This window comes from Cryptomeria japonica, chromosome 4 (genome assembly GCF_030272615.1).
Source record: "Cryptomeria japonica chromosome 4, Sugi_1.0, whole genome shotgun sequence".
NCBI classification, from domain to species: Eukaryota; Viridiplantae; Streptophyta; class Pinopsida; order Cupressales; family Cupressaceae; genus Cryptomeria; species Cryptomeria japonica.
The window spans coordinates 750711473-750999830 of record NC_081408.1 but is presented as its reverse complement, the minus strand read 5'-3'; positions in this window follow the sequence as shown (position 1 = coordinate 750999830).

Sequence of the window (288358 nt, the reverse complement as noted above, 5' to 3'; positions counted from 1 at the left end):
TCCGGATATTCCAGTACCGAGGAGACAGGAGGACTTCCCACTCACAGGAGAGGAGGGAGATGATGAGGACGAGGAGGATGACGAGGATGATGAGGATGAGGGTGATGGAGATGAGGAGGATGGAGATGAGGACGGAGTTGATGGAGGTGATGAGGAGGATGAGGGAGATGATGGTGGGGAGGATGATGAGGAACCAGATGCAGCGGATCAGGAGACTTTGCAGGATATTCCCATAGAGCCAGAGACAGCTAGGACAGAGGAGATAGACATGTACAGGGCTACCATAGCGAGCCAGCAGGATTATATTGCGATATTGGAGAGACAGCATGAGCAGTTCAGAGCGGAGATAGCCAGACTCACAGAGGCTCGGGATACAGCCATAGCTCAGGCACAGCGAGAGGGACAGAGAGTCGCTGAGTTCATTGGGTCGATTAGGGATGCCAGTGCACGGGAGATGGCACAGATGCTAGTAGAGAATGGCGAGGAGAGACTGTACTGGAGGACACTATATGAGGGTGCAGTTCCACCGGAGCGGAGAGAACCTTCATATCGGGCACGATCGAGGACAGAGAGCAGGTCACGCTCTCAGAGGACATTGAGCAGCATAGGAGTGAGTGGATCGATGAGACCACCACAGCCAGGACCAGGACCAGGTACATCATCTGCGAGACATGGTAGGGATGAGGAGGACAGAGGGAGCACCCAATGACAGAGGCACATGCTCCATATGACAGACAGTGGACATCATGTAGTTTGCCATTATGTAGTCAGCCTGCGGGCCATACTTAGGACAGACAGTCCGATTTTGTACTCTGACATATATGTGATATGAAATGCATCGATATGATGGAATGCAATATGTTATGACTTATGTTTTTTTCCATGTATGGATGACTTATGCACTTTGTATGAACATGTATGAATGCATTTTTATGTTTTTTTTTTTTTTTTGACGTATTTATGAAATGAAAAATGCTTGATGTAATATGTGATGGAATGCAAATGTACTAACCAAATGGATGCAGGATGCAGCATATGTGCTTGGATATCGGAGCACTAGACCGAACTGACTATCCGACCGGACGAAAGAAGTGTTAGTAAGAAGAAATAAGACAGAGGACAATTAGAGATGATGAAAATTTGCTTTCAGTAATGCACTTTGTAGGTGAGAACCTTTATTTTTATTTAGCAAAATGGATGCGTAGCATCATGGCATTGAAGGCCAGAGCTGAAATGCAACCCGATTTGCAAAAGACAGACACATCATAGACAAACGACAATCACAATCAAAAAAGAAAAGGATCATGAGCCATCCCGGTCACTCTAAATCACTCGGTGACATCATCGAGCAACATAGGAACATGATCGAAGCCAAAGATAAATCAATAAAAAGATAAGACTCACAAATTCAAGCAAATCAAACAAACATCTTGATCTTCATTGTCAAAAGTTGAACACGCTAATAGGACGATCATGTTGTCTGGTTTCAGGAAATGAGGTACCCCGTCTAAGACAGGACACAGTCTGGTTTCGAGTATACCACACCCTGTATAAGACCCATGATAATAGGAACAAGGACAAATGATATTGATGGTAACGTTCGATTGATATGACAATTTTTGATCAGTTTGAATGTTTGATTTGATTGAAAGAGTTCATCTATTAACGCATGATTTCATTAAAGCACAGTGTGTGATTGCAAATTGTTGGATGTATACTCAGTGATTTGTCGATGCATAAAGGGAATACTTTATTGCAAAATGCGTGTTATTGTGAGTTTTACAAAAAAAAATTTGTTGTTCATTTTTTTCAGGACTTTATATGATTTTTATGGATTTTTTTCAGGACATTTTTGAAATTTTTAGGATTTTTTCAGGACTTTTTTAAATTTTTATGATTTTTTTCAAGACTTTTTTTCAATTTTTATGACTTTTTTCAGGACTTGTTTCAATTTTTATGACTTTTTTCAGGACTTGTTTCGATTTTTATGACTTTTTTTAGGACTTGTTTCGATTTTTATGACTTTTTTTCAAATTTTGCCCCCAGTGTCTAGCAAGGCAAGGAATATGACAAACGGATAAATAGGCTTGCTGAAATGATGGTGGATAGAGGGAAGACAAAGGCCTTTTATGATGGAGACAATATGGATGCAATTTTCAAGGGCTATTGCGTGATGAGACAAGAAACTAGATATGACGATGTAAAGCAGGAACATGGCATGAGGGACATGTCAAGAGGTTTTTAAAACCATGTTTAAATTTTGTGTCCTTATGTCAGATCAAGATCAAGGAATGAAAAAGAGTGTATGGATAGTGATAAGATATGGATAGGATAAGCAAGACCAAGAATGGATAAGGGACATGGACTGAAGGTCAGGATAGGCTAAGGGATAGTGGCAGAAAGTTGCAATAAGATAGGGAATATGGATGAAAGGTTGTAATAAGCAAATGGATAAATGACCAAAAGCTATGATAGACTGAAAGCTGCAAACAAGATGCATGATGCTCATAACGATCCTCAGCCTTGTCAAGATCAAAAGTGGAAAGGGAAATGGAAATGAGGGATAATAGGATATGAAGGGTAATGACATGGTATGATAGGATAATGATGGGCAATAGGATATGAAGGAGGAAACCTACCCCCAAGTGTGGTGTGCAAGAAGTTCATAGATTATGCATGACGCCTGTTTGCCAGGTTTTCATCACGGTACTTGCCCAAGGCGCCTGTTTGCCAGGTTTTCATCACGGTACTTGCCCAAGGCGCCTGTTTGCCAGGTTTTCACCAGTGGACGAATTATTTTTCTTTACTTTTTTCTTTTGTCTTTTTCTTTTCTTTTTGTATTTTGACTTTTTTCAATAGAAGACGGACACATGATAGGGGATGGAAGAAGGACTCAAGCGTCTTTTTATTTGGATAGTAGCCTGGGAAAGAAATGGACCATGACCTTTAAAAGTATGCTCAAATATGTTGGTAGGATAAGGACATGGAAAATGAGATGAAATTAAGGCAAGGATTTATGTAAAGGATGGGATCAAAGGGATCCAAGGATGGAAAATATGCATTGGATAATGGGTAGGGTATTGGAAGAAGTGGGCTTGAGTGGATGGAAATGAAGGCAAGATCGACATTGGCACACACCTTGAGGGGTGATGGACTGATGGAGGAAAAATGTATTTTGGATATTGAGATTTTGATAGAGGAAAGGCTTGGGATTTTGGGACATAAGGGCCCAAAATGGATGAAGGTGATGGAGAAATAGACTTGAGAGGGTTGGATGGAGGAATAGCAACTTTGGATGCCAAGTTGGATTTTTCTTTTTGTGCTTCAAGAAGCTGCTTAGGGATCCACATGGTTTTTGATTTTTCATTCTTTTGTGGTTCCTTGGAGTGCATTGCTTGCACAAGGGATTTAGGAACCCATATATATTTTGACTTTGCTTTATTTTGCTCAGTGGGCCTTTGTGGCCTTTTGGATATTTCCTTTTCTTTATAGATCATATTGCTCTTTGCTTTGACATGTCGATTATATTGGACATGTTGATCCTTGAATACATGTGGATTTCTAGACTTATGACTTTTATGCTTGTACTTGGCATCCAAATTGCTTGGAAGAGGGAATGAATATTGGTGTGGATGGGAATGATATGGAGGCCTATGGGATTGATGGAAGGTTCTCCAAGATGTGTGCCTTTGTTGATGTTGCATAGGAGATGGAGGGATATAGGGACCTAGAATGGATGGAAGCGATGATGGAGAAGGTGGACATTTGGATTTTGACTTTGAAGGGATACCAACACCTTGAGTGTGAGCTTTGTAGCCATGACCATTAAGATCTTCTTTAACATGAAGGGATTCTTGCTTATGGAGATCTACTCCTTTGCCTTTATCAATATTTTGACTAATAGGATACTCTTTTCTTTGGGAAGAAGACGAGAGTCCATTATGAGGTGGATATGAGATGAGAGAAATACGGAGATCTTGAAGTGGATCGGATTGCACCAAAGTGGAAGAACCCATTATGCATGTCAAGGGTTCATGAACATCTTGCACTGACATGTTAGCATCATGAGGGGTGTCAGGATCATGAGAGGGACTAGGATTGTGTAGTAGACATGGTTCAATGATAGGCTCTTCAAGAGATGGAATGGAAGGAATAATGGGATCACCAAAAGAAATGCACTCTTGGAGTGGATATGCTGGATTAGGACGTGGAGATGGAGGAACAAGTGGATCTTGTGGAGGATCTGAAGGAATGATTTGATCTTGACAAGGAAGAAGATCATTGGAATCTTCTTTAAAGGTGCTTTGCTCTTGGCTTTCAATGGGATCATCGGAAAGGATGGAAGGGACATCTTGATCTTTCTGAGGAAGTGGAATGTCAATGGGATCTGAAAGGACATTTTTCTCATTAAATGGAATGGGATCCTTTGGGATTGGATGGACTAGGATATCTTGATCTTTCTCGAAGAATGGAGTGTCAATAGGACTTTGGATAAGATGGACAAGAATAGGGGAATCATCGTGAGTGTTTGGGAAGATGGAATCTTGGTCAACAATTGGATGGGATGATAAGGTTTCGGGATCTTGATCTTGATCTATTTTAACATGTGTTTCTTTATGCTCTAAACTATCCTCTTGACATGGAGTTGGACTTTGGATATGCATGGAAGATTCTGACAAGGGATCAATGTTTTGGCATGAAGGGGATGCACTTTGAACATTTGTGATGGATTCTGACAAGGAATTAATGCTTGAACATGAGGAAGAGGGACTTTGAAGGGGGTCCTCTAAAACAGGTAATGGCAATAGAGTGCATGGTGGCATTGAGTCTTGTATTTCTGAAACATGACAAGGATGTGCATCATGAATTGGATTATCTTGGCAATCAATTATGGATAGCTCTTGGGTAATTGCATCCATGGGTGTATTGTTTGATGAAGACAATATGGAAGGTCCTTGCGGAACTTCTGGAGGTGTAGGGATAGATGCCACTGGAGAGTCAATTTGCTTGCAAGGGGATGAGGCATTGCTAGACATAATTGTATTATCTTTATCTTCCTCAATAAACTCACTTGGTAGTCTCCTTAAGAGCCTTGCAATAAAGCCACCTTTCTTTTTAGGCTTTGACATAGTTGTATATGGAATTTGAACTTGTTTGGAAAGAAGTTGGTTCTGATCTAATGTCATGTTTTGATTTTGGACTTGGTTCAATTGTTTTGACATGTTTGAAACTTGGGTTGGTGTGTGTTGCAACCTTTGTTTTTGAATGTTTGGTTGCGGTTGTTGACATTGATATGTTGATTGAACTTGTTGATATTCCACCATTGGTTGAACCATTTGTTGACATCGTATAGTTGGTTGGATATATTGTTGAAATTGGACCATTGGTTGTGTCTGTTGAATATGTTGGACCATTGGTTGTGATGGTTGAAAATCTGATTGATAGAAAACACCTTGTTCTCGTTGTGGAGGCACATAATGTTGAAATTGATGTTGTCTCTTTTCTTGTAATTGTTTCATCATCTCTATTTGCGAGAGGAGAGCTGGTATGTCTGATCGTTCAAGAAGAGATCTTACATTAATTGGCTCAAAATTTTGACCTGGAAATTTTCGAAACATTTTGGACATTTGAGATCTTATCTTCTCACTGTTTATCACTTTTTGCTCCAATATCTCCTTTTCTTGAGCTAGTTTCTCCTCTAGTTTTTGTATTTGGAGACTTGTTTCATCATAAAAAGTTTGATCAATATTGCCTTGTTGTTGGGTTGGATATAATTGTGATTGCCTTGGATTAAAATTTGATTGCATTGTCGGTTGATATGTCAAACTTTGTTGCATCATTGGTGCTTGGAACCTTGTTTCAATAGACATGTCACTATGCAAATGCAATATTTTTGGAATTTTTCAAGTATAATGTATGATATGCAATTAAATGCAACCTAAATAAATGAAAATGCAATCTATGTTTTTGGTGTTTTTGAAGATTTTGACAAACTTTTGGAATGCAAATCTAAGAGAGACCCTTAGGAAATTGAAATGATATCTAGACCTCAAAGGACAAAAGGACTTAATTAACAAAGGACAGGATGACAATGTCTCCCCTATATGCTTGGATACTAAGCTAGGTTTGACGAAATGATATTGATGACAAAGGGACAAAAGATTTGATAAGGTCTAGACTTCTTAACAATGACTTAGGGTTTACCAAAGATTTGGATTACTCAAGTATGACAAAACCTAGTTTTGACACTATATGCAAAGGGACAATTGCTATGATATGATAATGACTTAAGCTTAATGAAGAGACTTGGGATATGCAATGTATGACAATGGTATGACCTTAATGCAAGAGGACATGTGCAAGATGGATGACCCTTATTGATATGCAAAAGAAGTATGACTTAGGTGAAACCTGACCTTGATACTTGATAATGACTTTGAAAAATGCAACCTAGGATGAACCTAAATGTAAGTGACATAAGAGTTGAGACAAGTTTTTGACCAATGTTGGATAACCATGCTTGAAGGATGATCTTTAAATCTTGTTGAATGTTTGTTGGATGAATGTCTCTTGTGCTTAACTTTTATGTTATATCAATGTGTTTTGCTTTTGGAATGGGATAACATTCAACTTTTGACAATCAAAGAATACAAGATGTTACAACTTAGACTCAAGACAAATCACGCTCATTTCCACATTTCTTATGGTAGGCAAAGACATTAGGTACTTGAGAGGTAGACTCATTATGAGATTCAAGGAGAATACATAGATGCTTGACCCCACGGGCTCCCCTCCATGGCACTCACTTCTCAGGGCAGCCAAGCATCAGTTCCCATGGAATCTCCCCATGGTGAACTTAGTATCTCTTCCAAGTATCCGAATTTGTCCTTCTCAAGCAACTAGAAGGGTTTTTTGGCCTCTAAAAACAAGGTTTGTAGTAAGGATTTCTGTTAAGCATTACTCCTTGATGTCATGCAAGCATGATTGAGACATTAAGCCCATCAAGATACCAAACAAATGTAGTCGCGCAAGCACGATTTAGACCAAGAGGCCCTACTTAGATGTTGATATGAGAAAGAGTTCAAGGGGCATCACTTCCCAAGTAACTGCAATTCCCACGTAACACTTCCTTCAAAGCTTTCGCTCATCAGGTATTTTTTTATAGTGAGTTAGAATGCCAAGGAATTCTAGCCGTACTCACTTTGGGTCGTTCCCTTCTCACGATTATCACTCGCTTGCTAAAGCAAAGTGGTCGGGAAGGCAGGCCCTCTAATGGAGACAAACAATCAACCACACAAGCATGGTATCGAAGATCTGGATTTCTGATCACCCTATGAAGGATGAGAGCATACTCTCCTACTCCAATGTCATACTTAACAAACAAAGCAAACAAGGGTTCATTTCCTCCTATTTAAAAATCACTAAGTGCCTAATTAGAAAACTCAAACACACAATTTGGTTGTTTCTCCAAGGCAACCTGCAAAACACATGTCAGAAGTTTGATTTGTAGTCTTTGACCATCGAATCTGCATAACAAACGTTAGTAATTTGATTTTTAGTCTTTTTCATGCGTAAGCCAAGATCCTGCACAAATAATCAGTACCAAAATCCAAAACACAGAAAACAGAATGCAAAAACATCAAAAATTTCAAAGAAACTGCATTTTTTTACCCTCTGATCTGGACTTTACACAGGCGCAGAAGTCATGACACAGGCGCAAGTTGTCAAACACAAGTGCAGAATGTCTTGACACAGGAACAAGACTCTTCAACACAGGAGAAAGATGCTTAACACAGGCGCATAAGTGTCCAGAATACCCTGCACGGCCCTGTTTTTGAGTTTTTGACCTGCAAATCAGCTTAGAAGGACTCCAAAACACAGTAAGATGGTTAGAAGGTTAGTATTCACGTCGGGTTCACCAGTTAATGTGGCATAAAAATTAGGGATCATCAAAACATAAGTATATCAATCAAAATGTTAAACATGATAGCTCCATCAAAGAAATACTCATTGCAATGAACCTAATCACAATGCACATTCAATGAAGGTATGAAAATGAAGCATTCAAAAGTAAAATTGTGCAAACCAGATTCAAGATTGAATACTCCTTCCATGCGGCTCCATTGTTGTTCTTTCCTCTTCAATAGTTTTGTGGATCTCACCTACAAGTGCTCACACAATTGAAAGCAAAAAGCTCAAGAGTACTAGAACTAAAATTTGATAGTTTGACAGCAATTCGGATTTCAAGAAGCAATTGAAGGAGATGATTGAAGAAAAATTATCCAATTTATAGAGAAATTGGAGAAGTCACAAAATTGGCATGATGCAATTCAAATGGAAATTGCAAATCAATATGACAAATTATGACAAATTATGCACTTTCCATGCACAATTTGATTGATTGACAATTTGATGACAAATTATGACACATTCTATGTCAAAATTGATTGATTATCAATTATGACAATTTCATGACAAATTGACATGCCATTCCCATGGAATTAGGAGATGAAATAGGAGGGAAAAGAAATTAGAAATTTGAAAAATTAGGAAATTGAAATTGATGACAAATTAGAAAATTGGAAATTGATGGAAATTAGAATTAAGATTTAGTGAATCAATTAATAATTTTTCATTTATTAATAAATTCACAAAGAGGAATAATTAGCCAATTAAATAAAGATTTAATTGTAATGAGAAGACTTAGGATTAAATAAATAAATTATTTAATCCTAAAGGAAGAAATGACAAATTAGGTTAAATGATTGAAGATAATTAATGTCATGATTTGATTTTGGATTGATAAATGACCAGTGTGACAAAATGATTTGATTGAGAAAATGCGCCAATTGCCGAGGAACAATGACAAATTGATCCAAATTGACATAATTGAGACAGACAACGATCGATGACAAATCGGTCGCAAAATGACAAAATTGACAAGTGGACAAGGATCGACAACAAAATGGATTGCAAGATGACAAGATTGATAACGACCACGATCAATGACAAATTGATCACAAGATGACAAGATTGAACATGACAACGATCGATGACAAATCGATCGTTAAAATGACAAGATTGAAGGATTGATGATAAATCGACAAGATTGAAAAGAGGACAAAACCCTAATTAGGATTGACGATGTCCAAAATGATAAGATTGATAAGAGGACAAAACCCTAATTAGGATTGATGATGTCCAAAATGATGACAAATAAGCATGCTCATTGATGCAATAAGATAAAATCGATCAAAATCATGACTGGATAATGTTGTTGACAAGACCAAATTCGAGGACGAGATGATTGAAGAATGTAGAAGAATGACTCGATGTTCACAAATGATAAAGACCAAATGCGTGACATAGGAGAAATGTTAATGCGACGCAAAAACCTAAAATGAGGCAATGCGCAAATGTTAAAGTATGACCTCGCAAGCGTTGACCATTTTTGGGTGTCTACAGATAGCAACCAAGAGGATATTCAGATATTTGAAAGGTACTATTGACTATGGATTATGGTATCCATATGCAGGTAACATTGATTTGAAGGTTTATATAGATGCAGATTGGGCAGGTAATGTTGATGATAGGAAGAGCACAATCGGTGGTGCATTCTCTCTTGGAGGAAGACTTATTTCATGGATCAACAAGAAGTAGAGTTGTATATCATAGTCCACTAATGAAGCTGAATATGTGACAACGTATATGAATTGTACCTAGTCTATTTGGATGAAACACATTTTGGAAGGATTCAAGTTGAAGATTACAAAACTGATAAAGATTTTATGTGATAACACCAGTGCAATAAATATTGTAAAGATCTCGGTTTTGCATGCTAGAACCAAGCATATTGAGCTGAAATATCATTTTTTGAGAGAAAAAAGTGCAAAGTAAAGATCTTTTATTGGAGAATGTATCTACCAAGGAGCAGCTAGTGGATATCTTTACTAAACCTTTTCCTAAGACTACTTTTGAGTATCTTATAGGTCAGCTAGGGATTGTGCCCCTACATGACGTCAATTGAGCATGATGTGAAATACATCAGTCCCGGAGCTAATTAAAGAATCTTGAAGTAGGATTGGTGTAGAGTGGAGTTATTCCATAGGGGGAGCATCAAGTTGCAAGTTGATGTTGTAGAATAGTGGAGTATGTCATTACATGTTTTACTTTCACTTTGACATTATTGTCAAAGGAGGAGAAGAAATATATGATTAGGGATAAGAATTGTATGATTGATAGAGAGAAGATCTATAGCAAGTTACCAGCTAAAGACATAGAGACTCAATTGAAGGAGAATACATGTTAAAATGTAAACCAAGATTCCTATTCACAATCATGTATACTAGGATTCCTATTCACAATCATAGAAATCAAGGGTATTGATACTTGTATTGACATCAATGCCAAAGGGGGAGATTGTTGGGATTTGCATGAAGATTGCATTGATGAACTTTTATGTTGTCATTGATGTGAATTATAACCAGTAATGATGTTGTAATAATGTTGTTTTATAACAAGTAGAAAGAGCTAGTGAAGGGAATTGTAACCGGTAAGTGAGCTTGTGAAGGAAACCGGTATTACTAGAGAAGGAGTGAGATCAATCGGTAAACCCTACTTGTTGATATGCTATCCCTAATCGATGGAGTTTGGTGAATCTATTGTATTGGTTTATGATCAAATGATGAGCGGTAATGATTATGCCACGTATGCATGTGTTATGAGAAGAGTTTCAACTGGTTTTTGGCGCGTAGAGATAACAATTTTTGTCTTGGGAATGAGCAAGTTCATTGCATGTAATGGAAACCATGTGATGAATTACAGATTTTGATGAAGTGGTGATCAAGGAGCGGTCGAGGTTGTCTTGAATGATGTGCAATGATTACTATGTAATCCAACAATCATACTTGAACCAATTTGTTTGTAATCTCTATGAGATCTTAGGTTTGTGATGTGTTACTGACCTATTGTTTTGTTTATAATGTCGATGAGTTGTTTTATTGTAGTGTTGGCAATTTTGGTTGAATGTAAGAGTGATTGGTTGCCAAACCAGATGATGTATCTACGACATGTGTAAGAAAATAGGAGCATGAAAAGGATTTAAACAAGAAAGTGTAGTGATATTCAAATAGATCAACAAACCCCTATTGTTCTCTATCAATTAAAACTATCAAATCCCTTAACTAGGTAAGCTCTAACAAGCTTAGTGTTAGCTAAATCCTATAACTAGGTGATCTATTATCTTGTATTTCAAATCCTCTACTGAGGTTACTCCTAATAGGGTATTGCTTCTATTAGGACATTATAGTCAATCACTGAACCAGGTGGTTCCTAATAGGATTTGTTCTTAACAGGACATATTGTAAAGCTTTAACAAGCTTGTCTCCTAACAGGGTAAACTTCAGAAGAGTTCAGAATACTTGTGGGTATTCATCCCCACTGTGGTTTTTCCAATTTGGGTTTCCACATCAAAATCATTGTGTCAAGTGGTGAATGTTTTCTTTGTGGTTATATTTGATATGGTTAATTTTTGTAACTGCTAAATCCACTTAGTTATGATATGATGATCAGTAGCAATTTGAAATGAGCTTTTACTCTTGTCAGTAAAGTATTTGGATATTTTAGTTAAAAGGTTTTGAGAGTTTCATAATTTTTTTACTATTATTTTTTTATGACAGTCAATCGATTTACTTGACAATGATATTGCAATTTGTCAGTTATGAGTTTGTCTTGAGAGGTTGCTTTTGTTTGGTGCAAAGTTTATGTAAGTTTTCTATCTACTCATTCACCCCCCCTCTCAGTAGTTAACCAGATCCTTATTGGTTCATCATACCATCATCTTATATATCTTCACTAGAAAAATTGATCTCCCACAAGTCAGCTTCACAAAATGTCAAAATATGAAACATGTAGCTTCAAGTTGGCTCAGATCTTCACAAAAACTATTATGGACCCAAAATACATGTTTACATGCTTCCTATATGTCTCACTAATTATCTTAAATATATCACCAATTACCGAAATATATCAAAGAAATCTAGACCACACGTTACACCAATAATAATGAAGATAACACTGTTTTATTGCTCTACTAGATATCAGATGTTCAAAAAGGCTTAGAATGCAATACCAAAGGTGGATTTGCATGATAATATTCTTATGATACTCGACCAACTAACCCTAATCACTGAAACCAAAATTTGCTTCACTAGAAATCGGAAATGCCCACAAAACTGTACATTTAGCTTCATCGGGCAGACTTGATACTGGAAAACTTACTCTAGACATCCGATTAACCAAAACTCCATACTAGATAAGATCAGAAAGTTGCATTGCCATCAATGACAACTCCCAAAAATCTACATGCATTAGATATCATCAATCTTCATTGGAGCATCACCGAAATAGCATCAAATACCTCCAATTTTGTCATTTGCAACCATCTTCTTTAGATTTTGAAACCTTCTTGCATAGAAATCATTGTGGAGCTTCTATTCAATAGATTTCTCAAATGATTGAAAGTGACTATCCACAAAATTAATTAGGCTTTTCAGTTGATCAGATGGGGTGTTTGATAATTCCTTTTGAAATGAGGGCATGAGTTTTTCAAAGACACTGGATGCCAAAGTAATCAACTCACTATTCTCTGCATATGACTTTACTAGATATTCACTTGCTTTTGCTTGAGTGAATGTGGCCTAAGTGCCTGAATAGGGGACAAAGAAGCAAGGTTGATGGGGCCTTGAGTAAATACCTGATCCTCTACATAGATCTACTTCCCCTTAACTGGATCCTCAGTGTCTCTTGCCTTATATGCAACCTTAACTTCTATCTTCTCCTGGTCAACATCCTTCTCAGTATCATTCACATCAGTTTTGTCCTTACCTCTAGCAACTCCGACTGCTTCTAGAGCCGGTTTGGTTGGTTGTCCTTCCAGAATAGAAGGTTCCTTAGTTTTAGATTCATCTCCTAGGGATGGCATACCTAGGACTTCCAGAATAGACTTAACATATTCTTGAGATTTTTTAGGTATCACCTCATACTAGCTATCCAATATAATTGCTCTAAAAATTCATTCAGTTTCCTTCCCAACCTCGTCACTTTTATCGATCATAATTTTGTTTAAACTTTTCTTGCTTCTAAATTTTTCTTTATTTTCTTCAAGAATCCTGTCAACTTTTGTCTTTGATATTATAGGACAGAGTTGGACCAATAAATATTCACTTATCCTTTCTTCTTCTATCCTGGTATTTTCTCTCCTCATGTCTAGAATGTCATACAAGCTCTGAGGAATCTTTGACATTATTTCAACTAAAGCTCTATTATATTTATTTAGATATTCAATAGTAGCTTCTTCTAAGGTTCTCTTACTAGCATCATTTAACAACTCATAATATTTAGAAATAGGTTTAAGGTTACCTTCCTTAATGATGGTTTCCTTAACCTTCCTTATAGTGATAAAAAAGTCATCTGATTGGGTATTCTTATTGGGATGCTTCTCACCAGATGATTTGTCTTTCACAACTCTGGAAATTTAATCACTTTGATTTATTTCCTTGACAACATCATCTGAATCTATTTCTTCTTCATCATGAGGGATGAGTACTCTGGATTGACCTCTCTTTCATTTACCTTCACCGGATGGTTTGAATTGAGGTTTAGGTGAACCAACAGGTTTCTAACCACCGGATGAAGGTGCAAAACCCTTTGGCTGCTTAGGCTTAGGAGCAGGAGCTTCTGGTTTAGCCTTCTTTGGCTTAACCATATCTTCTTCTCTCAAAATTTTTCTCTCCCTATCTCTCTAGACCACCTCTTTGGCGATTCCCATATTTTTCACCACCTGCTCAACTTCCTTTCTAACTTTTCTCTAAATCTAAGGCTTTTTGAACTTAGAGTGTAAGTTCAAGCTCTTCTCTTTGTAAGTTACATACCTTTCCTCATATGCAAGAAACAGTTTTATTAATAGATGTTGAGCATGTGCATCAAGAATTTGTGCTTCAACCTCATACCCCATGGGCATGATCCATGAAGTTATAGGTTGTACAACTTCCATAAGGCATTGGTCAATATCAACCATAACGCATATTGTGTCTTCATATTTCTCCACAATCTCCTTAGGGATTCTCTCACAACTCTGGATCATGTTTTGAAATGTTTTAAAGTATCCCCAAAGAATGTCATTCTTGACTGTAGCATCTCCAAGACCATAAAGTTTTTCTTTGATTTGCACTGCTACCGGCTTGTCATAGGCCCACTATAGCTTTCCAACTCCGTGAATCTCATTCATAAAGTAGAAATATAAACATATAATCAAGGTTCCAAATTTGAATACATTCTTCTTATCTTGTTTAATTTTTTTCAAATTACTCAATAGTTCTCTCCAATGCACTTCACACAAATCGTACTTTGTATCTTCTTTCAATATCTAATAAGATGCATAGATAGTTGTACCGGGTATTGAATTGTCTCAGTTGGACTAATATGATTTGTAAGCTATCACCATAGATGCAAGTCTAACATCATATTCAGCAATATTATTGATTGTCATCGACCTGCTGTCAAATTGGGAACTGTTTGCCTCAGTTACTATATGATTCTTAACATTCCTTAAAGTAGGCACCTCACCGATTGAGCTTAAACAATTTATTGCCTTAATTGCATTCTAGGTTATCTTGTAAGGTTTGTCAAGACAAATTAATTCATCATGTATCTTTCTCAGAATGTATTAAACCCACTCTAGCTCATTGAACACCAAAATATTAACAAACTGCATGAAACCTTTCTCCTCAATTGATTTTAATTCAAGTTTTAGGTTGTGCATTCCATGAATCATGTGCTTTGTGTATAAATTCAACATTTGGTCACTTCCGAGCTCTTCAATGTTACAGTAGAAGTAAACCCTAATATCTTCCACATGCAATACTCCATATGGAACAAATGAAAACACACCATTCAGATCATCTTTCATAGACTTATGAGGATGCTTTTTGAAGTTAGGTATAGTTATTTCAGTAACATCTACCATGAATGGGGTCGCAATACTAGAGGATGCCTCATTTGAAAATACAAGATTCAAACTAAAAAAGGATTCAAGTGATAAATACCTCTCAAATGGATGCAAGATCAGATGATGAATCTTCTATTCGCTCTGAATCTCTCAAAATTCTACTCTTTTTCTCTTTGTTTCTTTCTCACTTTGAATGCAAAGTGAGAAATGAAAGTTTAATTTTATTTTTATTCATGACATAACTGACTTTTAGGTATAATAAATGCTCTTAACCATAACCCTTTTGGATACCCTACATACTGACAGATATTCAAGAAGTCTTCTGTGGATCATAAAATGCTTCTGGAAAATCTTCCACTGAATCTGCAATTAAAAATAGTCATGTTAGACAACTCAGATAACCGGAGGACCACTGAGAGGGGGGGGGGGGTGAATCAGTTGCCAATAGATTACAGAACTTTAAGCATTCATAACTTTACTACCGGAACACAAAATCTCAATACCAGAATGCATTAACCAGATACGAGAATAGCAGATATAACAATTAAGCATAAATACAAATCAGAAAATAGTTACCATCCATCCATAACACATGACACCAAATTTTGTATGTGGAAAACCCGGTAAAGGGAATAACCATGGTTGGAAGCCTGCTCACAGTCAGATAATACTTCTGCAGTACGTATGTGATTACAAAATGAGGGGCCTGCATATGAAGGAAGGTCAACAACCTAAAGCACACTGCTCATCACAAAAGAAGCCTCACTCATGACTACAAAATAGATCCAAACTACAATCCAAAAAGAGGAGTGAACTCTAATAATAGTATCTCCTATGCCTAAGTACAGTTCTGGTTAAGAACAGTACTAGAGGTCTTAAACCTCTCTTCCAAACCCAATTCGATCACCTATGATCGACCAAAATCTCTACATATGATCACAACATTATTCACATAGATAATCGCATAATCCTATAACCCATGATCTACAAAGAGATCTTACATTATATTTATACCAATCCCAGGACCTAAATAATTAGGTCAGCCACCTAAAAGATGATACAATAAGTTCATAACATAAACCCCCAATCTAATGATCAAGCACATCGGCTTATGTCAAAAGCAATGTAAACCAATCATTAAATCCCATCGGTAACGCATCAGGATCATCCACCAACATGTTACATAATCCAGTCCAAAACCTAGATAACACCAGACCCAAAATAGGTCATCATAAACCAAATCCAATGACACTGATCAATAGGAACTTGAACAAGATAACCAAAGGCATCCCAAAATCCATCTATAAGCTGCATCAACACCACTTATCAAATGCATCAAAAGATATTCAACAAGGCTCTCCCGGTAAAAACCTTATTGGTGACAGAAAGGCTTACTAGAACAAATGATAGCATCCAAGTCATTAAATACTGAACCAACTAATCGTGATACGCACCAGGAACCCATGAATAACCAATCCAAGTGAGTTCCACAAACCAAAGCATACCGGATCATGATCCAACCATGCAACCAGAATCTATTGGAAACCAACCAGACTATTGGAACTAGTCAGGTATCGGTAAACAACCAAAATAGTTGGTGTTTCCATCAATGACAAAACACTAATGTAACATATAATCAATTCCTCCAAATTTCCAAGAAGTCATCTATAGCCTATCAAAACCAGGTATAGATCTTCAATAGGGGGTTTGTAAGCTTTTCATGAAAATCTCCCCCTAAGGCTGGATGCCTTAGCTTAGTTACTAGATGAGGTTCCAACACTGGAATCAGGTATGGACCCACTTCATTCCTTTGAATCAATCTTCTTAACCCATGTCTTCTTCATCTAATCTTTGATCTCTTCAACTTTAGCTTTACCCTTCTCATTTGGCTTCTCATTTTTGTTCTTATCTTTCAGACCTCTCTTATTCACATTTCTGCTTCTGCAATACTTCACAATGTGATCGGATTTGGTGCAAGCATAGAAAACAACATTTCCTTGCATAGGAATGAAATTCATCTGATTTCTTCTTGTTTTGCACTGATTAGCAATATGTCAAAACATTCCACATGCATAGCATTTGATATTTTTTCTATTTTGAAAATTATTCATCATAGTTCTACATACATTTGCCTTATGACCATATTTATTGCATTTGAAACATTGACTAGTAAAAGATGAAGCATTATTGATCATCCTATTTGTGTATTGACTAGCCATATGACCAAATTTATTGCAAAAAAAGAAGTTACATTGATTTTATGAGCATTAGGTTACCTTACCGAAGGATTTCTTGAGTTGTTCTTCTGTTGAGATGATTTGGAGCTTTCACCTTTCTCAAAACTGAGTTCTTGAGTATCATTAGGATTCTTCTGGCTTGCAAGCATTTCATCTAGTCTGGTTGAACTAATTTGGAACTTCTCCTTGTATCCATTTCTAGCATCAAGATCAAATTTGAGAAGTGGGTCCTACTTACCAAGATCTTCCTCATGTTATCTAGCATCTTGTAGATCGTTCTTCAATTGTCCAATTTCATCTTGAAGTCTACAACATTCTTCAGATTTATCTTTTAGCGAGTGAGCAAGCTTTCCTTCATTCTTCTTCCTTTCTTCAATCTCCTTTGTCAATTTCATCATAATAGCTTCCATCTCATTTTTCTAAAATGCATTAGCTCTAGCAAGTTTCTCACATTATTTAGTCTTCTCCCTTAGATCTTGATCATCCATGGTTTCATTTTGTTTCTCCTTTAGCTTATCAACAAGTTCCTTTCTCTTATCCCTTGAATTGTTCAGCTAATATTTCAATGATTCAATGAAGTTCTCAACATCTTTAAATTTGATTTCAATTCTTAGACCTTAGCTTTTGACTGATCAAGATCATCAAGTGCAACAAGAATTTATTGTATCATATTATCAGAATCCATTGATTCACTTTCCCAGATCTACTTCAATTTGTTAGGCATCTATCGAGGAACTAGGCTCTGATACCAACTATTGGAATCAATGAACACTGAGAGGGGGGGTGAATCAATGTTTTGCAATACTAAACATTCATTAACTTATTCTTAATCAACTTGAAGTAACTAAATGAAAGATAGATGCAAAACATAAAGCAAGCAATCACCAATACCATAACACCAGGATTTTTATGTGGAAACATGGTTAAGGGAAAAAAAAATAGGGGGATTCTCAGCCACAGTATTAATATACTCTGATAAAAACATAGAAATATTACATAAGGGAAATGTACATGCATTTAGGCACACTGCCTAGAACTCACTGCTCAATTTACAAATGAGGGTTGCAAACCTGGAAAGCTCACTACCTTACAAAATGTTTGTAAGAGATTACAATGAGGTTTTAACTATGAATTAGCATAAAAAAATACCTGTATATAGTTTTGGTTAAGAACAAAATATTGTATCTCACACAACTCTGCAATAATGCTCTGTTCAGATATACCGCTTCAATCTAGAGCACAATTCTAACACTTGTGCATTTGAAACTACACACATTCAGTCATACCCATCTCTCATATCATCATCATTATCATCATACCTTAAAATAATCAAATAAAACTTTTTTTTATATTTGCATCACAATTTAGGAACCCTTCATGTTGGCTTCAAGAATAATACACAAAAGATGAAACATGTAAATAAGTCGGCTCAAATCCATCTCCAATGCATATGCGGACCAAAAAAAAATGTCCACAAGATTTCCACATGACATCTCATCAACCTCAAACACATAAACGCTCACCAAAATCAATTCAAAAAATCCACAAAATGAATTAACACACATTACAACTGATATGCATTGTTCTTATCAATAATTGGTCTATCAAATCTTCAAACTTACATCAAACTCATCACCAGAGGCCACAATCCTAAAATAAGGTAAATTATGATGTTCTCAAATCTTCCCCAAAATCCGCAAAGCAAAATACTTAACCAAAATAATCCATCAATTAAAACATTGATCATTCTATCGGATGTCCTGTTTTCTTACCAGACCTCACTGGACTCAATCAATCTTCAATCAATCTTCCAAAATAATCATATCATGAACTGCAGATACCAAATTTGATATGAGTTGCCATCAATGCCAACATCCAATCATACATGCAGCGTCTCTTGCCAACATCAACATATTTTGCCTTTTCAATAGAATGAACAATAATATTGTAATATTGATCAATTTTTTAAGGGACAAAATCAAATCCTTTATTTCTATAGATTAGATCTAGTTGAATATTTTATGATTTTTTAAGACATTAAATAAGAGAAGTATTGTTTAATGTTGCAAAACACATTTTGCATATAATTTTAAGACTTTATATTTTTATTTTCTATTCATATTGAAGCTAATATGAAAAACACTTTATGTGTGTTCTTTGCAATTGTTCCTTGAATGCATCCATTTTATTTTAAGTAAATAAATTAAGGGTTTCTAAGCTAATCTATATATATTTGGTGTATCTTTTTTGTTTCTTCTTTCCAAGTAATTGATTAAAGATGCTTTACATAAATATGGGTGAATATGTGTTCTATTAAGGCATCATTCAATAAAGGTTGCAGGTTATACCCTTTATTTGATATATCATTATAAGGGGGTGATATCATAAATCCTTTAATTATGAATTATTTATTGTCAAAAGAAGGTAGTTGCATGTGATAGTTTGACTTTGTAGACTTGGATGGGGACCAATATATAAATATCCCTAATCCAAAACGTAGATTCTCAACCCTTGAAATACAAAGACAACATTTAATTTCTTTTAACGTGTTTAAGTTGTTATAGGTTCTCAATGCTTTGAAATGAAGAAATTATTAAGGATCTATCTAATCAAACATAAAATTATTTAAACCTCAATAAGAGTTGTGAGAACCTATTTTCATTGATCAACATCTTACAATATAAGGGCTAATATTTTAGATATTGTAATAAAGGCTATCTTGTAGGTCTACTAGAACCTAAAGTGAAAAGTAGAACAAAGTTTTATCTCCTATTTATTGGCCACTAATTTGAGAGTATATGTAATGTTGGGAATTAGGGTTCACAAGTTTATTCATGCAAACTAGGAAATGGACACATTTCCACAATGGTTAAATGTGAGGAGGGTGAATCCACTTGGCTCAATCACAAATTTGATTGAAAAAGGATAAGAACAAGGTGGATTTGGGTCTCCTTAATTAAGTTGAAAATAAGCTAGACAAGATGTAAATTGAATGGAAGATCTAGGGCTAAAGGCACAAAATTGACAAAAATCAAATGCACAATAAGTTTGAAATTTGATATGCAAACATAAGTATAGATATGGAATTAGGAAGATAAGAGGAACCTACCCCTAAAATATATATCTAAAAGTGTGGGACAATGGTGCTTGGGTAAACCTTGTCTTTAAAGTTAAATTGAATTCAAGAAACATGTATCTTTTTAAGATAAGAATGTAGTACTAAGTGTTTCCCTAAAGTTTCACTAGAAAGTTGTCAAATATAAGTGAGTGGAACAACCTCGTCCTCCACTTTTTTCCTCTGTAAAATATGAATCTAAGTATCTCTATCTACTTTTCCTAAATTCACAACTGTGTATTTTGAATTTGTTAAATGCATGTAGTGGAAGGAAAATTGTGTTGTTGATAAGGGTTTGCCTAGGGTTTGGACATAAGATTGTAGAATGCTAAGTGAGGAGAAATAATTTTGGTCCAAACTACAATATTTTTTTAATAAGTGTAGTAACCTATGGAATAAATAATTTTTTATAGGAGTGGTCCTATGAAACCACTAGTTTAAAGAAATAAAATGGAGGATACTTTGAATAGGAAAAATAAGAAATTTATAAAAGTTTGGAGGAAGAAACAAGGGTGGGACAAAGAGAAAAAAAAATGGCACTATGTGCATGGTGCACAAAACCTCACAATGAATTGAGTTAGAGAATTTAATTAGGGGGAGTTACCATTTGCAAGATCCTTTAGCCCCATGATCAACATAAAATACTAAATTTTGTAACTTACAAGTTGATTTATGACAAACCATTTAAGATGCATGCTTGGTAAGTTAGAATAATTGTTTAGCCCAATGTTGCAGAATAAAATATTAATTTGTAGAGGATTGCAGTAGACATTTGGTTCTATTGAAGAAACATGCATATCCAATAGTAAATTATCTAACAAGGACTAAGGAATTTATGACAAAAGGTTAGGGAAAATGCATAGGTATTTGTGCTTTATTTGATCAATCTAATATAATCTGAAAGAAAACAATTGAGTGTAGAGATGGGAATAGAAGGCATCTAAGGATATTGAGTGCGAAAGGTGAAACCCTAGTAGTAGTTTGCAAAGGTATTCTACAATCATCTTGAAACACTAGTTTCTAAATGTTAGAATAATTTATCATGGCAACTCCCCAAGTACTTGATGCTACAGAGAGACCCCAACAAAAGTATAATAAATTTTATGTTTAATGATATAGAAAATAAAAAGGATGGAGCATTCTTCTTCATTCCTACATTTATGGTTTACACAGAAGATGTGAGGGCCTATATTCACTCTGTCCTTAATGAATTTGATCATACCAAGTTTAAAGTAGTCTAACATGAACTCCTTGATGAACTATAAAATCATTTAAACCTTAAAAAAATTTGTGAGAGCTTATTTTGATTGATCAACATCTTAGAATATAAGGGCTAATATTTTAGATATTGTAATAAGGGTTATCTTGTAGGTCTAGTAAAACCTAAAGTGAAGAGTAGAATAAAGTTTTATCTCCTCTTTATTGGCCACTAATTTGAAAGTATTTGTAATGTTGGGAATTAGGGTTCACAAGTTTATGCATGCAAACTAGGAAATGGACACATTTCCACAATGGTTAAATTTGAGGGTGAATCCACTTGGTTCAATCACAAATCTGATTGAAAAAGACTAAGCACAAGGTGGATTTGGGTCTCCTTAATTAAGTTAAAAATAAGCTATCACAAGATGTAAATTAAATGCAATCTAGGGCTAAAGGTGAAAAATTGACAAAAACCATAATGTACAATAAGTTTCAAATTTGGCATGCAAACATAAGTATAGATATGGAATTAGGAAGGTAAGAGGAACTTATCTCTAAATATGGATCTAAAAGTGTGGGAAAGTGGTGCTTGGGTAAACCTTGTCCTCATAGTTTTGAATTCAAGAAACAAGTATATTTTCAAGATTAGAATGTAGTCCTAAATGTTTCTTTGAAGTTTCACCAAAAAGTTGTCAGATATAGGTGTGTGGAGCAACCTCATCCTCCAATTATTTCCTCTGCAAAATTTAAATCTGAGTGTTTCTATATGCTTTTCTAGAATCTACAACTATGTTTTGAATTTTGTACAACACATAGTGGAAGGAAAATTGTGGTGTTGATAAGGGTTTGTTTAGGGTTTGGACATAAGACTATAGATTGCAGAACTAAAGTGAGAAGAAATAATTTTGGACCAAATTATAATATTGTTTGCTACAAGTGTGGTAACCTTTGAAATAAGGAAATTTTTATAGGTGTGGTTCTAAGAAACCACTAGTTCAAAACAAGAAATGAGGGATACTTTGAATAAGAAAAAGAAGAAAGTTATAAAAGTTTGGAGGAAGAAACAAGGGTAGGACAAAGAGGAAAATAATGACACTAAATGCATGGTGCACAAGACCTCATAATGAACTAAAAAGAGCATTGAATTAGGGGGAGTTACCATCTACAAGATCCTTTAACCCTATAATTAACATAAAATACTGAAGCTTGCAACTTACAAGTTGATTTTTGACAAACCATTTGAGCTACATGGTTGGTAACTCAGAGTAAGTGTTTAGCCCAATGTTGTAAAATAATATCTTAATGTGTAGATAATTGCGATAGACATTTGGTTCTATTGAAGACACATGTCTATCTGATAGTAGACTACCTAACAAGGACTAACACATTTATGACAAAAAGGTTAGGGAAAATGCAAAGGTATTTGTAATTCATTTCATTGATCTAATCTCATCTAAAATAAAACATTTGAGTGTAGATATGAGGAAAAAAGGAATCTAAGGATCTTGAGTTCGAAAGGTGAAACCCTAGCAATAGTCTACAAATGTATTCTACAATCATCTTGAAACCCTAGTTTCTTAAGTTTAGAATAATTTATTATGGCAACTCCACAAGTAGTTGATGCTACAAAGAGACCCCAACAAAAACAATTCATTTTTGTTTAAAGCTACAAAAAATAGAAAGGATGGAGCATTCTCCTTCATTCCTATGTTTGTGGTTTACACAAAAGATGTGAGAGCCTATATTCACTCCACCCTCAATAAAATTAATAATACAAAGTTTGAAGTAAACTTACATGAACTCCTTGATGACCTATAAAATCATTTAGACCTTAATAAAATTTGTGAGAACCTATTTTATTTGATCAACATCTTAGAATATAAGGGCTAATATTTTAGATATTGTAATTGTTGGAAGTGGATTCACTCTGAGAGAGGGGGTGAATCAGAGTCACGTATTTTTAAAACTTTTGGCTTGAATGCACAATTAGAAATACAACTGTCGACACCTAAAAATGTCTCATTGACTGTATACTAATTATTCATCTATTTAATTAAGCTAATTTACTAATTCAAATCATCACATTCTACATTACTAATTATCCAGTTTCCATTCTTTAATAATTTCATCATTCAAACCCATCTCAAATATTAATTAGATATTAATTATTTAATTAATTGCAATTTATTCCTTAGTTAAGTAGTCTTTATTATTTAATTAAGCTCATTTCTAATGTTTAAATTATTTCATTTAAATTATTTAAATTAATTAGTTATTCCTCCAATTCTTGAAATTCTAATTCCAATTAATTTCATCTAATTTCATTTCATCTTTTCTCAAATTCAAATTTCACCTAATCTCAATTAATTTCATTTCATCAAATTAACATTTCACCAAATGTGAATTTTAGTTAATCTCATGTGCATTTCAGCCTTTGAAAACCCAAATTCAAATGCAAATCAAAATGAAATTGAATTTCAAGTGAATCTCCTATAGCACATGTTGAAAATCGTAATTGGTTGATCAAATTAGTTAACCAATCAGTTAACTCAGTTAATTCTTCAATCTCCTTCAATAGCCTATTTCTAACTAAGCAGTTATCTCTCAATCAATTCAGTCATCTCTTAATCAACTCAATCAAATTGCTAATCTATTTAGTTCACTAGCCAATCTATTTAGTTGACTCCCCAATCAAAATGAGTTAATAGATCAATCTATTGAGTTCACTGATCAATCAATTTTAGTTATCTATCAATTTGTTGGCATATGCACACTCCAATGAGACATTGAAGGTGACTGAAGGTTTTATCATTGATGGTAACCTTACAATCCTATGACACCGGCAAGGCATTACACCAGCATTAGCAGATCAAACATTACACTGGCACTCAGAACACCGACACCGGCATAGAGAAAGGAAGCATACCGGCACAGAGGCTGACAGGATTTTTGATATAATATATTTTGTTATTATTGTAAAAACTTTGTAAAGCCGACTTGATATCATTGTAAAATGACTTATATATATAAGAAGCCATTGTAGGACATTTTTGTAAGAAGGTAGAAAAATAGTAAGGTAGACCTATTTTGTGAAATATAGGTTAAAGGGTATATGTAAAGAACAGAGAAGAAACCGATACTGAATCAGGCATTGAAGATGCTATTGTAAAGCAGTACAAGTTATTGGATTTATAAAATCCACATTGTAAGTCAGTGAGACTTCCCATTTGAGCAGTGAGCTCTAGGCAAGTGGCCTTCCTGCATGTGTAGGCCCCTATTGTAAGTAATATTCTCTTATTGGCAAGTAAGTGGATATTGTGAGTCACAAATCCCACCGAGGTTTTTCCCACACTGGGTTTCCTTGTTAAATCATTGTGTTATGGTGTGATTTTCATGTGGTTGATTTCATTTCTATTTATTACATTATTTCTTGCATACCGGTACACTGTTACAATATGTTCTGCATGTTTTAAGTTAAGAAATTCTAATTACCGGTTAGATACTGATTCACCCCCCCCCCCCTCTCAGTATCTATGGGAATCCTAACACAATCAACACTTGAGTTCAAATTCTCACCCCCTCTATTGAAAATCTATAAATTCAACCTCATTTCTCATTTCAAGCTGGAATCACAGTCTTCGAAATAGTTGATAATCTATGCAGGAAATCAATGCAAAACCTGAGAGCCAATTCAACAACAACTAAGGAGAAGAGCAATAGAAGCCTTGCTAAATCAATTGAGGGAGTCTTTAATTAGATTTCAATTCATTTCATAATTAAATCAATATTAGCATTATTTCATTGTAATTTAGGAGTAATTTGATTAGATTAGAGTTGGTGATTCGCTTAAATAATCTAATTATGTTATTTACGCTTAATCTACCCCTAGAAACAATGGTGAACCCAATGTGAAGCAACAAATTTAAGCTTCATTTTCTAATTTATTTGATTTTGCAGGTTCGTATAAGCCAAAAAATTGTAGGTTCGCAATTGACAGTGCAGAAATTTGCACTTGCTAATATCAATTCACAATTGATGTTATAATGTCTCACAATTTCCTTCAAACTGCTCCACAATTGCCAGAAAGGGTCAAAATTCAGTTTTTGTTTGTCGTTTTGTAATTAATTGGTCTTGCGCACCTAACCCAAGTGTTTTATAATTCTAGAAAATTGATCTTTTTTGCATAAAATGTGTCTAATTTGATGGTAGGTAAGGTGAATTTCAAAATTTTAGGTGCCGGAGGGAAAGACAACATAAAAGACAACAAAGAGAATACCAAAGGCTTCTAGAGGTAGAAAGAGAACTTCATGAAATTGAAGAGGGAGAGGCAATTGCTTAATACCACAAAAACATTCATCGATTCCTTGCCAAATTTAATTTTTACAATGATATTGAAGTGATGGCTTGCGTAATCTAGAGTGACATCATCATAGAATAAAATTTTCTCCCCTATCTTATATTTATTTCTAAATTAAATTCCAAATTCTTAGAGATCAATTCGCATGTGATGGCACAATAATTCACACTTGATGGTAGAGTAATTCGTACTTGATCAATAAGTAGCTCACAATTGATTAGTAGTTAATTTGCAATTGCCATTTGAAATTTTCCTCACTTTGTCTTTCATGTTTGCTGATTTTTTTCAGAATTACTCTCTGATTGTAAAAAGATAGAGCTCTGTAACTGAGGGAAAGATAGGCTAGATAGCCCACCATGTGTCCACTAATGCCATTTTCATCTGTAGGGTTAGAGTAGAAAACTTTATTTTGGTGCTTTTAAAAAGAACAAAACAAACTTTTTTCTTTACTTCACAAATTCCTATGAGGGTTGAAAATGAATACCATGTCTATGTGGAGCAACATCTCCACTTAGAGTAGAGAATCATTGCAATGGGAAGATAAAAAGAATTATGTTTCACGTGTCTTTGAAGTGATGGGTATTATGCTCTCCCCTTCAATGGGTGATCATAAAACTAGACTCTCTTCTTTTATGCTTTCATTTAATTTATGTACTTACATCCTTTAGAGGGCCTGCCTTCCCAAGTTGCCTTGAGGGGGCTGGTGAGAAGGGAACAACCCTAGTGGTAACAACTAAAGCCAAGTATTTGAAACCACTACAAAATAAATGTGTTTGCAATGAAAATTGTAAGCAACACGTGATACATGTTGTTATAATGGCGTTATGCCTCCATCAATGTCTTTGGCACGTAAAAACCTAAAGAGTGTAACCTCTTAAGACTGGGAGACCTCCTTAATAGAGCATAACACGTTACTAATTATGATCACCTAAACATAAGCTTGATTAAAAAAATTAAGATTTAGAGGCCAAACTCAGTCAGTAACCATACACTTGAATTATCATAGTGCAAGGGTCGGAAAGAATCCCCCCCCAAGACACTCATCATATATCTCCTAGGATAATGGGCCAATTGAGGAGAAATCTTCTTTGGTTCAATTTCTGGAAAAGGGCAAAAAAATGGGCACACCCTAGGGTGTGATAGGGTTGTTTGAGCTAATAGAGTATCAAGCTATGGGTTGTGATAATACTTGTGACCTTTTGACCTTAGGAGAATCTGCTTGATGTGCTATCGAATTGCCAAAATACTATAAAAAATAAAATAGGGTCTTGAAAAAGATCTCAACATTCATGAGGATTTGAAAAATTCCTTTAAACAAGTGCTCTATTTGTTTAGTTTAGATTGTTTCTTTGCTTGCTACTGTGTCTTTGCAACATCAACATCAACAAGATCAAATCCCTCAACAAAGTCAAGTTTCAACATCAACAAGTGTTGGTCTAAATAATTATTCATCTTGGATATTATTACACCTTACTTAAGTTTACTTAGGTACATGCATTTCATAGTAGTTTGGGTATGAGACACTTGGGTGTTTGTGCCACATTGGGATAGTGTGTGTAGGAGAATGTCCACCTGTTAGGTCCAATATAGAAAGCTAATGTACTGAGAGGGGAGGGGTGAATCAGCACTCCAAAACTTTTCTCTGATAATAACCTTACTATTATGCATAAACAGAATAGTGCAGTAACATAAAATAAAACTAAAATCAACAAATAACAATCATACATGATTCACTCCATAACACATATATTTTGGTCATGTAGAAACTCTTGGTTAGAGAGAAAAACTATGGTGGGGATGGCACCCACAACTTCACTACTACAATAATAAAGAATGCTTGGTTAGAGATACATTTAGCTATTTTTGATAGCTTACCCTATTAGGAGTATCAAGATCAGTTAGATCTACCTCACTAAAAGGTTTTTACAACACTATATAAGTGTAGCACCTGGTTAAAGGATTTACAAATTTATAGACTTGGTTAGAGTCTTTTACCTTGTTAAAGGTTTCTCTTACAACTTCAAAATATTACAATAAAATCATTACAAATATTTGTAGCTTTACATTTGAAATGCTAAAGCAGATTATATGTGCTCTGAATAAGATTACCTAGCTTGTAGAATACCTCGATAACCCATAATGAAACTCGATAAACCCTTCTATTTACTCTGTTCTTCGACTGTTCACTAATAACCTTCTCGGTGACCTCTCTGTGTCTCTGTAACAGTCTTCCTTCATGCATACACACTATTATCTCATATCTCTTGTTGCATATCTATTTTCTAACCCTAGAATCATGTTGTATAAACAGATCTCTTACAGCGGTGATCTAATTCATTGTTTCAATCTTACAAAAAGATTCTTCGAATGAATGACTAAACAAAATGTCTCATTGGTTAGATTGACCTTGTAATCATACACAATCTCCTAATGCAATTTCCAATGCAAAAATGGTCAGATGTGCCTCGATCTTGTAACACATTTTCATGTGCATGTCCAGGGTCAATGTATCTGGTAAAACGTTTCACTCGGTGAATATCAACTCAATGAGTTAACTTTACCACTTGGTAGCCATGAAAATTTACTCGGTAAACAGCTCGGTGAATACTGTGTTCTATGACTGCTTTCTTCTGTAACTGACTAAACTATTCATACTGACTTCTCTGTGTGTACCAACTACATGATTCAGTAATACTAACCAACTAGAATATATAGTATGACTTTAGATATGAAACTAATGGCAATTTGATAAGTAGTAACAATCTCGCCTTTTGACATTAGTTGAGATGTTTGACAAAAACTACTTACAAAGTCATAACTCAAAAACCATATACTTGTAAAATGACTATACTTGACAATATGTACAATAGTCAATAAAATAGTATATGCAGATATACTCCCCTTATCATTATTCTGTACATAACTCTGAATTTTGCATGTTCGGTTCTGTTCTGTACTTGTGTGCTCTGATTTCTCTATATATTCTGCTCGATATACTCCCCTTGTATACAATACTCAAAATTGTGCTATCAAAACTGTAGAATTACTCTCCAAGTGTAGAACTACTCCCCCTTTGTTGGGATTTCCTCTTTGTAGTATCATAATATTACTCCCCCTTTTTGACAAACATTAAAAACTTAATTTCCATCAGGAGACGGTAACTGATAAAAAATAGTTTTATACTTGGTCCGGGCATTGGTGAGGGTGATTGAGAGTGAGTCCTTGAGACTTTCTATTAATGAGTTTTATGCTCAAATATCAGATAAGAGTGATATCAAGCCATCAAGAGTGCTTCCCTCTTGTGTAGTGGATAGGCTTGTAGCTCGATTGAGTTGTTCCTGGACTAATGAGAGATGAGGAAGGAATAATGTTTGAAGGGTCATTATATCCATCCTAATTTTATGCTCTTCATTCCTCAGTTCTAACTGTTGAGCCATGAGCTATTGTAGCTTTTTGTAAAAATTCTGAACTGAATTAGGCTCAGTGGTCAACTTAGATGAGAGATCGATGATCTCTTTCTCAATGGCATCAGTTTTATTTTTGATATCTTTAATAAATAAAGAAAATGTACACAATTTCTAGAATAAATAAAGAATGTGCTTGAGTTGAAGGGACAACTCAGCAATGAATTTGACAAGTTTTACCTTGCCAACAGCAATTGATTTTTGTACTTCCTCTATCATTTTTGCTGTAAGCTCTTTATCCTTGAGCTTGCTTAAGTACTCGGATGCATCAACTCTAGATGTTTCAATCTGATTGAGGAGTTCATCCAACTGGATATGGATGGCTGCATCAGTTGACACTATTGCTGATGGTAGCATTTCTGTGAGTAGTGTCCTAATGCTTTGCATAGTTCACCAAATTTAGTGAGTGCTTGCCCTTTCAGTTTGGAAATGTCTACATTGGGCAACACGATCAATTTAAATAAGTCAAATTTAAAACCATGCTTTCTCACCTTCTTCTCTTTGCCTTTGGTCTATGGCACTAAGACAAGTGCTTGTGAGGCTTGCTGACCCTCGATAGGTTGCTCGGTAGATGCAACACTTTGGTTTGTTCCTATAGCAGTTGCAGTGATTTTGGGTGGCTCAATGCTAGGGGTCTCAGTTTTAATATGTGTAGTGCTTGTCTATGCTTGAGATGTCTGATCTTTGGTTGTGTCACCTGCAGCTTCAGATTTGTTACCTATATCTCCTATAGTTTCAGTTTTGTTGCCTTCGGTAGCTTGTTCGGTGTCCTTGGGAGCTTCAGTTGAGACTGGTGGCTTCACCGACAGATAAGGCTAAACTTGTTCTAAGATAGATTCACTAGAGACAAGTTTTGCATAAGTGGTGCGTTCAATCATTTCCTGCTCCGATGCTACTTCATCCATTACATCTTCATCAATTTGTATAGTGTCAACCGAGTCTGGACCTTGCTCGGTGACATTTGGATCTTGCTTGGTGACATCAACAATTTCAATTTGAGATTGTTCACCAACATCCTTTTGTTTGAAGATCTCCTGCCACTTGGCTTTAGTCTCATTTTCCACATCAATATATAGCCCATTCATCAATTTTAAGGCTCTCTATTTCACAAGAAATTTTGAATTGTATGTGGACAAATACTCCTTGATTTTAGCTACGGGCATGTCAGGAAATAGATGGACTAGAATTCTTTCTCTTATTTGTCTCTCTAAATCCATTGCATATTTCCATTTGTTATCAATATGTGAGTAGAGTTCACTCGGAAGTGACTTTGCTAGTTCTAATGGTGCTAACCAAAACTTCAGAAGTGTACATATGATAGCTTCTTCAATCTATCGTTTCTCATCATTATTCCTATTCTCATACTTAACATATCTGAATCCTGCAAATCCACCGTATTCTTTGAGATTGGCACAAAAGTTTTCAACACTGTGAATATTTGCCTTTTTGCTTTTCACAATTTGGAATTTATTTGCATCATTAGACTCTGTATCACTCGACTCTTTTGCCAAAATGAGTCTCTGAGTAGATTTCTTGTAAGTCTTGGTCACCTTTGGAATGGCAACAGTCTTTTGTTTCTTACTCGGTGATGCAGCTAGTGCTCTGGTGTTGGGTCTCTTTGTTGGTGGAGTTGGTAGGGCCTTTGTGATGTCCTGTTTCTTTCTTTTTAGAAATTTTCCCTTTGGCAAATCTATGCTCAATGTTATTGTAGCCTCTTGAGCTTCTGTCTCCTCTTCGGTAATGGCAAGATTGCCTTTGACAAGTGTAGAGGAGGATTCTTCTCCAAATTTCTTAGATAAAGCCTTTATCATCTTAGTAGCTTTTCTTGTAGCCTTAGGAACTACAATGCTCATTTTTACTTTCTCCTTCACCTCTTCATAGGTTCCATACCTTAGTTCAATTGCATGCCTTGGCAATAATAGATAGGCATCAATTTGTTGTTGTGTGATATCATAATCAATCTCATAGCCCATTGGTTGCAACAACTGAGTCCTTGGTTCAACAACATTTACATAGCAATAATCAGTGTCGACTTCAAAACATATATTGTCCTTGTATTTTTCGACCAGCTGTGGTGGGATCTTGTACCTGTTGTGCATTTTCTCTTAGAATTTGCTGAAGTAATCATCCATGGTATCATTAAAGTTATCTCCTAACTTCTTGATGTAGTCATTGATCTGATGGGTGATGGGTCGGTGTAGCTCCCATACTACTTTACTGACTAAGGGAAAGAACTTCTCAAAATAGAAAAACATATATACAAGTAATGAACCAAACTTTAGTGTGTTTGCCAAGTTGTTCTTCTTCGGCTTCCTTATTGTGTTCAGGTTCTCAAACAATTTCTTTAGTAGCACTTCACATAAGTCTACTTTCATTCCCTTCTTCACTATTTTGTAGGTCAGGTCCACTGCAGCACATGGTACACTATTTTCCCTTGCAGATTGGAAGAAACAGTAACCAATAACTCTGATTGCAAATTTTAGTTTAGCATCAGTGACATTATTCAATTTCAGTCCTTGGTAATCGGATTCTACTCCAGTTAGACTGATTAGCTCCTTTTGTGATATCATTTTATGTGCTCGAGCATGATCATAGATGGGATATCCGGTGATCAGGTGAATGACTTCCTTCGTGATCTTGAACGGTTGCTCTTGTAGCCACATGAAATTATCATGTACTCTGCTCAATACAAACTTAACCCACTGGGGTTTGAATACACGAGGATAGACTAGGGCTTTGGTTAATCCCTTGATTTTAATGTGCTCAAACTTACTATCTAGTTTGCCATCAGTGCACAGTTCATCATATGTGTCACTAATCTCTACATGACCGAGTTCCTCAACATGACATTTGGTAAAGAATCTGACATCTTCTACCAACAAAACTCAATCCGGGATGAGTGAAAATGCAGTTTTATCATCCAGTTCTGAGGCAACTTTAGGAGTTAGGGAATATTTCAGCGAGGGCTTCTCCACATTTTGGACAACTACAGGGTCTTGGATCTTGGGCACCATGGTAGATTTCAGGTAAGATTTGACAAGTTATCCTTAGGGTTTACAAGTGACTAACTCTTCACACTTGGTAGACAATAGCAATTTGACTAGATTGGAAACCAACTAAACAGTGTGAATAGATTGATGTAAATACCTCGAAATTCACTCTGAATGAAGTTTGATCACTTTGATTCACTCTGCTCTGCTTCTCAAAAACTTGGGTGAATGAAAATGACTGCGAAAACACTTTTAAGTACTCAAAAATACCTTATCGGGCTCCATTCAAGTTAGGTCAAGATATTAAATGCACTTGGTTCACCTTTTACCGATTTACTCCATTTTTTGTTTTCACCGAGTACCCAACTTTGCTTCATTAACCGACTTGACAAGTTTCCTGTATAGTATATAAATTGACTAATTGCATCTTAACTATGCAGATTTTGTATTTTGTACATAATAGAATAGGAATTTTTATGATTTAACTTTTAAAGAATGTAGTCCCTTCATACCTTTCCTTGACTAATTTGAAATAGGTGCACCTAACTCGGTAGGTAAGGTGCTTTCTTCATCAGACATAATTTCTTTCTTTTTCTAAATCATCTTAAATTTTTCTTTTATCTCTTCAGTGTCTCTTCTCGATTGATCTCTACAATCCCCAGCTAAATGTCCAACATTGTGACAATGAAAACATGCCATACCGGGATTTCTCCATGATCTCCGGTTGTTCATTCCAAATCTTATAAAATAGTTGGCACTTATATGTCCATATCTTCCACAACATTCACACCATATCCTTGTATTGTAATCCCATGGTACTGCTACATATTGTCAGTAAGGATCTGTGTGAATTCGGTAACCTCCAATGTTTGCTCGGTGTGGATACTTCATGTAGTTCTTTTTCTTAAACTAGCACTTCTCGGTACTATGTCCATATCTATTGCAGTTTTTACAAAACCCTTTGAATTTTGCCTTCTGATGGTTGTTAACAAACTTTCTCCTACATTGATTAGGTGTGTGACCATATTTATTGCAATTATAACAATATCCATTGGACTTAGAGATATTCGATTGCTTACCTTTTCTGATCTGGCATATGTTGGCAGTATGACCTTGATTTCCACAATAGTCACAAATAGGCTTCTTCCTTTTGATGTTATTCCTTTTTCCAGCTTGTTTTGATGATTCTCCTCTCTCGGTAGTATGAATTCCTTTCTCAATAGAGTCTTTTCCTTTGTAACCGAGTCCTCCATCTTTGTAGAGTCTTCTTGTATTTAGTTTCTCATCCAACATCTTTGATGCTTCATAACTTTTCTCTAATGATTCTTTGGATTTCTTCTTAGTTTCAAGTTCACTAGTCAACCTTGCTACTTCAAGTTTCAATGATTGATTTTCATCATTCTTTAGAATTGCTTCATGATGTGCATAACTTAGTTGATCTATCATATTTTGTTGAATACTAGTTAACCTTATCATTTCATCATCCTTATCAGATACTAGAGCTTCAAGTTGTTGTTTCTCTCTTTGTAGATCTCTTGCTTTATCCTTAGCTATCCTTAATGCATCTAGGTTTTCAGTCATTTGTGTACTAAAATGTTCATGTTCTCTTTTCATTGCCTTTAGTTGATCAACCAATGCTTTGTTCTTTTCTTTCAACATTCCAATCATTTCTTCAATCTCTTCAGATATACTGTTCTCAGATGATGTCTCGATTTGTTCCACTACCTCTTGAGAATCCTGCAAGTCATTAGATAATCTTCTCCTTACTTTCAGAGATTTTTGCATTTACCTCTGCATGTCTGCAATCACTTGATTTGCATTATCCAGCTCTTCTTGAAGATGCACAATCCTCCAAGATTGTTTGTAGCCTTCCATTGCTAAGATCTTTCTCTTTAGGTAGTTAAACCCTTTTCCAAGATTCAAGCTCTGATACCAATTGTTAGGCCCAATATAGAAAGCTAATGTACTAAGAGGGGAGGGGTGAATCAGTACTCCAAAACTTTTCTCTGACAATAACCTTACTATTATGCATAAACAGAATAGTGCAGTAACATAAAATAAAACTAAAATCAACAAAATAACAATCATACATGATTCACTCCATAACACATATATTTTGGTCACGCAGAAACTCTTGGTTAGAGAGAAAAACTGGGGTGGGGATGGCACCCACAACTTCACTACTGCAATAATAAAGAATGCTTCATTTGAGCTACATTTAGCTATTTCTGATAGCTTACCCTGTTAGGAGTATCAAGATTAGTTAGTTCTACCTTACTAAAGGATTTTTACAACACTATATAAGTGTAGCACCTGGTTAAAGGATTTACAATTTATAGACTTGGTTAGAGTCTTTTACCCTGTTAAAGGTTTCTCTTACAACTTCAAAATATTACAATAAAATCATTACCAATATTTGCAGCTTTACATCTGAAATGCTAAAGCAGATTCTATGTGCTCTGAATAAGATTACCTAGCTTGTAGCATACCTCGGTAACCCATAATGAAACTTGGTAAACCCTTTTGTTTACTCTATTCTTTGACTATTCACTGATAACCTTCTCGGTGACCTCTCTGTGTCTCTGTAACAGTCTTCCTTCATGCATACACATTGTTATCTCATATCTCTTGTTGCATATCTATTTTCTAACCCTAGAATCATGTCGTATAAATAGATCTCTTACAGTGGTGATCTAATTCATTGTTTCAATCTTACAAAAAGATTCTTCGAATGAATGACTAAACAAAATATCTCATTGGTTAGATTGAACTTGTAATCATACACAATCTCCTAATGCAATTTCCAATGCAAAAATGGTTATATGTGCCTCGATCTTGTAACACGTTTTCATGTGCATGTCCAGGTTCAATGTATCTAGTAAAACATTTCACTCGATGAATATCAACTCGGTGAGTTAACTTTACCACTCAGTAGCCATGAAACTTTACTTGGTAAACAGCTTGGTGAATACTGTGTTCTGTGACTGCTTTCTTCTATAACCGACTGCATGATTCGGTAATACTAACCGACTAGAATATATATATGACTTTGGATATGAAACTAATGGCAATTTGATAAGTAGTAACACCACCTTTTATGGTGTGATCTTGTTACTACTCTATCATATCCACTTATCATGGAGTGATAAATCCACCTTTGGTGGGTGATCCACCTCATGTGGAATATTTTATTTTTCTCCTACCTACCACACCTATTTCCTACCTATCCTTGTTTCTTATTGAACCTCATGTCATGTTTGTGTGCTCACATATCCATATAGTCTCGCCTACATAAGAAGGCCCATATTCTTTTTATGTAACAACAATTGATCATTTATCTATTGATGAGAATATAGTTTATTCTTGTCTTATATTTTGTCTCTCTATTTTTTACTTTTCATTGAGCTCTTGATCTTTGTAAAATCTCACATGGTATCAGAGCCATTAGAGTGTCATTGATTTGTCTTGGAGAGATTTTATTGTAGAATCAAGAGGTGGATCTAAGGAGAAGCATCTTTTGGAGGCATCCTAGACCAGATCCGACCTCACCATTGCATATGGGTGGCTGTTTCAATGAATTTTGACTACAAATTTGCCTCATTCAGGTAAAATTGTTTTTGTAGAAAAAAAAATTTAGTTAGAGGGCCATTAGGACCCCTCCCCAGCAACAACGTGCAGATTTTGTTCTTCTATTCTATTTCAATTTCTGCACAATTTCATTAGATCTAGACTATTTATTTGATCTGAGATAAATTTTATATAGTTGGGGCATCTTTTATTGCTTGGTGCATTTGGTGTGGCCAACGACTTCTCTTGCTAGATCTCGACATCATTTTATTTGTGCAGGCTCGTGACATCACTATTCTGGCTTTTGTGATTTGCAGTCAGCTTCCATCTATCCACAGGGTGCATTAAGCTCTGGCAGGCATGATTTCATTGTTCGTAGGAACTTTTTTCTCTACTTGTAGTGTTATTAGATCAGGCCTATTGGTAGATATCAAACACAATAGCATTGATATTTTTTTGCAACGAGCAGATCCATTTGATCGATCTTGCAGCCCACACTTACAATGCCCTTGATCGGAGATCTATCTGCATAGGCTCATAATTACATACCATCATTCACTATTTGGTTATATTTCAAACCATTGGGAGACGCATCATTTTATGGATTGCATTAGGCTCGTGGATTGTCCATTGCCTACACGAAGCTTTTGACCTTTTTTTTGTGATCAGGCTTATATGTGATGGATAGCTTCGTTCTTGCTTGGAGATAGTCAAAATTTATTATTAAGGCTGAATTTTCTTATTCTTCTTTTCCACATATGAAGTTTTCAGAATTTTATGGAGTATGGTGTGGGTGGGTCAAGCCCCAAGTGGCCCCCACATTCTTTTTTAATTTATTTTCTCAAAAAGTTTTTTTTTAATGAAACTTTAGAAGATAAAAAGATTTCTTTTATTCCCACAAGGAATATGCTAGAAGTTATGGAATATTCCTAGGTTATGTATTTCTGATTTCATCATATGCAATGGAGTTTTTCAGCCCTCTCTCCATTTACATTTTCAGTTTACTAGGCGAACTTCAAATGGTGATATCTTGGGCATATGACATCATTTTTCAATGCAATTTTTTTTTATTTGGGGTAGAATTTTGCACTCTTTGTAGTAGTGTAGGTTGTTTTCCATTTTGATGCACAATTTTTTCATAAAATGTAGATCTTCATCACTATAGTTGAGTAATCCATGTTTCTGCAACTTCCAGGACTCCATTTGAGCTCATACAAACTCCTTTTCAGGTGCCATTTTTTTAAAGTTCATAATTTTTCCTCTAATTACATAATATGCTATCAGTTTGAAGAGATTTTGGATAGAAATTGTACTTTTAGCATATGGTCTTTTTTGGCCAATTTGACACTTGTATTGCATAGATCTATCTTTCTAGTCTTTTGCATTGTAGTTATTAGCCTATTGGGGCAGTTGTAAAATAAAATTAGAAGTCCACCTTGCCATTGTTTGCAAGTGGCCTATTGTACAAGCACTACATATAAAGTGCCAAAATCATCATTTTTACGAGGGTGTCTCTTATAATTTTTTTCTCTTGTGTTCTTTCCTTTTGCTTCTATGGGTTCTCCTAAGTTTCCTCTCTTAACTCCTCATAATTATGCTACTTGAAAAATTGATGCATGGAGTGAACTTATGGAAAAATGACTAACTCATTACATTGATGGAACTATTGTTGTTCCTATTGATCCTAAGGTTGATCCCAGTGGTCAGTTGGATTGGATCATTAAAAATATATGGAAATTGGTACCTTAAGAAAGTATGTATCAAAGGATCTCATCTTTCATATTGAAAAATGTACCTTAATTAAGGATGCTTGGTAAAAGTTTCAAGACTTGTATGGTCAAGTTGATGAGATTAGGGGATATCAGATTGATAGTGATCTCACCATGTTAGATCCCAAGAACTTTGATACTATACAAGATTATGTCACTAAGGCAAAAGAGTTGAGGGCACAACTAAAGTATTGTGGCATTGATAAGAATGATACTTAATTGATCTTCAATTTGATGGGAAAGCTTCCACAAGAATATGCAGCATTTATTTCTAGTTTCCAAACCCATTGGATGACAATGGGTTCAAGCTACACAATGCCTACATTTGATACTTTCACCTAAATGTTGATGATGGAACAAACTAAGTTGATAAGCATGGGAATTCTTAAGACTTATAAGTCTCAAGCATCAGTGGAAAATCAAGGGAACAAAGGAAATCAAGGAACATCTTCACAATCTATGTTTTCTACATTTGATCCTTGCACCATGCCTCAAGTTCTAATGGGCAGTCATACATACATGGATTTCATTGGGAAAGGATCTATTGCCATTGGGGATAACTCCTTTAATGATGTGTTGTGTGTACCCCATTTGACAAAAACTCTCCTTTCCATCTATCAAATCACACATGGCACAACTAAGAGAATTGTGGAGTTCACACCTGAGTCAGTTTTCATTAGAGACTTGGAGACTAGAGTTACATTGTGACTGGGGTGGTTGATCATGCATCTCAGTTATACTCCTTTTCAAATTTTGTTGATGATGATGATTTCACATATGATGATTCTACACATGATGATCACACTTCTTGTGATGGTTCAGATTTTGAGGAGAACTTTGGGTACTTGAACATGGGGATTCTCACATGTGACCCCATTCTTAAGCCTTGTGTTTCATCTCCTCCTATTGATATCACATCACCTATTGCACCTGATGATGTAGATAGTGCAACAATTTTTCCTTCATGTGATTTAGTGCATCAGGATATTCATTGTCTTCCAACTTCAGGTTCATGGGATGACTACTTGACAAACATTACAAGTTTGTTTGTGGAGTCCTACATTGTAGATTCGGGAGACATCAATGATGATATTCATCTTCTCTTTGATGAAGATGATCATTCTTCGATTGTTGTGAGGGCACACTCTGACCCTCTTGTTCATTCTCTACATGATCATTCTTTTGAGGTTGACATGATTGTGGATTCTTATGTATAGCAATTGGAGGAGGTCTCTTTATCCTTTGAGGAGACATGTGAGTCTTTGGGACATGTTCTACATTCATCTCCACTAGATCTTGGAGTGCCTTTTTTAGCAATGTGGAGCAATTCACCACCTTTTGAGAGGGTATCTTTTAGCATCGACATGGGGACACTTGAGTAGTTTTTAGAGATTCCATTCATCGTTATTTCTTTTCCTAAATCTTCCCTTCATGATTGGGGAGACTTCATGGATACACCTTTGGTTTTGTTTGTTCCTAAGGGGAGGAATGTTGTTTGACATTTATGGAGCATTTTATTCATACATCATCGAGCTTTTATCATTGGTGCAGATTCTACTTTGAGGGGGGGCTACCTAGCTTCTCTTCTTCTCTCATATGGGGGACTTTTTCCTCACATGAGATTTTGTTCCTCACATACTTCTATGAGAGTTCTCTTGTATATTTTTCATCTCTCTTTTGGGTGAGGTTTTTTTCCCATTGGATTTTTCTCTCTTTCCCCGCTTTGTGAGAGATTTCATTGCATTGGTTTGCATGCATTTGCATTTGTACATGGGTACCTAACATGGCCACATATTCGAGACCCATCTTGCATTTCTTAGTTGCATTGCAGACTTAAGTCCCCTAAGTTGCACTTAAGGAGGGGTGTTGGTGTAAATAATTATTCATGTTTGATATTATTACACCTTACTTAAGTTTACTATGAGGCCCCACCCCAACTCAGTCTGACATTTCAGTGGTTTTTATGTTGAGACTATTATGGATGCTTTATTTTTATGCATTATGGATATAGAACTTATATGATTCCATGATTTGGATAACATTTCTATATGTTGATGCTTTATTTATATGCTTTATGATATAAAACTCTACATGATTTTTGAATAGGAAGAATTTGCGATGATATATGTTGTTATTGGATTAGCAGGACTTTACTATGATGATAGAAATAGGATGTATGTTTTATGTGTGGATCAAAATTATGAGAATTAGGATAATTGCTTATGTGAAATTACTTGGATATAAGATGTATTAAATTGTTCTAATGTAAATTGTATGCAAGTGTTTGATGTGTATTATTAGTCTTGTGTTTTATATTATATGAGGTTATTTGAAGTTACTAATGTGTAATTGAGATGCGCAGGAAGTTATCCATGTGACCATGGAAATATTACAAAGAATCAAACCTAGACCTATGTATGTTCGTAAGCCAGGGTTTGTCTATTTGGAGAGACAGCACCCCGTTTGTGCCATATTTTATTTGTAATAGTAAATGATGCATGTGTGTTAATTGTTATTCAATTTGTTTATGTAAATCCCACAAGAGACATGATTTCTTGTATAAATTTGTAAAAGTATTTTCTTTGTGTCACTTGACACATGTGGATTTATGTTTGAATTTTTAAATTTGTCTCTTGGTGGGAATTGTTTAACTATATCTTTTTCAATTAATGTAATGTGATGCCATAAATGCCTTGGGTAAAGAATCTTTGGGATGGTCAACATAGGTTTGACCCGAAAATAAACTTCAGTGGGGTTAAAAAAGGGTTAAATGGACACCTAGGGGTAGTTTAATAGGGTTTCCTAAAGCCCATAAGGTATACCTAAGGGTTAGGGGTAATTTTAGGCAAGTTTCTACTCCCGTGTGAACTTTTAGACACCCTAAAAAGTGACTTTTCTAAGTTGTGCGAAAATTGAAATTAGAAGACTTGAACTAACTTGTAAACCTTCCTTTTCAAATGAGAGTTCCCTTTCCCATTCTACCTTACCTTCCTTTTTAGTTTTTAGAAACTTGTGAGAACTCTCACAATGGGCTTCTTAAGCAAGAATTAGAAAATTAGTGGGTAATCACCCACTCTCCATTTTTGGAGACAAGAGAATTTTGAAAAAAAAAAAGATAGTTTTTGGATTGAGAATTTGGCTAAGGGTAGAAAGAGAAGAACTATGGAATTGGGCTACTCATCCTCAACAAAACTAGCATACCTTTGGGCAGTTTAAGGTTGGTTCTATTTTTCTTATAATGTTTTCTTATTGCATGTTGTTTTGAAAGAAATGTTTTGTAAAAGACTAGTTTTCGTGCATGTATTTCTTGGAAATTTATTTGGTGCTTTGTGCTTATGCAATGTATGTGTTTTGGGAGTAATCAAGACCTCCTACTCTTGAGAGAGAGGAGGATCTTGTGGGTGGTAGAAGTGACAGCCCTCAAGTGAGAGGCTCTCGTTATGAGAGTGATCACAAGGGATTTTATGTGACCCTTGTTGCATGGCGTGTTTATGCATTGGGGGTCATAAGGAGGGAAATAAGGCATGAATACCTTGGGGGGCATAAGGAATATGGGGTTGTTATACTTGATGTATTTGGTTTGCCATGAGGTGGCTATATGTTTTTCCATACTTGCAGTCTCCTCAGGGTACTTGGTCCACTACCACGCTTGAAAAGACATCACAAATGTGTGGTGCAATTTAGCCTAGGTTGGGATTGTGTTTGAGTTGTATATTTTCTGTCTTTTGTGTCTGCTTGTGTGTTACCTATTTAGGGCTTGGTTCTCCGAGCTCGGGGGTGGCTACCAGTTAGCCTAGGCTGGGAGGTGAGCTCTCCATGGTCATAGTTTTTTACTTAATGCAGGTTGTTGAAAGGAGAGAAAAAGGGCAAGTAGAAGTGGCTGGTTATAATCGGTTGCAGAAAAAGATTGAGATATACAGTATTGATATTTTAAGTTGCAAAATTGTAAAGGAAAAACTATATGTTGTGTTATTTGGAAAAACATGTATTTAATTTTGGTTTAAAGTCCCCATATAATAGAAATGAGGGACTAGTTAGGGTATTTCACCCATTTTGTAATATTAGCTATATTGTATGCCAAATTTGTTAAGATAAATGCATTATCTCAGTTAATTTGATTTTGCATAAATGTCAATTTGATTATTGCATAAATGAAAAGATTTTGTTGGATATCAGTTGCATTGTTCTTATAATGTTATTGCTTGCATGCGAGTTTATTTTGGAAATAAGAGCTCTGCTATTATCCTTATGCATATCACCAAGTTTTAAATCAATTGGATCTAGTATAATATTGTTGTTGTTGTAATTGTTTAATTCTGTCATTTTCTTATTGCAGAAAATAAAAATCAGAATTTTATTATAGTCTTTTCTAAAGTTTGATTTTAATAAAATCTAGTTTCATCTAGTTGTTGTTAAATTTGTTTAATGTTTTGTCCTTACTATAGTTGCTGTTAGCATTATTAAATACTACCATTTGCTATGTATAGAAAATAAAATCTATAGAAATAGATTAAATGAAATAAATAAGATCCTTGAGTTGTTGTTTTTAAGTGATTTAATTCTGCCTTTTACATCATTTTTGCTAAAAGAAAATCAATAACTAAATAACCTATCTATTTCTTTTTAGCAACTAAGATTTTGATAAAAAGGGAAAAAAAAAACACAATGATTTAAATCCCAATATAGCATCAAAATTGTTAAATAAGTTGTAGATTTAAAGCACCTAAATATTTATTGTATAGAAAATTTATACCCTAGTTACAACATGTATTTATTTTGAAAATAAATATATATATATATATATATACAATTATATATATATATATAACAAATTTGCATGCCTATGTCTATGAGTAAAGGAAATCATTCTTAGAAATAAACAAAATATATATATATATATATATATATATATATATATATATATATATATATATATATATATATATATATATATATTATATTTTTAAATAAAATAATAATAATATTAAACAAACTTTAAAAAAAAAAATTATTTTATGCAATTTCGGGGGAGGGGGGGGGGGTCAGCTGGGGCTGAGCCCACTGTGCTTTGCACAGTGGCCAACAGGGGCAAGCCCACTGTGCAATGCACAGTGGACGGCGAGGGTCAAAACCACTGTGCATTGCACAGTGGGTGCCATGCCATCCCCCAACCTTCGCCCCCTCCCTTGCCATGGCCACCACTTCTAGGGTCTGGTTTGGCCCTGAAAACCAAATTTTCAAGCAAGAAGAAAAAAAAGGAAACCCTAGCTCGGGTAGGGCTAGGGTAAAAATGTGTTGATAATAATAAGTTTTAAAAAAATAATAATAGGAGAGCCTATTTTTATAATGAAAAAAAAAGGGTTAGGGTTGCATGGGCAATACCCTAGGAAATATATATATATTATTATATGGTCGTAAATAGATATATATATATATATATATATATATATATATATATATATATATATATATATATATATATATATATATATATATATATATATATATATATATATATATATATATATAATTATAAAGGTGGAGATGTTATGAAATAAATATTAAATGGGGATTAATATTTATTCTTTTTTTTTAATTTATTTGAGAATATTGAGATGTCATAAAATAAATATTAACGAGGTTAATATTTACTTTATTGAGATATTATGAAATTAAATTTTAATGCAGTTAATATTTAATTGTGAATCAAAATGGGGTGAAATATTTATAAATTGAAATCTGTGGATTATTATAGATTTCTAATTAAATAAATTTAGAAGTTTGAAAATTAAACCACTAGGGAATTTAAAATTCTAAATGTAACTTAATGGGCTAAAGGGTAAATTTTTAACTCTCCTAGACATAGATACATGTGAATAAACGCTATAGGAAAATATGCATTTGCAATTATGCTCGACCCTTTAGTTTACCTAGTTTAATTTATTATTTAAATATTGACAAGAAGATCGAAGGTACTCTTAAATCTAATCATTAGAGCTCCAGATTTATTTTAATAATTCTGATTACTCAAACTAGTTAACTCAAAATGTAGTAAAGATGAAACATGTTGTAACATTTTATATTTGTCGATTTAATGCTTTGAAAAGTTAAGTTTTAAAAAAAAAAATTTCCATTCTTGCCCTAAATTTTGGGCATGACATTTACTTAGGTACATGCATTTCATAGTAGTTTGGGTATGAGACACTTGGATGTTTGTGCCACATTGGGATAGTGTGTGTAGGATAATTTTCACCTTTTATGGTGTGATCTTGTTACTACTCTATCATATCCACTTATCATGGAGTGATAAATTCACCTTCGGTGGGTGATCCACCTCATGTGGAATATTTTATTGTTTCTCCTACCTACCACACCTATTTCCTACCTACCCTTGTTTCTTATTGAACCACATGTCATATTTGTGTGCTCACATATCAATATATTCTTGCCTATATAAGCAAGCTCATATTCTTTGCATGTAACAATAATTGATCATTTATCTATTGATGAGAATATAGTTTATTCTTGTCCTATATTTTGTCTCTCTATTTTGTACTTTTTATTGACCTCTTGATCTTGGCAAAATATCACAACAAGATCAAATACCTCAACAAAATCAAGTTTCAACATCAACAAGATCAAACCCCTCAACAAAGTGAAGTTTCAATATCAACAAGATCAAAACCCCACAACAAACAAGCTTGTCAAGATCAACAAATCAATCAAACATTGCAACATTCTTGAAATGGAGAAAACATCTTACATGTTGTGATCCTAGGTCCAAAACAATCAAGAAAACATCATGGATTGGCATTATACATTTAGTAGGGAAGGTGGAGAATGCATCCCTTCCATTTCTATTCCATCGCCATCCATAGAAACCTTAGCTCAACAAATCAAGACTTTGCAACAATAAATGATAGACATGACTATTCCTAACAACCATAGGGGTTGGTTAGAAAAAATGATGAGAGAAGTGATAACCACAAGGGAATCAATATCAGGCCAACCTTCTTCTTCTTGTGAGACCATTCAAACATGCCAACCTTCATTCTTCAACAAAATCATTCCTACCTTAGTTTAACCAACATTAGAGTCCTTTCAACCTTCTTTCAAACCAGCATATCAAAAATACTAATAACATCAACCCAACATTCAACCTTCTTTCAACCAAACATATCAAACATACCAATCACATCAACCCAACATTCAAACTCCTTTCAACCAAAACCTAACTCTTTCAACCCAAACCAAACCTTTTTCAACCAAAATCAAACCTCTTTCAACCCAAATAAAAACCCTTTCAACCAAAATCCAAATTAATCATATCTATCCACCAATTCATCATCCCTTGAAGTTACATGAGAAATCCACACCATCTCTATCCAATAACATAATCTCCCAAGGGGTATCCATAACACAAATTCAATCTAATGCAGGTCATGATTCAGAGAGTCTCATTCAAAATTATTTCTCTGTAAAGCGGAAAAATCACGAGCGAACCCTAAGTGTTCCCTACACCACTCCCAAGGGGAAAGGGGGGTCACTTAGGATTGTCGGTTTTCACTTAGGGGAGACTTTACATTCAAAAGAGGGGTTGAAACCCACAAGATCCAATCCCACGCAATGCAAGATTGGATTCTAGATGAGTTTCAAGGGTTAAGACAGCAAGGCTACCCTCTTTTGTAAAGAATGTGGATAGAATGATTAAGCTAGGAATGCATAGAAAGTGAGAAAGATTCACTTATAAATAGAGATAGGGATATAGGATGAAGTTGCAGACTTGGAATTAGTAGTAAAATGTCGAGACGGTGCTGTCCTGCAAATTTGAGCAAAAGTTGATGGGACGATGGCACCCGGCGTGCACACGATCCTCTGAAAAATCCGCGAAATGAAGGGGGATCTGTTCGTCTCTGCACAAGGATTCCAGATCTTCAATTTCAGCCGCGTACCTACAACCTACACACAGAAAAGAAAAGACAATTGGGGGGTTAGGGATTAGGGTTTTGCCCTTAGGTCAAACCCTGGTTTTGGAATTAACCAAGAAATGAGAAATGTTGTAAATGTAAATGACTGTAATGTAAAACAAGTACTAGTACCTTGTTGTAAGAATGTTTGTATTCTTACATGCGAAGGTGTAATTGTTGTTGTATGTTGTATGTTGTATGTGATATGTGATCTCCTCTTCAATGGTTGAATCCTTGTCTTGAATACAACACCTAGCCTTGAATGGAGACTTAGAATGATCAATTGCTTGAAGGAATGCTTGAATGCTTGAATGCTTGAATGTTTGAGTATCGCTTCCGCCTTTTTTCCATCTTCTCAAAATGGGAGAGGAAATGTAGTTTATATAATTGTCAATTAGGGTTAAAAGACTGATTTTTTTGACCTTAGGCCGACCTAGGAAGGTTATTTTCCAAATTGCAAACATAAAGACCCGAAGCCCCAAAAGAGACCGGGCCCAAAATAGGGCCAGGGACCAGGGTACTAGGCGCCCTAGTCCTGAAGGACCAGGGTGCTGGGCGCTCTGGCCCCACCTCCTAGGATAGCAAGGTGCAAGGAGGATCAAGCCAAGGTGCAAGAAAATGCAGTTTTTGATGTCATGGACAAGTTTCAGGGTCTCCATTCAGGTTTTGTGTTGCATCACCATCGTGAAGACCCAAATGCGGTCGAAATTGCAAGTGTCACAATTTTAGGATGCTACATTTAGCCTCCACTTTAGCAGGAGTATAAGCGTACGCCCATACTTCCGGTAAAGTACAAGGAAACAACATTGAAAGACTTTCACCACGTCAAGGAGGCAAGACACACCAAGCCCCCAGTGGACTAAGGATCTTACGACTTCGATTGACAAAGTAAAAGGGAAGATCACGAGGGAGAACCATGACTTTCAGTAGTAAGGTTCCCTCACTATGAGTCATGCAAGAGAAATACCAAAAATTTCACCAAGAAATTTTCAAGTATCCTGAAGGGATAGACGGGGTGTATGCCCCCCTACGTTAAAGCGATCACACACGCCTCAACGGGGGTGATTGCTTTAAGGTAGTGATACACATAAGAAATGAGAAGGGAAAGGAGCACGTTATCATAAAGATTTAGCCCCAAGTGTGAGATAAACCCAAGGATAATAGACACAAACCACAAAGCACAAGGTGACTTCGCTTTCCTCGGGGTCAGTATGCTGTATGATAATTCATGTATATCATATGTATGTATGCATAATTGTTCTTCATTCCCCAATAAAGGAAGGTCACCTAGAAGAAGGGAACACATGTGTCTTTTGAGTCAACATGAGAGAGACCAAAAGAGATCCCAATGCTTTGCATCGTCCTCAAGTAGACAACACTAAGGACAACAAATAGAAGAATGAGAATAACACATAGAAGAAGTAACAAAAGAGAGGAGGAGAGAATCTGCTATGCTAATGAAACTAGTCTAGCATGTCATCTACCCCCTGATCTTGCTGATCAATGTTTCAGGAAGGCAGGGAACATGCTAGAGGAGGAACATTCAACACAGCAGATGGAGCTATCACAAGATCCAAACAAGGGCTATGTTCATGTTCCAAGCCACATTGTTCTTGTCTAGGAGCTAGGATAAGTGCTTTAGAAAATTCGTTAGATAAATGGTTATCAATATCAACAAGTTCATATTCACTATCAGAAGCAAGAGAAGTAACATTTTCATCATGAATAACATTTTCATCTATATCATCATCAAGATTTATAAAAATAGGGTCTTTAACTCACACAGGATCAAGACCATCATGCATCTTATGTTTTGGAGATTTTGGAGAGAATGGAATAATGCTTGTTGAAGGTGTTTTTGGAGATTGCGAAGTTTGAGAAGCAGTTGCCTGAGCTCTAAGATGACACTTTCATCAGCGTTCACGTGCAGAATGATTTCGTCTAGTCTTAGTAGGGAGTTGAGAAGATTGAGGATGAGGAATGTTCTCATCCTTATCACTTGGGTGTTTAGGTTGTGGTCTCTTAGGCTGGATAATAGGAGAAGAGGAAGGTCTCTTCTCTCTATAGAAGGAAGGAGGAGGAACCACTCCATATAAAGGAGGAATATTTGGTTTAGGAAGGAAACCCAGTCCATCATGATGAGGAGGTATAGGTCTGCTTTTAGAAAGTTTATCAGACATAGACATAGTCACATCCATAGGGATGGGTTGGGAATATTCTTGAGGAAAGACATTAGTTTTATCTTTCAAAGGAAGAACTTCCTTCTCAAGAATGATAGGAATATCAAGTTTGGGTGTTCTAGGTTCACTTAGAGATAGGATCATATCTGTTTTCCACTTTTGATAAGATTTGAAAAGATGATCACTTCGCGGAGGAAGAGATTGGAATTGTTTAGGCCAAAAATAATCAATAGGAACGCTAGAAATTCTTTCAGCTGGTTTAAAGAGGCTATGATTGACAGTAACAACTTCACCATTATGGGGCAATTTCAAACACTTATGAATAGGAGAAGCAATAGCTTTCATGGAAGATAGCCAAGGATAGCCTAGCTTCACACAAAATTGTTCGGATGAAGGAATAATAGCAAAGTTTACATCAAGGGATTTGTTACGGACCTCAATAGGTAATGTAATAGAACCAATTGCAGGAGAAGAAAATGCATCAAATAATTTCACAACCACATCTGTTTTGTCATAGATCACTTGATTCAATTGCAAAGTAAAAAGAAATTCTTCAGTAATAACATTAACCATGCACGAAGGATCAATAAGCACTCCACGGCAAGGTTTATTCTTGACTTTTGCAACTATGTATAAAGGACCATCGGGTGCCCTGATAGTTTCACTAGAATCAAATGTGATGGAAGGTTCTTTAGGGTTTTCTTGCTGCTCTACAAAGTTAATCACATTCGGAGTCATAGACACAAGACCATTAGATGAGAAAGAAGAATCATTAGCCTCAATTGTATTAGAGGTATGAGAAGGTAATGGATCAGTAAAAATCTGAAGATTTTGGTTAGGAGGAGCTATAGATGTGTTGCCTTTATCAATCAAATCTTGAATTTTACCCTTTAAAGCAAAACATTTTTCAGTATCATGCCCAAGTTGACGATGAAATTGACAAAAAGATTTGTTATCAAAATAGGGTGAATTAATCTTTGTAGGATCTATTTTCCTTATAGGAGGGAGAGTAAGCACATTTTGTTCCAATAACTTATTCATAATACTATGCAATGATTCATTCAAAGGAGTAAACTTTCTTTCTTTCTTGAAAAACTTAGAAATAGGAGGCACACCTGATGCTGTATTCACATTGTTGTTGATGATGTTTTCATTGAATTTATTGGACTCTCTGTTCGGTTTAAACTTCCCAAATGGTTTTTGACTACTATCACCCTTATCACTCAGAGCCATAGGATGTGATTATTCCATTTGACTCACAGTCAGTTGATAATTGTGAATAGTTGCACACAACTGTTGGAAAGAAGTAAACTCAGAAAACAGAAGTTTTTCTCTGATATCTTTTTGTAAATTAGAAATAAAGATTCTTTGAATATCATTGTCAGGCACTGGAAAAGAGATTTGAGCATACAAATGCTTATATCTACCAATGAAATCAGTCACTTTTTCTTTAACACCTTGTTTACAATGCATTAAATCAATCAAAGTAACTTTAGGACTTATATTGTTTTGAAATTGTTGAATAAAAGCATTTGCAAGTTGTTCGAAAGAGGTAATAGAATAAGAAGGCAACGAGCAATACCATTGTAGGGCTTTGTCTCTTAATGTTCTAGTAAATAGTTTTGCAAGCAACCTTTGGTCATAAGCAAAATCGGTACAGATTGTTTGAAAAGTCTTAACATGTGTTAGAGGATCACCTTTACCATTATAAAGCTCCAAATGCGGGATTTCAACATGTTTAGGAGGGATAGCTCGAACAATGTCAAGAGAAAGTGGACTTGCAACATCAAATGTGGGCACACTAAACTTAGATTGATTCATAGAGGCAATTTGTTGCTGTAAAGAAGAAACAGTTTGTGCAAGATTGTTAATGGTCGCTTCAGTCAAAGAATTCATATTAGATGTGTTAGATTGAGATGGAGGTGTTATGTTATTGAAAGAAGGTATTGATTGAGAGTAAGGTGGTGGGACACTATGATAGTTAGTCATAGGAGATGATTGGAAAGGAGGAACACTACAAGGAGGAATGGAATGGTTAAATGAATTGCCCCCTTGCGTCATGTTCATTTGTGGAGATGTAATAGGAACACTCATTAAAGGAATGAATGAAGAAGTTGGATTAAATGAAGGAAGAGGGTTAATTGAAGAGGAAGGATTGCCCCCATGACTGGTGATCATAGGCAGAATGTCTTGTATAGAAGTAGTCATTATGTTTGATGTAAAAGTAGGTATGCTAGCAATAGAAGTTGTCAATGAAATAGAATGATTGACTTGAGTAGGAGGTTGTGTATAACCTAAAGTTTCTGCACAACCCTTCATAGGCATCACATTCAAATCCACAATGTGTGCAATACCACGCAAAATATCAATTCCATTCTTATCACTTTGAACCATACATTTTAGACCCTCAATTAATGAAAGAGCTTGACTATCGGGATACTCATGAGACATGCATTGCTGAAAATCATCAAGTTGGTTATCCAATTTCGAAAGTTGTTCTACAGAAACCTCATGGAGAGCTTCTTCATCATTAGGAGGATTAGAGGAATTACCTGTGTCCTCATTAAAAAGGCTATTCAAATTAGGTTCCATCTCCTCGGTAATTAAAGCTTGGAAAGACTTAATTCTAAGGCTTCGTCTAACAAGAATAGTGTAAGTAGGGCTTATTGTTGTAAAACTCATGCACTAGAGAAGGAGAGAAGATTTTGAATTTAGAGGTAGCAAATTTTAGTAAAATCAGCCAATCTCCTAGATTTAAGCTGTTAAATGCAATCACGACAATCTCCCAAAATTTCAGAAAAAATGTCAGGGACCGTGGCGCTCGGAGTGCACATGGTCCTCGCAACTTTTTTTGAAATTTGTAGGGATGAAAGGTATGATTATTTTAAAGCTAATCTGAAAAAATTGAGTGATTTTACGATCTGTAGATAGGCCAAATTAAAGTTGCAATCTCAAAATTGAACCCTACCAAGATTGTTGAAAAATGCAAAATTTGAATTTTGAAAAAGAGAGGGAAACTGAAATTTTGAATTTTATGATTTTAGAGGGAATGTTAAGAGAAATGCAAGTTTTGAATTTTAAAAGTTGACTCAATTTCACGCAAAATTTGATTTTGAAAGCGGAAATCGAAGTTGGTGTAATTAAACACTTAATTTCAAAAAGTCACAAATTGCAAGAATTTGAATAAAGCACTGAAATTTCGAATGAATGCCAACACACTTTTCAGATTTAGGACAGTAAGAACACAATTTTGACACAAAATTTCAATTTCAACAATTTTTGAATGATTAGAAGCCTTAATCCAAGCAATCACAAGACCAACTTTGACCTTAATTTTGAAAGTGTTAGAATTGATAAAATCAGCCAAAATTCTGGATTTTAGCAGAAAAATACAGTAAGATCTAGCTCCCGAAATTTCGAAAAAAATGTCGGGGACGATGGCGCTCGGGGTGCACACGGTCCTCGCAACTTTTTTCCAAATTTTTAGGGATGAAAGATTTTATGATTTTGTTGCGGAATCCAAAGTTACAGCCGATTTGGAGATGTTTTGATCAGTGAAATTATCAATCAAAGGTTGAATCAAGAGGGCTTTAAAAATTAGGGTTTTGACACTTAACCACTTAATTTTCAGAATTAAAGCACAAATATGAATTGATAATTTTTAATAGAAGGGTAGATCTGAAACAAGCATTAACAATTAAACATTTCACAAGCTCAATTACTAAAAAGAAATTTTAGGGTTTTTATGCAATTAACCTCTAAAATTTGCACAAGATCAAACATGGAAATGTAATCAAGGCATCCAATTTTTCAGATCTAACCATGAATAATCAGAAAGGATGTTCACGTCGGGTTCACCAAAATGTAAAGCAGAAAAATCATGAGCGAACCCTAAGTGTTCCCTCCACCACTCCCAAGGGGAAAGGGGGGTCACTTAGGATTGTTGGTTTTCACTTAGGGGAGACTTTACATTAAAAAGAGGGGTTGAAACCCACAAGATCCAATCCCACTCAATGCAAGATTGGATTCTAGATGAGTTTCAAGGGTTAAGACAGCAAGGCTACCCTCTTTTGTAAAGAATGTGGATAGAGTGATTAAGCTAGGAATGCATAGAAAGTGAGAAAGATTCACTTATAAATAGAGATAGGGATATAGGATGAAGTTGCGGACCTGGAATTAGTAGTAAAATGTCGAGACGGTGTTGTCCTACAAATTTGAGCAAAAGTTGACGGGACGATGGCGCCCGGCGTGCACACGGTCCTCCGAAAAATCCGCGAAACAAAGGGGGATCTGTTTGTCTCTGCACAAGGATTCCAAATCTTCAATTTCAGTCGCGTACCTGCAACCTACACACAGAAAAGCGAAGATGATTGGGGGGTTAGGGATTAGGGGTTTGCCCTTAGGTCAAACCCCAGTTTTGGAATTAACCAAGAAATGAGAAATGTTGTAAATGTAAATGACTGTAATGTAAAACAAGTACTAGTACCTTGTTGTAAGAATGTTTGTATTCTTACATGTGAAGGTGTAATTGTTGTTGTATGTTGTATGTTGTATGTGATATGTGATCTCCTCTTCAATGGTTGAATCCTTGTCTTGAATGCAACACCTAGCCTTGAATGGAGACTTAGAATGATCAATTGCTTGAAGGAATGCTTGAATGCTTGAATGCTTGAATGTTTGAGTATCGCTTCCGCCTTTTTTCCATCTTCTCAAAATGGGAGAGGAAATGTAGTTTATATACTTGTCAATTAGGGTTAAAAGATTGATTTTTCTGACCTTAGGCCGACCTAGGAAGGTTATTTTCCAAATTGCAAACATAAAGACCCGAAGCCCCAAAAGAGACCGGGCCCAAAATAGGGCCAGGGACCAGGGCACTGGGCGCCTTGGTCCTGGGGGACCAAGGCACTGGGCGCTCTGGTCCCACCTCCCGGGATAGCAGGGTGCAAGGAGGATCAGGCCAAGGTGCAAGAAAATGCAGTTTTTGATGTCATGGACAAGTTTGAGGGTCTCCATTCAGGTTTCGTGTTGCGTTGCCATCGTGAAGACCCAAATGCGGTCAAAATTGCAAGTGTCGCAATTTTAGGATGCTACATTCTCATCAAGTCAAAATATTGAAACCTTCCAAGAATATCCCATGAAAATCCAAACTCCTTCCCCATGTCAAGAGGATAATCCAAAATCAAAAGAAATAAGTCCTGAAACAAATCAAGATCAAGAACAAGCCCTTTCATCCTACCCAATTTTTGATCAAGAGACAACCTAACAAGAATCCTATGATGATCCCCTCATTCTCTTCTATTCCTCTCACAATGATACCCTTTTATCTTAAGAACAAAATGTCTTTCCAAGTCCCCTTCAACATCCACCTCCCAAGCAAGATCATAATGATTCAATTCAAAATCAAGAGAAAAGTGTGAATTCCAATGATCCAATTCAAAATAAAGAGCAAGTCACAAACACCCATGCTCCTATTCTAAGTCAAGATCATGGATTCCCTTCACCTCCATGTCATATTCCTCCTAATCCCCCTTAAAATCTCATCATTCCTTCTTATCCCTCTCATGGTCCTAATCTTCCACTAGATCTTGTTGCATCTATCCAAGTTGTTCATGATCTTGATCTGGTCCACTTCATGATCCTGTCATTTCTTCCTTACCTTCTTCTCAATCCCAAATTCCTTCTTCTAAATCCCAACATAACTATCCCCCTTCACTCTTCAAATCCATTTTGGGTCCTTTTATCCCAAAACCAAAGGCTTCCTCTCTTCCATCCATATTAGGACCCTACATCTCTCCATCTACTATTCATATGATCCCTAGCTCACAATCCAACCAGGACCATCAAAAGAACACATCTTTGATCACCTTCCAACCATCTACCTACATCGACTCATCGAAACTACCTCTATATCAATCCTATCTACCCATGAATCCTATTCTCTCTGAAAGTGCGTCTGATGCCAAGCATAAAAACAAGTCCAAGAATCCACATACCTCCAAAGATAAACATGTCTCATCTAAAAGACATCAAATTAAAGACAAACCTAATTCAAAAGAAAAAGGCAATATCCAAAAGGCTACAAAGGCCCATTATGAGAAAAGAAAAATCCAAGGCTATGTGGATTCCTAAGTCACCCATACAAGCAATGTGTTCCAAAGAATAAAAAACAAAAGAGAAATCAAAATCGATGTGGATTCCCATAAAAATGTTGCAATCCAAATAAAAATCAAAACTGGCATCCAAACTTTCTATTCCAAATGTGCCCCTCAATTGTCTATCTTCATATCTCGCAATTTTCAAATCTATTCTTCCATCATCTCCTTCAATCATTTTGGGTTCTTATGTCTTGAATTCCACTTGTCCCTCAAAATCTCAACATCCAAAATCATCTTGTCTTCCTTTACTTCACCACCTCGTAAGGTGGGTATCAAAGTTCATCTTGAAAACATTTTTATCTATCCTTACATAAATTTTCCAATATCCTTTCTATTATCCAACACCTGTTTTCCATCCTTTCATCCTTCCCCAATAACAAAATCCACCTTAAAAGATATTACATCTAGGGGTTGGGTTCATTTAAATTTTCATTACTGCATTTGCATATTTCTTTACTGCATTGCATTGCATATATCCATTTTAGAATGTATCATAGTTGCTTGCATATCATTATTGATTTTGTTAGCATTATACACTCTAATGAGAATTGATGGTGTTGTCATTGATGGCAACCTTGTGGAAACCTTCAAGCAACCTTGTGGCATTCATCTGGTAAACCACCGATAGGCACTCCACCGGCAGTGGCAACAATGCATACTGGCACCCCAGCCGATAGGAATAAACTTTTGTTTATTGTATTTAATTGTAATTATCTTTTGTAAAGCCGACATGGTATATTGTAATAGACTCATATATGTATGAGATCTTGTAAATCATTTTGTAAGAAGGATGATGATGGAATAGGAATGAGCGAATAATAAGGAAAATATATGCAAATGCATAAGGAAGATTTTGTATAAGGTTTATGGTTATAGTATGAGCTTAAACCGGTACTGAACCTAGCATAGTTGATGCTGATTTGAAACAGTATATTGTATTGGATTCTCATAATCCATTTTGTAAGTCAGTGAGACTTCTATTTTGTAGATTGAGCAATGAGCTCTAGGCAGTTGGCCTTCCTACATGTGTAGGCCCCTCATTGTAAGTAATATTTATTCATTGGCCAGTGAGTGAATATTGTGGGTCACAAATCCCACCGAGGTTTTTCCCACACTAGGTTTCCTCGTTAAACATCTTGTGTTATGGTGTGTTTTCTATGATGTCTTTATTGTTCCTGTTTACTGCACTAACTCTTATTTACTGGTACACTATTTTGGAATACAAATACTTAATAAGGTTAAATATTATGCAAACCGGTTAGATACTAATTCACCCCCCCTCTCAATATCTTTGGGACTGTCATTAATCCTAACAAATTTCTCATGTAGTTGCATCAATAAAATAAGGTGATTGTCTGAGTCATTCACTTGTCTGCACTGAGAAGAGTAAAAGGTTGTCTCATTTCCTAGATACTTGTTCATAAAGTCTTTAGGAGGTATTTAGTCATTCACCTTCAACATCAAATTGCAATTGGGCTTTATCCATGATTGTGTAGAGGTTTCACTATTGAGTCTTGTTACCCAAAATCTATCAATCACTATATCTCACACATTAATCAATGATCTAAGTAATTTTATATCCCTAGTTGGTCATGTGGCTAGTGAAAAATCCAAAATTCTACTTCAGCGCCATTGTGATTGTCATACTCAAGTAGGTTAAGGCAAGAAAATAAAAGAAAAAAATTCTATGACAATATCCATCTCAAGGAAAAATAAGCAATGATATATTATTGAAATATCATGCATATAAGTGTTACAATAAAATCTTGACTATGGGAACATGCGAGTAACTCTATCAGGGCTATGGAAGCCTACTAGCAATGGAGCAATATTCAAGAGATTATGGTGTATAACCTCGTTAGAGCCCTAAAAGATTGCTCGTAGTGAGGCTCTATCCAGGTTGCTTTTGAAATTAGAATAACACACGTAGCTAGCCACATAGGATTCCAAGGGTCTTTGATGTCTATAAGAGTTGGAATAAATTCAATTGCACACACAAGGGCAAAAGAAGATCAAATTTTCAAGAATTGATCAAGAAGTTTTTAGCGCCTCCATTCATAGATCTTGGTTACATAGTGTGTTAGGTTGGATGGTCTAAACTCTTTTGAGAACAAATTGAACATCTATCTCTGAAATGTTTCACACCTTCAATTCAATTAGTGCATTTCAGAATGAAGGAAACACACAATCATCCTTGTTTGAATAGGAATTGCATCTTCATCTTGCATACTGCATTAGCTTATTTCATTTCAAAAATTCATTGTCACCATGTGCATTACCTAGATCTTCATGTCATATAGGTCTACATACTGGGGGCATAGGTGAAAAAATCATAAACATCAAAAAATCTTTCAAAAAATCCAAAACATCGTAAAATGTCTTGAAAAAATAAAAAAACACAAAATGTCTTGAAAAATGCCCTAAAATAAAAAATAAAAAAACAAAATTGAAAATCAAAAATCAAAAACTAAAAATCAAAAACTAAAAAATCAAAGCAAGAAAGCATAGACCATCCATCAAATCAAATCACTAATCGACAAACTCTCAAAGTCTGCAATCAAACTGATCACATGTCTACATAATCATTTGAATATTCATAAATTGCAAACATTTTCACTAAACCGTTGTCTAAGGAATAATTTGAATATTTAAGAGGTAGGTTAGGGGTTTCTGCCCCTCCGACAGAGACTTGAGCGATGAATTTTGTCATCAGTCCGACATGTATTATCAAGAACATTATTCATTCTGGTACTAATGAGTAGTGCTACTACTTAGGGGGAGTAGTCGGCTTTGAGTTTCAGAGGTTTATATCATTTCTTTGATATTTTTGTTAGATTTCTGGCATTGATGTCAAAGGGGGAGAGATATTGATGTGAAAATAAAGAAGAAGTTGTGTACATTAGGGAGAGAGATTTGTTCAAAGCCTTACAAGGATATCATTCTCAGGGGGAGATTTGTTTTGGCACTTCTTGGTACTTAGATTTTTTTCACATCTAGTGTTGCCATCAATGCCAAAGGGGGAGATTGTTGGCATTAGGGACAAATTGATTATGTGTTGCATTGATGTTTTGTCATTGATGTCAACACTAGCTGTTATGGATAGTTACCAACAGATAGGTTTTGGTTACTGATAGAAGATATAGTGTTACCCACAGAAGAGATTGTCTGTTTACACTTCTAACATGTTTGGATCAGTGAAGTATATTGGATTTCATGTGTTATATGCACCATGAGCATATTTTGGTTAGGTTGTATTGGCTTGGTAATCGAATGTTACCATACACTCTGGTAAACCCTTACCGGCACTAGTTTAACGCTTTACTGGTAGAGCTTTCACTAAGGAATCTTGACAAGATACATAAGTGGTGTTGGTGCAGCTTTTAGATGGATTTTAGGATGATAAAGATGTTAGTTGATCGTGCTTCAATTGCTTGAAGATGTTGCTTTGGCATGGTGGACCCAGAATAGGTCCGGTGCCTATCTAGGTTATGGATCGGTATCATGCTAGCATGTTCTCTACATGTTACCTGGATTCTTCTAGATGTTTTATGGATTTGTTATTATTTTTTTGGTCTTAAGCCGACATGACATAACATTGTAATAAGGAATTACGTAATGATCTTATTGTAATATCTTTAGGTGGCCGACCTAATTGGTTTAGGCCTTAGAATTTGTATAAATAAGATGTAGAAACTCTTTGTAAAGTATCATGGTTATTAGAAAGGTCATGGTCAAGAAATACAATGTGCGAATATTGTAACATCATTCAAGCAGAGGAGTTGATCGATCATTTGTGATCAAAGTGGATTCAAAAGAGGATTTAGTCCTCTGACATTGAGCTTAACCAGGACTATAATCAGACTTGGTAGATGTTATTTCTAGCAGTTCACTCTATTGGATTGTTGTCCATTTATCTTAAGAAGGTTTTAGCCTCTCTATAGTTAGTGAGACTCTTTTGTAATGAGCAGTACGATCTAGGCAGCGTACCTTCCTGCAAGCACATGCCCCTCATTGTAACACATACTTTCTACAGAAGTATCATCTGACTATGGGTAGATTTCCCACCATGGTTTTTCCCTTTCTGGGTTCTCCAAGTAAAAATCATGGTGTTATGTGGTATGGTTGCTTTACATCTATTATCTGGTTAATTGTTAAGTTATATTGTTCACCGGTATCTATTCCTATCGGCATCTGTCTGTACTTTACTGGTACTTGATTCATTTAAGGTCATATTGTGGATTAGAAGTTATAATCTATTAACAATTGATTCACCCCCCCCTCTCAATTGTTCACCGATTATCCTAACACAAAATCACAACAAAAACATTCAAATACGATCCTTAAAAAAAGCACAAAAGCATTGAGAAAATACCAAAAACCCTAAACATTGAAAAGCTCTTCAAACTAAAAATCAGAAAACATCAAAAACTTGTAATAACATGTCTCGCAAGAATCAAATATCCTAGCAGCTATCCAACAAACACTTTGCATGAAGTTCACAAAGGATATAACTATCTTAAACCAAACATCTGCAATCAAAATGATCAAGTCTTATCAATCGACAATCTATCCTTATCACGTGATCATTATCTTGTCTTAAACAAAAGAGGACACACTCAAAACCAGACAGGTCAATCTTAAACGAGGTCCACAACTTTCTGAAACCAGACATTATCAACTATCACATCAAGCAATCACACAAAGACACAAATCAGTATGGCTGTTGGATTTTGTCCTAGTTATTTTTTATCTTTTATCATTTGGTGACAGATTATGTTACTATGCTACTCAATGATGTCCACAAGTGACTAGAGGAGCCGTGATGGGCATGATTTTTTTCTTTGTTTGTTGTTTGTGGTGTGAACCAATAAAGTTTTGGGGGAATAGTCCTAGTGGGTGTCTGTGATTGGTACGTTCATTCGACAAGTATCCCATGAAGGATAACTATGCTTGTGACTACCGCTCATACCTCGACCCCTATTGTTATTCCTAGAGTGGAGGGTTCACTCCTTGTCTGCTATGTATTTTTTATTTGCAATAAGATATCTATGCATCTTGGTTTCTTATACCCTAGTGTACAAAGATTCATTGTTACATAATATGGCTCAATGATGAAAATGTGTTGCACTATGAATAAAGATAAGAAGACTATTCACCATCAATAAAATCATCATCATATCATTTCAATCCATACCAATTGTTTTTGATCTCATCATGTTGATTGTCTCTTCAAATCATTCTCTCATCAAGTATTTTTCTTCTTGAATCAAACTTTTCAATTCTTTCCAATCATTCATTTCGTTTAATAACATCTCTCTCATCACTTAATTTCAATCTTTTCATCTAGAATTCTATCATTTCAACATTTCTATCTATCAATCAATTATTCCTCGCTTTCATCCAATTTTGATCTATCATTTGTCTTATATAGGATGTATCCTTCTTGAACCAGACCTGGTCATCTATCTTTGTCTTATACAAGATTAGACCTTCTTGAAACTAGGCACGATCATCTATCTTCGTCTTATACAATATGCATCCTTCCTGAAACCAGATGTTTTGATCATTTTTGTCTTATACAAGATGTGTCCTTCCTGAAACCAGACTTTATCTGTATTAGATCAATCAGATCAATCCTATCAATCCTATCAATCTTATCAATCCAATTCTATCAAATCAATCAATCTACAAATCACTTGAACCATTTATTTTCTATAATCAAACTCATTCATGTCATCAAGTTAACCATTCTTCCATCTCTCATCTAACATTCTTCTTATTTTGAGAGATCATTCATGCCTTCAATGCACAAACAATCTCTCAAGGGGGCATTATACCCTAGTGTCATCAAGGCATAATTTTTTTCGTTTTCTTTCAAACAACGTCACTTTGACATTGTCTCAAAGAGGGGCAAATGTAGGCACCTAAAAATGTCTCATTGATCACATAATAATTATTCGTCTCTTTAATTAGGAAATTCTTTAATTATTTAATTAAGATAATTTACTAATTCAAATCATCACATTCTACATTACTAATAATCCAATTTCCATTCTTTAATCATTTCGTCATTCAAACCCATCTCAAATATTAATTATTTAATTAATTGTGATTTATTACATAGTTAAATAATCTTTATTATTTACTTAAGCTCATTTATGATGTTTAAATAATTTCATTTAAATTATTTAAATTAATTATTTATTCCTCCAATTCCCCAAATTTTAATTCCAATTAATTTCATCTAATTTCATTTCATCTTTTCCCAGATTTGAATTTCACCTAATTCCAATTAATTTTATTTCATCAAATTAACATTTCACCAAATGTGAATTTCAGTTAATCTCATGTGCATTTCAACATTCAAAAACTCAAATTCCAATGCAAATCAAAATGAAATTGAATTTGAAGTTAACTCTTCAATCTCCTTCAATCACCTTTTTCTGACTAACCATTTATCTCTCAATCAATTCACTCATCTCTCAATCAACTCAGTCAAATAGCTAATCTATTTAGTTCACTAGCCAATCTATTTAATTGACTCCCCAATCAAATGAGTTAATAGATCAATCTATTGAGTTCATTGATCAAACAATTTTAGGTATCTATCAATCAACAATTGAGTTCAAATTCTCACCCCTTCTTTGTTGAAAATCTAAAAATTCAACCTCATTTCTCATTTCAAGCTAGAATCATAGTCTTCAAAATAGTTGCTAATCTATGCAGGAAATCGGTGCAATACCTGAGAGCCAATTCAACAACAACTAAGGAGAAGAGAAATGGAAGCCTTGCTAAATCAATGAGGGAGTCTTAAATTAGATTTCAATTCGTTTCATAATTCAATTGATATTAACATTATTTCATTGTAATGTAAGAGTAATTTGATTATATTAGAGCTGGTGATTCGCTCTATTAATCTAATTATGTTAATTACACTTAATTTACCCCTAGAAACAACAACCTTGAACTAAAATGAGAAATCTATTAATGCAAGCGGGTAAATAATAGTTAAGAATGATATACAGTTTAGAGACATCAATAACTCATATTAAAAGCATCATATGATATTGTTCCATTAATTTATGAACAATCTTGTTTATGCTTTTGAAATAGAACTTCAACAAACAAATTTAAACAATTCAACTTTGCACATTTGAACAATGAACACTTTTTTTTTAACAGACTTAAAGTATCAAAGCATTGATAGAAAGATCACATTAATATGTAACAGAATGAGAGACAAATGACATCACATAAAACATATATTAACTTAGTGGAAAACCCCTCATGGGGTATAAAAAAATACTCGAAACTAGTCTCTTTATTCAATCCAAAACTTCAACTCTTTACAATGGTGGAGTATCAACTCTACACCTCAAACCAATCCTTAGAAATCAAAGCATACTACCAAGTCCTCGTGAGTGCAATCTGATTTGCAGTCACAAACCCTTGATAGTGTACAAGGAAAGATGTGCATTGAATCCCATTATCATATATATACAAACATTCTTTGTATGTAAATAAGAGAAGTGATAGATACTACAATTATAGTCAGTAATGATCCTACAATTGTATCAAACTTGTAGTCCTAACACCATCATTGAATACAACAAAATATATAATCTTTCCTTCTAACTGGAATAGATTTCTCTATTGTAATGACTACAGACAACAAGTTCCTTTTCAAACTTTTAATTTTTTTTTCAGATTTTACAATAAAACCCTTCAATATTTCTTTATCTTTTTTTTTTTCATCAACAAAATAAAGGTTTGAAGCTCTATATTTATAGAGTAGATACAAAATAAATCTTGTTTTTAACCAAGCAGTAAACCCTAGTTCAGTCCAATAATTGAGCTATGGTTTCCAACTATAAAAACCAAAATACAGTTACAAGAATAAAATGTGTTTCCTTTCAAACTGTAACTTCTTTTTCATCATTTTTGAAAAGAGAAAAATCTAGAAGAGTGAATCCTTTCAAAACTGAAAAACACTAACTAACTTTACATTGCAACATGATTCTTTTTCAATTCAAAGAAAGGTAAAATAACCTTTTTCAAATTTACTTTTCCACTTCAGATTTACTTTCAAAAACAAAAGAAAACAAAGGAAATGTAAGGATGTTACATCTGTCACTCTGGTTCAAACTGAAAGACACATCCCATAGAAATCTTAGTTACCTCCATTTTCAGCTCATGGAGATTCCACCAATCAACTCGCCACTCATCATAGTCATGGAGGCTAGGGTTTAGACTCCCCTTCAAAAATGAATAACCAACTACTGTTGGACATATATTTCTATTTTCTCATTGAAATACTTTACCAAAGAAAATAACCATTTTAAATCTATAGCGTCATTATGAATTTACCAACATATAATTATGTTTGGCATATGCATCAAGTATGGCACATCATGGTGTCTATCTTAGTCCTCGTGAGTTATCACTGCCCTGTCCAAGTCAAACCAACTGAATGTGTATGCAAACGTTAATATATCGACTCCCAATAAGATGATGTTTTTCTTATGTGAAAGCCTGATTTATAATTAAGATACACCAAGTCAACTGAAGTTTCGACTCTTAACAATTTGAGCCTGTGGAACATGATAAATATTGCCCAAAATTTGACATATTAATACTTAACACATTAAACTTGAGTCTGATACCATATTACATGATTTTCTTAACATGTATACCAATGAAGCACAATTGTATTCCAATGTAAACTAAGTAAATCTCAATACAAATGAGCAACAAAACAAAGGCTTGAAGCTCTATATTTATAGAGTAGATACTAAATAAAATCTTGTTTTTAACCAAACAGTAAACCCTAGTTCAGTCCAATAATTGAGCTAGGGTTTCCAACTATAGAAAGCAAAATACAATTACAGGAATAAAATGTACTTCCTTTCAAACTATAACTTCTTTTTCATCATTTTTGAAAAGAGAAAAATCTAGGAGTGAATCCTTTCAAAACTGAAAAACACTAACCAACTTTACATTGCAACATGATTCTTTTTCAATTCAAAGCAAGGTAAAATAATCTTTTTCAAATTTACTTTTCCACTTCAGGTTTACCTTCGAAAACAAAAGAAAACAAAGGCAATGTAAGGATGTTACCTCTATCATTGTGGTTCAAACTGAAAGACACATCCCATAGAAATCTTTGTTACCTCAATTTTCAGCTCATGGAAATTCCACCAATCAACTCACCACTCATCATAGTCATGGCGGCTAGGGTTTGGACTGCCCTTCAAAAATTAATAACCAACTACGGCTGGACATATCTTTCTTTTTTCTCATTGAAATACTTTACCAAAGAAAATAACCATTTTAAATCCATAGCACCATTACGAATTTACCAGCATATAATTATGTTTGGCATGCACATCAAGTATGCCACATCATGGTGTCTATCTTAGTCCTCGTGAGTTACCATCGCCCTGTCCAAGTCAGACCAACTGAATGTGTATGCAAATGTTAATATATCAACTCCCAATAAGTTGATGTTTTTCTTATGTGAAAGCCTGATTTATAATGAAGATAGACCAAGTCAACTGAAGTGTTGACTCTTAACAATTTGAGCTCGTGGAACATGATAAATACTACCCAAAAGTTGACAGATTAATACTTAACACATTAAACTTGAGTCCGATACCATATTACATGATTGTCTTAACATGTATACCAATGAAGCACAATTGTATTCTAAATGTAAACTAACTAAATCTCAATACCAATGAAGCACAATTGTATTCCAATGTAAACTAAGATATCAAGTGGAGATGAAAACATATGTAACATAAGACTTAAAAATACAATGTGATCAATTCACATTAAGACATTAACTTTCATCTGAAAATCATAATCACTGAAATCTGAACATGCCACATTAGTTCTTGAACAAATATAGCTACAATATCAAAGCTATATACATGCCAATATGATATCACCTATATGTGCTCGGATGAAATCAAGTAAACACTTGAAAGACATTATACCATAATGAATGTCAACTGTCATCAATACCAAAACAATGTAAATATCACCTAGGAGTATATTATAACCATGTGAACAAATATACCTCCTGTCTGAACATGAATCTTAAAACATCATTGCATAATGTATCAAATCTAAATGTAAACAGATTATCAAAAATGAAAGCAGATCATCCCAACCCTGAATGTTAAAGACCAAGTATGCCAAAAGATGCCAAAACACCAATCACCAAGATGCCAAATGAAACAACAATTTTGACATCAAGGAAAAATAACATAAAAGAGAAGCCAACAAAATCCCCCTTTGTCCTTGATGGAAAAAATTGAGGCATCTAAATGTTGAATGTAAACTGAACCAAATCACCAAATCTACCAAACCTAAACCATTGTATAAAGCTAATCTACCAAATCCAAACTAAACCAAATCACCAAATCTACCAAATCTGAATCAATGCATCAAGCTAATCTCATATTTCTCCCCCTTTTTTGTCACAAGGAAAAAGGGAGAACTGTAAAACCAAGTGAATGCCATGAAAATTTGAATTGAACCAACTACAAATGAATGCCATAGGAAGCAATAGAAAGCTACTTAGAAGCTCCCCCTAAACTAATGAAGATATTTATGAGAACCAAGATTGAGAGACAACTATCAATCATAATTGAAGCCTTTCAAATGCTTCTATAGCCAAAGGCTTAGTAAAGATATCAACCACCCATGCTTGTGTAGGAACATATTGCAAAATAACTTCATTTTTCTACACTTTTTCATGAAGAAAGAGCAATTTAAGAGAAATATGCTTCATTCAAGAATGCATAACTGGTTTTTTAGATAGATTTTTAGCACTATTATTATCACAGAGTATAGGAATGGGTTTCTCAATAATAATACCCATATCTGAGAGTGTTTGAGCCATCCAAAGTAACTGAGTACATAAGGATGTAGCAGCAATGTATTCCGCCTCTACTATAGAAAGAGAAATAGAATCTTATTTCTTACTATGACATGTCACAACACAATCACCAAGGAAAAATGTTGCACCTCTGGTGCTTTTTCTTTCATCCAGACAACCAGCCCAGTTAGCATCAGTATAGGCCATTAAAGTAAAATTATCATTTCTAGGATACCAAAGGCTAAAATCAAGAGTATCTTGAATATACTTAAATATTCTTTGAACAATTGTAAGATGGGATTGTTTAGGAGCATATTGAAATCTGGAAACCATACAAACTACCTGCATTAAATCAGGTCTTGATGCAATTAGGTATAATAAAATACCTATCATAGACCTATATTTAGTTTGATCAATATCAAGAGATTCATCTACTCTAGAAATTTTACAGCCTGTTACCATAGGAGTGCCTACTGCACAACAATCCACCATCTGGAATATTTTTAACATTTCTTTTGCATATTTTGTTTGGGAAAAAAATATGCCATGTTCAAGTTGAGAAACTTGAAGACCAAGAAAGAATGTTAGTGTGTAGGGGAAAAAGTGAGACTAGGCTAATATGCCCCAATCCTACCTTTTGACACACATTATGGAATACGAAAGACCCTAGAGGTATCACACAATTGGCTACTTCTTTTTGTGGAAGAGAGAGCCATGGGCTACCTATTAGGGTTTCTATTCCATTGTTGTAATTGAAGGATAAAATGATGCAAGTTCAATTCCTTACCCCAAAGTGCAAGTATGAACTAATACCAAGATTTCAGAATTGAGATTAAATAATGGAAAGCTATAAACACAAGGATAAGACAAGAATGCAAATGTGTACCTGGAGTTAAAATCTGAGTGAAAATGTTTGGGACAGGGACGCAGGCGCCACTGTCCTGATTCTGCTCCTGAAACTGTTGTTTTTGGCAACCTGAAAGCTGTCGAAAAGTGCTGAAAACTTGTTGTCTGACAAAGGGACCAGGGCACCCAGCGCCCCTATCCTGGCAGGACCAGGGTGCCCCACACCCCTGTCCTGGTCTTTTACTCTGAAACTTGGTGTGTTGCTCAGTTTCCGTCTGCTTCTGCCGAATCTGCAACTTGCGGCATCGTCCGAATCCCGAAATCTGCACTTGTATTTGAAAAGGTGTGTTGGGCGGCTATATAGGGTTTTGCCTTAGTCAAACCCCCGCTTTGGTGATTTCCACCTCCATGAATAGCCAAGTTGTATTGTAAAAGTAGTGTGTGTGCAGACCTTGTGTGTGTGCAAGATCCTAAAATGCAAGTAAGCAAACTAGAGCAACCTAGAAAGTAAACCCTAATTACTTTTAAATGATAATGTAAATGCTCCAAATCAAGATGCAAAGTGATCTAAAGCATGAATACAAATGATATAATGAGGCTTATGCAAAGACATGAAAACAACATGAAATCATACCCAACCCCAAGGGAGGGGTACAAGCCAATCTTTAGTCGGTAATCTCCTATTGCTCTTCAATGCCTTCAAAGCCCTAAGTGGATGAATGAAATTGATGAATGCTTGATGGATGGATGTTGAATGTTTTTGAAGTCTTCAAAGATCTTCTCTTTCATTGCATAGAGGGTCCTTGAAAACCAAAATCCCGGATCCTTTCAAATGAAGAAAGAGAGCTCTTATATATGAAACCCTAGGTCTTATTTTCAACTTTTGGCTGACCTAGAGATTGAATCTCCTACCAATTTCTTGGGGTTAAGATTTATTTTATGATTGGATCGTGCTCCTAAAATTTCGAGAAAAATGTCCAGGACCATGTGCACTCTGGGTGCCATGGTCCTCTCCGGGCGCCATGGTCCTGACAACTTTTCACCAATTTTTCAAGGCCGTTGGATATGATGATTTTAGAGAGAATCCCGAAGTTACAGCTGATTTCAAGATTTTTTGACCCCCGAAATCAAGCCCCCAAGTTCAAAATAGGACCTAATTAGGGTTTTTGATTAAATGATGTATAGGAAGAATAAAATGAAAAGGGCACACTTTAATGAAAGGGCCCAACTTTATGATGTGGAAGATGATATAATAGAACCTTAGACCTAATTAATTTGATTAATTAAATGCTAAAGGGGAAATGCAATACAAAATACAAAATGCGCCAAGGCAGGTGCTAAACTAGGTGTGAAATTGTACCACCCTAGCAAGTGCGTACAATTTATGACGCTACATTTAGCCCCCACTTTAGCGGTCATATGAACACTACATGCATATGCAAGCTAAAGTACAGAAAAGTAAACATTATTTGAAAAAGGATATATCCATAAGTCTGTCAAACGAAGCCCCCAGCGGTATCTATAGTACACAGTTAGGAACCGCACCCTACAAAACACATGTTAGATCACAAAATCACCTAATGCTTACTAAGGAAGGTGATGAAAATTTGAGGGTAGCTATATGCCCCCCCTGTTTTGGCTTGCTAATTTTAGTGAGTTGAAACAGGGTATCATGTTTACCACTTCGAATTGTTAAAGAATATTGATGACAAATGCTCACAAGAAGATTTGATATGAGATCAAAAACTAATGGAGAATCATTTGGTAAGAAAGAGGACTAAATCTCAATTCCCAACACAACAAAGAGTGTGAGGATTTGAGAGTTCTCTAACACAGGATGAAGGATGTAAATGGAAACAAAATGCAAAGAGAAGAAAAGAAAGGAAAAAAAGCATGAATACACACATTGGTGATCCATGAGAAGAATAGTGAGAGAGAAAACATGGACTTCTCGCCCCTAGATCTTGTCTAGGTGATCCATGGGAAAAAGGACATGGAAAACAAGCCCCTAGAGTTTGTATAGGTGATCCATGTAAGGGAGGAGAGTGAGAAAGTCTAGCCTTATGCTACTAGTTCCACTCAACCTCATGCATGTGTGTGTAAGTGAGGTTAGAAGCACCTCATAGGAGTCTATGCCCGAGTATGCTACAACCTATATATGTATAGTACAAAAGCGTGACATCTCGCTCTAAGAGTCTGTGCTCTGGTTCTGAGAATAATCACCTTGCATAAAAGAAAAATGGAGACATCTCGCTCTAAGAGTCTATGCTCTGGTTCCGAGAATGACCCATAGCTCAAAAAGTGTAATGTTTATGTCATAAGAAAAGTAGAACAAGGATACCTACCTTCATCACAAAAGAAGATACCCCAAAAATGCAACAATGTCATAGATCCAAGCAAGAGAGTTTTGCACTCTTTAAGCAAGGATAAGATAGTTGAAAAGGGATATCTTGTAGTATGTGTAAAGGAGATCCTTAGAGGAGAAGAGATCTTTGTACAAAAGACACCTATCCCCGAGAGGAATTGTCTTAGACAAATATAACATCTTCTAGAATAAGACAAAGAAGAGAATAAGAATGCAATACTTCCTTCTTTTGCAAGGTGAAAGTGATTCTTAATGAAGGATGACACTCTTTTTAACCCGATTGGGAGAGTGAATTCATTATGGATGTATTTTACCAAGTGCAAAAGAGGTTGTAGTCAAGGACTTACACCTCTTGTAAGAGAGAATCCTTGAACAAACAACAACAAATGCATACAAGGAATAACATCAAGTAATAAAGTTCACACCATCCACGAAATAGGAAAAGGTGGATCCTTAGATAAAAATAAGGAAAGATCATTGCCTCCCAAGGATAAGGACAATGAGAAGGACTTACACAATCTTCTAGGGAGAGATTTAGACATAAGAAAAATGTACTACATACTCACATGAGTTCATGCAAGCAAGACATTAGTGTATGTAAAATGCTCCTCACAAGAAGTGGGTAGGATAAGGGAGAGAATACACATCTTCTCCCATATCTAGGAAAAGAGGATTCTAAAGAAAAGATGATCAATATTTCCACAGTATTACCCCAAAGGGAAATTTTAATCATAAAAAGAAGAGATGTATGAAATCACTCTTGTCCCCATAGGAACAAGAGATAACATAGAAAATTAGGCTATTATGTTGCTTCAAAAATATGATTGCACTTGAAATTGTACCATCATGAATGACAATGAGCCCCAGTAAATGAGCTACCAATGTCACATAATGATGAACAACATAATAGCCATTTGTTGGATTTTGCCAAGATCAAGAAGTCATTGAAATGTACAAGATAGAGACATAATATGGGACAAGAATAAACTGTATTCTCATCAATAGAAAATGAACAACAATCAACTGGATTATCCTTGTTACATACAATGTAGATGAGCCTGCTTATATAGGCAAGGCTAGGGATATGTATGAGCACACAAATATGACATGTGGCTCAATAAGAAACAAGGGTAGGTAGGAGAAATAATATAATATTCCACATGAGGTGGATCACCCACCGAAGGTGGAATTATCACTCCACAATAAGTGGATATGATAGTGTAATAACAAGATCAACACCATAAGAGGTGGAATTTCTCCTACACACACTATCCCAATGTGGCACAAACACCCAAGTGTCTCATATCCAAACTACTATGAAATGCATTATCCTAAGTAAACTTAAGTAAGTGTAATAATATCCATGATGAATAATTATTTACACCAACACCCCCCCTTAAGTGCAACTTAGGGGAATGCACTTAAGTCTACAATGCAACTAAGCAATGCAAGATGGGTCCCGGCTACGAGGCCATGTTAGGTACCCATGAACAAATGCAAATGCATGCAAACCAATGCAATGAAATCTCTCACAAAGTGGGGAAAGAGAGAAAAACCCAATGGGAAAAAACCCTCCCCCAAAAAGAGAGATGAAAGCTATACAAGAGAACTCTCATAGAAGTATGTGAGGTACAAAACCCCATGTGAGGAAAAGGTCCCCCCCATACGAGAGAAGAAGAGAAGTCAAACTATGATCATCCCTCAATGAAGAATCTGCACCAATGATAGAAGCTCGATGTATGAAGAAACTGCTCCACGAACGTCGAACAACATTCCTCCCCTTAGGAAGAAACAAAACCAAAGGTGTATCCATGAAGTCTCCCCAATCATGAAGGGAAGATGTATGAAGAAAGCTCATGATGAAAGGAATCTCTGAAAACTGCTCAAGTGTCCCCATGTCGATGCTAAAAGATACCCCTTCCAAAGATGGTAAACTGTGCCATACTGCTGAAAAAGGAACTCCAACATCTAGTGGAGATGAATGTAGAACAATATCCAAAGACTCATGTGTCTCCTCAAAGCATAAAGAGACCTCCTCCAACTGCTGTACATAAGTATCCACAATCATGTCAACCTCGAAAGAATGATCATGTAGAGAATGAACAAGAGGATCAGAGTGTGCCCTCGCAACAATCGAAGAAGGATCACTTTCATCAAAGAGAAGATGAATGTCATCAATGATGTCTCCAAAATCTGCAATGTAGGATTCCACAAACAAACCTGCAATATCTGTCAAGTAATCATCCCATGAATCTGAAGCTGGAAGACAATGTATATCCTGCTGCACTGAATCACATGAAGGCAAAACTGTCACACTATCCACATAATCAGGTGCAATAGGTGATGTGATATCAATATGAGAAGATGAAATACAAGACTCAAGAATGGGGGTACATGTGAGAATCCCCATGTTCAAGTGTCCAAAGTTCTCCTCAAAATCTGAACTATCACAATAAGTGTGATCATCATGTGTAGAATCATCAAATGTGAAATCATCATCATCAACAAAATCTGAAAAGGAGTATAACCGAGATGCATGATCAACCACCCCAGTCGCAATGATAGCTCTAGTCTCCATGTCTCTAATGAAAACTGAGTCAGGTGTGAACTCCACAACTCTCTTAGTTGCGCCATGTGTGATTTGATAGATAGAAAGGAGATTGTTTGTCAAGTGGGGTACACACAACACATCATTGAAGGAGTTATCCCCAATGTCAATAGATCCTTTCCCAATCACATCCATGTATGTATGATTGCCCATCAAAATCTGAGGCATGGTGCAAGGCTCAAATGTAGAGAACATAGACTGTGAAGATGCCATATGATGAGAAGCCCCTGAATCTAGAAGCCATCTCTCTGAAGTATGATTTGTTGTAGCACATAGAGCTTTTCCTTTTCTTGTTCCAAAAGAGTGAGTCTTCCTACTTGTAGAAGCCATGAATGCTTGCCCTTTTCCTTTTGAATGTGAGGAAGTGGAAGTTGATGAATCATCCTTCTTGTAGACTTTAGGCAAATCAATGTTATGCTTTTTGATGATATGTGTAAGCTCATCAATCTTCTTAGTATGGCAACGATGTTCCTCATGACCAATCTTTTTACAATAAGCACAAGTAGGTCTCTCTCTCTTTGGTGAATTATCTTTCTTGGAAGAAGATGAATCTCCTTGTTGTGGAGAAGATGGTGCTTTTTCTTTAGGCTTTGATTGCCATTTCTTCTTGTTTGAGTTATCCTTTCCTTGATTTCCTTTGTTTCCTTGAGTTGCCACTAATGCTTGAGACTTAGAAGATGCCTTAAGAATGCCCATGCTTATCAACTTAGTTTGTTCCATCATCAACATTTCATTGAAAGCATCAAATGTAGGCATTTTGTAGCTTGAACCCATTGTCATCCTATGAGTTTGGAAACTAGAAACAAATGCTGCATATTCTTGTGGAAGCTTGCCTATCAAGTTGAATATCAATTGAGTATCCTTCTTATCAATGCCACAATCTTTGAGTTGTGCCCTCAACTCATTTGCCTTAGTGACATAATCTTGTATAGTATCAAAGTTCTTGGGATCTAACATGGTGAGATCACTATCAATTTGATATCCCCTAATCTCATCAACTTGACCATACAAGTCTTGAAACTTTTGCCAAGCATCCTTGATTAGAGTACATTTCTCAATATGAAAAATGAGATCCTTTGATACATACTTTCTTAAGGTACCAATTGCCATGATATTTTTAGTGAGCCAATCTAAGTGACCAACTGGATCAGCCTTAGGATCAGCTGGAGCAACAATAGTTCCATCAATGTAATGAGTGAATCCTTTTTCCATAAGTTTACTCCACGCATCAATTTTCCAAGTAGCATAATTATGTGGAGTTAAGAGAGGAAACTTAGAAGAACCCATAGCAGAAAAAAGGAAAGAACACAAGAGCAAAAAAGCACAAGAGACACCCCCCAAATTCAATCAATCAAAGTACCCCCCCAAAAGTGATGATTTTGGCACTTTATACTTAGTGCGATTACAATGAGCCACTTGCAAAACAAAGCAAAGTGGACTTATGATGCAAAATTTACAACTTCTCAAATGAGATACAAGAGACTTCAATCAATAGTGCAATGAATCTAACTGAGATTCAAGCAAATATACAAGTACCAAGAGAGCCAAAAAAGGCCTAGATCTGAAAGTACAATTTCTACTTACAATGACATCAATCTGATAGCATCATGTGAAAGTAGATGAAAAAATACGCACTTTCAAAAAAAACGGCACCTTAAAAGGAGGTCGGATGACCCCAAACGAAGCCTCTGAAGTTGCAAAAACAGGAATTACTCAGGGACAGTCACCAAAAACTGTATTTTCTGAAAAATTCATGCATCAAAAGTAAAAAATTCTTTCACCACTGCGGAGAGCATGAAATTCTAGCCCATTTCAAAAAAAAATGCACCCAAAAAGGAGCAAAAATGAGCAAGTTATGGCCATTTGAAGTTGAACTGCAAAATCAAAAATGCAAATGAGAGGGGGTCAAAAAATTTTCAAACCCTACTGATGTGGCGCTGACGTCAGAAAAACACTGTGTTAAATTTGATGGCCGTATGACCGTCACCAAAACTTCGCTGCCTGGCTGACTGGGCGTCTGTACCGTACGGACGAATGACTCGACCTGCTGACTGTGCAGTCCGTACTGTACGGAATCGATGATATGGCAGGGTGACTTAGCGATGATGTGTCGTACGGTTTTTGACGTGTCTTGCCACATGGCTGAGCTGACTGTCTGTCGGGTTGCTGATGTGTCTGAGTGACGTGGCACCTGCAGGTGGGAGGCGGTGCAAGTGGGGAGCGTCGGTCGAGCTCGGAGCGGCGCCGGAGGCCGCCGCTAGCGGAGGCCGGGAGGATGTGGGGTCGACAGCGGCGATAGGGAGCTCGGGCGGCGTGGACGAGTGCGGGCCGAGAGAACCGAGGGCGGAGGACCTGTGCGAGGTGGAAGCGGGAGCGTCGGCCGAGCTCGGAGCGGCGCGAGTCTGCAGACGGCGGCGGAACCAGGTACAGTCTGCGGCAGACAGGGACTTGGAGCACGCAGTGGAAGGATGGCCGACGAAGCGAGGACAAACAGGTACGTGCGCTGTCAGGCAGAGGACGGGAGGTACCTGCAAGAAACTGCAAACAGGTACGAAGGGTACGGTTGGAGCACGGGGGTGGTCTGCGGACCCCCCAAAAAATGATTTTTAATTTTTTTTTTTTGCTTTTCAATTTTTTTTCGATTTTTTCAAAAAAAAAATTATTTTTTGAATTTTTCAAAACAATTTTTCAGAATAAAGGAAAAAAAATTTTTTTTTTTTGAAAAAATTATAAAATATTCGAAAAATCCGTATGATTAGCAAAATTGGGGAAAAATTTTTTCCTCACCAAAATAGGCCAACTTTATAACCAAAATTCATGGAAATGACCTTCCGGACGCAATGGCGAGGTCGGATCTGGTCTAGGACGCCTCCAAATGATGATGCTCCTCAGATCTGCCTCTTGACGTCACAATAATGCCTCTTCAAGACGAATCAAAGAAGCCCCAAATAGCTCTGATACCATGTTGGATTTTGCCAAGATCAAGAAGTCATTGAAATGTACAAGATAGAGACATAATATGGGACAAGAATAAACTGTATTCTCATCAATAGAAAATGAACAACAATCAACTGGATTATCCTTGTTACATACAATGTAGATGAGCCTGCTTATATAGGCAAGGCTAGGGATATGTATGAGCACACAAATATGACATGTGGCTCAATAAGAAACAAGGGTAGGTAGGAAATAGGTGTGGGTAGGTAGGAGAAATAATATAATATTCCACATGAGGTGGATCACCCACCGAAGGTGGAATTATCACTCCACAATAAGTGGATATGATAGTGTAATAACAAGATCAACACCATAAGAGGTGGAATTTCTCCTACACACACTATCCCAATGTGGCACAAACACCCAAGTGTCTCATATCCAAACTACTATGAAATGCATTATCCTAAGTAAACTTAAGTAAGTGTAATAATATCCATGATGAATAATTATTTACACCAACACCATTAATGTTATTTAAAGACATGATAGATTGAATGAGGTATTTGAATATGACATGCTAAATGCTCAACTATAAGTGAGATCAAAAACATGTGTAAAACGATAAAAATTGAAGAAGAAAAGTCACAAGAAATCTTAGAAGAGGGATGAGTGTAATTTATTAGAGCCTTATCCCTGGAGGAAAGGACTTTATGATGAATAGGAGATAAAGATTCATAAGTGGATTTAGAAATTTGAGGGGATTCATAAAGAGATTTTTTCATCGCCAAGATTTCCTTATGAGGGGAATGAGAGTTGATAGAAGTAGAAGATGATTTAGTTGAAGTGAGATCGTCATCACTACTAAATATAGCATTCACATTGAGAGATGGTCTTTTAGATGCTTTGGTGGGCTTAGAAATATTATATCCAAGTCCAAATGAATATTCATACATGTTATGTTCTAAAGGAACTTTAATTCCTTGTTCATTTGTGCCACAACCATTTCCCCTATAGCCATTCTTAGCCAAAATGTGAAAACCACGACCATAAAGGGATGCTAAATCAGAGAGAGATGGTGATGCCCCATAGGTCTCAGTGCTATTTGTATTAGAGGAAGATGTTGAAGAGTTTTTTGAATCGGAGGTAGCCATAAAGTTGTTACTGAATTGCTTAGACAAAGTGGGCTTTTCTTTAGTTTCTTCCTTAGATTTTCCCTTCTCAATCTTAGGCACTCTATATTCTCCTAAAAAAGTAGGGTTAAATTCTAAAGATCCCCAATCATCTTCTGCAAGAATCTTCTCAGGATCAAAAGCCTTTTCATGTGTAGATTCAAGTTGAGAAGAATCTTCTTCAAGAATTTCAGACTCATCCAAAGAATTCTGATTATCAGAGGGTGATGATTCATCCATAGGTATCTTGTTTAAAGAGTCATCACTAGAAGAGGAAGGTTTAGAAGAACTCCCTTTGGAAGTAGATGTTTGCAAACAAGCTTGAAAATTAGTATCACCTATCAAGGTATATGTCTTATTGTTATAAATAAATTTAGCTTGTCTATGCAATGTAGAGGGGACAGCTTGCATACTATGAATCCAAGGTCTCCCTAATAACAAGTTGTATGTTAGATTTCCCGACATAACATGGATAGGAGTAGGCAAAGTAACAGGTCCCACTGTGATGGGTAAGGTGATAATACCTAATGAAGACTTAGCCACATTATCAAAGCCTCGAATGGGATGAGAGTCAGGCTCAATAAGGGATGTATCCACATTCATCTTATGCAATAGATTAATGCTACACACATTAAGGCTAGAGCCATTATCTACCAGTGTTCGTCTTATAGCAGTGTCATTTATGATAACCACAATCATCAAGGGATCATATTGATGTTGAATTTCACTAGTAGGCAATTCATCTTGAGTAAACACAATTTGAGCTTTAGGATTCATCACAGAGTTAACCAAAGATACTATATTACTAGATGTATTAGGTGGAGGAACATTCAAATCTTTCAAGGCATCTTGTAACATTCCATGATGAGCGGAAGAAGTTTGGATCAAATCCCACAGGGATATCTTTTCCGAAGTAGTTTTAAGTTGTTCTATGAGATCATATTCCTTACCAAGAACTTGTGAAATACGTGGAGCTTGAGGAAGAATAGGTTGGGAAGGAGGAAGTGAAGTTGGGATAACTGGAGGAGGATTAGGTTGCCTATTGTTTCTTGTGTTATAGGTATGAGCAACCACATTATAACTCTCTCTAGTTAATTGCTTGGCATAACTATAATGACTCTTACTAGAATAACCTCCTTGCACAGTAATAATAGGTTTCTTAGGAGTGCAAAAAGAATCATTAGCATAACCACCTTGAACCACTAAGATAGGCTTATTTAAAGGTTGAGAATTTTGAGAAGGACAAGCACCTTGGATAGTGAAGAGAGGTTTGTTAGGTGTTTCATTCACATGTATCAAATTGATTGAGAATGGTTTAGAGGAATGAACAAAAGTGTTGGAAGAATTATTGATATTCTTCTCTTGCACTAAAATCTTATCACGGATTAAATCAATTTTAGGAGAGAGACAAGGGGTAGGCATTGATGTTCTAGTAGGAAGAGCAATACTAGGAAAGGTCATATCATCCTCTATCATCAAAGGATCTACATGGGGAATAAACTCTCTAGGAGAAGGATCAACATTACTCTCTAAAGTCTCACTTTTGAGAGGGAGATCTTTGAAAGAGATATTAACCATCTTGCTTTGAACTAGGGTATCCTTATGAGTAGAACCAAGTTGAGGAGAGGGAGATGCTTTATTTTTAGAGGGAGAATAATTGAGATTCAAGGAAGGTAAGAAACTATCAAGGGAGTTTTCAATCTTGATTTCATCCCCTTTGGCTAGGGTTCTCTCATGGGATAGAGAATAATCTACACCTTCTTCTAATGGTTCATTCCAAATAGTGAAGTTGTTGAAAGGAATGTTTGAAGTATTGTTAATTTCAGGAGAAGAGATAACATTTTTTATTAATTCCTCATCCTTAGGAGGGAGAACATCAATAGATGTGTTAAACTCATCCTCTTTCCTCAAAATATGTTCAATATGATCTTCAGGGGAGAGAAAATTAAAGAAATTGCTTATTATTTTATCTTCTTTCTCTAAGGGATGCTTATGGGTAAGACCAACTTTAGGAGAAGGGAAAGCGTTTATCATTAATTCATCATCTCTAGTGGGAATTTTTTTGGAAAAGGAAATGCCATCACTAGGAAATGTAGGGATAATGTCATCTTCTTGCACAAAAGGATCCTCATGAAGGGAGTGTTTTTTAGGAGACACAAAGTCATCAAGGGCATCATCCAACAAAGCATGATCATATCTATTAAAAGTTTTATCTTTTGATTCAAAAGGAGACATCTCTTCATAGAGGGGATCACTAAAAACAACCATGTTACTAGATTTAGTGGAAGAGCTGATAGGAATGTACCCTTGAGAGGAATCATTCGACTTATCTTTCTCATCACAATGAAATGGCATAGTAACAATGTTTATGAGTTTTTCGTAAAATTAAGGTTTGGTATCTTTAGGGTTCAAAAAATCATCTAAAGATTCATTCAATTCATCTTGGCTATGCAAATGAAAATCCGACATTTTGAAATTGCATAAAACTTAAACACACAATGCAAAGAAACAAAGAAACACACTCTTTCTTTTCCCCTTTTTTTTTTTTTCTTTTTTTTTGAAAATGAAACTTAAATGAAACACACTAAATCTAGATCTAGATCTAACAAATGTAATGCAAGAGAAAGCAATAATAAGATTCACGTCGGGTTCACCAAAATGTGTAGGGGAAAAAGCGAGACTAGGCTAATATGCCCCAATCCTACCTTTTGACACACATTATGGAATACGAAAGAGCCTAGAGGTATCACACAATTGGCTACTTATTTTTGTGGAAGAGAGAGCCATAGGCTACCTATTAGGGTTTCTATTCCATTGTTGTAATTGAAGGATAAAATGATGCAAGTTCAATTCCTAACCCCAAAGTGCAAGTATGAACTAATACCAAGATTGCAGAATTGAGATTAAATAATGGAAAGCTATAAACACAAGGACAAGACAAGAATGCAGATGCGTACCTGGAGTTAAAATCTGAGTGAAAATGTTTAGGACGGGGGTGCAGGCGCCACTGTCCTAATTCTGCTCCTGAAACTGTTGTTTTTGGCAACCTGAAAGCTGTCGAAAAGTGCTGAAAACTTGTCCTCTGACAGAGGGACCAGGGTGCCCAGCACCCCTGTCCTGGAAGGACCAGGGCACCCCACGCCCCTGTCCTGGTCTTTTACTCTGAAACTTGGTGTGTTGCTCAGTTTCCGTCTGCTTCTGCTAGATCTGCAACTTGCGGCGTCATCCGAATCCCGAAATCTGTACTTATATCTGAAAAGGTGTGTTGGGTGGCTATATAGGGTTTTGCCTTAGTCAAACCCCCACTTTGGTGATTTCCACCTCCATGAATAGCCAAGTTGTATTGTAAAAGTAGTGTGTGTGCAGACCTTGTGTGTGTGCAAGATCCTAAAATGCAAGTAAGCAAACTAGAGCAACCTAGAAAGTAAACCCTAATTTCTTTTAAATGACAATGTAAATGCTCCAAATCAAGATGCAAAGTGATCTAAAGCATGAATACAAATGATATAATGAGGCTTATGCAAAGACATGAAAACAACATGAAATCATACCCAACCCCAAGGGAGGGGTACAAGCCAATCTTTAGCCGGTAATCCCCTATTGCTCTTCAATGCCTTCAAAGCCCTAAGTGGATGAATGAAATTGATGAATTCTTGATGGATGGATGTTGAATGTTGTTGAAGTCTTCAAAGATCTGCTCTTTTGCTGCATAGAGGGTCCTTGAAAACCAAAATCCCGGATCCTTTCAAATGAAGAAAGAGAGCTCTTATATATGAAACCCTAGGTCTTATTTTCAACTTTTGGCCGACCTAGAGATTGAATCTCCCACCAATTTCTTGGGGTTAAGATTTATTTTATGATTGGATCACGCTCCTAAAATTTTGGGAAAAATGTCCAGGACCATATGCACTCCGGGCACCATGGTCCTCTCCTGGCGCCATGGTCCTGACAACTTTTCACCAATTTTTCAGGGCCATCGGATATGATGATTTTAGAGAGAATCCTGAAGTTACAGTTGATTTCGAGATGTTTTGACCCCCGAAATCAAGCCCCCAAGTTCAAAATAGGACCTAATTAGGGTTTTTGATTAAATGATCTATAGGAGGAATAAAATGAAAAGGGCACACTTTAATGAAAGGGCCCAACTTTATGACGTGGAAGATGATGAAATAGAACCTTAGATCTAATTAATTTGATTAATTAAGTGCTAAAGGGGAAATGCAATGCAAAATACAAAATGCACCAAGGCGGGTGCTAAACTAGGTGTGAAATTGTACCACCCTAGCAAGTGCATACAATTTACGATGCTATAGTTAGTTCACCTAACATTGACATTTCAAATTCATATTCCATTATCTTTGAATTTTTTTTAGATAGTGCATCATTATTTCTTCCAAAGATAATATCATCAACGTATACCTCTACAACCAGAATATCATTACCTTCCCTTTTTACATAGAGATTGTTGTCCACGCTACCTCTTATGAAACCATTTGCTATTAAATGTGAATCTAGTCTTGAATACCAAGCTCTAGGATCTTGTTTAAGACCATAAGGGCCTTTTCAACCTATAAACATGATCAGGTTTTTCTTTTGCAACAAATCCTTGAAGCTATTCCATATACACTTCCTCATCAAGATAACCATTCAAAAATGCAGTTTTAATATCCATTTGGTAAACCTTTAAATTTTTAAAACAAGAGCATGCTAAGAATATTCAAATTGATTCAATTCAAGCAACAGGAGTAAAGGTTTCACCAAAGTCAATACCTTCCTATTGTGCATACCCTTTGCACACAAAATGTGCCTTATTTTGAACCACCTTGCCACATTCATCCAATTTGTCTTAAAGATCATTTGCCTCCAATAACATTTTTATCATCAGGTCTTGGGACTAATTCCCAATCGTATTCTCCTCAATCTGTCTGATTTCTTCCTGCATAGCTTTCAACCAACAATCATCATTTAAGGCATCATTAACAATTTTAGGCTCAAAGTCAGCTACTAGACAAAAGTGTTCAGTAATTTGAGCTTATTCCTCTAGTTTAGCTTTTCTTCTAATTAAAATTCCTGCATCTCTATCCCTAATAATTAGATTTTGAGAATGTCTCTTGGTAATAATCCCGGAGGGTGTATTTAGAGGTGTTAGTGCTTTAGATCTTGAAGCATCCTCCTACTGAGAGTTATCTACTACAGTAGATTTAGGAGGCATGTCAAGTCCTAATGTAGGTTCCTCCTCAACATCCTACACATGATTATCATCTAGAAGCAACTTTTCATCAAATGTGACATTTATAGATTCAAAAATCTTATTCATCCTTATATTGAAACATTTGTAGGATTTATTGTATGTAGAGTATCCTAAAAAGTTACCTTCATCTAACTTAGATTGAAAACTACCTAGATTTTCATCATCCTTTTTAATAAAGCATTTGCAACCAAATATTTTTAAATATTTAATAGTGGCTGATTGACCATACCATAGCTCATATGGAGTGAAATTAGATTTCACTCTGATCTGCACCTTGTTTAAGATATAAACTATTGTATGAACAACTTATTTCTAGAATTTATCAGGCAATTTGGCTTCATCTAGCATTGTTCTTGCCATTTCTTTTACAGTTCTATTTTTTCTTTCAACTACCCCATTCTGTTGAGGTGCCCTGGTAGCAGCATACTACCTTTTGATGTCATGTTGTTCACGATAATATATGAACTCTTGTGAAGTAAACTCACCTCCTTTATTTGATCTCAAACATTTAAGTTCGAAATCTAACTCTTTTTCAACCATTTTATGAAAGATTTTAAATCTTTCAAAAGCCTCTAACTTGTGTTTGAGAAAAGTTACCCATACCATTCTAGTGTAGTCATCAAAAAATAACATGAAGTATTTCTCACCATTTAATGACCTTGTTCTAGTAGGACCACACAAATCAGTGTGTACAAAGTGCAAAGGTTTAGATGAGGAGTGTTCGTTAGATTTGAAACTTACCTTTGTTTTCTTGTCTTTTAGGCAACCTAGACAAATAACATTTTCTTGTTTACTTTGTTAGGCCCAATATGGAAAGCTAATGTACTGAGAGGGGAGAGGTGAATCAGTACTTTAAATCCTTTTAACAATAATTTCTTTACTGTTATGCATAAACCAAAAACTGTTGTAACATAACATAAAGCTAAACCAAATAAATAACAGTCATACATGATTCACTCCATATGTAACAAATATATTTTGGTTACACAGAAACTCTTGGTTAGAGAGAAAAACTATGGTGGGGATGGCACCCACAACTTCACTACTACAATAATAAAGGGTGCTCGGTTAGAGCTACATAGTTAGCTAATTCTGATAGCTTACCCTATTAGGAGTAACAATATCTATTAGATCTACCTTGCTAAAGGATTTTACAACACTTGGTATAAATGTTGCATCTGGTTAGAGGCTTTACAATTTATAGACTTGATTATAGTCTTTTACCCTGTTAAAGGTTTCTCTTACAACTTCAAAATGTTCAATAAAATCTTCCAACTATCTTCAACTTTACATCAGGAATACTGAAGCAGATTCTATATGCTCAAAATAATGATATTACCTTGCCTATAGCATACCTCAGTAATCCATATAGTAACTCAGTAAACCCTTATGTTTACTCTATTCTTTAACTGTTCTCTGAAAACTTTGTCGATGACCTATATGTCTCTATAACATTCATAACACTTAGTGCTTTCTCATGTATTGCACATGTGTTCCTTCATACTCTTGTGTATATCCTTGTCTCTCTTATACACTATATATCTAACCTTGAATTCATGTTGTATAAATAGATCTCTTAAGTCGGTGATCTGATTCATTGCTTCGATCTTACAAACATGATTCCTCGAATGAATAACTATACAAAATATTTCATTGGTTAGATGATCTCAAAATCATACACAATCTTTAAGTGCAATTTCCAATGTGATAATGGTTCTATGTTCCTCGATCTTGTAACACATTTTCATATGTGTGTCTAGGTTCAATGAATCTAGTAACACGTTTCACTCGGTGTATATCAACTTGGTGTATTAACTTTGCTACTCGGTAGACAGCTCGGTGCATACTGGGCTCTGTGACTGTTTTCTTTTATAACCAACTAGACTGTGCATACCGACTTTTCTATGTATATCAACTGCATGATTCGGTAGTGTTAACTGACTAGAGTATATAGTATGACTTTGAATATAAAAACTAATGGCAACTTGATAAGTAGTAACAATCTCCCCTTTTGACATTAGTTGAGATCTTTGACAAAACTACTTTCAAAGTCATAACACAAAAATCTATATACTTTACAAAATTTGACTAAGCTGACAGTATATACATTAGTCGATAAAATAATATATTTCGATATACTCCCCTTATCATTATACTACTCAAAACATTTGAAAATTTTGATTTTGAATGCTTGGTTCTATTCATTACTTTGTTCACTGCACTTGGATACTCTGCATGCTCTGCTCGGTATACTCCCCCTGTATACTATACTCTTGTTGTTTGATACTTTGAATACTATACTCTCCCCCTTTTTAACAAACATCAAAATTTAGTTACCATTTGGAGGTGGCAACTGATCAAAAATGGATTTATACTTTGTCTTGGCTTCGGTGAGTGCGACAGAAAGTGCATCCTTGACACTGTCCATTAAAGAATTTTGTGCTTGAATATCAGCCAATAATGAGATGAAGCCATCTAGAGTGCTTCCCTCTTGTGTAGTAGATAGGCGTGTGGCTTGGTTAATCTATTCTTGGACGAATGAAAGATGAGGAAGAAATAATGTCTGGAGTGTCATTATATCCATCCTGATCTTGTGCTCTTCATTTCTTAGTTCCAATTGTTGAGTCATGAGTTGTTGAAGCTTGGTATAAAAATTCTAAACTGAATTTGGCTCTGGGGTCAACTTATTTGAGAGATAGGTGATCTCTTTCTCAATAGCATCAATTTTATTCTTAATGTCCTTAATGAATATAGAGAATGTATAGAGTTTCTGAAATAAATAAAGAATGTGCTTGAGTTGAGGGGACAACTCACCAATGAATTTGACAAGTTTGACTTTGCCAATAGCTATAGCTTTTTGTACCTCTTCTATCATTTTTGCAGTGAGCTCCTTGTCTTTCAACTTGCTCAAATACTTAGATGCATCAAGTCTAGATGTTTCTATTTGATTAAGGAGTTCGTCCAGTTGAATATGGATGGCTGCATCGGTTGATACTGTAGCTGAAGGTAGAATATCTGATAGTAGTATCTTCACCTTCTGAAGTACTTTATTCTTCTTTTTTATTGCCATCTATTTTTCTTGTTTGGCCTTTTCTTTGCATAGTTCACCAAAATCAATGAGTTCTTGCCCCTTTAATTTTGATATATCCACATTGGGCAACACTATTGGTTTAGACAAATCAATTTTGAAACCATGCTTTTTCACCTTCTTCTCTTTACATTTGGCTAGTTGGACTAAGACAATAGCTTGGGAGGCTTGCTGACCCTCAGTAGGTTGCTCGGTAGAGGCAACACTTTGGTCGATTCCTGTAGCCGCTGTGGTGTCTTTTGGTGTCTCAATGCTTGGTGTCTCAGCTACAACATTTTCAGTGCTTGAAGGTGCTTGTGAGACCTAGTCTAGAGTAGTATCTTCTCCAGCTTTAGCCTTCTGACCTTTGGTGCCTTGAACTGTATCCTAAGGAGCTTTGGTTGAGACAGGTTGCTTGACCAGGGGATAGGGCTGAACTTGTTCTAAAACAGATTCACTAGAGACAAGTTTTGCATATGCATTGCCTTCTATCATCTCCTGTTCCAATGCCTCTGCATCCATGATATCTTCATCTATTTGAATGGTGTCAGTAGGGTCTTGCTCAGTGACATCAATAATTTCAATTTCCGCTTGCTCATCGGCATCCCTTCTCTGAAAGATTTCCTACCATTGCTCTTTTGTTTCCTTCTCAACTTCAATATAGAGGCCATTCATCAATTTTAAGGCCTTTTGTTTGACTGCAAACTATGTCTGGCAATTTTTCAGATGATCCTTGATCTCATCTACCGACATGTCAAGAAAGAGATGTACAAGACTTCTTTCTCTGATCTATTTTTTTGAGTCTAGGGCATATTGCCACCTGTTATCAATATGTGCATATAATTCTTTAGGAATAGAATTAGCAATTTCTAATGGGACCACTCAGAATTTTAGAAGTGTGCGAATGACAGCTTCTTCTATTTGTCTCTTTTCATCAGCAAATCTGGATTCATATTTGACATATCTAAATCCACCAAATCCACCATATTCCTTTAGATTAGTACAAAAATTATCAACACTATGTACATCTACCTTCTTGCTTTTGACAATCTGAAATTTTCTTACATCTTCAGATTCAGTGTCACTAGACTCTTTTGACAAAATGAGTCTCTGAGTAGATTTCTTGTAGGTCTTAGTTACCTTAGGAATAGTAACATTCTTTTGTTTCTTACTTTGTGAAGCTGCAAATGCTCTTATGTTAGGTCGCTTGGTTGGAGGAGTCAGTAGGGCCTTTGGAATGTCCTGTTTCTTTCTTTTCAACACTTTACCCTTAGGCAATTCGGTGCTTAGTGTTATAGCTACCTCTTGAGCTTCTAATTCTTCTTCGGTGATGGCAAGAGTGCCTTTGACAGGTGTGGAAGAAGAATCTTCTCTAAATTTCTCTGATAATACCTTTATCATCTTAGTTGCCTTTCTTGTAGCATTGGGTACTACAATGCTCATTTTTACCTTTTCCTTTACTTCTTCATAAGTTCCATACCTCAGCTCGGTAGCATGTCTTGGTAATGCTAGAAATGCATCAATTTGTTGTTGTGTGATGTCAAAGTCAATCTCGTAACCCATAGGTGGTAAAGATTGAGTTCTCAGTTCCATAGCATTCACATAACAGTAATCGGTGTCTACCTCAAAACATATGTCATCTTTATATTTCTCTACTAGCTGGGGTGGAATTCGGTACCTATTGTGCATCTTATCCTAAAACTTGCTGAAATAGTCATCCATTATATCGTTGAAGTTATCACCTAGCCTCTTGATTAGGTCATTGATCTGATGGGTGATTGGTCGGTGTAGCTCCCAAACAACTTTATCGACTGATAGAAAGAATTTTTTGAAGTAGAAAAACATGCACAAAAGAAGTGAACCAAACTTTAGTGTATTAGCCGAGTTGTTCTTCTTCGGCTTCCTTATTGTGTTCAGATTCTCAAACAAGTTCTTCAATAACACTTCACATAAGTCAATCTTCATTCCTTTTTTCACTATTTTATAAGCTAAGTCAACTGCTGCACAGGGTACACTATTTTCCCTTGCCCATTGGAAGAAACAGTAACCAATTACTGTTATAGCAAACTTAAGTTTGGCATCAATGACATTGTTCAATTTTAGTCCTCTGTAATCTGATTCCACTCCAATTAAACTAATCAATTCCTTCTGTGATATCATCTTTTGAGCTCAGGCATGATCATAAATAGGATAACTAGTGATTACATGAATGATTTCCTTGGTGATTTTAAATGGTTGCTCTTCTAGTCACATAAAATCATAATGAACTCTGCTCAAAACAAACTTGACCCACTAGGGTTTGAACACACGAGGATAGGTTAGGGCTTCAGTTAATCCCTTGATCTTGATATGCTCATACTTGCTATCCAGTTTGCCATTGGTACATAATTCATCATAAGTGTCTTTGATTTCAACATGACCGAGTTCTTCAACACGACATTTGGTGAAAAATCTCACATCCTTGACTAACAAGACACGATCCAGGATGAGTGAAAAGGTGGTTTTATCATCTAGTTTAGATGCGACTTTAGGAGTCAAAGAGTATTTTAGTGAGGGCTTCTCTACATTTTTCACAACAATGGGATCTTGGATTTTAGGTGCCATTGGTAGAATTCAGATAAAACTTAGCAAAAGATCCTTAGGGTTTGATGGTTTTCAAACGATAGACACTTCACACTCAGCAGATAAAGACAACTTGATATGTTCGGTAAACCAGCTTAACAATGCGATGAGATTGATGTAAATACCTTAAAATTTGCTTTGTAGGAGGTTTGATTGCCTTGAAATCGCTTTGCTCTGCTCTCTTGAAAACTTGGTGAATGAAAATGACCGCAAAAATGCTTTTAAGTACACAATATACCTTATTGGGCTCCGTGTAGGTTAGGTCAAAACATTAAATGCACTCGGTTCCCTTTTGAACTTTCTTTCCTTTTGTACTTTAACCGAGTAACCAAATTTCCTTCATTTATCGACTAGATAGGCTTCCTATATTCACCGACTTGAGAGGTTTCCTGTATAGTGCTCCAAAAGACTTTGATAGAATTTCAACTTACTAATACATCTTAACTATGCAGATTTTTAAATTAAGTACATAATAAAATAGGAACTGTTAAGATTTAACTTTGAGAGAATGCAGTCCCTTCATACTTTTATTGATTAATTTTGAATAGGTGCACCTAACTCGGTAGGTAAGGTGCTTTCTTCATTTGACACAATTTCCTTCTTTTTCCAAATCATCTGCAATTTGCCTTTTATTTCTTCAGTGTCTCCTCTAGGTTGGTCTCTGCAATCTCTAGCCAAGTGTCCAACTTTGTGACTATGAAAACATGCCATACCAAGATTTCTCCATGATCTTCGGTTGTTCATTCCAAACCTTATAAAACAGTTGGCACTTATATGTCCATATCTTCCACAATATTCACACCATATCCTTGTATTGTAATCCCATGGTACTGCTGCATATTGTCAGTAAGGATCTATGTAAGTTCGGTAACCTCTAGTGTTTTCTCAGTGTGTAGACCACATGTAGGTCTTTTTCTTAAACCAACACTTCTCGGTACTATGTCCATATCTATTGTAGTTTTTACAAAACCCTTTGAATTTTGCCTTCTGATAATTGTTAACAGACTTTGTCCTACATTGGTTAAATGTGTGACCATATTTATTGCAATTGTAACAATAACTATTGGACTTAGTGACATTCGGTTGCTTACCTTTTCTAATTTGGCACATGTTTGCAGTGTGACCTTGATTTCCATAGTAGTTGTAAATAATCTTCTTTCTTTTGATGTTCTTCTTGATTCCAACTTTCTTTGATGATTCTCCTCTCTCGGTAGTACATATTCCCTTCTCGATAGAGTCTTTTCCTTTGTAACCGAGTCCTACATCTTTGTTGGGTCTTCTTGTATTCAGTTTCTCATCCAACATCTTTGATGCTTCATAGCTCTTCTTTAGTGTTTCTTTGGATTTCTTATCTATTTCAAGTTCATTGGTCAACCTTGATACTTCAAGTTTCAATGCTTGATTCTCATCATCTTTCAGATTTGCTTCATGATGTGCATAACCTAGTTGATCTATCATATTTTGTTGAATCCTAGTCAACCTTATGATTTCATTATTCTTATCAGATACTAAAGCTTCAAGTTGTTGACTCTTTCTTTCTAGATCTCTTACTTTATCCTCGGTTTTCCTTAATGCATCAAGATTTTTAGTCATCTGTGTGCTGAAATGTTCATGTTCTCTTTTCATTGCTTTTAGTTGATCAGCTAGTGCTTTGTTCTTTTCTTTCAATGCTCCAATCATTTCTTTAGTCTCTTCAGATATACTATTCTCAGATGATGTCTCAATTTGTTCCACTAACTCTTGATAATCCTACAAATCATCAAACAGTCTTCTTCTTACTTTTAAAGATTTTTGCATTTGCCTTTGCATGTCTACAATCACTTGATTAGCATGATCCAATTCTTCTTGCAGATACACAATCCTCCAAGATTGTTTATAGCCTTCCATAGATAAGATCTTTCTCTTAAGGCAGTTAAACCCTTTTCCAAGATTCAAGCTCTGATACCAATTGTTAGGCCCAATATGGAAAGCTAATGTACTGAGAGGGGAGGGGTGAATCAATACTTTAAATCTTTTTAACAATAATTTCTTTATTGTTATGCATAAACCAAAAACTGTTGTAACGTAACATAAAGCTAAAACAAATAAATAACAGTCATACATGATTCACTCCATAACAAATATATTTTGGTTATGCAGAAAGTCTTGGTTAGAGAGAAAAACTGCGGTGGGGATGGCACCCACAACTTCACTACTACAATAATAAAGGGTGCTCAGTTAGAGCTACATATTTAGCTATTTATGATAGCTTACACTATTAGGAGTAACAAGATCTGTTAGATCTACCTTGCTAAAGGATTTTACAACACTCAGTATAAATGTTGCACCTGGTTAGAGGCTTTACAATTTATAGACTTGATTATAGTCTTTTACCCTGTTAAAGGTTTCTCTTACAACTTCAAAATGTTCAATAAAATCTTTACAACTATTTGCAACTTTACATCAGGAATGCTGAAGCAGATTCTATATGCTCAAAATAATGATATTACCTTGCCTATAGCATACCTCAGTAATCCATATAGTAACTCAGTAAACCCTTATGTTTACTCTGTTCTTTAACTATTCTCTGAAAACTTTGTCGATGACCTATATGTCTCTATAACAGTCATAACACTTAGTGCTTTCTCATGTATTGCACATGTGTTCCTTCATACTCTTGTGTATATCCTTGTCTCTCTTATACACTATATATCTAACCCTGAATTCATGTTGTATAAATAGATCTCTTAAGTCAGTGATCTGATTCATTGCTTTGATCTTACAAACATGATTCCTCGAATGAATAACTATACAAAATATTTCATTGGTTAGATGATCTCAAAATCATACACAATCTTTAAGTGCAATTTCCAATGTGATAATGGTTCTATGTTCCTCGATCTTGTAACACATTTTCATGTGTGTCTAGGTTCAATGAATCTGGTAACATGTTTCACTTGGTGTATATCAACTCGATGTATTAACTTTGCTGCTCGGTAAAAATAAAATGATGCTCGGTAGACAGCTCAGTGCATACTGGGCTCTGTGACTGTTTTCTTTTATAACCGACTAGACTGTGCATATCGACTTCTCTGTGTATACCAACTGCATGATTCGGTAGTGTTAACCGACTATAGTATATAGTATGACTTTGAATATAAAAACTAATGGCAACTTGATAAGTAGTAACATACTTAGCACTGGTAAACCTCTTACATTCTGATATTTACTGATTCTAACCAGATTATCAAAGTTTGTATTATTGGAAATTGACTCTCATTTAGGCTCATGGTGTTGTCATTGATGGAAACTCACATCATTTTGGTTTGGATACTTATTCGGTATCCACCGGTATTCAAGGATTGACATCCATCATTTAGGAAAACTGATAAACTAGGAATCGGTATATGGAGGCCGATATAGTAGAAAGATCTGGTAAAAGGTCAAGCGGTAACGGTCACAAAGATTAATGTTTATATTTTGTTTTGGGCTGACATGTAATTATTTTTTAATATGATTGTAAGATGACATAAGGCATTCATGTACGTAAGGGTATATAAGTCAGTCCGGTTAGGTCATTTTGGGATATAGGGAATGTGATATTGTATGAGCGAGATCTTGATCGACAAGATGCGAATGTTATGATCTGTAGTCAGTCTAGGTTGTTTTTCAAGAAGATTGGGAAGCGAATTGATACTAGTAAAGGAAGGTGACAATGTTAACCAACACAGTCTATGCTTAAATTGAAACTCATCCAGCATATCAGATGCACATTCAGAGTTCAATTTTTTTATTATTGTAGACACCTAAAAATGGTCAACACTTGCGGAGTCATACTTTAACATTGGCGCATTGCCTCATTTTAGGTTTTTGCATCGCATTAACATTTCTCCTATGATTCGCACTTGGTCTTTATCATTTGCGAGTATCGAGTCATTCTTCTGCATTCTTCATTCATTTCGCTTTCGAATTTGGTCTTGTCGACAATAATCTTCAATCATGATTTTGGTCAATCTTATCCTGTCGCATCAATGTGCGTGCTCATTTGTCATCATTTTGGACATCGTCAATCCTAATTAGGGTTTTGTCCTCTTATCAATCCTATAATTTTGCGATTGATTTATCATCGATCGTTGTCATTTTCAATCTTGTCAATTTGTGATCGATTTGTCATCGATTGTTGTCATTTTCAATCTTTTCATTTTGTGATCGATTTGTCATCGATTGTCATTGTCTTCTCAATAATGTCAATTTGGATCAATTAATCATTGTTCCTTGTCAATTGGCGCATTTACCAATCTCAATCATTTATCAGCATTGGTCTTTTATCAAGTCAGAATCATGATCAAATCGATCCTTCAATCACGACCTAATTGTCATCCTTTCATTGCTAATTCTTCTTCTAGGGTTTCATGATTTAATCATTTAACCTTGTTTGTCATTTTCTTCCTCTAGGATTAATAAATTATTTATTTATCCTAAGTCTTCGTGTCACAATTAAATGTTTATTTAATTGGCTAGCTAATTATTCCTCTTTTTGTGAATTAATTAATAAATGACAAATTATTAATTAATTTACAATTTTCCAATTCACCTATTTTCTAATTTTCATCAATTTCTTAATTTCCTAATTTTCCTCTTTTTCTAAATTTCTATTTCATCTAATTTCAATTCTCTCCTATTTTTCTCCTAATTTCTTGGGAATGACATTTCAATTTGTCATAATTTGTCATAATTGACAATCAATCAATTTTGACATAGAAATGTGTCATAATTTTGTCATAAATTATCAATCAATCAATTTTTCATAGCAAGTGCAAAATTTGTCATAATTAACATTTTTGATTTGCCATTTCCATTATAATCTCTTCATGCTAATTTGTTCCTTTCTCCAATTTGTCTATAAATTGGATGAATTTCTTCAATCCCAACTAATCACATTATCGAATTAAACACTTTGTCGAATCAATCACGCTTCGAGTATTCTTGCACTACTTGTCAATCTTGCTTTCACATTAGGTGTATGCACTTGAAGGTGAGATCCACAAACAAAGGCTATTTGAAGAAGAAAGAAGGACAATGGAGCTGCATGAAGGAGACATTCAGATTTGCATTTGGTTTGCTTAGTTTGTAATATTGAATGTTTTTCTTTCATGTCTTTATTGAGTGTGTTTAGGATTGATCATTGCATTTGATCTTTTGTGATTGAGCTAGATTAGTATTGATATTGCTAATGATTTCTGATTTCCTATCCGACATTAATTGGTGAACCCGACGTGAACTAACCCCCTAACCATGCTTTTGAATGCTTTTGAGTGCTTTTGAGATGATTTGCAGGTGAAAAACCCAAGAAACAGGGTAATGCAGGCCTTTCTGGGCACTTCTGCGCCTATGTAGGAGCAATCTGTGCCTATGTAGGAGCAATCTGCGCCTATGTCAAGCATTCTGCGCTTGTGTGAGTAATCCTACACCTGTGTGAGTAATCTTGTGCTTGTGTGAGTAATCTTGTGCCTGTGTGAGCAATCATGTGCCTGTGTGAGTAATCCTATGCCTGTGTGAGTAATCTTGCACCTGTGTGAGTAATCCTGTGCATGTGTGAGCAATCTTGCACCTGTGTGAGTAATCCTACGCCTATGTAAGAAATCCTGCGCCTGTGTGAGTAATCCTGCGCCTGTGTAAAAAAGACATCCTGTGCCTATGTAAGACATTCTGCGCCTGTGTAAGGCCAGAAACAGAGGTGAAAATCAGTGTTTTTTGTTTGGCATTCTGTTCTTGCATTTTGGTTTTCTTTGGTACTAATTCTTTGTGCAGAACCTTGGCATTACGCATGGCAAAGATGACAAATGAAACTACTAACACATTTTATGCAGGTTCGTTAGTCAAAGATCAAACAAATCAAACTTCTAACTTGGTGGTTTTGTAGGTTGCCTTGGACTACAACTAAACTTTGTGTTTGTAATTAATATTTAGGCACCTAGTATGATTTCTAAATAGGATGGAATGAATGTTTGTTTTCTTTGATTGTTGAGTTTGACATTGGAGTAGGAGAGTATGCTCTCATCCTTCTTAGGGTGATCAGAAATCTAGATCTTTGATACCATGCTCATGTTTTTGATTGTGTGTCACCTTTAGAGGGCCTACCTTCGTGACCTTTTGCTTTTGCAAGCAAGTGACAATCGTGAGAAGGGAACGACCCAAAGTGAGTATGGCTAGAATACCTTGGCATTCTAACTCACTATAAATAAATACCTAATGAGCGAAAGCTTTGAAGGAAGGGTTGCGTGGGAATTGTAGTTACTTGGGAAGTGATGACCCTTGAACTCTTTCTCATATCAACATCTAAGTAGGACCTCATGGTCTAAATCATGCTTGCGTGACTACATTTGTTTGGTATCTTGGTGGGCTTAATGTCTCAATCACGCTTGCGTGACACCAAGGAGTAACACTTAACAGAAATCCTTACTAAACACCTTGTATTTAGAGGCCAAAAAACCCTTCTAGTTGCTTGAGAAGGATAAGTTCGGATACTTGGAAGAGATACTAAGTTCGCCATGGGGAGATTTCCACGGGGACTGATGCTTGGCTGCCCTGAGAAGTGAGTGCCATGGAGGGGAGCCCATGGGGTCAAGCATCTATGTATTCACCTTGAATCCCATAACGAGTCTACCTCTCAAGTACCCAATGTCCTTGCCTACCATAAGAAATGTGTGAATGAGCATGATTGTCTTTAGTCTAAGTTGAAATATCTTGTCTTCTTTGCTTGTCAAAAGTTGAGTTGTGTCTCTTTTTCAAAAACCAAGGCAGATTGATTCAAAACAAGGTTAAACACAAGAACATTTCATCCAACAAAGTTCAAAACACCTCCAAACATGGTTGTCAAACATTGTTCAAAATCTTGTCTCAACATTTATGTCACTTAGATTTAGGTTCATCCTAGGTTTGCATTTTGCAAAGTTCATTGTCAACTATCAAGGTTAAGTTTCACCTAGGTCATACTCCTTTGCATATCAATAAAAGTCATCCATTTGCATGTATCCTCTTTCATTATAGCAATACCATTTCATAATTCAACCTTAGGTTTTGCCTTAGGTTGACATTGTCATACATTCATATTTGCATACCCTAGGTCTCTTCATTAAGCTTAGGTCATTATCATATCATATTAGGGTCATTTGCATAGTAATTGTCCCTTTGCATATAGTGTCAAAACTAGGTTTTTTCATACTTGAGTAATCCAAATCTTTGATAAACCCTAAGTTATTGTTAGGAAGTCTAGACCTTGTCAAACTTTTGTCTTTTTGTCATCATTGTCATTTGGTCAAACCTAGCTTAGTATCCAAGCATATAGGGGAGACATTGTCAATTTGTCCTATTGTCACTTGGTCCTTTTGTCCTTTGAGGTCTAGACATCATTTCAATCTCCTAAGGGTCTCATTTCTAGAATTGCATTCATGAGTCTGTCAAAATCTTGAAAAAACAAAAAAAACATTAAGTTGTATTGTCATCCTTTTAGGTTGCATTTGTCAATCCCATTAGTTGCATTTCATAGTGACATGTTTGTTGAAATGAGGTCTCAACCTTCTTACAAAGCCATGTCATCACAATTGAGAAATCAATCATGTCAATCCCATCTCTACATGTCTCAGAACTTCGATCAAAATTTTTATGATGAAACAAGTCTCCGAATACAAAAACTAGAGGAGAAACTAGCTCAAGAAAATGAGATATTGGAACAAAAAGTGAAAAACATTGAGAAGAATAGATCACAAATGTCCAAAATGTTTCAAAAATTTCCAGGTCAAAATCCAAAGATTGAGCCAATTGATGTAAGATCTCTTATCGAACAATCAGACATACCAGCTCTCCTCTCACAAATAGAGATGATGAAACAATTTCAAGAAAAGAGACAACAACATTATGTGCCTCCATGACAAGAACAAGAAGGTGTTTACTATCAATCATATTTTCAACCATCACAACGAATTGTTCCATAGTTTGAACATTTCCAACAGACACAACCAATGGTCCAACATTTACAACCAACACAACCAATGGTCCAATTTCAACAATATGTCCAACCAACTATACAATGTCAACAAATAGTTCAACCAATGGTGGAATATCAAAAAGTTAGATCAACATATCAATGTCAACAACCACAACCAAACATTCAAAAACAAAGGTTGCAACATGCACCAAGCCAAATTTTGAACATGTCAAACCAATTTGATCAACATCTAGTCAATATCAAAACATGACATCAAACCAAAAACAAGTTCAAATTCTAGATACAACTATGTCAAAACCTCAAAAGAAAGGTGGCTTTATTGCAATGATCTTAAGGAGATTACCAAGTGAGTTCTTTGAGGAAGATAAAGATAATACAATTATGTCTAGCAATGCCTCATCCCCCCACAAACAAATTGACTCTCTAGTGGCATCTATCTCTACACCTTTAGAAGTTTCCCAAGAACCTTCCATGTTGTCCTCATCAAACAATACACCCAAGGATGCAATTATCCAAGAGCTATCCATAATTGATTGCCAAGATAATCCAATTCATGATGCACATCCTTGTCATGTTTCAGAAATACAAGACCCAATGCCACCATGCACTTTATTGCCATTACCTATTTTAGAGGACCCCATTTGAAGTCCCTCTTCCTCATGTTCAAGCATTTATTCTTTGCCAGAATCCATCACAAATGTTCAAAGTGCATTTCCTTCATGCCAAAAAATTGATCCCTTGTCAGAATCCCCCATGCATATCCATAGTTCGACCCCATGTCAAGAGGATAATTTAGAGCATGAAGAAACGTCTCTTGAAATAGATGAAGATCAAGATCTTGAAACCTTATTATCCCATCCAATTGTTGACCAGGACCCCATCTTCCCAGACACTCATGATGATTCCCCTATTCTTGTCCATCCTATCCAAAGTCCTATTGACACTCCATTCCCTGAGCAGGATCAAGATATCCCAGTCCATCCAATCCCAAATGATCCCCTTCCATTTCATGAAAAAAATGTCCTTTCAAATCCCATTGGCATTCCACTTCCTAAGAAAGGTCAAGATATCCTTTCCATCCTTTCTGATGATCCCATTGAAAGTCAAGAGCAAAGCACCTTTAAAGAGGATTACAATGATCTTCCTCCTTGTCAAGATCAAATTATTCCTTTAAATCCTCCACAAGATCCTTTTGTTCCTCCATCTCCTTGTCTTAATGCTCCATATACACCCCAATATTGCATTTCTTTTGATGATCCCATTATTTCTCCCATTCCATCTCTTGAAGAGCCTGTCATTGAACCATGTCCACTACACAATCCTAGTCCCCCTCATGATCCTAATCCCCCTCATGATTCTAACGTGTCAGTGCAAGATGTTCATGAACCCTCAACATGCATAATGGGTTCTTACACTTTGGTGCAATCCGATCCACTTCAAGATCTTATTATTTCTCTCATATCATATCCACCTCATAATGGACTCACATCTTCTTCCCAAAGAAAAGAGTATCCTACAAGTCAATATATTCATAAAGGAAAAGGAGTAGACCTTCATGAGAAAGAACCCCTCCATATCAAAGAAGATCTTAAGGGTCATGTCTACACAACTCACTCTCAAGACGTTGGTATCCCTCCACCAAAATCCAAACATATCCCTTCTCCATCATCCCTTCCATCCATCTTAGGTCCTTATATTCCTTCATCCTCTATGCAAGGTCAGAAAAGGCACACATCCTTTAGTAAATCTCATCCATCCAAAAGAACTCCATTTCATTCATATCCATCCATGCATTCCTTTCCCCCTCCAAGCAATTTGGATGCCAAGTATAAACGTCATAAGTCTAGCAATCCACATGTATTCAAGGATCAACATGTCCAATATAATCGACATGTCAAAACAAAGAACAATATGATCTATAAAGAAAAATAAATATCCAAAAGTCCACAAAGGCCCACTGAGAAAAATAAAGCAAAGTCAAAATACATATGGGTTCCTAAATCCCTTGTGCAAGCAATGCACTCCAAGGAACCACAAAAGCATGAAAAATCAAAAACCATGTGGATCCCTAAGCGGCTCCTTGAAGCACAAAATCCTAAAGAAACATCCAACTTGGCATCCAAAATTGCTATTCCTCCATCCAAACCTCTCAAATTTGTGTCTCCACCGCCTTCTTCATCCATTTTGGGCCCTTATGTCCCAAAATCCCAAGCTATTCCTCCATCCAAATCTCACAATCTGAGATCCATTTTTCCTCCATCAATCCACCACCCCTCAACGTGTGTGCCAATGTTGATCTTGCCAACATTTCCATCCGCTCAAGCCCAATTCTTCCAATACCCTATCCATTATCCAATGCATATTTTCCATCCTTCCATCCCTCTAGTCCGATCCTTTACGTAAATCCTTGCCTTAGTTTCATCTTATTTTCCATGTCCTTATCCTACCAACGTCTTTGAGCATATTTTTAAAGGTCATGGTCCATTTTTTTCAAGGCTACTATCAAAACAAAAAGATGCTTGAGTCCTTCTTCCATCCCCTATCATGTGTCCATCTTCTATTGAAAAAGTCAAAAACAAAAATAGTGAAAAATTGAAAAAAAAAAAAAGTGAAAAAAAAAAAGACAAAAGAAAAGAAAAAAGTAAAGCAAAAATAATTCGTCCACTGGTGAAAACCTGGCAAACAGGTGCCTTGGGCAAGTACCATGATGAAAACCTGGCAAACAGTCGTCATGCGTAATCTATGAACTTCTTGCACACCACACTTAGGGGCAGGTTTTATCCTATCATATCCTTTTGTCCTTCATTGTTCCATTATCCTATCGAACCCATGTCATACTCCTTCATATCCTATTGCCCTTCATTATCCTATCATACCATGTCATACTCCTTCATATCCTATTACCCTTCCTTATCCTATTGTCCCTCATGTCCATTTCCTCTTTCCACCTTTGATCTTGACAAGGCTGAGGATCATCATAAGCATCATGCATCTTGTTTGCAGCTTTTAGTCTATCATAGCTTTTGGTCTTTATCCATTTGCTTATTACAACCTTTCATCCATATTCCCTGGCTTATTGTAACTTTCTGCCACTATCCCTTAGCTAATCCCAACCTTCAGTCCATGTCCCTTATCCATTCTTGTTCTTTCTTATCCTATCCATATCTTATCACTATCCATACACTCTTTCTGTCCCTTGATCTTGATCTGACATAAGGACGCAAAATTTAAACATAGTTTCAAAAACCTCTTGACATGTCCCTCATGCCATGTTCCTGTTTTACATTGTCATATCTAGTCTCTTGTCCCATCATGCAATAGCCCTTGAAAATTGCATCTGTATTGTCTCCATGATAAAAGGATTTTGTCTTCCCTCTATCCCCCAACATTTCAAAAATCTTATTTATTCACCTGTCATATTCCTTGCCTTGCTAGACATTGGGGGCAAAATCATTAAAAAATTGAAAAATGTCCTGAAATAATCCAAAAAAATTGAATAAATGTCCTGAAAAAATCCAAAAAAATTGAATAAATGTCCTGAAAAAATCCAAAAAAATTGAATAATGTCCTAAAAAAATCCCTAAAAAGTCAAATAAAGTCCTGAAAAAATGAACAAAAACATTATAAAACTCGCAAAAACAAGCATTTTGTAATAAATCATCCCTTTGTGCATCGACAGATCACTGAGCATCCCTCGAATGACATGCAATCACACACCGCACTTTACTAAAATCACGTGTTAATAGATGAGCTTTTCAATCAAACCAGACATCCAAACTAATCAGAATTGTCATAACAATCAACTTCAAAATCATTCATCCTTGGCACACGATCATGAGTCTTATACAGGGTGTGGTATACTCGAAACCAGACTGTGTCCTGTCTTAGACGGGGTACCACATGTCCTAAAACCAAACAGCATGATCGTCCTGTCAACACTTTCAACTTTTGACAATGAACATCAAGATGTTTGTTTGACTTGGTTGAATTTGTGCATCTTATCATTTATTGATTTATCTTTGATCATGTTCCTATGTTGCTCGATGATGTCACTGAGTGATTTAGAGTGACCGGGATGGTTCATGGTCCCTTTCTTTTTTGTTGTGATTGTTGTTTGTCTGCGATGTGTCTATCTTTTGCAAAAAGGGTTGCATTTCAGCTCTGGCCTTCAATGCCATGATGCTACCCATCCATTTTGCTACATTAAAATAAAGGTTCTCACCTACAAAGTGCATTACTAAAAGCAAGTTTTTCTTTGTCTCTAACTGTCCTCTGTCTCATTTCTTCTTACTAACATTTCTTTCATCAATTCGGATAGTCAATTCGGTCTAGTGCTCCAATTTCCTCAAACACATAAGCTGCATCCTGCATTCATTGGTTAGTACATTTGCATTACATCGAGTATCATATCAAGCATTTTATCCATTTCATATTATAAATGCATCAAAAATACATAAAACTATATCCATACATGTTCATAAATAGTGCATAACCCATCCATACATGGAAAATAAGATAAGTCATAACACATTACATCCCATCCTATCGATGCATATCACATATCAAAATAATATCAGAGTACAAAATTGGACTATCTGTCCTTAGTATGGTCCGCAGGCTGACTACATAATGTCAAACAACGTCTGTCTATCGTAAGGAGCACATGCCTCTGTCACTAGGTGCTCCCTCTATCCTCCTCATCCCTGCCATGTCTTAAGGATGATGTCCATCCTATCCCAGGTCCTGGCTGTGGTGGTCTCATAGGTCCACTCACCCCCATGCTACTCACTGACCTCCGAGAGCGTGCCCTGCTCTCTGTCCTCGATCATGCCCGATATGAAGCTGCTCTTTGCTCTGGTGGAACTACACTCTCATATAGTGTCCTCCAATGGCATATCTCCTCTCCGGTCTCCACCAACATCTGTGCCATCTCCCGTGCACTGGCATCCCTAATTGACCCAATGTACTCAGTGACTCTCTGTTCTTCTCGTTGTGCCTGTGCTATTGCTGTATCTCGAGCCACTGTGAGTCTGGCTATCTCCACTCTGAACTGATCTTTCTCTATCCTCAAGATGGCATTTTGTCTCTCTAATGTTGCAATGTGATCCTGCTGACTCGCTATGGTAGCCCTACACATCTCCATCTCCTCTATGCTAGTTGTCTCTGGCTCTATGAGTATATCCTGCAATGTCTCCTAATCAGCTGAGTCTCGATCATCATCGTCATCCCTCTCCTCATCTCCATCCTTGTCATCCCCCTCATCCTCATCACCACCCTCATCCTCCTCATCCTCATCATCTCCCTCCTCCTCTCCAGCGAGTGGGAAGTCCTCCTGTCGCCTAGGTACTAGAATGTCTAGATCTGTCAATGGCACTGGTCGTCATCATGCAAACCATCTCTCATACTCCTCTGTCATCCTGACATCCACCACATCTGATCTCCAGTCCCACTGTCTTTGCTATAGCTGTGAGAAGTCAGCGTATGCTATGTGTGGCTGAATCATACTCCCCCACTGACTCGTCTCTCTATGAGATCGGGCAAAGTGTGTAGTCCTTCTAGGTACATCCTGCCTCTCTCCAAACTGTCATCTGACTCTCTCTGGTAGGTACATCTCAATCACCCTTTGGCAATTCACCGGTTGCCCAATTAGGTATCTCTCCTATCTGCAATATGATAGCTCATCCTGATCATCTGACCATCTAGGGCAATCAAGATATGGCCTCCATGTGAACTCTCTCAATCTGTCTAGCTTGTGTCACCAATACAATATGTATCCAAAAGGACCCTGTCTTAGTGCTCCCCCATAGAAAATCACATATGGTCAGTGTGGTACTACCTGTCTCTCTATAATCGATCAACATATGGCTATGTGCTCAAATGCCCATACCTGTAGCAATGTGACTCCACAGCTCAAAGTCTGAACTCCCTGATATGCTATCTGATGCAACTGAAAATATAGCATAGCAAGCACACATGGTCCCCATGCGTACACTGTCCCCTCTATCGCCATCCACTCTAGCACTCTTCCCCATCCAATAGGGAATCCATGTCCTCATTTGTCCCCCACTAGTAGGCATGCTATCACCACTGCTATCACAACATATCATCGATCATACTCTGATGCCATGGTCTCCCAGTCGATCTCCCTCTCAACGATGTCCAAATCCTCTATGTCGCACTCAAATAATCTACACAACACATCTCTACCTATCACTGGTTCATACTCTATCATCTCCCCATGAATCAGAATGCGGAGGATGCACCATACATCCTCTGGTGTCATAGTCGCCTCTCTAGTCGCCAGATGGAATGAGGAGGTCTTCGAATGCCATCACTCTGCCAATGCAGTAAGAAATCCTATGTTTGCCCTAATCTCAGGCATGAATGTGATATAATATATCCCAAGTCCTGCTAATGTATCTCTTTCCATGCTCCTGAGTCTATGTCGTAACATGAAGCAGTCTGGTCGGTTCTCCCGCGTGATCAACGGATACTATCGACTCTGCATCACAATTGGGGCATATTTTGTCAGTATTAGGGTTTTCTCCTATGGGTTGCATTTCCTTGTTTCATGGCCAAATCAGGGTGTTCTTTATCTATTTTGACCTATCCTACCCTTATCCCCCCTTTTCGGATCATTCGCATGCCATTTTTGACCAAATTAGGGTTTCCAATGCACAACTGCGCCTGTGTCAAGAATCTCGCGCCTGTGTACCCTACACAAGCACAGAAGACCTTACACAAACATAGAATTTGCCCTACACAAGCACAAAAGTTAGTTTCTGCATTCCCTATGGACCCCGCAATGTCCCGCAAGCGATCAAAATTCATGAAACTGAACATATGGGTTTTTGAGCTACATACCGTTGCTCCTGCATCATTCAGTCATCTATAAGTGCGTACACATTCTCTAAGGTGATCTGCCATTGGAATGTTCACCATCTCTCTGCAAGTGTCCTTTTCTAGAGCAACAAATTCTCCCCTTTGGCTAGTGCAAATGAGCAATTTTCACTCTCTTTGTCTCATTTATAGATCTTTGTCAGTAAATAGATGGACATGCACCCTCTCCATCTTATGCTGGTCATGGTCTTTTGCACCATCAATTGCTTGTCCTTCATGCATTTGATCTTTGATTGTCAGTCTATTCGATCCTATCATTTTTATCGATCAATTGGCTCTTTTCTGCATGTTTCTGGCCAATTCCTTGAGGGGGCATGCATATGTCATTGTGAGTGTCTGGGGAATTTTTCATTATTGTTCTTTGAAACAATGCTTAAACTCACATTATCTCAAAGAGGGGCAACATGTAGACACCTAAAAATGGTCAACGCTTGCATAGTCATACTTTAACATTGGCACATTGCCTCATTTTAGGTTTTTGCGTCGCATTAACATTTCTCTTATGATTCACACTTGGTCTTTATCATTTGTGAGTATCGAGTCATTCTTCTGCATTCTTCATTCATTTCGCTTTCGAATTTGGTCTTGTCGACAACAATCTTCAATCATGATTTTGGTCAATCTTATCCTGTCGCATCAATGTGCGTGCTCATTTGTCATCATTTTGGACATCGTCAATCCTAATTAGGGTTTTGTCCTCTTATCAATCCTGTCATTTTGCGATTGATTTGTCATCGATCATTGTCATTTTCAATCTTGTCGATTTGCGATCGATTTGTCATCGATCGTTGTCATTTTCAATCTTTTCATTTTGCGATCGATTTGTCATCGATCGTCGTTGTCTTCTCAATCATGTCAATTTGGATCAATTAATCATTGTTCCTTGTCAATTGGCACATTTACCAATCTCAATCATTTATCAGCATTGGTCTTTTATCAAGTCAGAATCATGATCAAATCGATCCTTCAATCACGACCTAATTGTCATCCTTGCATTGCTAATTCTTCTTCTAGGGTTTCATGATTTAATCATTTAACCTTGTTTGTCATTTTCTTCCTCTAGGATTAATAAATTATTTATTTATCCTAAGTCTTTGTGTCACAATTAAATGTTTATTTAATTGGCTAGCTAATTATTCCTCTTTTTGTGAATTAATTAATAAATGACAAATTATTAATTAATTTACTATTTTCCAATTCACCTATTTTCTAATTTTCATCAATTTCTTAATTTCCTAATTTTCCTCTTTTTCTAAATTTCTATTTCATCTAATTTCAATTCTCTCCTATTTTTCTCCTAATTTCGTGGGAATGACATTTCAATTTGTCATAATTGACAATCAATCAATTTTGACATAGAAATGTGTCATAATTTTGTCATAAATTATCAATCAATCAATTTTTCATAGCAAGTGCAAAATTTGTCATAATTGACATTTTTGATTTGCCATTTCCATTAGAATCTCTTCATGCTAATTTGATCTTTTCTCCAATTCATCTATAAATTGGATGAATTTCTTCAATCCCAACTAATCACATTATCGAATTAATCACTTTGTCGAATCAATCACGCTTCGAGTATTCTTGCGCTATTTGTCAATCTTGCTTTCACATTAGGTGTATGCACTTGAAGGTGAGATCCACAAACAAAGGCTATTTGAAGAAGAAAGAAGGACAATGGAACCACATGAAGGAGACATTCAAATCTTCATTTGGTTTGCTTAGTTTGTAATATTGAATGTTTTGCTTTCATGTCTTTATTGAGTGTGTTTAGGATTGATCATTGCATTTGAGCTTTTGTGATTGAGCTAGATTAGTATTGATATTGCTTGTGATGATTTCTGATTTCCTATCCTACAACTATAATTTAGTATTTTGTATCTATAGTCAGTGAGGCTCCTTGGTGATGAGAAGTGCGCTTTAGGCACTGTGCCTTCCTGCATGTGCAAGCCCCCTTCATGTAATATTTATTCATCTAGCCAATGGATAGATATTGTGGGTCACAAATCCAACCGTGAATTTTCCTCTTTGAGGTTTTTCATGTATAAATATGTTGTGTTATGTTGTTATTTCCTATGGTTTCTTTGTTCTTCATTATATTTTGTTTATATGCTTACCAATTGTTAATTGGAAAAGTATCTAAAGGAATTGAATTTTTATTCACCGATAGAACACTGATTCACCCCCCTCTCAGTATTCTTGGATTCCAACAATTAGTATCAGATCTTGGTGCCTTGGAATAAGTCTAATAGCTTGAGGAAGATCCTGAATTCGGAATCCATGGAGATGAGTTTGAGGAAAGAACTTGAACTAGCACTTGAAGACTTTGATGCTAAAAAATTGAGGAACATGAAGATGCAAGATAAGATGAATTCTGCAAAAGATGAGCTGAGATTTGCAAAGGAATTCATCCTTACTCTGCAAGAGAACTTGTCATCTGCATAAGCCAAAAGGAAAGAATTGTTAGATATTTGGTTAATCCCAAAGACACTAAGAGGGGGGTGGGGGGGGTGAATCAGTGTCTAACTGATGGGGGGGTGAATCAGTGTCTAACCGGTAAATGAAAGATTTAAACTTATTTGCAACTTTATAATTGAAATTAATATACTGGTAAGCAAATAATAATGCAGTAAAGAAAAACAAAAGAATCAGAATCAATGCACACCATAACATGGATATTTTTTGCGAGGAAACCCAGTAAGGGAAAATCCTCGGTGGGATTTGTGAACCACAATATTTACTCACTGGCCAATATGAATAAATATTACTTAGTACAATAGGGGCCTACACATGCAGGAAGGCCAACTACCTAGAGCTCACTGCTCAACACAAAATGGTGTCCCACTGACTACACAATTGGATGGTTAAATCCAATAATAATGTACTACTTCAAAATAGCATCTGCAATGCTGGATTCAGTATCGGTTTAAGCTTTGTCTGATACCTCTACCAAAACATTGTTGTAAATAGTCTTTTCTCTACTCTACTTCTTATTCACTCTTAAAATAAATACATCAAAGTGCATATAATTATCTGGTATCATATTTCTATCCTATTACATATATCGCTTACATACACTTTCCTTACATACTTCGCATACAACTCCTCACAAAATGACCTACAAGATCTCATACATATATGAGTCTTTACAATACACCATGTCGGCTATACAATTACAATTTACATTACACAAACAATATTATTGCCAAGTCGGCTTTGGATGCGGGTATGATCTGTTGCTAATGTGAATAAACCTTGTTGTATCTATTGGTGCCAATAGGTGAAGCCTTTTTCTAGTATAACTTGTGAAACCATTTTGAACCTTGTTGCCACTTAGTTGAACCTAGTTGCCATCAATGACAATATCTACCATTCTCATCTGAGTGTATAATGCCAACAATCTCCCCCTTTGGCATTGATGCCAACACTAGTGAGAAAAATCAAAATTGTGAAATCCAAAACTTAAATTGCTCCCCTTGAGCAAATGATCTCCTTCTATTCACTTTTCACCATGTCTTACTCTATACATTTTTCTCATTATACCACTCCTCCTTTGACATAAATGACAAAGGATGTCAAAAGTCTCAAAAATTCAAAAATTACTTAGATACCTGTAGCCGGTTATGTACAATCTTAAAAATATCCACCAAAACCAAGTTAAGACTCTGCAATAACTTTGTATTGTCAGAAATTATTGTCTCTGTCTGTCTGATCATCCCGGTGAGATAATGCATTTTTTTCTCCAGTGATCTATCTCCTTGAATTGTTGCCTTGGATAGTTCATCCTGATGTGTTAGTAAATTATCCAATCTGGGACCAAGTTTATTCTTTAACTCCCAGGTTTTCATATTCAATCTTTCTTTCTCTCTTTCCAGTTTTTCAATCTTCTCTTCATAAATAGCCATTTCCTGATCCAAAACTGATGTTAGTTCCAAAGAACTAATCATGTTATCTGCAACATCATCAATCTCTTTCTGATTTTTCTTTATCTTTTCATCAATATCTTCTGTTAAATGATGAGGTTTGTAAGTTTCCCTGTATAATTCCTCATATTCCAAAATAGTGGAATTCAATGCCAGTAGTAATGAATCAATCTGTTCTATACAATCCTTTATTGTTTTGTCAAAGAAATCTTCATTTTCCTTATTAACTCTTTTCTAAATATTTTCCTCATTTATTTTATCTACAAACTGAATGTTAGAAGAAATGAATTTGGACAATGTGTCCAATTTACTTATTGAGCCAACAATGTGATCTACCTTGCACACCTGTGCAATCATTTGCAAAATCGGTAGAGTTTCATTAATAGCCTTAAATGCTAAGGCATTTCATTCAATTATTTTTTTTATTAAATCCAATAATACATCAGTGACATTTGTCGGTCTAAAATCCACAATAGAAGTACTGGGAGAAGTGCTAGTTTCTTCTCTTCTCCAGATACCTATTCAGCCACCTTAACCAATTCCTTATTCACTTTCTCTACCTTATTTTCATTCTTATTCTCTATCGGTTTAGATTCTATTTGTTCTTGTTCTTTTTCTTCTGGTATCTCAACATTTTGTTTAGTGTCAACTACCTTTACTGGTGATTCAGGTTTCTCAACATTTGTAGATTCAGATTTCTTTTCCTCAGCAATTTCTTTATCCAATACAATATTGATGTCTTGAGTGTCAACATTAATTGGGAACAGAATGTTTGACTTGGGATCAACATCATCTTCTTTCACTTACTCTGACTTCTTTCTCTTCAGGCTGATTTTGCATTTTTTTCGGTGCCTCTGCTACTACCGGTGGAGGTAAGTTATCTTTTATTGTGAAATCAGGAACACTGCTAACCTTACTCTTACCCTTATCTGCTTTCTGATATACCTTAGTGAGGGATTTATCAACCTTTTTCCTTTCATTTTCTTCTCTTTTCTCTTTCTCAACAAAGAATATGTCCCACTTATTTGTAGTTTCATCTGCTATCTTTTCTAATCTGTCGGTCATGAGGCTTACTTGCCAGTGACCACTTGCAAAAATAGTCATGTTAGCTTCAGATATCAAATCATCAATTTCTTTTTTAGACTTTGTTAGGACCGAAAGGCAACTGAGAGGGGGGGGTGAATCAATTGTCTATGAATTTTAACCCAAATATAACTTAATCAAACTTGATACTTAGTACTGGTAAGCCAATCTTAATGCCGGTTAACAGATTAACAATTAACATCAATACTGGTGAAACTTAAAGCATGAAAAATAAATAGAAACAATATCCACAATGTGAGGCCCTACCCCGACTCATCCTAGCATTCCAGTGATTTTCATGTTGAGACTATTGTGGATGCTTTATTTTTATGCATTATGGATTTAGAACTTATATGATTCCATGATTTGGATAACATTGATATATATTGATGCTTCATTTCCATGCATTATAGATATAGAACTCTATATGATTCTAGAATAGGATAAATTTGGGATGATGTATGTCATTATTGGATTTGCAGGACTTTACTATGATGATAGAAATAGGTTCCTTTTATTATGTATGGATCAAAATTATGAGGATTATGATAATTGCTTATGTGGATTTATTTGGATATAAGATATAACGATTTATTTAAATGTAAATTGTATGCAGAGTTTTTGATGTGTATTCTTATTCATGTGTTTAATATTATATGAGGTTATTTGGAATTACCAATGTGTAAATTGGGATGCACAGGAAAATTATCCATGTGACCATGGAAACATTATGGAGAACCAAACCTAGACCCATGTATGTTCGTAAAGCCAGGGGTTGTCTATTTGGAGAGACAACACCCCGTGTGTATCATATTTTATTTATGAAAGTAAACGTTGCATGTGTGTTAAATTGAATTTATAAATTTGTGTAAATCCAACAAGAGACAAATTTCATGTATAATTTTGTAATGTATTTTATTGTGTCATTTGACACATGTGTTGATTTATGTCTTGGTTTTTGACTTGTCTCTTGGAGGGAGTTGTTTCAACTATAGCTTTTTCAAACATTTGAATGTGGTACTAAAATTTCCTTGGGTAGAGAGTCTTTGGAGTGGTCAACTCAGGTTTGACCCCAAAGTTAACTTCAGATGGGTTTATAAGGGGTCAAATGGACTCCTAGGGGTAGTTTAAAGGTGTTTCCTAAAGTCCATAAGGTATACCTATGGGTTAGGAATATTTTTAGGCATGTGTCTACTCCCATGTGACTGTTTAGTCACCTCAAAAAGTGAGTTTCCTAAGGTGAGCGAAAACTCAAAATTAGAAGGTGCCATCTAGGTTAGATAACCTTCCCTTTTGATGTGAGATCTTTTTTCCACTTTCTCTTACTTTTTCCTTTTCAGTTTTAGTAACCTATGAGAACTCTCACTAAGGTCCTTTTAAGCAAGGATTGGAGACTTTTTGGGTAATCACCCACTCTCCATTTTTGGAGATCATGCAATTTTGAAAAGAATAGTTTTGGGATAAAATTTTGGCTAAGTGTAGGAGGAAGAATTGTGGAATTGGGCTGCTCATCCTCAAACTAGTTCTGGCAAACCTTTGGGCAGATTGAAGGTTGGTTCATCTTCCCCTTTTTTTTTCTTTTTATGTTGCATGTTTATGTTGGAAAGATTGCTTGTATGTAAAAGTTGGTTTCTTGTAATTTCCATTGTGAAAATTTATTATGTGACCTATTTGTTACTTCTTTTATGCATTCTTGTGATTTGGAAGTAACCAAGGCCTTGGCCTTCTACTCTTGGGAGAGTAGGATGGTCTTGTGGGTGGTAGAAATTTGATAGCCCTCGAGTGAGAGGCTCTCGTCATGAGAGTGATCTCAAGGGGTGTATATGTGACCCTTGCTACATGGCTTGGTTTATGCATTTGGGGGTCATAAGGGGAGAAAGTATGGCATGAATGCCTTGGGGGGCATAAGGATGTGGGGTTAATGAACTTATGATATATCTTTGTTTTCCATGAGGTGGCTTTGTGATCTACCATTCCTGCAGTCTCCTCAGGGTATTTGGTCCACTACCACCCATATAAAATCATCACATGTTGTGATGAAGTGTATACTTGGTTGGGAAAGTGTTGTTGTGTGTTTTTCCCTTGCTTGTTGTGTTTGCATGTGTGTAACCTATCTAGGGCTTGGTTCTCCAAGCTTGGGGGTGGCTTCTAGTAAGCCTAGGCTGGGAGGTGAGCACTCCATGGTCAAGCCTTATGATTTAATTGCAAGTTTCTTGGAAAGAAAAGAAAAAGTCAAGCTAGGAGTTGTTGTTTTTACTTGGTTTGTAGAAAAAGATTAAGAAAAGGGATGCTATATTTTTAGTTGCAGAAATGTAAATAAAAAGCTATATGTTGTATTTACTTCTTTTTTTAAAAAAGGGAAAATGTATCTATTTTATTTAAAGTTCTCATTTAATAGAAATGAGAGACTAGTTGGGTATCTCACCCATTTGTAATGTTGACTATATTGTATTCTTAATATGTGTTAAAGAAATGCATTATTCTATTAAGTGATTATTGCAAAGAAAATGAAATGTGTATTTCTGGATTTAGTTCCTATAGTTTTGAAAATAATATTTGTTGTGTATATGTTATTTTGAAAATCAAGAAATTCATTTTATCCCCTTATGCATTTGAAAAATTGGAAAAGAATGAAATAGAAAAGCATGTATGTTAGTAAGCTAGAAATAAAACATTGGGTCCTATTTATGGAAGTTCTAAATGCAAATATAGTTAGTTAGCCATTTAGTATGAGCACTAATGTTGCATGCGGTAGTTTAATTAATTCTGTTATTTTTCCCTTGATTTATTGCAGAGAGTAAATCTAAAATCAACATGTCTATCTCTAAGATTTATTTCAATGTTTTCTAATCTAATATAGTTGCTGCTTAAATTTATTTAATTATGTCAAATTACTTAATTGCAGAAAATAAATCTAAAGTTTAACTAGTCTATCTCTAATTTTAGTTACATGGTATTTTAAAAAAAAAGAAATACATTGTTTTAAATCTGAAAATTTTAATTAATCTGTTTAAAAGTTCAAAATATATATATATATTTGCATAGTAAAGTCAGCCCTAGATATCTTATGCATCTAATATATATATATATACACACACACACACACACATACATATATATATATATACACATACATACATATATATATATATACACACACATACATATTTATATATATATATACACATACATATATATATATATATACATATATATATGTATGTATATATATGTATATATTTATATTTAAAATATATAAACATTATATATACATATAAATATATATATATATATATTAAAATATTTTAAACAAAAAAAAAAGAAAAAAAAATTAAATAATTGAAGGAGGGGTTTTCGGGGCTGAACCCACTGTGTTTATACACAGTGGTCGGCGTGGTCGGGGGCCGCCACTATGGCTACCCATAGTGGACGGCACGGGGGCCGCCACTTTGGGCAACCATAGTGGTCGGCACGGTGCCTCCCACTATGGGTAACCACAGTGGAGAGGCTATGTGTCGCCACTGTGTTTACCCATAGTGGGCGGCGCTCAGCCGCCACTGTGGGTAACCACAGTGGGCGGCGCTCGACCGCCACTGTGGGTAACCACAGTGGTGTCTCGGGGTGCCCACCGCCCGACGCCCTAGCAAACCTCCTCCACTCCTCTGTCGAGTTCCTACATGGCCGTGGTCTCTAGCCACCTCTATCGCTCCCCCTCAGCCCTGCACAATAATATAAAACCCTAACCCGGTTGGGGTTAGGGTAGGATTTTAATATAAAGAAAAATATAGAATGAGAAAAAAAAAATATAATAGTAAGGTTAGTAGGAATTCCTTGTTTTATAACTTATAATTTTAGGGTTTGTGGTTATTCTATTATTTAGGAAACAAAAGAATTATATATATATATATGAGAAAGTATGGCATGAATGCCTTGGGGGCATAAGGATGTGGGGTTAATGAACTTATGATATATATTTGTTTGCCGTGAGGTGGCTTTGTGATCTACCATTCTTGTAGTCTCCTCAGGGTATTTGGTCCACTACCACCCATGTAAAATCATCACATTTTGTGATGAAGTGTACCCTTGGCTGGGAAAGTGTTGTTGCGTGTTTTTCCCTTGCTTGTTGTGTTTGCATGTGTGTAACTTGTCTAGGGCTTGGTTCTCCAAGCTCGGGGGTGGCTTCTAGTAAACCTAGGCTGGGAGGTGAGCACTCCATGGTCAAGCCTTATGATTTAATTGCAGGTTGCTTGGAAAGAAAAGAAAAATTCAAGCTAGGAGTTGTTGTTTTTACTTGGTTTGTAGAAAAAGATTAAGAAAAGGGATGCTATATTTTCAGTTGCAGAAATGTAAATAAAAAGCTATATGTTGTATTTACTTTTTTTTTTTTTAAAGGGAAAATGTATCTATTTTATTTAAAGTCCTCATTTAATAGAAATGAGAGACTAGTTGGGTATCTCACCCATTTGTAATGTTGACTATATTGTATTCTTAATATGTGTTAAAGAAATGCATTATTCTATTAAGTGATTATTGCAAAGAAAATGAAATGTGTATTTCTGAATTTAGCTCCTATAGTTTTGAAAATAATATCTGTTGTGTATATGTTATTTTGAAAATCAAGAAATTTATTTTATCCCCTTATGCATTTGAAAAATTGGAAAAGAATGAAATAGAAAATCATGTATGTTAGTAAGCTAAAAGTAAAACATTGGGTCCTATTTATGGAAGTTCTAAATGCAAATATAGTTAGTTAGCCACTTAGTATGAGCACTAATGTTGCATGCGGTAGTTTAATTAATTCTATTATTTTTCCCTTGATTTATTGCAGAGAGTAAATCTAAAATCAACATGTCTATCTCTAAGATTTATTTCAATGTTTTCTAATCTAATATAATTGCTGCTTAAATTTATTTAATTCTATCATTTTACTTAATTGCAGAAAATAAATCTAAAGTTAATTAGTCTATCTCTAATTTTAGCTACATGATATTTTTTAAAAAAAGAAGAAATACATTGTTTTAAATCTGAAAATTTTAATTAATCTGTTTAAAAGTTCAAAAAATATATATATATATATATATTTGCATAATAAAGTCAGCCCTAGATATCTTATGCATCTAATATATATATATATATATATATATATATATATATATATATATATATATATATATATATATATATATATATATATATATATATATATATATATATATATATATATATATATATATATTTGTTACAAAAAAAAAATTAAATAATTAAAGGAGGGGTTTTCGAGGCCGAACCCACTGTGTTTATACACAGTGGTCGGTGCGGCCGGGGGCCGCCACTGTGGCTACCCACAGTGGATGGCACGGGGGTTGCCACTATGGGTAACCACAATGGTCGGCACGGTGCCTCCCACTATGGGTAACCACAGTGGAGAGGCTCCAGGCCACAACTATGTTTACCCACAGTGGGCAGTGCCCGACCGCCACTGTGGGTAACCCGGGGTGCCCACCACCCGGCACCCTAGCAAACCTCCTCCACTCCTCTACTGAGTTCCTCCATGGTCGTCTCCATCGCTCCCCCTCGGCCCTACACAATAATATAAAACCTTAACTCGGTTGGGGTTAGGGTAGGATTTTAATATAAAGAAAAATATAGAATGAGGAAAAAATAATATAATAGTAAGGTTAGTAGGAATTCCTTGTTTTATAACTTATAATTTTAGGGTTTGTGTTTATTCTATTATTTAGGAAACAAAAGAATTATATATATATATACACACACACATGATTATATATATATGTATGTAAAGGTCTAAATTTTAGATTATTATTTTATGATGTATTTATATTTTATATATGTTTTATATAAACATATGGTCATATAAATATTAGAATATGATGTTTTTTTAAAATTTTAAATATCTTTTAGAGTGTAATCTTTTAGGAAATTATATTGACTTTATAAGTTATTTTAACTTTAGGGGATTATTTAGTCCACCTAAACTTAGGCTATTCCAGACTAAATTTTATAGGGAAATTTACATTATGGATTTAATTGACCCTTTAGTCGAATTAGTTTAACCACATTTTAATTATTGTTAAAATAAAATATAGGCATTAATAATCTAAGTGCTAGGGCTAATTTATTTAGTTCCTAAAAGTAATTAATGGTTATTGGAGAATAATATTATCTTTGTCAATTAATTTAGAGATTTTTGGTTAAATTAATTTATTGATTAAAATTGATGAGATAATAAATAATTCTTTTAGTATTCCGCATTTAAATTATTTTTGCTTACTTGAGTTAGTGGTAGAGTTAACTCACACATAGTTAAGACAAAACTTGCTAGTGCATTTCATATTAGCAAATTTAATGTTATTAAGTTGTTATTAAAAAAAAAAATTATCCCGTTCGTGCCCAAAAGTTTGGGCATGACACACAACACATAACACAGAGATTTTTGACGTGGAAACCCTGTAAGGGAAAAAACCAGGGTGGGAAACCTTACCCATAATTAGATGATACTACTGCAGACAGTATGTGCACATAAATGGGGTCTACACATGCAGAAAGGCCAACCGCCTAGAGCACACTGCTCAAATGGGAGTTATCCTAGAATAATGTACTGCTCAAAAGAGCATCTCCAATGCTAGATTCAGTACTAGTTAAACTCTAATAAACTCCTTCAAACCTTCCTTGAACCTTGAAATGATGTATGCTTGAATAACTCTATGATCTGCTCATATGATATTCAATATTCGCACATACCACACATCATAACCTTACCATACCATGTTCTATCTCACAAATGAGATCTTACATATATACCAAGCCTAAGACCAAATGTGTAGGTTGTCTCACTAAGAATATTCAAATCAATTACAAATAAGACAAGATGTGATGCATCATGTTGACTCAATACATTTACAATAATATTCAATCAATAAATCATCTCCATAATCTGTTGTGCTAATAACGTGTGTCGGTGCATAACCTAGACCATTTTGTCGATAACAACAAATATGTCAACCTAATTAGACCAATAACCAAAACACCAAAACCAAATATCCAAACCATGTCTTTGATATAATAAAGTGATCTCCAGATGATAACAAGTCTTCAATAGTACCGGTGAACCATATAACCTGTCGGTGAACATATAATAGTGATTGTGCATAAGTCACTGAACTTGCTGGTGAACATAATGTGTCGGTAACATAACCATAACTCTCTAGAAAGATAAGTGTTGACATCAATGACAAAACTAACGCAGCACATCCATAATACCAACAATCTCTCCCTTTGACATTGATGGCGACACTAGATGGAAAAACATCTAAGTGCCAAAGCAAAAATGCAGAGAGTATAAATCTCTCCCCTAATGATTTATCTCCCAATAGGATACTATTTTTCCATAGATATCACTCCCCCTTTGACATCAAATTCCAAAGAAAATAAATACCAGAATATACAACATAATCAGTCAATTAACCAACTACTCCCCCTGAGAAGTGGCTCTCCTCCATCAAATACGGAAAAAGGTTTCTGTGTTAGTTTTTATCGGTTTGATGCAAAACTTCAACTATCTAAGTCTCTTCTGGTGAGGGTATGACCCCAAGCTACTCTTTGAGATATTCAAAAGCTTCCTTAGGTAAAGGCTTTGTAAAAATATCTGGAATCCGGTCTTTAGTATTCACATAAACCAATCTTACTTCTTTTGCTTCAACATTCTCTTTCAAAAAATTCTATTTGATAGAAACATGTTGAAGAAAAAGAAGTAAGATTGGTTTATGTGAATACTAAAGAGCAGATTGCAGATATTTTTACAAAGCTTTTGAATATCTTAGAGAGAAGCTTGGGGTAATACCCTCACTGATAGAGACTTAGACAATTGAAGTTTTGCATCAAACCGACAGAAACTAATAGAGAAACCTTTTTTTGGCTTTGATGGAGGAGAGGTACTTCTTAGGGAGAGTAGTTGGTTAATTGATTGATTGTGTTGTATATTTTGGTATTTATTCACTTTGGCATTTGATGTCAAAGGGGGAGTGATATCTATGGAAAAATAGTATCCTATTGGGAGATTATTCACTAGGGAAGAGATTTATACTCTCTGCATTTTGGCTTTTGGTTTTTGGCATTTCTACTTTGGCACTTAGATGTTTTTCCATCTAGTGTTGCCATCAATGACAAAACTAATGCAAAACATCCATAATACCAACAAACTTAACAGGGTGAATCGCTAACAGTGCCTCAACCTTCAGTTTCTTATCTAGTTCCATAATAGACATTCTCTTGGCTTCAAGTCTCAGATATAAATCATTTGGAAGAACATCTATAAATTCAATAAGAACCTTCTTCTATATATCTAGATACAAAGTTATACTCTCCTCAATAGTATCCTTATCAGAATCTTTGAAAGAACGATAAAACTTACTAACATTACCAAGATTGCCATCCTGAGTTATTTCATTGATAAGTTCTGCCGATGAAAGAGTATCAGATACCTTTTGTTCCAATTTCTTCTGTGTAACTTTCTTCTTCTTCAGACTACTGGGTTCTCTCATAGCCTGTTGTTTCTTTCTAAGTGTCCTTGTTTTCTTTGGTGATGGAGTCGGTGCTGGTGATGGTTTTCTCTTCTTCCTTTCCACCCTTTTGAATTATGTAGCCTTGTCACTATTAGAGTCAGATGAGGTAGCCACAAGAGAAATATGTGGTACCGGTTGTTATTCTGATTTTCTTTCTTGTTCAGCAACACCACTCATTGGATCAAGTTTCAACAATCCCTTTTTAACAATTCAATAAACTTTGAAGGATCTTTTATCATTTTGTCTCTATTCTTCCTCTGCTTTTGAATAGTAACATCACTCTCTATAGTTTCTATAGTGCCAAAGATCTTTTCTGTCGGTTCTGGTGGAGCATCTAGGAGTATCTTGGCATAAGATTTCAGAATGTTTGAATCCACTTCATAACCCATCTCAGTTATCCAGACAGTTATAGGTCTAACTACCTCCATCCATACTTCACCTCTGTTAATTATAAAGAATATTTGTCAACAAGGCTTTGAGGGATCCTTTCCCTTTGTCTCATTTTAGCTTGAAAGTCCTTGAAATACTCTTTTACATGCTTGTCACCATCAAAGCCTATGCTATTAATTTCCTCCTTTATATGTTTTCCAACAAAATTATCATAGGCAAAGTCTTTGTGGCCTATACCGAGAATCACTTTTGAGAAGTATAGCATTAAACATACAAGTAAATTGCCAAATTTGAAAGTTCCCTTCTTGTCACCTTTGATCTTATCCAAAATTTCTATCAGTTCATCTTTCAACCATTCACACAGATCAATTTTAGCATTGTTCAATATCATCTCATAAGAACTATGAATGCATAGACTTGAAACATAATTTATCCTATTAGTATGTGCCACCTTATATCCAATAACCATAATAGCATATTTGACATTGTTATCAGTTATATCGCTAACCGTAAGTGATATGTAATCTGATGTTGCATCGGTTAAGTTCATAACCTCTTTGTTTGGAATTTTCTTTTTCTTCTCAAGCCTAGTGTCAGTAGAAGGTAAACCAGTAACAACCTTAATTGTTTCCTTAGTGATTTTGAAAACTGTGTCTAGCCATAAAAATTCACCATGAACTCTGCTAAAAACATAACGGACAATCTCATCTGAAAATTTAGGAATGTGAAGAATGTCAATGAACCCTAAATCTTCCACAATCTTGTGTTCCGGTTTGACTACACCTTGTTTGTTAGTGATAACATTCATGAACATGTTCTTTATATCCTCAGACCCTAAATCTTTGATGTTATAGTGAATATATGCCCTAGGGTCTTCACCAAATGCAACTCCCTTCAAGATTTTTGAAAATGCACCATTGGAGTCATCCAACTTAGCTATCTTAGGTATTATCTTAAAGAATGGTCTGAGTTGCTTGATATTTTCCACAATAGTAGGATTTACAATGAATTCAGGAATGGAAGATGAAGAAGCCATGTCGTAGGATAAATACCTTTTAACTGAAAACCTTGGATGCCCTAAAAATCTTGTTGCTTCGCTTCTTGAATGTTGGTGCTCAACTTCTGCGCTCTTCAAATACTTGAATGCTTTGGTAAGTCGAAATGAGAAATTCTAGTGCTTTATAACTAAAAAGTTAACTTACAACCGCATTAAATGCTTCACTGGTTAAGTGAATACTCAAGATATCTATCAGTAAAGAAGAATTCTGACTTCTTGCCACCATCTAAGGGTAAAATGCATGATCTTCAATTAGATGCCTTTTGTTAGACTAAATGCACCACTGAGAGGGGGAGGGGGTGTTTCAGTGGTTCTCAAATCTCTTTTCTTTTGCTGTCCTATGTGAGCATACCAATTGATAGATCTAAATCAATGTAGAGTTACTAGTTAGTGGGGAGACTAACACAAATGCAATCACACAAGGGACATCTCATAACACTAGCATATACGAGGAAAACCCATGATGGGAAAAACCTCAGTGAGCAGTGTTGCTAGAGTTTACTACTCCAACCTAAGGAGAACCAACCCCTACACTAAGCTACAACTTAGTGAACACAAAGATATCTTTAATTACAAAAGTATTTGTCTTGTTACAAGAGAATCTTGCAACCTTGTCATATGTCTTACTCTGTTGATGAGATACTTTCTCTTCTACACCGAATCACTTCTCTTTTTTCTCTTCACCTGTTGCTTCTCTCCCAGTAAGCCTTACTAGTTCATCTGTCTTTTGTTATTCTCTCACTAAATCTCCTCCTTACCACTCTGCTCTTTACCTCTACTAACACTCTGTTGGTTCTTTGTCTACCTTCTCTGCAACCTCCCTCACTTCTACTCGACTGGTATGAACACTACCGGTTCTTCTCTCTAGCCAGTTGAATACTTCAACCAAGTTCTTGATCTCTCTCACTCACTTCTCTCGAATGCTTGTTGAGCACTTGGCTGATCTTCTCTTACTTGCAGAAGTATCCCACTTCACAGTAGCACAATAATCTTCTATCCAGCAGTAAACAATTTCTTTGGCCTCCATACTTATAACCGGGTTTTCCTGCCAAAGCTCAATCCAAAACCCAGGCGGTTAGGGTTTCCTAACCATCCTTGAGGCAAACCAAATCTAATTAGATCTTGTTCAATCTGACTTTCCTGACATCTACTTGCACAAGTCCGCCATCAGTGCGCCTTCCAGAACATGCCTTCCATCTTCAGCAACCTGCAAATAATCTGTCGGCATACATCTTGGTCAATCACCATTAATGCCTTTGTTATTTCCTTCTCAAGGTCTTCTAACAACTTGATCTTCTTCCTTTGATCCAGGCACTAGCCACTCCTTAATTCTTCTCTTTTTGTTCATTCTTCCTCGAGCCACATGCTTCTGACCTGATCTACAAATCACAGGATCTACTTTTAGTGCACACCTGTTGAGATACCTAACTCCACATGACACTTCACCAACCTCTGTGAGCTTGCCACCATGATCCCATGTGGCATCCATATCACCCATATGTTAACTTGACTTTTCCAGTCGGTCCAGACAGGATCATCGATCAACCACACTATTGGTTCCTCTTTTCTTCTGGTTTGCTAACCCAGCTGGTCTCACTCACTGTACTGGTTACCTCATCATATCTTCCCTCATCTTCAACTGTCGATGGATGTCTCAAAGCAGTCTCCAGATAGGTAAATCCAAAGTATGCTCATTCCCACAAGTGGGACGTCATCTGCATCTGCACCTTGCTTATAAACCAGTGGACTTACATACCGCTTACCACTCTTGATGACACCATGTCATCAACCTTCACAAGACTCCATCTTCAGTCAAGTCAGATTCCTATGTTTACATCTACTTAGCCTTGCCTTTCTCCCTGATCAATTATGTTCATTCCTCTACCAATTTTTCAAGATGGCAAACACTTCACACTTCTCTTGTACAATCTTCTCTTTTGGTGTTGATGTGATTCAGATAACATTCTGCCTCTTCATCACAAACAACCACTCAAACACCTTGCCCAACATCAACACTTCACTTAACAGTTGACATACTCTCCTTACTTTATCGGTGTTCTTGCAACACAAGGTGATATCCAAGATATCACATCTTGTACTTGTCTATGGAAGTGTTGCACATACATTTGATCTACTGGTAGTCATCCCATACCGATTGACATCAATGACAACACAGTGCCAACAATCTCCCCCTTTGTATTGATGTCAACACATGTAGTATCTGGCATACTACATATTCTTTCTCTCCTTTTATATGATCAATGGATTCATAAACATGTAGTATACGGTATACTATAGAATCCTTCTCCCCCTTTGACAACAATGGCAAACGACACTATCTGGATACTTTTTTCTCTTTGTATATACCAATCACTAATAGAAACCTTTCTCCCCCTTTGTCTTCATTGGATATAACACTTCCTTTGATACCACTTGTTATCTTGTCACCGGTAGCTACATCCTCTCAAGTCACAACACTTGAGATGGGGAACTTAGCCATCAACTAAGAACAATTTGGCATGGAAGTTCAATGCTATTTAATAGAGCACTCAATTTTTAGGGAGACTGATATCAATTGTTAGTGTCAGTAGGTACTGCTCACCTATCGATCACCTTGCAACTTCTCTTGCAGTTTGGGCAGTCGAGATACTTTACAAGTTCAAGCATGCCAGCCCTGCATTACGAGCACTTGAACTCCTCCTGATTCATACATCTTAGGTTCTTATCTCCGGTTAGGTACAATACTAGGACTTCAATCTTCACCATATACTAGTTTAGCTGTGCATATGTGATCATCCTGATGATCCTTCAACTCCATTGTTTCTACCATAGCTTATGACTTGACTCTAGATCCACTCAATGCCAGATAATGTTATCATCATGCCAAGAATTAGACAGGTTAACCCAAAAACATGCATGCTTGCATGATCAACCATGATATGTCATTCAGGTCTTTTCCAATACCACATAAGACATGACTCCATATTCCATGCTATCGGGGCTATTGCAATGATTTCCAACTTCATTATCTTACATAACCTGCATGTACCTATTTAGCATTTATGCTGGTAACCTCTTGCACATACCAGTTAACATCTGATGCCAAGTGTTAACGTCCATTCATTTGACACATGAAGTGGCGATCCAACATTGATCTGTTGGTGTGCAGTTAATGTAGCCTCTACACATACTTATCCCCTTTTTCATTACATCGATAATAACATGTTCTTCTATGTTGCCTTCTTCACTAAGGGGGTGAAGGATAGATTCAATGTACTACTCCCCCTTAGGTTCTGCATCTCCTTTAAGCCTGAGGAGATATCACTTGTGCATTAAATGCACAATGTCAGTCCATGGACCTATTTTCCTACTTCTTCCTCCATGTCTGCTTGGTCTCGCTTTTCTTCCCCTTTTCAATCCAGGGAGCAAGTTTCTTCTTCTTCTCCTCATAGGTCCTTTCTCTACAAATGGTGTTGTAGTGACATACAACATCCATGTCAATTTCATGATTTGGGAACCTTCTAACATGCCGGTTTGCTCTTCCTTTTCTGACCAAGCCATTTTGGTAGGTTACCGGTTTCCTTGAATTCCTTGGTTGTGTAGGAACATTTCTCCTCTTGTTCCAAGCCAGTCTATTCTGCTCATATCCCTTGTAGCTTCTCTCATATTGAGCATGATTGATCCTCTAGTTTCCATAGGACTGTGAGTTCTTCCTCTTGCAATCATAACTTCTATGGCTAGGTCTATTGCAGTTATAGCATACAACATCAGGAATACTAGAAGAGGGGGTATGCATGCTTCTACCCTTAGATGCATTATGCTCATATACATGAAATCTATAGCTATCTGATTTATTATACCTAGGAAGCACACTCTATCTAGTCCTAGACCTCATTTTACACTCTTCCGCCCTATGACCATAATATTTACATTCAAAACAATAACCAAAGAGAGGAGGCTTATTACTTACAAACTCATTCTGCCAGACATGAGGTGTTCTCACTGGTTTGGCATCTGCATTTTTACTTCTTTGGGAATGGATCCAGGGTTGTTCATTCTTTGCAAATTTTCCATCTGATCTCTTCTTCTGCCATGCTTGTCTTGATTTGGAGGCAACACCATTTCTCTATCTTCTACCGGTAGGAGATATTCTCCTATTCATGCTACCGGTAATAGTGTCTTCCCTCATATTTCCTTTTCCTTTTAGAGCTGCATGGTTTCTCTACGTTGCACCATTCTTCATCCTCAACTTGAGTTATTTCCTAAGGAACTCCATTTCAACTATTATCTGCTGATGCTCTTTATCCTTTGTCTCTATCTCAACCTTTATATCTTTACACCTGCATTCCTTGGTGTCTTTTTGTTGAGACTTTAACTCTGAGATACATTTCTCAGATTCTTCAAGGAATCTAATCAATTGGTTTTGCTCAACAACTATAGCATTCTTAAACAACTTGTATTCATTTCTTAGATTCTCCATTCCTCCAACCTTTTGGTTTGATACTTCAAGGCAGGTTTTCAACTGACCGCAATCCTCATGAACTGATCTTTTATAGTTTTTAAAATCATTTCTAACATTTTGAAGTTCTTCTAGAGCACTTACCAGTTCAGACTCAAGATCTACTTCTACATCTTCTTCTTCTTCATCATCACTTCCAAATAGATCTTGTCGGCTAGATCTATCTACCTTGTCTCCTTCCTCTTCTATGTTGTTGTCAAACACATCATACCAATGGGATCTATCTACATTATCCTTTGTTGATGTGTGTGCATCACTTTTTGTCTCTTGTGCCATCAAGAGATGAGTTTCCTCTTTATCAAAATTGCGGCAAATGATAGATCTGTTGTCAACACTTCCACATGTGTCAGCACTATTGTCCTTCATGCTTCCACAATTTGATTCAGCAGTGCTTGGCTCATTTCCATAAAGAATTTTTAGCCCATCCCATAGACTCTTTGTTGTTTTGCATCTGTCAACCTATGAGGAGACATCATCGGTGAGCCCACTAAGTATAGCCTTCATGGCTTCTTTATTACATAAGCATCTTCTTTCTTCTTCAGTGCTAGTGGGGGGACATACATTTCTAGGGAGACCATTTACAACTACCATCCAGGCATCATAACCTAGGGTGGATAGGAAGACTTCCATTCTGCAACTCCAAACAACATAGTTTGAACCATCAAACATTGGAGCAAGGATTGACACTAAACAAACCATTGTGTCCTTAGGCCAAAATCTACCCAAGCTAGAAAAAGCTCATCTAGCTAGGAACATAGGCTATGATACCAATTGTTAGACACAATGCACCACTGAGAGGGGGAGGGGTGAATCAGTGGTTCTCAAATCTCTTTTCTTTTTCAATCCTATGTGAGCATATCAGTTGATAGATCTAAATCAATGTTGACTTAACAGTTAGTGGGGAGACTAACACAAATGCAATCAAACAAGGGACATCACATAACACTAGCATATACGAGGAAAACCCATTATGGGAAAAACCTCAATGAGCAGTGCTGCTAGAGTCTACTGCTCCAATCTAGCCTCACAATGAAAACACTATTACAAAATTTAGGGCACCAACCCAATGAGCACCAACCCCTGCACCAAGCTACAACTCAGTGAACACAAAGATATCTTTAATTACAAAAGTATTTGTCTTGTTACAAGTGAATCTTGCAGCCTTGTCATATATCTTACTCTGTTGATGAGATACTTTCTCTTCTACACTCACTCACTTCTCTTGTTGCTCTTCACCTATTGCTTCTCTATCGGTAAGCCTTACCGCTTCATCTATCTTTTGTTCTTCTCTCACTGAATCTCCTCCTTACCGCTCTGCTCTTTACCGGTACTAACACTCTGTCGGTTCTCTGTCTACCTTCTCTACACCCTCCTTCACTTCTGCTCGACTAGTATGAACACTACTGGTTCTTCTCTCCAGCCAGTTGAATACTTCAACTGGGTTCTCCCTCTCTCTCACTCATTTCTTAGATGCTCATTGAGCACTTGGCTAATTTGCTCTTACTTGCAGTAGCACAATAATCTTCTATCCTACAACAAACAATTTCTTTGGCCTCCATACTTCTAGCCAGGTTTTCCCACCAAAGCCCAATCCAAAACCCAGGTGGTTGGGTTTTCCTAACCATCCTCGAGGAAAACCAAATCTAATCAGATCTTGCTTGATCTAACTTTCTTGACATCTACCTGCACAAGTCCACCATTAGCGTACCTTCCAAAATGCTTTCCATCCTCAGAAACTTGCAAAAAATTTGTCGGCATACATCTTGGTCAATCACCATTAATGCCTCTATTGTTTCCTTCTCAAGGTCTTCTAACTGCCTGATCTTCTTCCTTTGATCTAGGCACCAGCCACTCCCTGATTCTTCTTTGTTTGTTCATTCTTCCTCAAGCCACATGCTTTTGACCTGATCCCCAAATCACATGATCCACTTTCAATGCACACCTATTGAGATACCTAACTCCACATGACACCTCACCAACCTCTGTGAGCTTGTCGCCTTGATCCCATGTGGCATCCATATCACCCATCTATTAACTTGACTTTTTCAGTCGGTCCATACAGGATCACCAATCAACCATGCTATCGATTCCTCTTCTCTTCTGGTTTTCTAACCTAGCTGGTCTCACTCACTGTATCGGTTACCTCATCATATCTTCCCTCATCTTGAACTGTCGATGGAACTCTCAAACCAATCTCCAGAAAGGTAAATCCAAAGTATGCTCATTCCCACAAGTGGTAAGTCATCTGCATCTACACCTTGCTTATAAACCAGTGGACTTACATATCGGTTACCACTCTTGATGACACCATGTCATCAACCTTCACAAGACTCCATCTTCAGTCAGGTCAGATTCCTCTATTTGCATCTACTTAGCCTTGCCTTTCTCCCTAATTAATTCTGTTCATTCCTCTACCAATTTGTTAAGATGACAAGCACTTCACACTTCTACTATACAATCTTCTCTTCCGGTGTTGATGTGATTTAGATAATATTCTACCTCTTCATCACAAACAACTACTCAAACACCTTGCCCATTGTCAACACTTCACTTAATTGTTGACATACTCTCCTTACTTTACCAGTGTTCTTGCAACATAAGGTGATATCCAAGATATCACATCCTATACTCCTCCATGGCAGTGTTGCACATACATATGATCTATCGATAGCCATCCCATACCGGTTGACATAAATGACAACACAGTACCAACACCTTACCCCTAAAGATTATACCTTAGTTAGATGAAGATTCTCCTGCTGGTGTAGGAATGCTTTGTTCTATCAGTGCAGAGACAAATTCATCATTTCTCTGATCTATCTTCTTGACCCATTGTTTAGTGAATTCTTTCTTGATTTCATTCACCTTTTCCTTGCCTTTTTTATTAGATCATCTATTGTTTGTTGGTACATTATTGCTTCTACAAAATCTTGCAATATGCCCAATCTTGTTACATGCATAATAGGTAACCTTGTTTCTTTTAATAGATTTTCCTAAACCTTGACCAGTTTGAGTTTTGCGTTGATTAGATAGATGTTCAAATCTACCGCAAAGATAGCATTTTACATTCATTCTACAATTGTCTTAGTTATGACCATGTTTATTGTATTTGGAACATTGACCAGTGGATGATTTTGTATTCTGATTATTCCTAAATCTACATTGATTTTCTCTATGACCAAATTTGTTGAAATTAAACATTTCCCATTGAATTTATAAGCATTGGGTTGCCTTACCGATTTGCTATGATCATGATTGCTTGCAGTTCTGGAGCTTTCTCCATGTTCAAATCCAAGTCCAACTATTTCTCCATCAATTTTTTTGACTTTTTAGCATATCATCAAGCTTGTCTGAACTCTTTTTGAATTTGTCTTTGTATTCATTTGCAGCGACTAACTCACCTTCCAAAGTGTTAATTTGTCTCATAAGTTCCTCTTTTTCATGTTGCATGTGAATCAAATATGTTTTAAGCATATCATTTTCATAACTAAGCCTTAGAGATTCATCTGATCTTTCATTAAGTCTTCTAGCCAAATCTTCCTCATTCTTCTTTCTATCTTCAATATCCTTACGTAGTCTCATGGTTAAATCTTGCATCTCATTCTTCATGTTACTGTTCTCTTGTCTCAGTTTCTCTGCAATATCTCTGAGAGTTTATTTTTCTTCATCATCTTGTTTTTGCAATTTCTCATGTAATTATTTTGTCTTGTTCTATGCCCTGGCCAAGTTTTCTTGAAGTGCTTTGATGAATTCCCGAGCAGTTCTGAGTTCATCTTCGAGTTTGATATTCTTCAATTTTTTTGTATCAAAATCTTCAAGAGCACCTTCCAACTATTGTCTCAAGCTTTCCATTGGTACCGGTTTCAGAATCTTCCTCCAATTGTTAGGCTTCTACAAATAGAGGACCACAATTTGATAGCAATTGTTAGATATTTGGTTAATCCCAAAGACACTGAGAGGGGGGAGTGAATCAGTGTCTAACCAGTAAATGAAAGATTTAAACTTATTTGCAAATTTATAACTGAAATTAATATATCAGTAAGAAAATAATAATGCAGTAAAGAGAAACAAAAGAATCAACAGCAATGCACACCATAACACATATATTTTTGGCGAGGAAACCTAGTAAGGGAAAAAACTTGGTGGGATTTGTGACCCACAATATTTACTCACTGGCCAATATGAATAAATATTACTCAGTACAATAGAGGCCTGCACATGCAGGAAGGCCAACTATCTAGAGCTCACTACTCAACACAAAATGGAGTCCCACTAACTACACAATTGGATGGTTAAATCCAATAACAATGTATTGCTTCAAAATAGCATTTGCAATGTTAGATTCAGTACCAGTTAAAGCTCTATCTAATACCTCTGCCAAAACCTTGCTAGTAAATAGTCTTCGCTCTACTCTGCTTCTTATTCGCTCTTAAAAAAAATACATCAAAGTGCATATACAATTATTTGGTATCATATTTCTATCCTATTACATATACCACTTACATACACCTTCCTTACATACTTCACATACAACTCCTCACAAAATTACCTAGAAGATCTCATAAATATATGAGTCTTTACAATACACCATGCCAGCTATACAATTATAATTTACATTACAAAAACAATATTATTTCCAAGTCATCAATTACAACATCTACCATGTCGATATGATCTGTTGCCGATATAACCTGTAAAACCATGTTGAACCTTGTTGCCACTTAGTTGAACCTATTTGTCATCAATGACAACATCTACCATTCTCATCTAAGTGTATAATGCCAACAAGAACTTTGTGATCAATTATAAAATCAAGATGACTAAGAATTTGAATGCTCTTAAGGAGCTATGTTAAAAGTTGAGTCAGGAAAATGGTGTCATGAAAAATGAAATGCAAGCCCTAACCATGAGGATGTCTAGGGGGATTGAAGACCAAAAGAATAATGAAGAAAATCTTTCCAAATCTTTGAAAGACAGATCTGAAGACTGCATCAGGTTGGCACATGAGAATGATATGTTTGAAAACTGAACTAGTACAATCTCAAAACAATGAGAAAGAGTTGGAAAGAATGATGACACTACTAAGAAATGATCTGGATACTGCAAATGAGTACAAATACAAGTTCAAGGTCATTCCTGCAAAGCTTAATGAATTATTGAAGAATCAAAGGCACAATGGAGACACTAGAGGTCTTGGATTTGAGCATCGATAAAGCTCTGGTACTGCAAATCAGAATGATGTTGTTGGCAAATGCACACTCCAATGAGAAATTGTAGGTGATTGAAGGTATTGTCATTGATGGCAACCTTACAATCAATTGATACCGGCAGGCAAACATAGGCACCAGCACTGACAAACTCTACACCGACATAAAGATTACCAACACCATGGCCGATAGGAATTTTATGTATATACATTTTGTATTTAATTGTATAATATTTTCGTAAGCCGACTTAGTGAATTGTAATATGACTCATATATGTATGAGATCATTGTAGATAATTTAATAGGTGAAGTATGAAAGATGATAGCAATCCTAATATGTGAATTATTGGATAAGGGTTTATGTATGTAGCAAAGCTTAAACCGGTACTGAATCTGGCATAGTAGATGCTAATCTAAAGTAGTATAAGACATTGGATTTGTATATTCCATTTTTGTAAGTCAGTGTGACTTCTTTTGTAATTGAGCAATGAGCTCTAGGCACTTGGTCTTCCTGCATGTACATGCCCCTATTGTAAGCAGTAATATTCCCTTATTGGTCAGTAAGTGAATATTGTGGGTCACAAATCCCACCGAGGTTTATCCCACACCAGGTTTCCTCATTAAAATATTGTGTTATGGTGTGATTTTCATGTTGAGGTTGTTGTTCTTATTTGCTGCATTATTTCTGGTTTACTGGTACACAGTTTTAATATGTTTTTCATATTATAAGTTAAGAAAATTATATAATTGGTTAGATATTGATTCACCCCCCCTCTTAGTATCTTTGGGAATCCTAACAATTGGTATCAAAGCCTGGTCCTCTATTTTCAAAAGCCTAATAGCTTGAGGAAGATCTTGACACCGATAGAGATGGAAAACCTAAGAAAGCAATTAGAAACAACTCTTTTAGACTATGATGCAGAAAAGGTGAAGAATATCAAAATTGAGGATGATTTGAAGGTTGCATAGGATTCCATTCAAGGTCTTCAAGAAAATTTCACTATTGCAAGAAACAAGAGAAAAGAACTTTGTGAAAAGATGCAAAATGATGAAGATGAAAAGGAAACTCTTAATGATCTGGTGAACAAGCTAAGACAAGAAAACACTACAATGAAGAATGAGATGCAAGATATGACTATAAGATTTTGTAAAGAAACTCAAAATCGGAAGAAGAATGAAGAAGACTTAGTTAGAAGATTGAATGATGTTGGAAATGAAAACACAAGACTCAGTCATGAAAATGATATGTTGAAGATAGATTTGATGCATATACAAAATGAAAAAACTAAACTCATCAAACAAAAGGACTTCTTAGAAACCAAATTGGTTGCTGCAAATCAACACAAGGAGAAATTCAAGAAAAGTTCAGAAGAACTTGTTGACATGCTGAAGAATCAGAAACCTAATGGTGATACAAATGGCCTTGGCTTTGAAATTGGTGAAAGCTTTGGTACTGCAAACAATCATGATCATAGTAAACTGGTAACACAACCTAATGCTTAAAAATTCAATGGTAAATGCTTTAACTATAACAAGTATGGTCATAGAGAAAATCAGTGTAGATCTAGAAATTATTAGAACAATAATACACCCATCGGTAAACTTTCTAATTGCAACAAAATTGGTCATAATTCAAAAAACTATAGAATGAATGTAAGATGTTATGTTTGTGGAAGATTTGGACACCTATCTAATCAATGCAGAACACAAACCGACATAGGATATGGGAAAGCTATTCAGAAAAAAACAATGTGACTTGTTATTCTTGTAACAAGATTGGTCATATTGCAAAATTTTGTAGAAGTAAGGCATCACCAGCCAATAACAAAGGTCCTAGTTTGAAAGGTAATGAAAAAGTTGAAGAGGTAAAGCAAGAATTCTCAAAATAATGGATTAGAAAGTCAGATCAGAATGTTGATGGGAATACTCCTCCACTGGAAAAATAGAATCTTATGCCACCAGCATGAGACTCTTCATCTAACTGAAGGAAAATCCTTTGGGGGTTTAGCAACAAATGAAAAACATGCTATTATTCCCTCAATTGATGTTAAGGAGTTGAATTACTTCTTTACCGGCAGATGAGTTAATTTGTGACTTAACTAGCAAGCATTAAATGTGGTAGTTGGAGAAAATAACATTATAAAGCAAGTGTTTTAGCTCCTTTTTCATTCACCGAGCATTCAAATCTTTGAGAGCACAAAAATTCCTGAGCGAAGGCATCCTTAGCGAAGAAGTGAAGAAGTTAAATCCAAGCACTCATTCCTAAGGCAAATTGAGGTATTTATATTCATGGCATCCTCCTCTGCTCCTAAATTTATTGCAAACCCTACTATGATTGAGGTTATTAAGTGCCCTAGACCCGTATTCAAACTGGTTCCCGAAATTGCAAAGAAAGATGATAGCATAGGTGCATTTTCTCAAATTGCTAAGGGAGTAGTATATGTTGAAGACCTAGGATATGCATACATTTTCATATAGAGGAATTAGGTGATGATGAGATCAAAAATAGGTATAGGACTATGATTTGTGATGAATCTGGAAATATCAAGCCGCAACACAAGATAGTAGAAACCCTAGGTTTTGTGGATATTCTTAGCATTCCTGATTTTCTTGAGGATATTATAAGAATTGTGCTAAGTAGAGTCCATGGAGAATTATTTTGGTTGGATTCAATCCATAAGATCACCAAAGAAGCAATAAAAGCAGTAACAGGGTTACCTTCCACCGGTAGTAGACTTGACAGAACTAAAAGAGTCTCAAATGACACAGTGATAGATCTAACCGACACAACATTTGACAAAAGGTCTCTAAGGGTAAATGATGTGAAGGACACCAATTTCGTATTTGTTAGTATGATTTTAGGCTACAAAGCTACACATGCAAATAGGTTGAACTCAGTCTCTAGCCTATGTGTACGTTAGGAAATAGGAAATCATCAAAGCAATATATATAAAGACATATTAATCATTATTAGCTCAATCACAAACACACATTGCAATGATCTAATCCTAAGCACACTCAATAGGGACATGAAATAAAACATTCAAAAGCAAAGATCATGCAAACTAGATGACGATTTGGATGCTTCTTCCATGTGGCTCCATTGTTCTTCTTTCTTCTCCAAATAGGTTTGTTGTGGATCTCACCTTCAAGTGCATACACCTAATTGTGAAAGCAAGATTGACATTGACACAAGAATACTCGAAGCGTAAAGTCAATAGTCTGATTAGGGATTACCAATTATTAATTATTAGCCTTGATTGATGAATATCATCCAATTTATAGATAAATTGGAGATAGGATCAAATTTAGCATGAAATGGATATTAGAAGCAGTTGATTTCAAAATGGCAAAATTTAGTGAAAAGAAGAAGGTTATGACACCTTCTATGTCATGAATTATGACATATTGCCAATGCAAAGCTTAGAGAACTAGAACCTTATGACATCTTGCTATGTCAAGAGTATGACACATGAAGCACAAAAGTAGGGAGAACTAGAGACAAGTTAATTAGGTGGAAATTAAAATTAGGAAATTAGAAAATAGATGGAAATTAAGAATTTAGAAATGATGAAAAATTAGAAAAATAGGTAAATTAATTAATAATTTGCCATTTATTAATTAATTCACAAAAAGAGGAATAATTAGTTAGAAAATTAAATAAACATTTAATTGTGACAAGAAGACTTAGGATAAATAAATAAATTATTTAACCTAGAGGGAAAATGCCAAACAAGGTTAAATGATTAAATCATGAAACCCTAAAGAGATGAATTGGCAATGCAAAGATGACAATTAGGTCTTGATGAAGGATAAATGACTCGATCATGATTTTGAATTGATAAATGACCAATGCTGATGAATGATTTGATTGAGAAATGTGCCAATTGATGAGGAATAATGACTAATTGATCCAAATTGATATGATTGAAAAGGACAACGATCGATGACGAATCAATCGCAATATGACAAGATTGACAAGGACAAAGATCGACCAAAATCATGATTGAAGATTGTTGTCGACAAGACCAAATTCGAAAGTGAGATAGATGAAGAATGCAGAAGAATGACTTGATGCTCGCAAATGATAAAGACCAAATGCGCGACATAGGAGAAATGTTAATGCGATGCAAAAACCTAAAATGAGGCAATGCACAAATGTTAAAGTATGATTCCGCAAGCGTTGACCATTTTTAGGTGTCTACACTATTTATTAAAAGTGCATATGACATGGTTAACAACAATGCTAGAATAGATGTGTGTGAATGGCTCAAAGATGAATTGATAGACAATCTGAAGAAGATAAAGGGAGATAAGAAAGGAACCTTTAAATTTGGAAATTTACTTGTATGTTTAATATTGTACATTACTAAACAAGTACCCGGTATTGGTGCGAGAGACTTTGGCTTTGATATACCGGTAGGAAAGCAACTATTGGATTTATTAAACAACATGGGAGAAGACAGAGAGAAAAACATAAATGAACATTTTCAAGCACTGAAGGCTCGAATGAAGACAAGGATAAGACTGTCACAAGCAATTGTAGATAAATATCAGAAGGAAATATGATTTGTAATTAAAAAGGATGAAATTTGGATGGAGGCAGTTGTCCCGAAGACTATCTGGGTAACTGAAATGGGCTATGAAACAAATGATAATATCATAGAAACTTATGCAAAAGCCCTCCTTGAAGCACCAAAGGAACCCATTGAGAAAGTCTTTGGAAATGCAGAAACAATTGAAAGTGGAATTCAGTTAAGAAAAAGGGTTAAGAAAGTTGAAGAAACAGTAAGGAAAGGAATCCGACAGGCAAAGGCAATTAAGGAAGATCTTTTGAAACAAACTAGTATTAAAGAAAGTGAGTTGGAAGGACTTCAACTAGAAGCTCATCTTTCACCGGTTGGAACTTCCTCTAAGAGTGACATACCAGCGGTATTCAAAAGGGTAGAAAGAAACAGAAAACCCTCACCGGCACCCTCACCCACACCCAAGAAAACAAGACAAAAGCAACAGGCAGTTAGGCCTCCTGTTAAGAAAATGACTCCAAAGAAGAAGAAGATAAAACAAGATATTGCTCCACTATATAAACTTCTTAATGAAATGATAGAGGATGGAAAGTTGAAAAACATTAGCAAACTATATAACACATTTTATGTTGATGACAAAGAAAGCATTGAAAATTGTGTAATTTTACACTTGGATATTTACAAGAAATTTTTTATGGAAATTGTTGATGAAATGCCCACTGATCTTTAAAAAAGACTTGAAGCTAGAAGGGTAGCTATTGTTGAGCTGGATAAGAAAATAAAAATTGAAAAATTATTTGTAGTGCATCCAGTTAACTCACCACAAGAAATTGATCAATTAATCAGTGAGGCCAATTGGACTGTATTCTCAACCAATCACTGATATGTAGCATTGATGGCAGGGAGAGTGAATGAAATTTCAGAAGAAACAGCAAATGGATGGGACATATTCTTTGTCGCAAAAGAAGAACAAGAAGAACTCATAAGACCCAAGACTATCAGAGTATATCAGAAGGATAGGGATAAGGGGAAAGTTAAGGTAGGAGGTCCTCCAAACCTTAAAATAACTGATAATGTACCCCTAGCTCTATCTAATACTCCACTAGTAGAAACAGTTGACACACAACCCACTACTGAGAGTATGGAGACTCCTCTAGAGGATACAAATTCTGAGTCTGAAGTTTTGTATACTATGAATATTGACACACGAGGTGAACATTGTGGTAGATAAAGAGACCACTGAGGATAAGAAGAAAGATGTGACCACTAAGTCACCGACTGCAAATGTTGAGATTAGAGTCAATAATACTGTAAATGTAAACAAAAAAAAACCTACTCAGATAGATCAAATGGCAGAGGACACCACTCGTAAACCATTAGAAGAACCGGTAGATAAAACTAGAAAACAATCAGGAGAATGAGCAAAGGACAGTACAGAGGTACAAACTAAGAAACCGGAAATACATACAAAGACTACATCTGAGAAACCGATAGTTGAGAGGTTAGAAAAACCTTTTGAGACACAGATGGAGAAATCGGAACAAAAACAGGTTGTGACACAGGTTCAGACCGAGACAATGCCATCGACAAAAACTGATAAGCCTAAACCTTTGCTAATAGAAATGCAAACACCGACTGACCTACCAGAGGTCGAAAAAGGAAAGGTTATTACTACAACCAGCAACATGGATATTGTGAAAATAGTTGGACAGACATTTGGTACTTCAATGACTAAATACCGGCCTACAAATGTGGTTGAGGTCCTATTGGATTCAATAAAGAAAATCACAGAGTGTAATGCACAAGCCTATAAGGCTATTGATGATACAATTCCTATTCTTAGATTGATAGCACCAAAGTGAATTGTAGACAATAAAGATTCTTTAGGACAACTAGACACATTGTCTAAATTCATCACTGGCAACATTTTGACAATTGATCAAATCAATGAAAACACATTCAAAGAGAAGATGATTAAGGAAAAAGGAAAATTCTTTGAGGAAATAGTGAAGAAGAACAATGAGAAAATGGACACCTTATTACCAGAACTAGGAGAGATAATTTTGGATTTCAAGAAACTGTATAGAGATACTTGTAAAACTAATATTCTGACAGAAGACCTAGACAAGGAAATCAGCAAAGCACAAGATGAGATTAATAGTATTGCTGACAATCTGATAGGCACATCAGATTCATTTTTGGAAATAGAAAAGAAAATTTTAGATCTTGAAGAGAAAATTGAGAAGTTAGAAAAGGATAAAGAGAGAATAAAGGATAAGGCAAAGAGCTTAAAATGTAAACTTGGTCCTAAACTATATTACCTAATTTATTTGAGAAAATAAATATCTGAGGCTTTGGTTCCCAGACTTAAGACACCAGAAGAGAAAATTCACATACTCGCTGCTACAGTTCAAAGAACACAAGAGGCATTACAGGATAGCGAAAGATTTAGCGGCAGTTTAAATTTGGTTTTGACAGATATTTTTCAAATTGTAACCCACCAGTTACAAAAATCTAGGCAAGAAACACACTCCATTGACAGCGAATGACAACCTTTGTCATTGATGTCAAAGGGGGAGTAGTGAGCTAAGAAAAATGATTAGAACAGGACATCATCAGCTCAGGGGGAGCACACATTTTTTGGCACATAGTTTTGGTAAGACAATTTTGGCAAACCATTTTTGGATATACATTTTTGGATTTTTCTCATGAGTGTTGCCATCAATGCCAAAGGGGGAGATTGTTGGCAAATGCACACTCCAATGAGAAATTGTAGGTGATTGAAGGTATTGTCATTGATGGCAACCTTACAATCATGTGACACTGGTAGGCAGACACAAGCACTAACACCGGCAGACTCTACACCAGCATAAAGATTATCGACACCATGGCCAACAAGAATTTTGTGTATATACATTTTGTATTTAATTGTAAAATATTTTTGTAAGTCGACTTGGCGAATTGTAATATGACTCATATATGTATGAGATCATTGTAGATCATTTAATAGGCGAAGTATGAAAGATGATAGCAGACCTAATATGTGAATTATTGGATAAGGGTTTATGTATGTAGCAAAGCTTAAACCGGTACTGAATCTGGCATAGTAGATGCTAATCTGAAGCAGTACAAGACATTGGATTTGTATAATCCATTTTTGTAAGTCAGTGTGACTTCTTTTGTAATTGAGCAGTGAGCTCTAGACACTTGGCCTCCCTGCATGTGTAGGCCCCTATTGTAAGCAGTAATATTCCCTTATTGGCTAGTAAGTGAATATTGTGGGTCACAAATCCCACTGAGGTTTTTCCCACACCGGGTTTCCTTGTTAAAACATTGTGTTATGGTGTGCTTTTCATGTTGAGGTTGTTATTCTTATTTGCTGCATTATTTCTAGTTTATCGGTACACAGTTTTAATATGTTTTTCATGTTATAAGTTAAGAAAATTATATAACTGGTCAGATATTGATTCACCCCCCCCTCTCAGTATCTTTGGGAATCCTAACAAATGCCTCTAGTTAGAAGAACAATAAGGAGAATCCACCAGTCAACTGGAATTAGAAGTCACTGGTAAGATAGCCCAATGCACATAAATTTAATGGTAGATTCTTTATTTGCTATAATTTTGGTCATATGGTAAGTCAATGCAGAAATAGAGTCAATCAAAACAACATTTCATTTACTAGTCAGTGTTTCAATTACAAAAAGTATGGTCATAGGACATCAGATTGTAGAATGAATGTAAAATATCATGCATGTGGAAATTTTGGACATATGGCTAATCAGTGTAGGTCAAGAAATGATCAAGGTTACAACAAGGAAATTCAAAAGAACAATGTCACTTGTTATGCATGCAACAAAGTAGGACACATTGCTAAATTTTGCAGAAGCAAGAACCTACCAGCAGGAAATGACAAATCCTCTGAGAAGGGAAAGAAAAAATTTGATGATATCTGGAAGTAGCATGAGAAGAAGTGGACTAGGAAGTCTGAGGATCAACCGACATAATCAAATACCCCAAACTTTCATCCAATAGAGCATAATGTTCCTGCACCAGCAGGAAACTCATCTGGTAACTAAGACATTAGCCTTAGGGGGAGGAAAACCGATGATAAATCTTGCATGACCCCCTATTATGGTTTGAAAACTAGTTTCAAAAATTGGAGAAGTTAGTCTGAAGGTTTACTGGTGCAGATATGATGGATCTTGAATCCGGTATGATATGTCAACAAGCATTTATGTCAATAAGGAATTAGGTTTTCATAGGTTAAAAGGAAAAAAAGTGACTCATTTTTCACCACCAAGCATTTAGAGTGAGTTAAAGGTAAACCAAGGTGATTTAGAGAAATCCTAATCATTTCCAAGCGAATTCAAGTGCATTCAGAGTGAATTTTCAAGGGATTTTCATTGGTGAAGTTTCTAAGGTATTTTCGGATCTCTAAGCTATCCTTTCACATTTTTCAATAGTATCTACATCCGCTCCTACTCCGACAGACATTTCTACCCCTACTGTCATTCATGTTAAGGATTGTGCTCACCTAGTATTTAAGAAATTACCTCAAATAGCAAAGGTTGATGATTCAGTTGGAGCATTTTCTAGGGTTCCTGACAGAGTCTTATATGTTGAGAATGTTAGGGCATACAATCAGTGTACCTTGGAGGAGTTAGGCTCATTATAAATCAAACTCCTATTTGCATCCAAGATGCTGGACAAGAACAAAGTAATCAACCCAGAACAAAGGGTTTACCGACATATTGGAACTGTTCGAGTTTGATGAGGAGATGATCAGTATGTGTTGAGTAGAATTTATGGGGGATTTATGTGGTTGGATTGACCATATAAGATAACTAAGGAGGCCATCCAGGAAATAACCTATTTACCCTAGACCAAAATGAAGCTAGAGAAGAAGAAGATATCCAACACTGAGATCAATAAGTTAACCGGTGCTACATATGATAGCCAATCTATGAGGATCAACACCATCAGGGAGTTGGACGTGAAATTTGCAAGCATGACAATTGGTTATAAGGTAACACAGCCTAACCACTTAAACTTAATTTCTAGCACTTGCATACATTGTGCATATCAAATGGGGAAAAGAGATGAAAATTATGATCTATGTGAATGGATGCGTGATGAATTGATTGTTAATCTTGGAAAGATAAAAGGGGAAAAGAAGGGTATATTCTGATATGTCAATCTCATTGTATTCTTAATGCTATTCTTTCTTAATGAAGTCCCGAGATCCAGCAAAAGGCAATGGGCCTTTCATATCCCTATAGGTAAGCAGATCCGAGATGCTATAAATGATTTGGGACAAAGTAGAGAATTCACCTTGTGGGGATACTTTAAGGATTTTCAAAAGGAAATGAAGCGAAGAGAAAGGGTTCTAAAATATATTGTTGACAAGTACTCCACTGAGATATGCTTTATGGTCAAGAAGGATAAAACACTAATGGAAGTCATTCAGCCTAGGAAGGTATGGATAACTGAGATGGGATATGAAGTAGATGCACACATCTTGGAGATCTATGCAAAGATTCTTATAGATGCCCATGTAGATGAAACATAAAAGACTTTTGGCACAACTAAGCACAAAGAATTGGAAGTCCAAATCCAATTTAATCGGAAGAAAAGAGAGAGTCAAATTGACACTATTACATTCGAGGCTAATTTCCAATGACTGATTGTCAGAATTGTAACTACTTTTCATTGGAGTACCGACAAAAGTAGTTGTCAAAAACTCGCGACAACAATCCCATGGACTCTGATGACCACGGGCATGATCGCTCTTCCGGTCAAAAAAGTCATTGGACATACAACATCCCTGTCAGATGTTTGTTTAGACTACGTCGAAAACTTTACAGAAGTATGAAACTTTGCACCGACGGTGATGCTGTTTGTCCAACGGTTGTATTGTTAGTCCATTAATATGCATCGACGATTGTCTGACTAGGAAGTGTCATCGGATGTTTGTATAGTTTGAGTTGGAATTACGATGACTCCAAAAACTTTGCACCGATGAGAATGCTATTGGTCCGACGATTCCATTGTTGATGGAAATCTTAGTATTCATCGTAATTCCAACGAACATTTATTTTTTTCAAAAAAAAATATTATTATCTAGACATAAAGAAAACCTCATTGATATGTACAGCGAATGATATTCTATCCCCATCAACTACCAATAGGAGGCATAGGTTTGAAGCTAATATGAGGCGCACTGGTTTCAAGCTAATATGATCAAGCACACCATGGTTGAGATGGTCCAACTCCTAAGAGGACTATATGAACCACTGAGTACTGGTAAACCTATTAAAAATGGTGCTGATAGGGAATTAGCTAACCCAAATATAAGAGCCTTTAAAGCCAATCAAGGAGATGAAATGACTTTATCTACCTTATCTAAGTTAGTTGTTCTTGGGAGCTACCAAAACTTATCTACTATATATATACATGAAATGAATTTATCTACTATATATGCACATATTTCTTATAAGTATATCCCAAATTGATAATCTCATATAAAGTGTCATCCTATGTCAATACATGACATATACCTGTTGAATGACATGTATATATCTCACTAAGTAGTCACTCTTATATATTCAACATATATTCAAAGACCTTCTTCTTCTTCTAACTGTCGATCATCATCATCATCTACTTCATCTTCTACTTCTTTGGTATCTTCTTCTTCCATCACATTATACTTTATCGGCCTTCCTCTTGGATCATGTCTAACAACAAATGACCAACACGGTTTATGTGGAACCTCTAAGTAAAATACTTGCTCACATTGGCTTGGAAGAACATAGGGCTCATCCCCAACTGGTTCAAATGACCTTCTATTTACCATTGTCAAAAAATTATCATGTTCAATAATAGTTCTATCAAGATCATTTTTATTCAATCATAGCCTGTACCATTTGACGACGAACAAAACTAATTTGAAGGAATTAAAGTCACACTCAATTATATCATCCAAAATGCCATAGTATCAATTTTGAGATTGTTGAGGATGTATGTCATTTCTTGATGAAATATTTGTCACCTCAAAGACTGCAATGATGCCAAAATCACAAGTTTTCTTCGTGTTATCTAACTTTTTTATGTGAAATTTATGACCATTGCAGCACATAGCGTTGTGGTGTTTGACTGCGATATGTCAAATATGTAAAATTTATTGCATTGTGAGTTGATAAACATATGGGTGATTAATAAATATATACGTACTTGTTTATCTCTTAAACCATATGCTAAATCCATTTCCCTTTGTGTAACATTGGAATCTCCATTACGATGAGCTTCTTTAACCAATGAAGCCACACCTTCCCATGTTAATGTGCATCTAGAATGTTAACAACTATCAATCCATACTGTCATCCAATCAAGATTGTTTGCAATATACAAATGTAGTGCATCCCACTCTCGACCAACTGTACAAAAAATAAATAGACGTCTTACAACCGTATTATTTTGAAGATTAATAATTAATTAACTACAATAACATCTTATAATTACCTCTCACTGTCCTCAATCTACCTTTCCCTATCAAGTACTCCCCTTCAAATTTGTTAATGGGGTTGGGATCCCAAATGCGATCCACATGGATCTTTGCTACAAACTTAGGAAGATATTCATAAATGTACACCATAGTTTGGTATACCATATATCCCTCCACCATAGAACCCTCAGGATGTGCTTTTTGTCAAACCAAAGCCTTCAAAAAATTCAAGTGCCTCTCAACCATCCACATTGACCTAGTGTGTAAAGGTACACACAATTCAATCTCCTCAACTTGGTGTATGAGGTAGTGCTCTTGTGCATTGAAAAAAGCTGGAGGTGGACACTTTTGCATTTCACACATTAAATGAGGAAGTTTTTTCTTCCAATATTTTATATATTCTTTATGGATTTCTTTACATGACAACCACCTACAAGATATTCAAGATGAAAAAAAATATATTACATAACAAGTAAAACAAATAGAAAATATAATACCTATACAATGAACTGAACAAATATCACTACTTACCTCATGTATTTTCCAAGATCATATATGAATTGCTTGACATTATTTTTGAAGTCATCTGGGAGAGATAGAGGTAGAATGTACTGCAACAATTATAAAATTATCTTTTCATTTTTTTCTAACATAATACAATGAAAAGTACACATATGCGTAGTACTTAAATACATAGTAAAAACACAAGAACATGAATTACCTTAATGAACGTATACCAATCATGCATTTTCATCCTTGGCCCAAATTCACTTTTCTTTGATATGAGATTGTTTATGTTCGCAGCAAATCCTGTGGGAAATCAATTTTTTCGTATGACTTCTTTTATAGCATTGCTTTGTTGGTTCGTTAATAACCAATGAAGCTCACTTATATTAATCTAGTCTCTATGGCTATTTGATTGAATGACATTTATCATTGCATGATTGGAATCTTGAATGTCACTACATATTTTGACAATTTTTTCTTTGTCATGCCTTCCATCCAATATTTTCCATAATGTCTATGTTATATTCTTTCCAATATGCATAGTATCAAACAAATTAACAATTTTTAATTGCTCTAAGTAGAGAAACCTACTAAATTGTCGGGGATAACTTTTTAGTCCATTAGGAAGGTGGTCATTTATGCCTTCACGACCTTCATTATCATCAATCACATCATCAGTAAACAAAACAAAATAGAAAAGATGTTTTATGAAAAACCATTAGATGGAATGGCATTACCTTGATGATTAATTCTATTATATTCCAACTTCCATAGGTGAGGTGTCATTCTTCGTGTCTTTGATGTATTCTCTTCTTTCCCATTGAAAATATGTTTTTCAGTATTTCGACACTTATGATTTTTGTGGAGAAAGTGCCTATACTCATCAAACACCTGCTTTCCTAAACTTTTTGAATGATGAGATTTCATCTTTGGACCACAAATAGGACACGCAAATTTTCCCTTTGTTTGAAGACCTACAAGATAATTTATAATTGGATTAAATATGATAATCTTTTGAATTATAATGTTCATGCACAACTTAAACACTATATCATACCACAAAAATGTGTTAGCCCTGGGGCATCATGTATTGTCCATAGAAGCATCATATGGAATTGAAATTGTCTTTGTCCTATTGGTCTAGAGACGTCATACATAGTGACACCATTCCATAACTCCAACAACTCGTCGATAAGAGGCTCGATATATACATTCATATCTTTAACTTGGTACTTACCTAATCGAATGAACAAAAACATTACATAATTATTATGACCATTTTACTGCAATATTTATAATTAAATGTAGACAACTATATTTAAATGATAAAATACCTAGAACAATCATTGCCAACATTATGTGCTCCCTCTTTATTGACATACATGGAGGAATATTATTGTTGATAACAAAAATAGGCCACACTGAGTAAACAAATCTCATCTCTCCAAATGGATTGACACTATCCGCTGTCAATGAAATCCTGAGATTACGAGGTTCTTCTTTAAAGTGTGGCCACTTTTCCTCTATGTCCACAAATGTTGAACCATCTGTAGGCATTCAAATAATGTCATCTTGACTTCTATTGCATGCATGGTAATCCATAAATTGTGCCAAGATAGTGCACTTGAATAATCATTGCATAAGTGGAATAATGGGAATATAGCGAAGAACCTTGCGAGGAACCCTTTTTGTTATTTGATCTATTTGATATCTATTGATATGAAATTCAGGGCATTCAGTTCAAAATTCATGTTGTTTGTGATATATAATATGATCATTGGGACACACATCTATTGCTTGATACTCCATTCCAATATCTTTCATAATGGCAGATAATTCTCTATATGAGCGAGGTAGAATATTTGATGGTGGTAACAAAAACTCACCTATCAATCTACAGCAAAAAAATATAATTTGTTAATATAAAGAATAGTAATGGTACAACATGATTCATAGTTTATTATGACATATATGACATACCTTAACATACGTGAGATTGTTATTTTGGATAAACCATTCATAACCTTCAAGCTCACCAACAACAATACAATGGAGAGAAGAGTTGTATGTGAGCCTTCGTAAAGGGCCTCGGATGCCTTCTGAAGTAGAGGGACATCATGAACAACATCAAGGTCATCTCTATCATCATGATCAGCTACGTGAGTATTAAATGTGTCATGGATCAATGTATTTGTACCAATATCTTCAATTGTGTTTTGTGGCTCATGATCGTCATCTTCCATGGGATCATTATCTTCAGCTTCGATATTCACACCTCCATGTTCATCCACTTCAAAAACCATATTCTCCGGGTTGTGTTGATCCATACCATGTGCTTTGGGATGCTCAACCTATATAAAATTGATAAACATAAATAAACCATGATCATGATCTCATCATCAAGTGATTTGTTATGTATATAAATTGTTAAAATGATATTTGGTAATCATGTCCACCTTCAATGTGACCATGCAGCCTACAATGTTTCTTAGTTGTTTTGATTAGAAGTCTTCTAGTCTTTAACCCCTTACAAATTTTGCAGGGACAATAACATTTTACATCACCTTTTCTTTTCAAGTTAGACCACAATCTAGCAATTTCCTCCTTATTTTGTTGTTCCCTGATATTGTATGACATGGTCTTTCTTCACAAGCAAGAAAATTAGGCTATAGAACTAGTTATATAGAAGTTGAAATGTTAGTTATGATACACGTTTCAGTATAATATACCAAATTAAATTACTTGAAAATAGAAATTATCATCATTGAACCAAAACCATTTAACTCTTCTTTTTCATCTCAAAACATATCTAATGGCTTTGTCGTATGCAATCCTTGTATCATATCTTAAGTTGACTAATGTCTAATTGGGGTAATCCATGAGTGTCTAATGTGAATTCAGTATCCTAAACATTGGAGAGACCTTATCTAACTTTCCTAATCAATGTGGTTGCTTTCCTAATATAAAATACTGAGTTCTACCCTTGCCTCTGCATCAAACTTCTCACATCATGTTTCTAAAAAAAAAAACACTAATATGAATTGAGCCAACACCATGAGGATAGGGTCAAGTATCATGGAAACTAATCATAATATGTGAAGGCGGGGTTCACACATAAGTGTTGGCTCTCAACAATGCCACACTTCCAAAATTGTCAGTCTCAAGACTTCTCCTATTGGGTCAGCACTCATTGATGGCCACAAGGCCAAATAAATGTATGTAGGCTTCGAACTCCTTACTCTAGGCTTGGAGGACCCTACACAAGGTCTATGAACACTCACTTGGTATTACAATAGAAAGAGCCTTCCTCTAGAACTTTGTTTGCAACGCACACATCAATATTGGTAATAATTGTTATGATGGATGGTCTATTAGGACGGTAAATAAAATGCTTATTCTTTTTCCATCCTTTGAAACTACAAAAAGGTATTTGACTTGGCAGGGTCCCCACACATCACTTCAACAACAAAAATTAGGCAATTCAACCTTTTGCCTTCTCAATGCATTTTTTTTATCTTTTACTGGTTTTCTCAGTCCGATACATAGGGATATCAGACCTTTCATGACATCATCACACTCGCCTTCCAATATGTAGTCCTTTCATATTTTAGGTGCCTACACACTATGTTGTTGTTAAGTATTGATGTAGTCTTAATACATCTCATGACTCCATTACATGTCCACACTTGGGTTTACAAACACAACTCTGTCAAAACAAAAACAATATCACTAGTAAAAATATGACTGTGACAATCAATACCCTTAGGACAGTCATAGAAATTTAATCTATTTCATTTGGTTTTGATCTACAAACCCTTCCAAAGGTTTCATAGGTTCCCCTCACCCTCTCTCTATCATCAACCACTTTCACATACCAATTGCTTGGTCTTCCTACCAAATTCTTCACTCTTACTGCCTTTTACTAACTGATACATAGAGATATCAGACTATCCTCATGCCCAAACGTACCAAATCTGATTTGGAGCCCTCTACACAACATAATATGATACATAGCATGAAAAAAGGTCTTCCCACTGTGTAGGGGAAAAAGCGAGACTAGGTCAATGTACCCTAATCCTACCTTTTGACACACATTGCGGAATACGAAAGAGCCTAGAGATATCGCACAATTGGCTACTTCTTTTGGTGAAAGAGAGAGCCACGGGATATCTATTAGGATTTCTATTCCCTTGTTGAAATTGGAAGATCAAATGATGCAAGTTCAATCCCTAACCCCAAAATGCAAGTATGAACTAATAACAAGATTACAGAATTGAACTTAAACAATGGAAAGCTGTAAACACAAGGACAAAACAAGAATGCAAATGCGTACCCGGAGTTAAAATCTGACTGAAAATGTTCGGGACGGGGGCGCGAGCGCCACTGTCCTGATTCTGACCCTGAAACTGCTCCGGAAACTGCTGTTTTTGCACTTTGGAAAAAGCTGTCAAAAATGCTGAAAATGCTGTCAGACCAGGGTGCCCAGCGCCCCTGTCCCAGGGACCAGGGTGCCCAGAAGGGACCAGGGCACCTAGAAGGGACCAGGGCGCCCAGCGCCCCTGTCCTAGCAGGACCAGGGCGCCCCACGCCCCTGTCCTAGTCTTTTGCATTGAAATTTGGTGGAAAGGTCTGTCTCAGTCTGCTTCTCCCGGATCTGCAACCTGCGGCGTCGTCCGAGTCTCGAAACCTACAATAATATCTGAAAAGGGGAAGGGGCGGCTATATAGGGTTTTGCCTTAGTCAAACCCCCACTTCGGTGATTTCCACCTCCACGAATAGCCAAGTTGTTTTGTAAAATGTATTGTGTGTGCAGACCTAGTGTGTGTGCAAGGTCCTGAAATGCAAGAAAGCGAACTAGAGCAACCTAGAAAGTAAACCCTAATTGCTTGTAAATGATAATGTAAATGCTCCAAATCAAGATGCAAAATGATCTAAAGCATGAATAAAGGATATATTGAAGCTTATGCAAAGACATGAAAACAACATGAAATCATACCCAACCCTCAAGGGAGGAGTACAAGCCAATCTTCAGTCGGTAATCTCCTATTGTTCTTCAATGTCTTCCAAGCCCTAAATGAATGAATGAAATTGATGAATACTTGATAGATGGATGTTGAATGTTGTTGAAGTCTTCAAAGATCTGCTCTTTCGCTGCATATGAAGTTCCTGGAAACCAAAAATCGGATCCTTTCCAATGAGGAAAGAGAGCTTTTATGTATGAAACCCTAGGTCATAAATTCGTATTTTGGCCGACCTAGAGATTGAATATCCCGCCAATTTCTTGAGGTTAAGCTTTATTTTATGATTGGATTACGCTCCTAAAATTTCAGGAAAAATGTCCGGGACCATGTTGCACTCCGGGCGCCATGGTCCCGACAACTTTTCACCAAATTTTCAGGGCCGTCAGATATGATGATTTTAGAGAGAATCCCGAAGTTACAGGTGATTTCGAGATGTTTTGACCCCCGAAATCAAGCCCCCAAGTTTGAAATAGGACCTAATTAGGGTTTTTGATTAAATGATGTATAGGAGGAATAAAATGAAAAGGGCACACTTTAATGAAAGGGCCCAACTTTATGATATGGGAGATGATAAAATAGAACAATAAAATAGAACCTTAGACCTAATTAATTTAATTAATTAAGTGCTAAAGGGGAAATGCAATGCAAAATGCAAAATGCGCCAAGGCGGGTGCTAAACTAGGTGTGAAATTGTACCACCCTAGCAAGTGCGTACAATTTACGACGCTACACCCACACATTTGGGTGAATTTATATGCATGGGAGACCAAACTATACATTATTTACTCCTCTCGGTAAACACTAGGTAGGGTTTTGACATTTTTTGGAAAAACTATGATATCTAATTTAAAACACAATGAAATTCAATGCCACAACAAGAAAAAATGAAGTTAACTCACTTCTCTACCACATCCAATAGACTTACCATCAAATTATGATGATTTTCACAATGAAAAATGAAGGGAATCAGACCGAAACATTAAAAAATGCACATAAAACTCCAATTTCATTAAGAAAAACTCTTGGATGGCATGCCAAAGGCCTATTTATTCCCATCTAAGTGGGTTACAACCTCAAACCACCATAAAATAACTTTCCAACCATATTTTTAAGAAGTTTCTACAAGAAATGCAAAAGTTGTCATGGCAATATGACAACTTTTTTCCCAATGGACCTCAAACTTTCATAATTAGGTCTCTATTTGTTGCTAGAATGCGATCTATGACTAAGTATTAGAGGATCTTAATAACTTGGGATTCATTCTTTTATGTATCTCTGACATGACTCCTAGTAACTATATAAGGATATTACTAGTCCTAGATCTATGCCTTGTATTTTTGATATGGTTCCTAGTGAGAATATATGAATCTTACTAGTTCTAAATGTCATAACTTTGTGTTTTGCATGCTCCATGTGTGCTACCAATGTTACTCATATTACTCACTTTCTACTTCCCTTTTATCTCAATATTGTAGATTGACAATATCATGTCTTGGGAGCATAATTTGTAGTCACTTTCTACCACCTTTCCAAACTTGTAGTCATCTTGACTCTTCAATATCTTGGTGAAAGAATATCTGGTTTCTCCATATTTTCCCAAGAGTACATGAGCATAATTTCATACTCTTGCTAAGGGGGGGCTAAATATTGTATCATAAGTTGTATCTCTTTATAAATATACACTAGGTTTGGACTCAATTTAGTGGTTGTGCCTTATTTATGCCTAATTGTACTTAGGTTTGAGAATGTTTCCATAAATTTGGTTCATTCCCTTATTCATGATGTTCCTCATGGCACAATTTTATAAGACTAGGGTCTTGGGAACCCTTATTCATGGAAATTGGACCTAAATTTTGAAAGATGAATGTTGGATTCACAAATAGTAGGAATTTCCTCTCCAAATTTGGAATTTTCCAAAATTTCAATTTGAAAAGGTGCAAGATGTATATAGATATAAATCTATTTCTCATTTCAAACCCCTATCAACTCCATCCCACATCTACCAATTTTTCAATCAAGCAATTCAAATCAATTGAGCATAGATCTATAATCAAGGAACAAGGCATTCAAAGATACAAATTTGTTACATTAGTTATGATCAACTACATTATGTTTTTCCATGATGAAAGAATACACTAACATGTTCTAGAAATATTAAGGTTTGTGTGGAACTTAATGCCAAACATTTCAAATTTGAGGTATATTTGTCAATTTTTTATTTACATTTATGTTTGGAACATATTAACACAAACTCTAATGTTATGAAGCTTCCTCTACTAGATACCTCCCTAGAACTAGTTCAAGATGACTCTCACACATATTTGTAAATGTGCAAAGAAACATAATAGACAAAAAAAATAGTAGAAAAGGAAGATGGTTTTCCAGCTAAAGACCTTAACATAAAACATGAAAAATGTAAGTAACTATCTGGAACTACCTCACTGTTAGAGGGGGTGTGGTTGATAACTACAAAAATAGTTTGACAATGGCCTCTCCTACTCTATCTTCTAATGAGAAATGGAAACTCATCAATGCTACCCGCGAAAGGTTGATCCTTTAACCAGTTAGCTCGTTCTTTGTTGTGTATGCTGTCAGATTTTTTATCTATACATACTTATTCTACCTACATGTTGTTTGTTTTTTATCCAATCTATCATAATCTTAATATCATGCTACTTGTTTGTGTAACCACATTCCTCCCAACTACAAAACACTAAAGGAAAAAATCAAGTGAGGAAGGTTACCTCTAATTCCACTCAATCCACAAGATGAGAAGGTAAAAGACAAGGTAAATTGTGTCTTTCATGTATTTGTCTATTTGTTTTTTATTCATTTATTTTATATTTTATAGGTTTCTCTAATTGTTTTAAGTCCAAATCTTCATTGTCAAGGAATTATTCTCTTGGAGTGACTGATACAGAAAAATTGTTCATAAATAATCAATTAAAAACTTGGGAACTACTTCAGGAAGAATTCAATTTGAGTATTATGAGTAAAAGAACTTATTCTACAATGACTAAATATATTAAATTTATTAAACAACCTATCAGGAATGTTAATGAAAGTGACTTCATCCCTAAAATTAAGTGGCTTGTTGGGATCCCTCTTCTCATGATTAAAGATAAAGGTTTGTGTAATATCCTTACTCATACATAAAGCATTTTTTAGAATGTTAGCAATATTGGATAAGAAAAATATGGTCTAAGGCTATTACTAAATCTTGTTGGTCTAAAACTCTTTTGGGCTTTGTTTCAGGTGTGGATAAGGTTTCTAATGTGTTTTGGATTTTTTTGTCTACTAACATCCATCGGTTGCTATGGAAGAGAAGGAATGAGCATGTCTACCAAAGGAAAGAGAGGGTTCTTACTTAGTTTACATGTAGACTCACTTTGATCTTAATTGTGGAACAAATAGCTTTCACATTAAACCTACTAGTTGAAAGCTCCATGAATGTGATTGAAGGAGGGACTCCAATTTACAAGGAAGATGTACAAGAAGCGAACTTTTGGCCATGGGATTTAAGACAGATTGACAAGAAATTCCAGGAAGAGTACAATTGATTTTCAAAACAAGTAGTGAAAGGAACATCAATATGAAAAGAGAAGGGATGAAGAAGTCGGGGACCTTGAAATTATACATCAGAACTATGATACAACTAGCTGGGAAAGAATTTCCCCCTCATTGGGATAGCCATTTGACTCCTACCAGGATAGCTGAACAAAGCCAAAGAAGGTGGATAAAAACAAGGACAAGAAGAAGGTTAATGAAGAGGGAGATGTTGAAGAGGAAGAAAAGAACCAAAAAGGTCAACAAGAAGAAAATGAAGAAGATTAAGATGTGTAACCTAGTTTGATGTTTTATCTAGTTTTAGACTTGAAAATTATTTATGCCTTGACAATATTTTATGTTTTATGGCTCATGGAAACTCACGATCTAGTTACTACAGCATATGAAACTCATAATAATATGAAACTCTCTCATGACAAATCAGAAGAACTAAGGAAGAAAGGCCTATCTTTTTATTACAGGAAGAAATGGAAAAGTGGACACACTTGTAAACAAGATGAAACACGAGAGGGAAAGATGTGTTTTTATGTGCAAATATCCATGGGCACCCAGGCATAAATGTAATGCAAGGAATCTTTAAAGAAAGAACTTTTGTTATAAATGAAAATAAAAATGGGAACTAGGACATATATGTGGAGGCCAACTATGAAAATTAGAAGCAATATCCAATGAAAAAGAAAAAGGAAACCTGAGAAAAAAAGAAAGATATGGTGAAGGAGATCATAAGAGAATCCCATAAAAAAAAGAGGGGACAATTGAAGAATGGAGTTTTGTGGAGGAACCAATCCAATAATCAAAACACCCTCATAAATATGACAGAAGAAACCTCTTCATTGATCCAGGTGGATCTACGAAGGCCAAAAATTTACAGTCTCATAATCTCTCAAATTCAGCATCACTGCAAAGAGCTCAGAGAATGGAACCCGACGCAACTTGAACGGGCAAAAAAAGAGCTCATATGCAAAAGCTATGCTTGGTCAAAGTTTGGTCAAACAGGTGAACCAGAGGGCTAGATAAAGGGCGAAATCAGACCATCTCAAAAGTGGTCAACAATGGATTTCAAAATGAAGAGTCCAATGAGAGCTTTTCAACAGCGTTCGTTTCATCAAAAACGGAGCTCATATGAAGAAGTTATGATTGTTTGAAGTTCCAAGATAAATACGGATTTTGATGACGTCAGCATGACACTATAAAAACTTTAAGGAGAGGGAAAAAATTCAAATTCAAATTAAAATGGTTATTTAATTCGAATTAAAAGAATTAGATAATGGGAGTTGAACTCCCAACCATTGCCCTCCTAAAATTAAGGCCAACCCATAGGCTATTTATGTTATAATTGAGGATGAGTTTTTATCTATCCATAGCAAATCCGCCCAACATCTCATGCATTTATTTTGCTTGATTTTTGGAAGCTACCTTTATTTCGGGATTAGCAAGGTGTAAAGTTTGTTATTACCCAAGCCCCTACGAAAATACATTAATAGACCCCAAATTAGTCATAACTTAGGAAATTTGTTAAACAACCCAAATTTAAATGTTGGTAGATACGAACAACATATTATTGGGATAGTTTATTTTGTATAGCTTAAAATTATACAAGCCAAACAAAGGGAGTTTATATTTTGTATGGCTTGAAATTATGGAAGCCAAAATGGGTTAATTTGTTATGTAATTTGGGGAGTTTTATGGTTATTTGGTTTTAGACCAAATAAAGCATATTTTATGTATAAAAGGGGAGTCATTTTCCTTTGTAAGAGAAGAGATATGAGACATTTAGTCTTGAAGGAACCAATTGTAATTCTTGTGGGAGAATTATTGTAATTCTTGAGAGAATTTTGTAAGTGAGGAGATTATTGTAAGCACGAAGTTATTATCTTCAAGTGCGAAAGAGAGAGACTGTAAAGGCTGAAGCTTGGATGTTGTAAGAAGGTGTGTTTTACCTAGCGACATTAATAAAGCGGTCCCCGAATTGAGAAGTGGACCCGAAGATGTAGTCCTAACCGGATGAACTCCATTATCAAATTGTTTGCGTCTCTTCTATCTCTTTCTTATTTCTCTCATTTCTTTTTTAGTTATGTTCTTTATTTTATGTTATTAAACACATTGTTACTTTTAAGTGTTTAAAGCATAAATCTTCTTGTAATTTCAACGGTTAAAAGCATAGTCATGCAATACTGCCAAGATCGGGAATAAACTGTAATTGGAATTAATTTACAAGTTATTGTTTGTAAACTTTAATTTCAGATCAAGTGGTATCAGAGTTGATTTTACAAGAAATTGCAAGTGAATGCTAACCAAGTTGAAATTAAAGAAAGGAGAAGGTACTCTCGAAGAATTTAATCCAGAGATCGGTTCGAGGCGAGTCACTCGAAGACCAAACATGGCACAACAAGAAGAAAGAAAGACTCTGACTCCCACTTTTGAAATCTTCGATAATGAGGAAGCATTTCACAAAATGTTCCTAGATATGAAGATGATGATAGAAGAGTTATACAGAGACCGACAGAGGAAAAGGGAGAGAAAGGATAGAAAGAAGGAGCAAGCTAAATCATCGTCAAAAGATGACAAAGGTAAAGGAGTAGGAGGTGGTCGTGACCCTCCTGAACCTCCATCCCCATCTTCTTCTTCATCCTCTTCTTCTTCATCATCTACTTCTTCTAAAAAGAAACAACCTGTGCAAAGTAATTCACCTTTGTTGAAGCTTGATGTTAAATTTGATTTGCCAATCTACAATGGAGAGCTAGATGCAGATAAGCTAGATAATTGGATTAAGCAAATTGAAGTTTATTGTAGAATTCAGAAGTTTACAGATGACACTTCAAAGATCCAACTAGCAACTCTTCGCCTTGGAGGCCCAGCCTTAATCTGGTGGGAGAGCAGAACTCAAGAAGATTTAATTCGACATGGTAAAATTATCTCTTCTTGGTATGAGTTTATAGCTGCATTAAAGAAACAATTTCATCCATTAGGGCATATGCAAAAAGCAGTAATGAATTGGCAATCACTTAAACAAGAAAAAGGACAAAGTGTGCAAGAATATACACAGGAGTTTAGGAAAAGGGCTTTAATTTTGGGTGTTCCATTGTATACACAAGAAACTTTGTTAAAGTTTATAGGTGGATTACATGAGAATTTGAAACATACAATACTTATGTTTAATCCAACTAACATTGATGAAGTTAGTGTGAAAGCTATCCATTTGGAAACAAGCTCAAGGAAAAGCCATGATAATCTGATGATGGACTCTGGTAAACATAAAAGTGACAAGAAAGGGAAGGAAAAATCCCAACGAACAGCTACTGTAAAGAAGGAAGATGAGAAGCCATATTGCTCACATTGCAAGAAGAAAGGCCATGAAGATGCAAAGTGTTAGAAATTGCATCCCGATCAAAAGCCCAAGTGGTTCAAGGATTGAAATGGTAAGCAAAAGACTGCAACTATCGTGCAAGATCTTGGATCAGGTTCTGAAGATGAAACCAAGATCTCAGTTGTGGGTATTAAAGGTAACATTCCTATTGTCAGTACTAGTTCACATGCTTCTTCTCTAAGTTGTAATCAACTACTTGTTGAAAGTAGAAGAAATGACTTGTTTTACATAAGGGCTACTGCTAAACAAACTAAGATTGACACACTAGTAGATAGTGGTTCACAAGTTAATCTTATCTTAGAACAAGTTGTTAAGCAACTGGGATTAAAAACAACTCCTCATCCTAGGCCCTATCCATTGGGTTGGGTGCATGATAATGCTCGGTTACATGTCTCAAGGCAGTGTAAACTCCGATTTGCAATCACATCCAAATTTGTTGATGAGGTAGTGTTAGATGTTATTCGGCTTGACATCTGTGGGATGGTTTTGGGCAGTCCTTATTTGTTTGATAGAAAAGCCATTTTCTACAGGGAATATAATAGGTATCATTTGTTTAAGAATGGAATTGAATTCAGTATTAAGGCTCATCACATGAAGAGTGATAGAACTGTTGTAAATATAGGACATTTGAAGATGATTGTAAATGCGAGCAATGCTTTAACCCTTATGTCTGTAATAGCTAGTGATACCATGCATGAAGATGAAATCATTTCTAATCATGATAAGGTGTCTCAGATAGTGCAGTGTGAGGATCAGTTGCAAGCACAGTCAAGCCTTCAGCCAACAATGGTACCAGAGGGTTTGAATGAATCATCTTCTAACAATGTTCATGTTCAGGAGATCAAGAATGTTGATACATTTTCCTTCACATCAGTTATTTCAGTACTGTTGATTGTTATTATTCTCATATTTACTATATGGATGATGAACGTAACGGTGAAAATTGATGAACATGTAGCTAATTGTGTCAACAGTGCTATCTCATATGTCTTTATGTTTATGGCGGGTCAGATGTTCAGAATTCTAGTAGGACATGCAGATGATACTGGGCAAGTGGGGCAACATTGCCCTTGTTCAAAATGTACATAAAAATAGACTTTTGGAGGTCCAAAAGCTTCTCAGTGGGGAGGAATGATCCAGGTGGATCTACGAAGGCCAAAAATTTACAGTCTCATAATCTCTCAAATTCAGCATCACTGCAAAGAGCTCAGAGAATGGAACCCGACGCAACTTGAACGGGCGAAAAAAGAGCTCATATGCAAAAGCTATGCTTGGTCAAAGTTTGGTCAAACAGGTGAACCAGAGGGCTAGATAAAGGGCGAAATTAGACCATCTCAAAAGTGGTCAACAATGGATTTCAAAATGAAGAGTCTGATGAGAGCTTTCCAACGGCGTTCGTTTCATCAAAAACGGAGCTCATATGAAGAAGTTATGATTGTTTGAAGTTCCAAGATAAATACGGATTTTGATGACATCAGCATGACACTATAAAAACTTTAAGGAGAGGGGAAAAATTCAAATTCAAATTAAAATGGTTATTTAATTCGAATTAAAAGAATTAGATAATGGGAGTTGAACTCCCAACCATTGCCCTCCTAAAATTAAGGCCAACCCATAGGCTATTTATGTTATAATCGAGGATGAGTTTTTATCTATCCATAACAAATCTGCCCAACATCTCATGCATTTATTTTGCTTGATTTTTGGAAGCTACCTTTATTTCGGGATTAGCAAGGTGTTAAGTTTGTTATTACCCAAGCCCCTACGAAAATACATTAATAGACCCCAAATTAGTCATAACTTAGGAAATTTGTTAAACAACCCAAATTTAAATGTAGGTAGATACGAACAACATATTATTGGGATAGTTTATTTTGTATAGCTTAAAATTATACAAGCCAAACAAAGGGAGTTTATATTTTGTATGGCTTGAAATTATGGAAGCCAAAATGGGTTAATTTGTTATGTAATTTGGGGAGTTTTATGGTTATTTGGTTTTAGACCAAATAAAGCATATTTTATGTATAAAAGGGGAGTCATTTTCCTTTGTAAGAGAAGAGATATGAGACATTTAGTCTTGAAGGAACCAGTTGTAATTCTTGTGGGAGAATTATTGTAATTCTTGAGAGAATTTTGTAAGTGAGGAGATTATTGTAAGCACGAAGTTATTATCTTCAAGTGCGAAAGAGAGAGACTGTAAAGGCTGAAGCTTGGATGTTGTAAGAAGGTGTGTTTTGCCTAGAGACATTAATAAAGTGGTCCCCGAATTGAGAAGTGGACCCGGAGACGTAGTCCTAACCGGACGAACTCCGTTATCAAATTGTTTGCGTCTCTTCTATCTCTTTCTTATTTCTCTCATTTCTTTTTTAGTTATGTTCTTTATTTTATGTTATTAAACACATTGTTACTTTTAAGTGTTTAAAGCATAAATCTTCTTGTAATTTCAACAGTTAAAAGCATAGTCATGCAATACTGCCAGGATCGGGAATAAACTGTAATTGGAATTAATTTACAAGTTATTGTTTGTAAACTCTAATTTCAGATCATTCATATAACCTCAAGGTTTCATCGTTAAGTAAAGAGTGAATGCATTCTACTAAATAAGAAGGATCTAATAATAGTACATATATTGGCATGTCTATACTTCATACTTGGTTCATGCTTAATGTATTTTCAAGAATGATGCTTAACAACTAAGAGAATAAAAAGAAACAAGACTTTATTCAAAAGAGAACATTATGTTTAAGGTCATAGATGTGTGGCATGCTTCTAGACAATATATGGAAAGTTTGCCCTTATTTTGTCTCATGATTACAATTGATGAGAGAAAACTTGTCTTAATATTATAAACCTTGGGAGGGGGTTTATATATTTGATCATCTAAACTTAAATTTGCTTGAGGAAAAGAAAATTTGGGAGGGGAGGACTGCGATGCCCCCGATTTGAACAACTAACATTTCTTCATGGAAGGTCCAAATGATGAAATTGTCTTACATGGTAAGCCTTCACAATTTCATGGAGGAAATCATTGATTTACTATAGTCAAGCTTATATGGATTAAAGACAATAAATATCAACCCTCACCATTAATCTCTAGTGATGGTGAATATTTAAGAGTGATAATATATTAAGGGTGTGTAATAATATGAAGAGGCATGCCAGTTGTTAGGAGGATAAATCATGGTTTAGGAGGGGATGCCACCACTCCAACAATCACCCCTTATTGATTGGTCACCACTTCTGTACCCAATGAAGAGATATAAGTAATGCACGCCCAACAATTAGAATATCATCAAACCAAGCACTTAATACTTGATAAGGCACTGAATATAAAATAGATTGATTAATTAATACTATTTGGTATGAATTCCTTTGTATATAATAGAATGGATGTTGGATTAATGAATATACTTCTACACACTAATGATTGAGAAATACATTGTTGTTATGATTATATCCATAATAGCCATTAAATTGCATCTAATTTGTGAAATTTTGCAACTTATTTATTTTATGCTAAGTATATGTCTGATACTAGAATCTATCATACTTTTTGAGTACTTCCAACCATGGTAGAAGGGAAGTAGGCTTCCAAGAGTGGTACGGTGATGGTTCTATGTGGGTAAAGGGTTACAAAGCGTACTACCCTTGGGCCTAGAGGAGATGGCTTTTAGGGAAACCTATTGTAACCTCTTTCCCCTATCATGGTAAAGATTCAAATCCGAAATTCCAAAATTCCTCATCCAAATATTATGCAAATTCAAAATTCCTCATGCAAATATTATGCAAATCCTAAATTCCTCATGCAAATATTATGCAAATCTGAAGATTCAATGAATGAAGGTGAAGATTCAACAATTCCTCATATTATGCAAATCCAAAATGAAGGTGAAGATTCAACAATTCTTCATATTATGCAAATCCAAAATGAAGGTGAAGATTCTACCTCGAATGGTGAGTGTGTCGTTTGATCTTGCTAGGGGTTGAGGTCGATGCAGAAGCCTGCACAGGATTGAATGCACAAATGACTTGCCCTCTTTTTTCTTTCTTCTTTTAAGTAATTCTCGTTGCCGTCGAATTTTTTATGAACACGGGCACTTTTTTGAAAAAAAAAACAAATTTCATTGTTAATGCCTTCTTCGTCGAAACCAAATGTGAAATTATCATTGAAATTCTAACGAAGTCGAGCATTTTTTCAAAAAAAAATCAAATTTGGTCACAATATACCTTCTCCATTGGAAACCTCCATCCGAATTCTAGACAAAATGTATTAGTGTGAAAGAGTTGGAAAGATTGTTGAAAATCTGACCAGTGCTATTAAGAAATAGATAGGCCAATCTTCCACACTGGCAGTAGTTCAAGCCTCACTAACATCAGGGAAAGGTGTACTAAAGAGGAAACAACCAGAAAATTTCATTGCCCTAGTTGTATCAGGCTCAGAGACTAAAGAAGAGATGAAGAAGTGCCTTGAATTTTCAAATAAAACAACTTTCTAGAGTAGGCATAGGCAAGTTATTCTAATGGTGGGAAGAGTAAATGAAATAGTCAAAGAGACCCACGAGGTATGGGTAAAATTATTTATTGATAATCTAGGTTTCTTTACATCACTAAAAGGTCCTTCTAAGTCTGACATTCCAAACATCTCGGTTGATGCTAAGGGAAAAGACATATTAGGTGAAGACCCATCAGTTTTGGATAAGAAAATAACTGAGGATATTCCTCCGGTAGTCACAAATGTATAAGATGTAGAGGAAAATAAACTAGTAGATAATATTGAAGACAATTCTCCTCCAATTATTGATGTAGATACAGTAGAGATTCATGATATCGATTCATCATAAGAAATAACCGTACCAAGTGGCGAAGCCACCGGTGCCAAATAGGAAGTAAAAGGACAAAAGGAAGAAGAGAAGGAGAAAGAAGCATAGCAAATTGAAGTTAGAGTACCAGCACAATCATTGCTAATAGGTGCCTCATTGTTGGCACTTGACACATCTGGTCAAGTGGAATTCAGTCATTTTGGGAAGAGGAATGTTGAGTAGTTGAGTAGTTCAGAGTTGATGTTAGTTGCAACACAGAAGCTAATGAAGGAAGGATTAGAGGATAAACACATAATAGAGAAAGAAATTCCAATCTTACAACAAATTACACTGGAATGCCAAATCAGTCAAGTAGCTAGCCCTTCCGGCAAGCTAAAGGGTTTGACAGAGCACATTGCCAAGGAGTTCAAAACTATAGAAAAAGTGTCAAACTAGTAGTTGGTAGAAAGGTATAATTTAGCAAGGAAAGTTACTTATGATAATATAATCACATCTGATAAGGTCAAGTCGACAGAAGGATTGAAAAGGATTGATGAAGGCCTTCATCAATGCAACAACATATACCAATCTTGCACTAACACTACAAAAATAAAAGTAGACTTGGAAGCTAAAACATAGGTGGCCAAGGATAGGATAGAGTATCTTGTAAATAGTTTTGATGGTACTCAGTCCTTGACCAACATTGTTGATGGTCAAATTTTGCTTTTAAAATCAGAAATTTGAGTTTTGGAGAAGGATAAGGATAGGATAATCTGGCGGGCCAGAGAATTGAGAGGTTTGGTCAGTCCCCGACTAAATACTTTATTACTTCACAAAGGGAATGTATGGAGCAGATGAGTAAGCCCACACCTAACACATTAATAGAAGAAGAATTACATGCCTATATTGTTAATGGGTTTGTATCAATTTTGGGAATGCTGAAAACCAGCTGGGACACTTGGGATTTTTGAAGAGTGCTTACCCTGATATATTCAAGTACATCTAGATCCGGTAAACACAAATTTTGATTTGTTCATTCATTTATTATTTGCCCCAACTTTGGCATTGTTGTCAAAGGGGGAGAGGTTGGATGTGAAAAATGTTACTCCAAGGGACATAAGAAGTAATGTATATCTCAAGGGGAGAAGCTTTCTGAGATCATTTTTTGGGAAGATTTTGGATAGGAACCGGAACTGTAGTTCAATGATTCATTTTTCACATGAGTGTTGCCATCTATGCCAAAGGGGAAGATTATTAGCAATTGACACTCATCCAGGCTCATGGTGTTGTCATTGATGGCAAAACACATCATTTTGGGTTGGAAACTTATCCGATATCCACTGATATTCAAGGATTGACAACCAACATTTAGGGAAACCGAAAAACTAGGAACTCATATATGGAGGCCGACATAGTAGAAAGATCTGGTAAAAGGTTAAGCAGTAATGGTCATGAAGATTCATGTTTATATTTTGTTTTGGGACAAAATGTAATTATTTTGTAATATGATTGTATGTCAACATAAGGTATTCATGTATGTAAGGGTATATAAGTCAATCCGGTTAGGTTATTTTGGGATATAGGGAATGCAATATTGTATGAGAAAGATCTTGAGCGACAGGATACAAATATTATGATCTATAGTCGGTCTTGGTTCTTTCTCAAGAAGATTGGGAAGCAAATTGATACTGGTAAAGAAAGGTAACAATGTTAACCGATACAGTCTGTGCTTAAACCGAAACTCATCCAGCATATTAAATGCACATTGAAAGTTTAGTTTTTTATTGTAATTCAATATCTTGTATCTATAGTTAGTGAGGCTCCTTAGTGATGAGTAGTGCACTCTAGGTAGTGTGCCTTCCTACATGTGCAGGCCCCCTTAATGTAATATTTATTCATCTGGCCAGTGGATAGATATTGTGGGTCACAATTCCCATCGTGGTTTTTTCTCTTTGAGGTTTTCCACATATAAATTTAATGTGTTATGGTATTATTTCCTATGGTTCCTTTGTTCTTCATTATGTTTTGTTTATATGCTCACCGGTTGTTAATTGGAATAGTATATAAAGGAATTTAATTCTTATTCACTGGTAGAACACTGATTCACCACCCCCCCCCCCCCTCGGTGTTCTTGGATTCCAACATATATTCCCTAAACATTTGTGCCACAACCAGTTTTCTTCAACTTGACCCATAAGACACATGCCTTCATTTCTTTCAAGATTAGAAGAGTCAAGAATATTATACATATTGTCATGTGCTCTCAATCTGGTTGCAACTATTTTACTGGACTTTGTTTTAATTGCAAAACCTTGTGAATTAAATGAAACATTGTATCCTCTATGACAGATTTGGCTAACACTTAAAAGATTGTGTTTGAGACCTTCTACATATTACACATCATGAATGGGTGTATCATCATTGAGAAGCAAAGACCCTCTACCTTTTATTTGAATCCTTGAGTTATCCCCAAATTTCACAAATCCACCAGCATAATCTTCAAGTTTTAAAAACTGTTGGCATTGTGTTGTCATTGTTATCAACCAGTATAGTTTGTCAGCAGTAAGTATAGGATATCAATTGGTATTGTTTTGATTGATGTCAACTGGTGTATCTTTTTACCAATATAGCTTGTTACTGGTAAGCATAGGATGTCAATTGGTATGTTGCAAGTTATGGTATATATCGATAAGTAATGGAGACCAACATGGTATGTCAGAAGGTGAATGATGGTTTGGTAGTGTGTTGTTGCCAACTGGTGAGAAAGAAAGGTTGAACTAATGAAGAAGGACAAGCACCCAATATGCAATTTGATTTATGACATCCATCAAGACTCCCACTAGATGAAGATGCTATCACCAAATGAAGAGAAGACTAACATAAATTGTGTTACCTTAAGATACCAAGGAAGACATGTGGGAAGATTATCGGGTTGTATGTCTGGTTGAATTTGTATCTGCTTAAACAAGGAAGTCATATTGGTGCAATACTAGAAGCATAGAGAACAATGAAATGACAACTCATTCTCACCAGTTATTGGTCAGCAGGTGACAAGGATCCACTCCCACCAAGTGGTTGTCAAGTTAAGTGCATCAGTCCATCTACTCCCATCAGTTAGTGGTAATACTTATCTTATCTCACAAATATGCATGGAATACATCATAACCCTCTGGGTTAAGATAGAGAAGTTAAAGGTAGGTGATTGAAGGCTTATACTGAATGACCAAAGTGAAATAGAAAGATGCCTCTTGTATATAAAATTAGAGCTATGCACCAAATCAACAAGAGAAAGCTTGATGAGCTACATAGATAGAAGAAGAAGAGTAAGTTGTGATGATATTGTCACTTTGACCAACCGATTGAGATGAGAACCTGACTGATGAAGGAGAAGGAAAGTGTTTGGATCTGCAGTCATAGATTTACTCCCGGATGCTGATGTCAACCGGGCTGCAGATGTAGATTAGTGCATAACAGTTGGAGATTGATGGCATGGATTCATCAAGGTTATTACCGATATGCAAGCAGATGCATTATCAACCGGAAAGTAGGTCAACTGGTAAGCGAGCAAAGAGGCAAAGTGAAAATCTCCCATCAGATGGACATGTGTATAATGACTCACTCTGGACATGTGTATGAGTGTGGTGACCGGGATAATATGATCCAAGTGGCAAAATAAAGAAGAGCCAGTAAGAAGGTTAACCAATTAGTGTAAGTGGTAAGGTAAGATGATCCGGTAGTACAAAGTATACATCGGTTGTGTGTTGTGGTCGGTGACTATGCCTGAACCAACACAGTCTATTGAGATGGATGCTAACAAAGATTGCACGAGGACTCGAGGTGGCAAATAAATCATGCATTGTCAACGAGGTAGTTGGTGATTGGTTTGATAGATAATGTAGATTGCAAAAATGACGGGTCGAGTGCAGGGTTTTGTGGCTCAAGGCACACTGAAAGGTGGAGGTTTGGGTTGGGATGATCTATTTAGGTTGTTTAGATACAGATCAGATTAGATGAAGGAAATTGTGAATTCATTTATGGTGATCGATCAAATCATAAGACCAACAAATAGTGTGCAAGTTGCTAAGTTTGGCAAGTGTGTACTAGAAGGAAGCTACATGGCAGAGTTGAGTGATCTGTTGTAGGTGGTCAATCCAAGGAATAAGATCTAATTATTTTTGGTGCACCTCATGGTCAGTGAAGAAACCCTAGTGTGCCAAGTTTGAATGTCCATCTTGGCAAGAAATTTTAAATATAAATATGCCGACCAAAGACCTAAGTTGATTGATGCTGCTAGATGCTATGATGTCAGATGCAGGAGAATAGAGCAGGAGTGTGCGAAAAGAATCAATCAAAGTGTAATTTGTATAAGATCATAGTGACTGAGTGTTGGAAGGAGAACTGGTAAGCAAGGTAATTGGTAACGAGGTGCATAGTCTGACAGTCTATCTAAGCGGTAGTGATTGAACCAGTAAGGAGGCAATAGAGTGTGAAGCAATGCAAAGTGAGAATCAGGGGAGGTCAGACAAGGCAGAGATTGAGTGGAAGAAAAGTCAGAGAGGGTGAGTAGAGTATTGGTAGTGACAAGAAGCAATGGCTTAGAGAAAATTAAACTAATAGAGAAGAGGCAGAGTGATAGAAAGAGGATTCAACCGGTAAAGAAGAGGAAGAGTGAAACCAGTAGAGAGATTATTTGCAAAGGTTACTGTAGCGTCGTAAATTGTACGCACTTGCTAGGGTGGTACAATTTCACACCTAGTTTAGCACCCGCCTTGGCGCATTTTGCATTTTGCATTGCATTTCCCCTTTAGCACTTAATTAATTAAATTAATTAGGTCTAAGGTTCTATTTCATCATCTCCCATATCATAAAGTTGGGCCCTTTCATTAAAGTATGCCCTTTTCACTTTATTCTTCCAATACATCATTTAATCTAAAACCCTAATTAGGTCCTATTTCGAACTTGGGGGCTTGATTTCGGGGGTCAAAAAATCTCAAAATCACCTATAACTTCAGGATTCTCTCTAAAATCATCATATCCGATGGCCCTGAAAAATTGGTGAAAAGTTGTTAGGACCATGGCGCCCGAAGAGGACCATGGTGCCCGGAGTGCACATGGTCCTGGACATTTTTCCCAAAATTTTAGGAGCGCGATCCAATCATAAAATAAAGCTTAACCCCAAGAAATTGGCGGGAGATTCAATCTCTAGGTCAGCCAAAAGATGAAATTACGATCTAGGGTTTCATATATAAGAGCCCTCTTTCTTCATTTGAAAGTATCCGATTCTTGGTTTCAAGGACCTCATATGCAGCGAAAGAGCAGATCTTTGAAGACTTCAACAACATTCAACATCTATCTATGAAGCATTCATCAATTTCATTCATCCATTTAGGGCTCGGAAGACATTGAAGAGCAATAGGAGATTACCGACTGAAGATTGGCTTGTACCCCTCCCTTGGGGTTGGGTATGATTTCATGTTGTTTTCATGTCTTTGCATAAGCTTCAATATATCACTTATTCATGCTTTAGATCTCTTTGCATCTTGATTTAGAGCATTTAAATTGTCATTTACAAGCAATTAGGGTTTACTTTCTAGGTTGCTCTAGTTTGCTTACTTGCATTTTAGGATCTTGCACACACACAAGGTCTGCGCACACATTACTTTTACAATACAACTTGGCTATTTGTGGAGGTGGAAATCACCGAAGTGGGGGTTTGACTAAGGCAAAACCCTATATAGCCACCCACCATACCCTTTTTAGATATAAGTGCAGGTTTCGAGATTCGGATGATGCCACAAGTTGCAGATTCGGGAAAAACAGGCCGAGACAGAACTCCATACCAAATTTCAGAGCAAAAGACCAGGACAGGGGTGTGGGGCACCCTGGTCCTGCCAGGACAGGGGCGGTAGGCACCCTAGTCCTTAGGATAGGGGCGCTGGGCACCCTGGTCCCTCTGTCAGATAGCAGTTTTCAGCATTTTTGACAGCTTTCCAGGTTGCAAAACAACAGTTTTCAGAGTAGTTTCAGGGGCATAATTAGGACAGTGGTGCCCGCGCCCCCATCCCAAACATTTTCACTCAGATTTTGACTCCGGGTATGCATTTTCATTCTTGTCTTGTCCTTGTGTTTATAGCTTTCCATTATTTAAGTTCAATTCTGCAATCTCGTTATTAGTTCATACTTGCACTTTGGGGTTAGGGATTGAACTTGCATCATTTTATCTTGCAATTACAACAAAGGAATAGAAATCCTAATAGGTATCCCGTGGCTCTCTCTTCCACAAAAAGAAGTATCCAATTGTGTGATACCTCTAGGCTCTTTCGTATTCCACAAGTGTGTGGTTGAAAGTGAGATTAGGGCATGTTTGCTTAGTGTCACTTTTTCCCCCACACAGTTACAAAACACATTTGTAACAAGGTACTTTTAATTGTTTTAAGATTTATCATATTTTATCTCACTAAGTTGGTGCTCAGTGTAGGGGTTGGTGCTCCTTGGGTTGATACCCTAAATCAGTGGGGGTTGGTGCTCCTTGGGTTGGTTCCCTAAATGTTGTAACAATGTTGTTTTATTGTGTGGTTGGATTGGAGCAGTAGACTCCAACAATATTTCTCACCAAGGATTTTCCCACATTGGGTTTTCCTCGTATATCTAGTGTTATGTGATGTGTATTTGTGTGTGCTTGCATCTTAATCTCTTCCTTTTCTCACCGGTATATTCACTTAGTGTTTGAACTGCTAACCGGTACACACTTTTAGGATTAAAAGGTTAAGATTATTGATAACCACTGATTCACCCCCTTGTCAGTGACATCTTGTTTTCTACAATTATTATCAAAGCCTAGGTTCTTAGCTAGATAATATTTCTCCATCTTGGGTAGATTCTAGTTTGAGAACACAATGGTGAAGTTTGAGTCAATCACTACTTTGATGTTTAATGGGTCAAACTATTTTATTTGGAGTTATAGAATGGAAGTCTACCTGTCCTCATTAGGCTATGATGTTTGGATGTTAGTAGTTAATGGTCTCTCTAGTCCTATCAGTCCTCCCATGGGTCTTGAAGCATAGAGAAGATCTAAGTGCAATGTTGAAGCCATGAAAGATATACTCAGTGGACTTTCTAGTGATGTTTCTTCACAGGTGGATAAGTGCAAATCTGCTAAGCATTTGTGGGATAGATTGAAGAATCTCTATGGTAATGAACCTACCAATAATGAACCAGATTGTGGGAGAAAGAAGAGAGATGGAATACATGAGTATACCGATGATAAATCTAGTTCATTTCGTAGTGCAACAATGATGAAGAAGAAACCCATCTCCTCATGGCTCAAGAGACAAAAAGTGAGATGCACACATCAAAAAGGGATAACACAGATCAATCCTACCAACAAAATGTGTTTGGCACTGATGGTGAAGATGAAGAAGACGATGAAGTTGAAGTTGATCTTGAAGGAGAACTTGTAAGTGCACTCGAGGAGATTAGCAGAGTAAGAAAATAATACAAGATGTTCAAGAATGCTACTATTGTGGAACAAGACCAGTTGATCAAAAGCCTTCAAGAGTCAGAGTCAACCATTCCCAATCTAAAAGCACAAGTGGACGATGCTAAAAGGATGAATGTAGAAAATTAGATTTGGATAACAAGAAATGTAGGTGTAAATATTTAGCATTAGAGCTAGAGGCCAAGGACAAAGAATGTCAAAATCTAGTAGGTGAAATGGAGAAACTCGGGAAAGACCTTCACAAGTGTCAAGATAAGCTCAAGGTGAGGATCTGGTATGATAGCAGCACTGATGTCTTGGAAAAAATGTTGAACAAACAAAAACATTCCAAGGATATTGGAGAATTAGGATTTGATGTCGATAATTGCTCCACAAGCAAGGACATCTCCAACAAAGAGATTTAGTTTGTCTCCTCAAGTGGAAATAACAAAGGACAGACCTTCATTATCAGAAATGCTTCTAGGAAGAAGGTTGACCTAGCTACAACCGATGAAGACATAAGGATGAAGACCGGTGTGTTAAGGAGAAATAATATTGATCCAAAAGGGAAATGAAAGCTAAGAGAAGATGGCTCCATCAAAAATAAGAACATGAGAAAATGGTCAAGAAGACCTCCTTCTGATAGAAGACAAAAATATGTTGCTACTCAGAAGATAAAACATGTATGGAAAAAGAAGAGATCAGATGAAAGGACTGCAGAAAATGGACATCTCAAGGTCAATTCCCAAAGAAATAGAAATGGAGACAAAAGGCCTATAAGATCTCCACATTCTTGACAAAATAAATTTGTAAGTTATAAGCCTCCTTTCTCTGATTTTTGTCTTTCATGCAATGGATATGGCAATAAATCAAAGGAATGTAAAAAGGGGCCTAGGAAGAGACAAATTATTTCACCTAGGAATAGCAATTTAGTTTTTCATAGATGTAATGCATATGGGCATAAAATGTCAGAATGTAGAAACATGCATATGTACTCTCCTGGTTATGCTAATAAGAATTATTTATCTATTCCAAGAAATAGAAATCCTACATGTTATCAAGGTAATGGATTTGGAAATAGAAGTCGTGAATGCAGAAAGAAGAAGCCTCAAACATATGGTAGCCCTTCCACTTTCTCTTCCAACAAAATTGCAAGATATAGCAACTATGGTCAACATGGAAGAGATGAAAAAATGTATAGGAGACAAAGACCTATTTGGAACAAAAGGAGAAATACTATTGCAAGATCAAGAAGCCTATTGAAACTGGTAGTTGGCTACAATAGCATGATCAGAAAAAGAAGATCAAACCAGTTTAATAGAAGGTCCTCCAATCAGTTGTTTGGCATGAACACAGTATGCTACTACAACAATGTTCTTGGTGATACTGAAAAATCTTGTAGTGCAAGGGTCAATCAGTAGAAGAAAATCAACACTACTCCCAAGAATCCAAATGAGAAAAGGAGGGAGATCAAGAAAGTATGGAGAAATAAGAAAGAGAATACAACCATGGGTAGGCACTATGCATTCAATGTATAGGTGATATCTCCTAAGGCTTAAAGGAGATGCATGACTTTAGGGGGAGCTACATACTGATCACATTGTTCACCCCCAAATTTGAAAAGGACAAATGTAAGGACCAGTTGCTATCGGTATAAGGAAGAAGTGAGATGACAGTGTGTGTAGTTAGTGCCTTGGCTACACGTCTACATATATGAGATAGATTACTACTGCATGTGTCAATGGATGGTTCAAACTGTAAATTGGGATCAAAGGCACTTGACACAAGAAGATAGAGGTTAGAGGAAGGTGTTCTGGTAGAGATATTGGTCTGGTATAGTAAACCAGTATGTATAGTATTGTACCGGTATGGATATTAATCGGTATTGTAGATTATGTGAGTAAATGTGTTCCAAGATCATTGCAGTGACTTCGGTGGTTTGGATTGATAAAATTATGCTTTGGGAAATATTGGAGAAGTATTATGTGAAATGTGTTGGTCTGGTAGTTGATCTTATATACATGCATAATTTTGATTTAACCAGTTTGATAGTTGACATGATTGTGATGTGGTTTGGCATTGTGGTCAGGCAATATTATGTCACAGGATTGTGATGGATATCATGGATGTGAAAGATCATCAATAGATCACATATGCACATGTCTATCGGTACATGGTGTAGATTGGAGCTCAAGTTCAAGATAAGACTAGCAAAGATGATCTGAGATCTGTGGTTCAGGGGGAGTTCACATCTTTTGATTGGTATCAAACATGCTAGACAAAGGGGTATATCAAGTAGTTGAACTTAACACTACTAGTAGGTTTGAGACTTTGGGAAGGTGCCAATTCAATTTGTTTATCTATCAAAGTCACAAATCAGTTTATCTGGGAGAATAATAGAACATGACCAAAATGAGCTCATCAGGCATTGCCAGTGGTTTCAAGTGGGGCCAGTTCAACTTTTATTGATAAAAGTCACAAATTGGGCCACTGGGTGAAAGGACCAGTAGCCATCTCTACCGGGAGAACAACCTGCAAAGAAAGAGAAAAGTCCTCACTCAACCGTTTGTGAAAAAAGAGGGAGAGATTACCTAAACAAGGGGAGATAATACATTTAGTATTAGATTGGTATCAATGTTAGTGGCAGTAAATTGGTGTTAGAAATAACTTCCTGCATACCAAAGGGGGAGAAGATGCAGTCTGACCAACAACTAAGTTAAATTCACTAACACACCTTTCACAATGGTATGAGATTGGTATATGAAATTGGTATCAGTTGACATCTAAGCCCTCTATCTCAAGTGTTACTAGATAAGAGGATGGAGAGTATAATGGTTAAAGGGGGAGAAGCAATCAGTAGAAAATTTTGTCACGACCCTTTGTCATTGTTGTGAAAGGGGGAGAGGACACCAATAGTATTCCAGATACTACATGTGTTAACATAAATGCCAAAGGGGGAGATTATTGGCATTGTGTTGTCATTTATGTCAAATGGTATAGTTTCTCACCAGTAAGTATAAGATGTCAATTGTTATTGTTATCATTGATGTCAATCGGTATAGCTTGTTACTAATATAGCTTGTCACTGATAAGTGTAGGATGTCAACCGTATGTTGCAAGTTATGGTATGTATTGGTAAGTATTGGAGACTGACATGGTATGTCAAATGGTAAATAATGTGTTGGGAGTGTGTTGTTGCCAACCGGTAAGCATGTGATCGGTAAGAAAGCAAGGTTGAACTAATGAAGAAGGATAGGTAACTGATATGCAGTTTGATTGATGACATTCAATATGACTCTCACCAGCTGAAGATGTTGTCACTGAATGAAGAGAAGACTGACATAAATTGTGTTGCCTTAAGATACCATGGAAGACATGTGGGAAGGTTACCAGGTTATATTTCTGGGGTTGTGTCTTCTAAAATAGGGAAGTCATATTGGTGCAATACCGGAAGTAGAGAGCACGATGTAATAACAACTGGTTCCCACCAGTTGTTGGTCAGCAGGTGACAAGAATCCACTCCCATCAGGTGGTTGTCAGGTTAAGTGCATCGATCCATCTACTCCCATAGGTTAGTGGTAATGCTTATCTTATCTCACAAATATGCATGGAATACATCATAACCCTTAGGGTTGAGACATAAAAGTTAAAGGTAGGTGATTGAAGGCTTATATTGGGTGACCAAAGTGAAACAGAAAGATGCCTCTTGTATATAAAATCAAAGATGTGCATCGGATCAATAAGAGAAGGCATGATGAGCTACCGAGATAGAAGAGGAAGAGAAAGTTGTGATTAGTTTGTCACTTTCACAAATCAGTTGAGATGAGAACCCGACTGATGAAGGAGAAGGTAAGTGTAGAGCCCCTCCTTGATCAAGCCCTGGTTAACCTAGTTTGACCATGGTTGACCTTATTAATAGTTTGCATGGATGATTGGTACACTATGTAAAGATGTTATAATTCAATAGGATGGGCTATGTTAGATGGATAAAATAGTGAGAAAAGTAATTGAACCATGTTATGGAATCATTTTACCTTGCAGTGCACATTTTGATGTGTTATGGATTTAGATTATCTATGATCCACTCATTGGATAACCTTGATATGATGTATGTCATTTATCCCAGAATTTGCAGTGCTTCATTATGATGTTAGAAAATAGGGATGCATGCCTTATGAATGATTGAATTTCTTGATGATTATCATAATGTCTTTGAGTAAATTATTTCATGTGGATTTTATCGAATAATTGATAATTTGATTGTTATGATTTAAGGTGTATGCAAAGTGTTTGATTTGTAATCTTTAAATTTATTAATATGCATATGATTATTTGAGATTACTAAAGTGCAAAATGAGATGTGTAAGAAAACTAGTTCATGTGACCATGGAAACTATTCGGAGAATCAAGCTAAACCTATGTGCGTTTGTGAAGCCAAGGGTTGTCTATTTGGAGAGACAACACCTCATGTGTAATGTGTTTTATTTGTAAATGTGAATGCTTAAATGTGTTTAAATTGAATTTGTTAATTCCAAAAAGGGACATTGCCATGTGTATTTAAGCATTGTGTATTTTTATGGTGTCACTTGACACTTGTGTTGTGAAGTGAGTTGGTAGTGACATGTCCCTTGGAGGGAATTTGTATAATCAATGCATTTTTTCAAATATCTTAGTATGGTCCCAAGAGAGTCTTGGATAGAGAGCCATTAGAAAGGTCAATTCAATTTTTGCCCATAGGTAAACTTTAGGAGAGTTTCTAGAGGGTCAAACTAACTCCTAAGGTTAGGTTAGGGGTATTTTTAAAGGTCCATATGTTATACCTATGGGTAAAGGTCAATTTTAACCATGTGTCAACTCACATGTGACTATCAAGTCACCTCAAAAGTTGAGTTTTCCAAGATGGCCAAAATTCAACTTTTGAGGATTTCTCCTAGGTTAGACAACCTTCCAATTGAGTGATAGCTTCTCTTCCCCATTTTTATTTTACCTTTTTGGGTTGCTTTTTTTAGAGAGCCTATAAGAGGTTGGGAAGACCAACCTATGAAATCTCACACCCTTTCCAAGAGGTTGGAAAGTGTGAGAAGAGTCTACTTAGAGAAGAGATTCAAACTTAGGTTTTTGATCACCCACTCTCCATTTTTGGAGACTTAGAATTCTTGTTGGAAGTTTTGGTTTTTGAGCTGCATTTCTAAGCTTTGGAAAGAAAACAATAGTGGATTGGGAAGCTCTCCTTCAACCTTTCCTCATTCAATTTGCAGGATTAAGGTTGGTAGTATTTCTTCTTTGCATATTGCATTTTATTGCCATTGTGAAGGAAATATTGTATGTGCATTTTGCTTGTTGTTTATGTAGATTGGGAAGTTCAATTTTGGAGTTCTTCCTTGTGTTATTTTTATGTGTTATATGGTTTATTTATTTTGGGTGTTTCAATGCCATACTCACCCTTGGGAGGGTAGAGTACCCTTGGGGGTGAAGGGCTACTTGACAACTAAGAGTGTAGAGACTCTTTTCTTAGAAGAGAGAAATACACAAGGGTTATGGGACCCTTGCTGCAATATTTTTATGTTAATGAAAAGGGGGTCATAAGGGGAGATATGGGATTTTATGCCATGGGGGACATAAGGGTATTTTGGGACAAGCATGTGACTTTTGATGGTTTTACTTTGATAGCCTTGTAAAGGCATTGGTTTCTCCTTCTTGCAGATCTCCTCTAGGTACTTGGTTCACCTTCACCCCAGAAAAAAAAAAAAGTCACTTGGTGACATTGTTTATCCTTGGGATGGGAGTTCAAGTGTTCTCGAGTTTCTTCTTGTTTGTGTTTGAGATGTTTGTAACCCATTTAGCCTTGGTTCTCCTAGCTCGGGGGTGGCTTCATGTAAGCCTAGGTTGGGAGGTGAGCCTCCATGGTCATATTCCAAGCTTTAATTGTAGGTTTCTTGTCAAAGTAGGAGAAGAGAGAAAGGATGTTATCCTTATGGCAGACTTGAAGAAATGCATTCTACGTGTTTATTATTGATTGATTACCTTTTGTGCATCTTGAATAATTCTAAAATTAAGAGTTGTATTAAAATATTCTTGCCTTTATTATGTACAAAAAAAGAGACTTGAAAGTTTGTCCTGCTATTATTTATAGTTGTAAAGTGAAAGTAGAAAAGAAAGAAAAGTGTATTACTTTCCTTAGTTAGTTTATTCAAAAACTTTTAAAATAGTTAGGGATGTATTTCTGTTTTTAGTTGTAATTCTATGTTGAAGGAAGGAAATAAAATATTTGAAGATTCATTTTATTAAAAGAAAAAGAAGCATTCAAGTTCTATTTTCTATTTGTTATTGTGAAGTTCTGTTATGGATGTTGGATTAATTGTTAATATGAAATTAGTTGTAGATTTATTCTTGCAAAAAGAATAAGGAAAAAGAAAAAGGGTTTAGATTCAATATATTTCTATAATAAGATTTTTCGTTTTCTAATATTAGTATCAGCTTTTAATATATATATATATAACAACTCTACTACTACATACTTATTTCTAGCTAGTATGGGAAGGAAAATAATTATTTGTTGAACTTTATAATTCATTTGAAGGCTTAGTAATTTTCTGATCTGCATTAAAATATTACTTTATCTCATCAATAGATATTTAAAGAAAGTTAGATTTCCACATCTAGGTTATAACAGTTTTTTTTTTTTTAAAGGAAAAGTAAATGGGAGAATATTTATATTTAAATGCGTTCCTAGTCATTACATTCTACTTGTTGTCTCTGTTTAAGAAAGAAACCATAGAAGATAACTTGATTTTATAAATCATTTGTTGTGTAGATAATTACATAAATACAAATCTTCAGATAAATACAAGAACATCATTTAACCCTCCTTATGGAAATCTAATACCTATTGATTTTTTGAAAGCCCCATTAAAACATCTTATATTAAATGTGTATTCATTTTTATTCATATCTGGCAAAATAAATTAGGCCTGCTCTCTACAAATGTATCAGGAAAAACATATATATATATATATATGTTAGGTCCCAAAGACAACTGAGAGGGGGGGGGGGGTGAATAAGTTGTCTAATAAATTTAAACCAAAAACAACTTAACCAAACTTAAACCTTAATACCGGTGAACCAAACTTTATGTCGGTAGACAGTTTATCAGTTAATTGTAGTACCGGTAAAGATTAATGCATGAAACAGAAAGACAATAACATCCACAACACATAACACCAATATTTGTACGTGAAAACCCTGTAAGGGGAAAATCCATGGTGGGAAACCTTACCCACAATCAGATGATACTACTGTAGATAGTATGTGTATACAAATGGGGTCTACACATGCAGAAAGGCCAAGCGCCTAGAGCTCACTGCTCAATCACAAATAGGAGTCACACTGACTACAATTGGATGGTTAAATCCAATAATGATGTACTACTCAAAATAGCATCTTCATATGTTGGATTCAGTACCGATGTAGTTCTGATATGTCTTTACAAAAACCTTGCTTCACCTTCAAATGAAATCTCATATCGATCTTACAAATAAGATCTTGCATATATACCATAACCTAAGACCAATTTTAGTAGGTCGACTCCAAAAGATATTACAATAAAATCAATTACAAGTAAATCAATAACCGATGCAATAACCAATTCAACATGTCGACTTAATGCATTTACAACATTGATAAATCATCTCCAAAGCATGTCATGTTGATCTGAAATAGATAAGTCTATCGGTGCTTATTCTAGACCTATTTGCCGATAACAACAAATATGCAAATACGAATATACCAATTAACAAATCTCCAAGATAAAGTGGCAAAATGATGTCTTCAACATAACCAAGTGTTTTCCATGTTATTCCAAGTGACGATGAACATTATATCCTGCCGCTATACCAAATACCAGTGACTATGCTTGAGTCACTTGCTTGCTAGTGAACATTGCCAATTCTCCAAAGTGCAAGAGTTGATAAGTGTTAATATGTGTTGACATCAATGACAAAACCATATCAACATATCCAAAATACCAACAATCTCCCCCTTTGGCATTGATGGCAACACAAGATGGAAAAACCATCAAAGTGCCAAAACAGAAATGTCAAATACCAAAGACCAACAATCTCCCAAAAGAGATTATAACCAGAAATCAATCTCTTCTAAAATAACAATCTCTCCCCCAAAAGATAAAGTCTCTCCTCCTAGGGGTAATATGTGTTTTTCTTGTGTTTTTCCATATCAATCTCTCCCTCTTTGACATCAATTGCCAAAGTTACTACAAAACCAAGTTCAAATACAAAATACCAACTAATTCAATATACCAACTACTCCCCCTAAGAAGTATCTCTCCTCATCAAAGCCAGAATAAAAGATTTCTTTGTTAATTGTTTTGGTTGATGAAAAACATCAACTGTCTAAGTTTCTACTAGTGGGGGTATGACCCCAAGCTGATCTTTGAGATATTCAAAGGTCTCCTTAGGTAAAGGCTTAGTGAAAATATCTGCAATCTATTCTTTAGTATTCACATAAACCAGTTTTACTTCTTTTGCTTCAACATTTTCTTTCAGAAAATTTAGTTTGATAGAAACATGTTTAGTTTTGGAATGTAGTACCGGATTCTTAATATCAATTATTGCAATGTTATCATAATAGATAGTTATAGGTTCCTTGCATTTGATCTTTATATCCTTCAACATTTTCTTAAGCCATAATACCTATGTACAGTTAGTTGTTGCTACAACATATTCTAATTCTACTGTTGATAAAGATGTGCAACTTTGTTCCTTACTCAACCAAAAAATTAATCTACTTCCAAGAAAAAATGCTCCACCAGTGGTGCTTTTTCTGTCATCCACATCTCCTACCCAATTTGCATCTGTGTATGCACATATTTCAAAGTTTTCATCTCTAGGATACCATAAACCAAGATTTGTAGTGACTTGTAAGCATCGAAAAATCTTTTTTACTGCTAATTCATGATTTTCTTTAGGATTACTCTCAAATATTGAAACAATACATACTAGATTCATAATATCAGGTCTTGTTTGTGTCAAATACAGTAGGCATCCTTATAGGAGTTAAGAAAATACAACACCACAGGAGCCCAAATGATCTCTGCAAGCTAAAAAACCTGTTACAAGGAGAAGCAAGGAAGCAAATCACAAAAGGAACAAAAACATAGGAAAAATATACTCCAAAAGATGAAAGCTCAATAATCTTCAAAAGTGTATTGTCAATAATAATCCTTCTTCATACAATGAAAAGAAAGAACTCAACCTTTAATAGGTCAAGAAACCCTAAAAGGGAAAACCTAGGTTTGCACATAATAATTAATTATATGCACCTAAAGTTAGTTTAAGTGTAAAAGAGATAAAGGAACTTAAATAATTAAACAAATATTGTTTAATTAATCAAGTAAATACCTGAATACTCTAACACCCCCCCTTAAGCTAGACTTGGAGAGAAGCTAAAACCTAGAACAACTATTGAAAGCAATAAAGATGGGTCCCGGCAACAAGGCCTAATCAGGTACCCAAATACAATGAAATCTCTATGAACTGGAGAAATAGAGAAAACCACATGGGAACAAAACTCTACTCCAAGAAAAGATGGAAAAGAATATCACTGAAGCATAAAGAACCTATAAACTCTGTCAAAGAATAAATGCTAATCTGAAGAACCTCCACTGAAATAGAACATGACCAAGTAGAGAAGACTGTAATCTATATGAGTGCCCTCAAATGACACTACTCGAATCAGATGGCAAACAAAGCAAACACTAAACTCAAAGATACAAATGGCATGAGAAACCAAAGCCTGAAGAGCTGATCAATTGAACTATGGAAGCATTAGAACCAACAGGATAAACCTCCCCATAATGCAGAAGAGGGAGAGGGACAGGAACATTGAAAAGAATAGCCAAGAAGAACTGCATGACGAAGAACCAAGAACATTAAAGGTGATAAGAAAAGTACATGGTGTCGTGGAAGGAACACTCACTTGACACACATCATGAGGTGAATGTCGTCGAAGGAACACTCACTGGACAAAGGAAGATGGCAAACAATAGGCAAACATCAACCCCCTCATGGCACTTTATCAATAGTGCATGTACAACAAGGCACACGATGTGCAAGATTCCAAGTAAACAATGCATGATGGCACTTTATCCCAATGCGTTTGCATAAATACAAGCTACAATGATAAGAAGACTGGAAATAGAAACGAGAACCAAAATAGAGACATCCTACTTAGAGAAGAGATCCCAGGACCTGAAATAACCACGATATCCATCAGAGTGCTGAAAAGCAAAAAACTGAATAAAATATACATGGAGTAGAATATGGAAATAAAACTCAGATGGCTAGAAATTACACAGCACACACTTTTGAAAAATATAAACTTTTCAAAAAACGGAAGTCGGATGCTCATTCTATGGCTCCCGAAGTGCAAAACCAAGACCTCACTTTGACTGGAAAAAAACATAGTCAAACAGAAAAATTGGAAAAAATTACCAATACCATGAGGTCGGGCTCGGAACCAGCTTTCCAATGCCTATTCATTTTCGAACAAATGACTCTGTATGCCCAAGATATGGCCAAAAAATCAAACCCAAAGAGACAAAAAAAGGAGGTCTGGTGGCTGTTCGGGTGGAGGTGGCTAGGGAGCGGTGCTCCGGTGGCGGCCTGGTGGTGCTCCAGTAGTGGGCTATTATTTCCGATGGAGCCTAAGTGGTCGGCGGGCCGAGTGGCGGATGCTGGTGGCGGGGTGGCCAAGCGGTGGAGGAGGTCGGGTCGAGCGCTGGCCGCTAGGGTGGCGGGTCGTGGTGGCAGAGGAGGCCACTAGGACGGCGGGCCATGGGGGCTGAGTTACAAGTGGTGGCGGTAGGCGATGTAGGGTCGGGCAGTGGGGGTTGTGCTGCAGGCGGTGGCCAGGAGAGAGCAGGGTCGCCGGGGGCCGGAGGGAGCCTGCCAACAGAGAAGTTGGGGAGGCCACCGGAAGGTAGGAAGCCAGCGACGGCGAGGTCGGCCCGCATGGATGGCAATGGCGTCGTACCAATGCCTGTAGGGCTTGCAATAAGGCAAGGCCCCACAGTACCCTGCGTACCGTGGGAGCCCCAAAAAAAATACACTTTTTGAGATTTTTGATTTTTTTTTTCTTTTTTTTTACAAAATCAAAAAAATTCAGCCTACATGCTATAAAAAGCAAAAAAAAAAAATTGAATTTTTTTTTTCTCGATCTGCATGCTACGGTCGTACGGCCTGGATCTGAGAAAAAAAATACTCCCAGAGGTTCAGGAACCAAAATAGGTCAAATTTTATATGACCATAGGGGTTTTTGGGTCTTCTGAGCATGATGGTGAGGTTCGTTTAGGCCCAAAGTGCTCAGAAAAAAGGTCAAACCCTAGGTACATAAAAAATCCTGAAACCCTAGATCTGCTTCCAAAGCAAAAAATTCTCAAAAACAAGAACAGGTAGCTGCAGATCTAAAGCTCTGATACCATATAGGAGTTGAGAAAATACAACACCATAGGAGCTCAAATGATCTCTGCAAGCTAAAAAACCTGTTACAAGGAGAAGCAAGGAAGCAAATCACAGAAGGAACAAAAACACAAGAAAAATATGCTCCAAAAGATGAGAGCTCAATAATCTCCAAAAGTGTATTGTCAATAATAATCCTTCTTCATATAATGAAAAGAAAGAACTCAACCTTTAATAGGTCAAGAAACCCTAAAAGGGAAAACCTAGGTTCACACATAATAATTAATTATATGCACCTAAAGTTAGCTTAAGTGTAAAAGAGATAAAGGGAACTTAAATAATTAAATAAATATTATTTAATTAATCAAGTAAATACCTGAATACTCTAACACTCCTATCATAGATTTGTATCTAGTTGGATTAACAGGTGTAGGTTCATCCCTTAGTGATAATTTGTCATTTGTAGTCATAGGTGTGCTTACCAGTTTAGAGTTATCCATCCCAAATTTCTTTAATAACTCCTTTAAGTACTTAGATTGATTCAAGAATATACCTTTATCAGTCTGTGAAATCTGCAATCCTAAAAATAATTTTATCTCTCCAATCATAGACATTTCAAATTCTTGTTGCATTTCAATAGAAAAGTCTTTACATAATCCATCTTCTCCTCAAAAGATTACATCATCACCAAAAACTTCTATAACCAAGATGTCATCATTAGTCACTTTATAATATAAGTTGTTGTTAGCATTACCTTTAGAAAAACCAATCTTCGAAAGATATTTATCCAATCTAGCATACCAAGCTCTTGGAGCTTGCTTCAACCCATACAAAGATTTCCTTAACCTACAAACTATATCTTTGTTATTTGTCAAAGAGAATCCATCAGGTTGCTCAATGTAAACTTCTTCTTCAAGATCTCCATTAAAAAATGCACATTTAATATCCATTTGATATACTTTGTAGTTCTTGTGTGCTACAAAAGCCAAGAATAATCTAACTGCCTCAATTCTAGCTACCGGTGCAAAGGCTTCATTATAATCAATTCTTTCTTTCTGAGAATATCCCTTACACACTAGTCTTTCTTTATTTTTGATTACCTTACCATCTTAATTAAGTTTGTTTCTGAATACACATTTTGTTCCAATCACATTTTTTCTTTAGGCCGAGGAACTAATGTCCACGTGTTGTTCTTCTCAATTTGTTCTAGTTCCTCTTCCACAACTTTAATCCAGTGCTTATCTTCACATGCCTCATTAATTGATGATGGTTAAATTTGAGAACTAATAGATACCTCTTCATTTTCCAGTCTTCCTCTTGTCATAACTCCTTGATACTTGTTCCCAATTATCTGATTTTTAGATTGGTTTAGTCTTACATACCGAGGTATCTTCGTTTGTTGTTGTTCCTCAGTTACAGTGAAATTTTTAGATCTTTGATATTCAAGGTTAGGCTTGTATGTTCTTCTAGCTTCTTCTCTTAGTCTAGCATGTCTATCAGGGCATCTTGAAGCCATATGACCAATCTTATTACAGTTAAAACATTTAAAGGGTGCTTTACCTTCATACATACTTCCAACTGGACCTTTAGGCATTTTTCTTGCAAATAGTGCTTCAAGCTCTTCAAGTTCTTCACTTTCTCTCCTGCTTTCTTCAAGTTCTTTTGCATAAAAGGCTTTCCAATCAGATTTGTCAAATGATGGTGCACATGATGTTGATGCTTTAAAAGCTAAATCTGTCTTTATAGTAGCAACATAACCAAATTCCTCAATTTCAAAGGCTGAAAGTTTTCCAATCAATGTGTCCCTAGTTACTGATGTATTAGGCATTGTTCTTAACTCATTTATAGCAGTAAATTTCATTTTGTATGCCAGTGGCAATCCTCTTAAAACTTTTGAAACAATTTCATCTTCACTTAAGGTTCCTCCACAACATTTAATACCCAAAACAACTTCATTAACTCTTTCCATAAAAGCAGAAATCCTTTCATCTTCTTCCATTTTTAGATTTTCATACCTGACCTGGAAGCTTTCAAGTTTTGCAATTTTGACTGTGGAAGCTCCTTCATTCAATGTTTCCAAATGATCCCAAATAGCTCTAGCTATAGACCTATCAGATAATCCCATGATTTGCTGGTCTGATAATGCACTGAAAAGTGCTTCTCTTGCTTTGCAATCATTTTCTTCATCTTTTCCTAAGGTAGGTGAATTAGGCTGATCAGGAGTAGGAGCAGTATAACCATTCTTTGTAACTTCCCAGATGTCCTTTCCAATGCAATATAGATGTGTCTCCATCCTGATGTTCCATATGCCATAGTTGGTTCCATCAAGTTTAGGACTGTCCTTCCTAAAATAGTTAGTAGACATTGGATCTCCTCAAACTGTTAAACTTCTGCAAAAAGAGGACTAAGCTCTAATACCAATTGTTAGGTCCTAGAGACAACTAAGAGGAGGGGGGATGGGGGGGGTAATCAGTTGTCTAATAAATTTAAACCAAAAACAACTTAACCAAACTTAAAGCTTAATACTGTAATACCCTAAAAATGGTCATCTAAACCATGGGCCCCTAATCTCGACAACATCACCAAGGTCCTAACCAAAGGCAATTAAATAAAACTTGAGCAAACAATTAATTCTTTAATAATCAAATTTCAAATGGCAAATTTATAGATAATCTCAAAGAAATCAATTAAAATAATTAAATCTTAAAATTGAATGAAATAGAGAATAAATTAGTTTTTCTCGATTTTAGTTCAATTTCCTTTAAAACTGAGAAAAGCATCCAATCACATCAATTCACCTAGATTGTGCTTCCTCTTGGAAAATCTTGACCCCTAATCATAATTTGATCTCAGCCTTTGGTTTCTTTCTAAATTTTCTATAAATTCAAGCTCTCATCTCTCATTTAAAAATCCTGGAGAATATATTGTTATTATACTATTTTTGCTCTAGGTTCATTGAGAATATTGCATACGTATTTAGATCATTTATCTCATTTATTGCTTAAATCTTGTTAGATTAATCTTGCATCCATCTAGCATTAATATCATGCTCATATAGATTAAAATATTTCGTCTTGGTGTAGTCTAGTCATTGGATTGCTTATACAAATCTGAGAGCAATCTTATACTCACATCTTTTATAAGGCAATGGGTCGGTTTGTTATGGTTTTCATATTCATTTTTATATCTTTCTAACCATGCATCTAATGACTTAATTGAAGTGTTGTGTATTCCAGATACAGATACAAGTCCACTTTTCACACACACATTTTTGGTGCCCACCGTGGGGCTCAAACCCACAGCTACAAGATTTCTAATGTTTCTTGAACAAATTTATTGTTTGGTTTTTATAACTAATAAACATGTGTTAAATTTGCAAATAAAAATCTTTCTTTTTTATTGTTCTTCTATGACAGTCAAAAATGGTCTCGGTTTGGAGAGCACAACATTTTATTGAACCATTGGATCTCAACAAAGCTTCAATATGTTGTTTAAAATCAATTTTTCGATAGGTTCACTGAAGGGATTTTCCTAAAGATTTTGGGTTTGAAAGTTATGATTGACAGAGTGCAGGACTATCATTTTACTTATTCTTCTGTGACAGTCAAAAATGGTCTCGGTTCAGAGGGCATAACTTTTTATTGAACCGTTGGATCTAACCCACATTTTAATATGTTCTGTAAAACTAAGCTTTCCACATTTCCACTGAAGAGATTTTCCAAATTATATCTAGTTCAAAATTTATAAATAACAGAGTGAAGTACTATCAAAACTGTCACAACTAGGATAGTCATAAAAATGGAAATTCTTGTTAGATTAGTTTAATTTACAGTTTGCATGATAGAATTTTATTTTGATGATTTTTTTTTATGTTATTTTGGAAACTTATTTTGGGCTTTTATTGTTTGCAGGACGCTTGTCAAAGAATATATCAATCAAACATACGCCTGTCAAAGAATCAAGAAGAAAATGACTACTGACATATTGGTTTTGCAGGTTGCCTAAGGAGAATCAACTAAACATTGTGTATTCATTTAGTATTTTCTTAAGCACTTAAATTGCTATCTGGTTAAACAACAAATTGTCTTTGGTGTTTTCAGAAAAATCTAAGAGGTAGGAGAGTACGCTCTTGTCTTTTATAGACAATCAGAAATCTAGACCCTCGAAGCTTTTTTCTAAGTTTTGAGATTTGTGTACCTTTAGCGGGCCTGTCACAATGGGAAAAAGTAATCACCCTGTGAGAATGACCCAAGTGAGTACAACTGGACCTAAGCATTCCAACTCACTATAATAAATAGGCCTCTAGTGATTAAAGTCTTAGAGGATGGGATTATTTGAGTTTTCTCTTTGAGATCTCTCATATCGAGCATTTTGTAGGGCCTCGCAGTCTCAATCACGTTTACGTGACTACAACTTGTTTCGGTACCTTGTTGGGCTATAGGCCTCAATCATGCTTGTGTGACTTCAAGGGGTAATTTCAAATGGCATTCCTGAATAAGAACTATAAGATTAGAAGCTACTGGATTCACCTCCAAAAGATTGATAATCTTTGTGCAAGAGAGATAGTAACTCTCCCAAGACACTTGCCATATCGTGCCCCCATTAGCATTTGGAGTCAGCTTGTTAGTATTTTGGTATGGTTTTGTCATTGATGTCAACACCTACTAACACTCATCAACTCTGGCACTTTGGAGAATCAACAACATTCACCTGCAAGCAAATGACTCATACACAGTCACCGGTATCTGGTACATCGTCAAGATATAATGATCACCGACACTTGGAATGGCATGGAAAACACTTGGTTATGTCAAAGATATCATTTGGACACTTCGTCTTAAAGATTTGTTTATTGGCATATTCGTATTTGCATATTTGCTATTACCGGCAAATAGGTCCAGGTTACACACTGGCAGATTTATCTTTTCCAGATCAGCACAACACACTATGGAGATGATTTATTATTGTTGTAAATGCATCAAGCCGACATGTTGAATCGGTTATTGCATCGGATACTGTTTTAATTGTAAATTGATTTTATTGTAATATCCTTTAGAGCTGACCTACTAAAATTGGTCTTAGGTTATGGTATAAATGTAAGATCTTATTTGTAAGATCGAATGTGGAATGTGAAAAAGGATTGTGTGAAGGTATATGCGAGAATAAGCAGAGCTATACATGCAGACATCATTTGAAGGTTGAAGGAGGGTTTTTGTGAAGACAATCAGAACTACACCAATACTAAATCTAGCATAGAAAGATGTTAATTTGAGAAGTACATCCTTATTGGATTTAACCATCCAATTGTAGTCAGTGTGACTCCTATTTTTGTGTTTGAGCAGTGAGCTCTAGGCGCTCGGCCTTTCGGCATGTGCAGACCCCATTTGTATACACTTACTATCTGCAGTAGTATCATCTGATTATGGGTAAGGTTTCCCACCATGTTTTTTCTTTTTATAGAGTTTCCATGTACAAATATTGGTGTTATGTGTTGTGGATGACTTTGTCCTTTTGTTTCATTCATTAATCCTTACCGGTATTGTAATTAACTGATAAAATTATCTACCGGTATAAAAGATTGGTTTACCGGTATTAAGTATTAAGTTGGTTAAGTTGTTTTTGGTTTGAATTTATTTGACAACTGATTCAAGCCCCCCTCTCAGTTGTCTCTGGGACCTAACAATTGGTATCAGAGCCTAGTCCTCTTTTTGCAAAAGTTTAAGAGGAGATCCAATGTGTACTAACTATTTCAGGAAGCACAGTCCTAAACTTGATGGAACCAACTATGGCATATGGAGGATCAGAATGGAGACACATCTAAATTGCATTGGTAAGGACATCTAGGAAGTTACAAAGAATGGCTATACTGCTCCTACTCAAAATCAGCCTAATCCAACGAACTTGACTAAAGATGAAGAAAATGATTGTAAAGCAAGAGAAGCACTTCTGAGCACATTATCAGATCAGCAAATCATGGGATTATCAGATAGATCTACTACTAAATCTATTTGGGATCATTTGGAATCACTAAATGAAGGAGATTCCATAGTCAAAATTGCAAAACTTGAAAGCTTCCGGGTCAGGTATGAAAATTTGAAAATGGAAGAAGATGAAAGGATTTTTGCTTTTATGGAAAGAGTAAATGAAATTGTTTTGGGTATTAAATGTTGTGGAGGAACTTTAAGTGAAGATGAAATTGTTTCAAAAGTTTTAAGAGGATTTCCACCGGCATATAAAATGAAATTTACTTCTATAAATGAGTTAAGAACAATGCCTAATACATCAGTAACTAGGGATACATTGATTGCAAAACTTTCAGCTTTTAAAATTGAGGAATTTGGTCCTGTTGCTACTATAAAGATAGATTTAGTTTTTAAAGCATCAACATCATCTGCACTATCATTTGACAAGTCTAATTGGAAAGCCTTTTATGCAAGAGAACTTGAAGAAAGTGGGAGAGAAAATGAAGAACTTGAAGCACTATTTGCAAGAAAAATTCCTAAAGGTCCAGTTGGAAGTAAGTATGAAGGTAAAACACCCTTTAAATGTTTTAACTGTAATAAGATTGGTCATATGGCTTCAAGATGCCCTGATAAACATGCTAGACTAAGAGAAGAAGCTAGACGAACATACAAGCCTAACCCTGAATATCAAAGATACAGATTTAAGAAGAATAAAGACAAATCTTGCTATCATGTTGATGAAGGAGTGACTGATGATTCTGATGAGGATCCAGCAGAAAATGGATGGGTTTTTGTTGCTATAATAGAAGATCAACTAGCACCTATAGTTCAACTGGTAGAGCAGACCTTGGCAGCTAAAATTGAAGTTAAAGATGAATGGATCATTGATTCAGGATGCTCACACCATATGATTGGTGATAAAAGTAAATTCTTGACTTTTCAGGAATATAATGGAGGTCTAGTAAGATTTAGAGATGATAAAGCTTGTTTGATCAAAGGTAAAGGTACAATATCTCTTGATGGCAAGCATAATACTGACAATGTTTACTATGTTGAAGGTTTAAAGCATAATCTTTTGAGTGTTGGTCAATTAGTTGAGAAAGGATTTCAGTTACAATTCAAGAATGGAAAATGCAAAATCATGAATAGAACTGGTCTAGAAATTGCAACTGGTAATCAAACTAGAGGTAATATCTTTCATTTGAATAACAGTGAAAAGACATGTTTGATTGCACATATTGATGAAAGTTGGCTATGGCATAAGAGACTCTGTCAGGTAAATTTTGATTGCATGGTAAAAATTAGTACCACTAAGGTAGTCAGAGATCTACCTAAGATTGTTAAGCCTCACAATCTGGTATGTAAGAAATGCCAATTTGGAAAACAAGTTAGAGCTACTTTCAAAAGTATTCCAGAAAAATCCAATAATGCTCTTGACTTAATTCATACTGATTTATGTGGTCTAGCTAGAACTAAAAGTTTACAAGGTGATAGATATTTCATGCTTAATCATTGATGACTATTCTAGAATGTGTTGGGTTACTTTTCTCAGAGAAAAATTAGAAGCACTTCGGAAGTTCAAACTATTCAAAGCAATGGTAGAAAATGAAACCGATAAGAAAACCAAATGTCTAAGATAAGATCAAGGAGGAGAATTTACATCTAAGGAATTTAATGCATTCTGTGAAGTGAATGGAATCAGAAGACAACTATCAGCACCTCAGACACCACAGCAGAATGGAGTTGTAGAAAGGAAAAATAGAACTATCTTGGATGTAGCCAGAAGTATGTTATCAGAAGCAAACCTACCACATGTATATTGGAGAGAAGCAGTAAGTACAACGGTCTATACATTCAACAAAGTTCACATCAAAGGTGAAACCGGTAAGACCCCTCATGAACTATGGTTTGGTATTACTCCTACACTTAAATATTTTAGAATATTTGGAAGCAAATGTTATATTAGAAGAGATGAGTATATTGGTAAATTTGATCCTAGAAGTGATGAAGGAATATTTCTTGGTTATTCATCTAAGAGTAAGGCATATAGATGTTTTAACAAAAGATTGCAAAAAATTGTTGAGAGTACAAATGTGAAGATTGTTGAACAATTCAGAGGAACTTCAAGGTATATAGACTTTGAATCGGCAATAGAAATTCTAACAAATGAACCTACACTAAACCCACTGGTATAGAATGAAGATCCAGTTACCCCAATAGCATCTGAAAATTTCACTCTAACTGAGGAACAACAACAAACAAAGACACCTCGGTATGTAAGACTAAATCATTCTGAAGATTACATAATTGGAAACAAGTATAAAGGAGTTATGACAAGAGGAAGATTAGCATGAACCATCATCTATTAATGAGGCATGTGAAAATGAACACTAGATTAAAGCTATGGAAGAAGAATTAGAACAAATTTAGAAGAATAACACTTGGACATTAATTCCTCGGCCTAAAGACAAAAATGTGATTGGAACCAAATGGGTATTCAGAAACAAACTTAATGAAGATGGCAAGGTAATCAGAAATAAAGAAAGACTAGTGTGTAAGGGATATTATCATAAAGAAGGAATTGATTACAATGAAACCTTTGCACCGGTAGCTAGAATTGAGGCAGTTAGATTATTTTTGGCCTTTGTAGCACACAAGAACTACAAAGTATATCAAATGGATATTAAATGTGCATTACTAAATGGAGATCTTGAAGAAGAAGTTTACATTGAACAACCTGATGGATTTTCTTTGACAGATAACAAAGATATGGTTTGCAGGTTAAGAAAAGCTTTGTATGGGTTAAAGAAAGATCCAAGAGCTTGGTATGCAAGATTGGAGAAGTATCTTTTGAAAATTGGTTTTTCTAAAGGTAATGCTGACAACAACTTATATTACAAAGTGACTAATGATGAAATCTTGGTTATAGAAGTTTATGTTGATGATATATTCTTTGGAGGAGAAGATGGATTATGTAAAGACTTTTCTATTGAAATGCAGCAGGAATTTGAAATGTCTATGATTGGAGAAATAAAATTCTTTTTAGGATTGTAGATTTCTCATACTTATAAAGGTATATTCTTGAGTCAATCCAAGTACTTGAAAGAGTTACTAAAGAAATTTGGGATGGAGAACTCTAAACAAGTAAGCACACCTATAACTACAAATGACAAATTATCACTAAGGGATGAATCTACACCTGTTAATCTGACTAGGTACAAATCTATGATAAGAGGTTTACTGTATTTGATACAAACTAGGCCTGATATCATGAATGCAGTATGTATTGTTTCAATATTTCAGAGCAATCCTAGAGAAAATCATGAATCAGCTGTAAAAAGGATTTTTTGGTACTTACAAGGCACTACAAATCTTGGATTATGGTATCCTAGAGATGAAAACTTTGAATTATGTGCATATACAAATGCAAATTGGGCAGGAGATGTGGATGATAGAAAAAGAACCACCGACGGAGCATTTTTTCTTGGAAGCAGATTAATTTCTTGGTTAAGTAAGAAACAAAGTTGTACATCTTTATCAACAGCAAAATCAGAATATGGTGCAGCAGCAACTAACTGTACACAAGTATTATGGCTTAAGAAAATGTTGAAGGACATAAAGGTAAAATGTAAGGAACCTATTACTATCTGTTGTGATAACACTATAGCAATTGATATATCTAAGAACCCGGTATTACATTCTAAGACCAAACATGTTTCTATAAAAATGAATTTTCTAAGGGAAAATGTTGAAGAAAAAGAAATAAAACCAGTTTATGTGAATACTAAAGAGCAGATTGTAGATATTTTCACTAAACCTCTGCCTAAGGAAACCTTTGAATATCTTAGAGATCAGCTTGGGGTCATACCCCCACTAGTAGAGACTTAGGAAGTTGATGTTTGTCATCAATCGACAGAATTAATAGAGAAATCATTTACTCTGGCTTTGATGAGGAAGCTACTTCTCAGGGGGAGTAGTTGGTATACTAAATTAGTTGGTATTTTATATCTGAAAAATGGTTTTTTATTCTACTTTAGCATTTGATGTCAAAGGGGGAGAGATTGATATGGAAAAACACATTATCTTTTGGGGAGAGATTATTCATTGGGGGAGAGATTGTTACTCTTTGTATCTTGATTTCTAGTTATGATCTCTTTTGGGAGATTGTTGGCTTTTGGGATTTGGCATTTCTATTTTGGCACTTTGATGGTTTTTTGATCTTGTGTTGCCATCAATGCCAAAGGGGGAGATTGTTGGTATTTTGGTATGGTTTTTTCATTAATGTTAACACTTACTAACACTTATCAACTTTGGCACTTTGGAGAATCAGCATCAGTGGCAAGCAAATGACTCATGCACAATTACCAATATTTGGTACACCGACAGGATATAATGATCACCGACACTTGGAATGGCATGGAAAACACTTGGTTATGTTGAAGACATCATTTGGACACTTCATCTTAAAGATTTGTTTATTGGCATATTCGTATTTGCATATTTCTTGTTATCGGCAAATAGGTCCAAGTTACACACCAGTAGGTTTATCTTTTCCAGATCAGCATGGCACACTATGGAGATGATTTATTATTGTTGTAAATACATCAAGATGACATGTTGAATCATTTATTACATCGGATATTATTTTAATTGTAAATTGATTTTATTGTAATATCCTTTAGAGCTGACCTACTAAAATTGGTCTTAGGTTATGGTATAAATGTAAGATCTTATTTGTAAGATCGAATGTGGAATGCGAAAAAGGATTGTGTGAAGGTATATGCGAGAATAAGAAGAGCTATACATATAGACATCATTTGAAGGTTGAAGGAGGGTTTTTGTAAAGACAATCAGGACTACACCGGTACTGAATCTAGCATAGAAAGATGTTAATTTGAGCAATACATCCTTATTGGATTTAACTATCCAATTGTAGTTAGTGTGACTCCTATTTTTGTGTTTGAGCAGTGAGCTCTAGGCGCTTGGCCTTTCTGCATGTGCAGACCCCATTTGTATACACTTACTATCTGCAGTAGTATCATCTGATTGTGGGTAAGGTTTCCCATCATGCTTTTTCCCCTTACAGGGTTACCACATACAAATATTGGTGTTATGTGTTGTGGATGACTTTGTCCTTTTGTTCCATGCATTAATCCTTACCGGTATTGCAATTAACTAATAAAATTGTCTATCGATATAAAAGATTGGTTTACCGGTATTAAGCATTAAGTTGGTTAAGCTATTTTTAGTTTGAATTTATTTGACAACTGATTCACCTCCCCCCCTCTCTCAGTTGTCTCTGGGACCTAACACAGCTAATACGGTGTTGAGAATCCATTGCTGAGATGCAATGGTCATATTCTGATTAGTTATTGGGTGTGTACCTAAGTCAGCAAGCAAAGGTTTTCTTCTCTAAGCCAACTTCCATAGGGTTAGCATGCTGTGATTGAATTATTATATATCTTGTGTGTTTTCTATGTTTGCATCCCTAAAACTAAAACTAGAATACCAAAACTAGAGAAAACAACAAACAAAATCAGTGATAAACTCTATTTGTGTCCAAACTGGTCTCTGCCAGTCATTGAAACATCAATACTTATCAAAAACTAGTAGTCGTCAGTCATTGAAACTCTGTCTATCAAAATCTTGTCTCTGTCCAATCCTCTATCATTTAAATTCTTGATCTTGTCAGTCCCAAATAGTCAAACTTGCCTAAACTAGTCTACAACGAGCATAAAACTGGTTATCATCCTCTTGAGCATAAACAACCTTGATAGTGTACACCTGCCATTATGTTGCACAATTTTGTCGATCATCTTTCAGCTAGTTCAAACAAACATCTTATCAAACCTAAGTTAACTTAGATAATGTCTTACATAGGATAAATCATTCCTGAAACTAGACCAGATCTTAGTAACTTCTCTCAATCACTCCGTTAAACGCACTACTAGCTACAATTTGATCTTGACTTCTGTAACACATCTAGCTCTTGGTCCTGTCAATTATAAATGCCTATTCAAACCAAAAGCTCTTCTAAATCTTTTGACAAAAGTAAGAATCTCATGGATACCTTAGCTCCAATTCCCATGGCTACCTTTGCTCAAATGCTTCAAGATATCAAGGAAGAAATGTATGACATGGAAATCCAACAAAATAAATCAATGACTCCATTTGAAAAACAAATATATGATATCAAGTGTGAGAAAATTCAAGGAATGCTAAAATGATTATGTGATTTGACAAGTGAATACCAACAAATAATTGACAATCAAAGACCAAATCTCATACAAGATCACAAAACACCTTCACCAAGACAAAAAGACATCTATTCTCTAGATAGACTATTTACACCTTTGGGGCAATCTATTGAGTCAGCTTTGGAAGAGCTTATTAAGAACAATCTTATCATATTGCCTAAAAAGACCACATGGGGATATGCAGTTTTGAGTAGTTATTGTGTATATCAAAGGCATAACAAACATAAGACTTCAATGTTTATGAAATTAAAACATAAGCTTCAAGATCTCCTTGATGATGGTGCCATTGAAATTGAAGATCCTAATGACCCACCTAAAGAAAAAGAAGGAACTACTTCTAAGCATAATCAAAATCACGAACCTATGTCTAGAAAGGCTCCATATATACCCTTCATCCCTTCCATGATGCCTTCATCTCCTAAAACTTCTCAGCAACAATCCATACCATCTCCTTCAAACAATGAAACTTCTCATGTTGACCTTCAAGGGATATCTCCTATGGAAATCCAAGTTAATGCCAATATTGATACAATTTCCTCTAAAGATTTAAAAATCCTAGATCCTATGCCATCATACACTCCAATTCCAATCATACCCACTCGAGAAGGCCCTTGCCAAAATGCTTCCCCATCATGCCAAAATATGAAGACCTTCCAAGAATCCCCTACGCCTATGCACAATCCTACCCCTTCCTTAGAAGTGACTCCATGTCAAGAGGATAATCTGGAAAATGAAAGAATAAGTTGTGCCATAAATCAAGATCAAGACACCAAAACTCCTCAATCCCATCTAATGATTGAAAAAGATCCTGTTTCCCTAGAATCCCATGATGATCCCCTTATACCTTTCCATTTCTTCCAAGATGAACTCCTTCCATCTCAAGAGCAAAAAATCCTTCCAAATCCCATTCTTAGTCCACTTCCTAAGCAAGATCATGATGCCTCTTCCACCTTTTCAAACAATCCTATTCAAAATGAAGAGTCAAACACCCTATCCAATGGTCCTCTTCCATGTCAAGATCAAAGTATTCCTTTATTCCCTTGTCATATTCCTCCATGTTCATCTCAAGGATCTATCATGCCTACAAATCCCTCTCGTGATCCTATCATTCCTTGCATTCCACCTCCATCTCATAATGGAATTGCACCTTCTTTCCAAAGCAAAGTGTATCCTACAAGTCAAAATGTTTATAAAGGCAAAGGGGTAAATCCCCAAAAGCAAGAACCCCTCCATATTAAAGAAAATGTTAAAGGTCATGGCCTCAGGAACATTTCTCAAGATGTTAGTATCCCTCATAAATTCTACATTTCTCCAGTTAAATCCAAATACATGCCTTCCCCATCACCCCTTCCATCCATTCTAGGTTCCTATATCCCTCCGTCCCTTATACAAGATCAACAAAGGCACACGTCTTCAAGTACCTTCCATCCATCTAAAATACCTTCATATCATTCCTATCCATTCATACATTCATTTCCTTCTCCAATCAATTTGGATGCCAAGCATAAAAGTCATAAGTCAAGTAATCCACATGTATTTAAGGATCAACATGTCCCATCTAATCGACATGTCAAAACAAAGCAAAATATGATCCAAAAAGAAAAATAAAAATAAAAAATGCCACAAAGGCCCACAAAGAAAGAAGAAAAGTCAAAAGCTATATGGGTTCCTAAGGAACTTGTACAAGCAATGCGCTCTAAGGAACTACAAAAGCATGAAAAATCAAAAACCATGTGGATCCCTAAGCAACTTCTTGAAGCACAACAGTCTAAAAAAAATTTAAAATTGGCATCCAAAATTGTTGTTCCTCCATCACCTCCTTCATCCATTTTTGGTTCTTATGCTCCAAAATTTGTAACCTTTCCTCCATCCAAATCTCAAAATTTGATATTCACTCCTACTCCATATGTCCACCATCCCTTAAGGCATGTGCCAATGTTGATCTTTCCATAATTTCCACCTGGCCATACACATTTCTTCCAACATCCCATCTATTATCCAACACCTCTTTTTCACCCTTCCATCCCTCTTATCCAATCCTTGGCATAAATCCTTGCCCTAGTTTTATTTCATTATCCTGCCAACATCTTTGAGCATACCTTTATAGCCATGGTCTATTGCAACTCATATTCTAAGGGTACCATCCAAAGCAGCAAGACATTGGGGTCCTTCCATCCCCTATCATGCCTCCATTATCTTCCAAAAGAAAAAAAAATGATGAAAAAGTGAATAAAAAAAAAAGTAAAGAGAAATAATTTTGTCCTGAGTGAAAACCACTTCTTGTGGTGCCTTGGAAAAGTACCATGATGAAAACTTGGCAAACAGACATCATGCGTAATCCATTATTCTTTTTCACTTTACACTGGGGGAAAGTTCCATGCATGTACATCCATCTATTATCCTTCTTCCTCCATTATCCCTCATTCGCTCTATCAACATTCATATCCCTTTTCCACCTTTGATCTTGACAAGGTTAAGGATCTTTGTAGGCTTCATGTGTCCTATCTATTACACTTGATCTAGACCCTTTAGCTCTCATCCATTGCTTGCTTACATCCTTCATTACTACCTTTGATCTTGCTTATCCTATTTGTCCCCTATCCAGATCTATCCCTTGATCTTGATCAACACTATGGACAAAATGCAATAACATGCTTTCCACAAACCTCTTGACATGGCCACTTCTTTGGACCATATAGCTTTGTTACGCTAAAATCCTTGCTTTATATTGCTATATCTAGACCTTGTGCTTGGATTAACATTGTGAGATAGTCCTTGAAAGCGTCCACCATCATTCGCTTATCCATTCATGTACTCAAAATCCCTTTTGCCTTGCTAGACACTAGGGGCAAACATGAAGAAATCCTAAAAATCAGAAAATGTCTTGAAGAAATCCTAAAAATCAAAAAAAGTCATGAAGAAATCCTAAAAATCGGAAAAAGTCCTGAAGAAATTCAAAAAAAAGAAAGAAAAAAGAGAACAAAAAAAAAAGAAAAAAAGGGAAAAAGAGAGAAAATGTCTTGGTGAAAACCTGGTAAACAGGCACCATGGTAAAAAAAATATATGCATCTCTGCCAAGCAAGTGAAAACCTGGCAAATAGGCACCTCTTGTACTCAAGCGCTTCATCTATCAATGCAATGTTGGCATTCCCTCTTTCATGCATCTTTGCTTTCGCTTGTACATATCTTTTGGTCACTTTCGTGACATCCTGGTTCATTGGAACCCTCATGGCTTGAAATAGATCATTGTCATAGTCTTAGGTTAATCGACAAGAGCACATTACATGTCCTAAGCAATGTCAACCAAGTCAACCTTACGTCAATGAAACCTGGTCGTCCACTCCAAGTCAACCACTTGTCTCCTGACTACTGAAGAGTTTTTATCATTGAGTAAACAAGCAAAACAACATAATGGAAAACAATCACTAAACAGTTTGAGCTATGACTGAAAATTTTCTTTGAATGTTGTCTTTTATATTGGTTTTCAATTATTATCCCTCTGAGTAACTCGAGGAAGTCTATTGTGACCAAGAGGAGCAAGGATTGGAGGCATAATATTTTCTTTGTTTTCTGCTTGTAGGAATGATCCCAATGATTTGGAAACATCTAAATTAGTTGGGTGTTTGTGATAAGAGCCTTCACATTAAGGTGAAATCGCCACACATACCTCAACTCCGCTTATTTGAATGCTACAGGGAGGTTCCACATCATTCCTTTGTTCATTTTGAGGGAATTTCTTTATTGTGCAATCCGGGTCCATGCGTAATCTGTTCAAGGATATGAACAAAAAAAAAGGGTCATTACGGACAAGATAATTAATATTTCACATACAAAGAAAGGAACTCTACTTTGCCTGCTATAGTTGTAAAACGCTCAATGATGAAAATTAAGTTGTTCAAATCCAGTGACTAGGTTTCGGTTGCATCTCATTTTGCATCTCATCTTGCATTTCATTCTACATCTCGTGAATTTAGAGTGATTTCGATATGGTAACACTAATTTCTTTATCTTCTACATGAGAGTTCGAAGCTTCATCATTTCTCGGCTAAGTGGTCTCTTTTTAGTCATCATTTCTTCGATCGAGTACTTGTGTATTGACATGTTAGCTGCATACATGAGCATCTTCTATAGATTCATACATTCATTATCACTTATTTGCATTCATATTATTGCATAGAAAAATGAAAAATTTGCATTACTCATTACTCATTCACATTCATTTATTTGCATATGAAAAGAAACAAAAATAAACACCCATATTCCATTTGCATGCATTCATCTATACTGAAAATAAATGCATACATGTAGAATAAAGCATATAGAACAACATCTCATAATCAATCAACACAAGTACAATGAAATCAAATCACAAGCTTTTAAATTGGCTGTCCTGAGTACATTTTCAGGATCGAAATCGAAATCTGATGTCAACTCTCTCATCAAAATTTCACAAAATTTGGACTACTTAGTGCTTTTCATCAAAGGCTCATTCTCTCTTCTTTAATTGCGCTCAATTTCTCATGAATCAACGCTAAATCTCAATTTAATTTCTACAAATCAACTTTCCTCTCAATTTCTTATCAATAACGCAAAATTTTCAAAAATTCCTTTGAATCAATTTGTGCTCAAAACAACTTATCATCGCTCAAAATTGCCTATAATCGTTATGTACTCTCACTATCTTTCGATTTCGCTCCCGAGGGGGCATACTCATGACCTTTTGACCTCACATCTTCAAATGTTGAGAAAATTTTTAAATCTTCATCAAAAGTCAAGCAAAATATCTTTTTCAACTAAAGAAAATCAAATAAGACCTCATTGCTAGGGGCATCTTGACTTCATCTCTTTATATCAAGTTGAGATCTCTTGATCATCTGAATCAAAAATCAATCTCTTAGGGCATATTAGTTTCATCACTTCATATCAAGCTGATTTTTATCTTCATCTGAATCAATCTCTTAACGTTAATCAGTTTCATCACTTTTCATCAAGTTGATTATTCGTTTAAACTCAATCAAGGGTTTAAAGAGTATCTTTAATCACACTCAATCTAAGCAGGTGTTCAGTATTCATCGCTTTGGATCAAGATGGATAGTTTATCTTCGCTCATCGTGTCTTGATCAATCAAGTTCAAGATCAATTTTTATCATCACTCACTGTGTCTAGATCAACAAGTTCTAGATCAGTAAGATCTGATTCTTGATCAATCAAGTTCAAGTTCGGTATCTTTTGTTTTCTATCATTCCTAAGTTCAATCAAGTTCAGGAACGGTATCTCTTTAATCAGACTTCATTCAGCTTCATCGCTTTGAATCAAGCTAAACACCTCACTTTTTATCTAGTTCATGATCAATCAAGTTCAGAACTTGTATCTCCTAGACATCAAATTTTTTTTGAACCAACACGCTGCTTGCACATTAATTCAAAGAGAGGCAAATGTAATACCCTAAAAATGGTCATCTAAACCATGGGCCCCTAATCTCGACAACATCACCAAGGTCCTAACCAAAGGCAATTAAATAAATCTTGAGCACACAATTAATTCTTTGATCATCAAAAGTCACATGACAAATTAATAACTAAATATTAATTAAATATTTATTTAATTAATTAAATCATTCCAAGTAAATCATTTTAAACAATTATCTTTTTTATTTTAATTAAATATCTTTTGCATATTTAATTAAATAAATCAATTTTTCATTAAATCATCAAAAAGAGGAATTAATTTAATTAAATAAATCAATTTGCCACAAATCATCAAAAAAGGAAACAAATCAAGAAAGAGGAATTGGAAATTATGAGCACAAATCTTCAAAAAAAGGAAATAAATCAAAAAAGGAATTAATTGACAAAAAAGGAATTAAAATTTGAGAAAAGAAATCAATTGGAGATAATCTTGAAAAAAATTAATTTAAAATTGATAGATAATCTCAAACAAAGCAATTAAAACAATTAAATCTTAAAATTGAATGAAATAGAGAATAAATCAGTTTTTCTTGATTTTATCTTAATTTTAGTTCAATTTCCTTTAAAACTGAGAAAAGCATCCAATCACATCAATTCACCTAGATTGTGCTTCCTCTTGGAAAATCTTGACTGCTCATCATAATTTGATCTCAGCCTTTGGTTTCTTTCTGAATTTTCTATAAATTCAGGCTCTCATCTCTCATTCAAAAATCCTGGAGAATATATTGTTATTATATTGTTTTTGCTCTAGGTTCATTGAGAATATTGCATACGTAGTTAGATTAATCTTGCATCCATCTAGCCTTCATATCATGCTCATATAGATTAAAATTCTTCATCTTGGTGTAGTCTAGTCACTGGATTGCTTATACAAATCTGAGAGCAATCTTATACTCGCATCTTTTAGAAGGCAATGGGTTAGTTTGTTATGGTTTTCATATTTGTGTTTATATCTGTCTAACCATGCATCTAATGACTTAATTGAAGTGTTGTGTATGCCAGATACAAATACAGGTCCACTTTTCACACACACAAATATCAGTGAACCAAACTTTATGCCGGTAGATAGTTTATCAGTTAATTGTAGTACCCGTAAATATTAATGCATGAAACAGGAAAGATAATAACAACCACAACACATAACACCAATATTTGTACGTGGAAACTCTGTAAGGGGAAAAACCATGGTGGCAAACCTTATCCACAATTATGTGATACTACAGCAGATAGTATGTGTATACAAATGGGGTCTCCACCTGCAGAAAGGCCAAGCGCCTAGAGCTCACTGCTCAATCACAAATAGGAGTCACACTAACTACAATTGGATGGTTAAATCCAATAATGATGTACTGCTCAAAATAGCATCTTCATATGCTGGATTCAGTACCAGTGTAGTTTTGATATGTCTTTACAAAAACCTTGCATCACTTTCAAATGATGTCTGCATGTATAGCTCTGTTTATTCTTGCATATACCTTCTTGCAATTCCTTTTCTCCAATCACATATCGATCTTACAAATAAGATCTTACATATATACCATAACCTAAGACCAATTTTAGTAGGTCGGCTCTAAAAGATATTACAATAAAATCAATTACAAGTAAATCAATAACCGATGCAATAACCGATTCAACGTGTCGGTTTAATGTATTTACAACATTGATAAATCATCTCCAAAGCATGTCATGCTGATCTGAAATATAAAAGTCTGTCAGTGCTTATTCTGGACCTATTTGTCGATAACAACAAATATGCAAATACAAATATACCAATGAACAAATCTCCAAGACAAAGTGTCAAAATGATGTCTTCAACATAACCAAGTGTTTTCCATGTTATTCCAAGTGCTGGTGAACATTATATCCTGTCGGTGTACCAGATACTGGTGACTGTGCATAAGTCACTTGCTTGCCAATGAACATTGCCAATTCTCCAAAGTGTCAAAGTTGATAAGTGTTAATATGTGTTGACATCAATGACAAAACCATATCAAAATATCCAAAATACCAACAATCTCCCCCTTTGGCATTGATGGCAACACAAGATGGAAAAACCATCAAAGTGCCAAAACAGAAATGCCAAATACCAAAGACCAACAATCTCCCAAAAGAGATTATAAACCAACAATCTCACAAAAGAGATTATAACCAGAAATCAATCTCTCCTAAAATAACAATGTCTCCCCCAAAAGACAAAGCCTCTCCTCCTAGGGATAATATGTGTTTTTCTTGTGTTTTTCCATATCAATCTCTCCCTCTTTGACATCAATTGCCAAAGTTACTACAAAACCAAGTTCAAATACAAAATACCAACTACTCCCCCTGAGAAGTATCTCTCCTCATCAAAGCCAGAATAAAAGATTTCTTTGTTAATTGTTTTGGTTGATGAAAAACATCAACTGTCTAAGTTTCTACTAGTGGGGGTATGACCCCAAGCTGATCTTTGAGATATTCAAAGGTCTCCTTAGGTAAAGGCTTAGTGAAAATATCTGCAATCTGTTCTTTAGTATTCACATAAACCAGTTTTACTTCTTTTGCTTCAACATTTTCTTTCAGAAAATTCAGTTTGATAGAAACATGTTTAGTTTTGGAATGTAGTACCGGATTCTTAAATATATCAATTGCCGCATTGTTATCACAATAGATAGTTATAGGTTCCTTGCATTTGATCTTTATGTCCTTCAACATTTTCTTAAGCCATAATACTTGTGTACAGTTAGTTGCTGCTGCAACATATTCTAATTCTATTGTTGATAAAGATGTGCAACTTTGTTTCTTACTCAACCAATAAATTAGTTTTCTTCTAAGAAAAAATACTCCGTCGGTGGTGGTTTTTCTATCATCCACATCTCTTGCCCAATTTGCATCTGTGTATACATATAATTCAAAGTTTTTATCTCTAGGATACCATAAACCAAGATTTATAGTATAAGTTGTTGTCAAAATTATCTTTAGAAAAACCAATCTTCAAAAGATATTTATCCAATCTAGCATACCAAGCTCTTGGAGCTTACTTCAACCCATACAAAGATTTCCTTAACCTACAAACCATATCTTTGTTATCTGTCAAAGAGAATCCATCAGGTTGCTCAATGTAAACTTCTTCTTCAAGATCTCCATTTAGAAATGCACATTTAATATTCATTTGATATACTTTGTAGTTCTTGTGTGCTACAAAAGCCAAGAATAATCTGACTGCCTCAATTCTAGCTACCGGTGCAAAAGTTTTATTATAATCAATTCCTTCTTTCTAAGAATATCCCTTACACACTAGTCTTGCTTTATTTCTGCTTACCTTACCATCTTAATTAAGTTTGTTTCTGAATACCCATTTTGTTCCAATCACATTTTTTTCTTTAGGTCGAGGAACTAATGTCCATGTGTTGTTCTTCTCAATTTATTCTAGTTCCTCTTCCACAGCTGTAATCCAGTGCTTATCTTCACATGCCTCATTAATTGATGGTGGTTCAATTTGAGAAATCAAACATATCTCTTCATTTGCCAATCTTCCTCTTGTCATAACTCCTTGATACTTGTTCCCAATTATCTGATTTTTAGATTGATTCAGTCTTATATACCGGGGTGTCTTTGTTTGTTGTTGTTTCTCAGTTATAGTGGAATTTTCAGATGATACCGGTGTAACTAGATCTTCATTCTGTATCCGTGGATTCAATGTAGGTAAATTTGTCTGTATCTCTGTTGCCGATTCAGAGTCTATATACCTTGAAGTTCCTCTAAATTGTTCATCAATCTTCACATTTGCACTCTCAACAATTTTTTGCAATCTCTTGTTAAAACATCTATATGCCTTTCTCTTAGATGAATAACCAAGAAATATTCCTTCATCACTTCTAGGATCAAATTTGCCAATATACTCATCTCTTCTAATATAGCATTTACTTCCAAATATTCTAAAATATTTAGGAGTAGGAGTAATACCAAACCATAGTTCATGAGAGGTCTTACCAATTTTACCTTTGATGTGAAATTTGTTGAATGTATAGACCACTATACTCACTGCTTCTCTCCAATATACATGTGGTAGATTTGCTTCTGATAACATACTTCTAGCTGCATCCAAGATAGTTCTATTTTTCCTTTCTACAACTCCATTCTACTGTGGTGTCTGGGGTGCTGATAATTGTCTCCTGATTCCATTCACTTCACGAAATGCATTAAATTCCTTAGATGTAAATTCACCTCCTTGATCTGATCTCGGACATTTGATTTTCTTACCAGTTTCATTTTCTACCATTACCTTGAATAGTTTGAACTTCCCAAGTGCTTCTGATTTTTCTCTAAGAAAAGTGACCCAACACATTCTAGAATAGTCATCAATGATTATCATGACATATCTATCACCTTGTAAGCTTTTAGTTCTAGCTGGACCATATAAATCAGTGTGAATTAAGTCAAGAGCATTATTGGATTTTTCTGGAATACTTTTAAAAGATTCTCTAACTTGTTTTCCAGATTGACAATCCTTACATACCGGATTATGAGGTTTGACAATCTTAGGTAAGTCTCTAACTGCCTTAGTACTACTGATTTTTACCATGCAATCAAAATTTACATGACAGAGTCTCTTATGCCATAGCCAACTTTCATCAATATGTGCAATCAAGCATGTCTTTTCATTGTTATTCAAATGAAAGATATTACCTCTAGTTTGATTACCAGTTGCAATTTCCAAACCAGTTCTATTCATAATTTTGTATTTTCCATTCTTGAATTGAACTAAAATCCTTTTTCAACTAATTGACCAACACTCAAAAGATTATGCTTTAAACCTACTACATAGTAAACATTGTCAGTATTATGCTTACCATCAGGAGATATAATACCTTTTCCTTTGATCAAACAAGCTTTATCATCTCCAAATCTTACTAGACCTCCATTATATTCCTGAAAAGTCAAGAATTTACCTTTACCACCAGTCATGTGATGTGAACATCCTGAATCAATGATCCATTCATCCTTAACTTCAACTTTAGCTACCAATGCCTGCTCTACCAGTTGAACAGTAGGTGTCGGTTGGTCTTCTGTTATAGCAACAAAAACCCATCCATTGTCTGTCAGATCCTCATCAGAATCATCAGTGACTCCTTCATCAGCAAGATACCAAGATTTATCTTTATTCCTCTTAAATTTGTATCTCTAGTATTCAGGGTTAGGCTTGTATGTTCTTCTAGCTTCTTCTCTTAGTCTAGCATGTCTATCAGAGCATCTTGAAGCCATATGACCAATCTTATTACAGTTAAAACATTTAAAGGGTGCTTTACCTTCATACTTACTTCCAACTGGACCTTTAGGAATTTTTCTTGCAAATAGTGCTTCAAGATCTTCAAGTTCTTCATTTTCTCTCCTGTTTTCTTCAAGTTCTCTTGCATAAAAGGATTTCCAATCAGATTTGTCAAATGATGGTGCAAATGATATTGATGCTTTAAAAGCTAAATCTATCTTTATAGTAGCAACAAGACCAAATTCCTCAATTTCAAAGGCTGAAAGTTTTCCAATCTATGTGTCCCTAGTTACTGATGTATTAAGAATTGTTCTTAACTCATTTATAGCAGTAACTTTCATTTTGTATGACTGTGGCAATACTCTTAAAACTTTTGAAGCAATTTCATCTTCACTTAAGGTTCCTCCACAACATTTAATACCCAAAACAATTTCATTAACTCTTTCCATAAAAGCAGAAATCCTTTCATCTTCTTCCATTTTCAGATCATACCTGACCCAAAAGCTTTCAAGTTTTGCAATTTTGACTGTGGAATCTCCTTCATTCAATGTTTCCAAATGATCCCATATAGATTTAGCAATAGACCTAATAGATAATCCCATGATTTGCTGATTTGATAATGTGCTCAAAAGTGCTTCTCTTTCTTTGCAATCATTTTCTTCATCTTTTCCTAAGGTAGGTGGATTAGGCTGACCGGGAGTAGGAGCAGTATAGCCATTCTTTGGAACTTCCCAAATGTCCTTTCCAATGCAATTCAGATGTGTCTCCATCCTGATCTTCCATATGCCATAGTTGGTTCCATCAAGTTTAGGATTGTCCTTCTTGAAATAGTTAGTATACATTGGATCCCCTCAAGCTGTTAAACTTATGCAAAAAGAGGACTAAGCTCTTATACCAATTTTTAGGTCCCAGAGACAATTAAGAAGGGGGGGTGAATCAATTGTCTAATAAATTTAAACCAAAAACAACTTAATCAAACTTAAAGCTTAATACTGGTGAACCAAACTTTATGTTGGTTGACAGTTTATCAGTTAATTGCAATACCGGTAAAGATTAATGCATGAAATAGAAAGACAATAACATCCACAACACATAACACCAATATTTGTACGTGGAAACCCTGTAAAGGGAAAAACCATGGTGGGAAACCTTACCCACAATTAGATGATACTACTGCAAATAGTATGTGTATACAAATGGGGTCTGCACATGTAAAAAGGCCAAGCATCTAGAGCTCACTGCTCAATCACAAATAGGAGTCACACTGACTACAATTGGATGGTTAAATCCAATAATGATGTACTACTCAAAATAGCATCTTCATATGCTAGATTCAGTACCGGTGTAGTTTCTATATGTCTTTACAAAAACCTTGCTTCACCTTCAAATGATGTCTGCGTGTATAGCTCTACTTATTCTCACATATACTTTCTTGCAATTCCTTTTCTCCAATCACATATCGATCTTACAAATAAGATCTTACATATATACCATAACCTAAGACCAATTTTAGTAGGTCGGCTCTAAAATATATTACAATAAAATCAATTACAAGTAAATCAATAACCGATGCAATAACCGATTCAACATGCCAGCTTAATGCATTTACAATATTGGTAAATCATCTCTAAAGCATGTCATGTTGATCTGAAATATATAAGCCTGCCAGTGCTTATTCTGGACCTATTTGCCGGTAACAACAAATATGCAAATACGAATATACCAATGAACAAATCTCTGAGACAAAGTGTCAAAATGATGTCTTCAACATAACCAAGTGTTTTCCATGTTATTCCAGTTGTTGGTGAACATTATATCCTACCGGTGTACCAGATACCGGTGACTGTGCATAAGTCACTTGCTTGCCAGTGAACATTGCCAATTCTCCAAAGTGCCAGAGTTGATAAGTGTTAATATGTGTTGACATCAATGAAAAAACCATATCAACATATCCAAAATACCAACAATATATATATAAAGAGATATACTAATGTTATTATTAAACATCAATCTGAAAAAGACACAGTTAAAGAAATAAATAATGAAATATGTCTGCATATATATATATATATATATATATATATATATATATATATATATATATATATATATCATTTTAAATAAAATATTGTTATAGCTATCCTATTTGAGAAATAGATATTTCTTTTTGTTGTTTATAGTTTATTTATTTGAAACCGAAATATTAAAAAAAATACACAACATAAAATATACAAAAAATAATAATAATAATGTTTTTTAATGAAAGCACAGGGATGGGGGAGCCGAGCGCTCAACTCCACCACCCACCCCCACTATGGGTATCCACAGTGAGTGGCGCTATCACTGTGGGTAACCATAGTGAGCAGTGTGGCCGCCACTATGGGCATCCATAGTGAGCGGTGCCGCCACTGTGGGTAACCATAGTGTGCGGTGTGTCCGCCACTGTGGGTTTCCACAGTGGAACGGCTAAGCCGCCCTCCACTCCTCCAAACCGTCACCATCTCCTTTCCCCTTTTACATCCATCTTTTTGCCTTCGCCATCCCTCTATCATGGCCGAAAACCCTGCAACAGAGACAAAAAAAAATAAAGTAAAATAAAAGAAGACCCTAACCCAATTTCAGGTTAGGTTTATGAAATTAGGAAAATAAGTTAAGAATAAAGTTGGATATGTTTGGAAAAGAGAGAAAACCCTAAATAGGGTTAAATGAATAAAATAATATTATATTAAGAGAGGTTTTGAAATTTGAAGTAAAGTGAATGGGGAAAGTCCTCATTTTAAATAAAGTAAGATTTTTAATGTAGAGGGGTTTTTATTTTATATTATAGGATAATTAATTTTTACACGAGTATAATTGAAGTTATATTTTTTTCTGTAGATAATCACACACATATGTATAAGAAAAAAAAATATATATATATATATATATATATTTAATTTTGATTAACATTTATTAATAGGTATTTCAATTATAATGATTATTTAATCCCCTAACGGGGTAATTTAATTGGATATGACTAAATTATGTTTCCAAGGGGTTGATTTAATTATTAATGCTCATATAAGGGAAGATTTAACTTCTAGGCAACTTTATTTATGATTTAGCTAAATAAATGATGTATGGTATTTTTCTTTTATTTGCTTTTTAACAAACATTGAAATAACAAATTGATATTAAATATTAATTTAATAGGTTAGTTAATGTAATGATGATTTGGAAACTTTGTATTCATTTGCTTATTTAAGTAATTAATATTTATGCAATTAATTTCTATTAATGTTATTTTAAAGAACCTTGGAGTTATTTAAAATTGTATGGGATTACTGATAATTCATAATGTAATTAAAGTTAAAGTAATTTAATTGAGCGAATCAATTAACTAACAAAGTTGTGATGACTTTATAGGCTTAAATAAAACAATTTAAGTAATGGTGACTATTGTAATTGATGCTCTACAAAAAGGATTAGAAAATCTATTTGATGGCAACACACAAGAGCACAAGAAACAAGTGTTAGTGTTAGCAACAAAAGATTATCCTAAATAGGCATATCAAGAGAGATATTAAGCATGAAATAGAAAGCATACAAACATAGAATAGATAAACTATACTCCTCCAAATGCTAATCAAGATGCTCATAGTTGCTCTTCCCTTGTTCCTCTCCTCTCCAAGTTCCACATGAGTGTAGCTCTCAGCTTTTAGCACTAGCCATGGATGCCATATGGAGATTCAAGATGGTTGAATATGATAAGAAAATGCTATGCAAGTGTAGATAGTGATGCTATGAAAAAGTTCTATGCTAATACCAGTATAACAACAATACTCTTATGCTTCCTTCTTTGCTTGAGGAGAAGGGTTCTATTTATAGAAGAAATGGGGAAATGAAGGGTTAAGATTGAGAAATCTTAACAAGGGTTAGGATTGAAAGATATTCAATCCATGTGAGACTTTCAACCTAATCCCATGTTGACAAGTGTCACCATGAGGAGGCTTGAGAGGAGAGATAAGGAGCATTAAATGCTTGAGGGGACATGATGGTTACCCTAGGGGGTTGGGTTAGGGTTAGGTTAATAGATATTCCTTTTATCCAAGAGATAAATGAATGTGCAAGGGTTAAATGGTTACCTTAGTCAAAGAAATAAATGCTTTGAAGAGACCCATGAGTCAAAAGGATGGTTAAGTTAGAGGAAAGTCTCTAACCAAAGGTAAAAGGTGAGTTAACCATAAATGGTTATGTAAGAGCCTTTAATAGTTTGGAAGACTTTAGAGGTTAATTATTTGAAGATACAAAGCCTTAAATGCCTTTCAAAGACTTTGAGGGCTTTGAGAAGTGACTCCAAGTTGCTTAGGAATGTGACAATATTTAGGGGATGGATTAGGCTAATTAGGAAGGGGTTAGAAGAATCTAGAAGGGGGTTAGGATTGCAAGTGGGTTTTGTAGGAGAATGCAAGTGGGAGGGATTTTGGGATTTTCAATTAAAATAAAATCATTTATTTCAATTAAATGGTATAATTTGCATTTAGATAGATATTTAAATAAGTATTAATTTATTTAAATGTGAATGTGAATTTTAGATTTAAATTATTCTTAATTTATTTACATGAGAAAAAGGAAGATAAAGCATTTAAATGCTTGAAGACTTTGAGGGAAGCCATTAAAGGCTTAAGAAGACTCTAGAAATAAGCCATTAAGTTTGAAGAATTTAAGGGAAACCATTAAAGTCTTAAGAAGACTTTAAGGGAAGCCATTAAATTTGAAGACTTTAAGGGAAACCATTAAAAGCTTAAGAAGACTATAGAAGGAAGCCATTAAGTTTGAAGACTTTAAGGGAAACCATTAAAAGTTTCAAGTGGGTGAGGATAAATAGGATTTTAAATAAATAATTTATTTAAAATAGTTGTGCAACTTGCATTTGTAGGAAAATACAAGTGGGTGCAGGATAAAGGTGATTTAAATAAATGATTTATTTAAAATAGTTGTGCAACTTGCATTTGTAGAAAAATACAAGTGGGTGGAGGATAAAGGTGATTTAAATAAATGTTAATTTATTTAAATGTGAGGTGGGATTTTGGGGGAATTTAAATAAATATTTAAATGTGAGAGAAGATTTAATTAAATAAATATGATTTATTTATTTAATTAATGGTCTGAATTTGTTAAGTGAATTAAATCAAATAATTTATTTAATTAATAGGAGAAGAGGGTTAAGATGAATTAATTAAATATATTAATTTAATTAATTATTAATTGATGGTTAAATAATCAAATAAATACTAAATATTCATTTAATTAAGTGGACAGATTTATGTGACTACATTTGCCCCTCTTTGAGACGGTGCGGTTTTATCGCGTCATTTCAAAGAAAGAAAAATAGGTGTGAAGAAATATGCCCCATAAATGTTAATTTAGTGGGTGGTATGCCCCCTCGAGATGGGCCGAAATTTTTTGAAAAAGTGCGCGATCTCTCGAAAAAGAACGAGAAGTGGAAGGGAGGTAGAATAGAAGAAATTGTTGGTGTAAATAAATATTCATTTTGGATATTATTACACTTTACTTAAGTTAACTTAGGATAATGCATCTCTTCATAGTTTGGATTTGAGACACTTAGGGAAGTGTGCACATAGGGATAGAGCTTGTAGGAGAAATTTCACCTTTTGTGGTCTTATTTTGCTGTTACACTCCACATTCGGTGGGTCATCCACCTCTTATGGAATATTATATTATTTCTCCTACCTACCCCTAGTATTTCTTAGCTACCCTTATTTCTCATTGAGCCACATGTCATAATTGTGTGCTCATACATCCATATGGCCTTGCCTATATAAGCAGGCCTATATTCATTGTATTGGTTAATTTAGTTGATCATTTGCATATTGATGAGAATACAGTTTGTTCTTATCATTCTATTGTCTCTCTTTTATGCTTTTCATTGTTCCCTTGATCTTGGCAAAATCCTACATGGTATCAGAGCCATTGGGGCTTCATTGATTGGTTTTTGGAGACATCGTGGAAGGCTTCTATTTTCGGATTTGGGGATCTTCATTTTTGGGGGGCATCATACAGCAATTTGGACATCATCATTGAATCTGGGAGGCCGTTTCCATGAATTTCAACTATAAAGTCAACCTATTTTGGTGACAAATTTTTTTTTCCCATTTTGGCTATTATTGTACGTGTAGACACCCAAAATTGTCATGTCTAATTAAATAAATATTTTATTTATTTAATTATCTAAGCCTAATTCTTCTATTAATTGAATAAATCTTTATTTATTTAATTAATTCATTTATCCTCTTCTAGCCTTATTTCTCATTTAAATAAATACACTTATTTATTTAAATTATCCTTTTCCTAAATTAAATAAATATTTTTATTTATTTAATTATCCTACTTCTTCTATTAATTAAATAAATCTTTATTTATTTAATTAATTCATTAGCTTTTTCTACACATGACACATGTCATTCATCTCTTAATTCATACACTACCTACCTCTTTCATTATTTTATTATTTCTTCTACCTACCCTCTAATCCTAACCGACCTCTCTTTTTACACCTCTCAATCTTAACGCTCCATTTCTTATTGTGTCTTCTATTTAAGGAGATGCTTCCTTCATTGTCAAACCCTAATGATCATTTTTTGCTACACTACGATCCCACTTGCAACCACATTCCGTTCTTTGTTGAGCTCTTGTGCATATAAAAAATCTGAGAGCAAATATATCAAGCAAGATCAATGGAGATAGGAAGAATGGAGATCAAAACCCTATTGGACATGTGATGGTATAATCTTTGTGATTTCGTTTTATTTTCATTGTCTTAGGTAATCTTCATATGTTATGGTGGATCTTTGTTGATTGTTAGGCTAGGGTTTTTGTGGTTGGATTCATTTAGCCTTTCAATATTGTTCTTATTGTATCCATTTTCACCATACACATTTTGGCACGCCCGGTGGGACCCTTGTCCCTTTGCATTTAACCTTTTTGTTGCAGATTTTGCATTTTTGAAGTTGCAGATCGGACATTTTTCGACGACATTTTAGGTATTTCCGCGTCTGCGAGCGTTCGGATCGCGTCTCTGAGTTTAAGGAGCGTCTACGGAGGAGGGAATCGCGTCTGTGTCTTCATCAAATTTTTTTTTGCAGGTCTCAGGAAGGGGCGTCTATGTTACATAACCACATCTGTGTTGATTCTGATAGCGTCTGTGTCGGATAAAGGCGTCTGTGTATTTTGGCCAGGTCTGTGCATCACAGAACCGCGTCTGTGTCTGGTATAGCAGCATCTGTGTTTTAGTGTTTTGAAAATCTCAAATTTTTCATTGATTCGGTTTTTAGATTTCGCACTTAGGGTTTCAGATCTGGTTTATTTTTTTGGACTAACCCTTTTAGATCTAGCTAACTAAGTTTGTGCGGCTTGTTTTTGGAAGCAAAAACGTTTTTGTTGAAGGCCCCTTTTTCACAAAGTCTTTTGGGTTTTCTAAAATTTACCTAACTTGTGTGCTTGCAGGAAGGGGTGATCATTTGAAACAACCCAAACTACTAACAATTTTGTTGCAGGGCCTTAGCCAGGGTTTTGAAATTTTGTTGTGTGCCTTTTTTTCATAGATTAGCAAACACTTCCATTGGTGTACTAAAATTGAATCATTGTTTTTTGTGTCTTGAGCAATAGGCTCTTTTTGTTTAATCTTTAGAGGGCCTGTCTTCCTGTGTGGTCATTAGGACTACTAGTGAGAAGAGAACGACCCAAGTGGTAGCAAAAGAAAAGCCATCTTCTTCTAAGCCACTATAAACAAATATATTCATGGTGAAAACTATGAATAACGTGTGCTGATTAGTTCATACTGACACTATGTCTCCCCATAAACCCGTTTGATCAAATTTATTTGATCATTTGTAGGGTGTAACCCCTACCGGCTGAGAGCCTTCTGTATTTACAGAGCTGAAAGTGCCGCATGTATGGCCACACGAGTGGATGCCCTTACTAGCACCTTTTTGTTTTAGAAGCCCAAATCCTTCTAGTTGTTGAGGCAGGAGGTCGGACCTCTGGTAGCGGCCCACACACATACGGTTCTTAGTAGAGATACAAAGTTCGCCATGGGGAGTTTTCATGGGGACTGATGCTTGGCTAACCCAAGAAGTGAGTACCGAGGGTGGAGCCAGTGAGGTCAAGCATCTAAGTATCCACTCTGAATAGCGTAGCCTCGAGGGTAAAACCCTATGTGGGATCAACAACTATTGTCTTGGCCAGCCATAAGAATTGTGCTTGTCTTATGTTAAACATTCAAACATTCAAGACCAAACAACAAAAAATTGTGTCTTTTGTGTCTTCAAGTGTATGCAAAACATTTTACATCAAACAACACACTTTTGGAGTCTAAACACTTGCAAACATTGAGTCCTTATCAACATTGTGTCCTCTTGTCATGAAAAATAGTCAAACAGTCGGATTTGGTCACAACAAAACAACCTCACATATTGAAAAAATTGCACGAAGTTTACAGAAACGCATCTGTGTCTGTTTTAACCACGTCTAGGTAATATAAGCATGCCTGTGAAGGGTAGAATAGCGTCTATGTTTTTAACAGTGTCTGTGTCTAACAAAGAAACGTCTGCATCTGGAAATCGCGTCTGTGAAGTATACAGAAGCGTCTGTGTCCAAAATTGAAAATTTTTACAGTCCAGCAAACAAAGGAAATCAGTTTCGGAATACTTGAGCTTCCTAGGTTGTCTCTTCAGGTTTCATCTAGCATTCAACCTGTCCTTGGGTCTCATACAGTCCATCATTGCTTCACATATCATTTTACATTCATACTTGTCTAAACTTGGGTCAAAAGGTCACTTGCTTGTCCTCGCTATACTTTTTCAACACACTACATACAACTACACTTTGCTAAGTGGTCCCTCATCAAGGTTTCTTACCTTTGGGTCTCATTTGATCTTACTTAGAGTCAAGGTCATCTTACCTCATCAAGAGAAACTATCATCTCTTTGGAAGTCACACCTACTCTACTACTTACATACTTGGTCTTACACTTTGGACATTGCAAGTACACCTCCAGATTCATTTACACTCCATACAACTCTTGGTCTTCCATACTCTTTTCATTTTTCATCTAGTCTCTCACATCTTGGTCAAACACCTAGTTCATGGTTGAAACCCGTCTTCAAAAATCTAGGAGAATAGCTAAAGAAGCTTAAGAATCCACAAACATGAGTTCTTATGAGTATGACAATGATTTATTTTTCAATCCTGAGCACACTACATTGCCCGACATAGATGTTTATAGAAACAATCCAAATGTGGAAAACGCAGACACTACAAACAACAATGCTACACACAATGACAATGTGGACAACTTTTCAATACAATCAGTAGATGTAGAAGAATCCATAATGAATCCTCATTTCAATAGATTGGTTGAAGAGATAATGAGAAGGGATAGACAGTACTTTCTACACATGATGGCACAAAGTGGAGCTAAAATACCTCATGACTTTGACATGTCTCAACTTATGGAAAATCGACCCTCACAACAAACTCACTCTAACATGGATCAAAGGAGACCAAATAGTGGAGGAAATAGAGGACCGAATATGGTACCTGAATCACCTTCAGCTTTGCTTCAAAAACCAGAAATTCCACATACACAAGCTCAAACGTATGATACTTACCTTCGAAGACCATTATGGAAGCCTTATGCAGATAGATATGCTCAATCACATGCTCAAGCTATGTGTCAATCAAAACAAGTGGATACTCAAAGGCATCCTCAAAATTTGGACATAAGGAAACCTCATGTCAAATTTGGGGGCAACACAATGGAAAATGAAATGCCTATAGAATATGGTATATATGCACAAAATAGATATGGGGTTCCTCAACATGAAGCCATGCCAAGTGCTCCCTATATGCCACATCAATATAGACCTCCATATGGACATGTCTACGATCAATATCATCCATACATGCAACAAGCTCCTCCTCAAATTGGTGTTTCAAACACGGGGTATGCTACAAGAAATAGATCTCCTCCCAAGAGCAATTTGGAGCAACAAATTAGAGATCTACAAAAGAAAATGGAGGACATGAGTATGCCAAAACCAACATACACTATGAGAGACATATGTCCTTATCCCTTTGATAAGAGCATTCCAATGCCTCCATTTCCTGCACACTTTGTGACGCCAAAATTTGACAAGTATAGAGGAAAAGGAGACCCCAAAGCACACATAAGACAATTTTTCACAGCTTGCATTGAGGTAGCGGCAGAAGAAACATACTTGATGAGGTTGTTCCCACAGAGCTTAGGCGATCAAGCTATGGAATGGTTCTCTCAACTACCGCCTGGTATTAAGTCATGGGGTGACTTGGCAGAGGCATTTATTCAGCATTTCTCCTATAATATAGAAACAGATATCTCAGTCACTACTCTATGCAATACTAAGCAAAAGGAAGGAGAATCTTTTGCATCATTTTTACAAAGATGGAGAAATTTAGCTAGCAGATGCTCTTGCGAAATCCCACAGAAACAAATGGTAGAAATGTTCACTCAAAACGTTAACAAGGATATTGGCTATGATCTTAGGAAAGCTTGTTTGTCTACCTTCAAGGATGTTATTGAAAAGGGCCTAGCAACAGAAAAGGTCTTAATTGAACAAGGAGTCATTAAGATATTCAAGGAAAACAAAGAGGACTTTAAAGGAAAAGACAAGCCAAGATTTTGGAATAAGAACAAGAACACAGTTAATGATGGTGTTGTTGATGCCAATACAGTGAGACCCAAGTTCATCTTTTCTGGATCGAGTTCTACAAACAATCAAGTGAATACTCAAACAACTTCTAGACCACGAAGGAAGTATACCCCATTGGGAGAACCACTTGAATCAGTCTTCAAAAAGCTTGTAACAAACAAAGTGATCACAATTCCAGATTTTCCTCCATATGAACCAAAGGTCAAACCAAATTGGTGGAACGATGATGAGTATTGTGAATTTCATAAGAGCAAGGGTCACAAGACAGGTAATTGTCATCGACTGAAGAACATTGTGCAAGATCTCATTGATAGAGGTGATATTGAGATTGAGGGACATTCATCTAATCAAGAACATGAGATGTTTAAGGAACCATTCCCAAAGCATGACAAGGGAAAAGGTAAAGCCACAGATGATCAAGCCAACTATACTAGAGCACCTTATAACTATGATTCAACTATCAACCACATCTCAATGGACAATCATATCTCTACTATTACCATCAAGAACAAAAATCTTGAGAATCCTCCTCAAAGACCCAAGATTGTCCTAAAAGGTGTTGGATCTTCTTCCGAGTCTACCTCTGAATGTCATGTTACAACCCATCGAGGTAAGATTATGTTTCCAGGTGCTTCAACTAAAAAAATGGCTCCTTCATCTACCAAGCCTGAGTATGACCTTGTAGAACAGTTAGGGAAGACACCCGCGCTCATCTCCATCCTTGAGCTCTTACGCATATCCCCTGCTCATAAAGCTATTCTTGACAAAACCTTGAGAGATACTGCCGTTCCTACTGATCTGAACGTGGATCAGTTTCAAGCCATGGTGGGTTACCTTTCCATTCCACACTCCCTCACATTCACAGAAGCTGATGACGCCTCCGTAAGTCAGCCACATAATGCACCTTTACATGTTGAAGCCTTCATACACAAACATCGAATAAAGCGAGTCCTGATAGATGGAGGAGCAGGTCTAAACATTTGTACATTGAGCACCATTAAACAACTGGGATATTATGATAAAGCTGTGAATTCTACAAATCAAATCACCATCAAGGCCTATGATGATGAAGAGTGCTCATCCAAAGGCACAGTCACCTTACCTCTAAGAATTGGGCCAGTCACAAAGGATGTGGTTTGTCAAGTCCTAGATCTAGATCTCACATACAACATATTGCTAGGACGTCCTTGGATTCATGAAATGAGGGCAGTTCCATCAACATATCATCAATGCATTAAGTTTCCTCATAATGGAGTCGAGGTAACAGTCAACGGTGATCCAAATCCGTTCATATATTGCAATAACTTGAGATCACATACTGAGACTATCATTCCCAGTAATCGTGAGGCTGCTCCTTCTTCGGCATACATTGACCCTGAGTCATTAAAACCTTCGACATCAAAACAAGGTGAACTTAAAGGCAAATTTCAAGACAAAGGCATGGGAGAATACACTTTAAATCAGACCATGTTTTTACGACAAGTCATGAGTTCTCCAAAAGAATATGGAAGGCCATATCCTAACAAGCAAATATCCATCATGATACTCAAATGGGATCCTACTACCTTTCAAAGATGGGGCGAACTAGAAGAGGAAAATTTATACAAAATGCTCTACAAAGACATTGAAGAGGACACACATGATCAAATTAATATACCCTGTGAGAACTATGGCAAAGGCTTCAAGATTCTACAAAGATTCGAGTATGATGGAAAAATCCCTCTTGGGTTACGCAAAGAAGGTGTCATGGAGCCCTTACAACCTGAATTGACTATAAGAAGAGAACGCTCAAAGGGACTTGGTTTTCTGACTTCCAAGATCCACACTAAAAGGACAGAAGAGGCATCACAAATCAAAATTGCCAAAATTCAACAAGAAGATTACTATTCCACAAATTCCAACGAATGGGAATGGGGTTCAGACAAATCCTCCAGTGACTATGAGCTCACCGAGACATTTAGGGAGCCAGATGAACCCACAAAAGAAGAGGAATTTTACAAAAAGTTCAGAGTTGGTCAAGAAACAACTCATAAGGATTCCCCATAGTCTTCGTTTCAAGGTCTTAGGTCGAAATCACATAGGATGAGGACACCTGTCCCGGAAGGCGCTACTAGTGATGACGATTTGGATTCGCTTGCGATCGAAACTGATGAGGAGAGTGCCATCAATGACCTCGACGATTGCCTCGATATACCCGAATATAACCACATCTTCACTCTTAGCCCTGCAAACTCTGAAAACATTAAAGGCCTTCCCCTTGTTCATCCCCAACTCATTGACTCGGATTATGAAGGACTAGCACAATTTGATACATTTCAAAATGACAAAGCTATTATCGACTATCTTGGCATACGAGATGATCTTCCCCCTGGAGACCACAAAGCAAGATACATCATAGAACTCAACAACATGGCCTATTTTGGTGAGGGTGTCGGACCTTCCAGTCACAAAAATGTGAAAATAAGAACAAAACAAGGATCTTATGGCGAAAACCACACTGTGGCACTATCTGACTCTAAAAAAGTAAAAAGAAAGGACGTATCTGAGGGCGAAAACTTCTCTGAGGCACCCGAAGATGGAAGGCTCAACATTCTCCCAGCATCATATGAGGAAAATTCATCCATGTTGGTAGAGGAGACTATCAAGACAAACATTGGTACAGAAGAGGTTCCACACAACATATTCTTGGCTCAATCATTGACAAAGTCCGAAAGGACGAAATTCATAAGCTTCTTCAAGGAATGACAAATCAACTTTGCATGGTCATACGCTGATATGTCTGGACTAGATCCAGATTTGGTAATGCATCATTTGATAGTCAAACCGGGGGCAAAGCCAATGAAACAGAAATTAAGGAAAATGCATCCACAAGTGGCATTACTAGTCAAAGCAGAGCTGGAGAAATTATTGGATGTCGGATTCATACGCCCAATTGATTATCCTGAATGGATCTCCAATTTAGTACCTGTCAGTAAGCCAGATCGCAGCATCAGAATATGTACAGATTTCAGAGACATCAACAAAGCTTGTCCAAAAGATGACTTCCCATTACCAAATATCGACTTGATCGTTGATCTCACAGCAGGTCACGAAATGTTATCTTTAATGGATGGATTTTCTGGTTATAATCAAATCAGGATTGCACCCGAGGATCAACACAAAACATCATTCACTTGTCCATGGGGAACTTTCTGTTGGAATGTCATGCCCTTTGGGCTGAAAAATGCAGGTGCTACATATCAAAGAGAAATGACCACTATCTTTCATGATCTCATGCACATAACCGTGGAAGATTATGTTGATGATCTCTTGGGAAAATCAATAGACAGAGATACACATTTGGACATACTTTCAATCGTCTTTGATCGGTTGGAAAAATAAAAGCTAAGATTAAACCCCAAGAAATGTGTCTTTGGAGTAACCTCCGGGAAGCTCCTAGGATTCATTGTGTCTAAAAGAGGAATCGAAGCTGATCCAGCAAAAGTCAAGGCTATCTTGGACATGCCGCCACCCAGAAATATCAGTCAACTTCGATCCTTACAAGGGAGACTCCAGTCCATACGAAGATTCATAACACAACTTGCAGATAAGTGTAATCCTTTCCAGCACCTACTACATAAAAACATCAAGTTCAAATGGGATGAGAACTATCAACAAGCTTTTTAGACACTCAAAGATTATCTTTTGAATCCACTAGTTTTGATGCCACCAATTCCAGATCAGCCTTTGCTACTATACATATCAGCTACTCCAACAGCATTGGGGGCACTCCTAACACAACAAGTTGCTAACGGCAAGGAAAAAGCAGTATACTATATCAGTCGTACATTGGTGGGATATGAGCTAAACTACACACCAATCGAGCGTGCATGTCTCGCTATGGTCTTTGCTTCACAGAAATTACGACATTATATGCTCACTCACAAGACTAAGTTGATTGCAAGAATTGATCCATTAAAATATCTTCTCAACAAAGCTACACTTACTGGGCAACTGGCCAAATGGGTAATGATCCTGAGTGAATTCGACATCGAGTATGTGGACAGAAAAGCAATAAAAGGACAAGCAATCGCAGATCAATTAGCAGATGCTCCCATGATAGATGATGCTCCTCTAAATTCAGAATTTCCAGATGAATCCATTTTAACAATATCACATGCAAAGCCATGGCAACTGTACTTTGACGGGTCATACACACAACATGGGGCAGGAGCTAGTATTCTCTTTATAACTCCTCAAGGCGATTCTATACCAAAATCATACTGCTTATCATTTCCTTGCACTAACAATATAGCGGAATATGAGGCATTAACAATTGGATTACGAATTGCAGTTCAGTGGAAGATCCAGGAACTTCATGTTTTTGGGGATTCTCAACTTGTCATCCATTAAGCAACTGATGATTACCAAACAAAAGATGAAAAATTAATGCCTTACAAGCAACTGGTAGATGATTTGAAACAGCACTTCACAAAGATAGATTTTGAACAGATACCAAGAGAGCAGAATCGCGCTGCAGATGCCATGGCTACAATTGCTTCACTGATTGATCTACCTCAAAACGAAACTTGCTATGAGTTCCTGGTAGACAACCTGCTGGTTCCTTCATATGAGATCACTCCTACTGAAATGATATGCATTGTTGGTCTCGAATCCCAGTTATATGGTTCCATATTCACATATCTTCGCCACAATATCTTACCTCCTCCTGATCTATCAAACAACCAACGCCGCACTTTCATTCGCCAATCCTCTCGATATGTCATTCTAGCTGATATCCTATACCGACGAGGTCTAGATGGCACTCTTCTTAGATGTTTAGAAAGCAATGAAGCTCAGATTGCGTTACGTGAAGTGCATGAGGGGATATGTGGTTCGCATTCTAGTGGTCATACCTTGGCCAAGAAACTCATCAGGACTGGATATTACTGGCCCACTATGGAAAAAGACTCATATCAGTTTGTCAAGAAATGTAAGGAATGTCAAATTCATGGAGACCTCATACATGCACTATCACAAGAACTACAACCACTTGCATCTCCTTGGCCCTTTTGTCAGTGGGGACTCAATCTCATAGGCAAGATTCACCCTCCTTCTTCCAATGGTCATAAATTCATTATCACAACCACAGAGTATTTCACAAAATGGATTGAAGCCATGCCTCTCACATAAGTCACTGGGAAACAAATTGCTACTTTCATCCTTAACTACATCATTTGTCGATATGGTATTCCCAATTCCATTATCACTGATAATGGGCGTCCCTTCAAAAATCAGGATGTTCGTGAACTCTGTGAGTGCTTCCATATTTCCCATCGTTTCTCCACACCATATTATCCCCAAGGTAATGGCCAAGCTGAGGCATCTAATAAAACAATTCTTAAAATACTCAAAAAGACAGTCGACGACGCTGGCCGTAACTAGCATATCCAACTCAATCCTGCACTTTGGGCCTACCGCACAAGTGTCTGCACACCTACAGGAGCTACACCCTACTCACTTGTCTACGGTGCTGAAGCCATCTTGCCTATTGAGGTCGAGTTACCTTCTTTACGGGTCTCTTTGCAAAACATCATCATTGATGAAGATTGCAGGGTCTCTTGCTTACAAGAACTAGAACTGCTGGATGAACGAAGACAAATTGCTTTTAATCATCTCAAGGCTTACCAACAAAGAATGAGTCGCAGCTACAATCACAAAGTCAAGCCTCGCACATTTGAAGTAGGTGACTTGGTCCTCAGAGAAAATCCTAAAAATCAGCAAGACAGAGAGAAGAAGGGCAAGTTCGAACCAAATTGGCTTGGTCCTTACATTATTACAGCGATATATGGATCTGGGGCATATCAGCTCTCAACTACAGAAGGTGAACCTTTGGAGGATCCTATCAATAGCATGCACCTTCGCCGGTTCTACACATAGCTCTTCAGAATATCCTAATTCAAAAATACAAAAAAAATTTAAAAAAATTCAAAAATACAAAAAAATTATAAAACAAAAAAAAATCGTTACTTAGTGAAAACCTGGCAAACAGGCGCCTTGTGACACAAAAAAAAATTGAGAAATTGAAAAAAGTAAAGAGAAATAATTTTGTCCAACGGTGAAAACCACTTCGGTGGCGCCCTGGGCAAGTACCATGGTGAAAACTGGGTCACCAGCGCCATGCGTAGAGACATTGCTCCTCCCTCCTTCAGGATTCACTTTCATCCTTCACTTTGTACACACTCACAACCTATTCATTCACAATAAAACTTACTCATTCCCATCATGGCTTGTTATTGATCTACCCAAGATTGGTTAGCCATTCATAATAAACCCCCCCTTTTTCACTCCCTTTCCATCCATAATAAATCAGATCCTATCTGTGGCTAAGGCAAATCCTACGTCTAGTGATGGGTGTGGAACTGAGAACACCACATGTTTCGAGGAGCACAGTTTCTTCCAACTTTCTTCAGTCTATTCGTGCACAATCTGCAATAAAGCAACATTTGCATCACAGATCCGCAATAAAGTTTCGTCTTCTCCGCAATAAAGTATCAGCTTCATTGATTCAGTCAGTTTCAGATGAGACAGCAGCAACAATGGGCTTCAACAAATCAAATTTTTCAATAGACTCAGACAACATATGGTTATGTGTTAATCTATCCTTTTTGTGAAAGTGAACATTGTGACCACAATCAAATAAGACTTATACAAGTGACAAGAGAGACTAAAACTTAAGGACTACAGTGGATGTTGGTGTCGAGTCTTGGTTTTCTTTTGACTTTATTTTTTGGTGACATGTCTTTTAGCTTTTTCTAAGATGTCTCTGACTAGAGATTCTATCTCCAGGATGTCTTTGACTAGAAAGGCGAGGATGGGGTATCATCACCTATTTTGTTTGCTGTCTGTGGATTGTCTCTTAGTAATGCTATGACTTGTCCAAGGATATGAGGACACTGTGAGTCTAGTATGAACTGGGGCATTCCTTGTTTGAGACTGTCTTATCTCCATGCAAACAGGTACAATGACTTTCTGGGTCGAACATATGCCTCGATTGTCATAACCTATTTTGCTATAATAAAACTCAATGATGATAACGCACAAGAAGCTCTTTCACTTTCATATCTTTTGTCTTTCATCTCCCTTTCTTGATTGACTTCCATCGTCCTTCTTGAGTCTGCGTAGCTTGCTATCACATGACTGAGTATAATGACACACCAAAAATATTTGCATTTCATATAGTTGCACCTGCATTACCACATATAAGCATTTCATACATACATGTAGATATCACAATTACATCACATCTTGCACACAACACCTGTTAGCACAATTTACATTTGCATTTTTCATATTCATCTGCATTACATACATTCACATTTGCATCATACATTACATATACAATATAAAAGAACAAAAATACATACTGCATTGCATCATATAAGCATCCATATCATAAGTATCACATAAGAACATCTCATCACATAGGTACACATGCATATGACTGCCGCAAAAATGAATCATCTCTCATATATAATCAAATGTGTCATGATACAATGATGTCAAAAAAATCATATGGCTACAAAATCACCCGCAGGTGTCTACAATACAAAAATGGTACAAATACTGATACAAGGGGGCCCTCTATGGCTATGATGAACTCCCTCCCTCGGAGCCGCCTGGCCTCGACGGAGTCTGAGCTCTAGAAGGACCTGCTCTAGGATCACCCTGCCTGTCTGGTGGTGGTGGAGGACCCATGACCCCACCACTCGATGCCTGTCTCCTCCGGCTCCCTCCCGTAGCCATCGCTGTCCGCGATGGTCTATGGAAGCTCCTCGCCCGCTGATCTGCTAGCACGACACCATAATACAGGTCCCTCTAGTAGGCGATCTCCTCTTCGGCTTGCAAGACATATGCGTAGCCTGCTCCTGCGTCCTCCGCCGCCTGTCTCCCTACCCTCAGTGCTGTCTCAGCCTCAGTATAGCACTGGATAGCCTGATCCCTCTCCCGCTCAGTATCCCTGAGCCTGGTCCTGAGTCGGTCCCTCTCCCACTCCAGATCCTGGATCTCATCTACTTGGCCCTGGCAGATCTCCCTGAGCTCAATCAGCTCATCCTCCTCTAGATCCCCACCCTCTACCTCTGCCTGTGGCTTTCCCTCTGTGGGTGCCTCTCTCTGTACCTATCCTGGTGCCTGCACGGGTACCTATCTCTGTGCATGCCTAGGCACCTGTGCCTGTACTGGCACTTGTCCCTGTACCTGTCCTTGTCTCGGTCCCTGTGCTCTAGGACCCTGTGCTGCTGGTACCTGCAGGGGCAATCCACCGCGACCCCTCACCACCTGGGCCTGTCCCTCCTGTCCACCCTCTCTCTGAGGTGCCACCCTCCTCTCCCCCACTACTCCCCTCCGCCTCCATCAGCCTCGGCCTCCACCACCTCCACCATCATCATCATCGTCTCCTCCTACCTCTCCCTCCAGTAGCTCTCCTGGATCTGTCAACCGTGGGAACGGATGCTCTGCCCAGTATGCCGAGTACTCTGCATCCATATCTGCATCCTCAATCTTCGGCCACATATCCTAGGGTAGGGGCACCATCTCTGCCAGCTGTGTAACTGCCTGATCATATGACAGCAGCGGTCCAAACTGCGCCTGATCCCTGACTGTACGGGCATACATACCCGAGCCTTGTGGCATCCTCTGGATCCTACCATACTGTCTGCATACTCGATCCACCAGCTGCCTCTCCAGTATATAGGGCGTCCACCCAATCAAATATCTACTCCGAAAGGTGAAAGGCAGCTCCACTGCATCATCCTCCCACTCCTCGCACCCCAGATACGGCCTCCAGATGACTGTGTCAATGTCATCTATCACTCGCCTCCAGTGCTCTAGCCTACCAATCCGAGGCTGCGAAGTGATCATATCATACAAGTGAACAAAACTCCGTCCATGACCTCTACCTCTGAAGTGTATCGGTCGTGTGATAGGCAGATGCTCATATGCCCAAACCTATAGAAGTGTCACTCCACAACCCAGTCCCACTGATCCATGGTAGACAAACTGGTGCAGCTCATAATACAGGTGTGCCAACACACATGGACCCCATGCATACCTGGTGTGATGTGTAACCAATGTCTCCAGTGCTCCTCCCCAGCCCACTACTAACCCCCGTGTCGCCCTGTCTGGACACAGGAAACCACTGATGGCTCCTCCAATCACAACTGGCAAAGCTAACCCTGTCGCAGTCATGGTATCCCATGCCACATGCCCTGCTCTCATCTCTAGCCTAGGATCTTGGAACACCCGTCTCAAAGCCTCTCTGTCTCCATCTCGGTCATAGGGGATCAGATCTCCATCGATCAGTATGTGTAGAATCCTATAAACATCCTCGAGGGTCACTGTCATCTCCCCCATCGGCAAATGAAATGTACATGTCTCGGAGTGCCATCTCTCCGCCAGTGCAGTCAGCAAACCCATGTTTGCCCGAAACTCAAGTACATATAATACATGTCTAAGGCCCATCTCTTCGATGGCAGCTCTATCCTGAAAAGACAACTCCGATTGCAATCTCTGTGTGGACGGGAATCTCTCCCGTGACTCTAACATAGGCAGATACTCCTGCAGTCAAACAATCAATCATGTCAGTCATTGTGGCATTCACTGTTTATCACAAAATGCTACTTGCTATCTAAATGCATACGGTTATCTATCCTAGTGACACTCACTGTTCATCACAAAGTGTTGCTATCTATCCCAGTAGTGCTCCCTGTTCATCACAAAGTACTACGTGTGTGACATTCCCTGTTCATCACAAAGTGTTACTCACATTTTGCACTTCCTGTTCATCACAAAGTGCAGCTCATACTTTGGGTACTCCCTGTTCATCACAAAGTGCCTCGATCTATCCTAGTCTTCCTAGAGGACCTGCTTGAGTGTATCCTCTCAGCAGCTTATCCAATTGACAACATATGTTCATCACAGAACTGCCGATTTGACCTAAAAGACCAAAACCTTGCATTTTCAGACACAAACGCGTTTTCAACTCACAAACGTGCCTATAGACTGCACAAGCGCGCCTCGACAACGCAGACGCGCCTGTTTGACATAAACGTGCCTAAATTCAACATAGACGCGACTTTGGAACATAAACATGCCTCAACAACGTAGACGTGGCCGCATTCGACATAAACGCGGTTCCAGACGCATACACACCTGAAACTGACACAGACGCGCCTGTTGAACACAGACGCGCCTGGTACCGATGCAGACGCGATTTCATGTTTTTGCACTTTTTTGTGCCCTATTCCTAAGCGCATTTATTGCTACCTAGCATGCATTAATGACAAAAATTGAATGCGTCAAAGTACGAGGAGGTTTGGTGGTACTTACCGGTTCTCCTGCATCTACTGGTCTCTGAAATCGGTGAACGCGGTCGAATCTGTGTACGAAAGCCATCGCTGCTGACTGCTACTGCTCTTTTCTCGCTCTGCACTGTGATCTCATGAGGGTGTAGATGACAATGAGGATGTAGTTTCCCCCATAGTCTATCTTATAGCCTACCCTAGCCTCGCCCTTGTTTCCCAAGTCAGTCTTCTTTATCCCGTGACTTTGTCACTTTATCCGGTCAATCCATTCTAGCCTTTTTCTTCTTATCGAGAGATTGTCTGCAATCTTTTCAGACATTTTCATCCAATCTCTCGAAGGGGCATATTATTCCCATTCTGGGGCAACTCTGTATCAGTTCATCTTATCTTCTTTGAAACAACGCGACAAGCCGCATTGTCTCAAAGAGGGGCAAAATGTAGACACCCAAAATTGTCATGTCTAATTAAATAAATATTTTATTTATTTAATTATCTAAGCCTAACTCTTCTATTAATTGAATAAATCTTTATTTATTTAATTAATTCATTTATCCTCTTCTAGCCTTATTTCTCATTTAAATAAATACACTTATTTATTTAAATTATCCTTTTCCTAAATTAAATAAATATTTTTATTTATTTAATTATCCTACTTCTTCTATTAATTAAATAAATCTTTATTTATTTAATTAATTCATTAGCTTTTTCTACACATGACACATGTCATTCATCTCTTAATTCATACACTACCTACCTCTTTCATTATTTTATTATTTCTTCTACCTACCCTCTAATCCTAGCCGACCTCTCTTTTTACACCTCTCAATCTTAACCCTCCATTTCTTATTGTGTCTTCTATTTAAGGAGATGCTTCCTTCATTGTCAAACCCTAATGATCATTTTTGGCTACACTACGATCCCACTTGCAACCACATTCCATTCTTTGTTGAGCTCTTGTGCATATAAAAAATCTGAGAGCAAATATATCAAGCAAGATCAATGGAGATAGGAAGAATGGAGATCAAAACCCTATTGGACATGTGATTGTATAATCTTTGTGATTTGATTTTATTTTCATTGTCTTAGGTAATCTTCATATGTTATGGTGGATCTTTGTTGATTGTTAGGCTAGGGTTTTTGTGGTTGGATTCATTTAGCCTTTCAATATTGTTCTTATTGTATCCATTTTCACCATACACAGTACGGATTTTGAAAAATTTTAATCATTTTTCAAAAAAAAAAAAGGAAAATTTTCGGATAAAAGCGATCAAAATTTTTTTGGAAAAAATTCGAAAAAAAAAAAAAAGGCAAATCAAAAAAATCAAAAAAAATATTTTTGGTTGTTTTGGGGGTCCGCAGACCCCCCCATACTCTGCAGTACCCTGCAGGTTGCAGGTCCTACCGCTGACGTGTACCTCCTGCCGCTGATGCATACCTCCCGCCACCGCCTAGAAACTTCCGCTGCCACTGCTGAACTCCTGTCGGCTGCCGCTGAACTCCCGTCGACTGCTCTGCACACCATCGACCGCTCTACCTACCACTGCGCCTCCACCTCCGGCGACCTCAGCTCCCAGCCCACTGGTATATCCTTCTCCGGTGACACCTTCCTCCCGTCAATGGTCTACTAAACCGATGGACCCACGCCCACCATGTGGCAGGCGGCCACTGGCCTGCGGTTGACTATCGTACACCCTGTCAGACTGCCATGTCAGCAATCCATATGCCTAGTCAGCTGCACACTCACCACGCCCAGTCAGTAGTCTATACGATACGGATGCCTAGTCAGCAAGGAGGTGAAGTTTTCATGACGGTCATACGGATGTCAAATTTAAGCTCATGAATTGCTGACATCAGCACCACATCAGCAAACTTTTAAAAATTTTTGACCCCCTCTCCATTGAGCATTTTAGTTTTGTAGTCCAACTTTGAAAGGCCATATCTTGCTCATTTTTGCTCCTTTTTTGGTGCATTTTTTTTTTAAATGGGCTAAAATTTCATGATCTTCATAGTGGTGTGGTTATTTTATAATTTTTGTGCATTGTTTTTTAGAAATTTTTGGATTCTCTCAGCTGTACCTGTCCAATCCTCAATTCTGTAACTTCAAAGGCCTCGTTTGAGCTCATACGACCTCCTTTTCAAGTGCCATTTTTTTTGAAAGTGCATGTTTTTTTGTCTACTTTCATAATCTATGATCAAATTTTAGAGATTTTGAGTGGAAATTGTACTTTCAGATATTGGTCTTATTTGATCTATTAGGTACTTGTAATGTGCTTGGATCTTATTTTAGATCTCTTGCATTATCAGTTTAAGTCTCTTTTGGCCTTATTGAGGTAGTTGTAAAATTGTAATCAGAAGTCCACTTTGCCATTTTTTGCAAGTGGCCCATTGTATACGCACTAATTATAAAGTGTCAAATCATCACTTTTGGGGGGTTCTTTGATTGAGTGAATTTGTGGGGGTGTCTTGTGTGATTGTGCCTCTCTTTGTGCTCTTTCCATTTTTGTTGCAATGAGTCCTCATAAATTTCCACCTTTAACTCCACATAATTATGCATCATAGAAAATTAAAGTATGGAGTAAATTAATGGAAAAGGGTCTCACATATTACATAGATGGAACAATAGCAGCACCACCTGATCCTAAGGCTGATCCAAATGCTCAATTAGAATGGCTCATAAAGAACTGCATGGCTCTTGGAACTTTGTGCAAGTATGTATTAGATGACCTCATTTTTCACATTGAGAAGTGTAAAACAATCAAAGAGGCTTGGGATATGTTTCAGAAATTGTATGGTCAAGTTGATGAAATCAAAGGCTATAAGATTGACAATGAGCTCACCAACTTGGATCCCAAGAGTTTTGATACAATTCAAGATTATGTCACCAAAGCAAATGAGCTAAGAGCAAATCTTAAGGATTGTGGAATTGACAAAAAGGATGCTCAGTTGATATTCAACTTGTTGGACAAGCTTGCACCAAAATATGCAGCATTTGTATCTAGCTTCCAAACTCATCATTTGATAGTGGGGAGTTCCTATGTTATGCCTTCATTTGATGCTTTCACATAAATGTTAATATTGGAACAATCTAAGTTGTTGAACATGGGACTTCTCAAGTCTTCAAAGTCCAAGGCTTTGGTGGCAAATCAAGGGAATCAAGGAAGTCAAGGCAAAGATTCCAACAAGAAGAAGAAGCACTCTAAGTCTAAGTCACAACAGGAAAAAGGACAATCATCCTCTCCATCACAAGGTGATTTTTCATCCTCTTCCAAGAAGGGGACACCACCTAAGAAGGATAAACCAACTTGTGCATATTGCAAGAAGTATGGTCATGATGAACATCGATGCCACACAAAGAAAGTTGATGAGTTAACTAATCTTCTCAAGAAAAACAACAACAACTTGCCATCCACCTACACAAAGAAGGATTCATCTCCTTCCTCTTCCTCACAGTCTAAGGGAAAAGGGCAAGCATTTGTGGCTACAACAGGTTCTTCACAGCAATGGATACTTGACTCGGGTGCCTCATATCACATGGGTTCTACAAAGGAGTAGTTTTCTTCATTGGAGCCATCTAAGGTACTTCACATTTACATAGGTGATGATACACAAGTAGAGGTTGAAGGGAAAGGTTCAGTTGACATGGATGATGGAACATTTGAGAATGTTCTCTATGTTCCTAACTTGTCTACCAACCTTCTCTCTATCTACCAAATCACTCACTATGGGAATGGGAAAAAAGTTGAGTTTACACCAGATTCAGTTGTGGTAAAGGAACTTGATGATGATTCCTTGGTAGTAGTGGGACAAGTCAATGAAAACTCAAGGCTTTATTCATTCTCCCACTTTGTGCCAAGTTCACCTTCTAGGGCCTTGCTTACTCATTCAAATTCAGAAAGTAAGCTATGGCATGAGCGGTTTGGTCACCTCAACTACCGCTATCTTCAGTAGCTCAGCACTAAAGACATGGTCACAAGTCTACCTCAAATCAATTTTTCAGAGGGTGTATGTTTAGGTTGTTCCATGGGCAAGCATCCCGAAGAGAAGTTTGATAAAGGGAAAGCTTGGAGAGCTTTGGAATTTCTTCAACTTGTTCACAGTGATGTAGCAGGTCCATTTCTAGCACCTTCATTTAGTAAGGTCCGCTATGTCCTCACCTTCATTGATGACTACTCCCATTTCACTTGGGTCTACTTTATCATTCATAAGAGTGAAGTATTTGATAGATTTCAAGACTTCAAGACTCGTGTGGAGAAGCAATCAGGGAAAGTGGTCAAGATTCTTCGCACAGATAATGGAAGGGAATATGTGAAAAAAAGACTTGAGGATTTTTGTACATTTGAGGGGATTGATCTTCAGCATTCTATCGCTTACACTCCACAGTAGAACGGGGTTGCAAAACATAAGAATAGAACTCTCAAAGAAATGGCTAGCTGTATGATACATGCACGTTCTCTTAATCCTGCCTTTTGGGCAGAGGCTATCAGTTGTACCACACACATCCAGAATTGAGTTCCTCACAAAGCTTTTCATGGTATTACTCCTTTTGAAGCTTGGGCTGGTAGGAAACTGATTGTGAGACATTTCAGAGTCTTTGGGTGTCCAGCATGGGCTCGCATACCTCTGCAAAAATGCAAGGCATTGGAACCACAGAGTTGGCCTTGCATATTTGTTGGATATCTTGAGGGTGTTAAGGCATACAGATTGATGGATCCAGAGACACATGAGGTGTTCATTGAGAGGAGTGTTCACTTTGAGGAAAGCTCTCCTAGCTTAGCCTCTCTACCTCCTCCACCTTCCTCCATTGTGGATAGTGATGTTAGTGATTCAGATGATGAGACTCCTACAACTCTGACTCACAGGGTTACATCTCCGTAGGGTCCACTTGCAGTTGAGGAGCCTCATTCTCCACCTCCACCTAAACCTCATTGGGCTCGACAGACACTTGAGTCTACGGGTTCTCTTGTTGGGGATCCTTTAGATACATGGAGAACTCGATCACAGCATCAAGATCTTCCACATGCGTTCGTTGCTACCGCTTCCGATCCACAAACATTTAGGGAAGCATCAGGGGTTCCTGAGTGGTACCAAGCTATGGAGGAAGAGTATAGTTCCTTGATGAGGAACAACACATGGGATTTAGTCTATCTCCCTAAGGGGAGAAAGATGGTTCGATGTAAGTGGATCTATCGGACCAAGTTTGCAGCGGATGGTAGTGTGGATAAGTATAAGGCTCGGCTTGTTACGAAAGGTTTCTCTCAGGTTGTAGGTGTTGACTATACTGAGACCTTTGCACTTGTAGCCAAGATGAACTCCATTCGTTTGACATTTTCTATTGCTGTAGCTCATGGTTGGGTTGTACATCAGATGGATGTGAAGAGTGCTTTTCTTCATGGTGATCTTAATGAGGAGATTTATATGGAGCAGCCACAGGGTTTCATCCAAGATACTTCCTTGGTTTACAGACTAAGGAAATCTCTCTATGGCCTTAAGCAGGCCCCTAGGGCTTGGTACGCCAAGATGGATTCCTTTCTTCTCTCCACTGGGTTCACCAGGTGTCATTCCAATCTGAATGTCTACATTTTGCGACAGGATGACTCTCACTTGATACTTGTGCTCTATGTTGATGACTTGATCATTACAGAGAGTACTTCATCCATCATTAGCAGGGTCAAATCTGCTTTGCATGACAGATTTTCTATGACTAACTGGGGTCTTTTGCACTACTTTCTCAGGATAGAGATTTCACAGTCACCTTCTGGGATTACACTATCGTAGCCCAAGTATGCTCTTGATCTACTTGCACGCTTTCATATGGCTGATTGTAAGCCTGCTTCAACTCCCTTTCTTTCAGGAGTCAAGCTTGAGGCTCAGTGTTCTTCTCCACCAGTTGATGCCACTTTGTATCGTCAGCTTGTGGGTAGTCTCATCTACTTGACCCATACACACCCTAATATTTCATTTGCAGTTGGCATGGTTTCTCACTTCATGCAGTTACCACATGAGCTTCATTGGAAAGCTGTCAAATGCATCCTTCATTACATCCAGGGTACACATCACTATGGGATTCACTATGCAGCAGGCACGGGACTTTGCTTGGTTGGTTACACAGACTCTGATTGGGCTAGCGATCTTGATGATTGTAAGTCTACTTCTGGTTACAGTTTTCACCTTGGTTCAGGCCCCATTTGTTGGTAGAGCAAGAAGCAACATGCTATTGCTCTCTCGACTAAGGCTGAGTATCGAGGTGCTGTTAATGCAGCGATTGAGACCATTTGGCTCCAGCAGATTCTCAAAAAGTTTGGATTCACCACTCCACGACCGACAGTTCTACATTGCGACAATTAGAGTGCTATTACAATCTCGAAGAACCCAGTCCAGCACCAACGGATCAAACACATCAAGATTCATATGCACTATATCCGAGAGCTCATTCAGGAGCAGGTCATTGATTTGCAGTATTGTCCTACAGCTGAGTAGGTTGCTGACATATTCACCAAACCTTTCACCGAGAGTAAGTTCCAGCAGTTGTGATCTCTCTTGGAGGTACGGGATGTGTCATTAGGGGGGGTCAGCTGACTTCTCCTTCCTCTCTTATAGGGGGGACTTTTTCCTCTTTGAGGTTTTGTCCTTCTTTGAGAGTCTTTTGTACTTTCATCTCTCTTTTGGGGGGGAGTTTTTTCCCACTGGATTTTCTCCCTTTCTCCATTTGTGAGAGATTGCATTGCATGATTTTGCTTGCATTTGCATATTGTACATGGGTACCTATCATAGCCTAGTAGTCGGGACCCATCTTGCATTGTTGACTTGAGTCTTCATTCCCCTAAGTTGCACTTAAGGGGGGGTGTTGGTGTAAATAAATATTCATTTTGGATATTATTACACTTTACTTAAGTTAACTTAGGATAATGTATCTCTTTGTAGTTTGGATTTGAGACACTTAGGGAAGTGTGCACATAGGGATAGAGCTTGTAGGAGAAATTCCACCTTTTGTGGTCTTATTTTGTTGTTACACTCCACATTCGGTGGGTCATCCACCTCTTGTGGAATATTATATTATTTCTCCTACCTACCCCTAGTATTTCTTACCTACCCTTGTTTCTCATTGAGCCACATGTCATAATTGTGTGCTTATACATTCATATGGCCTTGCCTATATAAGCAGGCCTATATTCATTGTATTGGTTAATGCAGTTGATCATTTGCATATTGATGAGAATACAGTTTGTTCTTATCATTCTATTGTCTCTATTTTATGCTTTTCATTGTGCCCTTGATCTTGGCAAAATCCTACAGAAATTAGCAATAATAGTGAAAGAATGGAAGAAAACAAAGTGAATACGGAGAAATGGCAAGCGAGTGAGTACCCATAGGTTATGTAGGAGATACGATGAAAATGTGGTGGTGTGCTTTGGATTGATGCTATATAATTGATCAAAATGGTTGGACAATCTGGTGCAATTGGTTAAACTTGTCACAACCCTCCTTTATCACTTTTGGATTTAAAATACAATTCTATTATATTTTTGGATAAGCTATTTAAATGATTGAATAAATGTTATAAAAAGAATGAAAATAATAATACACACACACACACACACACACACATAGAAAATATACATTATTTTTATTTATCTATTTTCCACTTCCAATTATGGCACATGTTGTAGGAAGAATAAGAAGCTTCTAGAGGATTCTCCACCACCTTGCATGTAACTCCCCCACTAAGTTTAATCAATTTGCATGAAGTCCAAAATTGGGAAAGAATCTCCTTTTTAATTAAATTTTCTAGATAGTGGAATGGAGGGAATTTTCTTATAAAATTTTATGCAAGTTTCAAAGAAGGGAGTTGATTATGTTTTGAAGAAAATTTCCCAAGTTTTAGAAGTAGATCTTCTTTGGTAGTCTCATTTTTTGTTGCAGGAATTTTAAGTTGTTGTTTGAAGGATTTCTCTCAAGTTGCAAGGAATGATCAAAAGGATAACCAGTGGATTCAACATCAAGCTCGATAAACCAGGTTCTCTCCTTGTTATTTCACATTCACTTATGAGGAATTCGTATTATCAAAAAATAGTTATAGATATTCCTTTATATAAGGAAAAAAAAATTCGATTTAAATCTTTTATTTAGGGATAAATAATAATAATAATGCTTTCATATAGTGCATGTAAAAGATAATTATTTATTTATTTTATTTCCCTCAAGAAAATATGCACATGATCTTGCTTTTTGTTTTTCTTTCAAAGATTTTAGCAAAAGAAAATCATATTCCTTTATTTGTTTAAAATCTCTTTTTCTGAGATTAAAATTCTTTCCTATGTGATTTGAATCTTTATTCTTCCCTCTAATTCATTTCTCTGGTTCTTCGAATGAAAATCTGAATCTCATTCTTTAACCTCTCTGTGATTATTTTAAATCTCTCTGTGATTATTTTAAATCTCTCTGTGAGTATTTTAAATCTCTCTATGATTTTTAGTTAAATAAATCTCTCTGTGAATATTAGTTAAATAAAATCTCTCTGTGAAATGAGTTGAATAAAATTTCCCTGTGAATAAATCTTTATTCTCATTGTTTACATTAATATTATTTTTTATTTCATATATCTGGTTATATAAATCCCTTTGTGCAAAAAGGAGTATAAATCTCTCTCTGTGTTATTCATTCCTGTAAATAAATCTTTATTCTCATTTGATTACATAATTATTATTTTTCATATATATCTGGTTATATATTCTCTCTGTGAATATTAGTTGAAATTGAAGAATATATTTCCCTGTGAATAATCCTCTGTGTTATTCATCCCTGTGAATGCTACAAAATAAATTATTTCCCTGTGAATGCTGGAAATAAACTCTCTCCCTATGAATGCTAGAATAAACTCTCTCTCTGTGTAAATATTAATCCCCTATTTACTATTAAAACAAAAAAAAAATCACTTATTTTATTTTTGTAGTTAGTTTTTTTTATATATTCTTTTTAAATTGCAATTTGGAATTTTTAGTAATTACTTTGGGTTAAATTTTAAGTTAATTGCTAATCATTATTTTTGTTTACATTTTAAGTTTAATTGTTAATAATTACAATTTAGGAAATGTTAATTCTTTCCTTAGTATAAATTTTAAGTTATTGAATTTAACTTAGAAAAATTTATAAGTATTGGGGATTATTGTGTAGTTAATTCAAAATTAATTTATCTTTAGTAAATTTTATATTTGTAAATTATATTATATCAAATGATTTTAATTAGAGTTATTCAATCCATTTAAGATCCATTGGGACACTTAGTTGGCCTTTAGCAATTAATTCACATTAATATGATTCGAATCGAATGTCTAAATTAATCACTATTTTTGGATTGCTTAATCATGCACGCAAGTTACACTATTCTTATATCATGCAATTACTTATAGATTAATTACATTTATTGATGTTATCATCTCCATGCAAGCACATCTGTAATTATTAATATGCAAAATTTCATATGCAAGTTATATTTCAAGTCATGGTTTTTATTCTATGTAATTCATCAAGTAGTTATTTCAATCAATTAAAATTATGCACGTTCAATTTGTAATTGTTTTCAAGCATGATGTTTTCATAGCTTCTTAGTTAGAAAACTAAATAAAGGAAGATGAAAACCAAAACCTAGTAGCGTTCGGTATATACGGTGCCTCTAGGTCACACTTATGGGTAATGTCGTCATGTTGAACTACTGCACTTAACGCCTAATAAAGCTACATCAACGACATCTGTGACATCGTCCCTATAAATCATCAGGGAGTAATAAGGAGCACTTGGAAGTTAAAATCCAAGGGGCAGGTAATCCCCCTTGGATCGATAATCTAATAAGATAATTTTTAAATGATTTTACATCCGTTGAGATAAACCATAGTAAACCCCCTTTAGGATTGAGTTAATTATCGTGGGTGGGTTATTACAAAACTACCCTGGTTGAGTCAAAGCATGACAGTTGATGTTAGTTGTTCGCTTGGACAGGATAAAGTCTGAGTAAGTGAATCAAAGTGACTTGTTGTGACTTGGACAATTGATGTAATTGCCTGATGAAGTCAAGGTATTTGAAGCAAAATACTCATTCAGACTTAGACAATTGATGTAATTGTCTATTGGATTGTGTTTGATTGGTTGATCAATTGATAGTGTGTGTGTGTGATGGGTGGTTGTGGTTAATCATAGTAGCCCCATTGAGACTAGGTCATTATGATAAATGCTTGATGTAGTCTAGGATTACCATGATCGATTACTTGTTGAGACCCAAAGATACTTGATCAGAGTATCTATTGATAGTCTAGGTGTGTGGGAGTCGATGTATCTATGTAGACAGAGTAATTGGCTTGATTTTGTGCATGACTAAGGATGGGAAGCGCAACCCCTCCTGTTAGAGATGGATGGTGATGAACGTAGCTTGATTGGGTTGATGGACATGATAAAGGGATTATGTGATGTTGATTATTGAGATGGGGAGGGTGAGGGGGGGATTCAATGTTAGATAGAAGATATGGAGGACCTATGGCTCATTCCTATGGAAGAAGATGAAAATAGAGTATCCATTGTCATTATTATGTATGCATGATATGCATCTATTATGAATGTATGGATGGATGGAATGCAACAGAATGCAATATATACAGATGAGATGAAATGACGATCCATAGTGCTTTATTTTTCATCATTGAGCATTAAAATGTTGTAAGAAATTACAAGCAACTTGACATAATAATTCAAGATGGCTTGAGTATTCCTTACATGGATTTTGATATAGCAAGTTAATACAAGAAACTTGATATAATGGATCATGTTGACTTGAGTATTGCTTGTGGAATAGACAATGATTATCTCCTTTCATGCATGACTTGGAACATCCTCCTTGATCTTTTGCTGATCATATCCTAAGACAAGTTCATACCATAGTAAGAGATAAATCATTATCGAGCATGGATGAGGCAGTAGGAACCAAAGATGGAGCATTGTACCTACAAGCAAACAACATATATATAAAGAATAAAGAATATGGACCCTTGATAATGGTTCATGCTCATATGGTCGAGGTATACACTATAGTTAGCAAGCCGTAGTGATCTATGACTATATTTTGCATATGATCACATAACTTAGTGAATTTCCCACGTAGACACCATTAGTACATGTCCCAGAACTTCATCGGAATAATTCACAGAAGACATTCAAACAATTCTTAGGAACCATCCCAGCCACTCTAATCAATCATGGATATCCCAGAGTAGCATAGGAACCTGATATATATAAATGAATGAATAACCTACAAATCAACCAAGTATTTGATAGCTTAAACAGAATTCTCTTGTCAAAGAAAATGTCATCATGTCTTTGTTTTGGTAAGGAAGGATTCATCCTTGTTAAGACAGTTTATGTGTTGATGTTGGTTGTTTGGTCGATTTGATAAGTGATCATCATTTGAGTATTGCATAATGTTTGTTTGGTGTCTGCTCGAATGAGTATGTATAACGTGTTGCCATGTTTTTGATTGATTTTTTATGTTTTCTGATGTTTTTGGATTTTGTGAGATAGTTTTCCAATGTTTTTGATATTTTGGTGATTGTTTTGAATGTTTTTGGATTTTGTGAGACAGTTTTGAATGAAGAACCCAACGAATCATAATTAATGCATAATCCACTTCCATCAAAAAGATTAAAGGCATTGCCCCCAGTTTAGACATGACTATGAAAAAGAGGGATGCAAGACACATGAAGTACTATCTCTTGATTGCAGATCAATAACAAGCCATGGTTTGGGTGGATGGATGTGTGTATGTAATGAATGTGATCGCAATAAGCCTAAAAGACAATGGAGCCATAGCATTTACGAGTGGTGCCTATTTCTTAGGTTTTCACCATCACACTTACCCAAGGTGCCACTGGAGTGGTTGTTCACCATTTGGATGTATGATTTTTCTTTTCTATTTTAATGTTTTTGTATTTTCTTCAGGACATTTTTTTTAATTTTTTTGGTATTTTTCCGGTATGTATGGGAGCTTGATGCTTTGTACAACTTATGTATAAAACCGCTTGAGGTGCATGTTGTTGATTAGATCTACTAGCGGTTCTCCTTCTGAAGTAGCCAATTGATATGCCCCGGACCCAAATACAATAGTGATAGTATATGGACCCAACCAGTTTGATTCAAACATTCTCTAATGTTTTCTGTTTGGTTAGTTATGAGGATTTTCTCGGAGAACAAGATCACCTACCTCAAATGTATGAGGTCAAACTCGATGATTATAGCTTCTGCTCATGCGTTGCTGATAGGCTTTGAGGTGATTGTATGCAGCTTGTCGTTTCTCATCAAGTAGCTCTAAGTCCTAAAGACATGATACCCTGTAGGCTTCATCATCTATCAGATTATGCAAGGAAACTTGTAGTGATGGTATCTCAACCTCAATAGGTAAGATAGCTTCTGCACCATAGAACAATGAGTAGGGAGTTGTGCTTGTAGGGGTTCGAATACTAGTTCGATATGCCCATAGTACTGGATTCAATTGAACATGCCAATCATGACTGGCATCATTGACTATCTTCTTGAGGATTCTCAATATGTTCTTGTTTGATGCTTCGGCCTGACAATTTCTCTATGGGTAATAGGGAGTGGAAAAGCGGTGTTGGATGTGAAACTTCTCACAAAGTTCACGGACATCTTGATTCTTGAATGGAAGACCATTATCTATGATGATGGACATGGGTACACCATACCGGAAGATGATGTAATTGAGGATGAATGAGGTGATCTGCTTGCTGATGACTTGGGTAAGTGGAACAGCTTCGATCCACTTTGTGAAGTATTTAGTGGCGGTAATAATGAATTTGTGGCCGTTGGATGAAGATGAATGGATTTTACCCACAAGGTCAAGTTCCCATTGACAAAAAGGCCATGGTGTTGTGATTGGTTGCAATTCCTATGCTGGTGCATGTATCAGGTCTCCATGAACTTGGCATTTCTTGCACTTTCTAACAAAGTAGTAGGAGTCTTTTCCCATGGATGGCCAATAGTATCCAGTGCGCATGAGTTTCTTGGCTAGTGATGGACTGCTTGCATGAGTTCCACAAATTCCTTCATGTACCTCTTCCAAGGTCTTTGTTATTTTATCTTGTTCCAGACATCGAAGGAGAGTACCATCAAGACTGTGTCGGTATAGGGTTTCAACAATAATGGTATATCGAGCAATTTGGTGAATGAAGGTTTTACGTTGGTTATTTGATTGGTTGGAAGGAAGTGTGTGATCGCGGAGATAGGTGTAGAACTCATCGTACCATGGGGATTCAAAATCGATAAGGTGACATATCATCTCAGATTCGGGGATATCATAAGCTAGAATCCAAAGTTGTTCTACCAAGAACTCATAGCATCTTGAATTTTGTGGAAGATATAGGAGAGATGCAATGGTAGCCATAGCATCAGTAGCTCGATTTTGATCTCTGGGTATCTGCTCAAAGGTGATAGTAGTGAATGATGTTTTTAATTTGTCCACCATTTGTTTGTATGACATGATTTTATCATCCTTGGTCTGATATTCATTTGTTGCTTGTCGAATGACTAGTTGGGAGTCGCCATATACTTGTAGTTCTTGTAACTTCCATTGTATGGCTAGCTTGAGTCCTGTGATCAAGGCCTCATATTCACCTATGTTGTTTGTGCATGGAAATGTAAGCTTGTAAGACTTCGATATATTGTCACCTTGAGGTGTGATAAACAGAATGCCTAACCCTGAGCCATGCCTAGTGTATGAACTATCAAAGTATAGTTTCCATGGTTGTGCTGCTGTGATCATGAATATCTCTTCATCTGGAAAATTGGAAATGAGAGGATGATCACCCATGAGGGGAGCATCAGCCAACTGATCTGCAATAACTTGGCCATTGATAGCCTTATTGTCCACATACTCAATGTCAAATTCACTTAGAATCATCACCCACTTGGCCAAGCGGCCTGTCAATGCTGCTTTGTTGAGTAAGTATTTGAGTGGATCAATTTTTGCAATTAGCTGTACTTTATGTGTCAATAGATAGTGCCTCAGTTTAGTGGCTACCAAGATTACTGCTAGGCAAGCTTGCTCAATAGGTGTGTAATTGAGTTCGTAGCCAACTAGTGTGTGAGAGATGTAGTAAACAACACACTCTTTCCCTTCTACATTGTGTTGTGCCAATAGTACACCCAATATTGTATTTGTTGCTGATATATAGAGTAGTAAAGGCCTACTTGGGTCTGGTGGGACTAGTAATGGTGTATTCATGAGATAGTCTTTAAGCATTTGGAATGCTTGCTGGCATCTGGTATCCCATTGAAATCAGATGTTCTTTTGTAACAAGTGTGTAAACGGGTGACACTTATCTGGCAATTGTGCAATGAATCTCTGAATTGATTGTAACCATCCTTGTAATGTCCTTAGCTGACTGATGTTCTTTGGTGGTGGCATGTCCATGATTGCTTTGACCTTTGCAAGATCAACCTCAATGCCTTTGCTTGAGACAATGTATCCTAGAAGCTTCCCTGAGGTTACTCCAAAGACACATTTCTTTGGGTTGAGTCAAACATGATATTGTTCTAGTCTATCAAATATTTTCTCTAATATTTCCAGATGACCTTCTCTTGTGAGTGATTTTGCCAATAATTCATCAACATAATCTTCCATTATGGTATGCATCATATCATGGAAGATAGTGGTCCTTGCCCTTTGATAGGTCGCTCCTACATTCTTGAGACCAAAAGGAATTACATTCCAGCAGTATGTGCCCCATGGACATGTGAAGGTTGTCTTATGTTGATCCTTTGGTGCGATCTTTATCTGATTGTACCCTAAAAAGCCATCCATGAGTGAAAGCATGGCATGTCCTGCTGTTAGGTCCACTATTATGTCGATGTTTGGTAGGGGGGAGTCATCTTTAGGACATGCCTTGTTCAGATCTCTGAAGTCAGTACAGATATGGATGCCCCCATTTGGTCTGCCGACAGGCACAATATTGGATATCCAATCTGCATAATCAATTGGTCTAATGAAACCAACATCCAGGAGTTTCTTAAGTTCTTCTTTGACTAGTACTATAATCTAAGGATGCATCTTATGAAGCTTCTGCTTGACAAGTTTGGCTCCTTCTGCAACGGTGAGGTGATGCATGACTAAATCAAGATCAAGCCCAGGCATGTCTGCATATGACCATGCAAAGTTAATCTAGCACTTCTAGAAGAATTCTACAAACTTAGGCTATTCCTCTAGAGTTAAAAGAGATGCCAGATGTATGTGGTGAGGAGTTTCAAGAGTCCCCACGTTGTATTCTTTGGTTTGCTCAATAAGAATTGTTGATCGTTCCTGTTGTGTACTAGAAGGGAGAATGTCAAACCTTTCATCCTCCGACGCCTCAAAGAGGTTTTCACCATTGGATACACTCTTTCTTTTTACTTTTGTGGGATCAAACAGTGTCACAGTGTGGTTTTCACTGGAAGATCCATGTTTTATTGTTATATTTTTGCAGCTAAAAGGTCTGGCATCTGCCCTGAAGTATGCTACACTATTAAGTTCAATGGTGAATCCAGCTTTGTGATCCCCGCTTGGTATGCTATCTTGTAGATCTAAGAAGTCAATGATCACCTCATCATTTTGGAAATGGTCAAGACATGGGGGATTAGGTTGGTTCCATTCGATGAGTTCAGGATGGATAATGGGCATTACCTTATTGATTAGGTTAAGTTCGTTAGATGTGTCAGTGAGGGTTAAGACATTATGGTGAAGGTCATTGATGGTACTCTCCCTATCAAAATCAGGCATAAGATGTGACGTAGGGTTTGTGGAAGATGTTTCCAGCTCAAGAACCCAAGAGGTCTTTATTTGTGCTTCTCCGTAAACAGGGATGTCTTTGCGGGGTGGAGGTAGTGATGTGTCTTCCTCATCTGAAGTATTAAACTGGATGGAATCAAATTCCCATTCATGTGAGTCAATCTCTGAGTTGCTTTCCAGTATCTGATTACTATACCATACTGGGATGCCCTTTGAGTTAAACACTACAGGTTTGATCGGTTTTGTAGATGAAATGATTGGTGTTGCGGGAAGGATTATGGGGATCAATGAATCCGATATGAGGAGTATTGGTAGTGTTGACTCTACTGCTTCTGCTAGAACTGCTAGTGTCATAGATACTGTTGTGGATTCTGATATAGTTGCTACTACTAATGGTGCTATTGATGTTATTGATGCTACTGATGGTGTTGCTAGTTCAATTGATGAGATGACTGGTGTTGTAGATGGTTTCACTGGGATTTTTAGCCTCAATGGGGCAATTGCTATGATTTTGGGTGTTGCTTTTATAATCAAAGGTGACCTCTTTGTAGTAGGTTGATATAGTGGTTTGTTGGGTTTCCCTTTGAATCTAAGCTTAGGAAGGATCTCCTTTTGAAAGCCTAAGCCTATGTTATCTTTGGGTTTTAATTATGGCTATAGCGGCTCATGTCGCCCTTGCTTACAACGCCCCAAAGCACTTTGACCATCATATCCCATTCTTTGCATAATGAGAAGGCCTTTTCCATATTGATTTATGGGAAGCTTAGCTTGTAGAATGTCGATGGTGATAGGATCTCTATAGATCCATTCTGCTAAGTCTTCATCCCTGGTTTCCTCTTCTTGACTCTTTCCAAGGATGAATGGCATCAAAGTACATGCTAGCTTGTCCAGTGGCATTTGAAGTAACCATTGAGGTTTGCCATTTGTTCTAGGCAAAGTGGGCATTTGTCCAACACAAAAGAGTTGGCTAAGATTGTATTCCCCAGGACCTTCCTCTGCTATTTTCATCTTGAGCTTCTCTTGCTTGAGTATAGTGGTGTTTGAACTAGAAAGAGAGGCTGGAATTATGTATGATATGGAGGAGATGGCTTCTTTATTGTTGGGAATGGTAATCTCTGGTTGATGACTTATGTTATGACAATATGCAAAGGGGTTTGCATCACCCAAGATCGCAATTTCTACACCATTGTGTGGGGACTTGATACACTGATGGTAAGTGGATGGAATGGCTTGCATGGCATGTATCCAAGGTCTTCCTAATAATAAATTGTATGGCAGAGGAAGGTTCAGAACTTGACAGATGATGTGTTTCACCACAGGGCCCACTTAGATTGGTCGCACAACAGCTCCTTTGGATGAACGCTTTGCATCATCATAGGCTTTGATTGTTATCTTCTTGCGGGGATCCACTGATTCAATGGCATATCCCAAAGTTGTGACTAATTGCAGTGTACAGATATTCAGGCCTGCTCAATTATCGATCAAGACTTGCTTGATCCTATGTTGGTTGATAAACCCTTCAATATGGAGTGAGGCATTGTGAGGTTGTTGGAAGGATGAGTTGTCACTTTCAGAGAAAGTGAGACAAGGTGATGATCTTAGGTTTCCAACCATAGCTTGGAATTGATCTGTATTTAGGTTTGTAGGGACTGATGCCTCTTGTAGAGCTTGATCCAAGATTGTTTTATGGGATGGAGATAGGCATAATAGCTTTAAGATAGATATCAGTGTAGGCATTTTGTCGAACTGTTCCACAAGGTTATACTGCTTTGGGATAGATGGGGTGCCTTATGGAGCTATTTTTATGGTAATCTTTCCGCGACGTGTAACAACATTGCAAGTGGAGCTGGGATTTTTTATGGTAATAGTTGCAATTTGTTCATTGGCATCGTATAGGTGATTCACAGTGTAATTATATGCGGCTTGTGTATAATTGGTGGTATCTGTGTTTCTCCCTGAAGTGGAAGGACCCCTTTGATCTTGTGATGGAAGTGGATTTTTAAACATGAGATGATCATTGTTTGTTGTTTTTGGGTCATGTCCTTCGATTTTGATTTCACCTTGGTCAATAAGATCCTGAATAAGATCTTTCAATCTATGACAATTGCTTGTCTTATGCCCTTTCCCTTGATGGAAATCATAATGTTCAGTATCCCTCCACCGTGAAGGTTTGACTTGAGGTTCATAATTTGATGTTTTGGGTAAGGTCACCAGATTTTGAGAAACCAACTGACGTAACATTGTTTCAATGGGCTCTCCTAAGGGAGTGTATGTTCGCTTTGGTTTAAAATTTTGTTGACATTGTCTAGGTTCCTCTTGATATGTGTTTCAGCCTTGATTTGGAGGAGCAACTGTGTTATTCTTGGGTGGGGGATTCTATCCTACAAATAAAACCACAGGTTGTGCACTTTTGATAGTTCTTGCATCCATAACCCCGTTATTGATGATATTTTTGTTTTTATTCCAGAAGTTAGGTTTGTCACTATTAAAGCATGGATGAGGGCCATCCTTTGGCTCATTGTAGATTTTGATAAGTCCTTTCTTGATGAGAGCCCGCTCACATTTTAAACCTTTGCTGATCATGTCATTGAAAGAATCTATGTCTTTTACATCTAGTTGAATTTCCATTTCTTCGTTTAAGTTGGAAATAAATATTTCCACTAGTTCTTGTTCAGGTAACTGAAGAGAATGTCTACTAGACATTTGACGCCATCGTTGTAGAAAGACTGAAATAAGTTCACTTAGTTTTTGTTTAGTGTTACATAGATCAGCCATGGTGATATCACGTTCAATGTTGTGTGAGTAATGTGCCAGGAATTTCTGGATGAGTTCTTCAAATGTCTTAATTCCACTTGGTAATCAGGAAAACCATGATGTGGTTGTTCCTCCCAAGCTTTGGAGAAAAAAGGTGCATTAGGTACGTATCCTCGTATGCCACTTCGAGGCAAGCTGAATGGAATTCTCAAACATGATCACAAGGATCTCCTTTTCCTCTATACTTTTCGGACTTGGGTGTTTCAAACCCTCGTGGAAAAGGTGGCATATGAAGATTCCTATCAAAGGGATAGGAACAAATGTCATTGAGTGAAAATTGATTGGTTTTTACACCACTATGAAGTTGTTGGGTGAGATTTTCAACTTGTTGCCGCAACATGTCTATTTCATTTGGAGGAGGAGGAGGAGGGGGATTACCTTGGTGAAGGTTGTATCTGATGTGTTCTCCATCTCTTTCATCCTCATTATGACTTTGGCATTCTGATGCTTGTCTTAGTTGTGCTACATCAAAGTCAAAGGGTAGTTTGCCTCCTTCTTGAGCAAGTCTTAAAAATTGAGCATCAACATTGCTCCTGAGTATTTCATCAAAAAGTCTATTAAAGAGAGGGTTGTGTTGTGCCCTTTCTATTGTTGCTGGAGTAGGAGTGTCTGGATTTTCATCATTTATATTTCCTCCTAGGGATTCTTGGAACTCATTGATATTTTCTTCCTCTTCCTCTTCAATTTCTTGTTGTCTAGACCTGGACCTGGTATGAGCCATTTTGTTTACAAGTTTTTGTTGAAGCTTGATGAAAATGATGATAAGTTGGTAATGAAATGAAAGATTTATGTTTGGTGAAGCGTTTTGCATAAGAATCTATAGCACTAAAGGTAGATGGTACCAAAGTTCCTTCTTGAATTGCTTGTTGTGTTTGATTGACAAAGTTTGATGTGATAAGGTTTAGAGAGATATGAGATGTGTTGCAGACTCAACTACCTAGTAATGAGAGGATTCACTCATAGACTCCTTTTAACCTACGTAGAAATGCCTCTTAGGATGAGTTTATCCTAGATGTAGAGACACTCTAAAAAGTTATGTGTTTGTGTTTGAATCAAGCAATATTGAAATAGAACTTAGGACAAAAACCTTTTGATGTTTTGAGAGTTGGAATGGATTTGATGAGATATGAATATGATAATGGATGATATGTTTAACTTCAATAGAAACTTTGTGTTACAAAAGGAACAAATTCTTCCTCTTCTTGTTCAGGGGTTGGTGGTTCTTCCCTAGCTGAGTTATATGTGATACAAATATCTGGAAAAAAGGCAGGATTGATCTTGCCTCCCTTATTTTGATGATAACTCAAAGCTCTATGTTGAGTAAAAGCTCTGCGGTTTAATGATTCTTGATCAAACTCATTTGATTTCCCTTGAAGGTATAGACACATGTGATGCAAGAAGGTTCTATGAGAGACAAAGATTTATCTATTAAGATAGAAGAATTTCCTCCTTTTGATAAAAGCCTTTGAGCTCAATGGTCTTTTCTTCAAGTTGATGTGTTGATGAAGATTCTTCTTTCTCAAGATGTGAAGAATGGTCATATAGTTTGATACTTTTCGTTGTTTGTTTTTTGTTTTTGATCTTTTGTGTTTTTGAAAAAGTTGGTGTTGGATGAATACTTGTTCTGATTTGGATTTATGGTGTTTCTTTGACAAGAAAACAAAGAAATCACACAAACACAAGAATGTTGCCTAAAAAGGCACAAGTAAGTATGGGTCTAGATCAACCCAATCTTTTGAAATTTTTATGACCCTTTCCTTCAAATGTATTTTAGGTGTTTCCAAAGCCTGAAGTTGGCTCAATTTGCACTGGTCTTGACTAAAAATGAAAACACTTCAAACACTCTTTATCCCTAAGGTCAAATGGCCTGTTGCGATAATTTCAGCCCACATCTTGATATTTCTTCGACTTTGGTACTACATACCTTATGAATCCTATCGTGGCAGGTAAGGATGTGATATACTAAGTCTTGCACAAGCATAGCAAATAGATGATCCCTATGATGGGGGAGTCACCACTTTTATCGGGCTACAAGTAACCTTTCAAAAAGCTATGTTTCTACTCAAGGAAATATGTATGGTGAGTATCTTGGGAGCAAAACCTTCTATGCTCTTGCACTAAATTTATCACAAATATCCTCAATCAATAGAACAGGTGGGCTACTACTTTAAAGGTGTTTAGTAATTTTTGATGTTGTTCATTCTGCAGTGACTCACTTAAGAGCCTTGTAACTTGTGGTGGGCCCATTTGTCCTTTTGACAAGTTACACTGTAGGAACAACTATACCCAAGGCTACAGCTTTTGCTCTCACCTGATTTCTATAGCGGCTCGAAGGATTTACCACGCGAGGTCATTCCCAAGAGTGATCGATCTCTTGGCAAGCCTCTCTTAAAAAGATAAAACTTGAGTGTTACTAACACTTTTCTCTTGCACCTAGCACCACGAAAGCCAAGGGAGAGGATAGTGTGTGTTAGAAGTAGGACCACTCGACAAACTCTTTTTTTTTTTTTTTTTTTTTGCACAAGTGTGCCAAACACGAAATGCACTTGTTATTTTTAACTTGTCATTGCAATGATGTTCTATCTAATTGGAGATGTTGCTCCAACAGTCATGGTGTTCTTTTTATCCTTCAATGGAAAAATGTGTTGTAATCTAGGAATTGGAAATCCTGGTCAACTTAATTAAGAGCACGTTTTGCTTGAAGTAAATCAATTTTAGAACAACTTTGACAAACTAGGGATTCTTTTTAACTTGCACAAAATGAAGTGTTGATTGTGAATTTTAGTTTGATGCAAGAAATAAAATTTTCCTTGTTGATTTTAAGCACCAAAAGAATTTGTTCCGAACTTTGCAAAAAATAATTTTGTGTGTTTGTTTTTGTGATTCTTTTTAACTTTGAACAAAGTGTGATTCTTTTTAGAGCTCTAAACGAAAGATGTGGTTCTTTTTAAAACTCCAAATGAAAGTGTAGTCGATTTTAACCCAAAAGGAAAATGAATTTATTTTATCCTAACTTGAAAAACAAAGTTAGCAATATGAAAAAATTTATTTCTTAAGCTAAAATTGCTAAAAAAATCCTATTGTAGGGGTTAGTTAAAACCTACAAAAAAGATAATTAGTTAGAAAAATCTGCATGTTTTGGTGGGCTTCTACAAGCCTAAAAATTTTAGTTTTTGATTACAAGGAATTTTCTTACAATTCTCTGTTATAATAACTCTACTCTGTGTGAGAACAGAAGCGCTATTTAACATGAAAGAGCAACATTATAGACAATAGCGCTAAAGTATCAATTTGTGAAGGCGCTAAACTGAGAACAAAAGTGCAAAAGAATGACCTGTGTGTCAATTAAAACATTCAAAAGTTAGTAGTCTTCAAAATGATTTCTCTTTAATTCATGTCGGGTTCACCAAATGATGTTGTACAAAAAAGATTAGAAAATTTGTTTGATGGCAACACACACAAGAGCACAAGAAACAAATGTTAGTGTTAGCAACAAAAGATTATCCCAAGCAAGCATATCAAGAGAGATATTAAGCATGAAATAGAATGCATACAAACATAGAATAGATAAACTATACTCCTCCAAATGCTAATCAAGATGCTCATAGTTTCTCCTCCCTTGTTCCTCTCCTCTCCAAGTTCCACATGAGTGTAGCTTAGCTTTTAGCACTGGCCATGGATGCCATATGGAGATTCAAGATGGTTGAATATGATAAGAAAATGCTATGCAAGTGTAGATAGTGATGCTATGAAAAAGTTCTATGCTAATACCAGTGTAACAATAATACTCTAATGCTTCCTTCTTTGCTTGAGGAGAAGGGTTTTATTTATAGAAGAAATGGAGAAATGAATGGTTAATATTGAGAAATCTTAACAAGGGTTAGGATTGAAAGATATTCAATCCATGTGAAGCTTTCAACCCAATCCCATGTTGACAAGTGTCACAATGAGGAGGCTTGAGAGTTGAGATAAAGAGAATTAAATGCTTGAGGGGACATGATGGTTACCCTAGGGGGTTGGGTTAGGGTTAGGTTAATAGATATTCCTTTTATCCAAGAGATAAATGAATGTGCAAGGGTTAAATGGTTACCTTAGTCAAAGAAATAAATGCTTTGAAGAAACCCATGAGTCAAAAGGATGGTTAAGTTAGAGGAAAGTCTCTAACCAAAGGTAAAAGGTGAGTTAACTACAAATGGTTATGTAAGAGCCTTTAATGGTTTGGAAGACTTTAGAGGTTAACCATTTGAAGACACAAAGCCTTAAATGTCTTTCAAAGACTTTGAGGGCTTTGAGAAGTGACTCCAAGTTGCTTAGGAATGTGACAATATTTAGGGGATGGATTAAGCTAATTATGAAGGGGTTAGAAGAATCTAGAAGGGGTTAGGATTGCAAGTGGGTTTTGTAGGAGAATGCAAGTGGGAGGGATTTTGGGATTTTCAATTAAAATAAAATTATTTATTTCAATTAAATGGTGTAATTTGCATTTGGATAGATATTTAAATAAATATTAATTTATTTAAATGTGAATATGAATTTTGGATTTAAATAAATCTTAATTTATTTACATGTGAAAAAGGAAGATAAAGTATTTAAATGCTTGAAGACTTTGAGGGAAACCATTAAAGGCTTGAGAAGACTCTAGAAATAAGACATTAAGTTTGAAGACTTTAAGGGAAACCATTAAAGTCTTAAGAAGACTTTAAGGGAAGCCATTAAGTTTGAAGACTTTAAGGGAAACCATTAAAGGCTTAAGAAGACTATAGAAGGAAGCCATTAAGTTTGAAGACTTTAAGGGAAACCATTAAAGGTTTCAAGTGGGTGAGGACAAATAGGATTTTAAATAAATAATTTATTTAAAATAGTTGTGCAACTTGCATTTGTAGGAAAATACAAGTGGGTGGAGGATAAAGGTGATTTAAATAAATGATTTATTTAAAATAGTTGTGCAACTTGCATTTGTAGGAAAATGCAAGTGGGTGGATGATAAAGGTGATTTAAATAAATGATTTATTTAAAATAGTTGTGCAACTTGCATTTGTAGGAAAATACAAGTGGGTGGAGGATAAAGGTGATTTAAATAAATGTTAATTTATTTAAATGTGAGAGGTGGGATTTTGGGGGAATTTAAATAAATATTTAAATGTGAGAGAAGATTTAATTAAATAAATATGATTTATTTATTTAATTAATGGTCTGAATTTGTTAAGTGAATTAAATCAAATAAATTGAATAATTTATTTAATTAATAGGAGAAGAGGGTTAAGATGAATTAATTAAATATATTAATTTAATTAATTATTGATTGATGGTTAAATAATCAAATAAATACTAAATATTCATTTAATTAAGTGGATAGATTTATGTGACTACAGTAATTATTACGTAAAATAAAATCTAATTTGATCACTTAGGAGTTTGAGATAAGACCTAAGTCTTCTAGTTAAACTATATTACATTGTTCACTTTAGGAACCCATTCTTAATGTCAAACAAGATTCCCTTTCAGTGCAAATCATTAAGTTGTCACATCTAATCAAACATAAGTCTTTAGAAATTAAGTGTTTTAAAAAATAAAAAATAAAAAAAAATTGTTGTCTTTTTGCCCAAAAAGTTTGGGCATGACATTTTGGTATCAAAGCCCTAGGTTCATACACTAGAGAACATGGGTTGCATTCATAACTTAGTCGGTTCAAACTATGACTTCAAAATATACCACCTAGGTGAATACTTGCGAAAATAACGAAGTGATACATATGTGAAATTATTTTTAAAAGGATCAACATATATCAATTTAGGGGGTTCCAAGGGTCACCAAAAGCCCTAAAATTTGAAACTCATTAGTCATAATGGTTATGGCATAATGAAACCCCAAAGACTACAAAAATTTCAATATATATATAGGAAATATTTTTGATGTTTCATAATTGAAGTTAGCTCTCTAGTACATATGAGATCACAATTCAATTGGAACCTAAAGGCAGCAATTGCACCTAGTCAAATCGAGTATGAGGAGTTAATTCTATAGAATACTCATAATAGTAACTAAGGCAATACCATCAATCAGGATATGTTCTCGACATGGAAAGTCAAGCCAACTAGATAGACATGAGAATGTGCAACAAACAACTCGATTGAGGTAGAGATAGTTCTTGTTAACATTTAAAACTATGTGAAATTGTGGTGGTTTGAAAATCATGATCGCCATATGGGGCACCAGTGAAGAACAAGTTAAGAGGTACCCTTATAAACCTTGGGAAGAAGCATTCTCCTATCCTAATGGATAGGTGCCATAAGCACATGGTCGTAATAGGTTACTCTTATGGAGATCATCAGCTTAGAGAATTCTCGTATCAATACAAAGAAGATAGTGATGGATAAATTTAAGGATGAGGGCTAAAATGGTGAATGACAATCTCCTTGATAAGTGAACCCTAGTAATACTATAGATAAATTAAAATAAGAAGAAAGGAGACATGAACCTCTTTAGATTAAATCACGTAATTGCAAATAAATCCTAAGACCTTCCGTAGTTATATAATTGGGGAATCAAGCAAAGTAAAGTCACAACTAGTTCCTTTATGGGAAGATAATCTTGAAAGGACTAGGTAAATGGCGAAGAGAGTAAAGATGGTTTGGAAATCACACAAAATCCCTATTAAAGTACAAGGAGTGTAGAAGAATCCCAATCTGATAATCAGGTAATGAGTAACTTACATCTGTTCAAAACCTAAGGAGAAAAAGTGAAACCCAATCATGACTAGTAACAAGATACAGGTCAGTTTTGAACATTTTTACTGCTTTGGCACAACCGAAGGAGGTTTGCAAAATAATGGCACTAGAGTGAGAAAGTTTGATAAAAATTAGGTATGGATGAGACAACATAAAAATTGGATAAGGCATATGGAAGGATAGTATAGAAGTATAATAATACAAAAGTTTTAATGATAATTAGTTGGCAGTGTAATATGTTGTTCTAATATAAGGATTTATGATTACAATGATAAGGAACCAATTTGTGTGGTTAGCTAAGGGAGAACTTGTAAATTATGAGAGTCTTAAGACATTGGTAATTATGGTACACCTTTATGATATGTAGTAATAGGATAGTTTGATTTTATGATGATAAGGTGGTTTTATGGGCTTGAAGATTTTCAAAAAATGCTTATGTCGTGGTAAGCTAGCAATAGATATACAAGAAGCAAGATGGAAAATGATAATTTCTTTTAGTCAAAATTTAATCAAAAGGAGGGTGTTGATCTCTATGCTTGTCACTTCTTGAGTGTGCACCCCCTTGTTCTCATAGTTACATTAGTGGAGTAGATGAGAATAAGTCAAACCTCCTTGTCTTTAGAGAAGTATTATAGTATGTGTGGGCTAGGATTTAGTTGTCAAGAGTTATTGATTGTACTTGACAATTATCCCACCCTTGGTTGTTCTTAACCATAACTGTTAGTAATTTTACATCATGCTTCTACTTGAAGGAAACAAATCGATGATTAGATATGAAGATGTAAGGAGCAAGAAAAATGTGCCAAGAGAATAAATGATGTCCCTAGTGAAATTATATGATTGCATTATACTAAACCTAAGTGGTTCTAAGTATACAAGTATTGATTTTGTACCAACTATTGGTCCCATTAGTAAGTGAGACATAAAAGTGTCGATGCATGTGTTACCATGTATCATTGAACCAAGATTTAACATATCAAGATATTTTGTGGAAATCCAAGAAGAATGGAGGAAGGATGGTAGAATTAGTGCATCCACCCATTAGAATATAACTATGGTTGTTGATAATCCTAAGTGGATAGTGGATTATATCAAAAAAAGGTTGCTTGTAATAGTAATCACGTGAATGTTAATGGAACATGATCTATATAATGATTATAATCTCATGTGCATAAGATATTTCATGATAATAAAGAAATATAAATGATCTAATAACCTTGAGAGTTTAATAATCACTTCCTAACGCACTCAGGACATGTGATCTTGGGTGATGTGCAATGGTTACTCCCTATAGTATGGCTAAAATGGTCAACTTGTTTTGAGTTTTGATTTCAACAGTGTTTCTATTGTCTTTTGAATAGTGTATAGTGACCTTGGGGCTAGTACTTTCTTTTATATTTTTTTTAATGATGGAAGGACTGTTAGGATTCCCAAAGATACTGAGAGGGGGGGGTGAATCAGTATCTGACCAGTATAAGATCATTCTAAAATTGTATACCGGTAAACCAAAGTTAATGCAATAAATAAGAATAACAACCACAACATAAAAGACACACCATAATACAATAATTTTAACAAGGAAACCAGGTGTGGGAAAAACCTCGGTGGGATTTGTGATCCACAATATTCACTTACTAGCCAATAAGAGAATATTATTGTTTACAATAGGGGCCTGCACATGCAGGAAGGCCAAGTGCCTAGATCTCACTGCTCGGTTACAAAAGAAGTCTCACTGACTTACAAAAATGGATTATACAAATCCAATGTCATGTACTACTTTAGATCAGCATCTACTATGCCAGATTCAATACCGGTTTAAGCTCTGCAATATACATAAACCCTTATCCAATATCTACCTTACAATTCGCATATTAGGTCTGCATTAATCCTTCTATATATATATATATGATCTACAATGATCTAATACTTATATGAGTCATATTACATTCTGCCAAGTCAGCTTACAAAAGGTTTTTACAATTAAATACAAAATTCCTATCGGCCAGGGTGTTGGTAATCTTTCTTTTTGGTGCCAATAATCTTACTATTTGGTGTAGTGTCTATCGGTGCCGGTGCCTGTCGGTATCACATGATTGTAAGGTTTCCATCAATGAAAATACCTTCAATCACCTACAATTTATCATTGGAGTGTGCATTTGCCAACAATCTCCCCCTTTGGCATTCATGGCAACACTCATGAGAAAAATCAAAATTGTATATCCAAAAATGTTATCCAAAAATGATTTGCCAAAATTGTCTTACCAAAACTGTGTTATCAAAAAGTGTGCTCCCCCTGAGCTGATGATATCTTTCTTTTGATCATTTTTCTCATCTCCACTACTCCCCCTTTGACATCAATGACAAAGTTTTTCATTCACTATCAGTGGAGTGTGGTCCCTTCCTAGATCCTTGTAACCGGTGGGTTACAATCTAATAGATGTCTACCAATGCAAAATTTTGACTGTCGCTGAACCTTTTGTTGTCCTTTAATGCTGCTTCTATTCTCTAAATTGTATTGGTGAGTATGTGCAGTTTCTCTTCCAGTGTCTTAAGTCCGAGAACTAGAGCCTCGAAGATTTCTTTTCTCAAAGAAATGAGGTAATCTAGTTTAGGACCTAGTTTGCATTTTAAATCATTTGCCTTAACCTTTATCTTTTCTTTATCTTTTTATAACTTCTCAATTTTCTCCTCAAGATCTGCAATGTTCTTTTCAATTTCCAAAAATGAATCTGATGTTCCTATTAAATTTTCAGTAATATTGTTAATTTTTTCTTGTGCTTTGTTGATCTCTGGATCTATGTCTTCTGTCAAAATATCAGTTTTGCAGGTATCTCTATATAGTTTCTTGAAATCCAAATTTGTTTCTCCTAGTGCCCGTAATAAGGTTTCCATTTGTTCCTTATTCTTCTTCACTATTTCTTCAAAGAATTTTTCTTTCTCCTTATTCATTCTCTCTTTGAATGTGTTTTCATTTATCTGGTCTAGTGTAATTAGATTGTTGGTTATATATTTAGACAATGTGTCTAATTGGCTCAAAGAATATTTATTATCTATGTTACACTTTGGAGCTATCATTTTAGAAATTGGTGATGTGTCATCTATAGCCTTGTAAGCTTGTGCATTACACTATGTTATTTTCTTTATTGAGTCCAAGAGTGCCTCTGTCACATTTGTTGGCCGGAATTCAGTCATTAATGTGCCGGATGACTATCCAACTATCCTCACAATCTGTAGTCTGCTGGTTGTAGTGATAGCTTTTCTTTCCTCTTTCTCAGGAGGATCTGTTTGAGTTTGCATTTCCACTTTGGGCACTATCTCTTTTTGAACCTGTGACTCTAATTGTTTCTTTGATTTTGTCTCTATCTGTTTTGCTGTGCTCTCATCTGCCAATTTTTTTGAATTGTTATCTACCAGTGTTTTTGATGCTTTACCAATGGTATCCACTATCGGTTTCTCTTTGTTCACCTCTGCACTGTCTACTACCGGTGACTCAGTTGGTTTTTCAGTTTTTGTAGTTGTCGGTGGCTCAGTAGATGCAACAGTATGCACATCTATGGTCTCTACCTTCCCAGTGTCCGGGGGATCATTTGATTCTTTAGTTTGTTGGTGTTCCCCAATTCCAACGTTATCAATTCCAACAATTTTAGCCGATGGCTCTGCTGCCACATTTGTCTTCTTAGTTGATTCCTTATCTACCACAATATTTACCTCTTGGGTGTCTATGTTCATGATGTACAAAATTTCAGACTCAGGATTTGTATCCTCATGAGGAGTCTCCATACTCTCTGTTGCTGGTTGTTTGTCAACAGTTTCTATCAGTGGAGTATCAAAAAGAGGTGGGGGTAAGTTATCAGTTATTTTTAGGCTTGGAGGTCCACCTACCTTACCTTTCCCCTTACCCCTATCCTTTTGATATACTCTAATGGTCTTGGGTCTTTTAAGTTCTTCTTGTTCCTCCTTTTCAACAAAGAATATGGCCCATTGATCTGCAGTTTCTTCAAAAATTTCATTCACTCTTCCTGCCATAAGTGCTACATGTCGGTGACCGGTTGAAAATATTGTCTGGTTGGCCTCACTGATTAATTGATCTATCTCTTCAGTGGAGTTCATTGGGTGAACTGCAAAGCAATTTTTCTATTTTTATCTTTTTATCTAGCTCAACAATAGCTACCCTTCTAGCTTCTAGTGTTCGGTATAAATTAGTGGGTAAAACATCAACAATCTCCATCAAAAATTTCTTGTATATGTCCAAGTGTAAGATTACACTATTCTCTACGCTTTCTTTATCATCAGTAGAAAGTGTGTTATATAACTTGCTAATATTTCTCAACTTTCCATCCTCAATTATTTCACTTAGAAGTTTGTCCAGTGGAGCAATATCCTATTTTACCTTCTTCTTCTTTGGAGTTAATTTATTAACTGGAGGCCTAACTACCTGTTGCTTTTGTCTTGTCTTTCTGGGTGTAGGCGAGGGTGTCGGTGAGGGTTTTCTTTTCCTTACTACCCTTTTGAATTCAGTTGGTATATCACTTTCAGAAGAAGTTGCAACTGGTGAAAGATGAGCTTCTGGCTGAATTCCTTCCAACTCACTTTCCTTAATACCAGTTTTGTTCAGTACATCTTCTTTGATAGCTTTTGCTTGTCTTGTACCTTTCCTCACTATCTATTTAGTTTTCTTAATTCTTTTCTGTGATTGAATGCCACTCTCAATTGTTTCAACATTGCCAAAGAATTTCTCATCCAATTTTCTTGGTGCCTCAAGTAGAGCTTTTGCATATGTCTCAATTATGTTATCATCAGCTTCATATCCCATTTCAGTTACCCAAATAGTTCTTGGGACAACTACTTCCATCCAGATTTCATCTTTCTTTACCACAAAGCATATGTCATCTTTGTATTTGTCAATAATTGCTTGGGACAGTCTTGTTCTAGATTTCATCTTTGCCTTAAATGCTTGGAAATATTCATTTATGTTCTTATCTTTGTTTTCTCCCATGTTGTTCAGTAGGTTCAGTAGTTGTTTTCCTACCGGTATATCAAATCCAAAGTCTTTTCTGCTAGTACCAAGTACTTCCTTGGTGATATACAACATCAAGCTTACAAGTAGGTTGCCAAATCTAAAGGTTCCCTTCTTGTCACCTTTAATTTTCTTTAGGTTTTCTATTAGTTCATCTTTCAGCCATTCACAGATGTCATCCTTTGCATTGTTGTTCACTAAGTCATAAGCACTTTTAATACACAAGCTAGAGACTGAGTTTAGTCTGTTTGTATGAGTAGTTTTGTAGCCAAGTACTATGCTAATGAATTTGACATTTTCATCCTTAACATCATTGACTCTAAGTGATCTCTTGTTGAAAGTTGTGCCGGTTAAGTTCGTTACAGTGTCATTAGAAACTTTCTTAGTTTTGTCAGGCCTGCTACTGGTGGAGGGTAAGCCTGTCACAGCCCTAACTGCCTCTTTCGTGATCTTATGAATTGAATCCAACCAAAAGAATTCACCATGCACTCTACTTGGCACAATCCTTATAATGGATTTTAGTAAAACCTAGGGTTTCCACTATCTTATGTTCCAGTTTGATATTTCCAGATTCATCACATAAAACAGTCTGATACATATTCTTGATTTCTTCATCTCCTAGTTCTTCTATGTGATAATGTATGTACATTTTAGGGCCTTCAACATATACTACTCTTTTAGGAATTTGAGAGAATGGCCCTAGGGTATCATCTTTCTTTGCAATGTCAAGAATGATCTTAAACATGGGTCTAGGGCGTTTAACTTCTTCTATAATAATAGGGTTTGCAATGAATTCAAGAACAGAGGAGGATGCCATGGTTATAAACACCTTAATCCACCTTTAGTTATGTGTGCTTGAATTATTTGCTTCCTTCTCGCTATGGATGCCCTTGCTTAGAATTTTTGCGCTCTCAGGAGATTTGAATGTTCGGTGAATGAAAAAGGAGCCAAAACACTTACTTTTTAATGTTATTTTCTTCAACTACCACATTTAATGTTTGCCAGTTAACTCACAACTTAACTCATCTGCCGGTAAAGAAGTAATTCAACTTCTCACCATCAACAGAGGGTATATTAGCATGTTTTTCAATTTGTTTGCCAAACCCCCAAAGGATTTTCCTTCAGTTAGATGAAGAGTCTCCTATCGATGGAGTGATACTCTGTTTTGCTGTTGGATGAGTATTCCCATCAACATTTTGATCCGACTTTTTTATCCACTGCTTTGAGAATTCTTGTTTTACCTCTTCAATTTTTTCTTTACCTTTCAGGCTGGGTCCTTTTTTATTTGTCGGTGATGTCTTGCTTCTACAAAATTTTGCAATATGTTCAATCTTGTTACAAGCATAACAAGTCACATTGTTTTTTTCTGAATAGCTTTCCCATATCCTATGTCAGTATGTGTTCTGCATTGATTAGATAGATGTCCAAATCTTCCACAAACATAACATCTTACATTCATTCTGCAATTTTCTGAATTATGACCAACTTTGTTGCATTTAGAACATTGACTGGTGGGTATATTAGTGTTCTAATAATCTATAGATCTGCACTGATTTTCTCTATGACCATACTTGTTACAATTAAAGCATTTCCCATTAAATTTGTAAGCATTAGATTGTCTTATTGGTTTGTTGTGATCATGATTGTTTGCAGTACCAGAGCTTTCACCAACTTTAAAGCCAAGGCCATTTGTATCACCATTAGGTTTCTTATTCTTCATCATGTCATCAAGTTCCTCTGAACTTTCCTTGAATTTCTCCTTGTGTTGATTTGCAGCAGCCAGTTCACTCTCCAAGATTCCTTTCTGTCTCATGAGTTCATTTGTGTCATTTTGCGTATGCATCAAGTCTATCTTTAACATATCATTTTCATGACTAAGTCTTGTGTTTTCATTTCCAGCATCATTTAGTCTTCTAACCAAGGAATCTTCATTCTTCTTTCTATCTTCAATTTCTTTACAAAATCTCATAGACATATCTTGCACCTCATTCTTCATTGTACTATTTTCTTGTCTTAGTTTATTTACCAGATAATTAAGAGTTTCCTTTTCATCATCATCATTCTGCATCTTTTCACAAAGTTCTCTTCTCTTATTCCTTGCAATAGTGAGATTTTCTTGAAGTCCTTGAATGATATCCTGTGCAGCCTTCAAATCATCTTCAAGTTTGATATTCTTCACTTTTTCTGCATCATAATCTAAAAGAGCTATTTCCAATTGCTTTCTCAAATTTTCCATTTCTACCGGTGTCAAGATCTTCCTCAAGCTATTAGGCTTTTGAAAATAGAGGACCAGGCTCTGATACCAATTGTTAGGATTCCCAAAGATACTTAGAGGGGGTGGGGTGAATCAATATCTAACCGGTATAAGAACTTTCTTAAATTATAACATGAAAAGCATTCTAAAACTATGTACCGGTAAACCAAAATTAATGCAGTAAATAAGAACAACAACCACAACATGAAAGAAACACCATAAAACAGTAATTTTAACGAGGAAACCCGATGTGGGAAAAACCTCGATGGGATTTGTGACCCACAATATTTGCTTACCGGCCAATAAGAGAATATTACTATTTACAATAGGGGCATGCACATGTAGGAAGGCCAAGTGCCTAGAGCTCACTGCTTAGTTACAAAAGAAGTCTCACTGACTTACGAAAATGGATTATACAAATCCAATGTCATGTACTGCTTCAGATCAGCATCTACTATGCTAGATTCAGTACTAGTTTAAGCTCTGCAATATACATAAACCCTTATCCAATATCTGCCTTACAATTCACATATTAGGTTTGAATTAATCCTTCTATATATCTATATATGATCTACAATGATCTCATACTTATATGAGTCATATTGCATTCCGCCAAGTCGGCTTACAAAAGGTTTTTACAATTAAATACAAAATACATTTAAACAAAATTCCTGTCGGCCAGGGTGTCGATAATCTTTCTTTTTGGTGTCGGTAATCTTACTATTTGGTGTAGTGTCTGCCAGTGCCGATGCCTGTCGGTATCACATGATTGTAAGGTTGCCATCAATAACAATACCTTCAATCACCTACAATTTCTCATTGGAGTGTGCATTTGCCAACAAGGACCACTAAATTTCTCTTTCTTTTCATTTGAGCTATGGCGCTTGCCATATTGCTAATTTAAATATTTTTTCGATTGCCGACATTTTTCTTCTTTTTGATTGGACTTGGCAAATTTAACTTTTTACTCCTATCTTTTAATTTTGAATTTTTGATTTAGCTAGCCCTAGTAATGTGATCAGTCTAATGGCTATCATGTTTATTGAACCACTGATAGTGTGTCAAGGGAGAATATCGCAAGGAGTGAAATTAGGCACAAGGAATAAATAAAAAGTATTATATCAAATTAAGTTAATGGAAAGAGTATCCTCTACAATGAAATTTTCTTGCAATTAATCTAAGAAAGGCACATGCATGGAGATGATTACATGAATGCTATCTAAATTAAGTGTAAATATTTCCATCACTCCCTTAGAATGGGATTGTTATGTACCTTAATATTTGGGGTTGCAAACAATGTGACCTATGTAACTTAAACCTTTGTACCTAGATGTCTAAACATTGTAAACCCTAGAGGTAGAAAACTACCCTATTTATGGGTGGAATTGAAGAACTTAGACTTGAATATACCTTGTTGCCTTATGATGTGGGAAGAAATCATGCACATAGGGTGGTTTAACAAATATGTAATTAAAACCCGTATGAGGCACTTTGATGTTAAATAAGTAGATTCATTTTGGATAAAGTAAGTTATGATGTCAATTTTCTTTAGTAACATACAATGGATGAGAATTGTAGTGGGATAAACATGTTTTGAACAAATCTGTAACAAATTATGACTCCTAGAAATTGAATAAGTAAGCTAATATGTGTAACCTAGGTAATGTAAGGTGAGGTGTTGTATTGTTAGGATTTGGATGTGCATTAACTTAAAGTAATTATGAAATGTGTAAAGTAGAACTTGTAAACACCTACTTGAGTTAAAGGAAAAATATAATAGAAATGCTAGATAAGTACCTTATGGAGGTAATAGTTGATACGATAGTAGATTTATTTTAGTATTGCATCTTTCTACTAGGAAAGGCAAGATTGAAAGTAATTTAGTGAAATTGTGGGAAATGTTATATTTCGTATCCTAGTCATGCAACTTCCAGGAGTAAGTTGAACCCTAGGGGGGGAGGATGTAGAGCCCCTCCCCGATCAAGCCATGGTTAATATATTTTGACCATGGTTGACCTTATTAATAGTTTACATGGATGATTGGTACACTATGTAAAGATGTTATAATTCAATAAGATGGGCTATGTTAAATATATAAATTAGTGACAAAAGTAATTGAACCATGTTATGGAATCACTTTACCTTGCGGTGTATATTTTGATGCATTATGGATTTAGATTCTATATCTTCAGATCTGCAGCTATCTGTTCTTGTTTTGAGAATTTTTGCATTGGAAGCAGATATGGGGTTTCACGAAGTTTTTTTGTACTTAGGGATAGGCCTTTTTTCTGAGCATTTTGGGCCTAAACAGACCTCACCATCATGCTTGGAAGGCCCAAAAACTCCTATAGTCATATAAAACTTGACCATTTTTTGCTCCTGAGCCTCTGAGGGTATTTTTCTCCAGTACCAGGTCGTACGACCCTAGCACGTAGTTCGAGAAAAAATTTCAAATTTTTTTTTTTGCCTTTTTACGGCATGCAGGCCGAATTTTTGATTTTGTGAAAAAAAAGGAACAAAAATAAAAAATATAAAAATAAATCTTAAAAAAAGGCGACCTTGGGGCCCCCTGACCTACTGCAGGTCTGGCGCCGCCGCCTCCTACTGGCCACCGACAGCCCTGCCTTCCTGGCTTGCCGCCATAGCAACCCTAGCCCACCGCTGCAGCTCCCTGCCAGTCTCCCTGCCACCTGCCACGGCAGCAGCCCGACCCTCGCCGTCGCAGCTCCCCGCCGGTCGTCGCAGCACCACGACCCCCGATGTCGCAGCTCCCTGTCAGCCGCCACAGCATCGTGCGCTATCAAAAACAGTGCCCCATGCCGCCAGCAGCAGCCCAACTACCGCTCCACCACCACCCAGCCACCACTGCACCACCCAGATGCCACCCTTGCACCACCCACGGGCCACCTCCACCCGCCCCAACCACTAGGCTACCCCTTCCTCTTGTTTTGAAGGGGGGTTTAGGTTTTGGCCATATCTTGGGCATACGGAGTCATTTTTACAAAAATGAATAGGCATTGGAAAGATGGTTCCAAGCCAAACCTCGTGATGTTGTTAGTTTTTTCCATTTTTGCTATTTGACTATGTCTTTTTCCAGTCAAAGTGGGGTCTCTTTTTTGCACTCCGAGAGCCATAGAATGGGCATCTGAACTTCATTTTTTGAAAACTTTATATCATTGGAAAGCTTGTCCTGTGTAATTTCCATCCATATGTGTTTTCTTTCCAAATTTTGCTCCAAGAATATTTTATTCAGTTTTTTTTTCAGCACTCTGGTGGATATCTTGGTTGTTTCAGGTCCTGGGATCTCTTCTCTGAGTAGGATGTCTCTATTTTGGTTCTCCTTTCTATTTTCAGTATTCTTATCATTGTAGCTTCATTTATGCAAACGCACTAAGATAAAGTGCCATCATGCATTGTTTACTTGCGATCTTGCACATCTTGTGCCTTATTGTACATGCACTCCTTATAAAGTGCCATGAGGGGGTTGATGTTTGCCTGTTGTTTGCCATCTGCCTTTGTCCAGTGAGTGTTCCTTCCACGACATTCACCTCATGATGTGTGTCAAGTGAGTGTTCCTTCCACGACACTATGTACTTTCTCAGCACCTTCGATGTTCATGGTTCTTCGTCATGCAGTTCTTGTTGGTCATTCTTTTCAGTGTACCTATCACTCTCCCTCTTCAACATTATGGGGAGGTATGTCCTATTGGTTCTAATGCTTCCCTCGTTTGATTGATCGGCTCTTCAAGATTTGGTTTCACATGCCATCTATATCTTTGAGTTCATTTGTTTGCCTTGTTTGCTATCTGATTTGAGTAGTGTCATTTGAGGCCACTCATACAGATTATAGTCTTCTCTACCTGGTCATGTTCTATTTCTATGGAGGTTCTTCAGATCAGCAGTTTCTCTTCGACAGTGTTTGCATCTATTTCATGTTTTAGTGGTGTTCTTTTCTGTTGGCATATGTGTTGAGCATGATGACATGATGATATTGTATGTTGTCATTGAAATCAATATGCTGAAGTATGAACCGGTATATTGAAGAAAGCAAATTGGAAAGAGAACTGGTATGATGATGTGAACCGATATATGTGAAAAGGTGAGGTAGTATATTTGTTCAAGGTGAACCAGTATGTTGGTGTGAGAACTGGTATATGGAAGTTTTGTATTGGGGTTTCATTTGGCATGACTACCGGTTGGTAGTCTCAACTTTAGGGTTTCCCATTGATGTATTCCAAGCCTGTGTGACTCAACCGATGACATCTTGTGATGAGTTAGCATTATAATGAAGATCAGATAGTGTTGCCACATCAGCCTTGTGTGCATGAAGGATTTCCTTGAGGATCTTGCATGGAGATTGATCTTATCTACCTCAAGAATGCGCGAAGTCTCTGTAAATGGTGGAGAACGCGTGATGGGGTAATCTTGTATGGAAAGTTAAGGGTTACCAGTTTATGTCTTTCACATTCTCACTGTGTTTTATCGGTAGTAATCTGATTTAGACTGGTGTTATTGCTTGCCAGTCAAAGTTCAGTGTCTGCAGTCAAACCGGTTCAAGGAAAGTGTTTTTGCTTGTACTGATTCACCCCCCCCTCTTAGTACCAGTTTGGTACTAACTTTTCAGCATTTATTCATCAATTGGTATCAGAGCGTCCTCCAGGTCCTCTATGTTGTAAGCTTAATCGCTTGAGGAAAAGATCCTATTCTAATGATGAAGAGGGAAGGTCCAAAGTTTAATAGAGATAACTTTAAAATATGGAAGGACATAATGAAGATATACATCAGAAGCATGGGTTCTCAACACTGGAGATATGTTGAGAATGCTTATGTTATCCCTACCGGTACTCTCATCGATGATCAAAAGAGAGAGATTCAGGAGAATGGGCAAGTCATGGAAGCCCTAATTGGCAGTCTATCTAACATTGAGTTTATTGACGTTTAGGATAAAGACAATCCCAAAGAAGTATGGGATGCTCTTGAGAATATCTATGGTTGTGATGAGCATGTGAAACAAGCTAAGGAAGAGAGACTTAGGGGAAAGTTTGAACACATGCAGATGATTGAAGGAGAGACCATTCAACAATATGGAATAAGAATCAAAATTGTTGTTGGAGACATCAAGAGTGCAAGAGGTAAAATTAATGATTCCATTGTTGTTAGCAAAGTCTTGAGATCCTTGTTACCAGTCTATGCAATAAGGGTTTCTCCTATCCAGGAGTTGAGGTCTATAAACAAGACAAAGGTATCCCTAGACTCAATCATTACTAAGTTGACTGCATATGAGCTGAATAATTATGATGGTAGTATTCAGAAGTCTAAATCAACCTTTAGAGCATCTGCTACACCATCTAGAAAGGGAAAAGAAGCAAGTACCAGTTATGAACCAAGACAATGAAGAGAAATGGATGATGAGAAGATCCTGATGGAATTTGAAGCTCTTCTTGCCAAAAGACTCCCTAAGGGAACTGATAAATACAGAGGTAAGCTTCCTTTGAAATTCTTCTCTTGTAATAGGATAGGACACATTGCTATAAACTATCCTAATGAAGATAATAACAACAAAATGGAGAAGTTCAAGAAGTTCAAAGGAGGAAACAGGAGAAACTATTTTGTAGCAGTTGATGAAGGTGTCACTGATGAGGAATCAGAAGATGAAGAAAATGAAGACAATGTGTTTGTAGCAGTTAAAGAAGATGTGTCAGACAAGAAATCTCTTGTCTCCTGCTTTGATAATTCCAATAAGTGGATTATTGACAGTGGTTGTTCTCACCACATGACTAGTGACCGGAGAAAGTTTATGTCTCTGGAAGACTATGATGGTGGTGTGGTCTAATTTAGTAATGATGCACCATGTATGGTAAAAGGCAGAGGGTCCATCACTCTGAATGGAAAAAGCAGTGCTAATAATGTGTATTGGTTAGTGTAGACACCCAAAAATGGTCAACGCTTGCGAATACTTTAACATTTGCGCATTGCCTCATTTTAGGTTTTTGCGTCGCATTAACATTTCTCCTATGTCACGCACTTGGTCTTTATCATTTGCGAACATCGAGTCATTCTTCTACATTCTTCAATCATCTCATCCTTGAATTTTGTCTTGTCGACAACATTATCCATTCATGATTTTGATCAATCTTATCATCAATCTTATCATTTTGGACATCATCAATCCTAATTAGGGTTTTGTCCTTCTGTCAATCTTGCGATCGATTTGTCAATGATCATTGTCCTCTTTTCAATCTTGTCATCTTGCGATCAATTTGTCATCGATCGTGGTCATTATCAATCTTGTCATCTTGCAATCCATTTTGTCATCGATTCTTGTCCTTTTGTCGATCTTGTCATTTTGCGACCGATTTGTCATCGATCGTTGTCTGTCTCAATTATGTCAATTTGGATCAATTTGTCATTATTCCTCGTCAATTGGCACGTTTATCAATCAAATCATTTTTGTCGCATTGGTCATTTATCAATTCAAAATCATGACATTAATTATCTTCAATCAAGACCTAATTGTCATTTTCGCATTTCTAATTCGCCTTCTAAGGTTTTATGATTTATTCATTTAACCTAATTTGTCATTTCTTCCTCTAGGATTACTAAATTATTTATTAATCCTAAGTCTTTTCATTACAATTAAATCTTTATTTAATTGGCTAATTATTCTTCCTCTTGTGAATTAATTAATAAATGAAAAATTATTTATTAATTTACCTAATTTCTAATTTCATTATTTCCTAATTCCTAATTTCCACCTATTTTCTATTTTCCTAATTGCAATTCCACCTAATTAAATTGTCTTTAGTGCTCCCTATTTTTGTGCTTCATGCGTCATACTCTTGACATAGCAATTTGTCATAGAATTTGTCTTGACATAGCAATTTGTCATAGAATTTGTCATAAAATTGTCATAAATCTTTGCATAGCAACATGTCATAATTTTGCTATTCTTGATTTGAATTTCTATTCGAATCACTATCATGCTAATTTTCTCATTTCTCCAATTTCTCTATAAATTGGATGATTTTTCTTCAATCAATCCTGGAATCCTTAATCAAACTATCGAACTTATGCTTCTAGTACTCTTGACCAATAACCAACATCAATCTTGCTTTCAATTGTATGTGCACTTGTAGGTGAGATCCACAAATCCATTGAAGAGGAAAGAAGAACAATGGAGCCGCATGGAAGGAGCATTCAATTCTGCATTTGGTTTGCATAATCTTTCATTTTGAATGCTTTGTTTTCATATCTCTATTGAGTGTGCTTAGGATTAGGTTCATTTGCAATGAGTGCTCTCATGATTGAGTTATCATGTCTAGTGTTTTGATCTACTTTTTTGATGATTCCTAATTCCGATGCTACAATTAGAAGGTCTCAGACACAACCTCTTGAGTGTTGCTTAGCTGAATGATAATAGACTCACTCTAGAATTCAAAGATGGAGTGTGCAAAATAAAAGGAAAAAGTGGTGAACTGATGGCCACTGGTATGCAGACCAGAGGTAACTTATTTCAACTGAATGCAAATATCAGTATATGTCTAATGGCTAAGTTTGATGATAGTTGGATATGGCATAGGAGACTCTACCATGTACACTTTGATAATATTGTGAAGGCCAGTAAGATCAAGGCAATTAGAGGATTGCCTATGCTGAGAAAACTAGAGAATCCTTTGTGCAGAGAGTGTCAACTGGGGAAAATGTCTTCCTCAACTTTCAAAGGTAAATCTTTCACTGCAGATAATTTACTTGATCTTGTGCATACTGATTTGTGTGGTCCTATGAAAACTAGGAGTGTGTAAGGAGATAGGTATTTTATGATTCTTACTAATGATTTCTTAAGAATGATGTGGGTCACATTCTTGAAGGACAAGTCTAAATCCTTTGGAAAGTTCAAAGCCTTCAGAGCATTGGTTGAAAAAGAAAGTGGTAAGAGGATTAACTTCCTAAGAATTGATCAAGGAGGAGAATTCACTTCTTGTGAATTCAACAAGTACTGTAAAGAGAATGGAATCAAGAGGCAACTATCTACCCCACGGACTCCATAGCAGAATGACCTAGCAGAGAGGAACAACTAGACTATAGTTGAAGCAGCTAGAACAATGTTGATCCAAGTAAAAGTTGCTCACACTTTTTGGAGAGAAGCGGTGAGGACTGCAATCTACACTATGAACCGGGTACTCATCAAAAAGGTTAAGGAAAAAGCACCTTATGAGTATTAGACCGGTAAGACTCCAGTAGTAAGCTACTTTAGAGTGTTTGGTAGCAAGTGTTATATCAAGAGGAGTGAACATCAGAGCAAGTTTGATGCAAAATGTGATGAAGGAATATTCCTAGGATATTCCACCAAGAGTAAATCTCTTTAGTGTTTCAAAAATAGGATTCAGAAAATTGTTGAAAGTATTAATGTCAGAGTTGATGAAACCTCTAAGAAATCTGAGGAAACCAGCAATAAGTAGGTGGTAGATGAACTGGTAGTAACCTTCTGGGAACCAGTTGCAAAACAACCTAGTACTAGTAACAGTGCTTCTACATTAGTAGATGTTGATGCTGATGAAGATAAGGATGAAGAAGAAAAGAAAGAGGAAAAAACTAAGATCATTCCTAGGTATGTAAAGCTGAATCATGATCCAAAGCATATCATAGGAGATAAGGATGTAGGAATTCTTAAAAGAAGAAAGGTCAAAGAAAACTCTTGCATGATCTCTAAATTTGAGCCTAAAATATTCAAAGAGGCACATAAAGATGAAGACTAGATCAAGGCAATGGAAGAGGAACTTGACCAGATAAAAAAGAATGGTACATGGTCTTTGGTACCCAGACTTGAGCATAAAAATATCATTGGTACCAAATGGGTTTTCATAAATAAGTTGAATGAAGATGGCTCAATGGTTAGAAACAAAGCCAGACTGGTGTGTAAAGGATATGCTCAAGAAGAAGGAGAAGACTATGGAGAAACCTTTCCTCCAATAGCTAGATTGGAGGGAGTTCATATGCTTCTTGCATATGCAGCTTTCAAGTGATTCAAAGTATATCAAATGGATGTAAAATTTTCATTCCTGAATGGAATACTAGAAGAGGAGGTGTATATAGAGCAACCAGATGGGTTTTCCCTATCAGAAGATAGTGACATGGTGTGTAGGCTACATAAAGCCTTCTATGGACTAAAGGAGGCACCTAGAGCATGGTATGAACGCTTGCACTCCCATCTTGTGAAGATTGGATTTGAAAGAACAAGTGAAGATAGCAATATCTACTTGAAATCAGAAGGAGATCAGATTCTAACCTATGAAGTATTTGCAGATGACATAATTTTTGGTGGAGATGACAAGATGAGTCATGATTTTGCAGATGAGATGAAGAAGGAATTTGAGATGTCACTTATAGGAGAGATTAAGTTCTTCATTGGACTACAAATTCAACAAATGAAAGATGGAATCTTTATCACTCAGTCCAAATATGTCAAAGAGGTGTTGAAGACCTTTGGCATGGAAGACAACAAACCAGTTGGTACACCGATGGTGACTTGTTGTAAATTATCAAAAGAGGATGACTCAGTGTTGGTAAATGAGAAGGAATACCGATCAATGATTGGTAAATTGCACTATGGACTACATAGCAGACTGGACATTGCACATGTAGTGGGCATTACTGCATGGTTCCAGAAAAGCCCAAGAGAATCCCACTTGGTAGCAGTCAAGAAGACTCTTAGATATCTGAAGGGAACTATTAACTATGGATTATGGTATCCATATAGTAATGATTTCAACCTGAAAGTGTTTATAGATGCTGATTGCACTGGTAATGTGGACGACTGGAAGAGCACAACCGGTGGTGCATTCTTTCTTGGTGGTAGACTAGTCTCATGGATGAGTAAGAAGCAAAGTTGTATCTCTCAGTCTACAACAGAAGCGGAGTATGTTGCAGCATTTATGAACTGCACCCAGACAATTTGGATGAAGCATGTATTAAATAGCTTCAAAGTTCATGTATCTGAACCAGTAAGTATATTTTGTGACAACACAAGTGCAATTAACACCTCCAAGAATCTTCTTTTACATGCTAGAACCAAGCACTTTGAGCTCAAGTATCATTTCTTGAGGTAGATGGTTTAGAACAAAGAGGTTGTATTGGAACATATTTCTAGTAAGGAGTAGTTAGCAGACATATTCACCCAGCCTCTACTGAAGGCTAGATTTACCTATTTAAGAGGTGAATTAGGGGTGTTGCCCCTTCAAGAGGTGAACTAAAGATGTTTACTCCACATCAGACAAGTATTGCATTGACAAATCTTTTTTAGGATTGATGTGTTGAAGGATGCTACTCCTTAGGGGGAGAAACATAGAGGAACATAGATGTGTATTCCTCCACTTTGGCATTGTTGTCAAAGGGGGAGAAGATGTGAAGTGGAGAAGATATCTGTAGTATTGGGGAGAAGATGTGAAGTAGAGAGATACCTTTGTATATTGCCATCAATGCCAAAGGCGGAGATTGTTGGCATATGTGTTGAGCATGATGACATGATGATATTGTATGTTGTCATTGATGTCAATATGCTGAAGTATGAACTGGTATATTGAAGAAAGCAAATTGGCAAGAAAACCGGTATGATGATGTGAACTGGTATATGTGAAAAGGTGAAGCGATATATTTGTTCAAGGTGAATTGGTATGTTGGTGTGAGAACCGGTATATGGAAGTTTTGTATCAGGTTTCATTTGGCATGACTATCGGCTAGTAGTCTCAATTTTAGGGTTTTCGGTTGATGCATTCCAAGCCTGTGTGACTCAACTGATGGCATCTTGTGATGAGTTAGCATTATAATGAAGATCAGATAGTGTTGCCACGTCAGCCTTGTGCGCACGAAGGATTTTCTTGAGGATCTTGCATGGAGATTGATCTTATCTACCTCGGCAATGCGCGAAGTCTTTGTAAACGATGGAGAACGCGTGAAGGGTTATCAGCTTCTTGAAGCGGCAAAGAATGAATGTTGGAGAACGTCTTGAGATCTATTCAAGACTATTGTATTCAATGCAGTATGATTAACGGTCGGGATTGAACCGATTGAAATGTAAAACCTAAATGTTTAGGGTTTAGGGTTTATGCTACCGACCTATATGTTTCCTATAAGGTCGAAGATGTTTTTCATTTTGAGTTTGTTGACAAATGTTATGTGTGTATCCTAGTGAGTGATACTTGATTCTTGCCAGACCGGAGAAGTGTGGTGATACCTTCAAAGTGTGATTGCAGAAGAAAAGGAGCTAAAGTGGATCTGCCTTGGCATTGAGTGTTGTTATCAGATCAGTCTATTACCTATTGACTTCTAACCATTTCAGCAGTTGGAAAATCCCTTAACCGGGTAGCTTTAATAGGCTTTTGTGTAAATCCTTTAACAGGGTGACTCAATTCAATGAATTCTTCAAATCCTCTTGCGAGGTAACCTTTAACAAGGTTCTAACCTTTAACCGGGTATTTAGCCATCTCTTAATTGGGTGATCCCTTGTAGGATCGGTTCCTAGCAGAGCCTATTGTAAAAGTCTCTAACCAAACTAGGCTCCTAATAGAGCAGACTTCAAAAGAGTTCAAAGAACAGCTTGTGGGTATTCATCCCCACTGTGGTTTTTCCCAGTTGGGTTTCCACGTGAAAAATCAGTGTGTCATGTGTGATGCCTTTCATGTGATGTTTTAGTGTTTATGTCAAAGTGGTAAAACATGTTGAACTAGCTGTCTCTATATTTATGATGATAGATTACATGTTTATGCATAAGGGTGAAGTGGAAATGAGGTATTAGATTGTATGGAAAGCTAAGGGTTACCGATTTATGTCTTTCACATTCTCACTGTGTTTTTCGGTAGTAATCTGATTTAGACCAGTGTTATTTCTTGCCAGTCAAAGTTCAATGTGTGCAGTCAAACAGGTTCAGGAAAAGTGTTTTTTCCTGTACTAATTCACCCCCCCCTCTCAATACTGGTTTGGTACTAACTGTTCATCGTTTATTCATCATTTTCCATTTCTTTTTGGAGTAGATTTTTTTCCCACGTGGTTTTCTCTTTTTCTCCGGTTCATGGAGATTTTGATTGTATTTGGGTACCTGATCAGGCCTTGTTGCTGGGACCCATCTTTCATGCTTTCAGTAACTATTCTAGGTTTTAGCTTCTCCCTAAGTCTAGCTTAAGGGGGGAGTTAGAGTATTCGAGTATTTACTTGATGAATTAAACAATATTTGTTTAATTATTTAAGTTCCCTTTATCTCTTTTGCACAGCTAACTTTAGGTGCATAATGATTAATTCTTTTATTAATTATTATGTGCAAACCTAGGTTATCCCTTTAGGGTTTCTTTAGGGTTGCATGTCTTTAGGGTTTCTATTATCCATTAATAAGGATTTTATTGTACTTGTTCATTCAATTAATTCCCTTTTTGAATGATAATTTTCTTCTTTAGAGCATTTATGCTTTTTTTCTTTATGTGCCTCCATTCTTCTCTTGTGATTGGTATTTGCATGCAGGTGTTCTTGGGATCTTTGAAGTTGTATTTCCTCAACTTCTTCATGGATAACCTTGATATGATGTATGTCATTTATGCCAAAATTTGCAGTGCTTCATTATGATGTTAGAAATGCATGCCTAATGAATGATTGAATTTCATGATGATTATGATGATGCCTTTGAGTAAATTATTTCATGTGGATTTTATCAGATAATTGATAATTTGATTGTTATGATTTAAGGTGAATGTAAAGTGTCTGATTTGTATTATTTTCATATATTAATATTGCACATGATTATTTGAGATTACTAATGTGCGAAATGAGATGTGCAGGAAAACTAATCCATGTGACTATGGAAACTATTCGAAGAATCAAGCTAAACTTATGTGTCTTTGTGAAGCCAAGGGTTGTCTATTTAGAGAGATAACACCTCATGTGTAATGTGTTTTATTTTTAAATGTGAATGCTTGAATGTGTGTTTAAATTGAATTTGTTAAATTTGTTAATTCCAAAAAGGGACATTGCCATGTGTATTTTTATGGTGTCACTTGACACTTGTGTTGTAAAGTGAGTTGGTAGTGACATGTCCCTTGAAGGTTATTTGTATAACCAATGCATTTTTTAAAATATCTTAGTGTGATCCCAAGAGATTCTTGGATAGAGAGCCATTAGAAAGGTAAACTGAATTTTGACCCGTAGGTAAACTTTAGGTGAATTTCTAGAGGGTCAAACTAACTCCTAAGGAGGGGTATTTTTAAAGGTCCATATGTTATACCTATGGGAAAAGGTCAATTTTAACCATGTGTCCACTCAAATGTGACTATCAAGTCACCTCAAAAGTTGATTTTTTCAAGATGGCCAAAATTCAACTTTTGAGGATTTCTCCTAGGTTAGACAACCTTCCAATTGAGTGATAGTTTCTCTTCCCCATTTTTCTTTTATCTTTTTGGGTTGCTTTTTTTAGAGACCCTGTAAGAGGTTGGGAAGACCAAACTATGAAATCTCACACCCTTTCCAAGAGGTTGGAAAGTGTGAGAAGAGTCTACTTAGGGAAGGGATTCAAACTTAGGTTTTTGATCACCTACTCTCCATTTTTTGAGACTTAGAATTCTTGTTGGAAGTTTTGGTTTTTGAGTTGCATTTCTAAGCTTTGGAAAGAAAAGAATGGTGGATTGGGTGGATCTCCTTCAACCTTTCCTCATTCCATTTACATGATTAAGGTTGGCAGTATTTCATCCTTGCATATTGCATTTTATTGTCATTGTGAAGGAAAGATTGTATGTGAATTTTTCTTGTTGTTTATGTAGATTAGGAAGTTCAGTTTTGGAGTTCTTCCTTGTGTTATTTCTATGTGTTGTATGGTTTATGTATTTTGGGTGTTTCAAGACCATACTCACCCTTGGGAGGGTAGAGTATCCTTGGGGGTGAATGGCTTCTTGACAGCCTAAGAGTGTAGAGACTTTTTTCTTAGAAGAGAGAGATACACAAGGGTTATGGGACCCTTGCTGCAATATTTTTATGTTAATGCAAAGGGGGTCATAAGGGGAGATATGGGCTTGTATGTCATGGGAGAAATAAGGGTATTTTGGGACAAGTATGTGACTTGTGATGGTCTTACTTTGATAGCCTTATAAAGACATTGGTTTCTCCTTCTTGTAGATCTCCTCTAGGTACTTGGTCCACCTTCACCTCACAAAACAAAATAGTCACTTGGTGACATTGTTTATCCTTGGGTTGGAAGTTCAAGCATTGTTGATTTTCTTCTTATTTATTTTTGAGATGTTTGTAACCCGTTTAGCCTTGGTTCTCCTATCTCGGGGGTGGCTTCATGTAAGCCTAGGTTGGGAGGTGAGCCTCCATGGTCATATTCCAAGCTTTAATTTTAGGTTTATTGTCGAAGTAGGAGAAGAGAGAAAGGATGTTATCCTTGAGGTAGACTTGAAGAAATGTGTTCTACATGTGTATTCTTAATTGAGTACCATTTTTGCATCTTGAAGAATTCTGATTATGTACAAAAAAAGAGACTTGAAAGTTTGTCCTTCTATTATTTATAGTTGTAAAATGAAAGTAGAAAAGAAAGAAAAGTGTATTACTTTCCTTAGTTAGTTTATTCAAAAACTTTTAACATAGTTAGGGATGTATTTCTATTTTCAGTTGTAATTCTATGTTGAAGGAGGGAAATAAAATATTTGAAGATTCCTTTTATCAAAAGAAAGAGAAGCATTCAAGTTCCATTTTCTATTTGTTATTGTGAAGTTTTGTTATGGATGTTGGATTAATTGTTAATATGAAATTAGTTGTAAATTTATTCTTGAAAAAACAATAAGGAAAAAGGAAAAGGGTTTAGATTCAATATATTTCTGTAATAAGATTTTAGTTTTCTGATATTAGTATCTTCTTTTAAAAAAAAAAAAATTATAACTCTACTACTACATACTTATTTCTAGCTAGTATGGGAAGGAAAATAACTATTTGTTGAACTTTATAATTCATTTGAAGGCTCAGTGATTTTCTGATCTACATTAAAATATTAGTTTATTTCATCACTAGAAATTTAAAGAAAGTCAGATATCCACATCTAGGTTATAACAATTTTTTTTTTTAAAAAAGGCAAAAAAAATGGGAGAATATTTATATTCAAATACATTCCTAGTCATTACATTCTACTTGTTGTCTTTGTTTAAGAAAGAAACCATAGAAGATAACTTCATTTTATAAATCATTTGTTATGCAGATGATTACATAAATATAAATCTTTAGATAATTACAAGAACACCATTTAACCATGCTTATGGAAATCTAATACTTGCTGATATTCTGAAAGCCCCATTTAAACATCTTATATTAAACATGTATTCATTTTTATTCATATATGGAAAGATAAATAAATGTTGCTAATAAATAAATTAGGCCCGCCCTCTACAAATGTATCTCGAGAAACACACACACACACACACACACACACACACACACACACACATGCATCATTTAAATAAAATATTGTTATAGTTGTGTGTATGAAAAATGGACCTATATCTGTATCTAGAATACACAACACTTCAATTAAGTCATTAGATGTATGGTTAGTAAATCAATAATCAATAAATTATAAACCATTACAAAGCGACCCATTGCCTTCTAGTGGATGCGAGTTTAGATTGCTCTCAGATTGCTAAGCTATCTAGTGACTAAACAACACCTAAACGAAAGATTTAATCTATATGAGCATGATATTAATGTTGGCATTATAACAAAAAGGGAGATTGTTGGCATTCCAATTACAATTAGAGATTGTTGGCATTTCAATAAGTATATTGAGAAGGTTGTTGATGACTATGGACATAACTGATTAAGGATGTTCACTGTCTTAATATTATTATTTTGTCATTGATGTCAAGAAATTGATTTTCCGATTCAGTATGATGTTGCCATATCTTAAGAAGCATGTTTTGAAAAGAATTAAGATGTCAGTAAAAGACATAGAAAGAATATGATGATAAAGGGGAGTAATAAGTTATTCAATGGGCAACTATTACTGAGTTAGACAATGATGAGATCATGATGTTTAGATTGTTTTGATATCCTACATATGATATTGTTTGAAAGTTTAATACTATACTATGTTACCAAGCAAAGAACCTAGTCGGTAAACCCTAAGGAACCTAGTCGGTAAGGTTATCGCTATCAGTTAATGAAGGCAGAATGTCTACCAAGTGAAGTTTAGTATTTACCGAGTTGCAACCGAGTAATAACAGAGTGCATTGAATGAATAAAAGCATTATTTAATGAAGGAAGCTGATGAGCTGGAGTTGATTAAATGATTGGTAAGCCATGCATGAAGCTTGTTAAGAATCTATGGCAATAGAAGATTGGCAGGAAGATCTACAACTCAGATTGAACCGCAATACCTTAGCACAAGTTCCAAGAAATGTATGCAAGTTCCAAGGTGAGGTAAAATGTTTTCAGATCGAAGGATACATTGAACCTAGTTAAGCATGAAGATCTGATGGCTATGATTGATCATGGGAAATGTGATCAAGGAGATTAAGCGGTGAGAATTGTTTATAAATAAGGAACTGTTGATAAACAATGTATGCGGGCAAGTGTATGCACAAGGATGCTACATAGTGATTACCGAGCACTAAAGCTTGAAGATCTATTTTGATAACAGAGTATAGAGCCCAGCAAAGGGACAAGATAGGTCCTATGAATAGATTGTATTGAGCAAATAAGAATCTGCTTTAGCATTTTTAGATGTGAAGTTGCAGATATATTTTATTACTGTTATTTTGTAAAGTGATAGAAAATTTCTTAACCGAGTGGACTTAACAATATTATTTGTAAAACCCTCTAGCAAGGTGACATTCTTATTGAGTGTTTGAAATCCTTTAACAAGGTCACTTCTAACAAGGTGAAGATCCTAACAAATCTGAGGGAAATCCCTTAACCGGGTCACATCTAGCAATGTGTTTGTAATCTTTAATAGGATTTGCTTTTAACTGAGCATACTCTAGAAGAGTATTTTTCTTAGTGGGTCCGAAATCCCACAGTGATTTTTCCCTATTTGGGTTTCCACATTAAATCTGGTGTTATATGTTTTGTGATCTTATCTGTTTATGAGTTTGCATGCTTTACTATTTTTCTGATAAGGTTACCGAGGTTGAATCTGTTGATTTTATGGAAGATTAAGTTTGTATGATTCACCCCCCCCCCCCCCTCTCATCTTGTTGACTTGGCATCTATACTAAACATTTAGTATCAGAACTATCAATTGGTATCAGAGCTTTGGACTCTGGGAAGAAAATTTTAAAGGTACTTGAGGCAAAGATCCAAAGATGTATAAGAGGGACGCACCGAAGCTGAACAAGTCTATTTTCTCTACATGGCAGAAAAGGATGAAGCTGCACTTATCAGGAATTGGAGAATATGTTGTCTATTATCTGGAGAATGATTTCATTCCACCGAGTACCTACCCAATGAAAATGGAAGAGATAAAGGCAAAACAAGAACATATCCAAGCAATGATTGAAATAACATCTACATTGACCGACTCAGAGCTTAATGACCTAAAAGGCTGCAATGATGCAAAGGCAATGTGGGATAAGCTCATATCTATGTATGTTGGAGATGAACATGTTCAAAGAGAAAAAGTGGATAGTCTAAAAGGACAACTTGAATCTATGAGGATGAATGAAGGTGAGAACATAAACTAGTACAGTACAAGATTAAAGGAGATTGTCAATCAAATCAAAGGAGTAGGTGGAACTATTGATGAAAAAGATGTAACAAGTAAGTTGTTGAGAACCCTTCTACTAGCTTATGCAATCTGAGTCTCTGCAATCAATGAATTGAGGTCTGTACCCAACATGTCAGTTTCTTTAGATGCTACTATTGGTAAGCTACATGCATTTGAGTTAAGTAATTTTGATAACAGTGGGTCTTTGGTAAATAAAGTTGAGTCTACATTTAGTTCTTTCCATCTTGATGAATATGATGATTACAATGATAGAAAGTATAAGTATTCTGAAGGGAATCACAGTGGAGCAAGTGAAAGATTTTGCAAAAACATGGAGGAGGTACACAAACTATATGAGGAAATCAGAAAGCAAGAAGAGTTTGAAGCACTGTTAGCCAGAAGGCTACCGAGAGGAAAAGGTAAGTACAAAGAAAAGTTACCTTTGACATTTTTTAATTGTGATAGAATTGGACACATGGCTTCTAACTATCCTGACAAAGAATCTAGTGAAAAGAGAGATTATCGAGATGACAGACAGAAAGATAATCATTACAAAGGACACTAATACTTCAGGAGAAGAGATAAAAAGACATGCCTAATAGCTGATGAGGAATCTAATGATGATAAATTAGATGAAACTAACAGAGAGGAAGTTGTTTATGTGGCTATTAAAGATGGACCAAATGAAGAAAGGTATGAAGAAAAAGCTTTAATATCTCATATAAATACTAATGATTCTTGGATCATAGATAGTGGATGCTCACATCACATGACAGGTGATAAACACAAGTTTGTAAAACTTGAAGATTATGATGGAGGTTATGTAAGATTTGGTAATGATGCACCATGTCCAGTAAGAGGTAAAGGATCTATAACACTTCTTGACAATGAAAAATGCAATGATGTTTATTGGGTTGAAGATTTGAAATACAATTTGTTGAGTGTAGCACAGCTAAACAACACAGGTTACCGAATAGAATTTCTAAAAGAAATTGTCAAAGTTCATGACAAGCATGGAAAGTTAGCTACTACCGGCACACAAACAAAATGTAACACATTTCACCTTGACTCAACTCAGAATAAGTGTCTATATACAAAGATACATGATACCTGGTTATGGCATAAAAGGTTTTGTCATGTAAATTTTGATAATCTGATCAAAATAAGCAAGAAGCATTGAGTAAGAGGTCTACCGAGTCTTGAAAAACCTAAGAATGTTATGTGCCAAGGATGCCAGATGGGAAAGACGACAAGATCAAGCTTTACAAGTAAGTCCTACACTTCTAAGGGAATTTTAGATCTTGTGCATACTGATCTTTGTGGTCCTATGAAAGTTCAGAGTTATTATGGTGATAAATATTTCATATTATTTGTGGATGATTACTCAAGGATGATGTCAGTAATGTTTTTAAAAGAAAAATCAAAAGCTTTTCAAATGTTTAAATGGTACAAGGCAAGAGTTGAAAATGAAACAAGAAGACAACTGAAATGTCTTAGATCAGATAGAGGAGGAGAGTTCACATCTGATGAGTTTAACTTATTCTGCAATGATCATGGTATAAAAAGACAAGTCTCTGCACCAAGAACACCACAGCAAAATGGAATAGCTGAGAGAAGAAACAAATCGATTGTGGATTGTGCTAGAACCCTGATGATTGAAAAGAGAGTGCAACAAATATTCTAGAGAGAAGCAATAAGCACAACAGTTTACACCCTGAACCGAGTTCAACTGAAGAAAGGAACTTTGAAGACACCTTATGAAATCTGGTATGACAAGAAACCTAATGTAAGTTATTTTAAAATCTTTGGAAGTAGATGCTATGTTCACAAAGATGACAGAAATGGTAAGTTTGATCAGAAAAGTGAAGAAGGAACATTTCTAGGTTATTCTTCTAGAAGCAAAGCATTTAAATGTCTAATCAAATCATCTAACAAAATAGTAGAAAGTGCAAATGTGAAGATTGATGAATTTGCAGAAAGAAATGATGAAGGAAATTCCAAAGAACCAGAAGATTATGAAGGATTTGTCTATGTTCAACCGAGAAGTTCTACCGAGAAGACTGTCGAAGAAAATAAAGAGAATATCCAGTTACCGAGTGATGAAGAAGAACATAAAGAGCCTACCGAGCTTGTATTAGCCAAGTATGTCAGAAGGAATCACACATCAAGTCAGATTATAAGAGATAAGAATGATCCAGTGATGACAAGGAACAAACTGAGATAGAACACATGTCTGATATCTGAATTTGAACCAAGGATAGTGAAAGAGGCATTTAACAGTGAAGATTGGATAAATGCTATGATAGAAGAGATTGATAAGAATGACACATAGACACTGGTCCCAAGACTGAAGAACAAAAATGTAATCGGTACAAAGTGGATTTTCATAAACAAGCTAAATGAAAAAGGTGAGTTCATTAGAAATAAAGCAAGATTAGTTTGCAAAGGTTATGCTCAAGAAGAAGGAATTGATTATGGTGAAACTTTTGCACCTGTGGCAAGACTTGAAGGAGTAAGAACATTGTTGGCATATACTGCTTACAAGAATTTCAAGGTATATCAAATGGATGTCAAATCTACATTTCTGAATGGTATATTAGAAGAAGAAGTTTTTATTGAACAGCCTGAAGGATTTGTTGAAGGAAAGAATAATTATCAGGTATGTAAATTGAACAAAGCATTATATGGTTTGAAACAAGCACCTAGAGCATGGTATGAGAGATTGCACTCATATTTGATCAAAATTGGTTTTGTAAGAACAAGTGAAAATAGTAACATGTACATGAAAAATGATGAAAATGGAATACTGATCTCAGCCATATTTGTTGATGATATTATCTTTTGTGGAAATGACTCTCTATGCAAGAACTTTGGAAATGAAATGAGCAAAGAATTTGAGATGTCATTAATCGATGAGATAAAGTATTTTATAGGTTTACAAATACTGTAAATGAAAGATAAGATTTTCATTACCCAATCCAAGTACATAAAGGAAATCTTGAAGAAATTTGGAATGGAGGATTCAAAACTAGTAAGTACTCCTATGACTACCAACTGTAAACTATCAAAGAATGATGAATCTATATCTGTTGATGAGACACTTTACCAATCTATGATTGGAAAGTTGCAATATGTTATTCACAGTAGGCTAGATATAGCACATGCAGTAGGTATAGTTGCAAGATTTTCTGCAGATCCAAAGGAAACACACATGACAGCAATCAAGACAATTTTTAGATACTTGAAAGGCACTGAAGATTATGGCTTAGTATATCACAAGAGAAATGATTTTGATTTAAAAGTTTATACTGATGTTGATTGGGCAGGCAACATTGATGACAAGAAAAGCACAAGTGGAGGAGCTTTCTTTTTAGGAGAAATACTAGTGAGTTGGCTTACCAAGAAACAAGGATGTGTTTCAGAGTCAACAGCAGAAGCTGAATATGTTACTGCGGCATTAAATTGCACTAATATAGCATGGATCAAACAATTGTTGGAAGGCATAAATGAGCAAGTTACCGAGCCAGTAACTATATTCTGTGAAAACACTAGTGCCATTAACATTTCAAAGAATCCTATTATGCACTCTAAGACAAAGCACATCTCTATCAAATATCATTATCTTAGAGAAGAAGTTCAAGACAAGAAAGTGGTATTGGAGTATGTTAGCACAAAGGAACAAATAGCAGATATATTCACCAAGCCACTCCCAAGGGACACTTTTGAGTATCTCAGAAGTCAGTTAGGGGTCCTACCCCTATCTTCCATTCACTGACCGAGTTCGGTGAACGCATCAATTTGATGACTCTACAGAATATGTTTTAGGAGTTGATGCTGATTTACACACTTTAGGAGGTTTTCTAAAGGTGTGCAAGAAACAACAACAGGGAATATGAATTAAAGCTAAAATGCTATGACCGAGACTGAGTTGATACATAACAGTGAGGAATTCACTTTTTAGCGGAAGAAATTATGTTTTACTTCTTTTAATTTTTGGCATTGTTGTCAAAGGGGGAGAAGACTAATGAATGGGGGAGAAGCCTGAAGGAGAAGACTACATTTTAGAACCAGGGAGAAGACTAATGTATGGGGGAGAGCATTTCAGCATTTTAGAACTTCACAGCAATCCGAATCATATAGGTCAAATCAATTGGTTTTGCCATCAATGCCAAGGGGGGAGATTGATGGCATTATAACAGAAAGGGAGATTGTCGGCATTCCAATTACAATGAGAGATTGTTGGCATTTCAATAAGGATATTGAGAAGGTTGTTGATGACTATGGACATAACTAATTAAGGATGTTCACTGTCTTAATATTATTATTTTGTCATTGATGTCAAGAAATTGATTTTCTGATTTAGTATGATGTTGCCATATCTTAAGAAGCATGTTTTGAAAAGAATTAAGATGTTGGTAAAAGACACATAAAGAATATGATGATAAAGGGGAGTAATAAGTTAGTCAATGGGCAACTATTACCGAGTTAGACAATGATGAGATCATGATGTTTAGATTGTTTTGATATCCTACATATGATATTGTTTGAAAGGTTAATACTATACTATGTTACCGAGCAAAGAACCTAGTCGGTAAACCCTAAGGAACCTAGTCGGTAAAACCTAAGGTTATCGCTATCGGTTAATGAAGGCAGAATGTCTACCGAGTGAAGTTTAGCATTTACCAAGTTGCAACCGACTAATAATAGAATGCATTGAATGAATAAAAGCATTATTTAATGAAGGAAGCTGATGAGCTGGAGTTGATTAAATGATTGGTAAGCTGTGCATGAAGTTTGTTAAGAATCTATGGCAATAGAAGATCGGCAGGAAGATGTACAGCTCAGATTGAACTGTAATACCTTAGCACAAGTTCCAAGAAATGTATGCAAGTTCCAAGGTGAGGTAAAATGTTTTCAGATCGAAGGATACATTGAACCTAGTTAAGCATGAAGATCTAATGGCTATGATTGATCATGGGAAATTTGATCAAGGAGATTAAGCAATGAGAATTGTTTATAAATAAGGAACTGTTGACAAATAATGTATTCGGGCAAGTGTATGCACAGGGATGCTACATAGTGATTACCGAGCACTGAAGATTGAAGACCTATTTTGATAACAGATTATAGAGCCCAGCAAAGGGACAAGATAGATCCTATGACTAGATTGTATTGAGAAAATAAGAATCTGCTTTAGCATTTTTAGATGTGAAGTTGCAGATATATTTTATTACTGTTATTTTGTAAAGTGACAAAAAATCTCTTAACCAAGTGGACTTAACCGTCTTATTTGTAAAACCCTCTAGCAAGGTGACATTCTTATTGAGTGTTTGAAATCCTTTAACAAGGTCACTTCTAACAAGGTGAAGATCCTAATAGATCTAAGGGAAATCCCTTAACCGGGTCACATCTAGCAATGTGTTTGTAATCTTTAACAGGATTTTCTTTTAACCGAGCATACTCTAGAAGAGTATTTTTCTTAGTGGGTCCGAAATCCCACAGTGGTTTTTCCCTATTTGGATTTCCACGTTAAATCTGGTGTTATATGTTTTGTGATCTTATCTGTTTATGAGTTTTCATGCTTTACTATTTTTCTAATAAGGTTACCGAGGTTGAATCTGTTGATTTTATGGAAGATTAAGTTTGTATGACTCACCCCCCACACCCCCCCCCCATCTCATCTTGTTGACTTGGTAGTTGTACTAAACATTTAGTATCAGAACTATCAATTAAGCTAAATGGATGCAAGATTAATCTAACATGATTTAAGCAATGTGTGAATATTTAAGCTAAATGATTTAAGCAATATGAAATAACTAATATGCAATATCTCAATGCAAATTCTCAATGAACCTAGAGCGAAAATAGCATAATAACATTATATTCTCCAGGATTTTTGAATGAAAGATGAAAGCCTGAATTTATAGAAAATTCAGAAAGAAACCAAAGGCTGAGATCAAATGATGATGAGCGGTCAAGATTTTCCAAGAGGAAGCACAATCCAGGTGAATTGATGTGATTGTATGCTTTTCTTAGTTTTAAAGGAAATTGAACTAAAATTAATATAAAATCAAGAAAAAACTGATTTAAAGGAAATTGAACTAAAATTAAGATAAAATCAGGAAAAAATTGATTGATTATCTATTTCATTCAATTTTAATATTTAATTATTTTAATTGCTTTCTTTGAGATTATCTATCAGTTTTAATTTGTTTTTTCAAGATTATCTCCAATTGATTTCTTTTCTCAAATTTTTAATTCTTTTTTTGTCAATTAATTCCTTTTTTGAAGATTTATGACAAATTGATTTATTTTTCAAATTAATTCCTCTTTTTCATGATTTAATTACAAATTGATTTATTTAATTAAATATGCAAAAGATATTTAATTAAAATAAATAATATAATTGTTTAAAATGATTTACTTGGGATGATTTAATTAATTAATTAAATATTTAATTAATATTGAGTGATTAATTTGCCATGTGACATTGATGATTTAAGAAATTAATTGTGTGCTCAAAATTTATTTAATTGCCTTTGGTTAGGACCTTGGTGACGTTATCAAGATTAGGGGCTCATGGTTTAGATGACCATTTTTAGGGTATTACATTTGCCCCTCTTTGAATTAATGTGCGAGTAGTGTGTTGGTTCAAAGAATAGTTGATGTCTAGGAGATACTAGTTCTGAGCTTGATTGATCATGAACTAGATGAAAAGCAAGGTGTTTAGCTTGTTTCAAAGCGACAAACCTGAATGAAGTCTGATTAAAGCGATACCAATCCCGAACTTGATTGAACTAGGAACGATAGAAAACAAAGATACCGAACTTGAACTTGATTGATCAAGAAGCAGATATTATTGATCTAGAACTTGATTGAACTTAGATACAGTGAGTGATGATAAAAATTGATCTTGAACTTGATTGATTAAGATATGATGAGCGAAGATAAACTATCTATCTTGATCCAAAGCAACGAATACTGAATACTTGCTTAGATTGAGTGTGTTATCAAAGATACTCTTTAAACCCTTGATTGAGTTTAAACGAATAATCAGCTTGATGAAAAGCGGTGAAACTGATTAACATTAAGAGATTGATTCAGATAAAATATAAATATCAGCTTGATATGAAGTGATGAAACTGATATGCCCCTAGTGATTGATTTGATTCAGATGATCGAGATATCTCAACTTGATATAAAGCGATGAAGTTGACATGCCTCTAGCGATGAGGTCTTATTTGATTTTTTTTAGTTGAAAAAGATGTTGTGCTCGACTTTTGATGAAGATTTAAAAATTTTCTCAACATTTGAGGTCATAAGGTCATGAGTATGCCCCCTCGGGAGCGAAATCGAAAGATAGCGAGGGTACATGATGATAGGCATTTTTTAGTGATGATAAGTTGTTTTGAGCACAAAGAATAATGTTGAGGAATTTTTGAAAATTTGGTTGGTTGATAAGAAATTGAGCGCAAAGTTGATCATAAAGTTGATGTGTAGAATGAAATTGAATTAAGATTCAACGTTGATTCATGAGAAATTGAGCACAATTAAAGAAGAGAGAATGAGCCTTTGATGAAAAGCACTAAGTGGTCTAAACTTTGCGAAATTGACTAGTAAGATGATCTTGAATTTTGATTTCGATCCTGAAAATGGACTCAGGACAGCCGATTTATGAGTTCTTGATTTGATTTCATCATACTTATGTTGATTGATTATGATATGTTCTTCTATATGCTTTTTTATATAAAATGCGTATGTATGCAGCCAACATCTCAAAAAAACAAGTACTCGATCAGAGAAACGATGATGAAAAAGAGACCACTTAGTTGAGAAATGATGAAGCTTCCAACTCTCATTTAAAAGATAAAGAGATCATTGTTATTATGCCGAAATCACTCTAAATTCACAAGATGCAAAATGAAATGCAAAATGAGATGCAAAATGAGATGCAACTAAAACCTAGTCACTGGATTTGAAAAGCTTAATTGTCATCATTAAGCATTTTACAAACATAGCAGGCAGATTAGAGTTCCTTTCTTTTCATGTGCAATATTAATTATCTTGTCCGTAATGACTCTTTTTTTGTTCATATTCTTAGACAGATTACGCATGGACCCAGACTGCACAATAAAGAAATTCCCTCAAAACAGACAAAGAAATGATATGGACCTCCCTGTAGCATTCAAACAAGTGAAGTCGAGGTATGTGAGGTGATTCCACCTTGATGTGAAGGCTCTTATCACAAACACCCAACTAATTTAGATGTTTTCAGATCATTGGGATCATTCCTACAAGAAGAAAATAAGAAAATATTATGCCCCCAATCCTTTCTCCTCTTAGTCATGATAGACTTCCTTGAGTTACTCAGAGGGATAATAATTGAAACCCAATATAAAAGACAACACACAAAGAAAATTTCCATGCATATCTTAAACAGTTTAGTGATTGTTTTCAGTAATGTTTTGCTTGTGTACTCAATGATAAAACTCTTCAGTAGTCAGGAGACGGGTGACTGACTCGGAGTGGATGACCAGGTTTCACTGACATAAAGATGACTTGGTGGATACCGCTTAGGACATGTAGTGTGCTTTGGCAATTAACTTAAGACCAGGACATTGATCAGTTCAAGCCATGAGGGTTCCAATGAACTAGGATGTCACAAAAGTGACTGAAATATGTACAAGCAAAAGCAAAGATGCATGAAAGCGGGAATGCCAATGTTGCATTGATAGATGGAGCGCTTGAGTACAAGAGGCGCCTGTTTGCCAGGTTTTCACTTGCTTGGCAGAGATTCATACATTTTTTTTACCAAGGTGCCTGTTTACTAGGTTTTCACTGAGGCATTTTCTCTCTTTTTTCCTTTTTTTTTGAATTTTTTTGTTTTGAATTTTTTTTTTTTTTAATTTCTTCAGGACTTTTTCTTATTTTTGGGATTATTTCAGGACTTTTTCTGATTTTTAGGGGTTTGTTGAGGACTTTTTATGATTTTTATGATTTTTTCATGTTTGCCCCTAGTGTCTAGCAAGGCAAAAGGGATTTTGAGTACATGAATGGATAAGCGAATGATGGTGGATGCTTTCAAGCACTATCTCACAATGTTCATCCAAGCACAGGGTCTAGATATAGCAATGTAAACCAAGGATTTTAGCAATGTAAAGCAAGGATATAGCATAATGAAGCCATATGGTCCAAAGAAGTGGCCATGGCAAGAGGTTTGTGGAAAACATGTTTTTGCATTTTGTCTAGTGTTGAACAAGATCAAGGGATAGATTTGGATAGGAGGCAGATATGATAAGCAAGATCAAAAGGGAGTAATGAGGGATGTAAGCGAATAGTGTATAGGAGCTAAAGGGTCTGATCAAGTGTAATATATAGGGCATACAAAACCTGTAAATATCCTTAACCTTGTCAAGATCAAAGGTGGAAAAGGGATATGAATGTAGATAGAGCGAATGAGGGATAATGGAGGATGAAGGATAATAGAGGAAGAAAGATAATAGATGGATGTACATGGATGGAACTTGCCCCCAATGTAAAGTGCAAAAGGATAATGGATTACGCATGACGCCTGTTTGCCAGGTTTTCATCATGGTACTTGCCCAAGGCACCACAAGAAGTGGTTTTCACACAAGGACGAATTTATTTCTCTTTACCTTTTTTTTATGATTTTTTTTTCCTTTTTTTTTTTCTTTTTTTGGAAGATAATGAAGGCATGATAGGGGATGGAAGAAGGACCCCGACATCTTGCTTCTCTGGATGGTACCATTAAAATATGAGTTGCAATAGACCATGGCTATCAAGGTATGCTCAAAGATGTTGGCAAGATAATGAAATGAAACTAGGGCAAGGATTTATGCAAAGGATTGGATAAGAGGGATGGAAGGGTGAAAAGAGGTGTTGGATAATGGATGGGATGTTGGAAGAATTGTGTATGGATAGATGAAAATTATGGAAAGATCAACATTGGCACACGCCTTGAGGGATGGTGGACATATGGAGGAGAAGTGAATCTCAAATTTTGAGATTTGGATGGAAGAAAGGTTAGAGATTTTTGGGCATAAGAACCCAAAATGGATGAAGGAGGTGATGGAGGAGTAGACTCGGAAGGTTTGGATGGAGGAACAACAATTTTGGATGCCAATTTTGATTTTTCTTTAGACTTTTGTGCTTCTAGTACCTGCTTAGGGATCCACATTGTTTTTTATTTTTCAGGCTTTTGTAGTTCCTTACAGTGCATTGCTTGTACAAGTGCATTAGGAAACCATATAACTTTTAACTTTTCTTCTTTCTTTGTGGGCCTTTGTGGCATTTTGTATGTTTCTTTTTCTTTTTGGATCATATTTTTCTTTGTTTTGACATGTCGATTAGATGTGACATGTTGATCCTTGAATACATGTGGATTACTTGACTTATGACTTTTATGCTTGGCATCCAAATTGGTTGGAGAAAGAAAAGAATGTGTGGATGGATAGGAATGATATGGAGGTCTTTTAGATGGACGGAAGGTACTTGAAGATGTGTGCCTTTGTTGATCCCGCATAAGGGATGAAGGGATATAGGGACCTAGAATGGATGGAAGTGATGATGGGGAAAGCGTAGATTTGGATTTAACTGGAGAAATGAAGGATTTATGAGAGATACCAACATCTTGAGAAATGTCCCTAAGGCTAGGACCTTTGACATTTTCTTTAATATGGAGGGGTTCTTTCTTGTGGAGATCTACCCCTTTGCCTTTATAAATATTTTGACTTGTAGGATACACTTTGCTTTGGACAGAAGGTGCGAGTCCATTATGAGATGTAGGTGGAATGCAAGGAATGATAGGATCATGAGAGGGATTTGTAGGCATGATGGATCCTTCAAGTGAATATGGAGGATTATGAAAGGAGATGAAGGGATACTTTGATCTTGACATGGAAGAGGACCATTGGATAGAGTAGGAAGGGTGTTTGACTCTTCATTTTGAATAGGACCATTTGAAAAGCATGAAGAGGCATCATGATCTTGCTTAGGAAGGATTCTTTTCTCTTGAGATGGAAGGGGATCTTCTTGGAAGAAATGGAAAGGTATAATGGGATCATCATGGGATTCTAGTGAAATGGGATCTTTTTCAATCATTAGATGGGATTGAGGAGTTTTGGTGTCTTGATCTTGATTTATGATAGGACTTGTTTCTTCATTTTTCAAATTATACTCTTGCCATGGAAGAACTTCTAAGGAAGGGATAGGATTTTGCATAGGTGTAGGGGATTCTTGGAAGGTCTCCATATTTTGGCATGATGGGGAAGCATTTTGGAAAGGGCCTTCTGGAGTGGGTATGATTGGAATTGGAGTGTATGATGGTATAGGATCTGGCATTTTTAAATCTTTAGAGGAACTTGTATCAATATTGGCATTAACTTGGATTTCCATACGAGATAGCCCTTGAAGGTTAACATGAGATGTTTCATTGTTTGAAGGAGATGGTATGAATTGTTGCTAAGAAGTTTTAGGAGATGAAGACATCATGGAAGGGATGGAGGCTACATATGGAGCCTTGCTAGACATAGGTTCATGATTTTTATCATTCTTAGAAGTAGTTCCTTCTTTTTCTTTAGGTGAGTCATTAGGATCTTCAATTTCAATGACACCATCATCAAGGAGATCTTGAATCTTATGTTTTAATTCCATACACATTGAAGTCTTATGTTTGTTATGCCTATGATATACACAGTAACTACTCAAAACTGCACATCCCCATGTGGTCTTTTTAGGCAATATGATAAGATTATTCTTAAGAAGCTCTTCCAAAGCTGACTTAATAGATTGCCCCAAAGGTGAAAATTGTCTATCTAGGGAATAGATATCTTTTTGTTTAGGTGAAGGTGTTTTGTGATCTTGTATGAGATTTGGTCTTTGATTGTCAATTATTTGTTGGTATTTGCTTGTCAAATCACATAATCATTTTAGCATTCCTTGAAGTTTCTCACACTTGATATCATATATTTGTTTTTCAAATGGAGTCATCGATTTATTTTGTTGGATTTCCATGTCATATATTTCTTCCTTGATATCTTGAAGCATTTGAGCAAAGATAGCCATGGGAATTGGAGCTAAGGTATCCATGAGATTCTTACTTTTGTCAAAGAAATTTAGAAGAGCTTCTAGTTTGAACAGGCATTTACAACCAACAGGACCAAGAGCTAGATGTGTTACACAAGTCAAGATCAAATTGTAGCTAGTTGTTCATTTAACGTAGTGATTGAGTGAAGTAACTAAGATCTCGTCTGGTTGCAGGAATGATCTATCCTATGTAAGACGTTATCTAAGTTAACTTAGGTTTGATAAGATGTTTGTTTGAACTAGCTTTAGAGATGATCGACAAAATCGTGCAACGCAATGACAGGGGTACACTATCAAGGTTGTTTATGCTCAGGAGGATGATAACCAATTTTATGCTCATTGTAAATTGATTTGGGCAATTTTTATTATTTTGATTGACAAGATTAGGAATTCGTATGATAGAGGATTGGACAGAGATGAGATTCTAACAGACAGAGTTTCAATGACTAACGACCACCAGTTTTTTATAAGGACTAAGTTTTTGTTGACTAACAGGGACCAGTTTTGGACTAGAATAGAGTTTTGATCACTGAGCTATTGATTTATTTGATTTGTTTTCTCCAGTTTTAGTTTTAGGGATGAAAACATAGAAAACACGCAAGATATATAATAATTCAATCACAACATGCTAACCCTATGGAAGTTGGCTTAGAGAAGAAAACCTTTGCTTGTTTACTTAGGTACACACCCAATAGCTAATCAGAATACGGCCACTGAGTCTCACACAATGGATTCTCAATATTGTATTAGCCGACTCCAAATGCTAATGGGGGCATGATATGGCAAGTGTCTTGGGAGAGTTACTATCTCTCTTGCACAAAGATTATCAACCTTTCGGAGGTGAATCAAGTAGCTTCTAATCTTATAGTTCTTAGTCAGGAATTCCATTTGAAATTACCCCTTGAAGTCATGCAAGCATGATTGAGGCCTATAGCCCAACAAGGTACCGAAACAAGTTTTAGTCACGTAAACATGATTGAGACTGTGAGGCCCTACAAAATGCTCAATATGAGAGATCTCAAAGAGAAAACTCAAATTATCCCATCCTCTAAGACTTTAATCACTAGAGGCCTATTTATTATAGTGAGTTGGAATGCTCAGGTCCAGCTATACTCACTTGGGTCGTTCTCATAGGGTGATTACTTTTTCCCACTATGAAAGGCCCGCTAAAGGTACACAAATCTCAAAACTTAGAAAAAAGCTTCAAGGGTCTAGATTTCTGATTGTCTGTAAAAGACAAGAGCATACTCTCCTACCTCTCAGATTTTTCTAAAAACATAAAAGATAGATTTTTTCTTTAACCAGATAGAAATTTAAGTGCCTAAGAAAATACTATATGAATACACAATGTTTAGTCGATTCTCCTTAGGCAACCTGCAAAACCAATATGTCAGTAGTCATTTTCTTCTTGATTCTTTGGCAGGCATATGTTTGATTGATAGATTCTTTGACAAGTGTCCTACAAACATTAAAAACCCAAAATTAGTTTCCAAAATAACATAAAATAAAAATAAAAAATCATCAAAAGAAAATTCTATCATGCAAACTGTAAATTAAACTAATCTAACAAGAATTTCCATTTTTTATGACTATCCTAGTTATGACAGTTTTGATAGTACTTCACTCTGTTGTTTATAAATTTTGAACCAGAGATACTTTAGACAATCTCTTCAGTGGAAATGTGGATAACTTGGTTTTACAAAACATATTAAAATTTTGTTTAGATCCAATGGTTAAATAAAAATTTATGCCCTCTGAACCGAGACCATTTTTGACTGTCACAGAAGAATAAGTAAAATGATAGTCCTACACTCTGTCAATCATAACTTTTAAATGCAAAATCTTTAGGAAAGTCCCTTCGATGAAACTGTAGAAAATTTGGTTTTAAACAACATATCAAAATGTGGTTGAGATCCAATGGTTCCATAAACAATTATGCCTTCCAAACCGAGACCATTTTTTACTGTCATAGAAGAACAAGCGAAAAGAAAAACAAATTATTTGCAAATTTAACACATGTTTATTAGTTATAAAAACCAAACATTAAATTTGCTCAAGAAACATTAGAAATATTGTAGTCATGGGTTCGAGCCGCACGCTAGGTGCCAAAAGTGTGTGTGTGAAAAATGGACCTGTATATGTATCTGGAATACACAACACTTCAATTAATTCATTAGATGCATGGTTAGTAAATCAATAATCAATTAATAATAAACCATTACAAAGCGACCCATTTCCTTCTAGTAGATGCGAGTTTAGATTACTCTCAGATTACTAAGCTATCTAGTGACTAGATAACACCTAAACGAAGGATTTAATCTATATGAGCATGATATTAAGCTAAATGGATGCAAGATTAATCTAACATGATTTAAGCAATATGTGAATTTTTAAGCTAAATGATTTAAGCAATATGAAATAACTAATATGCAATATCTCAATGCAAATTCTCAATGAACCTAGAGCAAAAATAGCATAATAACATTATATTCTCCAGGATTTTTGAATGAGAGATGAAAGCTTAAATTTATAGAAAATTCAAGAAGAAACCAAAGGCTAAGATCAAATGATGATAAGCGGTCAAGATTTTCCAAGAGGAAGCACAATCCAAGTGAATTGATGTGATTGGATGTTTTTCTCAATTTTAAAGGAAATTGAACTAAAATTAAGATAAAATCAAGAAAAAACTTATTTAAAGGAAACTGAACTAAAATTAAGATAAAATTGGGAAAAAATTGATTTATTATCTATTTCATTCAATTTTAATATTTAATTGTTTTAATTGCTTTCTTTGAGATTATCTATCAATTTTAATTTGTTTTTTCAAGATTATCTCCAGTTGATTTCTTTTCTCAAATTTTTAATTCTTTTTTTGTCAATTAATTCATTTTTTGATTTATTTCCTTTTTTGAAGATTTATGACAAATTGATTTATTTTTTAAATTAATTCCTCTTTTTCATGATTTAATGGCAAATTGATTTATTTAATTAAATATGCAAAAGATATTTAATTAAAACAAATAAGATAATTGTTTAAAATGATTTACTTGGAATGATTTAATTAATTAAATAAATATTTAATTAATATTGAGTGATTAATTTGCCATGTGACATTGATGATTTAAGAAATTAATTGTGTGCTCAAGATTTATTTAATTGCCATTGGTTAGGACCTTGGTGATGTTGTCAAGATTAGGGGCTCATGGTTTAGATGACCATTTTTAGGGTATTACAATAGCTATCCTATTTGAGAAATAGATATTTATTTCTATTGTTTATATTTTATTTATTTGAAACCGAAATATACAAAAAAATACACAACATAGAATATACAAAAATAATAATAATAATTTTTTTTTTTAATGAAAGCACAGGGATAGGGGATCTGAGTGCTCAACCCCACCCTCCGCCGCCACTGTGGCTAACCACAGTGCGCGGCGTGGCCACCACTATGTGTTTCCACAGTGGAATAGCTAAGCTACCCTCCATGATGATATGGTGAAAGAATAAGTATCTGGTAGATTACTGAGAGGGGAGGTGAATCAGTAAACTAAAAAATTGATATGAACTCCCAAACTAAAAATAAACTTATCAACAAAATAACTCTATCAAGATAATAACTCACATGATTACCAACATCAACCGGTTTGACTGTTATGACAACTTAACAGTAAACAACTTAAATCTTGTAAACATAAAAAATGCTTAATCAAATATCAACATATTCAACTCTCATTGCTTCCAATTATCATGCCTTATCAGAATAGTTAAGTAGTTAATCAAATCAACAAATAAAATCATAACCACAAAAAAATTCACCACTTGACACAAATATTTATACGTGAAAAACCCAAATAGGTAAAAACCACGGTGAGATGAGACTCACAAGGATAGCTATCTAAACTCTTCTGAAGTTTGCCTTGTTAGGAGCCAAGCCTGTTAAAGCTTTTACAATAAGTCCTGTTAAGAACTGATTCTGTTAGGAATCACCTAGTTAAGGGATTTACAAAAATGCCTTGATGAAAAACACAATACCCTATTAGGAGTAACCTCGGTAGAGGGTTTGAAAATCCAAATTAATGCATCACCTTGTGAGAGGATTTAGAAAGTAACCAAGCTTGTTAGAGCTTACCTGGTTAGGGGATTTCAATTTTGCTATGATTGTTAGAAAACAATAGCTTTTTCTTGATCTCTCTGAATAGCACTACATCTGCTTGATCAGATCCTTCTTAAGCTTCAATCTACCTTTACTCCAACTGCAGATTTATTCTCCGATTAGGCAACCTCACACTAAACTGATTTCTACCATCTTTGCCAACAACAAAATGAAACAATATCATCGACCTTAAATACAAATTGTAGTCACACAAATCTGTCCATTTTAATAAAATGAATATTTCGTATTTATTTTGATTAAAAATCCACTAGCCATCAATTAATTAAATTAAGATTTAATTAATTCATCCCCAAACATTCTTCTATTAATTAAATAAATTATTCAATTTATTTTAATTAATTCATTAAATCCAATTCCAATCAATTAAATAAATAAAATCAATTTATTTAATTAAATCCCCTTTTCCTCTTTTAAATAAATTAAATAAAACATTTATTTAAATCATTATCCCCACCCCACTTGCATTTTCCTACAAATGCAACTTGCACACATTTATTGAAATAAATAAATTTTTATTTTAAATAAAATCCTATTTTCCCTCACCCACCAAATCCACTTGCAAAAATCTAATCCCCTTCTAGATTCTTCTAACCCCTTCCTAATTAGCCTAATCCATCCCCTAATTATTGTCACATTCCTAAGCAAAATGGAGTCACTTCTCAAAGCCTAAAAGTCTTTGATAACCATTAAAGGCTTTCAACCTTCAACCACTTAATTCCTCAAAGTCTTTGATAGCCATTAAAGGCTTCCAACTTTCAACCACTTAATCCCCCAAAGTCTCCAATAACCATTAATGGTTAATTCAACCCTCCCACATGGTTAAAACATTTGTTTTGACTCAACCTCTACCCAACCCAAGGGTCTCATCAAGCCTTTAATGCTTTGACCATGATTATCTCTTAATCATTTGCACAAAGGTTTATCCTTGAATTAACTCCTAATCCCGTGGGTAATCCTAATTTAGGCTTGACCCTTAGCCTTTAGATAACCATGAGGTCTTCTCAGGCCTTTAATACCTCCAACCTCTTCTTTCAACCCAACCCTATGTTGACATTTGTCACCATTTCATTGGTGCAAATTGTGTACATGGATCCCCAACTTTCAAGCTTGACCCTTGATTAAACCTTTCAATCCTGGCCATCCATTGCTCCATTTTTCCTATAAATAGAGCCCATTCCTTCATAAACCAGATCCTGAAAACTTGTATACATCTAAGCTATAGACATTTTAGAGAGCATTTTAACATAAGCAATCTAACATCTTGTCTTTTTGGTTAAAATACATCATTTTAGCATTAGTATTAGCTTTTTATTTCACATTTAGAGCTATACTACAATCTCAATCCTCCATGAGCATCCATAGTGCAAAAAGCTGCTGAGAGCTACACTATTTTGGAACTTGGAGAGGAGAGGAACAAGGGAGAAGAAGCTAAGGCCATGCTAAGAGGCAGTTGGAGATGTCTCATGATCTTTGTTTTACTTATTAGATATATTAGCATGTCTCTTTGTGTCTCTTTTGGTATGCCTTTTTAGATTAGTTTTTGATTGACTAACACTAATGTTTTGTGTGTTTTGTGTTCTTTGATCTTAGACTAACCTTGTGCCATTTAGGAGGGCATCATTTGGTGAACCCGATGTGAATCGAACACGCAACCTTCTGATTATTTTTTTGACAACTAACATTTTTGCTTGTTGAAACTGCCACATAGGTCGCGCTTCGGCGCTAATGAACACATTCTAGCGCTATCAAAACAATTTCTTTTAGCGCTATTGTCCCTACAATAGTGCTATTGAAAACATTTTAGCGCTACTGATTACCTTCTGGCGCTTTTGTCATAGTTCGGGCCCTATTGAAACTATTCTGGCGCTTTTATCCTCTCGGACTTTTCTATTATTTCAGCGCTACTGTGTAAATTAGCGCTTCTGCGAGTACAGACTAGCGCTATTGTATAAATTAGCGCTTCTATCTAAAAAGCAGAATAGCGCTATTGCGACAGAGTGTTGTCCAAGTCGCTTTGTAACCAAAATCAGAATTTAGGCTTATGTAAGCCCACACTAACATTTGATCATTGACTTTGTGCAGGTTCTAATTTTTTTTTTTTTTTGTGCAGGGGAAGGAGTTAGTTTAGATGCCTTAAAATCTTTTTTTACTTTCTTTCAAAAGTTGGTTAAAAAGAATCCATTTTCCCTTCTTGCATAAGTTAAAATAAACCTCACATTTTATTTTGGAGTGCATAAAATGAATCTCAAACTTGTTTTTGGTGCTTAAAAGAAAATTCATCTTTCTTTATTGCAAGGTAAAAAGAACAACAACTTCAAAACATTTGTTTTCTTGCAAGTTAGGAAACACACTTTATTTGGTGCTTAAAAACAAATAATTCCATTTTCTTGCATCAAATCTAAAAATCACAAGCCACACTTCAAATTTTGGTGCAGTTAAAAACTTACAAACCACTTGTTTTTGATTTTTTGCAAACAAATTTTCCTTCAAGCAAAACGTGTTTTTCATTAAATTGACCAGGATTTCCAAATTCTAGATTACAAAACACATTGCCTTTGAAGTTAAAACGAACACCATGACTGTTGGAGCAACATCTCCAAATAGTTAAAACATCTTTGCAAATGCTGAATTAAAAAGAACAAGTGTTTTACGTATTTGGCACGCTTGTGCAAAAAGTCAGTCGAGTGGACCTACTTCTAACACACACTATCCTCTCCCTTGGCTTTCGTGGTCCTAGGTGCAAGAGAAAAGTGTTAGTAACACTCAAAATTTTATCTTTTTTTTTAAAGAGAGGCCTGCCAAGGGATCGATACTCTTGGGAATGACCTCGAGCGGTAAATCCTTCGAGCTGCTATAGAAATCAGGTGAGAGCGAAAGTTGTAGCCTTGGGTATAGTTGTTCCTACAATGTAACTGGCCAAAAGGACAAATGGGCCCCACCACCAGTTACAAGGCTCTTAAGTGAGTCACTGCAGAATGAACTTATGTCCAAAGCCATCGAACATGACTAAACACCTTTAAGTAGTAACCCACCCGTTCTATTGATTGAGGATATTTGAGGTATAATTTAGTGCAAGAGCATAGAAGGTTTTGCTCCCAAGATACTCACCATACATATTTCCTTGAGTAGAAACATAGCTTTTTGAAAAGTCACTTGTGGCTTGATAAAAGTGGTGACTCCCCCATCATAGGGATCATCTATTTGTTATGCTCGCGCAAGACTTAGTATATCACATCCTTACCTGCCACAGCGGGATTCATAAGGTATGTAGTACCAAAGTCAAAGAAGTATCAAGATGTGGGCTAAATTTATCACAACTGGCCATTTGACCATAGGGATAAAAAGTGTTTGAAGTGTGTTCATTTTACAGACCTAGTGCAAATTGAGCCGACTTTAGGCTTTGGAACTACACCTTAAAATAAATCTAAAGGAAGGGTCAAAAACAAGTCCAAGAATTGGGTTGATCTAGACCCATACTCATTTGTGCCTTTGAGGCAACATTCTTGTGTTTGTGTGCTTGCTTTGTTTTCCTGTCAAAGAAAAAAATCAGAAAGTCAATCCCAAAAACAAAGTATTCATCCAACATTTCTCAAAAACAACCAAAAACATCAAAAACAAGGTACAAACAACAAAAAGTCAAATTTTATGACCATTCTTCACATCTTGCGAAAGAAGAAGTATCATCAGAATATCACCTTGAAAAGGAGACCACTAAGCTCAAAGGCTTTAATCAAAAGGAGGAAATTCTTCTATCTCAATAGACAAATTTTTGTCTCACATAGAGTCTTTCTACATCACATGCGTCTATACCTTCAAGGTAAAACAAACGAGTTTGATTCTGAATCATTGAACCATAGAGCTTTTATGCAATATAGAGCTTTGAGTTATCACAAAAATCAAGGAGGAAAGATTAATCCCAATTTCTTCCCAAACATTTGTATCACCTACAACACAGCTCGAGAAGTGCCACCAACGCCTGAAAGGGAAGAGGTAGAGTTTGTTCCATTTGTAACACAAAGTTTTTATTGAAGTTGAAAACAAAACATCCA